The sequence below is a fragment of the Python bivittatus genome, unplaced genomic scaffold (genome assembly GCF_059951505.1).
Source record: "Python bivittatus isolate LINGU-HERP-01145 unplaced genomic scaffold, Pbiv_v1 ctg000700_np1212, whole genome shotgun sequence".
NCBI lineage: Eukaryota > Metazoa > Chordata > Lepidosauria > Squamata > Pythonidae > Python > Python bivittatus.
In genome coordinates, this window is record NW_028277098.1 from 38547541 (window position 1) to 38773984 (window position 226444).

General features: G+C 37.2%; 2 protein-coding genes across 2 annotated transcripts; both read right to left on the reverse strand.

Moving 5' to 3' along the window:
- Positions 1 to 630: 630 nt before the first annotated feature.
- On the reverse strand, positions 631 to 31869 carry UBE2U (ubiquitin conjugating enzyme E2 U). Its single transcript, XM_088154243.1, has 10 exons — positions 31801 to 31869; positions 30163 to 30244; positions 29039 to 29131; positions 26840 to 26937; positions 23335 to 23461; positions 21163 to 21244; positions 16285 to 16373; positions 12736 to 12817; positions 4762 to 4856; positions 631 to 761 (listed from the first exon to the last, which is right to left on the reverse strand). Exons 1-10 carry the CDS (start codon positions 31867 to 31869, stop codon positions 631 to 633), a joined length of 948 nt encoding a protein of 315 aa, XP_088010369.1.
- An 11296-nt stretch (positions 31870 to 43165) lies between these two features.
- On the reverse strand, positions 43166 to 207093 carry ROR1 (ROR family WNT receptor 1). The gene is made up of 9 exons (XM_088153570.1): positions 206783 to 207093; positions 94414 to 94485; positions 80072 to 80359; positions 78038 to 78068; positions 53809 to 53936; positions 52803 to 53120; positions 51837 to 52082; positions 46821 to 47032; positions 43166 to 44834 (listed from the first exon to the last, which is right to left on the reverse strand). The coding sequence occupies exons 1-9, from the start codon at positions 206883 to 206885 to the stop codon at positions 43416 to 43418; spliced, it is 2817 nt and encodes a 938-aa protein (XP_088009696.1). The 5' UTR covers positions 206886 to 207093; the 3' UTR covers positions 43166 to 43415.
- Positions 207094 to 226444: the final 19351 nt, after the last annotated feature.

The following is a 226444-nucleotide window of genomic DNA, read 5'->3' on the forward strand; positions in this document are numbered from 1 at the left end:
GCAGAAATGACATTATTGCCAATTTGCATCAGGGATAGTGCATTTTATTAATTAAAAAGGAAAAGTTGTGATGTGACATGACTTTGGCACGTGAAACCAACATACCTTAATTTCTCAGTTACTCATTCTTTTGTGCCTTGCACTTCCGGTATTCCTCCCACAACATCTATGTGAGAGTTATGCTCTTTGAAGCGCTCCTGAGAATCCATCTTTCTTTTGAAGCTTTTGTGACTTTAAAAAAAAAACTTCTCCTTCCATTGGCTATCTGCTTCTCTGTTGTATCTTCTGATTTGCTTTGTTGGTAGATGATGTGCCCTTCAGTTACTTCATATTATCTATCCTAAAGTGAACAACATTCAACTGGTGCAAAAATGTGAAAATGAAGTGCTATCCGTTTGATAAGGTTTAACACTAGAATGAATGTCCAAGTGCTTGCTTGCATTTGGATCCTTTTATAAACAGGACATTCTGGGAGCTGTAATTCAGACAGTCGAAGGCACTAGTTAATGCAAATATGGCAACATCTTACAGTCAAATTCCAACTAAATGGCATAAGGGTTCTCCCAGCCAATGTCTGAATATCAGCAAATAAGTACTTTGTAAAAGAGTAATAGAAGTGATGCCTGTAGTTTAATCTAATTTTTCTTGATCAAGATTTGTAGACCACATTACAAGACCTTCTACTTCCTCTTCCCATTGATCTTCATCTTTGCTTTTGTCTTTCTTCTTAAGTCTCACAGGAGTTTTTTGAGATACAGATGCTTCCAGGTTGTAGGAGTAATACAAAATGGAAAAAAAAGTGAATACATGAACTATACTAGCAACACAATCATATTCTGAAACTTTGTGAGAAAAAAGACACACAACACATTAAATTATTTGTGTAACTATAAATGCATATGTGGGTGTGAGAGATGCCATTTTGTAGCATGTGCAAAATTTGTCCTGTAGAGAACTAAGATTGTATGTTAACATCCATAGCCAAGTGCAATTATTCTAAAGCAGGGATGAATAACCAATAGTTCAGAGATCATGTGTGTCCCCCAACTCTACTTCTAAACGTTCCCAAGACCCCATCATCACACTGAAATCTGATAACAAAATGGCAAGTTTTGGTGACAGAATATGTTGCTTTTTAAACAAAATAACTCGCCAAATAAATACATTGGTAGGCATAATGCCTCTATTTGGTATTAATAAAATAAAATAAAACTATACCCCAAATCCCAACAGTTCCTCCAAAGTGGGATTAAAACTGTGGGCCCATTTTCCCCTCTAGCGATCAGTCCTACATGCTTTGCAGACTTCAGAGCTATGAATAAACAAATAAAAAATAGATTCCCCAGACCAAAAAAATGTGTGTACACCTTTTTAAAATATCGTTTAAGCATTTCATGATTATTGACATGATTTGAGGACTAATGTGCATATGATTATTTTGTATGTGGTATTATAATTTCAGTTGACAGATCTGTTTGTAGTTTTATTTTTATTGATGAAAAAATAGTTAACTTTTTCAATAAAATATATATTTGAGTTAGTATTTAATGTTAAGTATAAATATTGCTTTAAACATATGAATGTTCCTTACAAAGAAAGCAAGCTTAACACTTCCATGTGTTGCATTTAAAAAAAAAATTAACAAATTGTATTTTATATACACCAACCTGAAATCCTTTTAGGATAAATGCACAATTCAGAATGCATAAAATAAAGAAAGCAAGTCAATTACTATGTAGGAGAAGTAGTGAAAAACAGATATATTTATGTTACAGAAAGTATAAAACAGCCCTATAACAATATCTTCTATGTGTTAAAAAGTAATCACAGGGAACACTGAGGTTCACCTTTGCCATTAATGCAAGGGCAGAAGGCAGTGTAACAACAATTATTTAAGCTACTTGTAGAGAAAGAAGAGCCAGTTTGGTGTAGTGGTTAAGGCACTGGGCTAGAAACCGGGAGACCATGAGTTTTACTCCCACCTAGGCACAAAGCAGCTGGGTGACCTTGGGCCAGTCACTTTCTCTCAGCCCTAGGAAGAGACAATGGCAAACCACTTCTGGAAAACGTGCCAAGAAAACTGCAGGGGCTTGTCCAGGCAGTCGCCAGGAGTCAACACTGACTTGAAGGCACATACACACACACACAAAATAGAGAAAGTGCCCTTTATTTGCATTTCTGTAGAATAGAATGAATTGCCTTGGGAATACATATAGTCATCCCCAGAGGTATTAAGAGGAAGACTGAAAAATGTTAATCACTGTCACGAACTGATTCAAACTGTTCTGACCAGGGTATGAGCTCTCCAAGCAATAAAGCCACAGAGTTCTTGTTCCAGGCCCCCACTGAAAAGGGTATTACAAATAACAGCATGAATGGTACTATACGTGGCTGTGAAGAACATTTCTTCACACAGCTCTCTCTATGAATAAAAAAGAACACAATGTTCACTGCCTTTCTTGTTCATCAGTAAAAAATGAGCTGTAATTTTGATATATTATTTTATGCTCTTAGGATAGCCCTAAAATCATCAGGGAGAGTTCTAATGACTTCAGGAAGGTTAATTATTGCTGCTGCCTGCATGTTTAGTTTTGGCCATAGAAAGAATCATAAGCAAAAGAAATTACCGATGTATGAACATTGGTATTGACATTCAGATGCAGACTTGGCTGAGATAACTTGGCTGTATTTCTGCAATACTTTGTTGAGTGCTCAGAAACCACCAGGGGCGTCTGTGGGTGGGGACGGGTCGAAAAAGTCAGAGGGTAGTTATGCCATTCGATTGCAGCTGTCATGTTGACTTTTGTGACCCACCCCTCCACACCCCACCGACGCCCCTGGAAATGACAATTGGCCTAACATGTTGCAAATGGCTATCAACATGGACCAAAGGCCTTCCCATTTCTTTTCCTGCTCAGCTCAAAATGGGTAATAATTTCACAGCATGATTTCTGAAAGACATTTTCCCCTGAATCTGCCTGCTTAAAATCTTTCCTGAGGTTGCACTATTCCAGAAATACGGCTACATGGATTCAGAGCCGGGGTGTTTCCACAGGCTGTTTTGTAGACCTGGGATACCCTACAAAGAGGAACAGTCAAAGGATAAATGGTGATGTATTGTCGAAGGCTTTCACGGCTGGCATACGATGGCTGGTGTGGGTCTTCCGGGCTGTGTGGCCGTGGTCTTGAAGTTTTGTTTCCTAACGTTTCGCCAGCACCTGTGACCGGTCACAGGTGCTGGCGAAACGTTAGGAAACAAAACTTCAAGACCACGGCCACACAGCCTGGAAGACCCACACCAGCCATCGATAAATGGTGACTTTCTTTCTCAAATGAATTTGCCTTCCACAGGTAAGTTATCATCATTGTTTGCCATTTTATCTTCATTATATTGCTGCTTTAATATCTATCATTGCAAAACTATGCATTTCAATTATCATGGAATTGTTTTAACTTGATGCAGTTAGTTGCCTTGAACTCACTGGATGAAACATGCAGTGTTAAATTGCACCTAAATAAATATGTATAGGTATATAGTATAGTATATAGTAAAGAGCATGATACTCTTGCTCTTCTTGATTTATTATTATAGTTAAAAAAGGATCAAAGTAAAACCATGAACTGCAGAGTTAACATACGCCTAAGATCCCAGTAGTGTTTACATAGTATTATTAAAAAACATAAGATTAAAATAAGTATGTTGAGGAGGTTCAGTCATATAGAGAGAATGAATTAGGTTCAAATCACAAAATAAATTTATGGAGGAAGAGTGAATTATTTAGGAGGAAGGGGAAGATTAAGAATTTGTGGTTGGATAGAACTGATGAGATCTTCAAGAAGAGAGAGCTGAACAGAAGGCAATATATGAAGCGGTGTATGAATGTGGGGGAAGCAAGTAGGATCTGCAAGAACAAAAAGATGTGGAGTGGAATAGTGGTCTAAAATAGATTTAGCTATGTCTCTTTCTTATATCATGCCTTTAATTTTTTTGGCTAACTATATCTTACTCTTTTTCTATGCTCTTCGTAAGGATTGCTTATCCCCAAAGGGAACAGTGTAATATATTGTTTGAATAAATTTATTTATTTATTTATTTATTATTTATCATATTTATATAGCCACCCATCTCACACAAGGTAACTCTGGGTGGTGTACAACAATTAAAAAAAGAAATACATAAAAACAGCTACATATAAAAAATAGTAAAAACACACAAAGCAGGAGGGGATAAAATTAATAAGGGAGCCATCGTAAAATCTCCCCGGTCCCCTGGGAACCCCAGGCCTGATCACATAGCCAGGTCTTGAGGGACTTACAAAATGTTAAGAGGGATGGAAATGTTGTAAATATTATAGTTTGGTAGTTGGGTTGAAATGGATTACTGATAGATAATATCATCATTTAGACTGTATTTCTATCCGTTTTTGTTTTTAGAGTCACTTTTTTTTTTCAATAGGTGAAGGAGAAAAAAAAAGAAACACAAAATGGCAGGATGGTGGGTGGCTTTCTGCTTTTCCCCAAAAAGGAAATGAGAACATGACATTTTCCCAGGAGTTTCATAGGTTCAAATGTAACTATTTGAATAAATAGGTACATTTTCAAAGTCATAATATACTACAGTTGGTGTGTACAGAAAAATGGCAAGCTTTTCACAAAATAAGTTCAGCCTTAAGGGAAGATATAAAGAGTTTATATTCCACAAAAAGGGAACAAGGGCACACTTATTAAACATTACAAGGTTCCTAAATTCTCCTTTCTTACCTGGGGTGGGTCTTGGCATGGGATTGCTTACCCAGTTTTCTAACATTAGCTTTTTCTTCTGTTTTTCAATGCAATCAGAGACAAAAATTTGATGTCTGAAATAAAAAAACCAAGAAAATGAATATAACTTCCAAACATAACAGAAAGATAAGCTTATTTACTAGATGTTCAGGGGAAAAAAAACAGCTTTATGAATAGCTTTCACACCTGAAGGAAAAAGTATTTCAGAATGCAAAATAAAGTAGCTCGAGACGTGTTTCACAACAGATTTAGTATTTCACACACCATCTAAGAAAATTTTAAAAACAGGGTTTTTTAAAAACAAACTTAACAAGAGAAGAAATACCCATCTCAATGACCCGTATTCTTAGAGGTGTTCATTGTGGATCTGCATGAGTGTGCTTTAACACCTTGCAACAATGCAGTAATAGGAAAGGATAACTTTGAATTGTATTCTATTTTAATCCAGTCACTGTTACGATTCTATACTTAAGGTTAATCTTTATAAATTCTCAGATACCACCACCACATTAAAACCTTTAAAATGCCTTTGGGTAAAATCATGCTAAAAAGATAGCGTCGTATGTCTCTAATAATTTTATTGAAATTAAGCGACAACATTTTTGTAATTTGGGACAATGTTTATAGAAAGAAAAATCTGTCTGGATTAATACAATTCCCAATTTGTTGCCAAAGTTTATTTCTGGCAAAGAACAATCAGAAAGAAACCCTAGGAAGGAACCCAGTTGTCTTACACATCCCTTGAGTTCCCAAAGACTAAAGTGGGGTAATAGTTAAGGTGTTGGATGAAAATTAAGAAGATCTGGTTCAAGACAAACCTCAAGATACAGCATGACTTTGGACCACTCAACCCCATGCAGTTGTGTTGGGGGATCATACTGGAAGGGGAACATAACATATACTGCTTTGAGCTTCAAGCAAAGAAGCAGTTCCCAAAGGAATAATCACAATTTAACAAGTGTATAAAGGATTATGGGGCTGGGAAGAAATGGCTTCCTAAAAAATGCATCATATCTTCGCTGGGCACTCTATTAATAACATCTCCCTCCCCATTCTCTCTTACTTTTCACCGAATCAGAAACTCTAATTTCAGTTCAGTTATCTTTCTTCATAGGCCCCTTCCTCAACGTAATTTGCTACTGCCATACTATGTACATAATTTCAAAGTACTTTTATTTGTTAATGGTAAAATACAAAAAATGGCAATACCAACAGAAAAAAGATAGTAATTATACTATGAAGAAAGAAAACCTACATATATTATAATGATTAGAATAAATATGACAAAAACCTCAAATTAAACTAATCGACAGAAAAAAAGAGAGAGAAAAGATCCATATTGTAATTACAGATAGCAAATTAAAATTAATTCAACCCTTAAGCTTATCATTAAGAGCATATAGAAAGAAGAAATTCATCTTCTCATTCTTGGAGTACAGAGACTTTTCAGAACAGATAACAGATTCATGCCCTTGATCCATTCCGTAAAATCAGGAGGGTAAGTTTCTTGTGTAAAATTATCCCCTTTGCTGTGCCCAGGGCTTGATAGAGCCAAAGCTCTTCATGAGATGCCAAATAACATGTTTTAGGAATATAGTTCAACATCACATCAAGATTCTTAACAATAATATTTGTATTAACATAGGTAGTGATTTGAAAGCAAATGAAGGCTGTAGCTGGACGAGATCAGATGATATGAATTAAAAAACAATTTTTGTACAATGACAGCACAAGAAATGTAATATCCATCCCTTTTTAATATTCTTTGAGGGTTCCAATAAAAATGAAGTAATAGTATCTTATGAATTAATTTCATTTTTAAATCATAAGAAGTATATTTTATGTTTGTTGACACTGTATCCATTATTCTCCAAAACTGGATATTCCAATTCTTCATTGCACAATTCAGATATGTAACTTATAGTAACTTTAATTTTACCTTATAATTCCTTATAACATTGCATTATAGGTTTCTGTTAAAATGTTGCGTCTTTTAAGGATCCTTAATTGCAGATACCTCAGAGACTGCTAAACCATCTGGGCCGTACTCTTCAGTTAATATATTACCAAGTGAATGTTGTGGATAAATCATATACAAAATGCAATGTCTCGTGTCTTTCTTTTTTTGTGTGTTATTGTTTCCTACTTTTGAGATGTAAATCACCCAGTGTTTGGTGGTCAGGCAGCCTCTAAATCAATAAAAATATTAATAATAATAATTATCATAATAATCCCAAGTAGGCCCAAAAAGGAAAATATTCTCATTCCAAAAGAATACAGTTGTTAAAATAAAAAAGCCAATTATATAATTGAAAATCTGGTAGGTTAAAACCACCATATTCATAAGAATAATTTAAAAGTACAGTGGTACCTCGGGTCATGAACTTAATTCGTTCCGCAACTCTGGTTGCAACCCGAATTGGTTGCAACCCGAATCAAATTTTCCCATAAGGTTCAATGTAAATACGGTTAATCCGTTCTGAACCATATGTATTTTTTTTTTTAAACCACAAAAATATGAAACAGAATACAGTACAGTGCAGTACGAAGAGAGACAACGCTAACCTTGCTCGAGGCGACTTCTGGCGTGAAGGACAGGAAGGCGGGTGGGGAGGCGGTTATTGCTTGGAGGGAGAGTCCCCCTCCCTACAGGAAGCCATGACCACGTGTCACGGCAGGGAAAATGGGCGTGGATCCTGTTCGGCACCCGATGCGGAGTTCGCGGACGGAAGCAAAATTTTGCGAACGGTGCTGTTCGTGACCCGAATTGGTCGTGAACAGAAGCGTTCGTGACCCGAGGTATCACTGTACTGTATGTTTTCTGGTAGAAATGAATAAGTTAACTTTACTGAAGTAAAAAGCCACTTCTTTACAGCCAAAACAATAGGGTCCTATTTATTAAGAAATTGGGAAAAAGAAACCAAAGTGAGGCAAATAGCTTTTCTTGAAATTTCAGTATATAGATAATCCTTGTTTAACAACCACTGGATCAGCAATCATTGGAAGTTAACGCTGGGACTGAATGAAGAGAGTTGTGACTGGTCCTCAAAGTTGCGGCCATTGCAGGATCCCTGTGGTCACGTGATTCGGGCACTTGGCAACCAGCTCATAATTACAATGGTTGCAGTGTCCCCTGGTCATGTGATCGCCATTTGTGACCTTCACTGCCAGCTTCTGACAAGCAAAGGTAATGAGGAAGCCAGCAGGAGGTTGCAAATGGTGATCACATGACATCCCACCTAACAACCGCATGGGATTCGCTTAATGACAGCAAGTGGAACTGCTGGAACTGCCATTGTAAGTCAGTGTGGTCGTGTGACATTGAGCTTTACTACCATGTCGCTTAGCAATGGAGTTCCAATTACCACTGTTAAACGAGGACTACTCTTACTTGCTTATTTCGAGTATTAAGTTTGAAAACAGTTTTTACAGCTATATAAACTTTTTAAAATGGAAAATGGTAACTAAGTTACCATTAACAGATGGGAAAGATGCAGGAAACCTATTAGGAGTGTCTGCATGGAGGACAGTGTCAAAAAAGTCACGATGATAGCCATAACTGTGCGATCAAAGCCGCGCTTATATTATGTGCGCTACCTTGATTTTTTTGATGCCCCCCAGATATCACTGAAGCCTATATAATGCAATAGAAATGTTTTCAGTAAGTCTTTATAATCTGTAGAGACACGTATAGCATGACCTCTCCACACATGATCCACACATAAAGGCAGGAACACCAGAGTTAGTGTCTCTAAAAGCAAGTGATTTTATTTATCCCATAGCCCTGAATGGGAATCTATGAAACACAGATCTTCTCCCACTATATAGCTGCATCCTAGAATTTTTTGGTCGTGCTCTCAATAAGGGCAGGACCTAGGAACAGGTTTATATGAATGCCTCCTTATGGAAAATTTAGTGGCCTAAGGTAGGATCTGTTAAACCTGCCAAAAAAAATCGTGGTTGGATACACCTGCAAAATGTCAGAAGATATTATTCATGCTGGTATTCAAGTGATATGACCCAGATGTCATAGGAGAGGCCGCAGAAAGAACAAATGTTTAGGATCAGTTGGTAACTGACTCTGAAAAAATAACTGTGTACCATTTGGGTGCATAATTAAGCTTACTGAGTCCAGGAAAAGACAGAGACACTGCCAACAAACCTGTAGATTTTTATGAGAATATTAATAGCTGGTGATTGCTTAAAAGCTTTTTGAAGCTTTTCAGGCAGTTCCAAAGAGCCGTGTAAAAAACAGAAGGCACTGTCCCCACACTGAGGTGAGATGAACTCAACATTAATTCACTGTAATTGCAAGCAATTTTGATACATCCCTGCATTTACTGACGTTGGAGACAAAGACAACGAGAGTCAGAGTGAGAGAGAGAGCAAGACAGTGTGGGGTAGTGGTTAAGGCATTGGCCTAGGACTGGAGTGACCCAAAACTGTTTAAGCCCTGTAATAGCACTGAAAGGCAAGCCCCAGCTCCTCATGCTAGAACAGTGTTTCTCAACCTGGCTTGGCTTTGCTGGCTGAGGAATTCTGGGAGCTGAAGTCCACCCATCTTAAACTCGCCGAGGTTGAGAAACGCTGTGCTAGAGTTTTCCCATCTGCCCCTGCTCCTTTGGTAATGGGTAGTCTACCATGGAAATTCTTACCTCAGTATGGTTACAGCCCCCAGACTATTGGTTACTTACAAAGTTTAAGCTGCTACAGGGGAAGTTTAAAGTGGTGCCCACATCACAGAATAAATGGTCGACTGTTCCTGCCACAATTTGTAGGAACAAATGCTGCGTAAAAGGAAAGAGCCTTGCAATCTATTTTTAAATGTTTGATGAATTTAGCTTCAAACATTGTGATGAAATTATATTTAGCGTGTAGCCGAAGTTATGATTGTCAGGCGGTACTTTTCTCCTTATGCAAGTTTACGTGGTAGAGGCAAAACTGCAAATGGCAACACATGCAGAGGGAAGCATAAGACAGATTCAAATTAAGCACCAACATATACTGTACATATAGCTGTATTTGGACAAATATGTATATTAGCATTTCTGCCTCTTAAGCCAAGATATTTGCTTGACAGTAACAGCCAAATGTGTGTGTGTGTGTGTATATGATAATTTTTTTTTTTAATTAAACAAAAACGTTTAAAGAATAAATAACCACATAAAAGAAAAAAGAAAGTGGAAAAGGACATAGTGGATGAAGACTAAAATGTCAGTAAGTATACAAAGGATTTACAGTGTTAATATTCAAAATTAATTATATCATCTTGTTTAATTTTTAATTAATTAATGAAATGTATAGAACTAGATTTATTATATCATCTTAAGAAATAACTAAAAATCTCTATAAAACTCTTTATATTGATATTGATATCACTGCTATTTGCCATTGTTCCCCAAATAAATGCACATAATCATGTAAAGGGAAGGAAAAAGGAAAAAATAAAATTAAAATAAACAAAAAGGAGAAAAATAAGTAAAAACAATATTAAGTTCTAAATTCCATTGTACCCAACTGGTGATTACATCAAAATATTTATAAACATTGAAATTGCTTCTAATTACTGTTTTTGTGTCAATTATTTCCCACTTAAAAACTCTAAGTGTCTGAGTTTGCCTTGGTGGGTGACATATGATATATAAAGAAGCCAGTCTTGTTTACATTTAGTCAAACTTCTTAATTTTGCCATTTGTATGTATTCCCCAAGTTTGGTTCCCAGTCTGATATTGTTGGCAAAGTGTCTCTTTTCCAATGTTGGACCAAATTTGTGCTTGCAGCCATCGGCATCTTAACAAATTCTATCATCAAAGTGCGTGTAACTCTCTCAAAAAGCCAAATCCACAAAGACCTGTAACTAAATTTATTCTATTCTGCTAATGATGTTCCAATTGTTTCTTCCTATGATACAGAGTTTTAACGCTACTCTATCGTTATTAAGATATCAGAATTTTTAGAAGTGCTTTGAATGGTAAAATACTCTTACTGTAAATGGACTGTACCCCCGTCTTGGGACTGTTTTATAGATTATAAGCAAGTTATAACTTTTTATAGGATGTAAAATATATATATATATATATTCCCTTTATTATGGATCTTAACTTCCATTCATTGTAGTGTATATTTCATAATAAGGATAGCTTGTTTGCAAGCTTGGGCTGAGTTACAGCTTTTCATTGTAAAGGTTCAGACAAGCACTGCTCCTTGAAGTGTATTGTGCCTTTACTTGGCCAAACATTTGCTGTTGTTTTGTGATGGGTCCATACATGTAAAACTACAACCTGTTAAGTTGCAGGCATGTCCTGATCACAGTCATTGGGAAATCTCTTCTTTGCCCCTTGAGCGAAGGAAGGAAGGAAGGAAGGAAGGAAGGAAGGAAGGAAGGAAGGAAGGAAGGAAGGAAGGAAGGAAGGAAGGAAGGAAGGAAGGAAGGAAGGGATGGATTTTACAAGAGTCTGTTTTTAACCACAAGATGGCAGTAAAAGGTGGACCTATAACTGTCAAAAAAAAAAATCATAGCCATTTCTTCTCATGCTCCAATGCAATTAGTATGAAAACTTGCATTATTTCAAAGAAAAGGCTGCTTTCTCAAACAACTCTAACCTATTTTTGTTCTTTGTTAATTCTTTAAAAATTAAAAATGGAGAAAGAGTTCAGAAAGGATACTTCTAGTTTTTGAAATGCTTTCTTGGCACACACATATTGTGTGGCACAACATAATGAAGCAATTATCAAATACGTGAAACAAAGAACTTCTGTTAAGAGAAATAAAACAAGGAAGTTGTATCCAAGGAAAATTAACCCTATAGAGTAAGAGATTCTGTTCAAGAGAAAAATGAACAAATTTAGCCCATTTGCTTTTATTTAATTTGAACCCAAATTAGATTTTTTTACAGTGTCTGTCAGTTTGTGGCAAAATTGTCAGGTGAAGTAGCCACGTGCATGTGAAACAACTAGTTGCAATCTTTTTAGTATGCTCTAAAATAAATTAACTATGCCGTAGGGATAATTTACAAAAATTATTCAGCTTCAATGGTCAGCAGTGCTATGATTCCAGGCACATATAAAATGTGAGGTCTGCTGTATATGTCTGCTCCTTGCACTGTCTCCTTCTCACTGAATCCCCAAATAAACTATGAGTCCTGTGCCTCATTCCACCTTCCCCTGATCCCAGGTAGCCTGCAGGGACCACATTTTACAGATAGGCAGCATTTTCCTTCTTCACTGGGAGACACTGGAAACACCTTCTCCTCTATAAATATGCACAAAACCCCAGTGAAGGAATGTTGGGTCTATGTGTATGTAGAGAGAAGGCTTTATGAAGGGGAACAAAGTTGCAACACAGTGTCTGTACACTCACCTTTGAAAAGGTTCCGCTAGGTTGCTAATAGGTGCAGGGTGCAGGGATCACGCTATGCCTGTTTTGAAAGATCTGCAGTGATTTCCAGTTGCACTTTAAGATGTTAATATCAAACTTCAATCACCACTTCTGAACTCTAATTAGGAGCCTGGACTGGCTTTTATATTCCGAGCCAAAGGAGAAATCATAATCAGTTCATAAACTGATTGTATGTTTCACAAATGAATGTTCTGAATAAAATTATTCTTATTTTTAATAATATTTTCTGAAGTTTTTGTATGTAACTCCAGTAAATGCCACTCTTTGCAGTAATTATAAAATCATAATTGCCATGAAAAAGGCAGGTCCTGTGAAAGATAATATTTTGATCCTGTATACATTTTACTTAACCTTGTTATACAGTAGTATAAGATTCAGTATGGTTTGATGTTGAAATTGATATTTAAAGGCATACATTTAGATTTTCTACTGATGATTTTTCATTTTGAAAATAAATCTATACCTAAATATCAAGAACTTAACATTGATAAAACAGTCATTAAACATCTCTCCTACAGTAGGTGTGCACATCTGGGTTTTCATCAGATACCTACAAATTTTCATCCCAGTAGCCTTTGTTCACATTCTCTGCCATCCAGTTGTAACGGTTTCCTATGTACTCTGGATCTTCAAACACTAGAAGGAGAATTCCAAATACATTTTATATTAGAATGATCACATTCAATAAAGAATGCTAACTTTCTAAATAACAAGCATGTGAACTCCTTAGACCTTTCTGTATGGCATCCAACCTGAAGGAGTCTTTTAAGTCACTTCAGTGAGCTATAGATACTGACATAAACAATCTTAGTGCATAGAAGTTAGTTTAACATGAGATCCAGGCAACTGCTGATTGACCCAACTAGCAAAGATAAGGCGGTTGGCCATTAGGGAAAGGATCACTGATAACATGACCCTTCCCTGCAAATAAAGCATCCACCGATTCTTCATACACAGGAATTTCATTATTTTTAGCGGCTGTGTTGAATGCTAATTGATGGTTTGAATTATTTTGCTCTGTTACACATCTTGAAGTATTTATTGCCCTCGCTGATTTTTATTTTTGTTTTTATACTGTTCAGTCCATTTCATGCAAACTGCTTTGAATATTATTTGTGACCTTTTAACTCTAAGCAATGTTGGGTGATATGATTATTCAGTTCCATTCCAGTCAGATGCACAGAATACAAACTATCTTGATTGCCCTGAAAAATGACTTACACTGAGGAATGGACAGAATGAATGTAACTCCTCTTCTGGACCCTTTATCTACTTTTGATGCTGTCAGTCCTGGTATTCATAGGCATCATGGTGTTTTAGTCTGTACATGTGTTGGTTTGCATATTAATTTTATTAACTTATTCTTTCTTTTATGACATGTAAACTATTTGGTAGGATTCTGTTCTTAAAAGAGGTCTAGAAACATTTTAATAAATATGAATAAATGTTGAATTCCAGATATTATGTATTGAATGGCCTACTGCTTAGTTGCAAACAGAGAGCCAGTTTTGTGTAGTAGTTAAAATCCTGGATAGAAACTAGGAGGCTGTGAGTTCTAGCCTTCCCTTAAGCATGGAAGGCAAGTACTGTAGGTGACTTTGGGCCAGTTACCCTCTCTCAGCCAAACCACCTCACAGTGGTTGTTGTGGGGTCAACAGAAGGCAGGAGCATTATGTACACCACCTTGATTGTACAAAATAAAGGCAGGAAATCATCACCATCATCATCATCATCATCATGGTATATAATCCCATTCCCCCTTTTGCCTGGTTTGATGGCACAAAGGAAATTCATTCTCACATTTATGGAAAGGCTTCAAGAATATGGATACTTTAGTTGGAACCACATTATATTTTTAATCATGCTTAAGATGTGTTTAAATGTGTTTTGTTTGTAGTAAAAGTAGACACCAAAAACAAAGTACACTGAGAAACTTTACTAAGAAATTAGAAGACTTATTCACTGTCTTCACAACTGTCACCTGGCCAATTTTCATTAACTTAAATTGTTAAAATCTTATCCTTCTACTATACATTCATTACAAATACAAAACTGTTTCACAAACCTCTACATACATGATCAGAATAGTCTGTCATCATTTAATTTAATTTATGTGTTGCTCTTTTTTATTGCCTTTGTATAAGCATTTGGGAAGGGGCCATAAGCTGAACAGTAAAACACATGCTTGGAATATGGAAGATCTCAAGTATGATTCAGGAGAAGGCAGTTTTACCTGCACATTTGATCTACACATTTCCAGGGCCATGTGGGGACTTAATGATGAGTTCAACTATAACTCTAATCAGATGCAGCCCTACTTCATGTTATGGCAAGTTATGTTAAACAGACTGCACTGAACTCTGTTAAGAATAGCAACTCTCTCAAAATATAATGCATATTTCCTCCATGTATACATCATCCATTATATCCATTATATAATAAAGTCTTTAATTCACTGCTGAAAATTTAGTTAACTCTAAAATAACGTAATTATTAGGTTTGTGCAGAGACCACCTAAGATGCATCAAATTTAATGATTTAATGTTCTGAAAATAGCACATTCCATCTTAGGTTGGCTTGGAGTAGTCCTTTCTGATTCTGGAATGTGATTCAGAAAAATGGAGCTCTAAACTTGCTGAGAGGATTTTCTTTGTATTTTTTTTTTTTTAAACTCATCCCATCAGAGGTGTGGGTGTGGGTGGGTGTTTTTTCTTCATACTTTAAGAAAGTAGTTAGAGTTCAGCTATTGTGATTTAGCCAGCTGTCTGTCTGTCTGTCTGTCTGTCTGTCTGTCTGTCTGTCTGTCTATCTATCTATCTATCTATCTATCTATCTATCTATCTATCTATCTATCTATCAATCATTTCCTCTCCTGGGTAGCCAATTTTTCAGAGTTTCTCTAGAGCAGCAGTCCCCAACTCAGTGGCATGCTTTCTGTGGCTTCTAATAATATTTTGTAGGTACTTAGGGTGTTGCACAGCAAGGCCAGGACACAGAGTCCTGTGAGGAACATGGCAAGCACTTCAGGGAGAGGAGCAGCCCAACTCAGTGAGTCTTTTGTCAACAGTGAGGCCTGGGCGGTAGGACTACACAGTTGGTGCTCCAAGGCTTTGTAGCACTAAGCAGTGCTGCCTTCTGAAAAACCCTGTCCACTTTCAAGGTCCAGGGCAGATCACTGCTTCTGAGGTTGTATCAGATGGAGGTGAGACCTGGCCAAGGAAGGGCCAGGAGGCTGGAACTGCCTGTAAGAATGCAGGAGGAGGCAGGCATGATTGCCCAATCATGAATCTTTCTGTCAACGAAGGAGTGGGATAGCAAGCAAGCAAGATCTTTCTGCTAAGCAAAGGAAGGAGAAGGGACTATGCCAGGCAGAGAGAAGAGAAAGTGACCAAGAAAATGACCAAAGGAAAATTCCATGTGTTCAGCAAGGACAAAAAAGAAACAGAAAAGCAGGATTTGGGCAACTCTAAGTGAGATGTGCTTTCTACATCATATCAGCTTAGTAATAAAACCAAATTTGGTATTTTGGTTAATGAAAATACTGCCAACTAAGTCACCAAAATGAAATGCTGTTTCACAGCTCTCTTTCACAAGTTTCCCAGCAAGGTTTTTTAATTTAATAAATGTATGTGTAATAGCATACCAGGAATCATTTTCATTTTTTTCTTTTTTTACTCAGTAAAGTTTTTTGTATCTCTATATGAAAAGGCTTCAGTGTTGCATTCCTCAATTTAATGAACTAGTCCTCGTGGCATTCATGATGATTTGAATTTAAACCTCTGGTATATGCTGCCTTCTTTTTAAAACAACAGAGTTCTGCATTTGTCCATAAGAAACAAAATCATAAAGTTCCAGTCGCAGCCAGATCGCCGTCACATCCTAAAGCTCCAGATTGTATAGCAATACTTCTATTAGGAGCAACAACAGTGTCACACACTTTTGAGGAAGGGTTCCCCCCCAGTAATTTTCTTTTTGGAAGTCACTATGGCTTGCCTTTAAACTGGGGGATCATAAGAAAGACCCATTTGACTTATTTACATTTTGGGCAAAATCAGAATCAGGCTTGCTATTTTTAATTTAAAGAAACGAAAACATCAGCTTACCTGGGTGTTTAAAATCTTCAGCAGGTCTTGATGTGGCAATTTTAAACCATGTTACAAAATATTCTTCATATGATACGGATGTTATCCTTCTGAAAATATACATTTGGAAGAAAGGAAGATTTGCAACTAACTTATGCAATTAGTTACATGGCACAGATTTTTCTGCAGAACATTTCACAAGGCAAATAGAAAAAGAACAGAGGTTTAAAGGTGAAATTACTTCCAATTTCAGTACAAATGAAAGTTCAATAGACTATTTCCAAAAATTATGTTGGAGTATTTACTTACCAAACAAATTTTTTAAAGCCACTTTCTTCTTTTTCTTGTTATAACACATTAAAACTAAAAGGTTTTTCATAAAGCAGTTGTGATTGGTTGGAAACAGTAGTAATAGCTGCAATATAAAATAAATTTAAAATCTGTACTTGAGATGAATCCTTCTGTCAAGGCAACTTCACAAGTAGACCAGCCATTTTGCCATCCATCTAATTTCTCCTTTGATTCATAAACTTCAGTGTGAATAAAACTAGTTAGAGTTAAATTTTCTATATACACATAGAGGCTTTTTTCCACCTTTTTCAGCATGGTAGAAACATTTATAGATGTTTGTTTTATGTTACCTCTTCTCAATAAGATATTATATTGAGAAGAGACAACATAAAACAAACATCTATGAAACAAACAAATGAATGAATGAATGAATGAATGAATGAATGAATGAATGAATGAATAAATAAATAAATAAAAGCAATGTGCAAGGGATCCCTGCCTGCAGGCCTAGTATGCAGACTTTGGGCTGTTATGCACTGCAGCCTTAAGCTGCTTGACTCCCATGGATAAACTAGCTGGAAATGAAACCGTCTTAAGAAATCCCTTCCCATCTATGGTGATAGCCTCGTTTTCAGATTGCACTTATGACATCTCCTGATTGGTACATTCCCTTGCTTCTTTCCCTTCTCACCCATCCTGGAAAAGCAAGTTTCAATCACTTTCCTTTCTGTGGGCATGTTCTTGAGGACATCTGGTATCCATTGGTATGAATCCTCATCCCCTGAGTCCCCTTCATATTTGACACATTCTCTCCTAGCAGGCCCACCAGGGGACTGATAAAGAAAAAAGAAAACACCACAGTTTTACCCTACTTCCTTCACCTGGGCTAGAAGTAGAAACTGGCAGAATTCTTGGTTAATTTTACCTGGTTAAAAAAATAATAAATAAAATAAAATAAAATAAAGCTCCACCACTTCACCATTCCATTAGTGAACTTGTAAAAGAAAACCCAGCCTTTCAATGCCCCATCAATGAACTTGTAAAAACAAAAACAAAAACAGTTCAGCCTTTCACCAGTATGTTAGTGAAATGAAGAAAAAAAGAAAGCTTCATCAGTCAAGGTCCCTTCAAAAGAGGGCAAGCAGCCCAGGACAAAATAGCCATGGAGGGCAGTGAGCAATTGCCAGAGTTCCTACTATAGGGCACAGTAACCAATTGGAACGGAGGTGTTTGCCTATAATGACATGAAGTGTAGTAGATGAACCAGATAGCAATGCTTCTGTTGACAGAAGTTGAAAAACTCTACCTTTAATGTGTAGTGGAAAAACAGGTGGAAGATGCCTTCCTGGTGGGCAGGGGACAGCACTGTGTAATCCCAGCCTCGAGACATTAGTAATGGCCCCTATATGTGCTGGGGCAAACTGATGATTTGTATCAGTTCTTTGTATCTTTCTGTTTCAGCAGAACTGCAGGACTTAGAGCAAGACTCACTTAAAATAAGTATAATGTAGCTTCTTAAGATGGTTTCTGCAAAAAAAAGGTGCTGTACATGATTCCCATAAACAGCCACCTTGCAGAGATTAAAGAGGTGTTCTACTGGTCCTTAGAGTGCTCAGAACTTCAGGCATTTAGTTCATGCTGGGTGCATTTTGTAAAAGAAGTCTGCTACAGAGCTGCAAGAGTTAGGTATGTCAAGCTAAATGAGCCAACGGTTTGATAAAGAAGTCAAAGAGAACTGTGTATGCGCTTATAATTGCCCCCCTTCTCTTCTGTGTGCTTATTAGTTATTTCAACACACATCAATGAGACTCCGAAGAAGAAAATGACAAGCATGCTATTGTATGAAATGACAAGATTCTTGAGCACAATGATCATCATTATTCTTGATTTATTTGAAGTCCTTGCATTAATTTCTCTGTCTTTTGCTGTTGCTGTCCTGTTCAATGTCAGCAGCAGCTCGTCAAGGACTTTATAATTTTGCCTTTCTTCAAAGCTGTGAGAAATTGTTCAGTTATGAACCCTTCTTTAGCCACTGAAAGCAACACTTACTGGCACATTTTTACTTTCCCAATGTCATCAGCATTAAAGATGTTTGGTCTCCCAGCCCATACACCACTCTAATATATACAGGTAGTCCTTATTGAATGACCACTTGTTCAGCGACCATTCAAAGTTAGGACACCGCTGAAAGAGGGGGACTCACAACAGGTCCTCATAGTTGCTGCCATCTCAGTGTCCCCATGGTCACATGATCATGATTTGGGCGCTTGGCAACCAGCTTGCAATTATGACATTGCAGAATCCTGTGGTCATGTGATCACCATTTGTGACCTTCAATGCCAGCTTCTGACAAGAAAGTCAATGGGAAAGCTGGCAGGAAATTGCAAATGGTAATCATGTGACCGCAGGATGCTGCAACTGCGCGGGATTCACCTAACAATGACAACTGGGATTGCCAACAACTGGGATTGCCGCAACTCATAAGTCGGTGTGGTCATGTGATGTTGCACTATGTGACTGGATCACTTAGTGACAGAGTTGCTGGTCTCAATTACTGTTGTTAAACAAGGGCTACCTGTATGTTACATAGTATAGGGCAAATTCTGCAACACAGGAAAGATTTCTCTAGTTCTTCAAGACCTGCACCTGCATTTCATTCTTACTAGTAATTTTTCTGTGAGAGAAAGATCTACAGAAATGTCCCCCAACCATTGTGCCTCCATACATACTAGATTACAACTCCCTTAATCCCTACTTGTCAAGGCTAGAGGTTGTACAAGTTATGAGAATTGAAGCCCAATGTATTTGGAGGTCAGCAGGTTGGTGAAAGAAGTCTAAATGGATGAACATGTTATCAGTTACAGCTTGCTTATAAGCAGGAGAATAATTCAGTTAGTCAGCAGGAATTGACTGTAAAGACAAATTAATAGGTGGTTCTATACTTGTGAAAATGGCACCATGTCAAATGTAGTATTTTCATATTGTGTTGGTAGGTTATAAGCAACTGGCATATAATACAATGTCAGGAATGTCCAATTAGGTAGTTCTTTTGATTAAACTTTTTTTTTGAAGAGTTTAGGAAAATGTATCCAACAATATTTTATAAGAATCCTGCTGATGGTATATTGCCAATATTTCCTATGGCATATACTGTATATCAGTGCAGTATAAAAAATTGATAACATTCCTGTTGTTAGATGCCAGGTTTGTTATTGCACAACACTGGAAAATTAAAACATATTTCATTGGATCACTGATATTTAACTGTTCTGGCTCAAAAACTGACATAACATACAGTTTTGAAGAACCCTATAATAATGGATAAAGTTAATTAAATATGATCACAATTTCTTACCTATATTAAAAATGTAGTTCCTAATATATTACCTTTACCTGTTCAAATGAAACTGTAGATAATAATACTGAACATGGATATTTAAAATGTTTGTACTTCTCCTTAAGATTAAATATGTACCCTGTATTTTAGCGTTTGTCTTTCTTTTACAAAATGGTTTTTTAAACAAACTTTAAAAGAGGGGAAAGGTTCACTATAGTTAGATGTATTTATGTGTATATAAATATGTGCTTTGGAGGGGGACACGGTGGCGCAGTGGCTTAATGACACTGAAAGTTGCTGGTCAGAAATGGTCAACACTTCAGTGGTTCGAGCCCAGCCTTCGCGTAGCAGAGTGAGCTCCTGCTTCCTCCCCCAGTTCCTGTCAACCCAACAGTTTGAAAACTCACGTGAGTAGATAAATGGGTACTCTCACTCCGGTGGGAGGAAAAATGCTGGTGGTGCCTTGCAAAAGGAGTCGGGTGCAGTTGCCGGTAGCGCGGAAGCCATGCTTGCCCGAAAAAGGCGCAAAGCAACGGAAACCCCGCCTCCTGCACTTGCCAGCTGGGCTCTGCTCTAGGAAGGAGGCACTGGCAAACCACTTCTGAAACACCTTGCCTTGAAAACTGCAAAGGACTTGTCCAAAAAGCAGTCACTGCGGAGTCGGTAACGACTGAGTGCAGATTAAAAAAAAAAAAAAGTGCTTTATCTAGGTTAACATTTATTTTTGAAGGCTTCTTTGATTACCATGAAGGCCAGCTGCTAAGTTGCTGTTTGGGATCAGTTATAAAAGTCACATCTTTCCAATTCTCAACACTGGATGCTGGCCCATTTCCATCCCTAAATAGTTTGAAGTCCAAAATATTCTTCCAGATCAAACCTGCCCAAACTTTGTAGGTCTCATAAAATGTAAGGCTTTATGTCTATTTTCCATCTGATGCTAGACAGGCAAGACCAGGGAGAGATAAACTTTTTGGTGATGCCACACAATGTTGTCTCCAAGCAGAATTGCCTTTACTATCCTTCTGGTGCAACAGGAAGACTGTGTTTGTATTGATCATGTTTTATATTTGTTCTGTTAAATATCTATGGCTTTGTACTAATGCTGCTTCTTCTATTTTATCTTCAGGTGGGCTTATATTTTATTGTTTGTTATCCTAGAAATTTTTACTTCCAGACTAAATACTGCTTTTCAAAATAAATATAAATTATTCAAATATTCAAATAATGATTATATGATTACAGCACTTGTGAGCTTAACTGTACGTCATTACCTGTGTGGGCTGTGTGGCCCACTTTGTTCTTTCGACGTATGATAAAACTCAAGTGAAGTTGTATCCCAATGTCTGGCAATAGCTATACAAGAGAAGAAGTTTAAAAAAGTCTGTTCATTGTGAATATTTTGGACAATTATACAGTCTTTGTTCTTTTATGCCATTACAATAACAAAGACTTAAGCCACATATAATTACAACCAGAAGATTCCAGTGGGTTTACTACCAGTAATGAAAAAACGCTTTCAAATATGAGGTCACTGAATTGCTACAGTTCTCACAATAGCAATAGGAATAATAACTATAAGGAAGTACAGCTACAATAATCTAAATTACATAGACTCGCTGTCTGTTCATCATGTGGAGACAATATTTCATATAGCTAGCTCTTTATTTGATTTTACCGGCAGATGAAATTATTAGCAGTGCCCTCTGATTGCCAATCACATGAAGCTCTAGATCTAGTCCCACAGTGTTGGCCAAACATGGCAGCCAAGGCAATTTATTTCTGGCTTAGCTGTGGGATTACCCAAAATTATGCATGCATGCATGCGTGTGTGCACATCTCTCTCTCTCCTCTATATCATCTATCTATCTATCTATCTATCTATCTATCTATCTATCTATCTATCTATCTATCTATCTATCTATCATTGTCTGCCTGCCTGCATTAGACCAGAGTGGTAGATGTCAATGAGAAGCATTTCATTTTGCACTGGATTGACTCAAGCTAATAATACTAATGCAACAATAACGTGTGTGTGTGTGTGTGTGTGTTTGTGAATGGTGAAACTCTGGTGAGAGATCCAGTGCCCTTTTGGAAGAAACTCTTCTTTCACTCCTTTCCCCTACTCCTGAATTTCAGCACCACAATGGCTTGATCTAGCATAGCTGAAGGAATGCCAGTTGCTGCATCCTGAAAAGTACATCTTTTGTTTATATTGTATTGCTCCCTTTTGAGCTCAGCAGCACAACAGCATACAGTCATAAATAGGGTTGCAAAATTGATGGCATCATCACACGATACCTTCGCAGCTCTTTGTTGTGGTTTTAATACCTTTACCCCATTATAAATTTAAAGGTTAATGAATTATAATTCAGATTATTTAAAAAACAAAAACAAAGGCAAAATACACAAACATGCCATTTACTGCAAATGTAGATGGGGGAGGGGGGCAGGAACTAGAAATTTATTTCATGGTCTTTTTGTGTGGTGTGTAGGTGACAAGATGTTTTGTTGCTCCAAGACAGACAGGAGTCTGAATGGGGCACTGATTGAATGTGAGTTTTTTTTGCAGATTCCTTTTGGTTAACTGAAAGAACACCACTGATTGGCCCACTCTGAGCAGGTTCCCAGCATTTGACATCAGCAGATGTGAAGATGATTGACAGGTTGCTTCAAACTGCTTTGGAGAGATTGAGGAGGAGAAAGGTGATGGGTGGAAATACCCTGATACTAGTCTGAAGGGTCTAATTTAGACTGTATAGATGGAATCAAGATGACTTGACTGGAAATGTATTTCAGAATTATACAGCTCTGTTGAAATTTATTCTTGTCAACTTATCCATAACATTTTAACTTGAAAGTGAGTTCCATCAGCATCAATTGGGTTCATTTATTTTTATTTCCTCATAGTAAAAACTATGTTCAGAGTAAGGGCAAGAACCCCAAACTTTATTCTGTGGCCCAAATTGGGTGAGATCCAGAGGGACACAACTTCCAATGGGATTTAATTCAGACATATCTTTGACATCCTAAGATGAGGTCAGAATGCATGGAAGTGGCAAAATACATCCAATATGTATTGGAGCTGAAATCAAAATATGGTACTGTCTTTGTTGTGGTACAACATTTCAACATGGTATCTGAAGGAATCACCAATATATAAATCCTATTTTTCCCCCAACATCAATGTTACTCTTCTTTTATTTTCCAGCTTGTGACCTCTGTATAACCTCTACACTGCCTGGCAAATATGTTTTGTGAGATGAGAGATTTGCTTAGAGAGCCCATACTCAAGTTACATTGCCAATGATACTAATTAAAATTTATGGCAGTGTATAAAATAGTGGTTTTTAAAGAATGCAATTCAAATAGTTTCTTCTAAAACTCCCCATAGTGCTCAAAGGATGTATTTATGACTAATAACATAAAGCACAGGCATTTATTACCTTCTAGTTGCTTGCTATTTGTGACACACTGTATAACTTTTTCTCTATATAGAGGATAATTGCTTGTCAGCATCTGAGCTGCCTCCAGGTTCACTGCATTATTCAGAACAGGATTAGACAGCAAAACCTGTGTGAAGATACATGTATGCATCAATCTGCAAAGCTTTATTGATCACAAAATCAACCAGGTAATATCACTGGCTTTACTGTTAGAAAATAAATTTCAAACACTATTCAGATGGTTTTGTCAGGCAAGCCATGGAAGACAGAAGGCATGAATCCTGCTCTGTGCTCTCATGGAGAGAGAAAAACTTACAGTAGGCTTATACTTTTCTTTCCACTCTACCCTTGGCTATGTGGCAGAGACAAATTCTGAGTATGGGGAACAGGGAGAACCCTTCTTTGCATTCATCCAGTTCAGAATGGAATACTGGATTTGCTGTAAAGTTTTCTTTGCTACTATGGGTGGAGGATAATGTGAAAACTTGGTTGCTCCTCCCATTCACTTCTGCAGGCCAGATGGAAAGATTTGTAATAATTTCTTGAATATCAGGAGGGAGGGTACCACCCCTTTCCTTCTAGTTATGTCTCAAAAACTGATAATAGCTCAAAGAAAATTCAGATTTTTTTTTTAATAAAATGGTAGTCCTTTATCATTTCACCAAGGGAAGTTGGAAACTTCCTATCCAATGTAGAAACGGAATCTTCACAGTAAGTGTAATATTCCATTTTCCTAAGACATATCAAAGCAGCCCCTAGGAGGGTAGGAGTTAAAATTATGCAACAATTTAAAGAACTTCTTTAACAATAAAAGACAATTCCCCCTGTAGTGCTTTGTGTTTATCACTCAAGAGAGCACTGGTGGAAAAAAAATAGCTGAAATGGCTGTGCCCCTTGTTAGATGGACCATGACTCCCTTCAGAGCACAACAAATATAATCTTGTAAGGTAGGAAAACGAGGATTAGATATATCCTGCTAACATGGCTGTGGGAACCTTATGCCTTAACAAATAGTCCCAGAAAGTACCTTGAATGCTCTGAATACGTCCAATGCCAAACCTTGGCTAAACTGGTCAACACTTAGTTCAAAATGATAGCAGAAGTAAAACTGGAAAAAAATTGATATACTTAAGCCAGGATAGCCAGTTTGGTGTAGTGGTTAAGGCAACAGGCTAGAAACTGGGTGATCATGAGTCTTAGGCACAAAGCCAGTTGGGTGACCTTGGGCTAGTCACTCTTTCTGAGTCTGAGGAAGGAGGCAATGTCTTGCCAAGAAAACTGCAGGGACTTGTCCAGGCAGTCACCAGGAGTCAACACTGACTTGAAGGCACCAAAAACAAAACAAAACCAGGATAAAAATGAAAGGATACTGAAATAGCAGCATAACAGTTAACTTACAGAGCTATAGTTGTCCTGAAAACAAAGTAAGAGTAGTTTCTTATGTTGGAATAAAATATGGATATACAAAAATTCAGGCACACTTTTGGAATGTTTGTCTTTTGGTTTATGGATACTATATCCAGAAAAAAAATTCAAGTGTAAAAACCCTTCCACCTGCTTAAGGTGGTCCAGGATCGGGGCTGTGCTATATATATATATGTGTGTGTGTGTGTGTGTGTGTGTGTGTGTGTGTGTGTGTAAATAATATTATATAAGAAGATCTTCTTGATCAGTTGCACTCCAGGAGAAAACACTGCAGGTAGCTTTGCAGTGCTAATGCCAAATGGGATGGTTTACCATTAGTGTACCATCTTCTGGTTCCTTGGCTCTCCACACTTCCTGGGGAAGTCAAGATACCATTTCACTATGACAGGGTCTTTGTACCTCCTTGCTCTAAAAATAAATGCAGTGAGGCAATGGGGATGGGACTATAGCAGAATGCTGATCTTCTACTGTCTTTACTGGTCAACTGGAAGGAGCACTACTAGTTGGCTCATAGGGAGTTCTCAGTGTTGCAAGTCAAGAAGTAGGGAGAACACTCATGGGCAGCAGACTAAAAAGTTTCCAGGAGTATGGGGGCTGAACTCAGTAGTTTTACTGAAATGCTCTAAATCTTGTGGAATGTTAATCCAGAAGATTGCTAAAACACTATAATGACCTGTTCAATCACTATGGAGCTTAGATTAGCAAACAAAAGGATCCCTTTAAAATGAATCAAAAGGTACTATTAAGAAAAATAGCGGCCATATGTTATTGTGAGGTGTTAGCTGGATATTCAGCTAATGTTCCAGTGTTGATTGTTCTGAGGCCCTGGAGTACAGACATGCAGTGAAAGTTTTACACTGTATATTATACATTATCTCCCTCAGTCACATGAATGCATGTAGGAAATAAAAACTAGATAATAAGAATATAGTTAATGGGCACCCTCCATGTGCTTCCCTGAATCAGTTAAGTAGCATGAGAAAACACTGCCATAAGAATCTTTGTTGAAATACACAAAAGATGTATATTCCTCTTTTACTGGTCCTTGACTTGAAGCACCAAGGTACACAAAGATGCCTCATTTCTATAGATCTCCCATTAACACAGTAAAGAGACATTTTCTTTGAGGAAGAATCTGTCCCTAATAGGAATGCTGTGGTGAAAATTAAACATACAATAGTGTGCCAAATTTAATTAAATATCTTTCCTTGGACATGTACTGTGGAGATAAGTGTTCTCTCAGATGAGCTCAACTCCTGATGACTTCATGGACACATCCATGTTTTCTTGACCACAATATGGAAGTGGTTTGGCATGGCCTCTTCCAGGATGTGTTCTCATTTTCCAGTGGTAGCCTACGGTTCTGGGAATCACTGAAAGTCTGCCATCCAAATACTAATCAGTCTCCCTGAAAAATGGTGTCCCAATTAAAAGTTAATTATTATTCTAAGCTGCTTTTACAAAACCATTTTTGCTTGGATTTACTTCTTTTAGAAACAGATTTGCTCAAATAGTATCTGATCAAGCTACAAAGGAACTGAGGCAATACATGAACCAAATGTGGTGTAAGGAATGAAGTTAAATATTCTGTGCCCTATTTGAAAAACAGATTTTTCTCATTTTTTTTTAGCCTTAACTGAAATAGGTTTCTTTTTGGCTTACATGTTCTAAATATGAAAATGAAGGGAAAAACATGAATAAGCTCTAGAGAGCAAATTCATTAAATTTCATAATAATGAAACATAGGTTTCAAACCAATAATTTAATCAGAATCTAAAGAACTTTGAAACTCTGTGTGGGCCCATGAAGGAAGGAAGGAAGTTTTTTTCCTCCTCAGCCTCTTCCTACCAATCTGGCAAACTGTAACTAGAAGTGAGGAGAACCTCAAAAGCAATTTATGATAAGGACTGCAGAAAACTATTCAAGGAAAAAGAAATAACCATTTTACTGGATTAGTGCAAGTGCCTTGTGTGAGCCTAAGCAGCTGTGAGGTTCCTAGTATGACATAAATAAACTAAGTCTACTTCTCCCATGAACAAAAGAAAATTAAGAAAAATTGTTTGCATCATTCTTTCCTTACCTGGATACTAAGTAGAATATTAGTCATTGTGAAGTTAGTGTTCCATTCATTAGGGTTATCTAGAAAATCCACACAAGGTCTCCCAGAGTCTGGGTCCACTTAGATAGGAGACAAAAACATTAATGTTTAAATTGGAAGTTTGCCTGCTAATATGCTAAACTCTGCACATGAATTTTATTGTAAAGAGTTATATAAGTTTTAGTCTCGGTAAAGAAAGGCTTGACAAAAATTTAAGAGTTAGGCTATGTGGTATTTATTTATTCTGAGTATGTTTATTACAAAAATACTGATTCTTTATTAATTTGATATACTGTATTTACACTGAAGCAGATAAAATCAAAATTATGGAACCACATGATGAAAGTAAAAAGCATTCCAAAGGAAAAATAGCATAACCTAGTAGCTGTAGTTTCATCTGAAGAAATTCTTAATCATGTTTGCACAACTTACTTACCTGGCTGGGGTGAGGGGGTAGCATGTTGTCTGAAGTCTAAGCCCACTTGACGTGGGTGGGGGAAACGTCGGACTGTATGGGGCTGAACTAACTTTCTCTGCTCAGCATTTTCATGCAAACAGGATTAGGAGGGTTAAAGGAACCACCTTTGTTTTCTGCTGCCAGCACAATGTTCCAGCTCAGTCCCACAAGAAGGGGGCATTTTACTTTTCACCCATCGTGGTCAGATGGGGGTGAAAGGGATGAACCCATAAAGTTCTACCCCCCCCCGTCTGTAGTGGTGATAACCCCAATAGGGTCACTACATTTCTTCCCCAAAAATAGTTTTAAAATAAGCAGGAAGTGACAGCCTTCTATTGGGTACTGGTGGGTTAAGTTAACCATATTATAGAAACTCAACAGTACTGATAGGTAGGTCTCATTTGAGAGGGATTTCTTCAGGTGTGTGCTATAATTCTTTGGTGCTGTAGGATTAGGACCAAAGTGTGGGATTAGGACCAAGGAGAACCAGGTTTAGGTCCTGCCTCAACCAAGAAAGCTCACAGGGTGATTTTGGGCCAGTCACTCTCAGTCCAGCCTACCTCACAGGTTCTGTCGGAAAAAAATTGGAGGAAACAGTGGTATGTACGCTGCCTTGGGCTCCTTGTTAAATTTAACAAATGCATCAATCAATTGGAAATAACTGTTCCCATCCCAAAGGAAAAAAATGGGGGAAGTTCCCTTCACAAGATGTATTCAGAGACTCGCATTCTGTTGGAAATGCTTCCATTTGGATGGTGGCACTACACAGGAAAGTTGGATTCAATAGCCTAAATGGCTGTTTCTGCTTCTGTCTCCTGAGACAATGAAAAGAGCATATAATACAATCTACCTAGGAGTTGACTTAAGATCTCTGGATTCCAAGCTGTTAGTACTTAAAGACTAAGAACTATTCCCTTGAAATGAACCTAAAACCATATGTAAACCCACATAGACAAATAATAGCAGAATAATATACTCTGGTTATCCTACAAGCAACCTAGCAGATTTTCACTAGCTTCTAAATGCTTTTCAAGAGCAGCAAAATGTAGAACAGATTGTATTAGTATTTATTTAAATTATTTTATTTATTTATATAACCCTATTTATAGCCAGTCGAATTAACCCTGACTTGTAGTGCTTTACAATAATAAAAACATCATATATATGATGTTGGGACTGGGTTACCTGAGGGATTATCTTTTCCCAATAGTTTCTACCCATCCAATTCGGTTTGGCAGTTGGGCATGCTACGGGTCCCATCAGCCAAGGAAAGTCAGCCGGCAGGAACCAGGAGACGTGCCTTCTCTGCTGTAGCCCCTGCCTTTAGGAACATCCTCCCTTCAGAGATTAGGATGACCCCAACCCTGTTGGCCTTTCATAAGGCTTTAAAGACCTGGCTATGTGCCCGGGCCTGGGACCCTGAATGTATTAAGGGGCCCATCTCTTGGCTATACTGATAATGATTATGATAATTTTCTTGGCTGCCATATAAATTGATCTTTGTATTGTTTTTAATTGTTTTTATTGCTTTAGAATTCCCTGCCCAGAGTCACTTGGTTGAGATGGGCGGCTATAGAAATTTTTGTACACACACACACACATATACAGCTGTTACATTACTCTGGAAAACAACCCTTACCAGAAACTGAGGAGCACAAGTGGGTCAACAGGTTGCTGTTGATCAATTACCATATGAAGGACACTGTCCTTAATAATACCCTTACCATTGGGATGAAAAGGAATAGTGGAGAATATGATGGTTGGAGGGATGGTGTTGTAGTCTTCAGGATATTTCAGTGATAGCTGAAGTTCAGCACCTAGTATAATATAGATATATATATATTATATTGTATGCCAGGTATAGGTAACCTGTAACTATGAACTGACAGGTGGTCTTCAACTTAATTTTATATGACCCTCAGCTAAACCTCAAAAACCTCTGCAAACAATCCATTCAGACTTCTAGCAAAAGTGACCTTAAGCATGTCTTGTAAGGAGGAAAACATGTCAAAAATAGGATGTGCAAGAGAAAGGGTAAGGGTGGCCACCTACATTTGACTCTGATCTCATCCACCACTTGCTTCACCTATTTATCACTGGCATGCAATGCAGTTCTCATTAGAGCATTGTTTGTCAACCTCAACAACTTTAAGATATGCGCACAGAATTCCTGAGAGTTGAAGTCCACACATCTTAAAGTTGCTGAGGTTGAGAAACAGTGCATTAGAGAATTGTGGTTTTTGATAGAAATAAGGTTGTCCACCCCTGATTACAGAAAGATTTATACAGCCTAAAATAATGTGTATTTGCTTGGAAATGAATAGACTTTTCTTCAAAGTAAATGGCACAGGTTGTACTCTTATATAAACAGCCTTTCAGCTATTTATATCTACTGTGATGCAAACAGAGGGTACATACATTTCAGTACCCATAATGCCAGAAAACAAGGCTGCCTTCTCTTTTTATTATCTTAATTTTATTCCTTGCTACTCTACCCTCAGTATTTGGTATTTCAGTATTTTCAATATTTAAGTACTGTATTCTATAACTTCAACTTCAATTAGTGCTTTTTGTACTCTCTGGGTTCATTCCTGATTTTTGCTGCATCTTGTCTCATGAAGAATTTGGAGATCAAAAAAGCTTTTCCAGAATGTTACACATTGATTGCTCCTAATAAAGTTATTGCTTGACCTTGATTTTACAATTAATAAAGTTTATAGTGCATTTACCAAAAGGCTCTACAAATTGTAAGTAATAATAAATCATACTTTAACATATTACATCCATACAGCTTAGGAAGTGCAATACCACCATATATTATAACATTTCTAGGAAAGAGAGTAGCCACCTTCCCATAAGGTATCCTTCAGCCCTTCAATTTCAGCTATCCATTCCATCCAATTGTCTTCCATAGGCATAACAGAAATGCCCTAAAGAAAGAAAAGATAACAAGCAGTTTTGGCTTCACTATCATAAAGTAAAACCACACTTGAGCTTCACTCCTGGTGGCTATGTAGACACTAACCATAGTACAAATGTAGTTTGCCATTGCCTTCTTCTCAAATAATTTTGTGACTGCCCCGTCTACCCTCCAGTCTTGGGATTTCCTTAAGATCTCCTATCCAACCAAGTCCTAATCGGATCTATTTCTACTTAGCTTTCAAGCCCAGATAACTTTTGTCAGAAGACTGCACTTCTACTTGTTGATTGTCTGTTTACACTTAATGGAAATCTCTCCTCCTCTTTCTGGTCCCAGAGAAATGATTGTGCATTCATTTATATAGATTTCTACATTGTTGCAATCATATGACTCTCAAGTGTATAACACTGAATGTCCACAGTAATGATATGTAATATAAAATAACAGAAGAATTAAAATAACTTTCAAACAGAATTAAACTGAAATAGAACATATAAAATTCCAATGGCATTATCTAACTAGCTACAAAGCCCCCTGGGAGATGACTACTTTAACCTACTTCCCAAAGGCTAATAAAGTTGGGGAAGTCTAACCTTTTGGGAGAGGCTCTTCATAATACTGGCTCCATCATGGAGAAATACCTCCTTCTGGCCTTAGCCTTCTTAAAGTCAATGGTAATGGGGGTCTAAAAGCATTTTTTTTCCAGAATGTTCATATAGGATGGGTTGATTCTAACTGAAGAAGATGGTCTGAAAGTATCTCAGTGGCAAGCCATATGGGGCTTTTTAGGTCAAGAGACATACTTTAAATTGCATCTGGAAACCTATTGGTGACCACTGTAGGCCCCCAGTACAGGGGTCGTATGCACAGGAAGTCTGGGGCCAGTTAACATACAGGCTACTACATTTCATACCAGCTGCTCCATTAAAAATTAATTTCAAATAAACAACAGTTCCCCATTACGGCCAAACTACAGGAACAGTGACTTGTTTAAACTTTGGTTTAGGAGAACAAGTGAAGAAGCTGGCAGAGGAAGGAAGGAAGGAAGGAAGGAAGGAAGGAAGGAAGGAAGGAAGGAAGGAAGGAAGGAAGGAAGGAAGGAAGGAAGGAAGGAAGATGGTATCAGAGAATAGACATTTTAGTCACGTTTGGTTCTGCCCCTACCTACTGCTAGCTTCAACCCAACTACCAAGTAGCTGCCAACTAACTACCCCTGAGGGAATGAGGTTCTTAAAAGGAAAACCAAAAAATGCTCACCAATTTTCAATGCTGATAGAATACTAGAAAGCAGATCCTGAACTCTGTCATATACTTAATTGTGATTCTAATACAATGCTGATGGTCTTGACTATTATAAGCAAAATGGAAGACATTAAAAGGGTGCTGTTCAATAGGGCCTTTGGTGGTGACAGCCCTGTTACTGTGAGGACTAGTGATGGATCAATTGTAGCAGTTTTATTTGTTTTGTCTGTTTTCTGTTTCTAAGACTGTAAGCCACCTAGGATGCAAAGAACAGGCAGCAGACAAATGTCTGCAAAAGATAGATAAGGAATAAATTATACTTACAAATATATTTGCTTGTTTGAACTCCGTAAACTCTTTTTCCAACAGCAAGAAAGCTCTTGAATGCAACATACTTTCAGGAGTCTCTGTTTTTCTCTTGTAGTTTCACCCTGGAACACAAATTTGCATTCAGTTTGAGCCAGCAGAATGAACAGGTAATTGGAAAAAAGTCCCAAGGGGGGGGGAAAAAAAAACAAGAGGAACATGGGGAAAATGGAACTGAAATGGATTTGAACCTAATGGTGAACTACTTGCCAACGGTCCTGAAGCATGAGATGACACACATCAAAATTCTCCGTACTTCTATTAGATAATTATACTTAAAGGAGGAGGCAAAACATGTCTTCATTCACTGCTTTTTTTTTTTTTTAATAGCTGAACTGCTACAAGCATAGCATTTGTAGGAAGTATGGAGAAGCAGAGACCAAAGTAAACCAGGCTTTGTGTACAGAGAATGTATCCAAGCAACAACCGTTTTCATTTCTTCAGCAGAGACAGTTCTTCTCCCTTTCAACCAATCAGCACCAGTTTTTCTTTCGTCCTTTGCTGAGCTCCAATCACAGCACCGTTTCCATTCAGGCATTGAAACTGCAATTGTATGCCAAGCCGGGAAGTGCTCAGAGATGCCAGTTGTACCAACATTGTACTTACTTTCTCTGTCAAGGTATGCATCTTATCTGAATAATTTGGCACGAGATAATTACAGGAGAAAAGTTCTCCCATTACTTTCTCAGTAAGTATGAAAAATTTGGTCTGTGGAAGAATATTAGAGAAGGAGCTGCTGACCACAATGAGGAAATTAGTTAAAGAGAAGCAAGATGTAACCTTGAGATGTTTGTACTACTTATTAAGGGAGGAAATAGCTATTTAATGTTTCTGGTTAATTTTTTTCAACCACTATAGGATGTATATATGAAAATCTTCAAGATTTGGAGGATACTGTGCTTTCCGGGCTCTTCTTGGAAAGATTCTGGATAATAATCTTGTATTTCCAGCTGTCTCCTTAGAAACCCAGTTAAGCATTCCACTTCTCCAACTTTTCTCTGGAATAGTTGCTATCTCCTGAGTTTAAGTTTGGCATCCGTAACTTTCTGGGATTTAGAACAATCATTTTACACATACAGGTAGTTCTCATTTACCAATGGTAATTGGGACCAGGAACTCTGCCACTAAGTGACGTGGTCGTAAGGCGCAATGCCATGTGACATGTTGCTTATTAATGGAAATTCCAGCACTTCTGGTTGCTGTCATTAAGTGAGTCACCACAGGTTGTTAAGTGAGGAAATCACATGATTGCCATTTGCGATCTCCTGCTGGCTTCCCCATTGACTTTGCTTGTCGGAAGCTGGTAGTGAAAGTCACAAACAGCAATCACGTGACTGTGGGATGCTGTGATGTTGTAATTGTGAGCCGGTTCACTAAGTGCCCATATTGCAGTCACATGACCATGGGGATGCTGTGATGGCCTCAACTACGAGGACCCATCATAAGTACCTCTCGTTCAGCACTGTCGTAACTTTGAACGGTCGCTGAATGAATGGACATTGAGGACTACCTGTAAATGCATTGTAATAGTTTATATGAACATCACAATAGCTAAATTTCCTTAAATTTCCTTAAACCATCTATCCATCCATCCATCCTTAAATCTGTAGAATCACCATCACTTGCTTTAAAAAAAGTGAATATAGCTTTAACTCAGGGATTGATAATCTGCAGTACATAAACCATATGCCTCCCCCCCACAACTCCTGGCTCATTTTTTTGCAGCTCTCAGAGCTCTCAGATGGGCTACCAACATTTCCCATCACTGGTAACTTTTGGTGGTCCCCCTCAGCTATTTGAAATCAAATTTCAAAAGGGTAAAATTGGTGGGAGGCTCAACACCATCCAATGATTTAAAAGGCTTGATCCCTACTGATGTCACTACATCATTGAAGGTGCCTCCTTCAGCAAAACACAGTTGGTGTCTCCTTCCAGTGCAACAGACAAGCCACTGAGGCAAAAAGAATCTGTTCAGTATCCAACTAGCCTCTTTCCTTCCAAGCTTGGAATATAATTTGTATTATATCCTTCTAGTTTAGAGATCTCTGCTGATTCACATAGAGGAAACCCGTTCTCTCAGGTACATACAAAATTTGGTCTCACCTGTCATTACTTTTTAAAATTAGATTGGGGGATATATGCTTTTCTTTAGGGATTTTGTTAAAAAGCTGTTCTGCTATCACATATCACTTTGAAACAATAGTAGAGCAATCAGTGATGATAGTCCTGGGTACCATTTTAGTATGTCTTGATATAGACCAGGAAAAAATGAGTAGCTACCAGTAATTATTTTTTGCAAGTAGCTATTTTATTGCAACTGTCAGGAGCAAGTGCAAAAGTGTGAATGGAAGCTTTAAATAAGAGCCTGTTGGAGTGCATTCATTTCTTGGCTGTATGCAACTTTATCCATGTGTCTCCCAACTTCTTAAATGCTTGTTCCAGAATAAATGCACATTCCTAACCATTAGCAATTGCCTTTTAATAAAAAAAGCTACATCTTAGGATGATGCTAATATTTATTTAGCACTAGGATTGTTCCTTGAGCATGAAACTGAGCAAATGCAAGAACACTCTCATTCTCCTCTCCCGACTGCCAGCACCATAAGGCCCAGGTGGCCACTCTCTCCATTCACAAAGGAAACTTCCAGAAAGAGGGAGGGAGACTACCCGCCAAGTATGCTGATTTCGCAGACGTTTTTGGGGAGGAGGAGGCTACTGCACTACCCACCCCCCATAGAGACTGTGACTGCATGTTTGATTTGAAACCAGGGGCAAAGATCCCGGCCAAGCAGAAGTATCCTATGTCTGCAAAAGAGTTAGCTATTCTCAAAGAGTACCTGGATGTAAACCTAAAGAAGGGGTGTATCAGACCATTGAAGTCGCTGGCTTCTGCTCCCACATTTTTTGTACCAAAGAAGCCAGACCCACAGACTTCAGGGAAAGGGTCTAGTGAGGGAGCTGCCATGCGCACCGTCCATGATTACAAGGACCTAAATAAGGTCGCGATAGGGGATTATTATCCACTGCCATTGATATCTGATCTTTTAGATTGGCTGCAGAAAGCACGCATCTTTACGAAGTTAGACCTTAGGTATGCCTACAACCTCATTCGTGTTAAAGAGGGGCATGAATACCTGACTGCTTTTGATAAGAGGTATGGAAAGTTTGAGTACACAGTAATGCCATTCGGACTTGCTAACTGTGGGGCGGTGTTTTCCAGATTCATGAATCAGTTTTTTTCTGACATAATTGATTCTTATGTTGTGATCTATTTGGATGACATTTTAATATATTCTGAGGATGCAGAGTCGCACACTACGCACATCAGAAATGTATTGCAGAGGCTGAGAGACAATAACCTGTTTGCCAAGGTGGAAAAGTGTGTGTTTGATTTATGTCAATTGGATTATTTGGGGTTCAGAATTTCAACAGAGGGACTATAAATGGACCCAGCCAAGGTGCAGGCAGTGTTGTCTTGGCACTTGCCCTGTAATGTGAAAGATGTGCAGCGTTTCCTGGGGTTTGCTAACTTTTACAGAAAGTTCATTCCGAATTTTGCTGCAAGGGTCAAGCCTCTATTAAACTATTAAAGAAAGGCAAGAGGTTTGCTTGGACAGATAAGGAGCATTCGGCATTTCAGGAGTTAAGACAACTTTTTGCCTTGCGGCCCCTCCTCCTTCACCCCAATACCTTGCGGCAGTTTGGCCTTCACACTGACGCTTTGGATGTGGCGATTGGAGCAGTGCTGCTCCAAGCTGAGGAAGGAGGCGGGGGGAAATTGCTTCCGTGTGCCTTTTTCTCTTGCACACTATCACCCGCAGAGAAAAACTATGGTATTTTTAACAAGGAGTTGCTAGCAGTCAAGGCAGCCTTCTAGGAATGGAGGCAATGGCTAGAGGGGGCAGAATTTCCCATGCGAGTTTGCACGGACCATAAGAACTTGGAGCTAATGCAGAATACACAGTCACTCAGCTCCTGACAGGTAAGGTGGAGCCAGTTTTTCTCCTGTTTTGACTTTATATAACATATGTCCCTGGTCCCGAAACCTGCTACCAGACGCGCTTTCCTGTAAACTGGAAAAGTATTTAGCGAGTCAACAGCTGCCCACCCGTGCTGTGATCTTGCAGCCCCACAGCTTTAGAAACCAGAGTGAGGATTACGGGAACGAGAGGTTGGGGGCAGGTCGGTAGGCGGAAGACCTCTTTGCGCGGATAAAGGCACAGCAGATGACAGACCCGTATGCAGGGGCTGGATGGATGACCTCCAGGGGACCCGGCAAGGGGCTGTCTCCTCGTTTTCAGTGGAAGGGGGGCAACTTTGGCATAAAGGTCGGCTGTATGTTCCCCTACCTCTACGGGAGGAAGTGTTGCAGCTTTGCCACAATAATGAGACAGCTGGCCATAGGGGAGTTTTTAAAACACTCCACAGGACTCTAAGAAAATATTGGTGGCCAAAGATAGCTGCAGACATTAGAGACTATGTTGCATCTTGCCATGTGAGCAGGTGTACTAAACCCCTCCATGGGAAGCCAACTGGCCTCTTGCAGCGTCAGACACCCCTCCTCGGCCTTGGGGTACAGTTTCAATGGACTTCATAACTGATTTACCCCTGGTGAAGGGGTATACATCCATACTGGTAGTAGTGGACCTATTTACAAAAGTGGCTCATTTTATACCATGCAAAGGATTGCCTACAGTGCAGGCCACAGCACAGCTCTTTTTAGACCACATCTTCAGGTACAGAGGTATGGTTAACTGGATTATAACAGACAGAGGGAGCCAGTTCTCTTCTAAGTTCTGGAGGGTCCTTTTCCAGTTACTGAAGGTCTGTGTTCACCTCTCTTCCGTGCACCACCCTTCTATGAATGGGAAGGTGGAGAGGACTAACCAGGTGTTGCAGCAGTATTTAAGGTACTACAGCACATACAGCCAGGACAACTGGACCGCAGTCCTCCCCTTGGCAGAGTTCTCATATAATAATTCAGTGCACTCATCCACTGGAATGTCACCATTTCAAGCACTGTACAGTGTAAGCCCACAAGTTTTGCCAACAACCATTCAGCAGGGATGAATGGTTTCTTGGAGCACAGTTTCTTGGAGAGCAGCAAGCAGCTCAGGCGCTATTGAAGGAGCAGCTGGCAAGGGCGAAGGAGGTGTACAAGAAAGCAGCTGATGCACACAGGCAGAGGGGTCCAGAGATTTCAGTAGGAGACAAGGTATGGCTTTCTACTAGATTCTTAACTTCCACCAGGCCATCTAAGAAGTTAAGACTCTGAATTTGTGGGACCTTTTAATGTTGTTCAGCAAGTGAACCCGGTGGCTTTCCATTTGCAGCTACTGGCTTCAATGAAGGTCCATCCTGTTTTTCACTGTTCCTTGTTAATCAAAGACACCCCCCCAAGTGCCTTGAGATCCCAGGATCCCCCACCCCCACCAGTCATAATCACAGGGGAAGAGGAGTATGAGGTGGAAGCAATTTTGGACTCATGCAGGAGGGGAAAGGGGATTCAGTATCTTATTCACTGGAAGGGTTACCCAGAGGCAGAGCGTTCCTGGGAGAATGCAAGGAATGTGCACACCCTGGTGTTGGTCCGCGACTTTCATCACCACTTCCTTAGCAAACCGAGACATCGCAAGTTACCTGGGTTACTGGACCATCGAGAGCAGGCAGAGGAGGTAGAGGGTGAACTCGTGGACGGTTTGGTGGGGACCCTGGGGCAGGAGACGGCTGGCATGGAAATTCCTCAGCCATCAACTTGTTTACATCTCCCAGGGGGAAGGGGGCCTGATTCTACTAACTCTGTAGCTGTTTTGCAGAATGAATGGCTTGAGATGGAGCTGCCAGGGAACTCAGGGAGAAGCAGCACACCTGCAAGCCACCGCTACCCAGCTCCCATGAGAACTCAGAGGGGGAGTCTGACTTTGAATGGGGCGTGATGTAATGGAAGGCTTGAGCGAGGAAGATACTGGAATGGAGGATCAAGGTTATCAGGAGGGAGGCGGAACATTCCAGAGCAAGCGCTTTCTCCGTCTGCAGCAGGACTGTGGGAAGAAGAAGAGGATGAGGCTAGTCCCTCCCTAAAGTCTCACATGGTATATCCACTAGTTGCTTTAGCATAGGTTGAGTCTGGTGAGATTCTGTGTATTAGGTGCAAGCTAATAAAAGAACGACTGGACTGGATTGCCCCATTGTTGTTCTTGGGCTGAACCTGACAATGGGAGGGTCAATGTATTTATGCTCTTTTTCACTAGGTCTTGGTTAATACATATAGTATAAACACAATAATGGACCATGTTTGTTTGTTTCCAGAGTACACACACACACACACACAAAATAATTACATCGATCCATCCCACCCAATTCGGCAGAGAAGGCATGTAGTGGACCCTGTCGGTGAGAGAATGTTGACTGGTGGGTCCTAGGAGGACAGTCTGCCCTATGGAATACCCTCCCCCCAGAGGTGAGACAGGCCCCTACCCTCCCAATTTTTCGGAGGGAATTGAAGACTTGGATCTGCCAACTTGCGTGGGGCGAGGAAAGATACAATTGGCTCTGGGGATAGCTGGCGCCTTGATGACACCCTGAGTTTATTAACACGTAATTAACATCAGCCTCTTGGAAGTATCATATAGGAAGTTTGTTTTTAGCATATTTTAATTAATTTTTATCTATTTTAATTAATGTTTATTCTGTTTTTACTGTAAACTGCCCAGAGTCACTCTGTGGTGAGATGGGCAGTGACAAATTTGAAATATAAATACATTTGCAGTACAGTAGAGTCTCGCTTATCCGACATAAACGGGCCGGCAGAACGTCGGATAAGCGACAGTGTCGGATAACACATAGTAACGATTGAATGCAGTAAAAAAAAAAAACAAACTGATCCACTGCGCCTGTCGCAATTGATTTTTGTTGCGGTGCCACCATCAGGAGCAACAAGAAAATACACTCACGCTCGCAAACAAGTGGCACACTTTTCTCGTTGCCGATTTTTGTGTGTTGCTGTTTTTTTTAGGGGCGTCAGATAAGACGGAATGTCGGATAAGCGAAGGTCGGTTAAACGAGACTCTACTGTACTTCTCTGCTGAACTTCATGGATAACTATTCAAACCCAACTTTTATTTGGGTGGCTTTACTGGGTAACAACTGTGGCTGAGACCACATACTGTGCTGAGCTATGATGCGTTTTAACCTTGGTTTGACTAAGCTAAAATGGCAGGGGGCCATACATCAAATTACAACCATGTATCATGGTTTATGAAACATGACTGCTGAGTTCACGTTTCCTCTAAGTCAGTGTAATTTCCACATTAGATCAGAATGTGAAACCTCATAATCATTTATTGCATTTTAGAGTTTGTCTTTCAGAACAGATTTTGCAAATGTTCATATTGCATATGCAGTATAGGATTCCAACTGTGAGTAGATTTCCTCATTCATCTACTGAATAAATTGTTCTACATATTTGCTCCAAAGAATGTGTTGAAGTATTTCTTCCTTTGATGCAAATAAAACCCTTGGAACCAATGAGCTAATGCCATAAGCATTTCCATTTTTGTAACAGCAAACAATTTGTAAAAAAAGTGTATTCACATCTTAACCATGAATATAGTAGAAATGATTCAAACCATACAACTGTCAGCACCATGAAAGTAAAGATACGACTACATCAGTCTTCTCTTACACCTGGTCTCACCAGATGTTTTAGAGTACAAATCCCATAGCTAAATGGTGTGGTTATAGTCTAAAATATGTGGAGGAATCTATGCTGGGAAAAGCAGTATTAAAATTGTTCAGTTTTAGAATAACCCTTTTCCTTATTAATTAGGATTAGACGTGATTTTTACTCCAGAAATAATAGTTTTAATAATTATATTTTGGATTAAAAAAAAAGAAAAATGCTATTATTATTTTACAGTTTGAAGGTTTGTGGGTTTTTTCTCTGTATTTTTTGTGTTGTAGAAACCATGTCCTTTCCATCTGGTTTTTGCAAAATACTGATTTTTCTGGCATAAGTATTTTTTCCACATTATCCAATTTACTTTGAGAGGTTTTCCTTTATTTTTTCCCCTAGGAATTTCTGCTGCTGTTTTAGAGTTGATTAACAAACTGAATTTTGTGTTATGAAGCCAAAAAACTGATGTCTTGCATTGACAAAGTTTTCATTCATGGAGGACAACTGGCCTGCTTGTTCAACATTTCTTCTGTATTTAATCCCTTATTGAATATTTAAGTACAGTTTTCCAAACTTTCATACCAGGGCTGTTTCAGTGAGATAATGCAAAAAACATTAATGAATAAGCTTTTTCTTCGTATTGTAGAACACTCAAAAATAACCATGCAACTATCTGGGTTTTCCAGTGCTGAGAATTGTGTTTTTCAGAAACTCACAAACTTATATTAATTATATTAATTACCACAAACATTTTACCAAGAACACAGGGGACAAATTCCAAGAAGCCAGGCAAATAAATATCTCCAATTATTCTAAATATAATCCATATCAAAGATTCTGTTCTATATCTTCTTGTCTTCAGCAGGAATGCAGTTGATAGTTATAAGCAGCAAAGTCTTTTTTTTAATTGTATGCATTTTTGCCAAAAGATTAGAAGCAGTTTTATTGGGAAGACTGAGAAATAGGCAATAAAATTTTTCATCTAGGTTTTTTTAGTAATATTGCAGCTTTTGTTTCCATTGTTTTATAGCATTATTTTGTTTTTGTTTTTTAACATGTAGTATTTTAATATCTGAAATGACATGTTTATTAAGAATGTATTTTTTTCAATTAAAAATGATCAATGGACAACTGTCTTAGGTGATATTTAAAGTACGTGGATGGTGAGCAAGATGTAGTTTCTTCAAGTGAGCTTCTCTGTATGCTTACTATATTATGGTCCCCAAAACATTATACTCTTATCTTAACTTCATGTTTTCAAAACCAGTAGTTTAAAATAATCAGTGTTTAATATTACTCTAGTGTCCAAGATACAAAAATGCAATTAACGTCTGTATAAAATAGCCATGTCTTATTACACATTCATGCTTTAGTGCAATAATCTTAATGAACAGATCTATAAAGTAATACAGTAAATAAATGCATGCAGTGAAAATAACCAAATAAAATCAAAATGGTTCCTCAAAACCACTATATATTTCAAGACATCTTCATTAATAATAATAATAATAAAAAAAAAACGAGAAAGAAACCAACAAATGAAAAGCAGGATGTATTTTCAATTCTGCTGTACAAAAACATTTTTGTGCAAAAAGAAGAAAGAAATTATTGTCAAGTGTCTGAAAGACTGTGTACATAATCCATTCAAAAACTGTTAAATTTTAAAAACTTCTGAGAAATTGCAATTTATACAATTTTACAGTGGTTTCAAATAATTCAGATAGATTATATCTGAATAAATTTCAATAATACAAAGGCCATATTTTCTAGTAAAAAGTTAATTCTAATTCACATTATTTGAAATGACATACAAAAATTATTATAGGCAATTTCTAGAAAATTATTGTGTACATCTGATGGAATGTAGAATTTCAGGGATAACACTACAAAAGCTATTTAATTGAAATAATAAATATTACTGGGAAAACTGATTGTCTGTTTATTATAAAATAAGAATTGAAATATTTCTTTAATTAAAGGGTTGCATAGCAACAAAAGGATACAAAATTCTATTGCAACTACAGATATAAAATTAAGAAATATATTTTTCATTCATTTAATGTATGTGGTTTCATGAAGGTTCTTCTTTTTAAATGTTTTCTTTGCTTTACTCTGCTATGAACACATTCCTTAATACAAAATTATACATTTTGAGTTTTATACATGATTTTAGATTTATCACTAGATAGGGACTGTTTTTTAAAAATAATTTATCTAACAAAGGGCAAAATGGAATGACTAGATTCACAGATCATATGTCAAAAATTCTGCTTCACAAACCACAATGATTACAAGTCGATGAGAAAAGAACCCTAAGCATGTCTGAAACCCTAAACATGTCTTAGCCATGGACTAAGCAAGATTGAATAAATGTTTGATATTGCATGTCCACTTAATTTCTAATAATATGGATGCTTAGAAGAAAAAATACAAATCAGACGAATGCCCAATATGTATCAAAGCACGGGATAAAAATATGATTTGTCATTGACCCAATTTAACTATCATACTAAGTCATGGTTTTATTACCATGGTCTGTTGAAAAAGCTTCAATTTGCTGGAGTCATTACACAATATTAAAACATGATTTACATAATATAGTGGCTGGATTCAAATACAGAATACAGGCAGTCCTTGGGTTATGACAGCAATTGAGACCGAAATTGCCATCGCTAAGTGACATGATTGTAAAGCATGATGTCACATGACTGCATCACTTAGTGACAGCAATTCCATCAGTCCCAGTTGCCATCATTAAGTGAGGACCAAATGGATCATTAAATGAGGGCCTCACATGATCATGAATTCTGACTTCCTTCTGGCTTCCCCATTGATTTTGCTTGTGGGAAGCCGGCAGGGAACATCAGAAATCATGTGATGCTGCGATGTCTGGAACTCCAAGGACCCATTGTAAGTCCACCTTGTTCAATGTGTTGCAAGTTTGAACGGTTGCTGAACGAGTGGTTGTAACCTGAGGACCACCTGTAAGCCAAAACCAAACAAATCACATTATGGTTTAGTATGTGTAAGCTAGGTCACTAGCAGGCTTCAAACACAGTGCTAAGTTAAACTTTGTTAAACAAGCTACAGTGGTCTGATTCACATAATGCTAAGCCTTGGCATTTAGAAACCACAATGGCTAAGCCAAAAACAACAAAGTCTTTATGGTTTATCACAAAATGTGAACTCTGCCAATGGCCTAGTTCAGACAACACACCAAGTCAATATGTGACATTTTTTGAGCTTCAGCTTGTGGTTTGTAAACCCTAGTTTATGGCTTAGTATTTTGTGTGAACCCAGGCAATTGTGGCTTAGTCAACAATCACTTCAGAAAATCTGGCTTAGTGTATTATATTAATTCAGCAGTATGTTTGGTTGTACTCTAGGTCAGTGTTTCTCAACCTCAGCAAGTTTAAGATGTGTGGACATGCTGGCTGGGAATTCTGGGAGTTGCTGAGGCTGAGAAACATTGGTCTGGCTTAATGGAGTATGTATTTGGTACAGCATGAGACCAAGAGTGAAACGTTCATCCTACAGGAGTTTAATTAATTTTCCTAAACATTTCATCACCATGTGTGTTCAGAATAGTCAGACTGCTGAGAAAGAAAACACTTCACTTAAAAAACTATGATTAAATATGTTTCTTAAAAAAAAAAAAAAGAAATACTTTTGCCCTTACTATTTGTAAAATAAATGTGCAGCCACAGTGTTGAGTGTTAGTACATTTTTAAAAATTTGAATGGCACCTCCTTAGCCTGTTAAGAACTTCACAGAAGATACTTATTGCAAATACCTCTTTATACAGCTGGAAAAATCTCCAATAAAATATTTGAATATAAATCTCTAAAACACTCTAGTCCATATTGTAAATAGATTCATTTACAAATGTCTCTATTTATTACATCTCTGCTGAAATCACAGTTTCATTATGCCCATGAATACTGGAATCTAAAGAAGCTTGTTTGGAGTCAATTTTGTAGGGTTTTTGAGTTTTGTTTCCAAAAACAGTTATACTAATCCCACTTGGATGATTTGGCACTGACATATGAGACAGCAAGGGAATATTTGCATCCTGATTGGATCCTGAAGAGGGCAAGCTGGTCACATGACCAGTGCTAGTTGATCCACTTGCACTGCTTGGTGAACGACTCTTTGGTGGAGGACAGTGTTGAATGACCCTTGGTGGACCTGCAGGTTGGTAGTGGGCAGCTGGAAAAGCAGCATATCCAGGAGGTATTGGATATCCATTAATAGGAATAAATCGCTGGTTTTGAGGTATTGGTGGGCCAAGGAATCCAGTAATTTGGCCCTGTGGCATACTTTGTGCTGGAAATATGTAGTTAGGGTACCTGGGATTACTTAGGTTGCTAACTGGGCTTGCACTGAGAGACGTAGTTTGAGTGGTAGCATTTCCACCAGAAGGAGTAGTAGAGCTAGTATGACTTGACATCCCCTCCCAAGAGCGCAGTCTGGCATGGATATCTTTGAATTTTGGTCTCCTAGATGGCAGCTCGTGCCAGCATTCTGACATCAAGCTGTACATTCTGGGAGGGCAGTCTTCAGAGCATGGTAAAAGCTGTCGTTTCCTGACCATTTCAATGACTTCTTGGTTACTAAATCCATAGTAGGGCTGAAGACCAAAACTAAAAATCTCCCACAGGACAACACCAAAGGACCAGATGTCTGAATCAGAAGAGAATTTTCCATATAAAATTGCCTCTGGTGGCATCCAACGAATGGGCAGGAGGGATTTATTTTGAACTCTGTAATAATCTGCTGAATATATTTCTCTTGATAGTCCCAAATCAGAAATCTTCACATGGAGCTGTTCTCCAATTAAAATATTACGAGCAGCCAGATCTTTATGGACAAAAAAATGACCTGACAAGTATTCCATCCCTGCTGCAATCTGGACAGCTATGTGGAGAAAATCAGCATGGTCCAAGCTCGATTTTACAGTACCATCCTCATCACTGCTACATCCAACATCTGAATGTGGTGATCGCATAATAAGAAATTCATGGAGGTCTCCTTGGTTCATATATTCAAAAAGCATGCAGACTGGTTGCTCCTGTGTCACAATCCCAAGAAGGCAAACAATGTTTGGATGATGTAATTCTGCCATCAAAGAGGCTTCTTGCTGGAACTCTGCCCACTGCTGCGGATTATTACAGTCCTTAAGGGTCTTTATTGCAACCAGCTGAGCATGGTCCATTCCTGGTAAATAAAGATGTCCCTTATAGATTTTTCCAAAAGCACATTCACCCAACTCTTCCATAAAACGGACAGCAGAAAGGGGTAGTTCTTTGGCTTTGCTCTGTTAGAAAGAAGAAAATACATGCAAAGATAGTTTTGAATAATTGATGGATGGCCCTTGAATGGCCCTAGTTCTGATAATATTGGAAATCATTGGAAAAGTGAACTATGTTGTTTGTCAAGAAAACTGTACAACCTGTTATATATGACTTCATGTTATATACAGAAGTTTCAACAACAACATTATAACTTGGGCAGGCATTTTTTTTTAGCTGTGGGGGTTGTACAATTCATCAGTTGCCCAATTTGTGTGGATATATTCCAAGCTCAAATACATTTAACACATTGACTCAACAGCCTCCCCCACCCATAAACAATCCATTCCCAAAACATACATCATCTCCCTATTATCATAGGAAAGAAAGGGGACTACGGGATTCTATTCAAGAGGTGCTTTGTAGCTTCTGTTCCTTCTCAGCAATAGGACAGAAGGAAGGGAAAGCTGTGAAACTGTTTTGGATGACTGGAATTGATAATAGGATTGTTGAAATCTTGAACAGTCACTGGAAACACCTCTTCCTTCCTCCCCATGAGCCTAGTTCCTATCACAAGGTTGCTGGGAAGAAGAGGGAAACCACAAATATAGAGTTGCTGGGGAGGTGGAAGTCCAGCTGCAATCCTTTTCAACAACTTATAGCAGAGTTGCTGGGGAGAAGGGGGAAAATGATGAGGCTTCACTCTTCCAAGTGATCCTACTTGAAGTCATTGGCTTTCTCTTGTGGGAAACAAATAATTTGCAGCAGAATCACTGGGAATGACAGAAGAAGCCCATCAATGGAATGGCCCCTATCAATGGAAACAGAAAAGACCTCTTGCAACTGATAGTGTACCAAATATTCAGGTGCAGAGCTGAATGCTCACATCCCTTAGGAATTTAGTTGATACTTCGTTTGAGATTCTTATACCTGCCTCATTTATAATTGACTACTGTACTCTAAGGGGAAGGAAGGAAGGAAGGAAGGAAGGAAGGAAGGAAGGAAGGAAGGAAGGAAGGAAGGAAGGAAGGAAGGGAGTGTTGGTTTGTTATTTGAAAGTGGGACACATAAAATAAACTGTAATTTTCATCATCATTTTATATTTTAGATAAATACTGTGTGAATTAATATATTGTAGTGGCATTTAAACAAGCAGCTAGCTGACTGCAGGATGGCGGGAAATTAGATGTATTGTTGCGAAGCAGATGGTTTATATTATACAAATCCTTTAGGCTAAAACTTGTTTAGGTCTGGGATATTGTAAATTATATTTTAGTAATGAAAGTGAAATGACCTCTGTCTGACCTCATGCAGGGTTGTCTGTTTTAACCAACTTGGTGGAAAACTGAAAGAAAATGAAGTCATAAAATTTGGCAGGAAGGGGTTTATTTGGAGTTAAGCAGCTATAAATCTGCTTAGCTTTTGTTTGACAGGTATTTGTCATTTGGTGGTATACAAGATGCATAGAAGTGTAAAACACGGAGGAGACATTGTGCCAAAGAAAACCAAGTACAAAGGGAGTTTATCACACTCTGTCTTTATCAGTCACTTCTATTCCATTAATGACAAGCGTTGATTCAATTTATGATACTGAAGAGGGTAATTAGGGGAAAAATCCTAAACATGTAGGAAGTGCCTTAAATTAGGGATTACTCTCTAATGTGTGTGCTCAGGATGCCAGCATAACAATGGAATTATGTGTGTCTATTCAGAAGGAAGCTGATTGGGTTCAGCTGGGCTTACTACCAGGGGAACTCAGACATATCTAAACTAGGGCTACCAGCACCAGGCTGCAAAACTCCACTAAATGCCAGCAGAAGAGCTTTCTGTATTTCTTTGCTGCCCCCCAGGTTTTGCAGACCAGGTTGGACAGCCCTACCTAATCCTTTTGTATAAAATCAAAATTGGGGAATTTCCCCAAATATCTAAGGCCCTTTGAGCATGAAATGAAGGAGAAATGTTTCTCATTTTTATCCAGCATAAGCACATGCCTCAGACTTGGTTCGCAGTACCTTTGGTTTATATGAATTTAACATAGACATCTCTACGTTCTGTCCTCTGACGTGCTTAGGTTGTCTTTGCACTGGCGGAGAAGATGACTTCTGGTTATTCCGGCAAATACAGATGAAGAAAAACAGCAAGGCAATAGCCAGAGGGATTGTAACACTGGGCACCAATATATAGAGGATTTCCATTTTATTCTTTTCCTTGGAGTCCTTTGTATCTAATTCAGAGGGAAAAAAGGTGGGGGGGGTAGGGGGAAACAACAGGGATAAAAAAAATGCAATCATTGTAAACACTGCTTTTTTTTTGTATATAAGGTCGTATGACTGCCCATTTTTCATGCTTATAATTTTATTTCTTGACCGAGCAGCAACAGCAGAGGTTCTCTCACTTGAGAAATTTGTGTAATCAATGACCTCATTGAGATCAATCAATTCATGGCTATCTGCAAGTAGCTATACATTCATCTGGGAGATCTTAGCTTATTCAGCAACAGCCCCCTTCCTCCCCTCCCCCCCCCCGGTGATCCTATATGAATTCATTCAATAGCTATAGCTTATGAAATGAACTTCAAGGAGCACCTTTAACATTGCTAACAAGCACTTACATAAAATGCAACAAAAAAATATAGAGGTATCTCTGAAAGGTCTGACACATGCCATTGTTGTGTGTTTCCACAGTAAAGATTTAAGAATGGCTAAGTATAAAGCGGGATAAGCTAGACAAAACAATATATATCCCCACAAACTTGTGGTGTTTGCTCTGCAATCAGCCATATTAGAGATGACAAGAACAAGAATCCTTGGGCATTAAATAACAAAAGTTTTCTATTTCTGTTTTTTTAAAGGTTGATAGGTAGTTTTGCAACACAAAGATATCTTACTACTGGAGGAAAAAATGGCTTTCTATGCAGAGTGTGGGTTTATATAAGTAACATTACAAAAATGCTCATCCACAATGCCAATGGTGCAGTACATAAATGTCTGTCTATCTGCAAAGCTCTTCCACCCCAGTGAATTTTGCCAAATCTTTTTGATTATACTGGACAATTGCCAACAAATATCTTGGCCGTACCAAATTTGGTGGAATGCTTTTCAGTTAGTTCTTTTAGGTAAAAGCTACATGGATCATGGATATTACAACAAAAGAACCAACAGATACAGTGGAACCTCGGTTTACAAACTTAATTCGTTCCGTGACTCTGGTTGCAACCTGAACTGGTCGCAACCTGAAGGAAATTTCCCCATAAGGTTCAATGTAATTACCGTTAATCCGTTCTGGCGTGGAGGATAGGGAGGTGGCTACTGCTTGGAGGGAGAGTCCCCCTCCCTATGACCACGTGTCAGGGGCGGAAAATGGCCACGGACTACGTGTCAGGGGCGGAAAAATGGCTGCGGATCACGTGTCAGGGGCGGAAAATGGCCGCGGACCATGTGTCAGGGGCGGAAAAATGGCCGCGGACCGTGTCACGGGAGGGAAAATGGCTGCGTATCCTGTTCGTACCCTGAGGCAGAGTTCACAAACCAAAGCAAAATTTTGCGTCTGGAGCTGGTCGTAACCCGAAAAATTCGTTAATAGAAGCGTTCGTAACCCGAGGTTCCATTGTACTATTGTTTTAGGAACCTGAAGATAAGAGGCTCTGTATTATCTTATGGCTTTCCGGGTATACATTCATTTCTAAAAATCAAGTGCAGCTTAATCCTCAAATCTTATTTTCCTAATTGTACTCTTACAAATGGAGTTGCAACCCTAAGCTGACCAAGCAGGAAAGCTGTGCATTAACACAGCATTTTGGTCCGTCTTTATATGTTTTTTTCCTGTCAATTCTCAAATTCAGATGATTAAGAATCATTTTATCTAATGTTTCCTTCCTTCACTGCTTTTGTTGCATTTGTGCGTATTTTATGTATTTTTCTTCTTCTTTCCTGCCTTTTCAACTATGTTTTAAAAGTCTTTGTGAGAAAAAAGGAACGGCCTCTGAAACCAGTCCCCAGTTTCCACACTCGAAGTGACCAGTGGGGTTTTCCATGTGTACAGTCAAGCCTGTTGTGTTAGGAAGGGAAGTGATTTTCTCCTTTTTAATTTTTGAATACATATAATTTGGATGAAAATGTGTTTCAGAATTTGAAGAGCAGAAATATATAAAATGCCTTCCATCCCTCTCAATTCTGGGAAGATGGCTGCTTGTGAGCATAGATAGACCTATTTCTGTTTTCAAAACAGGAGAACTATGCATTTATTTAACCCATTCCTTAGTAATAAAGTCAGTGGTCTTTCTCACTGTTGATCTTGCAAAGAGTTAACCCTCTGGGTATTCCCTGTTTTTTGTTTTAAATTTTTTTATCCTTTTTCATATACAAGGTGGTGAACATACCTAATGCTCCTTCCTCCTCCTATTTCCCCCACGACAACAACTCTATGAGGTGTTACGCTGAAAGAGGGTGATTGGCCCAAAGTCACCCAGCCGGCTTTTCATGCCTAAGGTGAGACTAGAACTCACAGCCTCCTGGTTTCTAAGCCAACACTAACTGCTAACAGAGGATCTCCTTCAATATGCAGCACTCTCGTCAGGCAGCCATAATAAATATTTTAGGGATTTCATACAACAATCTGAGTATTTGGATAGTTCAGACCCTGCCAAAAGTAGTGAGTGGGAGTTTGAGCACTAATGTAAGATATTTTGATGTGCAAAGTCAGAAAAAACAGGAAAAGAAGATGTGACTCCCAAGGCAAAGAAACCATGTCACAGTGATGAAAAAGGCAAGCAACAGAAGAACATCACAATCGCTGGATGCATCTTTACAAATGAGAAAAGATCAGAAACGTCAATTTTTAGCAGCAAAATTTGCATTTCACCTTTTTGGTTTTTTCTAATTGGGGACATGGAATATGTAAGAAGAGGCCTATACCAAAGGCAAAGCAGGATGTCTTCCAAACCTTTTTTCTTTTAAAATAAGAACCCTGATATTGTAGCTTTGTTTTACCTGACAAGCTTTAATGCTCTCCATTCTCTTTAATTACTTCGCTTCCTAGCTGGGTAAATCACATTTTTTCTAACCTACAATGAACCTGGCTTAAGTTGCTCTACAAATTAGATTTATAGTTTATGATTTCATTTTGGTTCATAATCCTAGTTTGCAAGGAATAAACTAGTTTCTTAGATCTGTCAAGGCTATTAGATCCAAGTTTGCAAACATACTGATACCACAGGATGGCAGCAAAGGCTTTTCTATGTATCTATGTTGCCATCTAGCTGTCATTTGGATTTTTGTGGGCCAGACCTGGGATACTGTGATTTAACAAATCAGGACATGTCTTAAATTTGTATGCATATGGCTTCATGAGTAGAGGAAGAAGGAGAGGAATAAATCACTCAGTGCTTGCTTATATTCCAACTACTCATTGGACAGGAAGCAGATTTTAGAATGAAATACATGCACACACTTATGTGGAAATACCTAATATAGGTATATGGATCACATGGAATCAGGTAAAAAACACATTTGCTTCCTAAGCCTAACTACTGCATTTGTTTCTATATGTACGACTGACCTGCTTCTCAAGCAGGACACCATCAATTGTGAGAACCCTACATTTAAAAAATCATTATAGACCCTAAAGCCCTGAGAGCTTATCTACGAATACTGCATACTCTGGCAGCAGTGTACACATTTCAAAATGCCAATCGACATATCCTGGACTACAGAAGCCTTTAGCCTATTCTGCATTTTATTTTAGAGGCCTGCTTTTTTAATCAAAGCTCATAAAAATAATGCACAAAATAATTACACATCACAAAACTGATGGTCTCTTGCCATTGAACTGTTGCTCTAAAATCATGGGAAGAATGATTGTCTGTGAGTAGCAAGAGGCAATTTTAATATAGTTCATGTGCAAATATTATTGTTATATATTGTATTATTAAAAATTATGAATGTATTTTTGGTTGCCTAGGGTTCTGCTAATAGCGGGATAGTTTGGACTCTTTCTTGTTGCCAAAGCCTGTCCAGACCATTTCTACTGAGACATCATCTGGTCAAATTTCTACAGACACATCAACTGAGATTCCACCAAACATAGGAATTGTGGAAACTGCTTTATGCCAAATAATACTGCCCTCCCTAAAATTGTTTAAAAAGGGCTAATCAGGCTTCAGGTAGATACATTCACAATGCATCAGGATGTTTTTACAGATACTGAAGGACATTACTGGAACCCATGACATGCTTCAACTTGTGGTTTGTAAACTGTGGTTTATCACTTATACTGTATGACCCTAGCCAAGAAACAAATGTTTCAAAAATGGTATCTTACTTCAATGATTAATCCCATCTCACTTGTTTTCAAACAAGGCCTAGTGTCCTTAGCTGGCTCAGTGGAAATATTTAGCTTATGCTAATTTTTAATCATCATACGCTCTTCTGCTGAACTAATTAGACAGCATTTCTGACTCCCTGAAATCATTTTACATTGCTGCTTCTACAGAGTAACCAGAAAAGTGCTTGGGAAGGATTGCTCTCATTTTTCCAAAAATCTTGCTGGCACTTTTCTAACCACTTAATAAGAGACTCTCAATTACAACTCAGACAAAATAAGGGTTATTTAGAGTCACATTTCACACAATAGTCATTTGTTCAAATAAGCATGCTGAGCCAAAGAATTTTATTTTGGAGAAAAAGTTTTAGATCTGCACATGCTCCAGATCTGGATTACAGGCCCCTGCTGGTTTTCAGAATATTTTCTTCCTGCTGGCCTTTAGCCTCCTGCCAAGTGAGGCCATTAGAAAACACATTCTTTAGATGGCAAGTAGCCACCAAACAGAAGACCACCATGAGGCTCAATTCAGTCCATAAACAGGGGGATGTATCTAGACTCTGCAGCTGTACTTTTATTCCAAATTAAGTTGTCGGGACAAGTCAGCTTATATAAACATGAGATGAATGTGCCATATAGTTTGGCTCTTGGACTGCAAAACACAACAAATAATCTTATTTCATTTTCAAAAAAGAGTTCATTATATTTACCACAGACTGGGATGTCACAAAGCTCTGACTTGAAATTTTCATCTAAGGTGAAGCACCATGGTGCCTCTTTCTGATTGCCCGGGTTTCGGCAGTAGGAATGGCCTCCATTCAGTTCTGGGTACCTGACAGCAGTGAACGTGTGGGTGTGGGGATACTGTGAGTTCCACGGCTGGCACTGTCGCCCAGATTTGGTTACGCTTATAGTCCCTCGATAGTCCACTCCTGTGCTGTTGAAACACTTGTGATCTGTAATAGAAAGATCACTTTTCTGTGATGAATTAAAAGAACACCATGCATACAGATGACAGGCGGTACAAGAGTATTAAATGTTTTCTCAGGATGAGTTTCTTTTCTTTTTTCTTGTTTATGACTTGAAATCTAATTCAGATTCTTACTTTCAGAGATGTAGTAATACTCTTTTAAAAGTTACACACTTCTCAAAATGGTTTTAAGAAATAAGCAAAAGAACCCAAAGCTTCCTCAAAATCCTGAAACGAATGCCTGATCTTGGCAGGATAAATGACGAGACTTAATATTTGTTAAGCTATTTTAGAAATAAAGCCATTTGACATTATTTTCATTTAACCTATCTGTGATCTAACATGAACTTCACTCAACATCAAAGCTGGTAATATAACTTATGACTGCCATACTGCATAGTAACTGGAGTATAATAACTAATTATGGTATTAATTATTAGCATTTATTTCAACAGACTTGCTAGAGGATATTTTAATGAACAAAGCATGTTCAGACATTAAATGGAATAGAAAAATGTAAGAATAATTGCTGATTTAAAATATTGAAAAGACTTCTTCTAACAATATCCCTGACAAACTAAATCTGTTTGGTGAAAGATACTGTCTGACATATTCAGACTCTGACTCTACCAACTGTGCCCTTGATTCTTCTTGAGTTTTAGGGATATTCCATATACAAAGTATCATATCCATAACTGCCACTTACTTTTATTGATTGGATCTGCCATAGGGATGCCAATGCGGATACAGTTTATAGCCTCAGGGCTATCAGGCTGTGGAAGATCTTCACAATTAGGCAGCTTTAACCTCATCAAAATCATAGGATTGGATCTTGCAAATATGTATTCAGTTTGGCAAAGAACATTTTCCAGAATCTCACACTCATCACGGCACAGATCTCGTGGTTTCGCAACTGAAGAAGTCTCATCGCAATATGGGAAAGCATAATGGCACAGAGATGGAATAGCAAACTGTGAACATTTATCCGATAAATGACTGGAAGTTCCAATCATTGTGAAGGCAGCTGCAATATACAAACACCAAATCAGTTGAGGCAGTGCGTATAATCTAGTATAAAATTTGCTACCAACAACTACTTCCAAATAAATACACAATAGGAAGTGGTTTTTGGAGAGTATAGCATTTAAAAAAAAATCTACGCCTTTTTAGTATCCAAGGAATGCTATGCTAAATGCAGTTTATATTGCATCTGCTTTTTTTTTTCATTGATTGGATTGGGCTGCCTTAATCAAAGAGTGGTTGAGCACCACATAGGCCCCAATATATATTACTCCGTAGGTGTGTAGTCTTGCTTTCAAAGAAAACTAGCTTATACAATTGGAGATCCACAAGTAAATAAGATTAAGAATTTAATCAATTGTATAGTCTAAAAAACCTGGTTGAAATCAGAATAAAATAATGATAAAGGCACTATATTTTTCAACATACGCACTAGAAAAGCTAATACAACTAAAATAATATGCGGGATTGCTTTTTTACTATCTTTTTTAAAGTTTCATTTTCATTGCAGCTTTTCAAAATGAATAATATACTTTTTCTTCTAAATGTATCTTCAGTAAGGGCTAAGAATATATTCCGTTGAATGTAAAATTAACATACAGTACATAAAGTATTTGAAATCCAGAACTGTAGATTATAACAAGAAGGATGATGACAAACTGAGAATAAGAGAAAGCAAAATTTTTACTTACCTGTAATTTGATTTTCTATTTCTCCTTGCATATGCAGAGATTCCATATAAATGGTTCGATTTCCAATAAATCGTGCACATGCAATTCCCCGGTACGGTTGACAAAATCCATCCTCTTCATATTCATCCCTAAAATCAAGCAGGCATAATATATAATATAGGACTGTATTGCTAAAGAACCACTTTAGTGTGGTGGTTAAAGGTGCTGGACTAGGGGTGAGGAAACATGGGTCAGGCCAGCCTCTCTCAGTCCTAGGAAGGAGATAATGGCAAACCACTTCTGAAAATGTTGCCCAAAGAATTCATGGATCTGTCCATGTCACCAGGAGTCAAGTTTGACTCGAAGGATCATAACAAAAACAGTATTATTATTTCTACTATTGTTCACAAAATATCAACCCACATTAAATGGAAAACATTCCAAATTGCCAAATGTTAATATTTTCCTCAGCTCAAAACTACTCAGAATTGCTGTACTTAGCTGAAAACGGTCTCGTCTCAAAAAGCTCATGAGTATTGATATGCTTATACACAGTGACTGTACAAAAATATTAACTTTATGATGCCTCCTTCAATGTCACCATATTCCATGCTGTCCAGCTGATCTTTTTTAGATACTAAATCAAGTTAAGAAATTCCATCTTCTCTCCCAATGTTCTCCCAATGTTGTGACAGCCATGACAGATAGCTGAGTTGAGCTAGGTTGCAATGGAAAAGTTGTAGGAAAGGTTTACAGCATCTCTACTTAACGCTTCTAAGCTTTATTTTATCTTACTCAATGCTGTTTCGCAATGAAAAAAGCAATAGTGAAGCTTTTACAGTAGGGTAGGACTTATGCAATGTAAATAAAAACTGATATTTAAAGCTGGAATGAGCTACAGTTGCTTTAAGTGACAATGGATTATGCATTTAACTCTTTGGCTTATGTGGTAGATCTATAAAGGAGCCTTAAACTCGGAACTTTGTATGCATATCCACTTGCCAATGATGAAAAGTTAAGTTTCCCCCCTTTTTACATACAAAGCAGAGAGACCAGCACTAACTCAATCCAAGGTCTATTAATCAGTGCTGTGTCATTTTTATTACCCAGCAGTAGGAGTAATGGTTCTCCTACTGCCAATGCAATACCATAAATTGGTGAGGGCGGCATCCAGATCCGTACATGGACCAAAAATGCATTTGGTTTTCTCCAGTAATAGATCACGGTTGTATTTATAGGGGCTGATATACTGGCTAAGAAATAAAATCCTGTTTATTTTTTCCTAATAAATCATTAAGATGCACACATTGTCATTTCTAAGTTATCCATTCAATGTTTTAAACTTTTGGTCTTGGGAATAACAATACTACTACTTTATTATGACCATAATAACTTAGCCTTGGGAGAATTCCATTACATGGAATTGTACTATTGTATTAATACAATAATATTATTAAATACAATAATACAATTATGTTGTATTAATAGTAATTATATAACTATTAAACTTTCACCTGGAAACTGAATCCCCAAGACAGGAAAGCTAGTTACATTGAAATCTCATTGATATCAATGTCTCCAGCATCCTGACCATCAGGCCCTTCAAGACAGATTGGGTCAACTGAGTCACAATCTTTCTTACTGTTTGGAAATATCTATCCAATTAAAAGAAAATACTGCTGATAAGAAACCACTAAGCTTTTCAAAATATTAATGAACAAATATTCCATGGTAAATGTGGTGCATTTACAATATTTGTCATAAAGGGTGGGGGATGACACAGTAGAAAAGAGTATTTCTTTTTTTAAAATGAGATACCTTACTTTTTGCACATTGAAATAGATTTTTTTTACTACCATGTAGAGGATAACACAGTGACACATATTAGAAGAGAATAATTTATTTTCATATACTTGACAAACTCTCTGTAGCATGCAATGTAGTTCAGCTATATAGAGAAAAAATTAAAAAAGCTTTTGCTAAAAAAATTCTAGCTTATGTTTCCTTTTGGAATGCGGAGAGGGAAAGTTGTCTTAGAGACTGGTTGGTACTTAAAAGCACTTAACACTAACTGTCTTACAAACATAACACAATCTGAACTTGTGATAACTCAGAGCAGTGTTTCTCAGCCTTGGCAACTCTTAAGATGTGTGGACTTCAACTCCCAGAATTCCCCAGTCAGCATGCTAGATCCTAATCCCTTTGATTAGATAATCTATTATCAGCATGGAACTAAGTCAAAAGATCATAAACCTGCAGCTTCTCTAGTCCAACTTCCTGCCCAATGGTATCTAAAAAAAGTTTTTCACAATTCAGGAGTTTCCAAAAATTCAAGATGGTGGCTGCGACTATGTGATCAAAGCATTGCTCATTTTCATGCATCAGATATGCAACATACATAAAAAGAGGTTGTGCAGCCATGGCCAGCATCTAACCTTTTTGAATCCCCCAAGACAGATGTTCTTGCCAGAGTCTGTACTAGCACTTGTCTGCAAGTCTTTAAAACTGTCACATCCTTTCACAGCATTGAGTAGCTGCTCTCTGCTGCTGCCAGGTGATCCAAGGAAAGGATGAAGTTGTTTTAAAGAGCTGTGGACAAGCACTACATACATGCTGGAAAGCACTTACTTTTATGGAACTGAATCCAAAGCATTGCCCAGCTGTAAAAATTACTCCCTTTCAAGAAACCTACTGCTGCACGGAAGACAAAGAAAAAAAACTGTCGGATCAACAGCAGCTGTGACTACTTATGAAACAGCACTGGTAATACTGCTTGGATCTTTCCTGGCAACTTTCTTACATAATTTTTCAGTACGAACTGCACCTCATATGCTCACAGTTATGAAAAAGACAGGAAACTCCTAGAACTTACATTTTGTTTGACAGACCTATTTTAGTTTTTCCTGGAGGATGGCAAAGCCCTTCAAACTTAAGATAAAGAAATATACATAACTCAAAGATCAGACAAATAAGATGCTCAGCTGCGGCTATTTTAGTGAACCATATTAAAAACTCCATCTTACATGTCCATGGCTGCTTCATTTGTACTTGGAATTTGGCATCTGGTGCAGAAATGGATTTTCAGAGAATCTCAGCTTTCGTTAAAAAGAAAACAAAATGAAGCACAGAAAGCTGAAACCACCATATGGGCAAGAAAGTGAACCTAAAAATTTCCAGATAGCTGGTCCAGATAATGTTGAAAGCATTTGGGGCAGCAACAGGGGAAATCTCTGAAACACAACGCTAAACTGGACAACCGTAGTTACAAAGAGCTCTTTGGCTGACTGAGCAAGAACTATGCAAAAGTAAGTATTTATTGCATTTTTGGAATTTGCATAATTTATTCAAAATGTAGAATCTAAGTTACCTTGCCCCAGTATATCAATTTTTGCTTCTTCTTTACAAACTAACATTTTTCTGCTCCTTTGCTCTTCTCACCTAAGCTGACCAGTTTACCACTTGCTATCTAAGATCTACGATACTCTCCCCATTGTTGCTGATAGCAGTAAGAAATGATACCAGCTCTGAGTATCAATTGATTTTAGAGTGACAGATTCTTACAATGCAGCTGGATTTGGTATTACTTATCCGGTAATACTGGATGCTCCCAGTCAGTTGTCAGCCCAGGAAGTCCCAATTAAACTGAAACATGAGAGCACAGAACTTCCTTCCTGGAATCAAGCAATGTTTTAGCCCTTAGGTTATTTTTAAACTATTCTACTAGATTCCTTTTAGTTGACATTCAATACCTTTTTAAAATGAATTTCATTAACAACAATGAAATGCAAAAACTTTTCAGACAAGTGTTAACTTTGTTGACCACCCAGATGGACATCCTTTCATGGTTTAGTTTTAGTTTTGTTGACATAAATAACGTAGGCCCAACCTACCAGAGGTCATCTTTAGTAAAATATTCTTCTATTTTTACACATGCAAAATCTAGTTGTCTTACATATTGGAGCAGGGAAGTAGCTATTCTCTAGAGAAATGCTGCATTTGTATATTCTTCTCTGTAAGTCGGCATTATTACCATACTTTAGAACAACATGACCCTTGCACATGTTTTAGCTTATGAGGTAGAAAACAGATTCCTTTTACTTGGGGTAATCTTTAGAACATTGTGCTAAATCCAAATGTACCTGCTTAGATTCTATAAAATCCTTATTCAGAGAGAAATTCTTTACATCTAAGTTTTAGCCTACTATTCTCTTCCCCTACTTTAATTTGTGTTAATATTGCCAGAAAATTACAGCATTAACTAGATAAACTCAGCATAAATAGCCTTTCTATCCATGGGCACTCCAGGTGATTAATAATACAGATAACTTATCCTGAATATTTCAATATACAAAGTGTACCAAATTTCTAACAAGCACTAACACACATATATACACACTTTTTAGTGTTTATTTCCTTAGTTGCCAGGTCAGCTTGTTTGCACTGTGCTTACCTAGTTTGTACAATGAAGCTATCAATGCATAATGCAACAAGGGGCTTGTTCTTCAGCCGACTTATTCATTTTTTTATTTATTTGTCAAATTTATATGGCCGTCCATCTCACCTGAAGTGCCTGTGGGCGGCTTGTCTCAGAGCTGATGTTATTTTGGGGCTGAAAGGTATGACTGGCCCAAGGTCACCTAACTGGCTTCTATGTCTAGCGGAAGACTAGAACTTGGCTTTCCCTGAAGCTCCTAGTCCAGTACATTAGTCATTACACCATGCCAGCTCTCAGGCTTGAATATACAAATACGTAACACTATAAACATACCAAAAAAGTTACAAAACAATCTAATTACTTATTGTAACTGCAGTAATCAACTACTTAAAACAAAAAACAAAACTAAGACCATTTGTAAACACCACAATTAAAAATTCCAACATAGTTAGGACTTAGTAATTCATATAATAATGCCCTTTGAAATACATAGCCCCAAAAGAGTATTTATTAATATAGTACTTAAAAGCTAGAAGTAGCTTGGTAAATCTCACTCTGAAAACTGTCACACCATTAGGGAACTTAACCTTCCTAGATGACCTCTAGATTTTATTTATACATCCATGTAGAGAGCATGCAGGACTATATGGAGTATATTTTCCTGGTAAAAATATGTTCAGCCGCAACACATGATTTAAAAAGTCATAATCTAAAATTGGGCCTAGAAAGAACGTGCAGATGATGCCAGTTAAGAATGTAACCTGTTACCATTTGTAGCATTCTGCTATAGCCTACAAGAATGTCCATGGCTGTTATCAGCCAAGGAAATTACCAAGCTGCAAACAATAAGTGTTCAATTCTGTAATCTGGATTTATGTTGAACATACTTAGCCAAATGTCCAAAGTATACATAGAGACACACACACCTGCCACTGGTTATGAAGAAGGGGAGCAACACCGCTGCTACAATCTTCTTCCCACTTGATAGCTCCTGCTGCTCTATGGCCTCCTCCTTGTTGTCACTGCCCTCTAAGATTAAAAGATGAAGAGTTCCTAATTCCTACCATGCCAGCACCTTCTCATTGCTGGAGGAGTTATAAAGCTCTCCTTCCAGGCCCACCAGGCAGCACTGTGGACACAAAGGGAGGCTGTAACAGCAAGCGTTATCACAACCTCTCTTCTAAATTGCTGCTGGAAGAGTCTCCCTCTGTGGCTACTTGGCAAAGGGGGAGCAATGGGGGGACAAATTAAATGTACCTCATAATACAAGCTTTGTTCCTTTTGAATGTGTCTCACAACATTGCATGGAAGTATGAAATAGGCAGAGCTCGCATTGTGACATCACAATACGCAATTTTGTATTATCATACTATTTCACACAAACCGTCGCTTGCTCCAGATGCCTCCAATACCTGACAATGGCTGTTGTGTTCTCCCCCTGCTCTTCCTCTACCGTCTTCTTGTTCTTTTCATAAATGCCATCAACTTGAAAGGCCCAGAAAGAAAACACTTCAGAAGGGGTCAGCAAATTATATCAATTTTGATTTCTATCAGTTTCTCATTTCTGCAAATCTGTCAGATTCAGCTCATAAAACTTGAAATCTATTTTTTTTCAAAGTTCTTCATAAAATGTATATTTATTTTGATATGAAACTGTTGAAACATGATTTTTATTAGCAATTTTGTCTAATACAAAGTTTCTTACCCACTTTCCCAATATTTTTGTTCATTATTATCACGAATATGTATATTTTTATAGATTTCTTTAATATACTTTTAATTGGCAGACGCTTTGCAAAATTCAGATTGGTGCTAATTTTAAACGATAACTGAATTTTGATTCATAGATTAATTTGAAACGGTGAAATTGGATGTGACTGCATTCAAATGCCAACTAAATTAATTTCTGCCCCATCACCATGCCTTGGTATTGGTAGTAATGATTCCTGATCTTTGTCCAGCACTCACTGAGTAGGTAATAGAGACTTGTGTATATGTAAATGCTATATTCAAGAAGGGTGACATTCAGTCTTGATTTGGAGGATTTTTTTTAATGATGGCTCCTGGCATGTGCCCAACACCAACCCTGACTACTTACCTAAAATAACAATCTAGCTGAATTTATAGTATGCTTGCTGCTAATTACTGCCCCAACTTGAGTGTTTACCTATTGTGTAATTTAAATATGTGCATGCTCTTGTTAAAAATATAGTTTGCACATATTTTTCATCATACAGGCAATGAGATCCTATCATTACTAACAGAAGAGAATGTACATAGCTCAGGATTGGAGAGTCCTTGGGGTTCTCTGAGCTTCGTTGTTTTCTTGCAGATGTTTCGTTACCTGACTAGGTAACACTGTGCACTGAAGATGCTACCTAGCTGGGTAACGTAACGTCTGCAAGAAAACAACCAAGCTCAGAGAACCCCAAGGACTCCACAGAACCTATCATTATTAAGTGCCAATATATTCTGCAATACTATTAAAGAAATACTAATATTTAGCTTGCTACAGCAGAAGGAAGAATTTTTCTACATTGTTCTAAACAGTAGTGCTATCCGAGTCCAAATCAGCCAAATCAGTTTGCACCATCTGAAGTACGAGTGAAGGACACATGGCCTGTCCAGTGGTGATCTAGGGTATTTTGTCCTGTCTGAAAAGAATCTTCTCTTGACCATCCTTCTCTCTCTCTCTTTTTGTAAGAAACTTAATAGCAGAAATGGATTCCATCTCTGATTCAAAATAACGGGAAGGTGCACATGGTGAACAGAGGGAATATTGACTTCTTTGAAAGAAGGGATATCATTGTGTCCAAAATCTGATACACTTCATCTGTGGACTGCCTCCAAAAGGCAGACCATGGTTCTCTCAGACTTCCTCTTTTTCTTAAAGCCATCTGCACTGTGGAGCAGATGCTTTGGGAATCTGACATTCCAACCTTGTCTCCAACTGGCTGGTTCTGGATACCTTCCTTGTAAATGTGCAGGCTCATATTTCTCATTTGGTTAAGGTGGAACTTGAAATATACAATTGTTTTCACTTAGATTTTAACAAAGCGACAGGATGTTTTATTTTAACAGTAACCTTATATACTTTTTTTTATTTTTAAGAAAAGTCAAATTATCCTGTATTTTATAAACAAAGGCAGGTTACCCATGGCAACCAAGCCTCTATAAGTAAACATACTTTTATCCTGTTACATTTTCTTCTGCTTCTATCAAAAGGAGCCTGTGCACTACTTTTCTGATCTGAACATCCAATTAGTAGACCTTACAATGAATCAACCATTTAATTTTTTTAAAAGGTACATTATAATTTATCAGCATCAGGATTGTCATGCCTTTTTAAAAAATACAAGGTTATGACTATATATTTAAATGAGTATTACTGCTGGTGATATGGTATTACAAATTTTTAAACATGCTAAAAACAGACTGACTGAATTGGCAAGAATAATACATCAGTAAACAAAATGTAATTAAAATTATGAATACCAAGTTGTCTTTTACTTAGCACACAACTGTAAAAAATCAATAATTAGTGTTGATGTTCATTGGCAAAATAGTTTTAGGATCTGCAAAGGCAAAAAATAGAAAACAGTCCAGTGGTGTTCATAATGTCTAGATGGGCTATACATAGCATACAAAAGGGATACTCTGCAAAGCATGTCCTCGAAAACCTTTCAAAATACATGGCTGCTACAAAGGCTTTCCCAAACTGTCTGTGCATTGGTGTGCATGCACCAACACTTTGACTAGGATTGCCACTGAAATAAAACAGCTGTGCTTACACACATGTGCAGACGACCACTCTTCCAACTGTCTTGGAGAACGTGCTTGCTTTAATATTTCAGTGCATGCGGCAGCACACCCCTTTTCAATACTGTACATCTTTTATTGTGGCCATATAGCTGTAGAACATCAACAAATCTCATGGGGACATATGCTCCTCCTAAGTGACCAGACAGCCAGGTAGTTGCCACTGCAGGGGTTAGCAATCTTCCCAGTTCCTAAGCACTATATTTCCTACAGTGGTATATAAGCACTTAATTTTCTATAAGCTCTAACTCACAGAAGCAAAAGGTACACTCATATCCACAATAATGAAAAAGTTTGTATTTGTCAGATCTCACGTATTATACATTTGTACTTTTACAGTTGGGCACATTAAATTATAAAATGAAAGCTTGCAAAACTATAACTTTGCAAGTTCATAGTAAGGAGAAAAAAAAACAAGAAAAAACTTGACGCAATGTAAATACTAGTATTTAAAACAATACAATATAATAGAGTCAAAGACAGAGCTATAAACTCTTCCAAAATGTTCTAATGGAAATGCTCTATTTCTCAAAATGTTTTTTTTGTAAGAGATTCTCCTCCATTCTGCAGAATCTTCCTAATATATCTTCTCTTACAGAGCAGCGAGAAGTTTTGAGAAATTCCAACTTAATTGGCTTAGCTTAAGGAGAAAAAACAGCTTAAAGATACATGCTTCCTGTTGTTGTCATTATTTCTGAACTGTCTAAGTTCTCTTTATGAACAGAAAATATTTACAATGTGCTCATGCTACTCAATTACTTTTTATCTCATTGAAAACTATAGATCATGAAGTCCAGAAGTTAACTTGCTTCTCTAAAAATGAAAGTAGGTACCATTAAATACTTTGGAATTACTGTCAGAGAATACTAAAGAAAAATATTCACTTATCTTAATGACTATCTAGTTCTCAGAGAAGTTATATTTTAATGATACTTCATGATTTCTTTATCTTGAAGTTTCATATATTTTATTAATGTGAAACAATGTGTAATTTATTTTACAATTAAGATATTATTTTTATGGATGTAAATGTACCTTTTCTTACAAAATTCTAACCCTATGTGGGTTACTGCCCACTTCTCTTCCATTTTCTCTTATTCATGTTCCATATTTTCTACCAAACCACTTCTATCTATAAATTTTTCAACTCCATTTGTTATAAGATTACTTAAGAATATAAAAACTGTGTTCTTTGAATGGAGTATATATCATTCTTAGAATTGATCTATGTAGCATATGCAATTTTTAAAAGGGTTTCTGAACTGAGCAGAACTGTGAAATAGCATAAAGACAACCTGTGAGATCTTCCCTGATTTATCTCACTCCTTACACATAGGCATATGTTCTTACACCTCCCCTCAGCCCCCAAAGCAAAAACAAAATAAAAACAACCCTCCCCTCCCAAAAGACAAAAATGAGCCATGGAAACTCACTACGTGACATTGGGCTAATCACTCTCTTACTGCCCACCCTACGTCACAGGTTTATTGTTATGGGGATAAAATGAAGATCTCTTTGTAAGTCAAACTGAGGTCCTAGAGAAAAGGAGGAATATGAATCTAATAAATAGATAAACCGCACAAGTGAAGAAACCCACATCTTCACTTGTGCGGTTTATCTATTTATTAGATTCATTGTTTTTTAGGGCTGCAATATGGCAAGAATGGGAAAAAAGTTCACTTTTGTGACAGTGCCTTCATTATTATTACTAAATTTGCCCATCTGCCCAACTAAAAGATGTCTGATGTATGCCTTACTAGTGGCAAAGTCAATGGAATTATTTTGGAACTCTAGTTTTGGATGTTACCACCTTTGACCGTGATGAGCAATGTTTAGCAGAGTTCTATTTGCACTGGAGGAAGAAAGCAAAAGATAATCTCTTAGTATATGCTAGGTTCCAATTGGCAGTCTACTTCAATACCTGAAAATATACCATTACATTTACTTATTAATAATGTCTTCATGCCATTTGTATCATGCCTTTTCTCTGAAAGTTCAAGGCAGCTTGATGGGCTTCTCCTTTAATTTTATCCACACAACAATGCTGTGAGGTAGGTTGGGCTTAAGAAAGTAACTGGCCAAGATTGAGCAGTGAGCTCCATGACTGAGTGGTGACTTGAATCTGGGTTTTCCCAGTTTCTAATTTCTTAGCTACTTACATTAGCAAATGCTGAAGAGGAGGGAAGCTGCATTTAAGTTTATCCACTGTACATGTTAGTGGGGGGGGAACCCTTTACCTACTTATCTCATTCATATAACCCTCCCCTTTTAAGTTAAATGCTTTACAATTAAAAACAATTCACTGCTGCAGAACACATTTTAAAAAGATTTTTATCTAACCATTCAGTTTGGTTATTCATTAATAAACAAAGGGGGTATTCATTGTTTTTTAGGGCTGCAATATGGCAAGAATGGGAAACTCAATACATCTAAGGTCATGAAACCAAAGGTAGCATTTTGAATAGCCCCAAAATCAGGCTACTGAAATTTAGCCATCTTCCCACTAATTTAGAGCAGATTAATGGTAGAAATGGGAATGGCTTTTCTTCATACATTACCAAAAAAAAAAAAAACTCACCAAAAATTAGTTCCACCCCTTTAGGTGACATCACAACATGATGTCACCAGAGAGCCTCCTTCAGTCTTCCAGTAGATCAGAAGGCAAAAGTCCGAACCCCTTCCACTCAAAGTTGTGGCCCCTCACCGCTCTTGGCAAACAGAAGTAGTGAAGAGGTAACTAACATCTATTTTCCCTTTAATTTAATTCCATTAATAACATTTGTTTTACACTCTAACCCAGGGTTTTTCAACCTTGGCAGCTTTCAGATGGATGGACTTCAACTTGAAGTCCACCCATCTGAAAGTTGCCAAGGTTGAGAAACTCTGCTCTAACCACTTCCAGTGCGGTTACACTGTTAGAATTAATTTGGCTTTCCTAGATATGACCAGAAGCATGTCCATGATTTAAAAAACCCAACCCTGATTCAAAGATCTGCTGCCCGGTCTATATAGAGTCTCAAACAGCAGGAAGGCAGTGGAATGTTGGATTGCATGGAATATGTGGAAACATTCTAAGGGACTGGTAGTTTATTAGGAAATGGGTTATTACTCCTGAGTAGCCCACTTTCTATGATTTCTATGATCTTTGGCACCAGAAATATCTGGAAGGAGCGGGCTTGGGGCTTCAAGCATTTGAGTCTTTGAAAGAAGTTCTATCTTTGAATCATTTGTGTTTTGCTTCCAAGTCTTCCCTACATGGACATGATTTTCTGCTCTATCCTCTGGACTGTGAGTGACTCTTGTTATATTGAACTTGAACTGTTGGATTACTCTGTATATCTTTTGGGATAGAGCAGACATTTGACACAAACTGTTATTAAAACTCATTATGCAAGTACAGTGCCATGCTTCTGTAGCTGCATTATATTCTATGTATAGTTCATTTATATTTTATCAAATTCCCATCTTTAAATATGCAAATATGAATTAAAAATCTGTTAAGAATATGCAATTTTTAAACAGACATGTAGTGACAGACCACTTGTGCTATATGTTGAAAGTTCTGGAGTCAACTTCTAAGAAAGGTAAGATATGCTGAATAATCAGGCTGGGAAAGACTTCTGTCTGAGTCTTCTAAGAGGCATTGCCTGTCTGGATAGATATGACTGAGTTAGAACAATATTTGGTCTGACTTGATATAAGAGGGTGCTTACTGATATAAGTATGAAATCGAGCCATGCAATACTATCTATAGAAAAGCAAACAAAAATAGGGTGAAGAAGCTGTAGTAAATCAGCCCAACTGTTCAACGTTACTTACTAAAGAAAATGGAAGGATTAGGACTGTTGAAACATCATGCAACTACTTTAAAAATATGTTACGTAAAGTAAGTTAATTAAATATTAAAAGAAATTTCTCCCTCCACTCTACAATATATGCACATGTGTGTATGATGTGAAAGAAAAAAAAATAGCTTTGCTGGTGCTGGTGATTTGACTTTGTTTAGATTAAACCTTGATTTTTAAAACATCATTTAGAGCAACAGTTGGATCCTAACAATATATGGAGTTACTTTTAATTAAAATAGATGGAACAGTTTAACAACTGTGAAAATATTAAAACTTCATACAACTTCTGTGCCTTTCATAAATTCTCTTTCTGACAGACATGAATAAATATAAGCTATTCACAAAGGAATAATTGGTCAACTCTAAAAATTTTATAAGCTATATTTAATGAGAGTCGGAAAAAGGAGAGACTGCTCTTGAGATAAGAATTGATTCCTAAGACGACAACTATGAACATTTGCTTCAGGGAAAACAAAGATCATGCTCTGCATTCACGAATGGAACTGACTCAGGTCAAAGAATTCATGACACTTTTCTTCAAAATTACTAAATCTAGGAAGGAAAAAGAACCCAATGATTTCTTGAAGGCTGGAAAGGCCACAAGTAATCATTACTATGCAAGCTGAAAGGCACTATATCCAGGTGTCTATTGGAAGTGACCTACTGGAATCCAAAGTCTTTGAAGCAAAGCTGAAGCAAGCACACCTACATATAGTATGAAAAGTATCTCTCCAATGCCATTACTCTCCCCAGACTTGCCATTACTCTCCCCAAAATAGATGTACTGTAATTTTTCAACAATGACTCTCAAAGCCTTTAATCAATTTCAGCTTGGGGACAAATTTGCTTTTTTAAAAAGAATGTATGAAAAACTGTACACAATTTCACCCGCATCTCTCTCTCACACAGTTACACACACAAGGGCACACGTGTTCCGAAGGCTTGGAAGTGAGAAGTGGGTCAGTTTACAGAAAAAGGAAACTAAATAAATTCCTCCCTCACTTTTATCAGACTCGGGACACCAAGCGTTTCCTTCTGCCTTTTGCTGGTAGAATTCCTGGTGGGCAGATGGCACTGTTATATGGCATGAATGACCACATCCAGCAGAGGAATGAAAGGTGACTTTTCCTCCTCTCACAAAAAGGCAGACTCAGTCTCAAGGCAGGGCTCACAAAAAGAATGACAGTAAATGTCGACTATTTGATGGACATTTTTCTTCCGGTTTCTTGAATCTTGCTTTATTTCTTTTCAGCCTTTGCAAGGAATAAAAGCAGTACAGAAAACTCTAGTTGGTCAGTCATTTGACTGGCCCAAATAAACTTTCAGAATCTTTTCTTTTGTTTGTTTTAGATTTTTTATCCTGCCTTTATTATTATTTTTTTATAAATAACTCAAGGCGGCGAACATACCTAATACTTGTTCCTCCTCCTATTTTCCCCACAACAACCCTATGAGGTGAGTTGGGCTGGGAGAGAAGGACTGGCCCAAAGTCACCCAGCCGGCTTTCATGCCTAAGGCAGGACTGGAACTCACAGTCTCCTGCTTTCTAGCCTGGTGCCTTCACCACTAGACCAAACACCGCATGACTGTATCGATTCAAAGATGGTGAAAACAATTTCAAAACAGAGCCCATCAGCACGTGAATTTACAGGCATCTGAGAATTGCCAGCCTAGAAAATCCTGTATTAGTTTGCAGCCTGCTATTTTGTTAGACCAAAAAATACACAAGGTGACCCAGGAAACAAATATGCAACATTTTATCCGTGTCTCGGTGACGTGTATAGATTTATGATGATGTAATTGCTTATCACTGCCATAAAAAGCATAAGAGTAATCCTTGCACTGCCACACATCTGTTACCAGGGAAAGAAAATCTTCATAGAGATTGGTAAAAACACATGTTTATGTATATATTTCTATTGGTTTTTTGATTGTGAAAAAAGCAACAAACAAACCATATCCCTCCAGTTCATCCTAGCTTCTTCCTTCCTAAAAAGATATGTCAAATCCCATCAACTACAAAGGAACTTTAGACTTTACAAGCAATCTAGGCAATGATGGTTCTTATGGTTTATATTAGAGAAATCCTAGAATAGAGATAGATTTGTTAAAATCCCAGCCGTGTCCTTCGTAAGCACTTGCAATTCATGCAAACATTTTAAGGTTAAGAGTAGAATTTAGAAGGCTTTCTTCTCCTTTCTGCACATCATTCCAACCTCCAGGATATCAAAGAAAGGACAAACCAGAAAAAGTATAAACATGTAGTATATAAGAAGGAGAATGCTCTTACACTAAAAGTGGCACAACAAGAATGATTTTTATGATATTCTTAATGTTAATTGCTACAGATAAACCTAGTTACATTAATCACTTCATAAATCTGGCTTATCACTGGAAAAATTATTACTGGAGATTACAGATATATTTTAAGGAAGCTGTCTCTTTAAGAAAACCTTGTTTTAATAAACTTTGCTATAGCATACTTGTACCGTTGCACTTTATCATGTCTAAAAGCTTGAGTCTAGGACCAGCCAGAAAGCTGGTTTACATCAAGAGAAACTCTTATCGTGGCTTGGTAATAGAAAACATGTATTTTACCAAAGCATTTTTCAAAAATCTACTGTAGCCTCAGCCAAGTATTATTTCTAAAAATATGCCTGCATGCTACCAAACAATGAAGCTATGTTAAATTTATGAGCAATGTTTTAAATGTGAATCAAAACATACGCAGCTGTTTCTACAAGACTGTTTCTGTTAGCGGACAGTTAGATTTGATATTAGTATGATCAGTAGCAGCCTGCACTCACAGCAAAGGGATGACCAATGTACCAAAATTAATACCAATGTACCAAAATTAATACAAATAAGATACAATTTCAGATGATATTGTTCCTTGGCTTTCACACTAGGAATTTAAGTCCAAATCCAGACCAAGCAGGAGTATCAGCTAATAATGTACATATGATTATCTCAACATTTATCCATTTTCCACCTTCAGCTCTCTTATAAGCCTCTTCCGAACTTCAGAAGATGTTCAACAGCATGATTGGATGTAGTGCAAGAAAACTGCTCACCACCACACTGCTCAAGTGTTTTGAACCAGGACATAAACCTGAATATGAGCAATGTTTAAATAACTTATCCATAAACATGCAAAGGATGAAAAGGAAATTGTTTGCTAGGGGCTTAGTTGACCATCTAACTACCTAAAAAGGTAGAAATCGGCTTTTCTTTCCACAATAATATCCATGACAGGTTTTGCTGTTCACAAAATCAGTAACTTTGTCACATTGTGAAGTCAATGTTTGATCCCTTTTCATAGCAGCTGAATATCTGACTTCTACAATTATATTCCTCCCACATTACTACCTTAAAGCAACTAGTTCTGTGGCACTGTGCATGGTCTGAATTACAAGAATAAATGATGTAACACCTTATCATCTTTCTTCCATGCCCTTAATGATTTTGTGATGAAGTAATATAAGTTGCAACTGACCTCTGCAACTACCACTCAAATTCATAATATACACACAGGCTATGGAAACGATATTATCTTTACCTCTAAAAGTCCTTTCTAAATGTCCTATGGTTTATTGCAGCAGTGAAAAGCAGTTCAGGTCACCAGAGATTTATCCCCCTTTTTAATGTTTTTACTAGACTGAATAAACACATTCCCAAGGATTGAGGCCACTGGCTACTCCAAAGATCGGCAAAGCACAAGGTAAACTTGTTTAAGTTGAAGTCTGCAAGATTGACACTTCTTTACAACAATGGATAACTTTGTTAGCTTTAAATGGAACTGGTCTGGGCCCCATAGCTTACAATGTGCCCTCTTCCGCTGAAAGCAATAAAAGTTTCTGGTCTTACTGGTTGCATATTGGGTTTCAAGTCATCTTCATCACAAGGTTTCTGTTATAAAATGTTCACATTCTACCAAAAAGTCACCCTGCACTAAGACAGAAAGCTTTTGTTCTGGTAGAACTATTGTTTTTGGTTTCTGGTAGCCAGCATGGAAAATATACATTTCAACCATGAATACAGATTCAAAACGATAAGTTAAAGCATTTCTCCACAGGGAAATAAATGTCAAATTATTTTGGTGTGGAAAAGTGTATGGTTTCACCGGATTCTTGATATTAAATCAAATACAATGGGCTAGCATCAAGCTTTGTTCAATTTGCCAGAATGGAACTTCACTGAATCATCAAAAATACTTCAGCTGAAGTCTTAAATTGACATCATCTTTCAAATCTATTGTATTTTCTTGGCAGGATGAACAAGTAACTTCTTGAACCGAAGGCATCTGACCCCAGCTTCACAGAACCATGGAGCTAGAAAGTGCCATTTAAGTAACTGACTCCAATCCTTCGCTCAGTGCAGCAATCCTCATTAAAACTTTCCTGACAGATGGACATCTACCTCTGCTTGTACACATCCAGCAAGAAATCTGTTACTGCCTTCACTAACAGATTCCACTGTCAAAGCTGCTTTTACTGATAGGAACTTTTTTTGTAACATTCAATCAAAATCTACCTCCCTGTAACTTAAATCTATTATTCCATGTCCTGAACTTTGGAGCAATACAAAAACAGGCCTTTCTTTTGTGTGACATCCTTTCAGATATTTTCAGTCCTACCATATTCCCTGCAACCCATCTTCTTTCTCAAAGCAAAACATTTCTTCAATCTTTCCTTTTGATGTAATTTAATTTCTAGCTTCCAAGTAATCCTCGTTGCCTCTCTCTAATGCTGGTCCCCAGAACTGGACATCTTATTTAAGGTACAGATCTAACTAATTACAACAAGGTAGAATTATTACTTCCCGTACTTTAGAAACCTCACTACTGTTGATGCAGCCTAAACTATTATCAGGTAAGATCTTTTTTGAAAGTACACAGCACTTCATAAAATGGAAGCATTAAAAATGAGCAGAGCTTTGATTGTACCACTCTGGCCACCATCTTGACATTTTTGACCATACCCTTAGGACACCCCTGACTGCCGAGCTAGATAATCTCTAGTTGTTACCTAGAGATCCCAAACTAATTTTTTCATTAACATGATTATAATGTGTTTGCTTTTGCATACAGTTCAGCCTGAATCAGGTTCACACCAATTTGGGACATCACCAAATCATTGTGGGACTCCTCCAAAAAGTTCTAATACAAATCTAGATTTTCTTGAAGAGTTATTGGTTTAGAGTTTGGCAGGGTACAGGGACAGCAGGTGTTATTTGGTGTCCAGCGAGGGGAAAGGAAAAGGGAGAGTTGTTTTGTGACTGACAATTCAATAATCCTGGTGAAGGGTTATTTATTTTTTATTAATTAATTAATTAATTAAATTTGTATGCCACCCATCTCCCCCAATGGGTGACTGGGCGGCTCACAGTTAAAACCAAAGACCCAAGAACCATTAAAAAATGATACCATATAAATAGTTGAAATTAATTAATCAATTAAAATCAGACTCTAAAAACAACCCTATACATAAATACTAAAAAATGTTCAAGATGATTGGGGGGGGGGGGTTATGTTTTTACGTTTTTATCAGACCTCTCCAACTGCAGGACTTTAAGTGAGGGATATTCAGTGGACTTTTGCTGATCTCTCCCAAGGTAAAGTTTTACTGGAATTTTGGGACACAAGAAGCTGGGTACTTGCTTGGAAAATGCTCAATATTAAATCCTTTTGGCTCTATTATTGTCATACATCTACCATCCATTTACTCCAAATGAAACCCACGAATTAACATGGACCGTACTCCAGAAAATTAGTGGCACCAGGGTGCCTGGCCCTCTCTTCCTTAGCTGATATCCCTTTGGTGACTGGCCAGCCAAGACCTCTGGTTTCATCCCTCACTGCCTGTGATATGCCTTAGAGGTCATGTGAATACAACCCCTCTGAGTTTGGTGGCAACTGAGTAGAACAACAAAATAGGTCTTCATTCATCATAATTAGCTTCTGCTTGCCTGCATATCCTTCTGAACTCCTGCTTGTTTCTTCCTGAGATACCTTTGTGAGGGGTGTCATTTTCATAAATAACAGTAGCAGCAACAACATGAAACAACTGAAATGAAAGCAAATTTCTCTCAAAATTTGGACCTTCCACTTTAACTGCTTTTTCTACAGCTCTGCTGTGTCCTCCTTCCTGTTTGGCCTTTTTTAAACAACTGCTCTTGAAAAAAAATGAGACAAGGTGAACAGGGTAGGTTGATTTTGTTCGACAATCTAGTTCATTCTGACTAAATCGGCTGGATTGATACTTTCATTACGTAGCAGTGGAGGAAGCCCTGCATACGTTTGTTTGTTTGAATAGATTTATATGACTACACACCTTGCAACTTTAGTGACTTGGGCAGCTCATAGTTAAAACTCAACAAAACAATTATATAATTATGATTAATATTCATACTGGGGGTGCCAAGAGCCACAACAGTCACAACAATGGCATTCATGTCCCAGGCCCCATTAACATCCCAACCCCCATGCACAAGAAAACCACCATGCTTTTAAGGCTTTCCAGAACGCTTGCAGAGTTGGGGCTAGGTGGATCTCAGGTGCCTTGGTGTTCCAAAGGGTAGGTTTTGCAACAGAAAAGGCCTGCTTCCAAGGTCCCATCGGCTGGCATTCCCTAAGAGATAGGACCTGAAGCATGCCTCTTCTGTTGGACCTAGTGGGGTGGGTAGAAACAACTGGGAAGAGTTGGGCCCACAAATAACCTGGCCCGTGCCATGAAGTTTGTCTGGAGTGTGTTTGAGTCAGGTGAATTTCAACTGCAAAATGTGCAGATGAACAAATTCAGTGTATAAATACAGATATCAGTTCTCTTAAGATTTTTACATACATTTTAACAGTTATAGCATTTAAGGGCTAGTGTTTAGCTTAGTCTCTGATAGGAAACTTTACGGGAGCAAAAAACACTAAAGATCAATTTCTGTTAATGAATTAGTGAAGATTTTTTATTTTGCTTTTCTCTGGGAAAGAGCAGGAGAGCAAGGATCTGTCAAATGGTTTAGTTCCATAAATTCTGCCACATTTGATCTTAGAGACCTGACGACCCTGGTTGTTATAGAAGCAGTGCAACAATGGGCATCCCTTGTGCCTCTGAGGACCATTTGCAACAATAGCCAATCATATGCATAGGCTTTCTAATCGCTACCAACTCGTATGCACATACCTTCCGACAAACACAGCCACAACTCATTCTTTCCCTGCCTCTTGCAGATCTCCCTCCACCCGCCAGGGAAAAGGCACGCGTCTCTTAGCCAGCAAGTTCTGTTTTGAGCATGGTCCGGTGATCATTCTAATCACCAAACTAGCTTTCTTATAAAAACAGAATTTTTAAGTGTTTGATATTTTAATGAGAAGCAAGAAGTATGCCTCAAATTAATTACGTAGACTTCTAAATCAATATAAGTCAATGGAGCATTTATTTAGGCTTGTGTTTCTTGATTGCGATTTATTTTACACATTTGTGATGTTAAATTATATGTTTGAAAACTGGATTTGCAGCTCATGAAAGGGAAATTTAGTGTCTGAAGCCTTACTACTGTGTCTTTTATTAAGTCTTGTTTGCCAAACACAATGGATAATACTGAATGGCAACCTCGGTTTGTCTTAATGTTACAAGCTCAGATTATCTTGTTCTTCTTTCTGAATGCTGGATATCTCAGAACCTTGAAACCAGATCTTTATATACACATCTTGAATTGCCACACAAGAATCACCACATCCCTCGGCTGATTGACACACAGAAAGAAGGTGAAAGGTTAGACTTTCATTTCTTTTAAGGAAATGAAGCTAAGATCTTTGAAAACCGGAGATCTGCAGTAACCATGTTACAATAACACTTTGAGGAAATCCTAAAATTGTATATTTGACATTTGTAATAAAGAAGAAGCAAACCAGTCATTTATCTTTTCCCTCTTTAGAATGAAACAAAGAAAATTATTTACTGAGAATTCTGTAGAAGCCTTGAAAGTTATAAAGGAGTGTGAGAAATAAAAAAGGATATTTTCATCTTCTTTCACATCTATATCTGAATAAGTGAACTGCTGAAAAACTGCATAATGGTAACAAGCCAAAAATATTGAAGCCAGACTGCTTTGAATTTGGCAGAACTGATCCAAACATTAACATGTAGACTTGCTGGGGTGAATGCCATTAATAATATGGAGGAAGGACAGGAAATTGAGCAGTTGGGGTGTTTCCTTCTGGAAAGTTGTTCTGTTCATCTAATGAGACATAGGCTTCACAACTCAGGAGGTAGCTAGGAAAGCCAGAAGCCTGGACAGTGGAAACTGTGAGTATATCATTCCTGCTGCCAATGGTGGGCAGATGGACTTTTCAAGGTCTGGTCCTGTCGGTTTACCCAACATGTTCAAGAAATGTAATTTTTGTGCCTTGTAGTTGAAGAAAAAAATAAACTGTTAATCTTATAATTAGATCTTTACAGATGCTTTCAAAATCCACAGGTTCTAGAACACACTGACAATTCTATTTTATTTGCAAAGTAGCTACAGTGAAACCTATTTTACAGAAAAATTAGTTATGACAGGTGCAATCCAAATTCCTATTCATCAGGCAACTAGCTTTTCAATAGGTAATTCCCGTTCCATTCACACTTGGATACAAAAAGCTTATGCAAACTTTGGAGCACCGAGCTTTCTATCATTTCTGATTCACTGGAGATTACTTAGAAGTATCCACTGGTTTTTTTTAAAAAAAAATTAAATGATTCTAATTAGCAGTTCCAAAAGAAGGAGACAGGATTTAAGAAGGTTGATATTTTTGGCAAGTGGCAGCTAGGCCACATTAGTCTTCTTGCAAATGCAGATTAAATCCAGATCCCCTTTCCCCTCCCTACAAAATAGCACATAATTGCTGGATTTCAACTTAACAAAATGCTTTATATGTACAGCCCTGCTGCTGGATTAAAGAGAAGAAGTTAATGTACAGAACTTTGGAATGCCAAGCAAACTGCAGAAGCTACATATTTTGTGCCTGGTCCCTACTTGGATTGTATTTAAACATTTAACTGTTTCTAAATGGTAATTTAATTTAAAGACTCTTACACAGTATAAGATACATGATATTATTAAGATTATATTTTCAGAGAGCTCACGAAGTCTAAAAAATAAAAAATCTTTCATTTACAAGGAGTTCTTCTGATACAAAAGCTTGTAAGATAAAAGCAGCCATTGATAATGCATGCATATTGTGGTGGATTCTACAAAGAAGGCATTCTGGCACAGATAAGAGTGACACAGGCTTTGTACAAGATCCTAAAATGTGATTTATCAACAATCATGGGAAAAATCAGAATAACATGCTGACATTCTAAGTTCACATTTGGGTTGGTTTTAGAGTCCAAGACCACTTCATACTAGGGTTATAGGAAGCATTTCAAATGAGAGAAAGAGACAAAAAATGGCACCCTGATTTCTTTGGGCCACAGAACATATGATACCACTCCTCTTCAGACTTCCTGTCTGAATGCATAGAGGCTGGAGGCAAGTGGGGACAAGGGTTATGGGCATGGCCCCATTCTCTCCACCCTTTGAAGTCTCCCCATGTTCAAGTATGGAGCTCTAAGGCTGAAAATGGAGTATCTGTCTAAGAGTACCAACTAAAACCTCAGCTGGAGATCTCTTATGCAAAACTCAGATTCTTAATTATCATAACTTCAATCCTGTACCAAATTACTTATTTTGATACATCAAACAGAATGCCCATTTTCAACTTCACAGAAGTAGTCTAATGTCTTTGATTTTTTTTTAGAAATGCTTCCAAAAAATTTTATACGTGGAGGGGAAACGGTACCTTATAATGGAACATGACACCATAAAAACAAGTTTGCATTAGAAGGTAAAATTGGTTTCACACTTAGTTTAATATCTGAAAGTTGTATTTTACTCCTTCAGAACTTTCAGCAAGTAATTTATACCAGTGTAAGTGCATCAACAAATCTAGGCTAATGATACCAGAAGTGCAGAAAGGGGAAAAAATGACATCATGATAGAAAAGGCTAGCACTTCAACATTTTCTCAGGATAAAAGTATTTTCTTCCCTTCTATGAAATCCTCTTATCTTTAGGAATCTACTCTGCCATGTCTGCAGCAGACCGTTCTATCTCCCCTCTGACTGCTGATCTGTCAGGGCAGCAGCCAAGCAGATTAAAATTAAGAAAGTAACCCAGTTCTGAGGCCATTAAAAGAGCAGTAGGCTGGTCAATGGGTCATGGAAACTATCTCAGGTTCCAATATGTACCAAATAATGGATTACTGCTGGAGAAGATTTTAACGTGCTGGAGAATCACAAAGGTGCTTCAGTCATTTCCTTCTTACTTCAGAAGGAAGTATGTTTAGAAAATACAAAAAGATATACATACATACTGCTTTGTAATAAATAAATACATACATACATACATACATACATACATACATACATACATAATCAATCTGGAAAATTTACAGAGCGATCCTACATAAACCAGGTCAGAATAAGTGTCAATATGTTAAATGATAGTTACTTCAAGTAAACAGACATTCCAGCCAATCCTATGTAAACTACTCTAATTGCCCAATTTCCCACATGTTATAAATACATATTCACATTTTAGTCCATCAAAAAGTGAAATCAAGAAAAGTGTGTTATGGCAGGGATTCAACAGCAAAAAAGAAACAGCTAAATCCACTCAGAAGATTCAAGCATATGAACAGTGGAAAATACTACCTCCGTTCTTGTTAAGTATATATCCTTATTTGCTGCCCAGAATCGCATTGGTGAGATCAGTGGCCATATAAATAAAATAATTTTTTAAAAAAAATTAAAAATATGTATGAAAACAAAATGGTTTCATGTTACTAATGAAAAGGGGACCATATACTAATGATCTCACACATGACCTAACAACTACCCTCCAGACTCCATTCCTATCTTTTGTGTGCTGTGTGACAGTCTGATCTATTTTCTCCCAGATTGGTGTACTCTGTACTATCTAAATACAGGTAATATTTAATGTATAGTCTAATGCAGTTAGTTCATTTCCTGACCTCTTCTATTGCTTATGGCTTCAGTATTAATAAAATGTTTGTTTAGTCAACACCAACTAAAATACTAGAGAAACAAATTATAAAGTACAAAAAAAAATGATCTCCACTGATACAGAATTATACGTATTTTAATTTATAATAATATTAGTTATTTGTGGCATTATTACAATATTTGGTATCAGGTTTATATTTTAAGTGCTATATCATATTTTACAGAAATCTTTGCTTTGTTACACTTTCTATGCACACACGCCCGCGTACACACACAAATATATGTTGGGAAAAACAATAAGTAGTAAGATGAGAGGGTGGTGAAACCCAAAAGTATATATTGTGCTAATTAAGTTAAATCTCAAATGATGTAGAGGCAGCACAACGACTATTTACAAACCAGTGTTGCTGATAACACAAACATCCTGTTGTTGCTGAATTAATTAACACCTTTAGTAGAATGAAATCCATACTGAAAAAAAACCCAATTATCATGTTAGACTTTCCCTTTGAAATTCTTTTTTTCAAGAATGGCTACTATAACATTAAAAAGAGATAGCCCTGGGAAGCTAAAATATTTTCTTACTGGTCCAAAATAGGTATAAATGTGGACTAAAAAGTGCGAGTATGGTTAAGGAAAAAATCTTCCTTGAAATTTTTGTATTCTTCATGAGCAGTTATTAAATACATTATATGATGAACCTTGTCTTGCTAGTTTGAGACCATGAATTTTGTTGGATGAGCATCCTGCAAATTAGTCAGCCTGATTATTTAATTTGTTAGCTTTATATCCTGCAGAGGGATCTGCAAACCATTCAGAGTAGCACTATGTGAGCCAGCCCCAACCCCACTGGAGACTTCAGGTAAGATTTTGCTTTGCCTACCCTGTTTGATGACAAAACCCTAAATTATTTTAAAAACTGAAAACTTGGCTCCTACAATAAATACAGAATTCATAAAAAGAAATGATATTATATTAACATCCACACACATTCAATAATGATAATATATCTCTAATTTATAGCACCGTTCATAATTTTTGAAGAATATTTTTAAATATTGATTTAAAGTACTAGTTAGTTAATATAATTATTAACAAACTCACGATGTTCCTGGACTTGCTGTTGGAGGAGGACCTAGAGAAGTTAGGTTTGGGAGGAAAAAAAAATGTGTAAGATGCACTGTCACAGGAAAAAAAAACTTCACTTCCATCAACTGCTATGTTATTTTATTATCTGAATTTCTAAAATGAAAGCAATGATTATAACACAAGCTGCCCTTATGAACAAGCCCTCTACTTTAACAGATAATTTGATAAACATGCTTATTTATTTAAAGAACTTACAGGGCTACCTATTTCCTACAGCAATCCTACATGGTTCATAGCAACCAATTAAAAACAAATAAAAACACATCATACGCTTCCCAGCAAGGCATACTGTTAAGGCATCCTATCCCAATGCTTGGGGGAAAAGAGGCTAAAAGGCTACCTCCCCCTGAATCTCAAGTGGGAAACGATTTCAAAGGGCCAAGGCAGCTGTGGAGAGCCGCACAGCCGCACCTCCAAAGTCTCACTAGGTGACAACATTTGACGGAAGGGACCTTGTTTTCCACATAATTTACTTTGGTTATAATACTTATTTACTTGTTTTAGTTTTTTCCACTGACAGTAAGTCTGTCCACTTTATCACAGTGAATTTTTATCATCACTATACATTATTATGGCTTTTGAATATATTCTTTCAGAAACTATGAGACTGAAAGACAACGGAAGTCACCATCGAACTATTTTCACATACGTGAGTTTCCCTGCAAAATATTGTAATTCTCTGAATAAAATAATTTAGTAAATCAAGGTCTGGTTTTCTAAAATAGAATATTGTGCTGCAGTTTTAATAGCACAGAAATAGAGGTTCATTTTAAAAAGATTCCCCAAACATTTAAGAATGGGAAATAGCTATCAACTATAGTCTGATACAAGCAGCTATCATTCACTGTCTTCAAGGAAGGTTTAAACTTGTATTTCCTGAAAAACAGCTTTTGTATTGCATTGTTTAATATTCAACTGTCCACATAAATAGTAAAGGGTCTTCTTGTGAAGCAACATACACTTTGCCTCAAATGACCTTGTAGATTTCTTCTTAAGAAAGCTTCAGTGATTGAAGTCATAGCTACGGTCATCTTTGCCAGTTTACTTCTCCTGAAACTTTTGTTTACTCTGCTTAATTTAATCAGTGTTACTTGCACCAGTAACCATTAGATAAGAAGGTTATGGACCAAACTACGCTTGATGTCTATCATGAACAAGCATTTAGCAGGCACATTTTTTTTTGTTATTTAAAATAGTAAGTATAGGAGACTGGGGCTATGAAGAATCAGGATAGCAGTGTGTTTAACCTTTCCACTATGCATTATAACACTTAAGAAAATCCACTTAGTCTCCAAGCTGGAAATTAACCTTTTGGTGAACTTCCAATAAGACCAATGGAACTTCCTCTTCCAGGACATTTATTCCAGAATATTAGTTTTGGAATATTGTGATGAGATTACAATATTTAGGGAATGATTTCAGTACCAGATCTTGATCCCTTATCACTCCCACTACCGAATGACTGTTATTTTAGTGTCATAGGAAAAGAATCAGTTTAAATGAATATGCATATTAAATACTGCATTTACATGAAAGGAAAACAACCACAAATTACACTCTTAAAGTTTAGGCAGAAAAAGAAAATATTCTCAATGAATATCACACTTCCTTTTAAATAGTAATTAAAACAAAACTTAAGTTTTCCTTTCAGATAAATATACTATATAATGTTCAGTTTGGCCCTTCATGGCAAACCTGCCCCTGCTTCTTTTACTGAGTATTTAAAAAGTTATTATTCATTTCATATTAGAACTGTATTTTTATTGCAAATGACAGCGTTAAAATATTCAGCTAAAGCTGTTATCTAAAAATCAGCAATTTGAATAAAGAACTGCACTGTTATTCTCAAAAAAAAGTCTACTTTGGTAAGATAGGACAGGAAAACCTCTGCCCTATCACCACTTTTCAACCAAAAATGACATCAGCATCCACAGAGCTAGGAAATGTTTGTTAAAATCAAATTTCCCGTGGGTAGCAGCAGCTTCTTACCAAATTTCACAAATAATACCCCAGTTGTAGAGACTGTCTTCCTGCCATTTGTTGCCACACACTGAAAATAACCAGTGTCTGTGGTATCAAGGTTTCTTATTCGTAATCGGGACCCATAGCTTGTTGCACGAAAGGATATCCTCCTGGGTTCTTGCACGACAGGAGCATCATTTTTCAACCAGCGCACAGTCGGAGAAGGATTACCGGAAACCTTACAATGCAGTTCTGCGGTCTGCCCTAGAGTAGTGGTGATATTGTTCATCGGCTCATCAAGTGTCAAGAAATAATCTGTCAAATGCACAAAGAAAAGGAATTAGCTGAGGCAACTACATGTCTCTACACATTATTCTAAAAAGATCAAATGATTGTGTCTAAAAAGCAAATAAGAAAAGTCTGTTGGAACATAAATATAGCTTTAAACCAAGGGAGCTTATATAAGACATGATCGCTATTTTACTGAAGCATATGTAAAACAGGGATTTTATTATAGTTTTATCTTAAGTTGGGAAAAATGGATTCCCCATGGAGGTTTTCAAATAATTAGGCATTTCTCACTAAATTCTTCAGATAATGAAATCAGTAGCAAATACAGCATAAGCCAAATTGCACGTTAGAATTCCCATGGAAATCCACATTTAACAAAAGCATATTGACAGTTCACAGATTCAAATTAGATTAGATTTTTTACTATGTGGAAATTGATTACACTTTAAAGATAGTGATTTAGAAGTTTTATGTTATTAAGAGGATAAATACTAGTTTTTCTGCATCCTGAGTATGTCAGTACACTGCATGTACCTCCTAGTTGGTAGGAGGCAGCGACATTTCTTCTCTCATGCCGCTAATTTCTTTGCCGTGTTATTTCTTACACCTTTTTTGATTCAAGGTAACACTGCTTACCTTGACGGCAATTGTAGGATGGGCCCGTATATATGTATTAGTTTTCTGCTTACCATATAGGTAGTTCCCGGGTTAAGAATGCCCGGTTACAGACAACCCGTAGTTAAGAACAGAGCCTACTATAGCAAAATTTGAGTTCAATATACAGTGACTCAAGTTAAATACACAATGGTTCGAGTTCACTATACAATACTACTTATATAGTATGATACAATAATACATGCAGCCCTTTGAAAGAACCAAAGGACGTGCAAGGTATAATTAACAGCTTCTGCCAATCATTCCAGTCAAGGCCCCCACTTTGGATCTGTTCTTCAAAGCCGTGAAGCAGCTTCTCAAGAGCTCAGTGCATTCCGTCAGGCACAGAAGACACTTTTGCTGGGACAGCAGGGAAGTTGCAACTGGTTAAAGGCGTTGGAGAGTGGATCTACAGGGTGCCATGGGAATTATTGGTGTAGCCATAATGATTAATAGAAGGTAATGAGTAAATTGAGCATGAAACTGAGCAAACTCAGGGAGGCAATGAAGGACAGGAAGGCCTGGCGCGACATGGTTCATGGGGTCACGAAGAGTCGGACACGACTTAATGACTGAACAACGAGTAAATATATATTAAGAAATAATACAGAAATAGAAGATTTAACATGATGTACCAGTCAGACAAACATAATGTCTGCAAACACTCCATCTCATGCTCTTCTGATTCTCTGGTCAATTTTCCTTTAACGTTTTTTTAAATTCCCTTCCTTAAAAAAGTAATCTGGCATGCTTCAAAATAAATCACTTGTCTTTAGCAAAAATTCATATAGGTCCCACAGAGGCCCCCTTATACATTATAGTTTATTCTGCACAGCTAACAGCTTTGTTGCCTCTACCACTCTCCCCAGAAAAGCTATATGCCACCCAGCCAACTTCAGTGTTAACAGCAACCCAAACTGTCACTGGGTGACCCTTACTGCAACAGAAGTGAACAGAGTGAAATGGCAAAAAGCTTGTTTTTTTTCACAGTGAAGTTTTTTTTTTAATTTAATAAATTCATTTTTAATGGCATAGCATAATACTTTTCATTTTCTTCCTTTTTTACTCACTAGAGTTTCTTGCACCTATTTATAAAAAGGGCTCAGTATTACAGCCTTTGGTCTAGCTAATAAAGTAGTCCTCATTTGGCACTCATGATGATTGGACACTGGGTGTTCACACTGCAATCACATGGGTGGGACTGTGGGATCTCAAAATCTATATGATGGCAGGCACAGCATTACTCCTGCAGACTTTGACTTCTCCCTGCAGGTGCTCCTGTTTGAGATCCCTGCTCTGTAAGGGGATTATAAGGATAATCCTATTATAAAAATTATAATACTGAAGTAATGCAGGTACTATCAGACTTTACAATTCTAGAGTAACAGTAAAACTGATTTACCTAAACTAGATATGAACTCTGGCACTGAAAATAGGTTGCAAAACTAAATCCTATCTCAATTTATACATTCTTCTACCAAAAGACTTTCATTACCTTCAATAAAAGTTCTTTATCACAGTGGATTTAAGGACTGTAACCATAAATCAGAGTTAGCCTTCAGTTTTTATACACATCAGCCTTCATTTGAGACTTGCTATTTACCAAAAAATAGTTTCATAGAACATTTTTTAATATTAAATGTTTTTGTTTCAGACCACATATAATAACAGCCAATTGCACTTTTTAATTTGTTAAAACGATTTGCTCCCAGTCTTAAACTTTGAATGTCAAGTATTAACCTACAAAGTGTTCTTCCTTTTAATGCCTTATTTGTAGCCACTGAAATCTGCTGACAGACCTTGACTATAGCAGGCCTAGTGGGTGCCCTGTAATGAACTTTTAAATTACTTGAGATAATATCTGGAAAACTCTGTCTTAAATGTGTTTCTGGTTTTGACTGGATGCCAATGCAAATACTGAAGATTATAAGTCACCTTCAGGAGCTTAAGAGTACAAACTGGAGACACAAAATATAAAACCTAAATATTAAACTTGCTTTTTGGGCAACTTTTCTTGTTTGTATATGTTTGTGTGAGTATGATAGAATAATTGCAGGTTTGCTTTTATATACAAAATACATTTTATATGGAATAATATGTATACCTATACCGTACCTATTTGCAACTTTCACATCTTGACACTGCTGAACAGGAAACTTTCAGATTTTTCATTGCTCTCTGTGGTCATTTAGGTATTTTTCCCATTAAAACCTTTAAATTTCAGAACAGGAGTTTGGATGTTTATACTTTAGCTTCAGTTTCTAAAGTTTCTATAATGTTTTAATGAAGAATTTTGTTTTTATATGATCACATTTGTAAAACCTACACCAACTTATGCTGAAATCTTTACCTTCTTGATATCCTCCAGATGTGTTGAAACCAAAAATGCTAGGAAGTTATGGAATTTATAGTACTAACCAATCAGGTTTAGGAAGACAGTCCTATACATACATTTTTCTAGGAGTAAACTTTCATACTTAGGTCTGCACTGTTAACTTTGCCCCGCATATCTTTCTAATGAAGCACTTCATAACCCAATGAGGAGGAGGGAGATATAGGCCTATATCAAGAAAATGCACCAGAGAGATGCTTAATGTTCCTTTCTTATTTTTATCACTTCCTTTCAGGACAGTAAACATGTTTTTTTTTCCTAAGGCATTTTAGTTTATGTGACATCAACTGGCCCAAAACTGACCACCAAGCTTCATGCCCAGCTGGGATTTCATTTTAGGACTTCCCATGAATGGGTCAGGGGTTGTTTTCAAAACCGACCTGTTTTGATTATTTGGCAATTCATATGAAGCATATCAATAAATCTTTTGAACAGGAAAAAGACTAGCCACTGGTTTGCTTTGTCAGTTTAGTTCTGTTTTATCAAAAATCTCAATTAAGCATGTAAAGAAATTTGTGAAAATGCACGAGAGCTTTATTGTTTCACTGTTTATATAATTACCCAAGTTGATATACCAAGACAACCAACAGGCATCAGATTCCAACTATCCAATGTGGGCGATGGACAGGAAATTAAAAAAACACACTTTACTACTTCTACTTTTATATATGACTGTGCTCATAGGCAGACTACATAAATTGTACTGCTGTAAATAAATTATCTGCCAAGATTTGAAAATCAAATGCAACTGAATCAGATTCCAAAATGTTCTAGTGAAATGTACTGAATGCAGAGACAAGAAAATGACATAGAAAGTATTTTAGTAGTTCATTCTATACAAGCCAAATTCTCAAATGTAGTCACTGAATGTATTCACTAAAGAATAATTCATTTTTATGAAAGCTTCAAGGCTGCTATGTTGATCAGATGAGTATGTATCCCAAGCCAGAAAACATTTCTTGTGTGACATCACTGTGCACTACAGCTATTGTTGTGGTTAACGCACAATTATATCAGCTATAAGGAATTAACAATGCAAGCATCAACTTTTGGACCTTATTACAATTTTAATGCCTTAACAAGTAACTTGGTAGTTTTTTAAATGGCACAATTACAGTACCTAACATTAGAACCAAACAGCATTATATCATTCAGCCTCAAAGCTAAGGTGTATGAAATGAAAAAGTATCAAGAGATCAAACAGCCTCTTGCTTAATTGTATTTAATTGTGTATGCAGAACTAGTCTAAGAGCATCCAGATTGCTACCATTGCATCAGACTTAATATAAAGGGTTTCTGTCCAAATTATTATGCTTGCAGGGGCTGTATCCAATGGTATATTTGGATGGCCCAATTCCAAGAGGATAGGATCTGCCTAGGTAAACAGATTTCTCTTCCTTCTTCAGTTTCCCAGATCTGCTCTGGAAAGGTCTATATGTGGGGTGGGGTGAAGAGGGAGGCATGAGCAGGATAGTACATTGCACAAATGGAAGTCCCTTCATATAATTTTAAATGTAGCCCTGTGGTCTGAGTTTCATTTCATTCCCAAGCATAAGATAAGACCTTTCACTCAACATAAATATATTACAGGAATAAAAGTGATTAGTTTTCAGGCATTCCATCCAGAGACAACAATAAGGTAAGAGTCAATTGAGGGGATTCAAATGAGTAACAATGTTCCTTTATTAATTTTATAACGGGGATCTGCTTCAGTTAAAAGTCAACTTCTTAAATAATTAACTCCTTCTCTTAATGCTGAAAGCAAGAACAATATTTGTTCTTTCTCCAACTTTTTTCTAGACAAACTTCCCTGACTGACTGCTAAGGGTTAGCCTTTCTTCTAGTGATCATTCTGCACTAATGGCCAAAGAAGGTATATCCAGATCACCCATATGGCTTTATATAGTTGCATCAGGTAGACTCCAAGCAGAGGCTCTGTTCCCTTCCCATCTATGATATAACTTTAAAAGGCCAGGTATGAGGAATCTTCTTGCATCTGTCCTGTGGTAATCACTTCCCTAACTCTTTCCCTGGTCCTTTCTTTTTATCCTTTAACATTCTTAATTAAAAAGGATAAGCTGCAAGATACGTAAATATAGACCAGAGGGTCAACATTTGTTCCTGCTAGAAATTGGGGTCCACAACATCTAGAAGGCACCAGGTAATTAAAGGCTGGATTAGAAATATTCTAGGCTTTTGGCAATTAAGAACTACTTGATGTGTCCAGGAAGTCCCCATGAACAAAGCTCAACTCAAAGAAGATTTACGCCCTGAATGCAAGTCTTATTTTCTGTCTTTCTACGGACAGCATGCTATGTCTGACAATTTTCTCTACCTTCTTATGATTTTCAGATTTTTCAACCAGTTTATTTTCTGAACTCATTTTTAAATTTCCAAAGCCTTGAAACAGTGAAAGCTGCTGAAAGCAGTAAAAGAAAAAGAAACTTTTCTTTACTTATATTTTATGATTAAGTAGGAGGCCAAAATTATTTATAAAGAATTATTTTTAAAATGTTATTTACAATTCATGCAGTTTGAAATGCCTGTGTGAAATCATGAAAAGAAAAATAAACTATTACCCAGAGAAATGCATAAAATGTCAGACATCACCATAAGTGGTTTGGAAATAAGTGGTTTGGAAAAGATAAACAAAAATCCTTATTATTTTGTAAACCAGTGAATAAAAACATGGATTTTGATATCATTGAAGCAAGCATATAATGTACAAAAAACTGCATAGGCAAATGTAAAACATGCGTATATATGTGTGTGTTCATATATGGATATCTATTTGTTAAAGATAAATGTTGTGAAGTCAAAGATATGCAGTTAGTCAGTCACTTTATGATCTACTTCTTATTAGCCCCTTCTTTGCCTTTGAAAGGTCTATTTTTTAAACCAGAAATGTCAGGATATCTGGAACAGAAATGTACAATAAAATGCGTCCCTTGGCCTTCTGATCTATTAATCTTTCAACTAAAGCAAGAAAACTGGGTGAGCCATGAAAAGGTTATTATATATAGTTACCTTGTGTATAATGGTCAGACATTCATTATCCTCACTGGAGTTTAAACAAAGGTGGTAGGAAGAATCAAGCAAAATCCAAAATAAATTGCACATTTTCTGAAACACTTTAGCAGGCTGGTGAATGGTACTTAGGTCAATTACTCTGGCGACTTTTGTTGTATGACCTTCACATTTCACACCTCTATTACTCATGAATCTAATGTTGAAGAAACACAAATTCTCAAATAAAAGCACACACGCTATCAGCCGAAAAGCAAACAAAAGAGCTAATGTCCTGTAACTAAAAAAATTTTCAAACAAAGTCACAGTAATTTAGTTCCTCAGCTACTCAAGGGATCCCACAAATTTTTCAAAAAATGCTAGTCCCTTAACAGCCTCTTATAAAAACTGTAATTCTACCTTTTCACCATATGTCTCAATAATTTTATGAGATAAATCTAGAAAAATCTCAAAGTCATAGCACTAGAACTTGCTTTGTCTATTTGGCATTCTTGAGACATGCTGGAATACAGCTGACATCATTTTCAGTTGGGACACTATCTGAAAATTATGAGACACAGTCCAACAACCTGGAGGGCATTACATGGAAAGCTGTACTAGCGTTTTACAGAACCTGGATGCTGACACTTCTGATGTCATCAACTCAAAAACTAGCTGAAACATCTTTATTCAGAATATCCCACAAATAACTTTGAATGCAGTTAAACTTACACTTTCAGGTGAAGCATATACAGGATTACACCTTAATCTAAACACTGTCACCACAACTCAGAAATAATCCCACTGAGTTTGAGGAAAGCTGATATTTATTGCACTAATAATGCCATTTTTTTCCTATCACAGAGCTCAAAAAATTATACATGTGATTCCCAGATAATATTTGATTAGTCCAGTGATTCTCAACCTTTTTGAAGCTGCCGCCCCCCTAAGGAGCGGAAAATTGAAAAATTTGCCACCCTTTTGGGGGGGGGGAGTTATTGAATTATAAAAGGCAAAAATTTTAAGTAATTTTTTTCAGTAGACTTACACACCAAATTTGTTCGATTTAACTCGATACTTTTGCCCTGGAAGGTAATTGCATTCCTTTTATTAAAATTAGAATGACTAATGCAAAAAAAATGAAGCGAATGAAAAGCAACTCAAGAAACACAGGTCAAATCAATCATTCATATTGAAAGGACCCTCAACGCACGCACTGCGATTAATCGCGCAGGAAGACAGCTGATGCACGCGCTGCGATTAATCGTGCGGGAAAACAGCTGACGCATGCGCTGTGCTGGTTGGGATCAGAGAAGAATCGTAGTGTCGAGTTCTTCAAGGTCATCCTACCTAGAATACAAATTCGTCTCACCATTCTTAGAAGTGCGTGAGGCAGCCGTCGCGTGTTTTATTGCTGGTACAAATGGTGTAAACTGGATAATCGATTTAATAAATTTTGGGGGGAGTTTTAAAATTAAGTTCAAATGCCAAAACATGCTCATCGCCCCTCTACCGCCCAAAACATGCCCACCGCCCCCCTACCGCCCAAAACAAGTTCACCGCCCCTCAGCATCCTTCCACCGCCCCCCGGGGGGCAGTACCGCCTCTGTTGAGAACTAATGGATTAGTCACAGACTACACCAAGATCTGCTAAACTTCTATGCCCTCAAACTGTGCCCTGAGTGGATGAAACTGCTGCACTAAAAAAGGAAACAGTGACTACAATGTATAGTTTGAGAAGTTATGACTACAACATATAGTTTGAAAAGCTACTTTGATCAAGAGCTATCAACATAAACTTTTGATCAAAGTAGGAAAAACAACTGCAGAATCTTCTATACAAAAGGGCACCCAGAGTTTACATAATGTGATCCATATACTATAGTATAAGCTTGCTATTCCTCATTAGTTTGAGAATGCAATAAGAATCACATCCATACAATCAGGAAGTGAAACATTACAAACATTTTATTTTTCTTTCAAGTTGGGGTGCGGAATGGGGACTCCTTCAGATGTTTCTGATCTTCAATTTCCAGTCCCAACTTGCCCAGTAAGGAAAATACTTACTACTTAGGAACTGTATTTGTGTAACATCCCATAAGTGACTAACAGATACCTATGCTTATGAAAGTACTTTTTTGCTTTTGGTAAACAGGTCAAGAAAAACAATTTGGGCTAAATCAAATCAAATCATCTTTATTATTTATTTATTACGGTCTTTGATCAGCATTACAAGAAAAGAGAAGAAAATAAATTACTATGAGAAACCCATTACCAAGGAAATTATCACAGAGTAATAAAGCAGCACATCTAAACCAAAACTTTGTGCAATTGTGTGGCTCAGTTGAGGTATTTTGCTACCTGAAATTAAATGAGGGGTTAACATCCTATCAAAGGTAATGTATATAAAATTGATCTGTATGACTCTCAAATTTGGAAATAACTGAGGAAAGCAAAGCATGACTTGGAATATTATAAAAAAAGACAGTGTCAAATGACACAGGCACAACTTTCTACCTCCCTAGAGCCACAAGGGGCAAAGTCTATGACAATAAGAAATCTCTTGGAATCTACTCACCAACAGTGCAGAACAAAAACTGTTAAAAACAGGCTCTGGAAAAAAAACCATCTGTAACTTGCTTGGGGATAAATTGTATAAATACCCCACAATAGAGGGCTTATAACAGTCTAATACTTGGTGATAAGATTCAGGAGGACTGGCAAGATTGTTCTGACAATCAATATCCCTGGGCTATATTTTATGCCTTCAATGCAATAATCCCCTACAATAGGATTTACAGATATCATAGAGGTAAATTTTTTTTAAAAAAAGTTAAAAATAACACAAGATAAATAGAAGAATGAGAACTATTGCTATCAATTATTATTATTATTATGGTTGGTTGCACAGTGAGCCAGATGTTTAGACTGGATTTGGCATTTTTATCCACCTATCGAGTCCTTCCCAAGGACCTGGGATAGGCAGATGTTGTTTGACGGTGTTAAAGGTACCATTGCAGGATATAAGCTGTTCCAAGTAAAGCTGCCTTTTGCAATTGACTGATGGTGATTTTGTCAATGCCAATGGTGTTCAAGTGGTGCTCCAGATGTTTTGGGATTGTACCTAAGTCACCTATAACCACTGATACTATCTTTGCTTTCTTTTGCCACAGTCATTCTACTTCTATTTACAAGTCTTTATATTTTGTGATTTTCTCCAGTTCCAATCCAATAATAACAACAACAACAACCCCCAGTCAGGCACTACCTTGACGTGGTTGTGGGGCTTGCATGCTCTGAGCAGGATGAAAGCTATGCCAGAGATATAGGTGGTTAAAAATGCCAAATCCAGTCTAAACATCTTGCTGACTGTGCGACCCATCAGTCAATTGCAAAAGGCAGCTTTACTTGGAACACCTTACATCCTGTGACAATACCTTTAACAACATCAGACAACAACATCTGCTAGCTCCTTGGGAAGGACTTGATAGGTGGATAAAAATGCCAAATCCAGTCTAAACATCTGGCTCACTGTGCGACCAACCACCACCACCACCACCATAATTCTCCTCCTCCTCCATAAATAAGCCTTTTTTCTCTTCAGTATTTGCAAACCTTCCTAATATTATTTTCCCAGTTGTTTCTCATAAGGATGTACAGAATTTTTAAAAGAAGGGAATGCTCAAAACACCAACCCAAGTCCTCTTGAAAAGAATATATCTTCGGAGTTATATTCAGATGCATGCTCAAAAATTTATCTTTCTTTCTGTCTTACTTCCCTCCCCTTCCCATTTAACTGGGAAAACAAACCCTACTTTTCTAAAATGGAGTACTGGTACATGTGAAGGTGACTGAAAATGAAGAAATCTATGAAAACTACAAGGAATGCTCTCCAAACTAACCAGGAGTTTCTTGTGTATCTGTTGTTATAATCAATAACTCCACAACTATTTTAGTAAAATGTTTATAAAAAAAACTATTGCAATTAACTTTTCTTATGGGACATGCTGTAGTTTCTGTACCATTATCAGTAAAATCACAAGTTGAACTACTTTTTTGGAGGGCAAAATTATTTTGAAAAGCAGGTGGGCAACCTGCAGTCCAAGGAACCCAAACAGACTCCAGAGCTATCTCTGGTTGAAAACTGGTCAGATATCTGGCCTCAAACCTTGAAAGCTAGTTTATCTTCAGAATTGGAATAGATAAGCATTTTAACCTGGTAAATGATCACTAACTACAGACCTGGAACTTAAGCCAGCTTTCCCCCTCACTATTAAACCTAAAATCATTCATCTCGCTCCACTGCTATCTTTTCTTAGTAGATCTAAAAGAAGCTTTAAGGATAAATTGCTTGGAGGGAAAAACAGTGGATTCATTTTAAATAAGTACAGTTATTTTCACATTTTCTGTTCCATCAAATAAGCATTTCTCTAACCAAAAAGTAAGACATTTGTCAACACTAGTAACTCAAGCTTCCACAATGATATTTCCAAGGAGTGGAAGCATATACTATCACCAGACAGGATAGAAAGGAGAAGAAACTTACTTGCTGTCTAGTTTGACCCCATGCTGCTTTTATGTTTATCCTCAGCTGAGTTGGAGTTATAGACTGATGATAATGCTTAGATATAAATCCTGTAGCAGCTGATGTATCATAGTTATACGATGTGTCATATATTTGACAGCATCTCCATCTTTAACCTACAAGAACAGGATGGGGCAGGGAATCCTAGGTTTTGTCAGGGCCAGCTCTGAGTTCGAGGAGCTCGAGGAGAACCCTGTGGCAAGACCTTGTGGAACAGCAGCCTCCCTCACACAGAGCAGCGGGGAGACACTTGGGGTTGATTTGGCTGCAGAGCATGTGGAAATCAGCTGGAAGCATCAAAGGATGAGGGGTCTGATCCAGGACCTCCTCCCAGCCCTAAGGCATGAAGGGCTGAGGGAAGGACAGAACAGAGCAGATCTGCACAGCTCCTTGCTAGGCAAGGGTGTTCCCACCAGTGACTGCTTGCACATGGTGGGGCTCTATTTTAGAGCCATTGCTAGCAAGTAATCCCTTGTTGGGAGCAACTGTTCTGTTGACCAGAACTCTGTCTGTTGCATCCTGAACCCCTGCTCCTGGAAACTCTGTTCTTTGGACCAGAACTGGCTGATGACCTACTGATGACATTTTGGCCTCTGGACTGTGCCCTGATGATGCTTCTGCCCGCTGCTTTGAACTTGCTTACTGGGAACTTGCCTGTAAGTTTTCTAAGGGATTTGGGACTGCTTGAGACTGTGCGTGTGTCTGCATACACACCCTGCCTGCTGCTGCTGTAAATTGCTTGACCAGAGTAAAGCCTTTTGAACTATATTCCTGTGCATGTGCCAAGTCTGGGACAGGATAGCTTTAGGATCAGCCTCAGCTGTGGAAGCTTGCTGGTGACTTATGGCCAGTCACTCAATCTTCCTCACAGGGTTATTTTTATGAAGAAAAATGGGGGAGGGAGGAGAGCTCCTAATGAAAGGTGAAATAGAAATTTTTAAAAGTGTGTCCAATACAGTGATATCTTGCCAACTGGAATATTAGCTCAGTTGTGACTGAGGATGGAACAATATTTTGCATTTGGACATTTTAATTTACCATGGCTTCAAGATATCTTTCTTCTTGCTACAGAGTTCTACCCATTGAAATGGTGCCTGCATAAGGACATTTAAAGGCCTAACCAAATTAGATAGACAGATAGATAGACAGACAGACAGACAGACAGACAGACAGACAGATAGATAAACAGGATGGCCAGTATTGTTTTTCAATGACGTGCTTAGTAATGGATTTTTAATTGAATTTAGTACTGAAATTATTTTAGGAAATGATCATTTGTACCAATAGTAATAATGTCATGAAACTAAATCTTTTCCCCTTCCTGATACTGTATACTATACCTAGGCAGTTACTGTTTTTCATTTGTGGGGAGGATCAGACTATTGTGTAGTCTTTCTCTCTGAACCTTTACAACCTGTGCCAGAAACAATGATGCTGAGGAGAAAGAAAAAGTATCACTAGGAAGGTGGAGAACATAAACCATAATACAAAGGGATGACATAGACTGTTCCTGTTCTGACAAAACATTACTGTCAGATGGTTCGGAGGGCTCTTATTAAACAATTCTAATGGCCTGAAAATTGGACTGCTGTTCAGGAGGTCTGTACCTGAAAAAGAACTCAGAGCAAAAACCAACTGGAATCACTCAGAGCCCCCCAAAAAAGGACTTCTGCAAACAACATAGATTTATGAGTTAATAAGAAGGTGCTAATTCTGTCAACAGGAAAGAGAGAAGAATCCTGACATGTACTTTGCCTTTAAGACTTCAACTTTCTCCAGTAATGTACTCTAGTTTCCAACATCTTCTAATGAAACTCTCACCTCAATGGGTGGGGGCTAATTGACCACCAGCTGTTCTTGAATCTCCATCTGGGGTAAACTTTGCTACTCTTATTCTAAATTAACAATTTGACAAGGTCTTTAAGACTGTTAGGGTGATTATTTCTGAATATGTATAAGCTATAAATGCACATACATGAAAGGAGACTACAGTATTATAAGCAATTGCATCATGCTGCTGTGGATTTTATATACAATGCATGAATGAGAACTGGGAACCAAGAAGGGACCACAGTCTCATAGAGATTTATGAGTCATAAGCTCTGGACATTAGGATTCCAGCACAGACTGACCATAACAAGCTGGAGACAGGCACAAGGATCTGCTTCACCCTAGGGATTTATGTAGTTCTGCTAAGATTTCATGGTAGCTTGCATGACCGAGCTTTGTGGAGTAATAATCAAAAGGCAGGGTAGTCCTATACATCCTGTCTGAACCAGTGGCAAATACATTCATTGAAGTGCCACAGGAGTATGAAGGTTTATGAGATGAGAAGGTATGAATGAATAAAGATTGGTGAACCACATTGAATAATTCTGTTGCTTACTTGTGCGTTATCTTCTCCTGTACTAATCTGCACTAACTTGAGCAGGTAGCCTCCTTAGGCAGGAGGACACTAAAACATATCCTTAGCAGCTGTCCCTAATTAGTACACCTGCATTTCTGCTCACCCATTAAGAAAACAATGTGACTAACTGGGGATAACCTTGGGCAGTTTCTGCCAGAACTGAGGAAAGCATGAAAGGGTCAAGTGTATTGCAATCTGGAGTTACTACTTAGGTAATAGTTGCTGCTGACTTTGTCCTACTGACTTCTGAGGTTGATATGTTCACTGGAGACGGAGATCCTAATAATGACCAAAAGCTGACCAGTCTTTTAGTGCTCTAAGCTGTCAGTGATGAGATTTCACAGAAAAACTGTGACAATAGAATTTTGATGGGTACCCTGAGAAAAATATAGCTTCAGAGAGCTTACTGTTTTATCTAGCCCTTAAACATTATCAGAGCTGTCCCATCAATGAGTTACAACTGTTCATTATAGATAGGCAACTTAAAATCTCAGGAACTTGAAGACCCCCAAAGACATGCTAGGTAGCAACAGTTAAAGCAGTATGTATGTTCACTCATGAGAAATGTCTTACAGAATGAGACCGTGGAATAACTAGTGCTTATGTGTATTCAATGTTCTTTATGAGTGCTTTCACAAATCCCAAAATATTTTGCATTCTTTCTCCCACACCATAATGGCTTCACTCCAAATTTCATACCAAAATCTGCATGCAAAGCAACTAAAACATGTTCCTATTGGATCCAGATTCCAAGAGCCAAAAGATGAAATGTCAGGTAGGTCATAAACTGCTATAATTCACATCCTGACTTTAAAAAGAAAAAAACCCAAACATGTGGAATGTGTTACTTGAAGTAAAAAGGGAAATCTCAACTTCAGAAATAACAGTCTGAACATGAGATGATAATTTGGCCCTTCTTTTTTTCCCTCTAACTTTACCAGCAGATTTGCATATCAGCATGTATAAAAATAAGGAAACCTCAAAAATGGTGTTTAAAATATGGAATGGCATTTCTTTACTTTTTCATTATTTACCTTTATCTACTTCATTTGACATGTTCCAATATGATGTAGGCATTAAATCAGCAGTAGCTGACACATTTGTTCCTGAAAGAAAAGGGAAAAAAATGTCAATGCATAAACATTCTATAAACTAGGGAGTATATGACTCACATATTTTGACAAGAGACTCTTATATGCTAAAAATACATGCTCTGGAAAACTAGTTGTTTAGATCTCCTGAGTATGCTGTACTGCCAGAATTGTTCTGAAGGTACAGTAAATGCAAGGACTGCTCTACTGAACATATATATCAATACTACTTGGAGATTTCACGATCGTTTTAAAAAAAGAAATCAACAAAAATCTGGAACGGTTCATCAGGTAATTTGGTAGAGTTCATGTTTTTTTATTTATTTTTGTTTTTGGCAATGGAAAACTACTGCAGCATAATACTGTATGTCGAAAGATGGGAATTATAGAAACGATAGGAAAAAAGGTGCAATTAGTCTTTCAATTTTAAAAAATGTAATGAGAGCAATCGGAGAGGAATTCCAAGAGCAGGTAGATGGGAGAGGGTGAAGTGGCAGATGATCCACCACTTCAAAATCTGCTCCAATAATATTGGCCAATATAGGCAATTGAGAAAAGGGGAAGGGGGTTTCCTTTGTACTTTTTTTTTCCTGCAAAGAAGGAATTCTTCATGTGGAGAAATTAACTATAATACACCAGCCTAAAGCTTCTTGGAGGGAATAAAAAAAATACTTATCCATTTGATCCAGTACTGCTCCAATTTTTCAACACCCTATTACTGATTCTATAGAGAATGTGACCCTGCTCAAGTGTGAGTGACTATATTTTGCTTAAAATAATGTACATCCTAGATTGTGGTGAAAGAAGCACCACTTCAATGTGTGCAATTGTACTGTTTTGAGCAATAATGTAATTTAAACAATAAATAATAACTGAAACATTAAAATTTTGGCCAAGTATATTAGTAGTATAAAAATTAATATATTATAAGCATGGGCCAGTGCTCTAAATTTATCCATGCATTGTTTTTTTGAACACTTGAACTTTACAATCTACATTAATAGAAGATGCCCCCAGCAATTCTCTTGATTTCAGAATACCCCACAAATGAATTAGGTAGAAGTAATATTTATTTTAGCTACTGGCAGTAAGTATAAAAATGCATTTAATCTGTATAGATTTCATGGTGCTTAAGTAACTTTTGTTTCTACTATATTTTATAGATCAAAGGGAGAAAAGGAAAGAGAAATAAATCACAAAAACATACCTCTGACATATATACTAACCTAAGCTAATTTTTCATACGTATTTATTTTATATTATAGTTTACTCAGGAATAAGAAAAAATGGGTACTTAAATATATACTAGTATAAGCAGTACATGTTTCTAAAAAGATATTTCTAATTCAAGGTACATTGTATGAAAATGCTGTACAAATACAGAAAGATAACTTCTTCAAAACCACTGAAAAGTAGCTTTGTTTCCAGCCTAATAATACCAACCTTTTTGTAACTGTAAAAAGAGTGCATTTCCTTTGTATTCCTTTTAGTTTCCATGCCACTGATATTTGGTTCAAAAGAATGCAAGCATCTATGAAAACCAATGAAATTTTCTGAACAACGTATGTGGAATAACTTAACTCCAAACAGTAACCATAGCTCACAATCACATCATATGAACCAATGTTGCATTCTGAACACCACATCTCAATCAATTAGCTGAACCTGTCAATTTCTCCCTGATATGATGAATAGGTGTCAGGCATATATGAAATCAGAATTTGGGGGGAATTATTTCTAATTTTAAATCTATAGAAATGTGACACAAAAGTCAAACTCATCTTCCATTGATGCTTGCAAGCCGGGCATCAAAATTTCTCATTCCTGTAACAACTGGCCTGGGAGCCAAGTAGTCTGATATTATTTTGTGGTTTTTATTCTCAGTTGCCGTTTCTTCTTCTTCTTCTTCTTCTTCTTCTTCTTCTTCTTCTTCTTCTTCTTCTTCTTCTTCTTCTTCTTCTTCTTCTTCATCACCATCACCATCACCATCACCATCACCATCACCATCACCATCACCACTGTATGTTGCATATTTCAACAGTTATTTATGTTGGTTTTTTAAAAAATTGTAAATTTTGTTTGCTGCCCAGAGTTGCTGCAGTGAGAGAGGTGACCACATAAATTAGACACACAGACAGATCCAGGCCAAAGATGGCTGGTAATGAATATACAATCTGCTTGGTTACAAGGCCACTAAACACCATGGCGAGTATCTACTAATTTAGAGGGATAGGGGGAAGAAATCATGAGCTGAAACCCTCAAGTACGCAAAAGTTAATTACAATTATCTTGTCACTGGCAACAGGTAATCAACTATTTGGTATGGCATCTTCACCCCCCCTTCCCTCCCCTAGAATGAGATAAATATCAGAAGAAAAAAAAGTTATTCCACTACTTGTTTTTTCTAGGACATTTCTTGAATAGCTTACCACTGCCAGCTTGACCTCCTTTTACCCTTTTTTCCTGCCTTTATTAACTACAATGTTTACAATATTTTTATTGTAAACTACTTTAAGACTTTTTAATGGGAAGCTCCCTTATTAATTTTATCCCCTCCTGTTTTGTGTGTTTTTATCGTTTTTTATATGTAGTTGTTTTTTATGTATTTATTTCTTTCATTGTTGTATGCCGCCCAGAGTCACTTTGTGTGAGATGGGCGGCTATATAAATATGATAAACAAATACATAAAGAAATATACAAATGCCATAAAGAAATGAACAAACAAACAATATGTCATGAGGAGTACATGCGATCTGCTAGTTCCACATGCATTGTCTTCATTATTACCTGTATATTAAGGAACCAAGTTACTTGGAAGCAGATATTATACATTTATGATAATATGGGTTCTGCTCCTGAAAAACTTTTCCAATAATGATTTATATTTTATTTGCTTCCTGCTTCTGACTTTTTCTGCACTTTGCATAATGTTGCTAACACCAAAAGGAAATTGTGTGATGGACAGTACAGTATGTGCCACAAGACGTCTTGTGGTTAAGGTGCCACAAGAGTCTTTGTGGTTTTTCCTGCAAAAAGTTAAGATAGCTGGAAACTCTTAAAAATTCTACTTGAATCCTGAGCATAATTTCTAAAATTCATGGGATCCTATGATATGGGTTTCATTTAAGTAGGCATAACTGTCTTCTACCAATGTCTTGGACATGAACAGGAAGTAGATCTGATCTACAGTATATGCATCTCCAAAACCTTAATCCTAAGGGTCCTTCCCTTAGGATTACAGAGTTTTAAATATAAAACTTAGGAAGCTAGATATAAAGCAAAAACAATATTTAGTCATTTGAGTTACATGTAACCACAGTAGGATTTCCATCAGCTATTATGAAACATAGGACAAAGTTATATTTTGCTTAGGTTTTTGTTTCAGACTGGAATGTTTCACCCAGGAATGAGAACACACACAGAGCTATGGGTCTTGAAAAGCTCACAAGCCTCCTCAAAGTGTGCGTAAGCTTGGAGATGTGCTTTAGTGGATGAACTCTGTCAATCAGTCATTCCTGAAATACACAAAAAGAGGAACTTGGCAAAATTGTACTGCTTTAAACCACACTGCCATGTCCTTAATCCACACCAGGTGTGAAGATATTGAAAATGCTGGATGTGATATTAGCAAGGCAGAGAACATGAGTGCTGTGTGCTTTTTTATGCTCATTTTATTTATTTATATATTAAATTAAATGACCCTTGGTGGCATACAGGCTACATAAACCAAAATTAAAACATCCATGATGAGGTTAAAACCCATCAAAACAAGCACAGCAGCGAAACAATAACCGTATCAGCACGCACAAAGAGATGTAACAACACAACAATGACAAAAAACAAAGAATAAAACAGAAACCTAAAAGCAAGATGGTGTCAGGAATAGACTCAAGAATAGGCTGCCCCAAACTCCTCAGTTTTTAAAAAATTCTGAAAAACTAGGGAGGGGGCAAACTGATCTCCATCAAGAGGATTTTCCAGAGTACTGCCACTGCCACAGAAAAGCAGAATCATCTAGCCAAACCTCTTGGAAATGTGGTATTACAAGAAAGTTCTAAATGGTTGTGCCAATATTGCTTGGGGCAGATGGTCCTGAAGGTATCCAGGTGCCCAGTCATAAAAGCTTATATGGGTAAATACCAGCACCTTAAATTGTCTCAGAAACTTCTTCACAGAGGGGAGAGGAATAGCCAGGCATATCATATGGTATTAACTAAAACAACAGAAAGTTAGTGATGTTATCAGTTCAGACAATGCTGATCATCTGGAGAAGGGAGACTGTACATTTCAAACAACTGGCAACAGATGGCATAAGAACTAGCATTACAAGTTTCCCCATCTTCCTTTTCAGCTGGGCTACATTTTTCAGAATTCCCAAATATATAGATTTAGCCTAGACCTATTTCCAGATAAAGATAAATTCATCTATTTATTTACTGAATAACTTCTTCCACTGTTTGTTAAAAACTGGAACATATGGGGTAAAAGGAAGAACAGCTGCCTTTTTGAATATGTGATATCCAGAGGAGGAAGAACTCAGAAAAGTCAGACCTGTACACTGGACTTCAGAAGAGCAGATTTTAATGAACTCTGAGACAAGTTACTGTAGGTAAAATCAAACAGCTTCAAATCCTTAAGGAAGAAAGTGGGAAATTCTACAAAATGTGATATTGAAGGCGAACAATACCCACAAAAAGGAGTAGTGGGTAAAGATCCAGGGTGGATACATGCAAAGCTCTCTAAATACTGAACAAAAAAAGGGACATGTACAAGAAATGGAAGGAAGGAAATATGACCAAGGAAGAATGCAGCATAATTTCCAGAAATTATATGGATGTTGTCAAAAAGAACTGAAGATACCAAAGGTAACAAAACAGTTCTACTGGTCTGAAGAGGAATAAGAAGAAAACCAAAGAATGTATAGGTCTTTTGCAAGGAGACAGTGGTAAATTTATAATGAGTGATGGGAAGAAGGCAAAAATTCTTCATTCCTATTTTGCATCTGTCTTCTCTCAGAAGGAAAATGGAGTCCTAGCTGATCATAGTGATGTCACTGGGGAATAAGGAAAGTGAGCTTAGGATAGACAAGCAGAGGGAATGACAGAATTTGGCTAATTTAAACAAAATTCTTCAGTCTGGATTGATTATATTCCAGGGTACTGAAGAAACTAGGAGAGGTGATTGTAGAATCTATCAGTAATTCTTGAGAACTCCTGGAGAACTGGTGTGGCCCCCAAAGACTAGAGAAGAGCAAATGTTAACTCCATCTTCAACCAGGAAAGCAGGAAGACCCTGGAAATTACAAACCTGTCACCTTGGCTTCTATACCGGGCAAGAACGTTGAACAGACTGTAAAGCAAGTATTTGTGAATACTTAGATAAGCATGCTACAATTAACAGGAGTCACCATGGGTATGTCACAAAGAAATCATATTAGACTAACCTTTATCTTTGAGAGCATTCAGGTGAATGCTGTAGACATAGTGTGCTTGAACTTCAGCAAAACCTTCAGCAGACTGCCTTATGATATTCTCCTTAATAAAATGGTAAAATATGGGCTAGATATTACTGTTCGATGGACTCAGTGTTGGCTGAATGATCACATCCAAAGAGTGCTTATTAAATGTTTCAGAGGAAAGTGTTGAGTGAAGTGTCACATAGCTCTATCCCAGGCCTTGTGACATTCAATCTTTCTATCAATGTCTTAGATGAGGGAGTTGAGACATTTATAAAGTCTGCAAATGACAAAAAGTTGGGAAAGATGGCTAACTTTAGGTGAGAGAGAGATGATATAACAAGTTCTAGACAGGCTTGAGCAATAACTAAAATGAATAGGATGGAATTTACCAAACAGAAATACAAAGTTCTGCATCACAGTGGAAAAACTGTAAGGCACAAGTATAGGAAGTGGGAGACCTGGCTTGGCAGTATTACATGAGAAATCTATCTGGGTGTCCTTATTGACCACTAGTTAAACATGAGCCAGCAGTGTGATGCAGCTGCAAAAAAAGACAAATGCTTTCTTGGGGTGCATTAACAGAAGTATAGCGTTCAGATCATGGGAAGTAATTGTTTGCTTGATCAGAACCCATTTGAACAACTGTGTCCAGTTCTGGATACCAAAGTTCAAAAGGACACTAAAAAACAGAAGGAAATTTAGAGGTAAGCTATCAGGATGATGAATGGTCTGGAAACCAAAGTTATTGATTAAAGGATTTTGGTATGCTTAGCCTGCAGAAAATATGAGGTGAACTGTGACAATGGTCTTCAAATATCTGAAGAGCTGTCACGCAAAAAACAGACTGGGCTTATTCTCTATTGCTCCAGGACCAGAACCACAAGAAAGTAGGTGCAGGTGAGACATCAGGAGGAATTCTGTGACTGTATTAGCTGTCAACCACTGGAACAGGTTGCCACACAAAATGGTTAGTTCTCTTTCTCTACAGTCCTGTTGAAGTCTGGATTGCAATCTGTTTATTTGAGTCTGGACGGTAATTTGCCAAAGATTCTCTAGTGGTTTCTGCACTGGACTAGAACAACTTTGAGATCCCTTGCAATTCTGATTTGATGACTGTAGATGAACTGTAACTTTCAGTTTTCCCCTAAACTTTCCCTTTTTAAAAACAAAATCTCTAGCTCTTCTAGAATCCAAAATCTAAAGAAAAACCTTACACCTACTGTTTTGCTAATTTGTTTTTGAAAGAAACTAACTTTTAATAAGTGAAGTCTGGAAAAGGAGTATTTCTTGTTTTAGAAGAAAGTGATCACTGTCCTGTTTAAAAAAACACACACACAGGATTTTATTGTACCTTGGATAGGGCAGTAGTGTGTCAATTTGAAAAAATTAACAAGGCAGAAGTTCATGATTGTTTAAATTCACATCTGTAAGGTGTTGTTAGATCTATTTTTCTGGGAGAAATTACAATGGTGTACAAAATTTCTCTAGAGATATTTAAGCCATTTGATGCTGACTATAGTAATAGAGCAATTTAATTATTAAAGAGTCATAATGCCTGTATATACCTTTAAATTTATACAGCTTCTCTGTTCTATGAAAAGCATCTTCTCCCTGTTATTTTAGACCTTGTGGCTCTGGCAGTGTATTTCCTAAAAAATTCTTATGTATTGTAGTAATACACCTTTTATGGGAAGGAGGATGAAAGTCTTATGTCTTGCCTAGAAGACACCGCCTAAGTTTTAATTGCATGCTGTAGGTAAATTCACCAAACAAACAAGCTGAATGAAGCCAGGGAAAAAAGTCAAGACTTCCAGCTTTCTCCGGAAAAATGGAGTTCAGGCTTCAGGTCTGCTCACTAAGAAACAATAACAGAGAGATATACAACTGTCTTAAGACCAGGTCTGTTAGGCCTATACCTAGGCCTTCTTCTGCCCTACTAGAAATGGTGGACCTGTTCTCTGATCCTATCAGGATTTTTTTATTAAATGTGTAACCAGGCATAACATGTAACCTTCAGGCAGAAAAATCCAGTTCCAAAAGAACACTGTGCAGTTCAAAATTCTCTTTTATGTGTTTACTGAAATGCAAAATACAAACAACAGGACATAAACTGAATGAAGGCAGACAGAGAAATAAAAATACTATAGTTATACTGTATTGCAAACTAGATCTCAATGTATTTGAAGGGAATCTCTTCATTATGTCAGGGGAATATTCCCATATAAACAACATTCAAAACTTTGGGACCTACTTTGCAATAAATTAAACGTACGTCACTTTTCTTCTCCTTATGAAATGTAAAATAGTATCTGCTTACAGTGTGAAAGTCCTTCCTCCTCAAAAACCCCAAACATTGGCCCAATTATAGCCTTTACTGTACTCATTCTTCTTCCCAAGAAACTCTTTGCAGATCCTACTCCATGCTTTACCATTTACATCAACATTTCCAAGATGAAGGAAATCATTACAGAAGATTGGGATCTTTTTCCTAACACGTAACATGACGTTGTCAAAGTTGCAAGAGCAGAAAGCCAGAAAATGTTCAGTATGTTAAGATAGTTGTATTGATGAGTCTAACCTTATCTCTTCTTAGTTTTTTTGTTCATAACAAGTATTGATTGAACATGATGACTCTTGCATGAATCTTGAATATAACAACCTAGTGCAGTCCAATACTCAAGATACTCTACCACTGTGTAGGCATCTAAATATTATGGCTTATTGTAATGGAAGGCACATGCGAAGAGGATACTGGAATGGAAGATCAAGGCTATTAGGAGGGAGGGAGTACATTCCAGGAGAGGGTACAAGGCAAGTGCTTTCTCAGCCCGCAGAAAGAGCGTGAGAAGAAGAGGCTTTGGCTAGCCCCTCCCTAGAGTCTCATGGGGTATATCCACTAGTTGCTTTTGCATAGATGTAGTCTGTGCAGGGTCTCTTACACCCTGTTTTTAGGGTGTAAGCTAATAAAGGAACTATACTGGACTGGACTGCCTCATCGTTGTTCTTGGGCTGGGCCTGACATTTATAACTGTAAACAATAAACCATACACAGAATGAAAAACAACATAGATGTGTATATATTACAATTGCCACCTGCCAGAATGCTTTGCCTCTCCTTTCTCCAGAAAGATTCTGGCAGATTCTCATGAATATTAGACATAAAACATAAACCCCCCACATATATACAATTTCAACATTTGTAATGGTAACTCTAAATGAATATTGATGGAATCAATTGTTTCTCAACTAATTCCTAGTGGAAAAAAGTAAAAGTGCCTGCTTATATCACATAATCAGGGAGTGCAATTTAGGACTGCATTATCAAATATAACAATATTTCTTTCTTGTACAGCCAAGGAAAGTAACTGCTATTCTGGAATTTCTAAAGCACTAAAACAGTTAAAGCTAAAAATGTTTTAAAACAGAGATTTGGGTTTTTTTGCTCCTCAGAACAAATAATGTGAAAATGTATTTCATTTCACATTAAGTAAATCTTCTAAGCAAGCATGCTTAGATAATTTTAGAGATTAATTTCAAATTAGAATGAGTGCTAACTAAATATCATATTGTAAAAACCTGAAGGATTATATATTACATTGCAGGAGTGGACTTTTGCTAAAATCACATTTTTCTCTCTGTATTCTCACTGTAAACACTGTAATTTAATTTGGTGACTTCCAAACCCTTTAGAAGATTCCTGGATAACGGGCTGCATGATGGAATGGAGAAACTATTCCAGCAATGGATATCATTTTGTTGGTAGACACCAGCACTGGATAGAATCTGAAGGTTGTTTAAAAAATTAAATAATGACAAAGGATTGAATATCCATTAAAGACAACCACTGAGTTGGACAGTGAAAACATGAAAAGCATTCAGTGAGAGATAAGGGAACAGATACAGTTCTCTGAACAAGAAAATGACCCTCAACAAGGCTCAAATCCCTCATCTTTGACATATGCAAAATTAAGAACAAGCAAGGCATTCTAAAATACCATGTTAAGAACATTTTCTAAACATCACAAAGCCAATATAAATATTTTTATTATGTGATAGTCACACACACATTTGATATGAATTTCTGTATTTGTAATAATACATTTATTATTCTTAGCATATCTATTCAGTGGGAAGAATTACTGAGAATATTACATTAATGTCTCTGAGCTATCACGCATACAGAGTATAACTCTAAAGCTTTCCAATATACTAATATTTTCCAACATCTACAGTAACTTAAGCCCCTTAACCTGTACCATGATAAACTATAATCTACATAAATTAGAAACTAAGTGTTTGCCTCTCCATTCAAGGTATCTGATCTCCTGAAAATTAACCTAATTTTACATAGGCTCTTGGGAGTGCAAGACAACGAGGATGATGTATGAAATTCCTAAGAAGCACGATACAAGGGTGGGCAGACCAGATTATTCTTTTCAGCAGGTCATTGAGAAATGTATGGTGCTTTATTGTATATGTGATGATTTAGAGAAATTTTATGACAAATTGAACTATGGAATGTTTTGTGCAAATATGGAACTGAAGGTTGGTTGCTGAGTGTGTTAAGAATGCCATCTGATCTGAAATAATACATCAATTGCTTAGCAAATAATGCCATATTAAGCAGGAGCAAGAGAAGGCTTTCCAAGGTCCCTTTGGTTATTTAATGTATTTATGGATAAATGTGTAAAGAATATTGTGTCTTGGTCTGGACACCACACATTCTAGGAAGAACAGCAACCAAGATAATAAATGACTTGGAAGGAAAACTTATGAGAACAATTGGAAACTTGAGGTGTTTCTTCTAGAGAAAACTGTGGACAGACATTATAGCACTTCATATACCTTAAGACAGCTGTTATGTAGAAGATGGGGCAGAACTATTCAGAGCTGTTCCAGAAGATAGGTCAAGAAATGGATTTTAATTGCAAGGATCTAGCATTTTCTCACAGTAAGAGCTTTTTAATAATGAAACAGACTTGCTTTGATAAGTGTTGGACTCTGGATGCTAGAGTCCCTGGAGATGTTTAAACAGATGTTAAACAACTGCATGGCCATCTGTTGGAGATGCTGTAGATTCCTGCACTGGGCAAGCAGTTAGACTAGATAATCTCCAAGGCCCTTTTCAACACTTACTTTCTAAGATTTGTTTGTTCATTACATTTACATGCCACCTCTCACTCAGGAGCAAAAGACAATTCTATAAATTTATAATTCATGCTTGCAGTGATATCAGAGATATGCTGACTGAGGATATGAATGTATGTATACTTTCCTATATAAACAACGCAAAGTTGATAACTGAGAACTTGAATGAATACAGCAAATACTAGATTGTATGATGTAATGAGGAGTGAAGTGAATGTATCAAAAGATAAAGGTATTTGTGTTAGAGAAAATGGGAGCAATCATGTTATACATAAGTGGTGAAAAATTAAAGCCAGTAGATGGATTTGTGTACCTTGGTAGAATGTTTACTGAAGATGGCAAAACTGATGGAGACTTTTTAATAATGGATATAAGTGGTGGTAGGAACCTATTAATATGTTGTATGGAATGAATGTTTTCAAATAAAGTGAAGATGTCGGTATGTACAAGGAAAAGGCACTGTATTAATTGGAGCATGGGCATGATGGGATCAAGAACAAAAAAGCACGGAGGGGTACAGTGAACAATTTTGGTGTGAATTAGATTTAGCTGTATTTCTGTTCTTTTCTCATGCCTTTAATTTTTTTTTTTTTCCCCTGCACTCAGTCGTTACCGACTCTGCAGTGACTGCTTTTGGACGAGTGCTTTGCAGTTTTCAAGGCAAGATGTTTCGGAAGTGGTTTGCCAGTGCCTCCTTCCTAGAGCAGAGCCCAGCTGGCAAGTGCAGGAGATGGGGTTTCCGTTGCTTCGCCTTTTTCGGGTGAGCGCGGTTTCGCGTTACCGGCAACTGCTCCCGACTCCTTTTTGCAAGGCGCAGCCAGCATTTTTCCTCCCACCGGAGTGAGAGTACCCATTTATCTACTCATGTGAGTTTTCAAACTGTTGGGTTGACAGGAACTGGGGGAGGAAGCAGGAGCTCACTCTGCTACGCAAAGGCTGGGCTTGAACCGCTGAAGTGTCGACCATTTCTGGCCGGCAACTTTCAGCGTCATTAAGCCGCTGCGCCACCGCGTCCCCTGCCTTTAATTTTACTGGATCACTATTTATTCCTATTTTTTAGTGCTTTGCATAATGTTCCTTACCTTGTTCCAATTATTTTTATTTTTTATCATATACAAATTGAAAAAACAAAAGAAAAAAAGATTTCAAAGATTAAAAGAATTAGAAAATAAAAGTAAAGAAAAACAGAAGAAATAATACAAACATTTACGAACATTTAACAGAACAACTTCCGACTTCCTTCACAAAAGACATATATATGAAACTTTTCATACAATCTTGTTTAACTTTATATAAGAGCATAACGTTCCTTACCCTGAAAGGGAGCATCCTGATGGTTAGGCGTGCACATATGTATGCATAATGAATGCATGCAGAGCTATACTAACTCAAAAGCTTTTCTCCAAATAAAAGAGGTTAGCATTATAGTCACCAAAGAGCTAATCATGAAACCTTTAGCTAAACCATCATTCCATATGGCAGAACTATTCTATAAAAAGAACTATGTTCTAGTTGAGCTTCTTCTGATGAGGGCTGTTGTCTTGTTTGCCCTTGAGGCAAAAGATTCTGAAATGGCTTAGGCACCCTCTTCATAAGCGACACAGTAAGAAGTGGAGGAAAAAGTGAAGTATCTACTCAGGGCACCTCTGCTTTTAACCATGTTCTAACACTATTTGTTATTTATGAAGAGGCATTAATAAGAATTTACAATGTACAATCAAACACACATATTTTCAACATTAGCACCAATAATAAGCAACCTGAAATCCAGCAATCAACTGTATGATTTAGGACCTACATTTCCTGGACGGTATAGCTACAGGCATTAAACAGATGTTAGATTAGCAAAGCCAAACCTGAGGCAAGGTGTGCTGGGAAAGTCTAGGCATTTGTTTCACACTCATTCCTGTGGCTTATTTAAGGGTAGCATCTTACAAAAACAAGTTCTTCACTCCTAATTCAGTTACTGTGTGGGTTGGAAGGAAAGGGTTTAGAAAGTAAATTACCTTTAGAACTAGGGAAGAATAAATGAAAAATGGGTTTCTGAATATGAAAGACATATTCTTTAAGCTATCATTATTTATTTGATTTTCAGTGTTTTACAGGGCTAGAGGTGATATTTTGCTGATTTAGTTGCTTGCATGTTATCTCTTATTCTAATCAATAATTTTAGCATTGTCATTTTGGGAATTTATTGTGTTGTGGTTTGTATTTCTATATGGAAGCTGCCTTAAAAGGGTTTTATTCTAAAACATAACTTGCAGATAGTAGAAAGAAAGAAAGAAAGAAAGGAAGGAAGGAAGGAAGGAAGGAAGGAAGGAAGGAAGGAAGGAAGGAAGGAAGGAAGGAAGGAAGGAAGGAAGGAAGGAAGGAAGGAAGGGAGGAAAGATGTTGTTATACTGCTCACCATCTTGAGACTGAAAAACAGCAGAAATCAATAGCAAATCACCATAATTCAAGAAATTTGCTTAAAATTAATTATTTCTTTCCTCAGAACACTGGGTCAAAATTTAGGGCAGACAGCAATCACCACAGTTAAGAAACAGAACTATGGTAAAATACATAACTTAGAAGAGCTATGGTGAGGCAAATGTTATTTCACCTAATTTTTTTAAAAAATATTCTGCCAAAATAGAAAGTGGTGTGCCAGTCAAAGTAATTTCTAGGTAGGTGAGTCATACATGGAGACTAGATCAAACGTACTTTAGGGCAAACCTGTTCTTCCTAACAAAATGAAAGCCATCTCTTGTTCCTGTCTGATTTGCAGTTAGATGGTTTTGCCTGCAGGCACATATCCATTCAAACATTTAAAGAAAAGAGAATAGCAAAAGCTTTATTCTCTACATTTAATGTGATTCAGGCATGTTGGCTGGCACTGTAATAGGCTGGGACAGGAGCCTAGTTGCTTTAGCGGAATTACTCTGATCTGTGGCTTATGGTCCACACTAGGGTGAATTTGAGATTTCTCAGAAGTGTTGCTAAAGAGAAGAATGGCTGGGTTAAGTGGATATTTGTACATCTGGGTGTTTCAATTATTTTACCCAATTGTAGATTGTTTAAAAAATAAAAAGAGAAACCTCCCTCTGGTATGGGGAAAAGCATACTGCCAGATGTAAGTCAGAGGCAATTTAAGTTAGTTAGCTGTAATGATAATTTTGTTATTCTGGTGTCATAATTGCCTGGCTCTCTTTTATTTTTTATTCCTGGAACAGTCTCTCACTTATCTACTGTTTGTTGTAGCATGGCTTATTGCCCACTTGGAGGTTCTCTCAGCATTGCACATAAGAAAGAGAATTAACTGGTTTAGTGCTGGATTGTATGTATTTTGTCAATCACCTATCAGAGTGTACTTCTGTTGTGTTTTAAATAAATGAATATATTTATGACTGTTGCTCATTTAGGATGAACCCTTTTTCATCACATGTGACCTGAAAGCCTTTAACCAACAGCTACAAGCTAGTGTTAATCCTGAAAGTAAGGGAGGAGGGAGGATTTTTTTATTTGGCCCCTCTACCAAGCATCTTGAGGGGAAGGGTCTCTGGAAGAAACCAGATTTAGGTTTCTCAGTCAGCCACGCATGGGTAAACAGTAGGATAGACTTAGCAAGGGAGACTGTTATGATCAAATGCTCAATCTGTAATCTCCTTAAACCAGTTTGTATGTCATTGGAGTGCTGCCCTATTCCTAACCAATTATATGAAGCATGTTTGGAGAAGGGGCAAGGATGAGTGGAACATAGACTACCACTTGTACCACTGGAAGAAGTGACAGGAAATGGCAGCCAATCAAAGTGTCAACACCGATGAGCCTACCTAGGGTATAGGGCCTTCACAAATATGAGAAATATTGAACCCAGCCCTTACAAGCGTCAAATCTGATAAAAGCTTCTATAAGTAACAAGTGAATAAATTATTTTATCATCAATACACTAAGCACATTTATATCTAATTGGTCCAGGGGATACCCAAATGACATCACAGAATATGCTACATTTTCTATGAAATTGAGAAAGTAAATAGCTAAATTAATAACTAGCAGAGCATCATCAGTGCCAACAATCGGTGCATTCACAACAAACTGATCTTAGTCTTTTCAGCTGCTTCTTTCTTCCTATATGCAAGACTCCTCCTCTTCTCTGTAAAAATCAAGGCTTGAAGTCAAAGCAGGTTTTTTCAGAAAGAAGTTAATTAAAACAAACATCCTGTTAGTACATAGGCAAGCAAATTGTTTTGTCTAGTTGTCTAAGTTAAGACTTCATATTCCCTTTAAAAGATGCTTTGCAATCAACTTGCCAAAAGAAATGAAAAACTAGTTATGGGCCTTATCCGGTAGTATGTTTTGGAAAGTTCACCTTCCATATGTATTTAAATTGAAAATATGGTATTAGAACTGTATAAAAAGAAGTTATGTTAGCTATCTTGCTCTATCAACTATCGCAGATAACATCTCCCTAAATTAATTAGCCACTGTGTCACCAGCTAGTTTCACATCTACAATCCAAAACTGAACAAAGGCCAGGTTGCAGGGCTGTTTTTTTTTTAATAAAGGTGAAGGGCTGGACTGCCCAGAGCAACGCATCCAACATGTCGCCTGCAAAGTCATTTACTCAGTCGAGCAGTTCCCTGTTCAGATGCATTTCACAGTCTTATATCCCAGATGGCCGCCACAGGAGTACCACTTCAGGAATTTAGATCATCTATGTGTTACACAAGCTGGCACTGATTTGTACCAAAGTAGACAAATTGGAAAACGTACTGGCATTATTCCTTTATGATAGGGCATGGCAAAACACAAATTCAGTTACACTGAATTTCCGTGGCAGATAAGACTTCTGCTGAAATGCAGCCCTGAATATTCACATCAATTCAGAACAAATGGATTATCAACTCAGCATTATAAGTTCATAAAGAAGAACTGGAATAATCTGGAATAAAAGTATTCATGCTGTACATGGCATGACACTGTGGCTTACCGGCTGAAGGTCTATCATGATCTTGATACAGATATTCAGCATCTGGATTAAATGCCAGGTCTGTTAATGGATGGTTTCAATGACTCAATTATATCTAGAAGGCAGGGAAACATTTGTGCAAACAGCTATAACCAGTCAGGGGTGGGAAGACATGCACTAGGTGCAGCTACTTTTAGCTCCAAACAACCCTGAGATCATTTGGCACTAAACTAACCTCTTCTAGTCAGTTACCTGAGGCAAACTGGGATGTGGGTACTAACAAGTTAACCCTCTCTTCCTACTGCTGGTATGGACATGGAGGTCCTATTAAAAATGCGCAATTCCGTTTTTATCTCTTAGCTGATTTTCACCCTTTATGACCGGACGAGAGGATAAAACAGAGAAAATGTATCCACAGTGGCAGAAATCCCAGTCCCAAGCAGATTTTTCCCTTATTTTAAAATCAGCAATAAAGGACAGCTCCACCCCACCCCCACCATCTTTGCAGTGCGGCTAGGCATTTATCAAAGATAGCTGTACCCCATTTGACGAGGCATTTTGGACAGTGTGTGCTGCCAGCAGATGGAGGTGCCTCACTCAGGGTAACAGGTGAGGCAGTCAAGTTTCATGGACATTGCTAATATGTAATTAACACTGTATTTATCAACCATGCCTTTTTATCTACGTGAATAACAGTGACCTCTTTCATAGAATTATTGCATAAACAAGATCATGCCACAGACTCCCCCAGCCTGGTGATTCTAGATGTCTTGCTTACAACAACTGTAATTCTTAATCTGGATAACTCTAGTTATGTTGATCATGATGGCTAAGAACTCTGGAAGTTATAGTTATCTGGAGGGTACCACATTAAGGAAGTCACACAGGTTACAACATGTTTTGGAATAAATAAACTTGGAAGTTTAAATTAAAAGGATTAAAGTCTCACTCTGTATGGCTTTCTATTCATGAACACCTATTATTCCTGTTTGCTAAACTTTTAACAAGGTTTAAGGTTTTACACTGAAATCTGAAAAAAAAAAAATTGCAAAGGACATTTTTTTAAATAATTCCACTTAGTTTGGATTTTATCCATTGTGTTTTCTTAGCCATTACTCTATTTCTGCTCTCTCTTTAAACATCTCTGTTCCACTTATTACTGTACATTTTTAACTACTAACTCCCAAAAATACACTGTTTGAAAATGTCAGTTATCAAATCACACATAGCTCACCCTGTAGTTACTGAAAGACCTCTTTAAACATTTTTGTATGATGGAGTATAATATTTTATATCCACGCTACTATTTAGCAATGGCCCTGCCAACTATACAACTTGTGAATGACATCTGATCAAAGAGACCAATTTCAAATGTCTTTGAAGAACTGGAGACCCTAAATGTTACTTTGAGTATATGTCTCCCAAACTCACTTCTGTAAAAACAAAAAGGAAACAGAAGAATTCCTAGAAATTTTTTTTCTTTAGGATGAACTTCTTAAAAAGGGCACTACAGTCAGAGGTCAAGTTAGATCGCTGAATTTAAGGTGCTGGCCTTGCCACCGTGTGCTAAACGTGATTATGCTTCATCACTAGCCTTACCCTAGACAGATTTCTAGCTGGCATTAACTGGATTTTTTGAGCCTTTCCATTCAGGAAGAATGGATCAAGTCAAACTATGGTTTCTCTCCAGCATGCATGCGAGGGGCTCAGGTTGAACTCCAGAGTACATCATGCTCCATCATGCTCATTACAATAATTTCTTCATATTTTATAATCTCACTATGATCTTTTTATAAGTGAAAGTGTTGTTTTTCAGATAGCTGCTATCTGGCTTCAGTTGCTGGGAAGTTGTATTTGTTGCTGGTTGTTGCTGTTGTTTTTAAGTCTGGAAATTCCAAATTTCATTATTTTGGCTCTGGCTTTTATTAACATTTTACTGTCGGGAGTTTATTATCAAATGTTTCTTTAACAAAAAGCTGGCTTAAAGCTCTCCACAAACATAGGAGGGATATACACCGTGGATATGCACGCAGCAGGTGGAGCTTTTCTCCCATGGATCTGGACATGGGGGCCCCACCATTGTTTTTCAGCTTTTAAAACAAAAAAATGCCACAAATGCAGCAATGCTGTTATAACCCCTTCATGTGACAAATCAGATTAGAGCTATCATTTTATCTTGGCCAGGGAGGCTTTCACTTTTATATACACAATAAGTACTATCTCCATGCCATCTCCTGTAGTGGAAAGGCTTGAAGCTACTGAGTGTGATGAATGAGGTGTGGAATTTGCTAATGATGATGCATCACAGATTGACTATCAAGGTTCAGCACTTGAAAAACTATTGCAGGAAGCCAGAGGATTCAGGATATACAGGCTTTCATTTTTGCAGGCCTGCATTCTCATGTGAGTCTCTATTTATGTCAGTGACATTAGATGAGGGAATATTTCAGTGATGGAATGCAAACGCACATTGCATTTGAGCCCAGGCAATGTGAGTCCAGTAGCGTTCAGGAATTTGTCTTTGTATAAAAAGGCAAATTTCAGTGATTACTGGTTATGCTGTAATCGCAGAGCTGTTGTCTTCCATGATGAGAAAACCGGTTGTTATGCATCGAAATGGCTCCTGATCCACATTTAAGCAGCATTTCCAGAACACCTCATGATTTACTTTATTTTTGGTAACTTGATCTTTTAGTTAAGGTCAGATATAAGATCACTAGACTAAAATATATCTTTGCAGAGTCAGCTAGATTCCCTCGTAGGCAGACTTATCATTTTATATATGACTAACGGGGTTACAAGGAAAAAGAAACTGAAAATAATTCCAACCTTCCAAAACAGGTTCTAAGTTCAGACGGGGCCATCAGAGACTGCAGAAACTTTTACTTAGAAAGTAAATCTAGCTTCAACTATATGGATAGAGATTTCCTTTTAATGTAATCTGTTTCTTTGTGATTCAGTTTTGTAAAAGATTCTCACATTTTATTGAACTACTTTGAAAGAGCATGTTATGTGAGTATTAGAAGACGCAGATTAATTAAAAAGTGGACCATTAGAGGTTTTGAACTAATCAAGCATCTACATAGTTGCCCAGCAACAAAGGGCTCTGAGTTCAAGGACTGAAACTTGTCTTTCTTTGCAGATATTCAGGTGACCCCACTGAGACAATGTTTTTTAGATACCCTGCACCATATTTTTAGAAACCAGAAGAGAAATAGTGATAAGTAACAGCGTTACACTAATGTGACAGGGAGTACAGGGCAAACTAGCTAGAACACTCATGTTAGGGTGTTTGTGAAATCTGATGCCCTGGCATCTGCCAGTGAAACTTTGATGTATTCCAGTCCTCTATATGGAAAGCTTTCCTTTTAGCAACTTGTAACATGCAGAACATTTGATTTAATTCAACTGCTGCAGAGGAGAATTACATAATTCACAGAAATTTGCTTTGGCACAGACCAAAGACACTGTGGCACCATTTATATACTCTTACCCATTTCAGCATATAAGGATTTTTAAATACTATTAGAAATCTAACTAAGAAAATGCTAAATGATTTTTGGATTGCCAAAATGCAGATGGGAAAAATGGGTAGGCTTTAGCTACCCAGATTTTCGGAAAATGCCGAAATCTTGTGTCAGGTCCCCTGCAAAAATGGGTAGGCTTTAGCTATTTTATTATATTTATTTTTCACATTTATATCCTACCAAACATGAATATTAAAAGCACTGGGTGGTTTGCCAACTCTTACATGAATAAAGAATCACATTAATAAACTATAGTATATTTTAAAATATAAAATATAAAAAGTATATTTTAAAATATACTGAAAATTATACATTACTTTTTATAATATATCAGTAAAACCTTGCCCTCAAGTAAGTGGCATTTTTATTTTAGCAGCCAATATAAGTTGTTGGCCACCTGACAATGCAAGCTCTCCATTTTAAAATCCCAGCTTTGCAAGTGTAGCAACAATTATCTGGATAGCATATGCTGTATGCCTTCAGCAATTCAGGTAGTCCTTGCTTACCAACTACCTTGTTCAGCGACAGTTTGAAGTTATGATGGTTGGAAAAAAAAAAAAACAGCTCTACAATCATTCCTTGCATTTATGGCCACTGCAGCGTCCCTGCGGTCACATGATCGACATTTGGAAGCTTTGCAACTGGCAGGTGTTTACGGCTGTTACAGTGTTCTACGGTCACATGATCACCATTTGCACACTTCACAACTGGCTTCCGACAAGCAGAGTCAATGGAAAAGCTGGCAGTAAAACTGCAAGTTGCAATCACATGATGTCTTGCTTAGCATCTGTGATTTGCTTAATGATGTTGTAAGTCCAACGTAGTCATGTGACTTGTCGCTTAGCAATGGAGTTACCAGTTGCAATTGTGGTCAGTAAGTGAGGACTATCTGTATTTCCCAAATACAGCCACAGAAACAAACTATCAGACGTTGCATCCATACATTACTGTACAATGATGAGCAACTGCTGACATTTAAAAATAATACATAATACATAAAAATCACTGAAGTTCACAGAAAGAGGATGAGAAAGACAAGTCATGTCTAATTTGAAGTTTATATATTATTTTCTCCAGTGCTAATGGTGGAAGAAAAGCAGCAGCTGATATGGAAGGAAAATGCCGAAATTTTGTGCCAGGTCCCCTGCAAAGAGGTAGAAGCAATATGCCTTCCCTAATCTCTTCCGGGGACCCTACTTAATGTCAATTATTCACTGCTAGGTTGAGTAAGGAAAAACAAACCCTGATGTAAGCTGTGTATACCCAGTGCCTCTAGCCATCAATATGGCCACATGCTATTTTTTTCCATTGAGCTGAAAAGAGAAATGCATCTGAGCAAAGACGTAACTGGAAACTTCTAATTATTGCCAGAGCAATAATTAATTTAAAGAACAAGTGATAACGTACAAAGGATGTCCCTATATTATAATGCAGAAACCCTGAAGCAACTAATCTCCTTCGAAGAGAACTCCATTGAGGGCAGGTAATGAGGAAATGCCAGAATAATAACCAAGGGAGCATGTCTCAAGGATGGGCTTTGAGAGTATAAATGTAAAAGTGTCTGGTCATGTAAAATGATCCGAAGTATAGACTCTGCGAGGATTAGAAATACAGGAGCCTGGTTTGTTTCCAATGAAAGAGATTAACATCAGTATTTAAGAAAAAGACAAGCCACTGGCTCAGAAAAGGAAACCAAAATTTCCGTCATCAGGAACAAAATACTAGTTTGTTTCAGTATGAAGGGATTTGTCAAGACTGTCTTTGATGCTCTCTCGTGAGCATGTGTGTGCATGTGTTATGTAACTGTGCCCCTTCCAGAACTGAAGGGGGGGGGGAGTAAATAAGCAAGTCATCATTTGGACAAAAATCACGTTCCTTCTCTGTTGTTAGTTCTGACTGCTGGAAATACTTTAAAATACTCTAAATGTTTTAATTACAGCGATCATACATCCTTTATTATAAAGAACACTCCTTTATTTCAGAAAGCTGCCCTTTAGATTTATTTAATCTAATTTATTTATTTTCTTGGTTTTGCTCTTGAATTTTCCTTTGTAAAGCAAAGTTATAAACATAAACAACTTTTTAAAAAAATCCTTATGAACCTCTATCTCCCTTATCTTTACGTGAATGTATTGCAATTCAAATTAGACTATAATATCTCCCTATAAAGTTTGGTTTTATATGATACATATATAAGTAATCACAGAACACATCTTATTAAGAGGCATCTCTTGTTTGATCTGAAGAAGATCAAACTAACTATCTTCTTGAAGGATAGAGTATTAATCCCATTTTTTAAAAAAGCTTTTCCAACTATTTTTAAACAAAGATTACTTAACAGGAACAATTTATCATGAGAGTTGGACTAAAATTTTGATTTTTTAGAAAAATTTTCCTAGGAGAACCTAAATATGTCTGATCGCTTTCAATGGTAGAAAAATGACCAATTCCTACTGTGGTTAGAACCAAGAATTTGCCCCAACTTTGACTAACAATTATCTGATACTGTACAGGTAGTCCTTGATTTACGACCATTCATTAATGACTGTACGACAGCACTGAAGAACTGACTTACAACTGGTCCTTGCACTTATGACCATCATAGCGTCCCCGCAGTCATGCGATCAAAATTTGAAAGCTCGGCAACCAGCATGTATTTACAGTGGTTCCAGCATCCTGGGGTCACATGATTGCCATTTACAACCTTACCAGGGGCTTCCAACAAGCAAAGTCAATGGGGGAAGCTGGATTCACTTAACGACCATGGTGATTCACTTAATGACCATGGCAAAAAAGGTCATAAAATCAGGTGCAACTCAGTTAACAACCACATCACTTAGTGACAGAAGTTCTGGTCCAAATTGTGGTCATAAGGTGAGAACTACCTATACACCTATATCTCAACAGAGTAGCAAAATTAGATAAAACACAAGGTTTATTTTGGGTGGGACCATAAAAATGTATCCAGTCATTCAGCAACCATAATTTCTAACTACTAAAATTGTATAATATATGTACTTCATAACACAAAAATCTCTTCTTCAACAATAACATTAGAAAATGGTCTAATTAAAATCACTAGTCTATTGGTAAATGTTGCATTTCCATTTATATAATCAAATTTGATCAAAAATAGTTTTCCTTTAGGAGAATATGAGTTTCATGCAAGGGGGGAAAAAAGCCTTTGGACTTCATCTCAGTTTATGAAAAATCTTCCTCCACCTGCCTGTCCTTTCAACCTTTAACGCTCTGCGATAGATAGATAGATAGATAGATAGATAGATAGATAGATAGATAGATAGATAGATAGATAGATAGATAGAAAAATAAATCATTTCCTGGTGAGGTGTAGAATGCAAATTTTCAAAAATTAAGAAAATTGAAGCTTCATTTTGAACACTGTAGTATTTAATAATTTCTTTTTTACAAAAACTACTTATCATCAAGTAGTCTATAAAAACTATATTTCCATGATGTGTGTGTGTGGTGGAACTCTGTATGTTTCCTAAAAGTGAATCTGAAAATAGCATGAATAACAAGAACAACCACACGACTAGGAGATCATGAAGACTTGTACCTGAAGGCACCCCACTGACTCCATTGATTCAATTTGTGCAATCTAATTAAAATCTAATTAAAACAGTTCCCCAAAGCTTTTTACTATGACAGCTGCTAGAGCTTGTTTATATTCCAAATAAGGAGACTGATAAGATGATCTTTTTCCTGCACGATTGATCTTGAATCTAGCCAGAGTTTCTTGGCAGGCTTTTAACATTTTATATCTTGTTTTGTCTTGAGTGTCCAATGCTGCAATTGGTATCTCATTTGTCTCATACTTAGCTTGTTTTTTTCATATCATTATATATTTTTCCATATAATGTATATATTCACAGATAAGCCAACTCCCAAATTTTTAATCAAAATACCATGAGAAATGTGCCACCTGCAGATAAGCTAACCCTCATTTTTCATAGTATTTTGGTTAAAAATTCAAAGGTCAGTTTATCCACAGATGGACTTATCCATGAAATATGGGTAGTTTATTAAAAATATTACCATATATACTCACAGATAGGCCCATCCATGGATAAGGTTTCAAAACTCAATATGCTTTCCTTGGCTTAGTTGTCTGATTAGAGAGACAGACTGCTGAATATGTTAAGAACTGATATATATCTATAGCTATAGCTACACACACACACAGACACACACGGAGGGATTGGTGCGGTGCAAGCACAGTGAGACTTGGGGTGGCTGCTGCCAGGCAAGGGAGGGCACACGAGGGGCTGGTGTGGCGCAGGCACCACAAGGCTTGGGGTGACTACCTGAATGACTTGTGACCTTCTCTGCCGGCTTCCTCATTGACTTTGCTTGTGGGAAAGCAGCAGGAAGGTCACAAATGATGATCATGTGACTATGGGATGCTGCAACTGTTGTAAGTACAAGCCAGTTGCCAAGCGCCTGGATTACAATCACATGACCACAGGAGTGCTGGGATGGCCAGAACTTTGAGGACCAGTCATAAGTACTTGTTCAGCTTTGTTATAACTTTGAGCAGTCACTGAATGAGTGGTTGTTAACCAAGGACTACCTATAATAACTTGTGAGACAGAAAAGAAATCACCAACAGATTTTAGAATACATTTTTTTAAAAAAGAATGAAATGTGTGAAACTTATTTCATTTTACAGCCTTTGTTTATTTCTGGCATAAGTTCAGTATACCTGATTAAAACCAGTACCTCAGGTTCCTGTTTAAAATCATGAACAGGAGAAACAGTTATAAATATTTTTTTAAGCAAAATACTAGTAAGTGAAGCTATTCTATACTATGGTGCCTAATATTTCTTGTAAAGGTTTCGAAGGCATAAGGAAAGTTGAGTTTTTTGTATATTTTAATATATGCCATCCTTGTAAAACAATACACAATGTTTCTGTGCCCAAGACATTACTCGTAGCAACGGAATTGACTGAACTCCTGAGCCTATTCAGGATTTTCCCCTGAAAATGCTGTCATGCACGCATTTTTGCAGGACATAAGTAGGGAAATATTTTTGGTTCAGCATTAATGAGTACCTCCTATGTTCCATAATGTGACTATTCTCACTCCATAGTTTCTTAAAAAGCAGCAGAAAACCAACCCATGATTATCTTCATAATCTCCCACCTTGAAATGCACAGAACAAGGCTACAGCAAATGAAAGGAGCCATAGGTGAGTGAAGCAAGAGTTCCTGCCAATGACTGAATGGTCTGTCCACAAGCTGTGCAGCACTGCAGTGCAAGAGAAAAGACTGTATTTGCTGCAGTTTCATATATAATGCATCAAAGTTGTAATAAACTGACTAGCTCCAGGACTCTGGTGACATCATGAGAACAAATCCAGACCTGAGGCTAAGCTGCTGCCATATTGAACTGCCTGTAAATCTCCTTAGAAAAGCTGTCAGTACAGCAAATAAAGTATACATAAATTATCTTTGCTTAAAGACCAAATAAGTCAGATAATAGTCTGAATTTGTTAACAGCAGCCTAACCAAAAAAGACAAGTTATTAGTAAAGGAATCAGGAATACAGTACAAGACTGAAAAACCTTAGCAACCACGTTTGATAAACCATGATTTCATCAACCACAGAAATCATAAAAGCAGCAACCAAAGCAGATCATAAAAAACAATGTGACAGCCTAGGATTGCAAAAAGTCCCCATGTCTTATAAAACTCCAAACAATGATATAATTTTCTTTTCATCTGAATATTGCAATTGTGAGAATAAGGATGCTTCGATGCAACATACAAAAATATCAGCACAGTATTTTCAAGCTATATTTTAAGATTACTTGACACTGAATTAGTCTCCCAAAGAACAGTAACTGTCCATATCTACTGTTGGATAATAAGTTCAATGAAAATGTTCCAGCCAGATGTATCTATTATTTTAAAATATGGTCATTGCTAAAGGAACCACATATGTCTTCTTTGCCTCTTGAAAAATGTGTGACCTGATGTTATCATGGCTCACATTTTCTCATCTCATCCCAAATTTAATTAGTCACCATTATAGAGGCAGAAAAACTTCAAAGCAGGATGATGTCATGGCATATATGCATTACACATTTTGACAGTAATCATGTGTTTTCTAAGACATAGTTCCAGTCCCAGTTATATATTGATTTGGGATAATAAATCCTATTAGGTAATTAATCATGTTCATCTTCTTCTAATCCAGCCTTTCAATATTTATTCAGCATACAGGTTAAATAAAGAAGAAGAGAGTACATAGTCTTGTTTCACTCCTTTGTTGACCTGGATCAGTGTGTTTCACCATGTTCCATCCAATCTGTGGCTTCCTGTCCTGTGTATAGGTTTTGCACAAGGACAATGAGATATTCTGGGATTCCCATTTTCCTAAGGACATACCACACCCTGACATGGTCAACACAATCAAAAGCTTTTCTATAGTCAATGAAACACATATTTACTTATTGGGGTATTCTTGCTTATCCAAATACAATTATTCAGTGTCCATCTACTATGACTCTTGTTCCTCAGGTTGTTCTAAAACTAGTCTGACCATCTGGCATCTCACTTTTCATGTAGGGGTAATATACATTAGATGAACTTAAGCATCACTTTTTTAATGTGTAAAATTGAGGACACTGTGCAAAGGTTTGCATACTCTATCTCCTTTCTTTGATACTGGTATGTAGACTGACCTCTTCTAATATGTTGGCCACTGGGTCATTCTCCAGATTTGCTGGCATAGTTTGGTTAGAACGTTTACTGATACTTCTTCTGTTGTTTACTGTATTTCTATAGCTACTCCATCAATTCCTAGTTTTCCCACTGATAATGGCTGGAGTTCTGATCTAACTTCATCTTCTAATACTAGGGGTTCTTGTAAGTATGGAATACCTTGACATCTCTAATGTATAAAATTTCCATCATTTGACCTTCTCTAAATCAGTTACAACCTGCCCTTTGATATCCTTTAGCATACCAATCTGAGGTTGCAACCTCCTTTTGAGTAGAACTTTTGGAAGACTTCTTTTTCTGTGCCTGTTTCCAACTTCAAAGTTGTCATAATATTCCTTCTTGTCTCTTCTATCTGCTCTCTGAAATTCTTCATTGAGTTCTGAGATATTTGTCTTTCTTGGCTATGGCTTCTCTTCTTGGCAATTTCCACCATCTATTATAACATCCAGTTTACTTTTTTCTGTTTCTGGTCTTTGACAGTCTCTTTTCATATTCATTAGCAGTTCATGATCTGTTCCATTATCAGCCCAGGGCCACTTCTTTGTTATTATAACTAAGCTCTTCCACCTGCTGATACCAATACTATAGTTAATTTGATTTCTATGTGTTCCATATTGCGATATCCATGTATACGGGCACTGTTTTGGTTGTTTTCAGACTGTTAACTATGAAAAAAATAATTGGATTAGGAAAAAATAATCTGTTCTTCTGCTTTATTTCTGTTTTCTAGGACATACAATCCAATTACATTTTCTTCCTTAATTTTTCCAACTTTGGCATTTCAGGTTCCAACCACAAGGAGATATCTTGTTGCATGTTCTGTAGATTTCAGACTGAACTTGACCATAACATTTGTCAATGTTGTCTTCTTCCATATCAGTGGTTGGAGCATAAACCTGGATAATCATTATATTAAAAGACTGTCCATAAAGTCTGATATTATTTGGTCATTGATTGCATAGTGCTGCCTTTGCTATATCCTTTCTGACTATGAAAGCAATATTGTCTCTTCTTTCTTTTCTATGTCCTGAGTAGTAAACAGTATGATCTTTTGACTGGAAGTGTCCAATTATTGTCCATTTCAATTCACTGATACCTATGTTAATGTGTAGTTGATTCACTTTATCTTTCACTGTGTTGATCTTTCCCATCTTCAGGCTTATGTTCCATGTTCCCAGTGTAATTCTGTCAATGCAGGTTCAGATTTTTTCCCTTCTGTATGGCAACATCAGCAACTAGAGGTCCTGAAAGCTTTAACATAGCTACATCATAAATACCATTAGTACACCAAAAGATCCTCAGCAGTTCCTCAGTAGTATGTTGAATGCCATTGGACCCAAGGGGCCCATCATATGGCACTGTATCATCAGTCATTTTATATTGTTTATCCAGATGCTTTTCTTGGTAATTTACAGGTATGATATACCATTGCCTTCTCCCACGCAGTAAAAAATGCCTTTGCTGTTGTCGCTAAAGTGATCATCCATCTCTGGCACCTTTCTATATTGCTGCTGCATACTTCTTCATTCACTTTAGGAAAATTGATATCTGGATACAAAAATGATGAAGTACCATGACTGCCTCTGAGACCTCACTTATGATTGATACTAATGCCTCTGCAAGGCCAGAACTACTCTGCAGGAGACTAGGGAATCACAGTTATCTGCCAGGGAACAAATGGAGGGGAAGGAAACTTTTCCACAAGCTAAAGATGTTGGATACAAGAACCTGTTAGAGCCAAGGTCTCCTCCTCCAAGAGTTAACATTTCTCTGGTTTCAAGGCTAATGAAACAGTACAAGCCTGGAGCTAAGAGCTGGCAGAAGCAAGACTCACTGGTTAATCAATCAGCATTTGGGATAAGATTCCTAACTCAGCAAATTTAAACTAGCTTGCTGCTCACTCCTGAAATTCTTGCCCAGTGCACAATAAATGTCCAGTGTGTGATTTCTGTACTGTAGATGTCTTGAAACTTTTGACCACTTCTTCTTTCCCATCCCTTGAATGTAACTGCTACATTCATAAATTCTGACAAAATGCAGTATTTTGCTGAATTTTGACACAATCTGACTAGGGACACTGCTTAGGTTTCTAGTAAGCAGTTTTCCTTCCCTATCTCTCAGCCTGTGCTTCTCTTGGTCCACTCATCTCTGGATAAGCTGCTTACTCACCAAAGGGAATTTATAGCTGTTAACAGCTATAAAATAGGTCACAGAGGCACAAATATACACAGACACATACATGCACAGAGTTTAGATTATTGTTCAGGTAGGCATCTCATGACATAGGCTTTCAATCTGCAATGAGACAGGGACACTACGTAAGTTGTAAGGCCAAGAATGCTATGAGTTTTAACCTATCCCAAGTTACTGAAACTGTATTCAGAGATTCTTGGCCAATATCTGAAGAAGTATAGGAGAAAATGACAGGAAGCAGCAGCATTCCTGCAGTCATCTCAAGTGATGTAAGAAATATATTAAATGGTTTTATATGATTTACTACAAGGCTACTTTGTTGTTACAAAGTGAGTAAGATTAGTCTGTCAAAGAAAAGATTATTATGGAATAGGGAGACTAGAATGACATTTCTCATAAAAGAAACAAATATGACTACGTTTCATTGATGAGTTTTCAAAGTGACCTATAGTCACTTCAATATGACCTAAGAACTCTTATTGTTGGGTAAGCTTAAATATAATAAATAAACACACAATGACAAATTCATAGCATCAGCCTCGGTTTTGTTTTACAGTTGATATAAATCACTGCAATAGCAAGCGAAAAAGAATTTCATGGGCAAAAGAATAAATATTGCTGCATCCTACTATAACAAAAAATCAAACTCAATGGGCTCAGGGGCATTCTAAAAAACGATTTTAAGCAATTCAGTTAGAAACAGCTAAGAATGCAAAGATAACATGGCTCACTGTCAAAAAAACCCCAAAATCTCTGGGTTAAATTATTCTATCACTCTAAGAAAAGCAGCTCGTCCATTTTTTATTGTTAAGAAACAATAAAATGTTAAGAAACAACAAAGTTTTTTTGGAAAATAAATATTAAAGATTAACAGTTTTTTAAAAAAAGATATGCCATAAAACAGGTTACAAAATTTAAATTGGCAGAGATATTCTCTAGACTGAATGATACCATAATCTTGTTTGTCCCAAGGTCTGTGATATTTGTACCGGAGGCACTTATTTCTGAGCAGATTTAGAAGCCACGGTTTGGATTATTCCAGAAATGATTCCACCAACCTCAGAGGTGTCATTCCAGCCTATATTCCAACTCATCTTAAAAACAGATTCTCATCTTATCAATTCTTTCTCCTAGTGTGGGTTTTGGTCCTGACTCCCACAGATGGTCTCACAGGTTCTGGTTTCCAGCCAATCATATCTGTAACCAAGCATTCCCCTTTTATTTGCCCTTCCTTCCATCGTTTTTTGGTCTCATAATCATGATGAATAGATTACCGGCTTCAATCAAGAGAATTATGTTGTCATGGAATGAAAAGTGGGTTACTGTCAATTTATTTTGGAAAAAGGTTTTGTCACTGAGTAAGATTTAGAAATAATAGATAACGTGAATATATTCTGAAACATTCATGTTCAGTTGTTGTTGTTTTTAATCCAAAAAGGAAATGCTTTATATCTGTAACTCTGAGCAGAACAAACCTAATTCTAATGAGATTCCTGCATTGAAACATGTAACCTATACTTAGAACCCAAGGCTCCTTGCATTTATTGTTCCCTCTGGCTCCAGTCAAATTAATATCATGTCAATTTTTGTCTGCTACTGTAATTTGTTATTATCATTGGCATGTAGGTGGTGGCATTTTACAAAGCGAGATGGGAAATGTCTGTCAACTAATCAGTCCTTTCATCTGTAAATCAGAAGACCCCTGTCACCTTTAGTAGCTGCAGGACATTTTTCCTGAACTCTTCAGTTGCTTACAATTGCATTCTGACTGATGGAAAATCTTCCCATTTTTATTAGATGCTATAAAAATAGTGGTTAATTTAATTGTAAGAGGGAGCTATGAAGTGGAAAAACAGCAATCATACTATGGTCTCAAGGATTAAGATTAATAAATGTGGTGTGCATATTTCTTTCTTTCTAGACTCCTTTAAAAAGAGATTATTCCATTTTAAAATACAAGCCATCCTAAATTCTACTTCCTTAAAAAAAGAGGAAAAACATTTAAAATTAAATTAGCAACCTGTGTATACCAATAAATTATTACTTGGCTGCCTCCTTGCCTTTTGATTCTTATTTTTTTTAATTAATTACAAGAGCTCGATTATCTGTTCTTTAAATTGTCAGATGCTTATAAGACATGCAGCTGGGCCTCATTTACCAGCAAGGTCAATAAGATAGGTTAAATCTTCCATGCCCCCGGGTCCCTTTAGATTCATATATCTCCATGTTAAAAGTCCAGATTCTTTTCAAAGAAAATATTGCACAATTATTACACCAGTCCTGATTATTAATTACACAGATGGGCCTAGATATCTATTATACATGTACACTCAACACCAAAATAAGAGTTAGTCTGAAGTCTTATTTAAATTTGAACCCAATAGTAGGATTCATATGAAGAGCAATACCCCTTGATAACCTATGGACACATCCCTGCATAGCTTTTTCCAATTAGCCATGGGAATCAGTGCTCCGCAAAAGCTTTCTTTTTCTTTCTTTCTTTCTTTCTTTCTTTCTTTCTTTCTTTCTTTCTTTCTTTCTTTCTTTCTTTCTTTCTTTCTTTCTTTCTGCTTATTACAAATGGTCATGAAAGTAGGAAGAATTATGCTTGAGGATATATATACCCACAAACAGAAAACTGGACTAAAAGAACATGAGCATACACAGCAGCTACTTAAGCTTGAAAGTGCAATGCTATTGATCATAGTGGACTTTCTAAGACCTCCTCTATCTCCCACTGTTGTGAATGGCCGCTTGATAAACATAATGGATGTTATGCTGTTATTCTTGTCATGGACCTCCTCAACCACAATCACATTCTAGAAAACCACTGTTCTTATAGCATCTCAGTGAGGCTCCAACATAGATCCTGCAGATGCCCCTTAAACTGGACATTTCCACTTCATACCTCTTGTACAATTAAATTAACTATTTTTATAGCATCTAACATTTACTTTAAAAACATATTTGAGTTCTTTTCTATAGTAAATATCCCAAATCTATCATCAAATATAGAGGGAAGAAACCTGAAATCCTGGAATTACTGCATGGTAGTTATCAAGTAATACTATAATTTAGATGTGTATCAATGTTTTCGGTCACCTTTTATCATGAGCACATTATCAATGGACTAAATTGCAGTTCTTTTTTACTTGCCTGGTGCTGAAATACTAATTAAAAAAAAAAGCCAACAGCCACAGACGGCAACAAGATTAGACTTCCTCCCTGTATTAAAAAATATCAGATTGTGAAAACTACAGTTTTAGCTATCTTTCAGTAGTTTAGAGAACATGAACAATGCTGAGCTAAAAGGTAAAAAGTAATCAGTTACTTGATGCAAATAGAGAAAACTGCTCTGATCCTCTTCTTTAGTGCACCAGTTATGAAGACTGGAATCATCTGCTTCTTGTTTTATACTAACCACAGTTCCCAATAATGTTTGAATTTGGAGAACTGTAGCTTGTCCAAACTATTTGATAGAACACTCCAGAATCAAACTTTCCAATACTGGCTTTTTAAACAAACCTTGTCTACCAAGGTCATACATCCTAAAGAACTGTAGTCAATTTATATACAGAGTGGAATGTTTCTAATATTCTTTTTTTGGAAAACCAAATGAAGAAGGGATAGAGGAGCCTGTAAGATTAATCATGTAGTGGGAAGCCACCCACTATAACCTGCTGTGTGCTCAGCTGAACTTAGATCAGATTTTCCCACACTCTAATGCCAACTTTTTGAACTAATACAATGGAATGCAAAAATCTAATCCAGCTTTAGTTCTGGGCAATGTGGGAGGCAATATACAGCTTTCAAACAAAGGTGGTACTAACATGCATCATCTGCATACCTGATTCAGCAGTGCCAATATGCTTGTTTTAATTATCATGGCTTCCAACAAATGGAGGAAAAATGGAAGGAAAAAAGATAACTTGAGATATCTAAAAAGCAAAAATTACACAAACATATTTGGAGAAAAAGAATGTATGTGTATACATATTTCCCCTTAAATTACTTTAAGTGATTTATCACATTCAGAATATCAAAATGTTTAGCAGAATTTCATAAATATTATACATTTATAGCTAATCTCTCCCAAACAAAATATGATTCACCCTCTTCCACCTGGTTTTGTAGATATATCTCCTCAAATCTACAGATATAGTTTGACTTAATTACTATATATCTCGAACAATATATAGTCACATACACACAAAGGCGTCTCAGTTTTAAAAAACGCTACAATTTAGAAAAAGTTTAATTGTCTTGAAATATTTCTCTTATACTCCACTGCAGTTCATATTCCTGCATAAGGAACAGAATATTCCTCATGTTCTTATGGAAACAAATTCATGAAGAGACATAAAAAAATAATTATAGGTTCATAAATCAGAACTAGCATACAAAAACAACCCTCTCACCTGGATATATCAAAGACGTCATCATAAAAGTTCAATGAGAAAGCAACACAAAAGAAATGCTGATTAAGTAGATTAAAATAGCCCACAGATTAATAGAATGAGCTATAACTTGTTCAGACAAAATGATCCTTCATTTCACTTACCAAATGCCACCTCTATTTCAGTACAGAAGATTACAAAAGGAGCATTCATCCAGTCACCCATTTCTCATCAAGGTCTAATAAATGCACACGATAAAGGAGCATAAGCTTGCTGAGATTTAAAAGGAGGAAGGATTGACAAATGTTTAATAGAATTGAAATAAGATAGTGACCTACAACATACTGTCCTCAGTAGAAACAATGGAGTCTCAGAAATGACTCCTAATGGTAAATAAATGTGCTGTCGTTCTTAAAAATAGTTTTTAAAGGGGGAAAAAATATCAAAGAAATGATCTCATGTTACAGGTCCAGAAAGATCTTTAATTTAGGGAGGTAAAATGATGGCAAAGTAGATTTGGAGGTGACCATTTATTTTCTGACCACTTTGAATTGTGAGAGGTAGTGCTGTGAATTTGTGCATTAAAACATTAGCACATTCATACCTAAAAAGTAGTACCCAGCTGGTTAACCAAAATGAAGCTTTTTAATTTTAAGCAGGCAATTTATGGACTTCAAGTTTTATATATATCACAGTGGAGGTTTTTAAATAACATCACCAAAAGATAATTTATAACCCTTAAAACAGCACACAATGTTGGAATATATACTGCTTGTCTCTTAACTGTCATGTATAGGCAAGTTCATGCTGAAAATATTGTTTCGTTTGTTTGATTTCTATCCCGCCTTTCCTTCAAGAGACAAAGACAGCTTACATGGGAATCTTTATTTTATCCTCTCAACAATCCTATGAGGCAGACTGGGCTGAGAGAGAATGACTGGCCCAATAAATTTCCCCAGTGACCAAGGGAAAGCCCACCAGCAGGATCTAAGCACTGGAGAGCACAATGGTACTTTGAGAAATGCAGAGTATTCCTTTAGGAACACGTGTCCAATGAGAACATATCAACAGGTCTGCTTGCCAGCACTACTCTCCCTCACCCAGGCAATCTGACTAGCCAGTGTTTAACACACCATTTTTAAAGTGCATGTTGGCTGGGGCAAAGAAAGAAACAGAGGAAGAGAAGGCAGAAGTCAGTGTGACATAGAGGGTGAGGAAGAAGAGGAAGAGATGGTGGTTGAAAGAGGTTGCAAAGGCCACTATGACTTCCATGGAGTACAGTGATCTCCTTCTCCTATTCCTGGGATAGGATTGGTAGTAGTGGAGCAGCAATGGGGAAGAACCTGCAGAAAGTTCTTGCTGAAGGACCCCACAAACCTTGTGACACCTCTGGAATCAACAGTTACACGGTGTCCAGTCATAAAGGAAACACAAACCCTTCATTTATCTTTAACACAGAGACTTTGCAAACTAGCAAATGTATTATCGCATATGGGATGTTTGTTTGTTTGTTTGTTTATCACATTTTCTCCTCTTCAGCCAAGAAAAGATCTCAGGGCAGCTTACAATTCATGTTCTTGGACTTATAATTTAAAATCATCTTAATTAATAGCTGCATTATCCGTGAATCTGTCTGAACTTATTTTAAATTTAAATTGCAATTTCTACAAGTTTAGGTAGCTTGAACTCTATAGTTTAAAGGCTGAACCACAACTTTTGTGATATTAATTACCAGCAGTATGGTTCCATTTTGATTCAAACGGAGCCTACTGTTTCAATAAAAGCCCAGCTTGTCCAAAAACATTTTCCAATATTTTAATAAAGCCAAATCCCTCCTACCAATACAACAGTCTTCTGTTCAACCAGCATGTAGAACATTATTTCTGAGAAACTATTTTCTAGATTTTAACTTCTACCCAACAAATGGTATTTTTTTTCCAGGAGTGCACAACCCTACCACTGATGCATCATGCCATGTACCAAGGCTTATTTTGTAACTTGTGGCCTAGATGCCTGTCAAAAATCTGTGTTTCTAGTTCTCAAACCGTGGAGTCCTTGGGGGTCTCTGAGCATGGTTGTTTTCTTGCAAACATTTTGTTACCCACCTAGGTAACATCTTCAGTGCTAGAATGGAGTGGGGTTTGCTCTCTGTTTATATACAGTGGCTTGCCCTGTCAATGTTCCTGGTGGTGGGGTTTTCTTGATTAGGGTATTGTTTACTGCTTCATTGTATATCTGGTGATAATCTTGGTGTCAATCCCTGCTTATCTAGGTGATTTGCTAGTGAGGAGATAGTTTGGTCTTTTGTTTTCCTTTCTTTTGTCTCTTTTGAATAGTGTGTAGATGTTGTTTATCTCTATGTGCCTGTTGATGGCTGCCTTGTCTGAATAACAAGCTTTCAGGAATTCCCTTGCATTTTTAGATTTAGCCTGGCTTAAGATGCTGATGGTTAAGTCTGCACTGTGTTGTGAGATTAAGGAGTTTTCATGTGTCTTCTGACTGCTAGTTGGTGTTCATGGATGCATTCTACTAGCCTTCTGCCTCTCTGTCCTACATAGTGGTTGTTGCAGTCCTTACACTGTATGTTGTAGATGACTCCTGTTTTTTCTTCTTGGGCTACTGGGTCTTTTGGTTTACTTAAGATGTTTTGGAGGGCTTTAGTTGGTTTGTGTGCTACAGAGATGTCATGTGGTTGTAATAGTCTGTTGTTGTCAAACCACCTATTATTTATAGTTCTCCACTGCTGGCAGCATATGTTCAGCATGAAACAACGCTGGTATGTCCTGTCCAAGAAATAATTTCTCTCTTATTTGAAATGCTGCCCTTCTTTCCTGATCTCATTTTTCATGCTGTCAGAGGAAATGTCACTTTGAGAATGGAATGGACACTGTCATACATTCATATCTTGCAAGACCCCTCCACAAAGCACTCTGAGATTTATTTCAATGGGAAGTAATATAGAAATGATTTAAATAAACATTTTAAACTTTTTTTTCAGCTTCTTCAGATCATCTATCTTGGCCTCAAGATGTTTCCTACAAGCCAAGAGTACACTATACTAAGCACACTCCAACTTCTACCCAGCTTGCCAAACAACTTACACATGTACCACCCTTTTACATGACCTGGTCACCTAAGTTAAATTTACTTTTCTAACTGAAAAATGGAAAACGCATACCAATGATTTACTTGCTTCTTTTTTTAGTTGCTGTCACTGGAAGTTCATATCTTTCAGAGGTTCCTATTCAAAATTTTGTTTTCTGAGCTGGGATGGCTCTTTACAGATGTTAACAAACTTGTGGAAAACAACTTCAGCACACAAAGGAAGCATATATGAATAGATGAAACAATTTAAAGCAAGCAATTAAGTCAGTCATTCTGGTCTTATCTAAGCTGATTCTGTATTTTTGGCACATACAAGCCCCAAAGAACAAAGAGAAAGAGAAAGAGTATATTTTTGTGCTGGGAAAATGTAAGAATTCATTTCAGTCACTTAATGTTATCACAATTCTGCCAAAAAACCATTATGTATAGATACTTAAAATGTTAACTGAAGAAATCTTGAGCATAAAATAATAGTCAAATTACTCAACATCAGCTATCTACTTCAAACACTCCTTTATAAATGTTTTTTTCCCTGCCTTTTGAATAATTCCTACCATATGTTTATATTACTAAGAATTCTAGCATTTTAATAATTTCCTTCTAACAACTGAAGTCTGTGCAGTATATTGTTATATTCCTCAGCTATCATTTTACTTAGAAACAATATGGCAGGAAGGTGTTTGCAATAATGGTTGTTATAAAAAAAAGACTGCGTATCTACTGAAAGTATGTAATATTCAGAGCAGTATATGTTATATCAATCAATCAAAATGTCACTGAAAAGAATTATATCACATAATCAGTGATATGAAATCTTAACCTTAACCCATCCCAACAAAAGTATATATTATATATGCATAATTATCTATCAAACTTAAAAGTATATATTATATATGCATAATTATCTATCAAACTTATAAATAGCCTATTATGATCCTATGATAAGTAAAGTTCACTTTCAGGCTAGCAAATTAAAAAAAAGATCCACATTACTAACCTAAACCTGCTGGATGAATAGGCTGCAAGTAACTCCTGTAGACACTGGATTCAATATTAATGGGTCATCTCTGTTCATATCCAAGGCAGATGATATTCATGGTGTACTACTTAAACAGAAAAAGGACCATTTTTGAGAGAGATACTGTGCTCTTCCTACTTTCTTATATGTCACCTCTTTGAAATTGGTGCTACAGCCACATTTTTCTATTCCTGGTTCAGATACGGAATAGAATCTGAGCAGGAGTGGGCAAAAGTCCCTTTCGGGTGAACTATATTTCCCATTACAATAGGAAGCCAACTTTAATTTGCATAAGGAGGACATGTAAAAGGAAGAGATGTCTATCATAGCCACATTTAGTTTGTCTTTTATTTTCATGCAGGCTATGTTGTTCACTAACTTTTTAAAAATGAAATAAATGTAGCAAATTAATTATGTGAATGGCTTCTATAAGTGGAGAATCTCTAAATGGTCACTGAATCAGTTCAGAAAAACATATTAGCTGTTTTGAGCATAGAGTCTCCTCCCCCTCCCCTCCCCCCGCCTGGGTTCTCCTGTTGTCTACTTGAAACCAGAGCAAATGGGTGTTTTCTCTCCAACATTGCAGTTCTGCTGAGCTTTTAGGCAATCCATTTCTTATTGGCAGGAACTCTCGACTCACCCCACTCCTAGCACAAGAGATCTTCCCTCTGTTAATATGCTAGTCTTTTACCTCTGGAGGCTTCTAAATGCAGTGAAGGAACGGTAATAAAGCAGCTTGGACATTTGTCCCTTTTCCCAATATATTCCTAGTTTGGATAGGGTGAGAGTTGGATTAAGTTATTTTATTTTTTTGTGATGTGCTGGAATGAGGGACTTGCAGCAGCTTGGGGTGCAGGATATTGACTGAATTATATCCTTTGTACTTGCTGATTGACAGCTAGACAGAGAACTGACCGGCTTATCCATTTCAAGATTGGCTAAAGTGAAGTTGACAACAGGTTAATTCCTATCTATTTTGTGAGGGACTGGGGAGTGGAGCTGCTATGGTAGACCTATGTATCTTTCTGCCACAAGACAGGTCTGCTACCCCTTGCTCTAACACCTCCTGAAAGGACAACCTGTTCAGGGTCTTCCTCTATGCCTTCTCCCCCCTTCTATTTCGATCGATTAGATTGTTTCAAGCTAGCTTCCATCTTTGCTTTTACACATTTCAATGTCTTAGCTACTTTTTGTACAGAAAACCAATTGTATATGCACCCCATTTGGCACAGCCATCAAAAAATGATCTACTGCCATCAGCCCCTAGCAGCAAAGTTGTACTTTGCTCAAAGGAACTTTCAGCCAGCTTTCTGGAAAGCCACGCAAATAAACTTCCTCTACGCATTAACAAATTTGTACAAAAACATCCCCCACGGATGATTATATGAGATAATCAAATCCAGCAACAGCATCTTTAATAATAGATGAGGGGAAATGCACACCAAACAAGGCTACAAAGACAAAATAAACACTGGAGAATAAACAAGGTTGATACAGTGACAAACATGCCTCATTAGAGCTGCTGAGAGAATGGCTGCAGGATTACAGAGATTCCCTGCGCTATTTTAATGGCATGTTCTGTGTCTGGAGACAAGAATGGCTACAGATGTAATGACTAAAAGTACAGAGCTTGGGAAGAAGTGCTTAAAACAACAGGCTATTGAGCTGAGAGCTGAACAACAAAGACCGATCTCACAAACAAGTATTTTAGTTTTACAAGCTGTTAATGTACTTAAACGCTCCTTCTGCTATTAAAAAAGACAATTTCTGTGAAGAAGTAAAAGGGAATACTGGAGAGAAATGTTACCATAATACCATAATAGCTTCCTTCCCAACCCTGTGAGAAAACCTCTGAGTACCCTACGGAGTCACTTACTTAAGGACCTTCTTACTTAAGATAATATGTATCCAGCACAAACTAACAAGGGATGTTAGGGAATTACTACAGGGCACTGGGGTATCCAAATCATTATACAGGACATAATTATAATCCCAGGATGCACTAAATGAATGAGAGACAGTAGGGATTAGGAAGGTCTGTCTTGATTACACCTTATAGCAGCATGGTAGACAATATTTTTCTGTTATCAACACCACCAAATGGCATTACGGGTTTTTTTTTTTCCTGATGACAGCTGAACTCTCCCAAGGACATCTCTTGATATGATGAATGAAATAAGGCACTACAACTTCCTAAAAGGTAACAATCAGTCAAGAAAGATAGCAGTTTTTGTAGATGGCCTCCTTTCCATATTGAAAAACATGAGAACGTGGAGGCTGTTATGTACTGCCTTGCAGATGTGCAGATTACTTGCTAGTTATAGGATTTCTGCCAATTTTTCTTTTAAAACTTGTAATACAATTACAGCATAACAAACAAAGCATTCCAATTAATATGGAAGTTCCTTAGGGGAAATAATAGGTGCTCATGTCTGAAGACCACAAATGTCTTAACTCTTACCTTTTGTTTATAGATATACAGCATAATTTCTTAGTTAACCTAACTAGTACATTTGAAGAATGCATAAGAATGTCTAAACATATTCTCTATTATTATAGTAAGATTCCCCAGTAGGAGGCAATCTTATTTCAGTGCAATTGAGATGAGATGACTCTGTTCAGCCAAAAAGGTTGGTTTCTTTGTTTCTTTCTGTTAAGGTTGCTAGATCTTAAATGTAGGATTTTTAAAAATCTAAAGCATCTTGCTCTAAATTAATGAATCTATTTTAAAATATACTAAACAATTATGTCAATATTCAAGCCAGGTTTGCTTTGAAACCTTTATGGTTCCCTTCAATTTATAAGTGCCTATAACTTACTAGTACCAATCCCTGCCATCCCGCACGAGTGATTAACATTTTTTTCCCAATATATTCTACTAGACTCATATACAACTCTCTTTAAACTAAATGGGTCTGCTAGGATTGATCTCGTTGACCCTGGTGTTCTCAAAAAGCAAAGTAGTATAGGACCTGGCTCTAACAGGATTAGAATTTGGAGGGGAGATTGTCCAGAAATACTAAAATTGTCGGTTAGACTAGAAAGTTAAAAAAAAAAATCAGAAGACAGCAGCAAACCACTTCTGTATCATTGCCCAGATAACTAGATGGATATATCCATTAAGTAATTAGGGGTCAACTCAAATGAGACTATACAATATGCAGTACAAACAACTTCCAAACAGCCATGTTAGGATTCTAATTTGATCAGTGAAATGGCATGATGAGAGAGAAATATTTAATTCTTTTCCTCTTGCAGTATTCTTCTGACCTGAGTTCATCCACCTAAAGCCACCAGTAGCCACCAGTGGAGATAGATAAAGAACTGAATTCCATCTATAGAATCATGTGTTTCATCCTGTGATGACTGACAAATTTATCTGGAACCATCACTTTACATTAGCATATTGCTTACACAATGCAAATAAGCACAAAATTAAACTGCAGAAAATGCAACAGTATGTCACTTTTTCTCAAGTTTACTAAAGATTCGTTTCAGTCGTCAGAACAGATTGCCAATCTTTCTTATTCGTATATGTGTGCACGCACACACGCACACATGAAATTATCTATTACTCAGACTTTCAAATAGAAACCTCTTATTTGAATCCATTAATACCTGAGGTCTGTACCATAAATATGCAAGGCAGACATCTGCCCTAACTCTGAGAATGAGAAAACACAGATTCCTTCCAGTAATATACTCATACACATAGGCTTTTGAACCACCTTGTGGAATTTCCCCATTCACTTTTAGTAGTAGAACCTTCTTAAAAGTAATTCTTTCTTGTGGATTTTCACACACAAAGTCCAAGATGAAACGATATTCAGCAATCTATTGTTGTAGTTTATTGCTTTTATGAATACATGCATCTGTGTGAGTTCAGAACAGCAGTCCCTCGAGGCCTTACACCAGATTTATATACTCTTTAACACACCTTAAACATCTTCAAAATGATGTATATTGTCTCAGAGGTATATAATGGTTAGAAAAAAATCAGATTCATGTTCGTGGCAGCCTAATTATTTATATGGGGTTGAACTAATCCTATATAAATAATTAGGCTGCCATGAACATGGATCTGATATCTTTGAACTACTGGTGAGGGGAAATTGTTTCCCAGGTACCTAAGTATCCAATGTGATAAAGAGCCTTCTCTTTCTATTAAGAAAAATAAAAATGAAAAAGTCAGATAACATCTAAGAATGTATTACATTTAAATAATTATTTAACAACCAATACATTCAATTATTTAAATTATTTAATTGTTAGGCTGTCCACTAGGAACAGAAAGCAGAAAACTGGACAAAACTAAACACAGAGGATCTCACACATGAAGACAGTATAATGGACTACCAAATTATGAGTTTGTGTGTGTCCCCACCTCACCCGCAACTAACTTCTACACAGCACAAACCACTTCCAAGATAAAAAGGGTTGGTTTCAGAAACTAGAGGAATATATTCTGCTACCATTTCTCAAAATCAGTGTTGTAATTTTCTACACCCATATCCATAATTAGTACGGAATGGACAGTGTGTGTGAATACAACCCTCCCCAAACCTACTGTGCTAAATGGCCATGCCTTTATATTTTAATGGATATTCTCTAAATTCAGAAACATACTCATATAAGCATAAAATAAGGAAGCAAAATTATCCTGGTTAAGCTTGCTAGTGAAAGCAACTGGAATTCACTACCACTTCATTCCTCTTCCCATACACCAAATATTGTATATAATAAATTCCTGATTGATTTTCAGACTGAAGCTCCTGCTATGTTGCTCCCAAGCAAATCAAGATCCCTAAGTCAACAATGAACACTAGCTTACAAGCTTGGATTATCTAAGAACAATAAACTAGGAACCTAGGACTGAATATCAAGCTAATCTTTCTCATTTTTATTAAATGTGCTCATACAAAGTAGAGAAGTGAAGGAGCTGAATGACCCAGATCCTGCTTGTTCAGAACAATTCTGATTTATAATTCTGTATTAATACAGCCTGTGTGAAGAGATGCACTATAAAGCTTTCAGCTTAAGCTTTAAGCTTCTGCAGGTGGAAGCACCTGTCTGACCTTGTCTAGATCAAAAACTAATCTGGGTCAGGCCTGGTTAATCCTTGGATAGACTACAAGGAAGTACCAAAGCAATAGGTTAGAATGGGAAGTTGAAAATTATCCTGAAAGAAGGAATAGCAAACTACTTCTTGTACTGTTGCCAAGAAAACTGAGCAGACATGTCCATGAAGACTCCAAGAGTCAATCCTGACTAAGAAATATTAATTTCTGATATATTTCCTCTATGGTAGGACTACTGATGGAAGAGGAGGGGCTAAAGACTTTCATGTGTGGAACAACTCATGCAGTGGGGCTGACACAGTTTATGACTGTATTGCTTTATGTATCTCTGAAACAGAAAAGATGCAAAAAATACAGCTTTTCATTAAATAATTTTGAAGTATTTTTTCTTTAGAAGAATCACACAAAGTTTTTTTTTCCTATGGTGCTGTGAAAAAAGTACGCTTACCTTGGTTGTGGGAATTTTACAACACTATAAAGGACACTACTGCAGTCTCCTGCAGTATCCAATTATTGCTTTTCCATATAACATCAAGCCAAAGTTATATACTGCTATATTACTAGCCTACGGTAGTATGTCTGTCCTCTTCCTGACCTTCTACTGAACACTGGGATATAGCCGATTTTCCTTAGTGGGTTAGAAAAAGGCCACAGAAAATTTATTAAAAAGTGAACTGTGGAAACTTTCTCCTATATTAAGCTGCAGTGTTATATCAGAGAAGGTTCTAATGTCTCATGAAAATGTTTCAGAAGCAGCGGATGAGAATTTCAGAGCTTTTTGTTGCTTCTTTCAAGATTTCAAGAGAGTAAGTGTAGAAGTTTGCTCTTCTACACATCGAGAGCAATGCCATTGCGCCAGCAGCGGGAAAAGGTCAGGCAAAGGAGAGATTGCCTACAGAAATCACTTACTTTTTTTCTCTTCCCCCTTCCCCACAGAGCAGAGAGATTGGAGAGAAAGAGATTTCAAAAGAGTAGTATAAGCTGTTTGCGTAGTGCACCCACGGCTCCCAGCTCTGTGCTGCCACTGCAATCGCACTGCTTTTGATGTGTAGAAAAGCAAATAGCTTACTTTCTTGCAATCCCTTTCTCTCCAATCTCTCTGCTCTGCAGTGGGGGAGAGAAAAAAAACACGGATCAGGCACCAGGACAACTCAGACTGACTGTAATGGCAATCACATGACTGTGGGATGCTGCAAAGGTTGTAAATGGTCGTAAATGAAATTATTTTTTCAGCACCATCATAATTTTGAAAGGTCTCTGAACGAATGGTCGGTAAGTGAGGACTACCTTGTACTGATCCCTCAAGATGTTCCCACCTAGTAGAATTCCACTTAGCTGTTGTTCAAGTAGTTACTTGAAAGAGATGGCCACACAAATAAATGGCCCATCATCAGATCAATGGAACTGGATCTCATCTACCACCCAGTCAGGTGTCTATCCAGGCTACACACAGCAAGCAGATAAGGCAGACTAATAAAAATAGAGATGACACCACTCCCAGCAACCAATCAATTGACACCTCTCAGGAAATCTCCAATCACCAACCAACCCCTGTGAGTTCAAATCTAACACAGACCACAAATACAGTAAGGCAATCCCACTTCTGAACTGCTGTGCTGAGGAAATCTCATTGGGACACACAGAAAAACATCTTCAAGAAATCTGATCAATTCCTTGGTACTGATCTCCTGAATCCCAGGGAACCTGACTATTAAATATGTAAAGTGAGTTGTACTCTTTACTTGTAATTATATATGCTCTTCCTGGGTACATCAATACAGGTAGTACTTGACTTATGACCAGTCGTTCAGCGACCATTCGAAATAACTGTGCTGAAAAAAGTGACTTATGGCCAGTCTTTGAAGTTTCAGCTGTTGCAGCGCCCCTGTGGTCATGTGATCAAAACCATAGGGTGCTTCAACTTCCCCCACCCACCTATCCCCTCCATCTCTGCCCTTTTGGCTGTCCTGCACGCTGCCTTGCAGGGTGGCAAGCAGCCCCAGAACCGCACAGCTCTAGGGCTGCTTGCCACACGCTGGGAAGCTGCAGCTACCCCAGCCCAGTTGCAGTCGCCCTGGCCACCCTGTGCTCTGCCGCCTCAGCTGACCTTTGCTGTCTTCTTGGTCCCGCTGCTAATGAGGCGTGCCCAGCCTGGCCTTTCACACCAAGAAGCCCCTTTGTGCAAAGCCGGCAATGTAAGCCAGCAAAAGCAAGCCCCTTTGCAAGCAGTTTCTCCAGTGAATGCTTCCTACATGTGGCTCCCTGAGCCAACCCCCGGCACTTTCCCATTGGGTGAAACCGCCCAACCGCATTGCTGTCCAGAATGCTAGCCAATTGGGAAGGCAGGAAGTGGTTTTGCCCAATGGAAGAGTGCCGGGGGTTGGCTCAGGGAGACCACTTGCAAAGGGGCTTGCTTTTGCTGGCTTTGTGCAAAGGGACTTCTTAGCACCAAGGGCCAAGTTGGGAATATCTTGTCAGCAGTGGGAGCAAAAAGATGGCAAAGGTCAGCTAAGGCAGTGGAGCATAAGGCAGAAGGGGTCTCAGAGTGCAGGGTGGCAAGGGCGACTGTGGCTGCGATTGGGTTAGGGCAGCTGTGGCTTCCCGGAGCATGGCAAGCAGCCCCAGAGCCATGTGGTTCTGGGGCTGCTTGCCACCCTGGGAGACAGGGTGCAGGGCAGCCAGAAGGGCAGAGATAGGGGGAGATAGGCAGGTGGGGGAGTTGGAGGCAGTCCCTTATGTTACTGAGGCTCGGACGAGGAGGGGCCAAGCCCGGAATGGCTTGGATTGGGGTGGGTCCTCGGCTAACAACCAGTGGCATTTGCTTAATGACAACGAGGAGTGCCGGGATTGCCATCGCTAAGTGATGCGGTCACATGATGTCTCTCTTTACAACTGCATTGCTTAGTGATGGAAATTCCGGTCCTGATTGTGGTCGTAAGTCAAATGTCTTGTTGGGTACATAAACTTTCTATCACTCACACCTAATTCTTCAGCTGGGGTTTTCAGCCAAGATGACAACTATGGGGCAATTAGTAGGTAAACAATTTAAATTAATTTCTACCATGGCATACTGCTGAAGCAACTGCAAGTGTTAATAACAAAGCAATAGCAACTGGTAATAATAAAAATGTACCTTTTAGATAGCTTCTTGTTTCATATTTCATGGTACATATTTAGATATGCCATTTCTGAGAATGGAATATCTGTTATTGTTAGCTGAAACTGGAACAGCTATTTGGTAAGCATTGGATACAATTCAACCCTCAATTTTGGACCTGGCTTGTCTGAGGTGTGAGTGCATTTTCATCTTTTCCTCAAAGCACAAAGGAATCAGAAAAGTCATACCATTTTGTAATAAGCAACATGATCAGTTTGGATCTCGCTGTCATATCTAATCCTGTCACTGGGGGCCTGGCACCATATGACTGAAATAACGTGGGTTGACTGATGTAACATAAATTGTATCTGACATCCAGGGAAGGTTTCAGGTTGCAAGTTCAGTCACCAAAGTTCTTTGAGTTTAATTACCAGAATGATAGCATTAGCAAAACATTTCAACTCAGATGTCAGTAAGTGACTGTTTTGTGAACCAGCAACCTAATATCAGAATATTTCCTTCAACAGCAACAATATTCCAGGAAATGGCCATTTAAATTTTACTGACAAAATATACGCAGATTTTATGAATACTGGTAATAAATGACAGCAAGAATATCAATTAACTTCTAGATGAAATTAAAATGTATTGAGAAAAACCATACCCAAACCTACCAAAGTTACTTTGAGCTGCGAAGTCAGAATTGGAGAAGTGAATGGAGTTCAGTGGATCAAGGAATTCAACCATCAAGGGGATAAGAAAAAACAGGATTCGGTCTCCAATACAGAAATCCAAAGCTTTTTAACAATAGTCACAAGGGAAAAAGCTGTTTTTCCTATTAAAAGAAAGGTATGGCTAACTGATTATGACCAATGGATTCTAATCTATCCACACTAATAAAAAGTTTCTAATTCCTAAAATATTCTGCAATAGATGGATGTGCAACTCCCTATTAAATCTTGGGCCATCATATTTGTAGTTCAAAATTCCAGATAACCACAAAAAATTTGGTATGGCAAAGAGTTATAGCTTTTTCTATCTCTTTATTGCCATTTAATGGTTGCTTGGAATTTTGCATATATGATAGCCCTAATTAAACCTGCTCCCAAAGGAAATTTAGTAGTCTCTATCTAAACTCTTTCTAATGCTTCTAAATTTATCTCTTACAAAAGTAAATAATTCACTCTTCTCCAATTCTTAATATGCATGTTAAATGTGTAGAGTATATCAGAGTTCTGGTCTTATTTGGGGGGTGGGGGAGATCACAGTTTGGTTGCTATCTTTATTTCTCTGGAATACAGTACACCAGAAATTTCCTTTCCAGTACACTGTGGGTAAATACATACATACATAGATGTCATCTTTCTAGTGAGAAGGGGACTTAAGCAGTAATAAGATCCCTCATATGTTTCAAATGAATCTAGATTTGAGCAGTGCATTCTCCAGCTCAGATCAGTTGCTCAAACAGGGGCCCACACGTCAGAATTAAAATTTTAGTTTGAGTTATAATGGCAACCAGCACAACGGCTATTTTTGAAAACTCAAGTACAGGAAGTGAAATGTAACTATGGTAGGCAGGTGGCAGAAGCCCAAAAGTTTAGTGGAGGGCAAAGAATGGGAGGGACTGCTTGTTTTAGCCAGCTTGGGCCACAGCAGCTAACCCGAAAAAATGGGAGGGGGGAGAAAATTTAGAGAGTGGCTCTATCAGTATATCCAGCTACATACCTACCAGGTGGAAAAGAGAATCATGTCTAATCAGGAGGGATATGCTATACTGAGACCCGTAGACTTGGTAAGTTTCAGCCTTGGTGGAAGCTATTATCATCGGGGGGGGGAAACGGAGGGGGGTATCCAATGATATGATGTAGTAAGATTTTATTAGAGTTGATGGAAACCACCTGAAGCAACATTAATAAATGAGAGATATAGTTCCACAGTTCAGCTGGCATTTCTATGCATAAGCAGAGGGTGCCAATAGAACATAGCAGCCCACTGACAATGGGAGGGAAGATGATAAGTGTAAGAACCAAGGACACTGAGATTTCAAGGATAATGAGTGCTAGTCAATTGGTTAAGATACACAAACCGTCCCACCAAATTAGTGAATGATCTCCACAGTACATAGAAGAATTGGTTCTTGAATTGCTTTAATACTTTTGGATTTTAGTTGATTAATTGGTCAAACAACTCCTTAAGTTTACATTACTTTGCATATGAATACAGTGAGTTATTTTCAGTGATGCTTATACACATCTCAAGCAGGCATTAGGATGGTGGGTGTTATCACCAATTATTTCAATTCATATTTTAAAGGATATTTTCACTCAGTTAAGCAAGACACCCTTTACAAATCTAATATTTTAGGTATATTTATCTAAATAGCTGATTAAAAACTGCAGTTTTAGCTTAGCATCTGAATCTGTGAAATTTCCTTTTTAGAAAATCTACTCAATTTTGTTGGATCAATATGAAAGAATTTGTCTTTATTTTACTACCTAGACTCTACCAAGGTCTGTAACTTTTCTTTGTTACAAATCAGTTAGGAACATAAGATGTGCATACACCTACTTAGTTAACATAACTTTTCAAAACGCAATTGTTAAATATCTATTGGCTCATCTTTTATTAACACTAATTGTTTTGATGAAGCAGCTCATAGTACAGTAGTTACAAAACCAAATAATGTAACAAGTATACTTGGATCTCTGATTCCCTTCAGGCCAGAAGAGAGAATAGGAAAACAAGACAAACTGCAGGCCAGTTTCAAGTATCACTGGAAGGGTCACAGAAAGTTCATTAATTCTTTACCAAAAGGCCAGAAAGGGCCCCTATCAATACAGCCAAAAATCATGCAAGGTGAGTACCAATGACACTTTTGCAATCATATAAACATTCACAGAATAGCTTTTTGATATTTCTGTAGAAGCTGCTAACTGCTACTTTAGAAAAGTTAGGATCTGCAACTAACTCATTCAAGCAATACCTAAACCATATTATTTGCACAGTAACCATGGTATACCAGCTCATTTTGATCAACAAATACTTTTTGAAGAATCAACAGGAATTTAATTTTTTTTTCATTTTTAATAACAGATACCCATCCATTGTTTTCAAATTCTGAATTGTTTTTAAAACAGGAAAATGATATTAGCAATTTCCTAATAATATTATGGTTTAATTTCATTTCTTTTACATATTAAAAACTTACAAAATAAACAGAGATTACAGAAACAATCAACCATGATTCATACAAAACACCAACTTGTTAAATGGAAGATGCCAAATATTTTAAAACTTTCCTTATGTTCAAATCACATTCACAACCATGACAAGCTTCTGTTGAAATCTCCATCACCTTTTCTTTAAAACTGGCAAGTGTTTCATAAAGTTTTATAATACACAAACCTAATTCCCTGGAACCCCTTATGAAACTGCTTTTCTCTAACAGGATCTCTAATTTTAAGTACTCATGGAACATCCTATCTCATGTCCTGAGATTAAATGAGGGATTAGTTTAGACTAAGGCATTACAACCTGATTCATTACATTAAGTTCTCAGGACATTTTTGGATCACAAGATCCAAACTTGTTATTAAGAAGAAGTAAATAAAACTGCTTTAGATGTTTCTTTCTCCTTTCTCCTCTCCAAATCATTGCTTTAACAAGTATTCCAATTTCAGGGACCTGAAAGTTTAAAGGCTGTTTGTTGTAAGAGGAAGACCTGTTTCCAACACACAGAAAGCCTGCTTCTCATTCTTTTTTCCTAAAAATCTACTGTTTATGTGGAGGCACTTTCTAGATGATCTATTTAAGAAAACAAGAAAAACAAGATCACTCATATTTTAATATACCTCTTCTGGAAGTAAAATGCTATTTAGATTGGGAAAATACAGTATTCTTCAACATCATCAAAAATAGGGTTTCCCAAACTGTGATGTGTACCTCCCTTGGGGAGGTGTAGACAGAGTCTAAGGAAGGTGTGAAGAACCTTTTAGTTACATTTTTACAATACGTCCATCTTTCCCAAAGTTTCATTGTATTGTTTTCATTGTTCATTCATGTTCATTTTGATGTTTAGATTTTTAGGGGAGGTGTGTACATTAGATTACACTAAAGAGAGGTGTGATGGCAAAAAGTTTAGGAACCTCTGATGTAAAACGTGTTTAGCTACCAACAAAATTTACTTGTTTTATTCCCAAGATTCAACCAAAATACTAACTAGTGGTGCCATAATGATTCAACATTCAACAAAAAGACTAACTAATTGGATGTTTGTTTACAAGGACAGAATATATAGTTCTCTTTATTCAGTTTACTATATCAGAATTATTTCAGTGAATATCCAAAAGGGTGGTGCAAAGAGGTAGTGTAAGTATTTTTGAATTCCTTTCATAATGCTTCGGTGCAACATCCATTCACATGAACTGGTGCCTCCAAAGTTGAGAGCACACAAAAATATCTGTGCTAACAAAATGTTCAAGCCCTCACTTCCAATATAACAAATCACTATTTGAACAGGAACCAAAGTCTCACGCCTGTCTCCCTTGCTCCCTTCATGTCAAGTGCTCAGTCCATTTTGGTTGAGCAGACACTGACTTAAGCTTACAACAAAAGTTCTCAACGCTTTCTAATATCTGGGTTTACAAAACAGACAATAAGCTGGAAATAAAGAAATCCCACTGAAACTCTAAATGGGCTTGCTTTAAACTATATCAAAAAGTCTGGTATGCCTAGCTTTTCTTACTCTTTTCCTAGCTCTTACCCTAATGGACCTGACAGCTGAACACGGCAAGATTTCTGGAAATTGTGTGTCATGTATGAACAGTGATAACTGTTTTTACAGCTATTGTAGGGACTTTTGACACTTTTTTTTAAATCACTGAAAAGGACAATTAGATGAATACAGGTAGTCCTCACTTAACTACAATTGGGACCGCAACTCCGCTGCTAAGTCATTAAGTGAAACATCACAAGACTGTGCTGGACTTACGTTGTCAGTTCTGCTGTGGTTGTTAAGCAAATCACCCACGGTCATTAAGTGCATCATCACGTGACCATGACTTGTGACTTACTGCTGGCTTCTCCAATGACTTTGCATGTCGGAAGCCAGCTGTGAAGCTTGCAAATGGCAAGGACGCTGTGGCCATCGTAAATGTGTGCGAAGTGCCTGAATGGCGATCATGTGATTGTAGAGACACTGTGACGGTCCTAAGTGTGAGGACTGGTCGTAAGCTACTTTTTCAGCACTGTCATAAGTTCAAATGGTCGCTAAACAGGGCAGTTGTTAACCAAGGACTATCTGAATTGCCTCAAACAGAATAGAAATTTGTTCTTTAAACAAATATCAAACATAAGCATTTAATGAGGGATATTATATGGAGTTATTTAAAGATAAAATGTTCCATGCATATTTTTAAGAGGCCAAAATAGTTCTCACTGCCTAGAGCTGGATTTGTGCTAAGGTTCATTTTGGGCTCCACTCTTCTCTGCACAAAGTCCATACTTTGCACAAATTCTGTAAACCTCTCTAAAATGGAGAGAAACTATAGCTTCTGTATATAATATACAAGGATAAAGTTAAAGTAGCAGATTGCTAACCCAGAAAGTTATGCCTTGGCTTATATTTGCTGGCAGGAAGTTGTAGCCACTCCACATCAGACTGGGGAAGACTGGAATAAAATCTTCAGAATACAGTACTCAAAGTGTTATCCAGGTCTTAGAATCTGTTCTACATTATAAAGCAAACCATTTCTGAAAGAGATCAAGTTTCAAAAACAGTTTGGGGTTTGCATTTTACAAAATGAAACCTACCCTAAATTACGTTTTGTGTCCAGCCAATAAAATTCCAGAATTTTGCTAGCTATCAATTGTTCAGGCACCAGAGACCTGCGCCTGACACAATAAAGCTGACTTTTGACAGTGATCTCTCACATTGCAGAGACAGGCTCCATACAGAAAAGTGGCTCAGGAGAAGATTAGGCTATAATAACTTCCCCTCACATATTGACTGTTTTCCCTTTAGTATAGAGTAATATTCAAATCTTGTGAAACTATCAGCTTAAATTCAGGTTTACTGTCTTGGGCAAAATCAATCCTTTTCAACTTTTCTCCTCCATGAATATAGTATTGGTGATCAGGCTAAGGAGACCTCTTTACAATAGTGGATCCAACATTACTGGACCATGGCAAAAACATATCCTGCTTCTTCATCATCTTTAAGGTGAATGCATGAATAGGATTCAAGCAGATTCTGACTGGGTGATGAAAGCAGACTGAAGAATTAAATTATGGACTTCGGTGTTTTGACTATAGGTTTGAATATCTTTTAAAGTTTTGTTTAAAATGTTCTATATTTTATAAGGGAATACTGCATGAACATTCAGGTCAGGTGCATTTTCAAACGTTTCCAGTTGATTGTTCAAGTCCAGAAGTTTGAGTAAACCACAGATCATTTTGGAAATGGAATCTTAACTTTATAGAGTTAAATTTTCATGAAAGAAATTAGCTGTGCTATTGGTAAAATTTTATAGATAGAGAAATTCTATTTATAGGCAGCTGTGTTAGCCATGCTGCCATTCTCTCACATTTGCAGCCACTATGCAACACTCTTTCTAGACTGCCTGTTAAGGGTTAAATATACAGCTTGTTGAATACTTAACCTTTCTTAAAACATATGGCTTTGTACTTCAAGGGCAGATTCCTGAAAGCAGGCAGAATATTGATAGCTGGCAAAAACGTTTTTGGAATGGGCACTTTAAAACATCAACTGCACCTTAGAATGTTTACCTACCCTGACTTCTGATCTAAGGAGATTTAGAGGCTGCAGAATACAAATGTTTTTTTCAGCTGCCCTATGGAGAAAGGGGGGGGGGGGGAGAATAGACCCTTATCTAAATTCACTGTAAAGGGGGATTCAAATGAAATAATGTTTCACTTAATTTAACTGTTAAGAATATAGTCTTTAAGGGAGTCCTTCCAATTTACACGTTGGAAAATTCATACGTCATTCCCACAAATCCAATATAAGCGGTATGAAGTAATTGGGGAAAGCAAAAGGAATTCTCACCTTTACCTTCCCCATATCCTGTCATATATGAACTGGGAGTCATGTAAAAACTTTGTACATCTGTAGCCTTCCTTGTTTCGTGTAAACTCTTTCATTCTACTACTAAACTTTCTGAAAAATTAGCAGATCATAATCCACTCCATCCTAGCATTTAAATAAACCTACTTCTTTGGAAGCTGCTTGGCAAAAGCATTGTACAGGAAGCCTAGAGCACAGTCAAGCCAGCATTAAAACATCAAACGACTAACAGTTGCATTCCCTTGGACTCTGCAGTAGAAAGGCTGCACTCATATGGGATGATTAAGCAATTTTTACATAGGGCTTGCCTAGGAAGTAATTTCCCCCCATGGCTGGTCTCATACTGCAGTGTTCACCAGAAAATAAAAACCTTCTTGTTTAGAATGGTGAAGCAGCTGGATTCACATGCCTCTACTGTATTTTCCTTCTATCTGTAAGGAATAATTAACCTATGATGTAGCACTTCATGATAGGAGACCAGTGCCTCAAAACTTTAGCCTGGCATTTGGCCTAGCAGAGCAAAAGCTCAGACCCATTGTGCTTTGTAGATGCCAGTTGGGTTAACCCTTGAAAGCAGTCTCTTTTAGATCAATAATCCTATTTTTGGTTGTTTAAAATGACTCAAGCAAAATTTCAAAGAGAATATATACTCATCATTGCCAAATGGATTTACAGAGGATTTCAGGCAATTAGAAGTCCCAAAATACAGAAGGGATTTTACATTGATGTGCTTGAATGCTTTCTCCTCTGCTGACAGAGAGGGGAGATATCAGATCATCCCATCCCTGGAACAGTTACATCCTTGTAGGACTCAACAATCGGCCCTGATCCCACTCTTCTTCAATGCTCACCATACATGATCAGGCTTATTTGAAAATGCTAAAATTCATGGATTACAATTGCTCATTAATGTGCCAATTGCTTCTGTGTGTATGTTGCAGCTCATAAAATTCATCAGGAACTAAAAAAAAAATAAAATCAGCAAATTTTGTGAACAATTATATATTACGCAGGTGACTGTTTTATAGAGTAGAACTAAATTGATATTGAAATTCTGAAGTTTTGCACAGTGTTTCAGCTGTTTATGGAATTTAAAGCTGTAATCTATTACAGCACAATGTTTTTATCTTTATTTTATTAAGTTTATAAGGCTGCCCAATTCTGTGATGACTCTGGACAGCGTACAGTAAAACTAATCCTAAAATACAATTAAAAATCCAAACATCCAGAAGAAAAACAGCCATTCTAAAACAATAAAATACAAGGGACCTGCCATTCATTCTAACCCAAGGTCTGGGGAACGTTAATAATACTAAGTTTCATTTACTGCTGAAACAGTTGCAATTCTATCTCTATAGTTCTGCATCATCTTGTGCTAGCTAGTCTATAACCAAAATAAAGATGGCTATGTTCGCTGTTGCCTTCTGATAATTTCCTTTTGTTTCAGCAAATAAACAAGTCAAGCACAAGTGCATGTTCTTAATGTCAATATGGAAATAATTTGCCTTTATTTTTTTCTGGGATTTTTAAAAACTTCTCAGTCTAGCCTTTAGCCCAATCCTTTTTAAAACTCGTATCTGTAATTCTAGGGATAATTCACACATGCACATAACTTAATACAGTCATAACATGGATTGTCCAGTTTTGGCTTTGTATGTTGTATGAATGTTTATTACTGTAAGCCATGGCTTGTAGCTTAGCATGTTGCACAAACTCTTATAACTGTTGTATATTCAATAAAACAGCATTAATAAAACTACGGCCTAGCAAAATGTGTGAAGCCATCTCATTTATTACTTTCACTGACCGATACAGAAACCCCCCCCCAGAAAAATGCCACATATGGAAGTCATAAAGAAAGGAAGACACATAAAAAACTAAGACATTGATATCAAGTCACTGTTTTGCAAACATAACTTACAGTGCCCTACTGTGATTAAATATTAAGACTGCCAGCTAAATAATCAAGGAGAAATTTATCAGCTATCAATAGCAGGTAAATTATAAAAACTCTAAAAATCAAGATACCTACCTTTCAACTGTATCCACAGCAAACTGAGATGACGCCAAAATGGCAATACACGTGCCATGGTATCTCATCACCCCATAAATGTCACCATTATGTACTTGCATCCTCAACGTTTGGCCATCAAACATGTTTCATGATTTGCATCTTCTTCCAGCCTCTAACGGATTCTTGTATTTCCTATGTAGATTTATTAGTCTTTCAACTCCTCTCCCGCACTGGAAACACTTTGCCTGTGTTTTGCATTAGTCAAAAGCAGCAACTTTCCTTAGACTGAACCAATTTTGTTTAGTATGCTTCACAGAAATTCTGCAATGCCTCATCAGGTGAAAGAATCAATGCGAAGTAGTCTATCTCTGCTTGGAATTCAGGATTTCATCAAATGTTAGGCACATCACCTAAGATTTCCAGCCACCATAGTGCTATTAAAGATGAGGAGTAGGGAAGCACAGAATAATGAAAGGAAACAATGTATCTGCCCAGGCATGCATACAGCAGATATCTATTTTTAAATTACTGTTTTTGATGAAAAGCTATATAAATTAAGAAGTTCTACCAGGTCCTTCTAAAATATTAGACAAGATTTGAATCTTACTCTTCTGGGCCCTCCTGTAAATTCTAGCCATGAACCCAGATTTCCTTCTTTCACTGCTAAACAATGTCACATGTTATTAAATAACATGTTTTGTTATTATTTACCATAATTTAATACTAGTTTATTCACTGAGAGAGAGAGAGAGAGAGAGAGAGAGAGAGAGATGCCAGATCTGCTTTTGGCTTCTTTCCTAACTTGCCAAGGTAATGTAGACTACAATTCCAAATCTTCTCCATCTGATTCTTTCCTGTAGGAGTACAATACGTGTATTGAGTCCTGCATACAAGTATCTAGATGTATGAGAAAGTGCTTGGCAGTACCAAAAAATGTATTTCTTTTTTTGCTGATTTTACCTGGCTTTTCTCCCTAGCCATTTCCTTTCTTCAATAAATGACAAGCAGCCATTGTCATTAAAACAAACAAATTAGATGACAAGGATAAAGAATCTTATATAGACAGGAAATCAACTTAAGTAAACATATACATCCATCTATAAATGGATAAAGAGCACTACAATGATGTAGTTTCACATTTTCAGTTGTCATCTGAATTTGGACAGAAGACTTATGTTTGTTCCTACAAGTAAATCATTATGAGGAGATACTGAAGAGGGCAAACAGAAAAATAATGTTTAAATAAAGTATATTACTTTTGGTCCTCTGTTACTGCTTTTATAGTAAATAGACTCCATAATGTATAAAAGTATGAGAGACATGAGGGATGTAAACGTACCACATATACTTGCCAGAAATGTCTTAGATAATTAATTTTAGTGCATAAACTGGACATAGAAATATTCCATGTATCTGGTTATATATAATTTTGTTAATAATAAGCACTTCATATGATATGGAAGATGAGTTTGCAGTAGTCATGTGAGACTTCTGGAGTCTGGAAATTGCCAGAGCAACAATTTATTTAACACAGTCAAGATTTGCACTGTTATCTTCCTTCCAAGAATTTTAAGGGTGGGGGGGAGGAGGAATGGAAATCCATGTGTTCTTCAGAAACTGAATGTAGGCTTTACTTTTGAATCATGGCCTGAAATTCCATTCATGGTGTTGTCAGTGTTCCCCAATACTTGGATTAAACAAGTATTTGTCTTGGAGAAATCTGTCAACATTAAAAAGCCTCCTTATACTCACTTACAGAACTTTTGATAATCCAGTAGACTGTTATTTTTCTTTGAATAGCTGGCATCATAGCCACACTGCAACCTGCTTGTAAATTTCATTCATTTACAAAAGTAGATTCGTATGCAGCAGGTGAGAGAATTCCTATTTGAATAATACAAGATATTTTGACTTCACAGGAGTAGTCTTATTACAATATTACAGAAGTATATTATTACAAATCTGTAGGTAGATTGCCATAAATTTCTCATTTGATAATACAGAGGAGTAGCTAGTTGCCTTATATGACATGAATTCCTTCTCAGCTTGTCCAGTATCACCTATTTGAATTGTTTTGCCACTTCTTCATATACAAAGGTTCTTCCAGGTTCTTCAGTTTTTCCTCCTACTTCATGTCTTATTGTGGCCAGGAACTCTTGCTCTTTCTTGAAATTTTTCAAATCTTTGACCATCTTAGTTTGCTGATGCCTTCATTTGTTGTTCTAGCAATCAGAGTTTATACTACAAGAGGAGGGGCATGGAATGAATTAGGGTAGAAGTAACTCCTACTGCATGGGAAGGCAAGACAATAAGAAGTCCACATTTTTTTCTTCTGAAATTGACAAGTTCATCTGCCTGGTATAAACCTAAATATGCCTCCAGTATGCTATTATTGCCTGGGCCAATTAAGTGAGAAAGAAGAAGCTTCAAACATTCCTGGCCACGGTTTATTTTGCTTCCTCTGCCTGATGGAATCCTATATTCAACTGTCTGTTAACACAAAATGAAATCTTCAGAAGGCAGAACCCTGCTTATTCAATCCAGCTTTGTGTCCCCTTAGAGAAATAACTTACTATAGAAGTCTTAAAGGAGGCTATAGTATTCCCCCAGAAACTGATATCCAGCCAGATTGCAACTGAAATAACATAAAGCCTCAATAATTATTAGCAATTTATATCTTTGATCACTATACGTACATTCATCCAATTCTTTTTTAAGTATCCATTGTTGGTGGCCATCATAATACCTTGTGACAGGGATTTCCCGAGTCTGACTGCGGATTATGTGAAGAACTAATTTCTTTTACAAGTAGTCCTCAGTTAACAACCACTCGTTCAGTTACCATTCAAAGTTACGACGGCACTGAACAAGTGGAATTATGATCAGTCCTTGAAGGACTGATCCCATCCTGTCCTATCCCAGCATCCCCATGGTCACATGATCATGATCCAGGCGCTTGGCAACCAGCTCACACTTACAACAATTGCAGCGTCCTGCATCATGTGATTGCCATTTGTGACCTTCCCTGACAACTTCCCACTAGCAAAGTCAATAGGGAAGCCAGCAGGGAAGGTTGCAAGTTACTCTAGTAAGTCGTTCACACTCCTGCTGCTTTTCCCCCCAAGGAGCCTGGCTACGGAGCATGAGATCCAGGGGACCTCGTACTCCATAGCATGCCCACAGCACTCCCCCACCCGCGGTGGCCGCCCACACACTGTTGTGCACCAGCAGCAGCCACCCCTGGCCCCACAGTGCTCACACCACACCAGCCACCCGTGTACCCTTCCCTACTCTCCCACACCTGGCAGCAGCCACCCCCCAGCCCCACTGTGCTTGTGCTGTGCCACACTGACCATCTGCTCACTCTCGTGAACCCTCCCCTACCTGGCAGCAGCCACTTACCTGTCTGCCAGGCTGCTTGCAAGCCACCTGGGACTTGCAATTTCCTGCCAGCTTCCCCACTGACTTTGCTTGTTGGAAACCGGCAGGAAGTCATGAGGAGGTCCTTGTTTAATGACCCGCAATCCTTGCTTAACAACAGAATGGGGAGTGCCAGGATTGCCATCACTAAGCAATGCAGTCATATGACATCATGCTTATGACCACATCACTTAGTGACCACAATCCCAGTCCCAATTACTGCCATTAAGCGAGAACTACCTATACTTGTTCTGAAATTTCTATATTAATTTCATCCAATAATCCCAAATTGTAGTCTTTTGAGACAAGGAATTTTTTTATCACCATTCTACATCATTTAAATTTATCATGTCACCTTTTAGTCACATTTTTAAGCCCACCCCTACCTTTATCTTTCTTTCCTGACATAGTGGTAACCTTTAATTATGGACAGATTAGTAAAGTCTCAGGCAAAGACCCTGCATATGGAATCACAGACTAAACCCAGTAGAAAACCAAAATACGCTGAGCAAGGAAACAAATTAAATAGTTTCAAGCCACCTAGTACTTTGATCAACTTATTGTACCAAGCTGTTATGCTACTGCACTTTAATATTATTGAGGGCAACTTTAAAAATATTCTTTAGGTCATAATATTATGCTCTTGTGATAATAGAACAGCTGAATTACTGTTACATGAAAATACTGTTTCATGTATTATATAGCTTTCCATACAGTTTTGCAGACTAGTCAAATAATGCTTCTAATTTAACTACTTTCTGGCCAGACACATTTTTATGTACCATCTTTGGCCAAGCACTATTCTAACAGAACATTTACTAGAGCCAAAATATCTATGACAGCAAGAAAAATTTGCTAGCAACAAACATCTAATTGGGGAAAAATTTATTTGGCAATCATCTAGTATTTACTAGGTAAATTTTCACAGGTCAAAAAAACAAATAGTTACATAAAGTTGGCTACATTAATGAAAACTGAATTCCCAAACAAAAACAATTTAGAAGTTGGTAGGAACGATGTTTCAGTTTTGAAAATAAAAGTCACTTTATAAAGGATATACAGTGGAACCTCGGGTTACGAACACTTATGTTAACGAATTTTTCGGGTTACAACCAGCTCCGGACGCAAAATTTTGCCTCGGTTTGCGAACTCCACCTCAGGGTACGAACAGGATACGCGGCCATTTTCCCTCCTGTGACACGGTCCGCGGCCATTTTTCCACCCGACACGTGGTCCGCGGCCATTTTCTGCCCCTGACACGTGGTCTGCGGCCATTTTTACGCCCGACACGTGGTCCGTGGCCATTTTTACGCCCCTGACACATGGTCCGTGGCCATTTTCCACCCGACACGTGGTCCGCGGCCATTTTTCCGCCCCTGACACGTGGTCGTAGGGAGGGGGACTCTCCCTCCAAGCAATAGCCGCCTCCCTGTCCTCCACGCCGGAACGGATTAACGGTAATTACATTGAACCTTATGGGGAAATTTGCTTCGGGTTGTGACCAATTCGGGCTGCGACCAGAGTCACGGAACGAATTAAGTTCATAACCCAAGGTACCACTGTAACTTGAATATTTGTAAAGCAAAATGGTTTCCATTACTCTTTTCTAACCCATTCAATGCAATCCAACTGCAGGCTTTTCTGAAGTTGTCCTGGTACAGATAAACTCAAAACAGAACGTAGACCAAAGTGTATGAATGTTCTCCAAACAATGATCAAAGATTAGTTAATCAAAATAAGAAAGTATCTATTCTTAGGTAAAAAAGATGCAATATTTGTATACCAAAGAGAATGAAATCGTTTTGGAGCATTAAGTAATTGATGAAATCAACCATGACTTGTTGAAGCTGAAGGCTCTACTGAAGACACTATATTTCTTTGGAATCTAAAGAATTAATTCACTGCTTCTTGCTATTCATTTAACATCAAGTTCAAATTATTAAGTTGTTCCTACTATTCAGTCAAATAGTTGCCACTATTCAATTTCCTATATTTTCTACATTAATATAAAGAAGTATTTAATTTATTAACTAAAAGAGCAGTATCAGCTTAAAGGAAGTGTTTAATCATGATATTTTCTAAAATTAGAACTGAAACATTTATTTCAAGGATCTAAAGTTATGGTGAAATGTTAAATTGAGAACATCCTTTGAAGTGAAAGGTATATCCCTGACACATTACATCAGGCAGGATGATTAAGAAATGTTTCAAAACTTGCATCATGCCAACCCCCTCTGACCTTTACAACAAACTCTCAGGACTCTTCAATAGGAGTTAGTATTTTGTCAAAGCAATTTACCAGACATCTTATTAGCTTTGTCACTCTTCAACTTGATCAAACTGTTTACAAAATTGTCCTTTACACTCTTTGAAGACAATGTATGCAGATCGACCTTTCTGTAATATTTTGAAAAATTCTATGGCAGAACATAACATCTAAGAGTTCAGCCACTGACTTCCCTGGAATTAGAACTGCTATGTTCTTTTGATGAGGAATGCAATTTTCTTACATATACTTACTCTCTTTATCACAGCACTACTTCATTTCTTTCCATTAAAGTTGAAACACACCCTGGAGCATGTTGCAGTGAACACACCCATAGTTCATAAAAACAGTTCCAATTCTTTTTTCTTCTTTCTCTCCCTCTCTTTTAACTATGAATCATCTGTGCTGATGCAAATCGTACATGTTGTCATTTACAACTATAGTCTAGTAACAGAATTTTGCTTTTGTATATTCCTCTAATTCAGAAATCACTAACATTTACAGTGTTCAAGTTCACGGTCACCTGTGAACCTAACTTCAACCTAACTGTCAATATGATTAAGAATTAGTTTTCTAGATCATCTAATGTTCAAACTTTGGATCCAATCTAAAAGATTCAACTAGGTACTCAAATACCAAGTGATTCATGTGTTTCCAAATATCTCCTTCTGTTTTATGATATTTAAGCACACATGAATCTAAAATGGGGACTACTATGGTAACACTGTATTTCCATTTCAGTGTGGTGAGATGTGCCCATTAGCTGTCATGAGACAGCAAATTGAAGAGTGAGATCTGCAACTTCCAGTTTGAAGAAATATGGAAAGGAATATGATACAAAGGAAATAAGTGTTTACCATTCTTCTAATAAAAGGTTCAGAAGTGAGAACCCTTTTCCACATGAAAGACATGAGTGGGAACACACTTGTAAATCTTACATATAATCTCTGTGTATACTGTTGTACATGCTTATGTTGCAATGTGCTGAAGGTAGGGCTATGCTTGAAAAGTGTCCAGAGATTGCAATTTTAGAAAAGTAGCAGCTAAGCTGCCAGCTGGTGCAAGAGACAAGCATTATATGATTTCTGAGGGACCTACACTGGCCAAACCCTACTTGGTAAAATTGAAATTCCTGTAGGACTGCCTCTCCCAATTGGAATCTGTCCAGCTACTAAGATCAGCAGGAAAAGCCCTTCGGAATAGAGCCCCACTACCAGAAGTTTGGGAATCAGGTATGCTGGAAAGGGCTTTCTCCTGTATGGCTCCCATAATGAGCTCTCTGGAGAGATGCGCTTACCCTCTACTCTCTCTGTTTTTAGGAAGTTGGTAAAAATGCATGTGGTTCCACCAAGTTTATAATTGTCAATGTTAATTTATTCTAATGCTTGGTTTTAAATAGCAGCTTTAATATAAAGCTATGTTGATTATGCCTGTTTGATATATATAAAAGCAGCTTGATTGTCACATCGATTAAGTATAAATCCAGTCATATGGAAAGTATTATATACAGACTTTTCATATAATTAAAACATGATTGTGCAAAGTTTATGATTGCACAGACAACCAACAAATCTATTGCAATGTAAGTACCATCTTTTACATATTCCTATAAATTGAATAATGTGGCAATGATAACTAGGGTTGTAACCCAACTATCTGAATTCCAGGATTCAAAGGAATCATATTATGCACAAATTTGGAACTGTTCATCTTATGAACATATGAATTAACAAGTATTTTCTGTTAAATCAACTTTGTGCTCAGTTTTATATTAACTATGAATGTAAGTTCATGCCAAAAGGTTACTGCAATAAAAACAATTTCAATGATGATTTAATCTAATATTTGCACCACATAAATTCAGTAGATCTAAATTCTCACTGGCATATTTACATCTGTCTTGTTTTTTGAAAATTTCTAGTAATTCTATAAAGGACAGATTCTCAGGTTCCTTTAGCAAGCATTTCAACATAGCTATATTTAGGAATTTTTCTAAAATATTCAACCAAAATAAGTGCAGCCATAACATAAGCCCATTCTTTCTTTCTCATATCTTACTGGCCTTGAAATAGTTATATGACTTATGTTTTTCAAAAGCTTTTTAGACAGCCATTTTCTCATTAATCTTATAGCCTTCTGGACAATATAAATGTGACTGGCCTCTTGCCATGTCTGTAAAGTAAACATTGTTTCTGTGGCTTTCCTGTGAATCTTCAGCAATTTGACTAGATTCAGTGTTTCAGTTAACAGAATCCAAAACAGCATTTGTTTTGCATTGTTTCTAAAAAACAATTTCATTCATGTTGAAGCAATCAGTTGTTACAAAGTTTTTGTAGGGATTCCATTTGGAATCAAAATTCCTTTAACACTGGGGTCTATTGTCATGTCTTTCCAAATGCCTCAAAATCTGGCTCTCTTCACAGAAGACCTTAATTAACATAAATTCTGCAATCATCCAAATTTCTCAAAGTTTCAAAACTTTAAAAATTCACTCCCATTATTGTTTTGAAAAGAATCAAAGCTGCACTTAGCTTCAGCATTGACACAAATCTTGATCTTTCAGTAACTCTCATCCATTTCCACTACTGGTGTCAACTGCACAGACAGAATGACAAGATACAAATATACAGTTCAACTGAAGTGAGAAAACTGTAGATCTCCAGATGTTGCTTGATTAAAACTCCTATCATCCTTGATAATGGGGAATGTTGGTGAGATTGATGTAATTAGCATTCAACATCATGCTGCAAGCAAAAAACTTCTCATCCCTGTTGAACAAGGACTGATAATTCCAGTCTTGCTTATCTCCTGCATTTGCAATTCAGTGATTTAGAACTAAGATGTCATTTTTTTCTTTCTTTCATCTATTCTAGAAATAATGTAAATAATGAAATAAAAGAACAAACTGCTAGATATTTTCATAGGGTTATACAGGAGCAAATTCATCCCTCCAGTACATGAGAACTACACAAAGCTCAAAAATTCAAGAAAAAAAGGAGATATAAGAATATGTTTATATTATTTCTCTTTATATATCTCTGAAAAAAATGATACACTGCTGACTTGTTTTCATTGCTCTTTGATAATCAGAGGAAGGATAAAAGAAGTTAGCAGTTTCAGATGATCTAGTCACAGTCAATGCAGAATGCATATTTCTATTCCATTCCCTTCTCTGAAAAAGAAAGATTCCATATGTGTGCTAGTACACTGATAAAACTGTTAAGCACCACATTTTTCTGCGAAAATTGCATCTCTCCAAAACCTCAGAGAACAAGCTGCGCTCTGATCCCACCAGTGCTTCTTTTATATCAGCGCCAAGTAACATTCTTTGATAACAGTTTCATCTCCTGAGTGGTGTAAATCACTATTTGTTATCTTACAAAAACTGTCTGAAACAAGGCAAGGCTTTGGAAGCCAAATATCTATGCAATATAAAATGCCCTGCAAATATTGTTCAGTGCGAATGCCTTTCTTTTACTGCTTTGAGGATCACTTTATGAATTCTATCCAGTCCTAAATCAATGTACTATGCCAACGTAACTGCATCTCAATTGAAAAATGTTCCTCTGCAAATCTTTAGCTGTTCAAAAACAGCCTCCTGCACATCATGCCTAGGCTTGTCCACTGTCAGCATTTTATCACATCAGTTTAGATCAGTCCACTACCTAGTCATTAGCATCTCAATCTATAGCAAGCCTTCTCAAGCCATGAAGGATATGTGGGACACAGAGAAGGAAAATTACAGGGACCTATGAATGATTTAAATACTGCTTTAATTCAGTAATTCAGCACAAAAAAACCCACACGCAATAAAAGTATGTTCTGTTGTATTTGGTCTAGAATAGCAGGAAAGAAAGAAAGAAAGAAAGAAAGAAAGAAAGAAAGAAAGAAAGAAAGAAAGAAAGAAAGAAAGAAAGAGGGAGGGAGGGAGGGAGGGAGGGAGGGAGGGAGGGAAAGAAAGAAAGAAAGAAAGAAAGAAAGAAAGAAAGAAAGAAAGAAAGAAAGAAAGAAAGAAAGAGAAAGAGAAAGAAAGAAAGAAAGACAGAAAGAGCAGGCAGGCAAGCAAGCACTGAGAAAATGCCGAATAATTATGAGACTCTAACAATTAAATCTTTATAAGACAAAAATGTATGTGTGTGTATACACACACACACACACACACATATGCACACCTGCCAGCATCTGGGTAAAGCATACACCTGCTATTTGCTACTAGTACAACTTGCTTTCATTTCTCAGAACATTCTTTTGAGTATTCTGTTTCCCAACCAACTTTTTAATTAAAAGGAACCAACAGCAACTAATCTCGCCTACAATCACTGTATTCCTGAGCACAGTGAAAGCTGTCCCACAGTTCCCTCAGGAGGCCACTGATAAATACCTTAAGCACATTTCAAAGCTGCACATGGGAATAAATGTCTGCACCCAAAAGGGAACTCAAAAACATGTTAGATACACAATTCCTTTTATTGCTAGCCATACAGTGCAGGTACATTGTGGACCTGAGAAAATCAGGGTTGAAGGTTCAGTCCAGCCTTGAACTCACTGGGTGGCTTTTGCTAAGACACTGAATCACAGGCTTTATAATGAGAATAATGAATTATCAGAAGGTGTGATTTTAAAAAATCACATTAGTTACTGAGATGCTAATCAATGGAAGTCTTTTAGAAGATCTATATGTGATAATGGCATTATGCACATGTTGTTTCAGATGAGCAAAACAGGCTCAGGCACTTTATTACACTCATGCATGTTCTATATGGTTGCTAATAGTTTACTTAGTCTTCATCTCTATGTGTGCCCTGTGCCGTAAAAACTCCATTTAAACATTTTATAGCACTGACCCATATATTTTCATGGTCAAATTTCCCATAGAATCCCTCTTTGTTGTCACTGCCCCACTGTTTTCTGTTTTTTTCAGCTTTGAATCTGGCAAATACATGCTTTTCAACCAGCTTAATCATCTGCTTGATAGATGCTTCATTTGCTTTTGGTGGACTGGGTAACAGCAGGATTTTCTGATATTCTTCTGATACTGAATAGCAGCAATAGATGCAGTTCCTATCACTTTCCATATACATAAGACTTCCTTTGCACTCCTGGGGTTCATAAGCATTAAAAGAATGTGGTCTCTTTGCATATTTTCATCAAGTTTTTGATGATGACGTGTAGAACAGAATTGAGAGTAGTGAGGAGCATTCTTATGAGAACAAAGTTCGTCTTCACTATCATGGCAAACCAAATTGGTTGAACTCCCACTTTTGCACAAACCCAGTTACTAGAACCTTCTACATTTCTTCCTGGAACTCCCATGTCTGCACTTTAGACACATGAATGAGGAAAAGAAAAAAAAAAATCACTAATTGGCTAGCACTGCAGTGATCACACACCAACTGAATTCAACAACAAGATGCAGTTAGACAATAAAATATAGAAGCTTCATAGCTTCACAAGCATTTCAGAGAATGTGGTGCCGTTAGCCAAATATTAGATCCTATATTACCGAGAAAGACTTTTTTAAAAAATTGGTATCTCAAGACTTTTAGCATCTTGAAATCTTTTCCCAAACAGGTCAAAGTGTGTTGTTGGCCTATGGCTCCCAGCATACCTTATCACTGATCACTCTGTCTATGCATGATGGGGATAATAATTCAAGAGTTCAACATTACTACTAAAGTTCCTTGCTTTGTATGGTCACCATGTCTGTAATGATGTCATGTGTCATATGTTTCCAATTTTATTTGGTAAAATGTATGATCTGAAACATACAGTAAATTTGCCATTTGATAGATGAAAAACATTAATTTTAATGAAACAATATGCCACTGTAAGCAACAACTGGACTGAGTTAAATTTGCGTTTATATAACAATGGCAAATAACATAAATACATGAAAAGTTTCCATCATTTGGGCCTGAAAAGCTGTATTTAGATCAACAGGTGTTGAGCATCAGGCCAATCTTATTGTCAGGGTAGATACATACATAAATAATTGAGTATCTTGTAAAACCAGATACAAGGGCAGGACAGTGAAGAAGAAAACCTATAGCCCCCTACACTTGCATTGCTGACAGCAGAATCAAACACTCAAAGACATTCCTCTACTTTCTACAAGTCAGATATTTAAAAAATGGCATAAACTAGTGAGGGATATGCAATATTTCCATATCACAATTCTATTGCTGCTGCTGTTGTTGTATCATGGGTGGAGCCCAAAAGATGTAAGAAGCATTATGATTATTAAAGGTTTTCCAATTCTGAAGGACCAGTGAAGGATTGTTTTAACATGTTAAGCCTTTACTATGATTTAAAAGCATTACAATAACTTTTAAAAATGGGAAAGTGCATCAACAACTATTATTTTTGATACTGAATTTCAGTAATGAAGTCAGAGCAGCTTCTAGGATCCATAAAAATATTTAAGGACTTCATGCAACTCAAATCTGAAAGTTAACAAACCCTTGCAACAGTGGAATAGTGCTATTTCTTGAGTTTTTTCATTAAGATAATGCTGGCCACAATCCACCATTTCACATTCAATTGGCAAAGCACCTTGTGGACTATAATGCCATTGGCAATCAGTATTTCATCTTAACTTTCTGAATCTATCAAGAACTGAATGGCATGATCAATATTTTACTGGTTATCATAAGAACTGCATTCTACCATAAACATGGCTTAACTGGATGTATATACAGATATCCTCAGCATCAGAGTGGAATCTAAGCTAGAAAGTTTTCTTTGACATGTTTTGCATATAACTATTCAGAAGCATGTCCTACTGAGTTCAATGATATTGAATCTCAGATGCACTTGTATAGAATCGCTGCACTGATCTTGTTCTGGTTTCAGGAGCAAATGGTTTGGCTTAGAATCTCACTATACGCATGTCAGAATTCTTGCAGGAAAAAGAAACCAAACACCTTAAAAGTTTGATTTCAATGAAATTCTGAAATGCCATAAATTACAGTACTAACTTTTAAACTTATTTATTAATTTTAAATTTGGGCTGGCTTTGTTTTAGAGCACAGCCCTTTCAAGCTGTTCCTCAGAATTAAAGTTTGAAAAGAAAAGGTAAAGAATATATTTGAGATTTACTGATGGATAAAGCAACAAAGAAAGTTGCTCCCATGAGAATGCAAAGTGAAATCTGGAAATCTGATTAAGGAGAGAATTACCAAACCAGTTCTCTACTTTAAAACAACATTCTATCCTTGCTTGAGACTGAAGTCCTTGAGGAATTCTGTCTATCCCAATCAACAAAAGAGTTCTGAGTGGCCTGCATTTTTCATGTTTAATTCAAGGGTTCTGCTTTCTAGTCAATCATGGTGGGATTTAGGATAAAATGTGAAATATGGCCAAAGATTGGCAATAATTTTCTCTATTCAGACATTAAAGAGGGATAAGAAAGTTTCATCTATAATAAAACTGAAATGGGCTGTTATTTTATGTTAACACAGACATTTAAGAAAATTAATCTCACATTCTACCTAATTCCCAAATTAACCAAGTAATGCAGTTCAAAAACTCATTCAGATGCTGTTATTTTATGTAAGATATAAACTTTTGTATAAATAAATCCACCTCTCTTCGAAGTTGAACTGGCATAAACTGAAATGTACTCATTTCCCTTTATTTAACTGACATATCAACTCTGGAAGAAGTAGCGTTGTCACTTCTTTGGCTGTGCTTTTAACACATGTAAAAATCTCAGCTGGGGGCAGCACCTGGTCGACCCTGTTGGACTCAGAAGCTAATCAGGGTCAGGCCTGGTTATAACTTGAATGGGACTTCACCAGGAATATTGGGGTGGCAAGCTAAGCAAAACACACCCAAAACAAGGCAGAGGCAAACTGCTTCTGTACTGCTGCCAAGAAAACTGCAGAGTTATATCAGTGTAAGATCAAGAGTCAAGTTTGCATTCAAGATTTCTTTTAACAGACATCAACACGATTCAAATTAAATACAGCAAAACATTACTTTTGTTTGCCATAAATACTGGGCCAGTTCATAAAATTACATGAACCCAGATATACACATTATTACAAGTCTATAAAACTCTTTCTAACTATACACTCCATCTATCTCAACCCCCCCCCTTTACTTTTTAGTGCATTAAGGCAGCAAGTCTTCAAACAATGGTAACTCCCATCTTGTCTGACCCAGAAATCCATGCTCTTGGGTTTAGATTAAGCTGGCATCTTAAAGCATAGTAATCATAATTTTGAATGAAAAAATAAACTACAGAAACTGAACTCTTCTGTGTTAACATTTTTGTCTGCTGAGAAGGATCACAAGACTTGTTAGCAATGCAACTCAGTATGCAGAAATACAATTGTTTTTCATTCAAATTCAATGGCAGGTCCCTAAATGGCAGTACATACTTCTTTAAAAAAAAAGAAGAAAAATTGCTGCCCTTATTTCTGGTCTTCCACTATGATATTACTGTACTAATGTCCCAAATGTTCAAAATACTGATTTGCTACCACACCAGTTTGAAAAAAATCCTGTAGGGTTTTCCATTCTACTTAATTTTTTTTAACTAATGTCAATCTCTGGCTCATTTTTATGCAGATGTAATCAGGAGAATGAATGGGTGGCTTACACCCAAAAAAGAGGCAGATAAAACAATGGCATTGTTCCAGAGTTTATTCCTTATCTTTTTAGCGATTGCAGTACAGTATTCAATTTACTTTTCCCTATCAGCTTTCTGCTATCATCAAGAGTGTCCACAGAGTGTAGTCCAAAAAGTCAAGATGTTGCCCATGGTGGTATGATCAAAGCTCTGCCTTTTTATGTGCATTACATATCCTTATCAGTTTTGTACAGATACAAAACCCTTAAGAACAATAGATTAAGCCACTTTATTGTGAAACCATGTAATAAATAGCCAACACATTTTGTTTTGTTTGTCATTCATTCTTAATGTATACTTAATTTTTAATAAAAATAAAGGAAAGGATTTCGGAGCAATTTCCAGTATGAACAAGCTTTAAGAAAATCAAAATATTATTAAGTGTATATTACACTTAAACGGACATGGCTGTCAGTTTTTGAAACTGCACAACTGACTACAGTATTTCCATCATAAATATTGTGACATAAAATTTAGGAATGTTATTCCTAAAATAGTGTGCTCTAGTATTATACAAGCAAAAAGCTGAACTTGTGTTGTCAAATAAGTTTGTTAAATAGCAATCAATTTAAGCTTTCGATTTAATAACAATCTTATCATTAAATATCTGGGGAAAAAAACAACTACAATAAATAAGTTCAATTTGTTCCCTACTCAAAACATAGATTAGAGCAGTGTTTTTCAATCCTGGCAACTTTAAGATGTGTCGACTTCAACTCCCAGAATTCCCTAGCCAGCAATTCTGGGAGTTGAAGTCCACCCATCTCAAAGTTGCCAAGGTGGACAAACACTGAGTTATAGTATCTCAGTCTGTTTATGTTCATCACATTACTGCTAAGCTTTGAATCATGTAGCCAGAGAAAGCTGTTTGAGCCCTCTAGCTCGTTAAGAAAATATCCTTCCCAAGATGCCAAACAGTATTTGTGCTGGTCCCGGAAAAATATGAACAGTCATTTCGAGCTGTTCAAAAGTATCCTAACATTGGAGCTGCTGAGAAGAATGTCAGTTTGAAAGCATGTAGCCTGATGAACTGTAACTATCCTGAGCTGCTTTTTGTGAGTGTATGTTTCAGGTACATAAGATCTGCATCAGAAATAGCCTTTCCTCAAGGAAATCCTGACACTGTGTGTAGAGAGTAGTTATTTTATTATTTTTTTTTAAAAAGGACCTTTTCGATGGTGGTATATAACTTCCTCATACTTCTCCGAAGTTCTAATCATGATTCCATTTTTATTTTAGAATAACATCTGTTTATATTCTTCCCTACCTTAGAAGGAGGCATTATTTGATTAAAAGGGTTCATTTATTTCCATTAAATTTAGGACCAAAATACTTATTACATTAATTATGTAATATGCAACTGATTCTCTTTGTTATTTATTTGACAATAACCATGATTCACAATTTGGATCAGGATCACCATATACAGGAGAGGTTTTTAATTTTTCCTCTCTCCCACCTTCCTGTTTTCTTCCTGAAATTAGTCCCCCCAATGTAGAGGGGATTAATAAAATTTCCACTGGCGCCTTCTTAAAAAAAAAAAATGACATAAGGTTAATAATATCCTTCTGTTCTTCCCTAGAAGTCCCTTTTCAAAGCCTGCTGCCTCTGTCCTAGAATTGCCAGTGACTAGTAGCTACTGAAGTTATAAATATTTATAACACATAGAAGAACACATGAATTAAGAGAATATAGACTTCTTACCAAGTAGAAAATGTCTTAGCTACACCTCAAAGTAAATGAACACAGAAGCCAGTTTTAAAGCAAGTACTATTGCCCTGAAAAGTTGAGTGACCTCCTAGATACCTCCATTTTCTGCAACCTGGGGAATTCAACTTGCCTGTATTTATATGACTTATAGAAGACTACGGCTACAGCCGTCTGAACGGATGTTGCCCCATTCTGACTATGTCAGAATTTATAATATACAGTGACCTAATCAGGTCTGCCTTCTTTTATCAAGAAATAAAAAGAAAAGCACTAAAGTCACTGTGTAGCTCTAAAGACCAAAGTAAACACATGGAATCAATTAGATATTACTTTTATTCTGCCTTTATGAAGCAGTAGAAAAGTGTGACCTAAAAGGATTTTTAAAGGCAACAACTCACACAATTTGTATTTGGTCTAATCCAGACATAATGAAGTTACAGTGCTGAAATACTCATCAATGCTCCTGCATGTGTATAGCTTATGATCTATAAAACCTTAGAAAAGTGATTTCACAATCTATCTATCTGAAAGCTTAAAAAAAGTGCTGCGCAATGGTCTATTGCAGAAATCATTTTTCTCTTCTCTACACACACACAAAAAATATATTTCTCTCCAAAGTGGAAAGCAATGGCATTTCATTTGGCATAGAATTACAAAAGACTGTTGGCTACATGTTATAGTTTAGCAACATATGATCCTGGTTTAAGCATAACATTTTAACTTATGATGTTAGAAGAAAGCAACGCTTAATTTGAATGATGGTTATCTTGAAAAAAATCAATTCTAGAGAAGAATTAATATTGTTATGAGTTTTAAAAAATTATAGGTCATATACATAAGCATATTTCCCAAGGCATCTACCCCAAAAGTACATTTATCTATCAATCTAACATTGCAAAATACACATTTTATATACAGAATGCAAGTATTTCAGTAGAGTCCATGTTAACTTTTTCATCTACTTTTACAAAAGACTTTCTAGAAATCTGAAGTCTTCTTTTTCCTAATGGCATCACTTTTTACTCCAAAACTATGGGCAAAAAACTATTAGTGCACAGATATACATTATAGACAATATTTCATAATTGTGCTTAAAATCACAAAATTATATTGGTTTACTTTTTAATATGAATTGACTTAATGTGCATTTCCCAAACTTATACACAAAACAGAATCAATTTTCTATTTCTACAAACACTGCAAAGCGTTTCTTAGATAAAAGAGAAAAGCATGTTGAAATGAAATTTGTATTAAAAACATGTATTAGAATTTCCTATCCCATATACCATTTAACTGTATTAGTTTCTTTCAATTAACAATACAAATTAAATGTGAACCTGTCATACTGCAAAGCAAAGTATCAGCCTTCCAGCAACTTCTATTTTAGAGAATAGAGAATAGACATTTCTTAAGAATGTCTCTAAGCCCCCTCCTAAACCCCACAAACACTCTTCAAAAATAAAAATGGTGGATCACTGCACCCCAATGATATGTTCTGTAATATGCCTCTCTGACCCCAACATACACTTGGGGCACCAAACAGAATCATATGGGGCTGTGTTAGTAGAAATCAATCCCACCATTTGGGAACACCAGTACTCAATATTTTATTGAGTACAGATATGCACAATTTTCTGTACAGACTTTAAGGAAAAGTATTTGTATCAGATGCATTAACGTATGCTTGAAAAATGCAAAACTTACAGAAAGAGAAATTGGACATCTTTAACCCTGGCAAACTTTTCATTTAATTCTAGTTTCTACTGGCTGACATGAGTCGATAAGGTACCTGGAAACCATTCATTCATGAGTAGACCAAAATCCATCTATCCAACCAACCCAAAAGCACTTACAAAGAAACAGCCCCACTGAAATCTTGGGACAGAAGGTCCATATAATGAGACTGTTATGCTTTTTGTGGGAAAGGACTTTTTAAAAACAGTTTCTTGAACAAGGAAAGATATAGCTTTGAGAAAATTAGATCTGCCAAATGCATGGTTCCACTCAACAATTAAAAATGTTTCCATCTGGTAATCTGATTTGAAACCAACTGGAGAAACTTTTCAGTGAAATTTGATTGGGTTTGTGTCATGAAATACATCTTCAGCATGGGGACTATGATCAGACAGTGAAATATAGTAGGCTAAATCTAAAGGACTATCAACAGAAGAAAAATAGCTACAAGCAGTATTTCAAAATTACTTGAGAATTATAGAACGTAGTTCCTATAATAATTCCTGTGATTATCATTCTATAAGAGACTGTATATAAAGGATGTTAGAATTTAGTTCCATTTTTCCTCCCACAATACCCAGGTATCGAGTGAAATATTTCTGTAAGCATACAGCCTCAGCATGTATGGCAGCACCCTGAATCCAGCTCAATGCCTCTGTGCAAATTAAAAGGTGATTTCCTATAAAAATGAATGCCAGGGGACAGTTTCCCATCAGAAAAATATAATAGCTGAGAACAGAGAAAAGCATTCACATATTTCTTTCATTACTTTTGAGTTCATGGCTGTGTAAAATTCTCACAGTTACTGCACAGTTACTATACAAAACAGAAGTAGATTCAGCCGTAACACAATTAACTGTTCTGTTCAAAGGACTGCTAATGAGATGCTAATGAAGTTGGCCAGCTCAGCCAGTTACTAATTAGCTACTGTTTCTGCTATGGTCATAAACTTACACACAGTTCTAAACTCCCTCTTTCTTTCCAAAATAATATTAAGATTTTTTTAAAAGATTAATAACTATTTTCCTCTATATTTAAATTTAAAATATATTTAAATGCTCAAATTTACTGCACTCATAAACATCAGATTCTTCCGGTAAAATGCTACCTGTTATCATGAAATATATCTCTACTCTCAAAACGATTTCTTAAACTTCAGCTAGAATGTTAAGGCAATATTAGGAAATATTAATATATTGCTTTGATTATTCAGGATGTTCTAGTACAGCAAACTCTCAATTTAACAGACCTTGGCTTAATGGATTTCCAGATTTAATAGACAATATCTGCTGGATCAATGTTTTCCCTGGATTATCATTATTGTACTGGGATTTCCTACTGCAATAACAATTATTCAGACAACATTATTTGTACGGAATTGTATTTGTACTGGCCACAAATTTGTACAGAATTGTACAGAACTGGCCACAAAGCAGAGAGCAATTAAATGATGAGGTTCATATGACATGTTTACCAAGTCACCGTTTACTCATTTAATCGAATTTTCTGGTATTAGCACTTCCCTACTAGAAGTACCTAACAAAATGCTTGGATGGCAGACTTGCTCTCAGGCACCTGCACCTCCCTTCCAGGTCCTCCTTAACTCAGAGTTGGGAGTCGCTGTCCATTTCTACAATCCATACTTGTGGGGGGAAGCCTGCGATACTCCTTTCTCCCATTTCACCATGATCACCTCTGTGGCTTATGCCTATTACAGCAATCAACTATGATGAAAGTCCTCTGCTTCCAAAAGCAAAAAACAGCAGCAGGTCTTCTTCTATGACTTGGGGAAGATTGTGAGTCCAGTAATGAAAGGAATATAACAATAAAAAGCTGGAAACGGTATGACAAGGAGATACATTTATGCCGTATAAGAGCATTGTGGGAGTTAAAGAAATCCCATTAATTATTTAGCAGGTATTCAGCTTTAACAGATACCCATCCTTCCCAATTAGTCCATTACATCAAGGTTATTTGACTACTTTTAAAGTTAAAGATGCCCACTGAAAGGGACACTTGCTATCAGCTATTCGAATTGCACAAATATGGTATTATATTCCTTTTCTAACATATGCTATTTGAGAAAAATATAGCAAGTGGCAATTTTCAGAAAGGCTCCCTTTCTTTAAACCTATATCCCAGCCCATAACTACCTGCCCAAGGTTGAAATAAAATTGTAAAAGAATGTGTTAATTAATGTTAATGATAACTACATTGTACTTTTTTTTAAATTGAAGAGAATATTACATTGAATATTTGAAGTGAATGCTGCATATTAGTTGAACAATTTTCTACAAAATTTATGAAAGTGTTTTAAAAATTGGAAAAAACCACCCCCATATGTCCAAGGCAAAGAAAACAGTACATTTTATGTTATCCTTTTAAGTTACTGGATTTCATGCTTGGCGAACATACTTCTTGAATAAGTCCTCCCAGGTCATCTTTTGAAGTTATCAAATCCATGATCTGTATCTAAATTAGTTTAATTATGAATCAGCACAGCAAACAATGACTGATTTATTCATATGGGAGATCTTTTTATCCTCTGCTAATTGGCAGGAATGTGTCACATCTGAGTGCCCATATTACTGTCATTTGTACACTGGTTGGGAAGAACAATGAGGCCTCTTCTGCTTGGCTATGAACATTCACAGGGCTGGCCTTCATTTGGAATTCTCCTATTGTAGTCAGTTCTGCCTTCCTCTATCCCTCAATAGGAACATTGTTAGAAGTATTTTCTTCAGGTATCATTAAATAACTAAAGATGCTTGCTTATAAGTTAATGGATTCCCCAGCCATACACAGGAAAGAAAAAGGAAAAATAAATGGACAGTTTGAGTTTAACCAGTAAAGGAGGAATAAGTTTCTGACAAGAATTAACTATACAGTACTTTGGAAGGGAAACCAATGTTGTTTTAAAAATTAATACTGTCTATCCCTGCTTTGTCTTTACTCCTTAATTTATTCTTTTAAAAGGACACTGAATGCTATAATCCCCAATTTTTGCTCTGTAAAAGAAAGCTGAAAAAAAGCCCATTGCAATACTTCCTAGCATAAGGAAATAATGAGTGCAGAACATTAGTAGACATTATCCTCTTCAAGTGTAAAATATGAAATTGTGACCTACTTTCAAACCAAAATTATTCCTACTAAGGCTGGATTCAGGAATACATTCAAATACCACGTCATTTAACTTTGGCATAGCTAAATACATTAATGTCTGATCCACTGGTCATGAAAATCAAGTGGATGAATAGGATGGAAGAGAAAAAATGGTACTGTGACACAGAAAGACAAACCCAGGACTCACTGATGAGAACAAGAATGGCACTATATCTAAGGCAATACATATAATTATAGGTGAAAGTGTCATATATTGATTTTGAATATCCATGACAAAGCATCAATTTGTTAGGACAATGATAAGATGCTTATCCCAAGCATGTGAGATGTAAGTTACTTAAGATAATGGTTTTCATTATCTCTGCTTCTGCTGGCAAATGCAGATTAATTATTTGAACCAAGAGAACTTTTTACTGGTCTGTACAAAATACTGCTAATGGCAGTACTATAGGCAGTTTACATAATATCATCTACTTATATGTGCTAATTGGCATTATGTTTCTGGGGCAATAAAAAGGAAGACAAAATATTTAATGCCACTGCGGCCCTATAAAACAAGTCAACTTCATTTCTTTAAAACAGGAACTTACTTATGCTGTGCATCACAATGAGCTCTCAAAGAAGCTTGTATACATTAACTCCAGAATGAAACTATAAAAAAAAAGGAAATCACACAAAGTACAACAAAAATAAAATTAAGATTAAGCAGCAAATGCATGTCTAAACTAGTTAAGTCTTGACCTGGTTATTGCTAAGGCCTCGTTAGGAAACATGGTCGACAATAAAGGGACAAGGACAAATGTAGTTATGTGTCTTGTATTCTCTTGTCCCACTTTAGGAAAATTAGCATTTTGAGCAGAAGTCCCAAGAATTACCTTCCTGGGATCCCAGGTTGAAGGAGGCTGACCCAGAAGCATCTGATGACATTCCCTAGGAATGAATGAACAATGAAACATCAAAAAGAAAAAAATATGCAATTTCTTCTCTGGCTTTTGCAAGAAGCTACAACTGATTGTTGCCCTTTCATCTAACCTCTTGGTGTTCTACAACTGGCCATGGGAACTAAGATATCAGTTAAAAGCAGACTGCAATTTTAGGTGGTGGATAAGGAAAATGTTTAAAAAATGATATGAAGTACATACCAATCAAGCTATTCTTTTTCAGGGTAAGCAATGTTGTATAGAAAACAGAGAAAGGATTAAAAATAGACAAATCTATTTCACACCTATTCATTATACTTCTCCATGACTTTGTATCAATGCAAACCATCCTTGGTTCTATCATATCCATGTACTGCCTTTTGTTCTCTAAACTTACTTCTTTTTGCTGATCTCATCAACTCCATCCAATATGACTTTCCCAGTCTTATCCTTCTCCCTTATCCCATTCACTTTTCCTTTATATATTTGTTTTGCAACTCAATCCTCATGCATTATATAACCAAGCCGCTTCAACATACGGCTTTCATTGTAGTCCCTCACTTTTGTGTTCAATCTACCCTCATTCAGCCTCCATTTATTCTTGATCCCATCTCTTGTTTTACCACACACACCTTCTACCATATTCCCACAGCATGCCACTCTTTTCTATGCTTCCCCTGACCAATGATATGTTCATCTGAAGCAGAAAAGGTGCTTTGGAGGGGGTGTGAGTACCCTCTTACATCTATCAATGCCTTCTTAAAAAGTTGTATTTTTTTCTTGAGTCCCACAAAAGCTACAATGGTGTGCATACCTGCTGCCAGCTGCTCAACGCTTCCCACATTTTCCTGGGACAGTATAGACAGTGCTATCCCAAGAAAAAGCATGGCCTCTTTAAGGATCCAATTACAGGTGCAGTGAGCATGCCATATCAGACCCTTCCCTGCTTTAGAAATGAATACCGCACACTCATAACAATAATAAGCTAAAGAGTCAACTTCTGGCTTGAAACTGCATTGCACTTTCCTAATTCTGCTAACCGTTACTCCTCCATCCTTTCAACAAAAATCAGCCAAACACCTTTCAAGATCACATAACAAATGTGATATTATGTGGTTTTTGCATTTAGTCTTACTACCTTCCTCTTTGTATAGAGGAACAGTAATGGCATTCTTCTAATTCACAGATGCAGTGTTCACACTCATTAAAGAAGGTGAACAGGCATTTCACATCCCTAATTTAACAGTTCCCCAGATATATCATTTTATACGTGCAGCTTTACCATTCACTTTTGAATACTGACATAACATATATAGCTCCAATTTCCTCGCCTCAGATTTATGGACCATGAGGGATAGCAAAAAGGATTATTTTGCTACAATGGAAAGACTTTGCCACCCAGATTTGCTATCTTGATCGTAAATGTTGGTGCTCTGCTTATGAATAGCTATCAATGTAATGGAATACCTGACCAAAATTACCCAGTATGGTCAAGGTTTAATGCCATCTTTAAAAAATAGTTGTCTTCTATATATTTGATCATTTATTTATTTATTTAAAAACATTTGTATAGCTGCCCATCTTAAAACCAAACTCTGGGCAGCTTACAACCCCAAAATAAAACAACACATGTAACAATAAAAACAAAAGAAACTGTAAAACCAGTACGTTTTAGAGGGTTTTTCCCCCTTTTTCTTGTGTGTGGGGTTTTTTCTCATTTCAATTCCATTCTCCAACAAATCACCATAATTTCTGTAGAAGTCTCTAAAATACACCTTCCAGCATTCTCTCAGTTCAGCTTCATTATCATGTCATCACTGTTATTTTTCATTCCGTTCAATCTGCTGCAGGATCAGTGTATAGCCTTCTTCAAACTGTATTTCCTCTGCTTTTAACCTGGATTGTTCTTTGCTCTCTTTGACTATTCTTTGCAGCTATCTTTTTCTAGTTATACATATCATACAGGATATTCTTCCCACCCCAAAATTTGCAGCAATCATTCTCTAGTTCAGGTGGATGTTATTAATTGCATGAGTTGCACTCCAGCATGCAACTGCAGAGAACAAAACTGTGGATAACCAAACATTGAGTCCATGGAGATCTGTGGAGGGGTGGGTGAGTATTAGATTCTAGAGCACTGGAAAATGTCTGAGAATACAGACATATAAGGAAAAAGCAAGGACAGGTACTGTATACATTTACTGCACCTTGACCAACCACTATACATTCTACTTTGAAATAAATAATTTTTAAAAAATGTTGAATACTGTCTTTTATACAAAGCAAAGAATACATAATACAGTTCAGAATAATAATTTCCAGTTTTTGGCCTGCGACAAAATCACAATCAGGAGGGAATGGAACGCTCCTCCTCCTCCACAAAGCCACTGAAAATGTTTCTAGAACAGGCTAGCCAATTAATCAACACTGAAGTCTTGCTCTGGCCTGCACCTTCCAAAATCAGTTAGCTACAGGAACTCTGCTGAGTATCTTTGCGCTGCCTCGCGGTCCACTGGTGTAAATTCTCTTGCCATTCTAAGCACTGGGGACTACAGAAGTGCAGTGCTCTTTGAAACCTACCCCTGCTTGCTATCAAGCCCTACACAGCTAAATAAGATTATGGAAGCAAAAGTTTCACAAATTTCAGCAAGCATTTTCAAAGCCTTTCTTTTTTTTTTTTTTTTGTGGTGCCTTTGAGTCAGCCTTGATTCCTGGCAACTGCCTGGACTAGTCCCTGGAGTTTTCTTGGCAAGGTTTTTCAGAAGTGGTTGGCCATTGCCTCCTTCCTGGGGTTGAGAGAGAGGGACTGACCCAAGGTCACCCAACTGGCTTTGTGCCAAAGATGGGACTGGAACTCAACATCTCTCAGTTTCTAGCCTGACGCCTTAACCACTACACCAAACTGGCTCATATCTTTAATGCTAGTCTGAGATGAACTGGAATTCTGAAAACTGTAAGAGGAATTTCCTGCCTCACTCACAGTGAGTTAATTCAAATGGAATCTCTTTAAAATAATTTGAAATGCTTCTTCCCAGTTTTTCTGCCATCTGGACTAAGTTGCCATTTATAAGAAAGCTGCTGATTCTCTCTCCCACTCTCACTTCCATTCCTTTCTCAGCCTCCCCACAATCTCTCACACTTGCCCTGAAACCTCATTCAGTACCTAAGGATTAGAGCAAGATTGTACTTTCATGGTTTCTAAAAGTTCCTAGTAAAGGTCTATCTATATATTAGGGAAACTGCTCACTGTACACATTGCCTCAGCATATCAAAAACTGGATAATTAGCATCTCTTCTTTTTTACTGGAAATTTTATAATACCTTTTTTTCTGTGATCTACAAACCTCAGAGTTTATTAGTGTTTCTCAACCTTAGCAACTTTAAGATGTCTGGACTTCCAACTCCCAGAATTCCCCAGCCAGCACACTGGCTGGGGAATTCTGGGAGTTGAAGCCCAGACATCTTAAAGTTGCTAAGGTTGAGAAACACTGCATTATACAATTCTACTGACAGTGATTTTCTGCTTTTATAATTGATTTTTACTATGTGACTGTATCTTCCTCTATTTTTGTTCATGTTACTTAAATTTAAGTCTATCAGTAATTACCTACATGTAAAGGGGTGGGGGGATTTTTCTGCTGCTACTTGTGCTCCAAGAATTACAAGAGGTCTCAAGGAAACCCAATCAGCCTTTCAAAAGAATGTGGACACCGAAATGCAACAACAACAAAATCTTTCTACAGCAGAAACAGGAAACTTTTTGAATGATGGATAGCTTATCATGTCCATGGAATACCTGCCTCCACTTAACCCTCTAGGGCTTTCTGCTTCAGCTGGCCCTTTCAAATAGGTTTGCAGAGCAACAAGAGCTCTTTAAGATTATAAGAAGCAAATGTTCTTTCTCTTCCCACTAAATAATCTCTTAGCTATCAATTTAGCTATCAACAGAGCTTCCATCCACAGGGCTTTTCCAGAAAATTCAAAATGAAGAATCACAAGAAAGTTGGAACCAGGCAGTTTTGTTTCTGCCACCTCAAATGTTCTCCTGTTGATTAAAAGAGCATCTGCAATAGGCCAAGAATTACTCAGATGGTCTAACCATAATATACTTTTAATGTTATGAATAAAGGAACTATACATCCTATGTTATAGAGAGCAGAGCTCTACTTGGAGAGTTAAAGATAGCCAAACCTAAGACAAGAGAGAAGATGAAGTTACCACACTAGAAGAACAATGAGTTGTACTGAGGTCACAGCCTTTTCCACAATAATGATATGTATGGTATATTTCCATTTAATATTGTAGTTCTTTTTAAATTTGCATTAAGACCTAAATTAACAAGTACCAGAATTTCATGCAAATCAATGTTCTTTCTCTTTGGGCAATTTGATTCCCCTTGGTCAATTTCTGCATAAATGCCTGCCAAGTTAGGGATCACTGTGATCATGTGTCTTATGCTCCTTTAGTTCAGTTGGATAAAACCCTTACGGAACATGCCTGCTTTGGTTCACATATCAATTTCATGCTACAGCATTCACGGTTCCTATAACAGTTCCTAAAACATATGCTGAAGAACACTGCTTTCTTTTCAAAATCATAAAATCTTCCTCAATTACATCTATGATTAACTGCAGTCCTCAAATCACTCCATCCAAACCCCACCAGCCCCATTTATCTCAGGCTGTGTTTTCAGCCTTTATCTAAACCTTATTTGGGAAAGAGGACACCCAGAACTGTGCAAGCACAAAAACATAACTCTGCCATCCAAAGCAGACACCAACACAAATATTTGGATGAGATACAAATGCAGCAACAAAAATCTGCCTTTTTACATGGCGGCTGATGCAGCTGCCAGCCACTGACCAGAATTTATTTTCTCAGCATGCAACAAGATTATTTTAAAAGGCAGCTGCATGTAATTCTTTCTATCTGTGCCATTGCTGTGCTGTATATGTTAGTTAATACCTTCAGAATTCCACCACTACAGCTAAAAAAGGAGCCTATGGAAGGATGGTAAAGGGTGGTGCAACTGTTGAGCTCAACTTGCATAGTTATTGCATGTTTGAGTCGGTTTTGCTCTTCTCAGAGAAGTCAGTGTTGCTGGATTTAAAAGTACAAAAGGTAACAGAGCTCTGTGGGAGCTAAGATGCTTGACTAGCCTGTTTAGAGTGAGGCAGAAAAGCTCTATTAGCACCCTGCTGTTTCTGCCAGGCTAGGCCAACTCCCTGCGGAGAGACTTTTTATGTGTTATCATTGTTAAACTTCTTTGTGATGCGTAACATTCAGCTGAAAGAATGTACTAAGGGCAGAGATTTAATTGTTGTGTTAACCATTTCAGGCAAACAACAAATTGAATAGTATGATTTCTGCACTAACAGTACGACTTTTTCTAAGCAGCTAAAAAACTAAAGATGCTAAGCTAGGGCACTGCAAATTTTTCCAGTGGGAAAAAGACCAATAAAATTCAGTGGATTGACCTTGGAGAAGATTGTTGGAATGCACATTAAGATCATGGAGTTAAGTACAGTATCTATTTTTTTTATTTTACAGCCCAGGATATACATAAGATAAATTATTCTGTTCAATAACACACCTTTAATTGTACTGTATTCAGTACTGATATGCAAATATGTTGTCCCAAAGCTCATGTTTCAATATAATAGCTAGGAATAATCACCAATTTTCAAAAATACAAGGACTGTTCCCAGCTTTTGTAACACAGTCCATGAGGATTATCTTATCATTTCCATTCATGTATAGAAAGCAGAAAGGATGGTAGACTAAAATTATCCTTGCCATGTGAGGTCTAGGTACTATTATATGATTGAATGGCAGGGTTCAGGCTTTGTTTTAATCAGTTTGTTAACTAAGCTACAATTGCTGGCTTCACACATTGCATTAAGCCATGAGTTACAAATCTCAATGAATGGATTCATCTAACACACTTAGCCTGATGTGTGAATCAATCACAGATTGCAGCATTCAGGTAGAGAAATTGAGCACTGAATGCCTAAATTTAACACAGTAAGTGTTTTTCTTATTTTATAGAAGAAAATATGTAAAATACGTGTGTTCGAGAACTGTATTAATAACTGTGCAGGCACAAGCAAAGGATATACCCAAGTATAAAACCACTATTTCTGGGCTTCCAAGCATTTGCATTATTATAGGCATACATTTGTAAACAAATATTCCAATATTTCTGTTACAGCTATAAATAAATATTTCAGCACACTGGCAAGGAACCATTTAAAATATCATAGTCTGCTCCAAACATTTATGTATGTTTTTAAAATGGCCTTATTTTGTAGAACAGTGGTGAGAAAGACTGCAGTTTCAGTTAGTGTCAACACGTTAATGTTAACATAGGCTTTATATTTTATAGATAACAACCAACTAATCTTTTCCCCTCCAATTAGCACTAATCACTTCTTCACAGGCGCAATAATTTATTTTTTTCCTCCTGCAGAATGTAGAGATTGCCCTCCCTTTAACTCCAGGAAGCTCCAGTTCATGGCTTCTTTTAATGTCAAATCTAAAATGTCAAAATTAGGACTGGCTGCATAAATTGATTTTAAAAATAATGAGATACCATCAGCTAAAAACAAAACATTCAAGGGTTAACCACCAAATAGTTGCCCATTTGCACCTGCAAGTAAAAAAACCAGTCACAGTTCTAGCCAATAACATTAGTAACCCAGAACATTAACATTCTTTTCACTAGACCAGGCTTCCTAAAACCGGTATTGACGGTATTGATAGGAGTAGTAGTCCAATATAAATAATGAAACCAGGTTTGGAAAGGCTGGCCTAGATACTTTATAACTCATAAATTTATCTTCTACTAACATATGCGTAACAAAGTTTACATAGGCCAAACAGAATTACTTTATGTATGAAAATGAACACAGTCCAGATAACACAGTTCCACACATATGTCGTGTTTACTTTCATACATATCTGTATCGTACATGGGATATCCTACACATTAAATTTAAACCTAATGTTTCTTCTCCAATTTCTACCATGAACTCCAAATCTCCTATTTGTAAAACCTGCACAAAAAACTTCATTAGATTTTTGTTTTGTTTACATGTTAATGTCTTCTGTATTCATCCTCAACCCAGTAATGTGCAATATTCATATTTTGACATGAATGTCTCCGATTTACGTATGGCTTTTATTAAGATAGTGAATCTGGACAAGGGATTTACCACTGGAGAACTGTGGATCTTATAAACAAACATTCCTTTGCCTCCAAAAACTTATTTCCATACAAAAATCCCAAAATGTCAAACGGAGGGAGGCAGACTGTAAAGGTTGTTTTTTAATTTCATGTTGCCAATAGGGTATTTCATACAGGATATAAACACTATTGGCATATTTAAGGTCTTTTAAAATATATAATATAAATGTTTAGATTATTAAATCATTTTTATCTGAAAATGATCCATACTAAATATTTCTTCACAATTTGCAGGTCAACAATTTTACAATCTTCCTTCCTCTGACACATTTGCTAATGTATTGTTTTTCTACAGACCTCTTTACTCAAAGTGGAAAGAAAAACACACATACAAATTGTATTCATATTATACAGTTTCAGCCAAACCAATTTCTGGGTCTCTTCCAAGACCACCAAGATTCAAATTACTTTAAAATATGTTAAAGTAAAAATAGCAATTGAAAGTCTACCAAACAAACAACTAACAGAATGAATAAGGTAAAAAGAAACCTGAAATACAAAATTAGGAAAGGAAGGAAATCCTCTTGAAGTTTTTTTTTTTTAATCCCCAAGGAACTCATATAAATAGAACATATTTTATTGATAGCTGGCAGTCTTAGTTAAAAAAAAAAACACACTTGAAAGTTTCTTCTCATGGGAAGATTGACTTTAGATTGTATAGTAAAGATATCTGATTAAGAAAATGAAAAGAAAATGTTTACTAATGCTGAAAAACACCTGGAATAAACAAAGAGGCACATTAAGGCCAACCAATTAACATTGTTCATCTAGCATATTTCATCTAGCAAGACGCACAGAAGTTGTGGTACACTTACTACTTTACCCATTTTACCTAAGAAAGACAGTTCTGATTTATTTTAGGTGAAAACAGGTCACAAGGATCTAAGTTTACCATTATTCAATATTCATTCTACTGGATTAAAAGATGTGAGACAACATAATGAATATGATCATGAAATTCATGTAAAATGTTATATCATCAAATGTTTAAATGTATATTTTATTTTACTTCTAGACATACATGGGTGAGTACATATATACACCATCACATTATACACCTTTATATAAACAATATACTTTACAGGTAGTCATTGGTTAACAATGGCAATTGGAATCAGAATTCCCGTCACTAAGAGACACAGTTGTAAAGCACAATATCACATGACCGCACCACTTAGCCTCAGCAGTTCCAGCAGTCCCTGTTGCCGTCATTAAGTGAGGACCTCATGTGACCGTGACTTCAGACATCCTGCCAGCTTTCCTATTGACTTTGCTTGTGGGAAGCTGGTAGGGAACGTTGGAAATCATGATCATGTGACCGCAGCTTGCTGTGACGTAATCATGAGCCCCGCTATCACATACCCATGGGGACGGTACAACAGCCAGAACTCCAAGGACTAGTTTTAAGTCCCCTTTATTCAGTGCCATCACAAATTTGAACGGTCGCTGAATGAATGGATGTAAGTTGAGGACTACTTGTATGCTAACTCCCTTGTCTGAATTCTCACAGATGCATAATCTCATACTCTCAAAAACTTGTGTATGGCTCCCTAAAGCACGTCCAAGAGTTATCACTCAACTGCATTATTGAAATTAAATTAAATTTTTATCTAGATATTGTCCCCCTCTTTGTCTGCTCTTTCTTTTTGGAATGCAATTCCTGGTATGTAATCCAAAAGCCAAGGGCACCCTTCTTTTAGAAGACAATTTAGTATGGACTTAGTAGAAAACAAAATAACCCTATCCCTGTTCATCCTTGGGTCTCAAAGTATATTTTACTGTATTCTTTACATCAGAATATATTTTCAGTTAAATCAACTAATTCAGCTTCTATTTCTGATAAAATAACATTTTAGATATCTGGATATACTAATAGACTATAAATATTATACACAACACAATATATAATTTAAATGTATTACTTACATTTGTGGTAATGTAAATGTGCATTAACATTACCACAAATACCTATTTACATCTATTAAAAAATGGGTAACTGTATGTATTGGTCACTAGTACGGAGGACATAAACACCTGATCTTTATATAAGGGATATCTTATGTTGAAGACACCTGAGCCTCCTGTCCTATGTAATACACTTTTTCATAGTATGAGTATTTTTGTACTTGGAGCCAGGTTAGAGAAAAGTGCCCGATGATGATAACGAGGAGGAGGAGGAGGAGGAGTCAGGTTCAAGGCTACTCCCACCCGTGGAAATTGACTGGGTGACATAAATTTGTAACTGTGGGAACAATGTCACAGAGCAGAGGTGTGACATGCCAAATGATAGCTTTTCAAGGCCTTACAAAAGGCCAGCAGCATCAGGGCAAATCTGATCTCCAGGGTAGTGATGTTTCAGAGGGCAGGCACCATGATAGAAAAGGCCATCCTCCTGGGTCCTGTCAGATGACACTCCCTACCAGACAGGACCCAGAGCTTGTATCTCCTGAAGAATTTAACCTAATAAGTAGATACAACCGGGGAAAGACAGTTCCACGAGTAACCCAGTCCCAAGCCATGAAGGGCTTTAAAAGTCATTACCAGCACCTTGAATTGAACCCAGAAGCATACTGGCAATGAATGCAGCTCACAAAGCAGTTCTCATAGGGTTCTACCAGCTTGGTCAGGAGGTCTCAGCTGGTACTATGTCCAATTATACCAGTTTCTCCTTTTCCCAGACTATGATTATGCCTCATATTTGCAGAACATTTACTGGAAATTTGGCTTTTGGAAAGAGAACTTCCAGGTTTTCCGTTACTACAACCAACAGTCAATGGAGTTAAGCAAGATGGGGGGCTTATAAAGTTTTGTTGTATTTTATACTTTCTAAATGTCAAGGAAAAGAAAAATGGGGATGCTGTTTTATTTTTTTACAATGTCTAGTCCTATCCTAATATTTGATTACCCTATCTCTTAATTCCTTTTCACTTTGCTCAGTAAAATGCAGCAATTTTCCCATATCTAAAATGCACCATTTAGTTGCTCAGTCTAGTTTTGATTATTTAATATTTTGCTCTTTGGAAAGAGTTCAGACTGGAAAACATACACTTATAACATGTAAAAAAATGTTTATGATCTATACAGGAATACTTCACATGGCAGGAGAGCAATCCATTCCTCAATGACCATAAAAATATGTCCAAACTGTGTTAGTATAAAACATTTCTGGAAAGCAAAGACAAATATAAAACATAAATATATTTTGGGCAATTGGTAAGCCAATTACTGCATTGTCCATTATCAGCAGTTCCCACAGGGAACATTCTTTCTATGACCTGTACGCATATTTATGCAAACGAGGATGAATAAATGAGAAAAACACCTGTGTGAAGGAAAGAGAAAGTAGCTATAATTCAGTTTTACTACTTTATGGCAATTCAGAAAAATGGACAGCCAGAAAGCCACATCAGTGTAACTTCCTGGGTGCAGCTCAGTTAGCCACTGTAAAATATGAAGTGTAGAGCATGGTCTTGAAGGTGGAAGATCTGGATTCAACCTAAAGAGAACTACTGAAGGGATATGATACTGCTCCTCAAGTATCCAAAGGAATTTCACATGATTCAAGACTGGTATATCTCTCATTTTGTTATAATTTGAAGCAATACAATGACTACTGGCTTAAGAACATAATAAATTGATTTATTATTGTAAAAAATTCTTTATCAACCAGCTGCTCACCAACACATACCTTTTCAAATAATTTTGATTTTTCAAAAATGTACTGAAATTCACCAACCTATGGAGCTTTGGGGGGGGGGGTTATGATTCCCAAGAGCAGCCATCAGGTGGTTCTTCTGCTTATTCAGACTTTTTGAATGTCCATATCTCTATTGGCAAAATAAGACATGATTCTTCCTGCCGTACATGCCCAATTAATTATATTCACAATTTGAAAATTAAAAAATGTGAGAGATAAAAAGATATCAGTATCCCTTTAAAACACTGCCTTACAACATTTGTAGATTTTTTTAAAAAGTAATCATAAGCATATTTACATTAAATCAAATATATTTAAAGAGCTAGTTTTGCTTCTAAAATAAGCAAAACCTAAATAATCGGGTTTAAGATATGAGTTGGATGCTATCCAGTTGAAAAAATTAAAACATGTTTGTTGCTTGAAAGTGCTGGTTACTATGTAATGATGTCACTCTGTTTCTTGGCTTTCAGTTCTTCCCCCCCCCCCCACAGGAAATATTTTAAGAGTTAAAGAAAAGTTAAAGAAACAGAACTCTGCTTTTATATGCAAGTTCAGATTTAATATTGCAAATATGTTCTTCAGCGGTTTTAAACTAATTTATCTCATAGGAAGTTCTTAGTTTCATGGAATGGTTCCATTTCTCAGTCTTTCCCATTGTCAGAGATCCTCAATGCTCAGCGTTGAGTAAAGAGTACATTATTCTCTTTACACACTCTGCTCCTAGATGCTCTGATTTTGTACTTCAAATTCAACTACCATATTTATACTGACAACTTTCAAGTTTATTAATCTATCCCTGTGAAATAATGTGTACATCTTTCCAACCACTGAGGCAGAATTTCGGATTGTATATGCTTCAACCTAACACGGATAAGACAGATATTATCATGTTTCACCCTGATAACCTCATTCCTCAGATTTCTACAAAGCAGAAAACAGGAAGGTGAAGAATGAGCTTTTATTTAAAAAGAACATTGGAATCTGTCAGTTCCTCCCTACCAAGACAACCAAGCTTTTGGTTTACGTTCTGGTTGTGTTGTGCTTGGATTATTGCAGCAGCCTACTGGCTGAGTTACCCAAGATTTCATCCATCCCTTGATTTGTGTTCAGAACATTGTTCTTAACTTTCCTTATTTTGCTCCCATCTATTTTTATTGCCAATTGATACATTGGAAATCTGAGAAATAGACTTAATGTATCAGCACATTGTTATCTGAAAGACCTGCTGGTGGCTTGGGTACCTGGGTATGGTATGGTATGGTATGGTATGGTATGGTATGGTATGGTATGGTATGGTATGAATATTTGGTTACACCACATTGTACAATAGCCAAAAGTTAAGAGCTTTTCTTACTTGTGTCCAATTCTTTGGAATCCACTCCCTCCAGAATTATACTTGACATTGGATCACTTAAAATTTGAAAAAGCACTAAAAATACTTATTTTTCCTGTGAAGTTATATTAAAATAAAGGCATTCTTACTTATTGATTGGTATTATTTATGTGTTAGTTTAGAGGCCCCTTATTTTATATATTTTGATGTTATTATTGATTGCAATAAGCTATTATATCAACTGCTGATTTACTCCCTGTACCAAGCTATACTACCACTACAATTTGTCAACAGAGAACAACACATGCTATTTTTTAATACTTATTTTTATATAAGCTGGTATTTTATAGTAGATTGTGTGAAGTTCAAAAGTACAATTTTTTCCCATTTGGATCAAAATATTGATTCTGTAAGACATTTATAACAAAATGGAGCCAGCTTTAGAAAGTGAGCTTATATGCCAGTGCATAAGCAGGAAAATGTGCCATATAATAGTTTCCTTCTAGTTTTTTTTTCCCCCCAATGAGACTTTTTTATGAATGCATCTCCACATGGCAAGATGCGTATTTATATCATGAAAAATGTTGTTTATAATAACTGGAAGATTACTTATTGGTTCTTGGACTTGGAACAGTGATACTTTCACAAGAAAACCTTCACCATTCGATAAGCTTATTGTCAGAAATTATCCAAACTTATCCTAAACTAAGATGCTGTTTTCCTAACACTTTGAAACATATATTACAGTAACAATGTTTACATTGTAATCCTATAATTATGACATTACTCAAGTAATTTATTTGCAAATTGTCGCTTACTTTTTTTAGATCAAATATAAAGATGATAGAAATGATATTCATGTAATATATCCAGATATTTACCGTATTTTTCCATTAATAAGACACCCTCATGTATAAGACGACCCCTACTTTTCCAACCCAAAATTAAGAAATCAATATTTTAAAGATAAAGCAGAACACATTTTTATTTGGTAATTAGGTAACATTTACATGATACACTCAGTGGGAGGAGGTCCAAACTCTCTCTGCAGCTCTATTTCCATGCTTTTTTGCATAACTGATTACATTCAGTTTGAATTTTGCAGAGTAAGACATTGGCTTTTTTTTTTTTTTCTGACATCTTTATGGGCTCAGAATACATGCTCTCCACCTCCAACAGGATGTGTTCCAATTGGTTTGTTCAGCATCAGCTGACGTCAGTTACATAAGGCTCGTGATTGGAGGAAGTCTGTTTGCAGAGACAAGCTATTGGCAGTTTCGTGATTGGAGGCTCATGATTGAAGCCTGTTTGCAGAGACAAAGTATGGGCAGTTTCACAACCGCGCAGTTCTCTCCTCAGCTTACTTCCTTGCATAAGACGCCCTTCAATTTTTAGTGTAACGATTTTAGAAAAAAGTATCATCTTATAAACGGAAAAATACGGTATGCTATCTACTGTACTGACCTAACATTCTATATATTATGGATGAAAAATGTGTGACTCCAGGACTGCACGTAGTACCCAAAAGCCTTTGATGCAACACCCACAGATCTTCCAGAAGTTATCACAAAATTGTAAAATTTAACATTACAAAAGTGGAAAATTATAAAATAGAGTTAACATGATTAATAGGTCCATTAAATTATGTTACATTACATTAATTTTTTTGTCTTGACCTTGCTTGCTTCAAATCCTAGCCTTTTGGAGTGATGCTACTTTTGATCTCTCCAAGCCTGTATATCACACTATAAGTAATATAAAGAGTAAAATGAAAAGGGAAGCTAGAAGTTATTAAGAGCAGTTATATATTTTGTTCCTCAGTGCAGGGAAAGTTCTTCCAGTGAGCCCAAAACAAATCTCTACAGATATTATTAAATCACTCAAGAATACAAGTAACTAGGTCAGTATTTTTGAAGTCTTGCACCTTCCTAATATTTTCCACTCAAATGATTGACATATAAGACTATAAAATTATGCTAATGTCTGTTATGAATGTAGGATATTGCATGCTATATACATATATAATAGGTAACTTATACACCTTTGGGCTTTCTCATTTAACTGGCAAAAGCAACACTAGAGGGGGTCAATTCTGTCAGTTTTACATGTATACTTCATAAGTCTGATTTATATCATTCCACATCTGTGATTTTCAAAAATGCACATAAGTTTCCTTTATTTTTAAGCATTTTTAAGCATTTCGGAAATATAAAACAGCTAAGTTCATATAAAACACAGACAAAATTAAATTCTTGAGCTATCCTAAACAAAACTACCCCAACCCAGACCACCTAAGAATTCATATGACTGCAGAAATTAAAGACTGTATCCAAAACTGTCATGGCTCCACTGTTAAATTGTTTTGTTTTCTAGAGCAACCAGTAAGCATATTTGCATAGCACATCTATTACATATTTTGGTTACTCTGTAATGTACCATCCTGAAATAGGATACTGCAATTGTTGTATCACATGCTACATGACTCTAAAGTCTTATATACAATTCCATCTATTTATGTATGCATTCTAGAGAAGCAATCAAAAATCAAACAAATCTTCCATCAACTTTTAGAAGCTGAGATGTTGACTTGATGCAATTTAAGATTATATTCTGGCAAGAGGACAAATAGGCTTCTGATAGAGGTGGTCTACTATGAATATCTTTCAATCATGGAATATGTTTATCAGAGATGTTTTTCAAGCCAAACACCACTGACCATTTTAGTCAAAGCTCTAAATTACACAATACTGCCTCTAGGTAAAAGAAAATACAAACTCTGGAATAAATGTTTCCAAATCCAAGTATATTGGCATAATGTAAATTTATATCCAAGATCATTTGCAGAGAAAGAATTAGCATGCAGGCAGAAGACTTACATAATTCCTTCCAATTTGCTGATCTTATACATTAATACATGGGGGGGGGGAATTTTGTTTTTTTGTTTTTTTTGTTTTTAATTTGTGTTGCTTTTAAGATTTTTTTAGTCCGGGCTGTCTGTGTGGTTTTATATTTTAATCTGTTTCCATTTATTTTTATTTTTTTTTTGGTTTTGTACGCTGCCCAGAGTCCGTCAGAGCTGGGCAGCTATAACAAATCCTTCCTCCTCCTCCTCCTCCTGCTCTTCTTCTTCTTCTTCCTCTCCTCCTCCTCCTCCTCAATGGTTGCTCTAGAACAGATCGGTCTGTGCTGAATCTGACTGAAGTCCTTGGGATTACTACCAATGTTAATACTTACATTTTCTCAGAGAAGGAGCCTTCCTAAAGTAGAAACATAGTCTTCAATGACAGAAATAAACAGAATATTGCCAGTTATTTTTTCCTAGGGAGTTAGACAAAACCATTTCCTCTTCCTCTTTCTTTTTTAACTTCAAGTAAAAAAAACCAAAAACAAATGTAATCATATATCAAAAAGATTTCTTCCAGTATATGTCATAAATACAAACCTAAAAAAAAAAAAAAGACTAACCCTTCATTACAGCAATGAATCAAAAATTACAATTACAATTATTTTATACTGTTTACATTTCTTCTTCCATTGTCTTTGTTCTAATGACTTGTTACAATCATCCTGAGGAAGGGGAAACACTGGAGCCTGTAAGATCAAGAGTGACAAGCCATGCAAACATGCGTTGACAAATCAGAAAGCTGTATTTTAGAACAGACAGAAGAATGGGACAAATCGTGCATCAAGCTTATCTTTAATTTTCATTATGAGTTAATTTTTTTAAAAGGAAGAATGGCTTAAATGGGTGGGGGGAGGAATGAGGGCTTCTAAAAAATCAAATAGGAGAGGTGATTTCCAAAACCCCTGTTTTACAATACTTTATCCCATCCCATCCTACTTTATTTTCCCCTTCACGAATACATATATAGAAAGATTAATAATCCCATATGTAATTCTATATTTTTTTCCTTTCCATTGTTTCAAAAAACTTTTGCCAAAATACATCAGTCAGCAATAGAGTCGGGCTGTATGATCTCATAAGAGCACAATTCACTTAATAAACCTTTTGGAAGAGATTTAATCTCAGGTGAATTGAGATCAGTTGCATTTAATTTAGTTTGGTTTATTTACACTTTATCTTTGCGTATTATTTCTAGATAGAATTGACTCCACAATAATTCTTTGGTCATAAGCCAGCACTCTTTATGAAAATGACCACATTTGTTTTATTCCAAGAATAAAAGATAAGTAAAGCAAATATTGCTGACAAAAGCTATAAAATTAAATTTCATTCAGCAGGTGCAGAATAATATAAAATAAAGTTAGATTTCCTACAGCCAGAGATATAGAGGCCCCAAGCATGTAACAAAATACTGAAAGGCAATTCAGAAAAATAAATTATGGAAATGTTTCTGTCAGTCTGCAAAAAAAGACAGATTAAACATCAGAAAATAACTGTACTCTTTTCAGGTTATTATTCTGATTCTTTGAAATATCTTCCATATTCCTTTTCACCATGTTTGGATAAAAAGCATATAGTTGGACCTCAACAGTTGCAAAATATTCTAAATCGTAAACTAAAAAAAATTCAAAAATATCAAACCAGAATTTGTCTCAACATAAGGAAACAAATTCCAGTTTCAGTTGTCATTATCTAAGAAGATCCATAACTTACAAAAGCTATTGTACCAAAGTTTAATGGCATCACTTACTGTCCTTAGCTGATGATTATTAAAGGTCACAAAAAGCCTACTGAAAAGCAAAAAGGGAAAACCTTAATATAGAACACAGCTTATCTTATTACACTATTAGCTAGCCATCCAGTGCAATGTTTATATCATATCTAATGGTTTCTTAATGCTCAGTCACCTCCAAAACAGCTCTGTATTTCACCTTTCCTCCTCCTTCAAACAACTTTTTGTTTAAACATAGTTTTTTCACTGGACATTATACTCAAATGACTAGCCTTTCAGGTGACACAGGGTTCTCTATCATTTTTGCTGAAAAGATCTGAAAAAGAATACACCTTCTGGAAACAAGACTTTTTGTTGAACTTAACTTTTATTTGTGATTACCACTCAAAGTAGTTTTTATCTCTCTGCTTCTTCCCACCATTTCTTCTTTTGTGTTTGCCAACTCCTTGTCCTCCCATGCACAACTGCAGTTGCAAAGAAAAGTCCCGCTCTTGGGACTTCACTACATATATTTGATGAAGTGAACTGGGATTCATGAAACCTTATGTGATAATAATATTAATCACCAAGGGTATCTGCATTTACTCAACACAGCTACTGCCTATTGTAAAGGGACCTATTTCAAAATCTGTTGCTGACTGACTGACTCAGCTCTAGATCTTTTTGCTTCAGGTTCTCCATTCATTACTGGTCTCTAAGCTTTGCTTAACATGGCTTCCTGCAAAATTTCTATTCGGTAGCACAAAACCATCAAGACAAATCTGGTCTGGTCTTTTACAAGATCTACAGCTTATCCATCTGCTGTCACTGTTATGAAGCAAACCTGCTCCATAATGATTGGTATCCTATTTGAGGAGGAAGGCAGACATTATGTGCTCCTTGATCATTTCCATTACTTTTGGAAAGGAATAGTGAGGCATTTATGTATAATTGCTTGGCAACCAACCAGGCAACCAATTTTCCCATTTTTTTCTTCCAAGAACAACTTTCAAAATAGTAACTACACACTTGCAAGATAAAGGCTGTCTAAGAGGCTAAACCTGATGGAATCTTTCTCTATAAATAAGTAACTCAGACCCTTGGAAAAAAGTTGGTCCCATCACACAGATAGAGCAGTAGGTGCTGATGTCTCAGAATGGATGCAGCTGTTCTGAGCCCTTCAAATTATCCTGCTGCCTTTCAGAACAGGAAAATATATTGTCTTATAACCTGTGTTAAGATCAGATTCAGCTGCAATTCTAATCAGTGTTGACACAATGGAAGTAGTGATGGGTTCCCATGTTGTGCTTTGTCTGAAGAAATGTAAGGCTGAGAGGCAAACCCTTCCCCTGAATCCAAAAAGAATCACCTGCAGAAAACTGAAAGTGAGACATAATGAATTCTGAAGGTTACTGTAGTAAAAATAAAACCTACAGGCTTGCCGCTCTTGTATTTACACTTCATTTTGAAAGGGAATATCTGTGAGGATTAAGGATGACATCAGTATAGACAAAAAATTAACAGAAAAGCATCTTGTCCTCATACCAACTTTTTTTCCTTATAGGGATAGCTAAGAGTCAGCATTCACTACTTATGGAACCCATTATTAAGTAAGGTCTCCAACAGATTGCAACTTATTAATGATACGATAGATTTTTCTGGGATCCTGCCAAATTGTAAACAGCCTCATCATATATAGACTTCCAACAGGAAATTAAATAACTGCCTTGCTTGAAATAGAAACCAATTTACAGTGGTCAAATGTGAGCTTTCCAAAACACTGACAATATTTAAGCAACATGAAGCAATAGGAAAATCTGAATGATACCAAATTAATAGTCACTCTAAATCACTCAGCACATTTTGCATCGCCCTAAGGACAAAATCATTGTGAGACACTTTATGTCATACAATTATTTCTCACATTTAGAACACTGTTTTAAATAAAACATAAAACAGTATATAGCAGTAATAAAAAGAGGAACACATTTGCCCAATTGCAGTAGAGTGTTAACTGCAACTGTTCCTGAGCCTGTCAAGTTTAGTAAATGTTATCCATGCTTTGACTATATTGCAACTTAGCTACTACAATGTGTTTTACATTGGTACCATCCTTGAAAATCACTGGAAGTTGCAACTGGTACCAGTTCAACAGCCCAGCTGTTAAAAACTTAATCCAAGGTCCAGGAATTGTACATCTCTACTGAAAGTTCTGCATTGGTTGGGAACTTCTTCCTGGGCACAATTTAAAGCATTGGGATTAACCTATCTGAAGAAACATCTCCTCTGTTAAGACCTGCAAGGAAAGTCCTCTGAAAACACACCCACTGATCACATACCTGGCATGCAGATGAGGGATTTCTCCTGTGTTGCTCAAGAGTTGTATTTGGCTCCTACTGAGCAAACTAGAGTTGCCAGTTAACTCCACATGTCCAAGGATAAGCTCCATTGAAAATATAAATATGCTTATACAAAGGTTTTTAAATACACCATTCATAGCTGCAATATCTCACTATTAATACATAATCATCTGAAGAATTGTTAATCTGTATGCATATGTGTATTCACACATTTTATTTGGAATTGCAATTCCATTTTATTTGGAATTGCAATTCAAATGTTACCTGAATACCATATGAGAGGTTGCGGTTGATGCTGAAGGATTTCCTTTTTTATAACATTCTTACAAGCATGTAGCATTAACCACTGTAAATTGCTTCTTGGTTTAGAAATATTGTTTTTTTAAAATTTTCACACAAATACAAGAGCCAGTTAAGTCTCAAACAAGCATACTGTACTCCATTGCACACCGTTTGCTTCTTTATGATGAAAAAAGCTGACCGTTGTAAGGCACAGGGTCTTGTTATGTAAGGAAGCATGGAGAACATTACACATTAGGTGATTATTTCAACCCAGAAAAAAAATAACAGGTTACATGCTATTCCCAAGGCATCAAATCTGTAGAGAAATAGTCATAAAGTATTATTAGGTCTCCCAGCAAATTAATATAATTTTTAACACTCTGCATCTGCTGACTGAATATAAACATAGCCCAGAGATAGTTCCAATAGTGTAAAATGCCACTGCAAATTGTTCTAATAAAAGTGATCACTCCACACAGTTTATCCCTGTCATGTTAGAACATTTATATTCTCATAGAGGGACTTAGATATGAGCATAAATCATTGTCATGGATCCAAACTATTTTTCCATGAACAGAGAAAACTGTTTTTGGAACAAGCTTTTCAGCTTCTTCCTTCTCTCAGCAGCAAACCTGGGCCACTCTAAAAATCCAGATGGAAAACCTTGCCTAGGGGTTGGGAAGCTGGATTTTGTAGATGAAGGGCAAAAGGGATGTAATTGCACACAAACAACCAGTAATCCTTATCCATGTTCTATGTAACCATAGCTATGTTTAGATGACATCATTACTCAGGGCTAACTGAAACACAATTTGAATTAAGCCAATTTTTTTTGAGTCTGCAGGACACTCTGAACTATCACCAACATAGGCTGGGTTGACTCAAAACACTCAGCTAAAATGTGGTTAGTAATTTCTAGTTCAATATATTATATGAAAATAGCCATTGAGTCAACCCATTTTCCCCACTGGTTACGAAATCAGCCAGCAACTGGATAGTAGGAACACAACAGTGTTTTGCTACTGTTTGCAGCTCTTGGATCAATGGAGAGTGGTTTTGGATTCCAATGACTCCAGATAATGGCAGTTAAGGAACCATAATCAATCTGATCCAAAACTGAAGATTATGCATTTGAATTCAAATTCAAATTTATTTAACAATGGCCAATGACTAACAAGGAAAAAAAAGCGCCCAGAAACAATGATCTAATACATCTTCAACACTGTAGCAGTCCTATAATCCTTATGAGGTATAGGTTTCTCACAAGATCAAGGGATCCCTAAAATAGTAAGAGGGTCTCTTAAACAGTAAGAGATGGTTGAACAGAAAGCTATTAGTATAAGGCAAATGACCCAGAATGGTCCTTTCCATTTTAAGTGATTTCCTTCTATCAGCCCCATGTATCCCAACTGAACTTTTAAAAAATGTCTATCAGATACCTGGTATAATATGCATTAAAATACCCGTTCAAATTATCATAAAAGCAAGATACCTAGAAGAGATGGCAAATCATTATAAAATATTACAATCCAATCAGAAAGTCTTTAATGTCTGTCTAAAGCAAGGTAAAGATGAACCAATCTCACTTCTCTTAAGAGTTCCACAGTCAATGTTGCTGCTTGGAAGGTCCTTCTTCAAGGATCCCTCAGTCTAACTTCTCTAAGTACTAAGACACTTCAGGACATCCAATAGTAGTCAATAATTATTTGAATTATCTTAGGATTCCCTCCTTCAACTGCTAAAGAAATATAAATTTTATACATTAAAAAATCCACAACATTCACCAAACCTAGCTATCTTTCAAGCATTTACCTTTGTTGTAAGCAGGCAAACATTCAGTCATCCAATTCCTTGAACTGATATATACCCAGGCATAACCATTTCAATGTATAATCTGCAGGATGGAAAAGATTTAAAACAAGCAGAAATCTTCTGACTTAACTGTTTAGTCTTTCCCAACTTTGTCTCCTACATGGGAGACAATCATTCCTGGTTATAATAATAGTTGCCAGATCCTTGAAGAAAAGATAGAAAAATGTGGAAGTGTATAGTGCATAGTCCTGGTGTGAGATTTTGTTGGATTTTCTTTTCTTTTCTTCTTCTGTCCTCCCTTTAATTTCTTCTTACTCCTTAATCTTACTTCTTACTCTTTTTCCCCACACTTTCCATAGAGTTGTTAGGTGTCAAAGGGAACAGCATGATAGATATATACGTATCCATGTATGTAGATCCATGAAAGTATTTCTTCCAATGTTAAGAGAAGGGAGTATGAGAGAGGTCCAATTTGACCCTGCAAGAGGCAAAATTGACTTTGCCCATCTCCCTTTTCAGGACAATAATGCTTACTCTGATGCTATGGAATAGAGAAGGTAGTTCAATGAAATAGAAGCGGACATCTCACTTCACCTGCCTTTCTTCCTCTCCTGGTTGGCTTTAGCTTCATTAGCACAATCTTAAGAATGGGCTGTCTATTGTAAAAATGCAGACATTTCAAAAATACAGAGTATAATATTATGAAGAAGCAAGAAAGAAGATAACCAATCCTCTCTGATATTAGATTTCAAATTATTTCAGGGATGGAAAAAAGAAATCAGGGAAATATATTCTGGAGTAACACTGAGCATGTCTAGATTTCAAAAGCTTGATGACTCAAAACAAGTAAACAAGAACAATATGCAATTATTTTGGAAATGCAAGAGAAAATGTACTCGCTAGTGAGTAGGGCAACTAACAAAATAATTTTGTATCTTGTTCTGTGAGATTGCACCAGTCTTATTTCTGTAGGCATGGCGCGTATAAAGAGATGTTACTGTAATAACACCAAGTAATTATTCACTCCTTCACAGAGGAAACAAAACTTCAAAAGCTAAAACAAAATAAAATCCTGGCCAAGGACCAACGTTCATCAGTTGACAGCATGTTACAGATTTAGATATATTACAGAAGAAGATGAAAGCGAAGAAAATTGCTGCCATTATTCATCCATCACAGCATAAAATATACTTTATTAGCATGAAAGCTGCCATTTATACACAGTACAACAACAAAAGTCACACTTACTTAGCTAACAAAGCAATCCAAGCATACATTATACAAAAATAAGATATAAAGGATAAGAGGAAACACTGGAAGAAATGTCATTAATTTACAATTTAAGAAGTTTTTTTAAAAAATCATGCACTGCACTTTGCTATGGTTCGATTAACTCAGCAACGTCTCAGCACTTCAGTGAAACTTGCTGCCAGGGAAGCATGCAGAGAATGTCAATATCTGCAGCAACGGGTGGCCGCTTATTGCAAAGATATGGGAAACTGTGCTCAGATTTTAGCATACATTTTAAAATAAAATATGTATTGTAAGTTAAGCTAGCTAAGCCTTCAGATCTTCAAGATGTTAAATGAAGTTGGTCACACATACTACTGATAGAGAAAAAGTACACCACACTAGAAAACTTCTATTAGTAATATATTTGATAATCTAATGATGGTAATGTCTATTTCTCACAATTATTTCAGTTTCCAGGGATTATAAACTGAATGCTAAGGGGAAAAGTAGGCCAAAGGAGAGGCATTACCCAGAATAATTTATCAGAAAATTCCAGTTTAGTCATCCTATCTTCTCTCACAAAATCACACTTACATTAACCAAAATATTTTTTGAAATCCAATAAACTGAAAAATGAAAGAATATCAAATTAATAATCAACTCAATACTATTCAATGTTGAATCCAAATCATCCAATTCCACTGGATAACATGGTTCTCAGACAGGGACTATCCACGTGTCATCCAATATGAATTAATCATGCTCAAAGACAATAGGGACATTTTCCTTGAACAAAACTATGAAAACTAAAAAGGATGCAGAAATATCTTAAGGGCTACAGTCAACAAACACATTTTTGTGGACTCAAATGAATCTTTTCACTGAACAAATTGTGAGCAAGCCAGAATAAACAGAAAGGCCACACAAGCAACCGAAGAAGCAACCAATTCCCATTCAGGAGAGCAAATTCCCTGAACTCAAGAAAAATAACTTAGAAATAGTTTTCCTTTTTGTTTTCCTCTAAAGAATAAAACTTTAAAAAGTATAGAACACTATCTGTTTTCTTGTGAATTATGTGATAAGCCTTAAGAGATGCAGATTACTTAAAAGTGAACTTTGTTCAACCCTATATTCTCTTCTACTGAAAAGTGAATTTGCCATATTTAAGTTAAATTTAGATATGTTACAATATTATTTGAACACATACTATGGGAAATATATTTTCCCTAAACAGTATTTTAAAAACTTTGGAACAGTACTTTGGAAGCTTTTGAACCCAATTTTTTGTAGTCTAGAGTAAACTAGACTTTGTTGCATAACGTTGTATAATGATTATAGATATTTGGTTTTGTTCACATTCTTTGATGAAAGAAGACAAAGTCAAATTTGGATGTTAATTAAATATGGGTAGCACTTAAATGGTGCCATTGTTGTCACTATCTTCTGGACAGGAGGTAGATATACTTTTAGTTTATTCCGTATAGGAACTAGAGATTTTATTTTATTTACTAAACAATAAATACACATTTTTAAATCCTATTTGTTTTGTTTTTTTAATCTTTTCATTACCTCTCCATCAAAAAGGTGGTAAATTTTACATAAAGACAAAACAAAAATAATCACTTCATCAGTGTTATTTATATACATACTTTTAATGATCAGAGTGGTTCTTACAACTCCTTGACAAATAACATATGTAAGTATCACCTTTTAACTAATTACATTTAATAGAAACATACTTAATCCCCTTACCTAGAAAGAAAGGATTGTTACCCTTAGGTCTTTTATCATCCTATTGGATTATCTGAACTAATTCCAAAAGCAGCAGCATCAACAACAAATAACATCTTCATAGACTTGGCAATAATTAACAAAAAATGGGATCCCACGCTTTTGCAATCTTCTTTCTCTGGAACAATGCAGTGCTTATTTTAAAGCATTTGATTTGATTTGGCTCCAAAAATGCTGAAACTATCTTCTAGCATTACTTGAACCCTTGTCACAAAATTTACCTTATAACTGGATTTGAGTGCCTAGAAACAGCTGAATAAATGCAATTGATCAAAAGGAAGTATAAAATTCAGAAAACAACAGGTTAAATATTCATTTTTAGATGTTTTATACCCACTCCCCTCTTCAAAAAAACACAGCAGAGAGAATTTTTTCAATATAAGTTGCACCACTCGTGATGCAGGTTGGGATAGAGCCATGGTGCCCTAAGACCGGACTGCACACATTGACAGAAAAATATGTCCTTCCTCAGAGAAAATTTCCTTAATTGTGGAATTATTTTCTCTTATATTTTCAAATTTCATGTTTACCCACAGCAAGCCCCCATGACCTGATGTTCTATGAACCTAAGAAAATGATAATTAAAAAATGAAATAATTAAAAATATCCAGAATACTAGTTACATGACATAGTTCTCCCCAAAAGATGATGATGGCTGCACTAGAAACTCAAAGCGATACCCCAGAAAACACCACTAGCAATAAAACACGATCCATCCACCAACGCAGACTGGGCAAAGAAAAAAAGACAATAGAAAGACTGTTTTAATTGTATCTATAAACCATCCACAGCTATCGCAAGAGTCAGTGACATAAATATAAATTTTCTAAGTAAGTCATAAAGCAGTATTATTTAATAATAAGCTATTTCAAGTGGGATGCCTATTCATTATTAAGGGAGCTAATGAACCAAATATATTTCTGAGTGAAATGTGTCACCTATTTTAATCTCCCACTCTCTCATACCACAAAAATGAGCAAGAATAGCATACAATCTTTTTTTGAGGGGGGGCTGCCTTCAAGTCAGTGTTGACTCCTGGCAACTGCCTGGACAAGTCCCTGCAGTTTTCTTAGGAAGTTTTTTCAGAAGTGATTTGCCATTGCCTCCTTCTTATGGCTGAGAGAAAGTGACTGGCCCAAGGTCACCCAGCTGGTTTTGTGCCTAAGGCAGGACTAGAACTCATGGTCTCCCAGTTTCTAGCCTGGTGCCTTAACCACTACACCAAACTGGCTCTCACACAATCATTACAGATTTGATATGTAATGCCTTGCAAATATGGATTCCAAGGTCAATTCAGCTGATCTTACTGGATTATAGATTAAATATATTATCACTTTTTTATATTTAGAATCCACCAAAATTCATTAATATTCTCTCATTCATTCATTCTCTCCGTCTCTCTCTTTCTCTCTCAGAAAGACATAATATTTTAAAGCAATGCTATATTGCTGACCTACTAATTTACCAGCATACACACACATACAAAATCTTCAAGTAGCTATCACAAAGGAGAAGAAAAGATAGGAATGCAACCCCATGGGGATTGCTCAGTGAAACTTTAATTCATCCAGTATTTATCCATATGCTTGCAACATCTGATATTCCAATGATTAGCAATTCTATAATATGTTAGTGTTTGCATACAAATGCAGCATGCAGACTGGCTTCTATTAAGCCAATTATTATCCAATGTATAAGATTTCACAACAAAAGCTTTGAGAATGAAACTAAGAGGAAACAAAAACAATCTGCTTGACACCACAAGAATTGCTTCCTGCTGCAAACCCTAAGGCCACAAAACAGAGCTGCCCTTCTCATCTTATTTCACTAGTCAAATAAATCAATCAATCCAAAAATGTATGCATAAAAATTTAAAGAACATAACTGGCATTGTTCCTTTTCTGGTAACTGCCACTATTTTTAATATCTTCCCAAAATAACACATCAATACTTAATTCAGATAAAGACTTACTGCCTTATGATTGTCAGAGCTTTAATTTATATCCAAAACTGTGCAATCCTTAAAAATATAATCTGAAATATATATAGGGATTGGGTTTTTTTATAAAATGAGCATACAACACATTTTCATGTCTATCACAGGCAGTTAGAAAAACATTTTCTATCTCAATTATTTGGGCGAACATGAGAATATTTCATTTTATTTTTGGACCGTATCAATCCAGTTGTTTTGGAGAAGTCAAACTGGCAACCCCAGAAATGCTGGATTGGTATAGTCCAGAAGAAAAATTGAGTATTTCCTGGAATATTCTATTCCTAGAACAACCTGGTTTGTATATTCCTGGAACTGATCTGTTACTAGACTGAAGCACCAATGAAGTGACTGGATTAACAACCAATTTTAATCTTTATCTAACTGAGTGATATTTACAGGGTGAAACAAGGTAAGTATACAGTATGATTCCTGCCCCTTTCTTGTCCCTTAGTACGCAAAGGTGAGTATTTGCATGCAGAACTTCTTCCATGTGTTTGAGGCTTTTCATGTAATTGAGAATTCCAATTTTATGAGGTTCTTGCTCTTGTGAAGACCCTTCTTGGATTAAGAAGGCTCTCACCACAAACACTCATCCCCAGAAATGTGGAAGGTGGATCTAGAGCATTCATTCTCATAGCCCCTTGAATATAAATAAGTAGACTGTCATGGAATTTCGGATGACTTGAAAATAGTTAAGTTTGTACTACCAACCAGCCTGTACAAAACTGAATATAGGATAAGTTGCAATTCATCTTGGGATATTGTGGAAGGCAATGTGGTTTCAAGACAGGGAAACTCTACCGAACCAAGTTGGACTTGAGCTTTCAGAAGATGTTGCAGGTTGAGGTGAAAAATGTCCTTCTGATCAAGGGCTGCTTCTGGTCTTCGTATGCTATGCTAGACCAGGACAATACTAAGACAGATATTAAAAAATAACCTAAAAGTAACAGTAACAGATTCAATACAATTCCTGCCTATTTATTTATTTATGTACCCCTGTTGACATAAACATTATAATTTTGTGATAACATTTGGACAATCTGTATGGAATTCATTCAAAGCTTAAGGAGGCACAGTCTGGGACCCAGAGCTGATTTGAAACAAGGAAGAAAAACAGGTAAGTATCAAGGAGAATTCAGGGCAAAATATTTGGAGAACAAACAAGGTCTTTAGCACTAGCCATTTTTCATTTTGCTCAGAGTTTTTCCCCCACATGGAACTCCATGCATATATTTGTCCTTACAGATATTGAGAAATGGAAAGGAACCAGGAGACTGAGCCAAAAAATGACTGACAGAAAAATGATTAAACACGTCTTCCTTTCCTGCCATTTTTTTTTCACTCTAAATGCCCAACCATTGTTTTTTATCTTTTTTTAAAAAGAGGAGATGAGGTACTGTTGCATATGTTAGTGTAAAGCAGCACAGTCTTAATCCCTCAATTACAGTTTGGGTTTAAAAAAAATAGTATCAGTTACCACAATTCTCTCCACGAATTACCAAAAAAAAAAAAAAAAATCCCACAAAAATTGAATTTATCACTTGTCATTCCCCAACAACTGGTGAATGCTGTATTTCTACAAGTCACTAACTGATGCACTGGGGCAAGCTGATCCATTACTAAAAACATAATGTGGGGTGATATTAGAGTATAGGTCAACACAGATATACACTGAAGATATATTACAAGCTACTGTTGCAATGGAAGATCCAGTTTATCTGGCAAATTCCTAAAGAGCTTAATGATGGTCTTTTCACTAACAAACAAGCCTTACCACCATAAACATTTTCTATTTCAATTGTTTACAAGACTGAATATTAAAAAATGACCTAATAAGGGTATGCAACATATTTTCACAAGCAAACTTTCTTATTCTAAAATAATGTTTACTAGTATTTTAAAGAAAAGTTTTCCAGGAAAGTAGCTTAGTTAATCCCTTTAGGGAGTTTCTCCTTGTGGGTCCACAAAGATGAACACACATATCATACCTTAAGCTTTTTTAAACAAGATGCCACTAGGATGGGTGACAAGAGGTGGGTTTTTATTTAAACAATTTTACACAGAGCTATTTGTTTTATTCTGCATGAAGCAGTTTTATAGATATTCCTGGTATGTAAGATAACATCTGCGTAACAAGCACCTGCTTTTAGTTAAGGGTTTTTGAAGCATTTTCAACTGTGAGATTTTCAGTCTCAAATGGTTATTGCATTTCTCTGCCTGTCTTTACAGAACAGTATCCAATATCACACCTCAGGGAAAGCATTTTTGTTCAGGCTTATATACTCACAAGTAACCTTCAAACGTCTAGCTCTTTCTTGGGAAAATTTAACTTATGTTACCCACACTTTTCTTTGAGTGTATAAACCAGTGCAAACCCCCTAAACAATTATTATTATATTTATATATTTTTATATTACTATATTATTATATTATTATTATAGGAACAGCATATGAAGATTTACTAACTGTTACTATTCATTTGCACAAAAGGTTAGGCAGAAATGCAATAAACAGAGAAACCATTAATAGTCCATGCCTGTTAATGAAAATCAAGGTTTGTACCAAGGCATTTTGGTGCCTGGTACCCTGCCCTTGGCAGATAAGAACTTTATGACGATTGCTTTGAACAATATTTTTTTTACCAATTTTTTCCCATTTTGCTGTGATTACCATGTTCCAAAAAATTATTATTTAAGCTGGCTCCCTCATGTTATAATAGGTTATCTGACAAGTTCCTGTATAGATTTTGAAGAGAGATTTATTATCTAAACATTTCTCAATTCCTATTATGGAGAATTCTTTGCTGGACAGCAAAGCAAATAAATTTAAAACAAAGTTTAAAATAGAGCAATTCTAAAACATCACGAAGTACATAAAGAGCAGCTGGAAATTGAAGGTAACTTTTTGTAGTACATATTTAAGATCTTCATTGTGATGAAGGGTCATGACAAGCAATAGTAAAATTAGGAAGTTAGATCCTTGACCAGCACCACTGTTAGCTTAATTTAAGTAGTTAAAATAAGCAATATTTTTCTAAGAAAAAGAGGGCTAAATTCAGCTTGAAGGATTATTGGATATTTTTCTTATTAGAACTTTATAGTCCACTGACTAGAAGTGCCAAATAGGACTTAAGCACCAAAGGAAAGAACAAGAAGGCTCTGAACAGTCATACTGGATCAAATTAAAATGCCTATCTAGTCCACCACAGCATTCTTAACAGTCTTAAATTAGAATTTGCCATTCTCATGTTGAAGTGGGCTTATATTTTCATCCTTGATAGACACTTACAGATGCAATCTATATTGCTGTAACTATTGAAATACTAATTTCATTGGCTTTATACATCAGCATAGCTCAAAGGGGAAGACTTAAGATAAAGTGTCTGACAGGAAGATTTCTAGGTCAACAGAAATTATGCAAATTCACCTGCTGCGCTTTGAAACACTAACAGGTACTTAGTAGGGATCAGACAGGATTTTAGGGGGGAAAAGGACATCTTTTAAAAATGAAACTAGAAACATTCTTCAAAAAAGCAGAATATTTGAATGTTTTATTATTAGTGAAATTGTTTGATCATTGCAAGCTGCTCAGAGCTGTTGAGAGTCAAGTGGCATCCAAGTTTAATAAATTATTATTATTATTATTATTATTATTATAAATATCAAGGGTTACTTTATATTATGCTTTCACAAACTCGTGGTTTATAACAATCACATGTGTTTTACACTTTTTAAGTTACATTTAATATAACTGGGTAATAAAAGCAGTTCCAACACTTCCCTGGTTTCCTCGATGGGCCGTCTGCTGCCATTTGTCCTGGCTGCCTGCACTTAGCTCAACTCAACAGCCTAAACCCAGAAGCTCCAGGCTTTCTATGAAAGAATTGTGGCTCTGTTGAACCTTATCATGGCCTTATTTGGGAAAACTATGGGGAATATAGCGAAACAAAATTTCTCTGTTCTATAGTTTTTAAAAGATGCTACATCACTGCAGCAAAAAAGTGATGGAATGCAGAACCACCATATCATCTCATACTCTATTGAGAACCACCTTCATCAGCTCTTTTCACTAGCTGCCACTCTGCAGCAGTCACAAAACAAGTTAGCTAGTGAGAAACTGCCAGAGCAACAGAGAAATTTTGTTTCGCCATATTCCCCATAGTTTTCCCAAATAAGGCCATGATAAGGTTCAACAGAGCCACAATTCTTTCATAGAAAGCCTGGAGCTTCTGGGTTTAGGCTGTTGAGTTGAGCTAAGTGCAGGCAGCCAGGACAAATGGCAGCAGACGGCCCATCGAGGAAACCAGGGAAGTGCTGGAACTGCTTTTATTACCCAGTTAGGCTTTTCAGACACCATTATTGGAAAGATCAGCAAAACAACAGTTTGTGATACCAGTCCTGTCTGGAAGTATGATCTGAAAGTAGGTAAACAACAATAAGGATGTTTTGCAGATAATACTCAGTTCTACTTCTCCTTTGTTGTTGTACACCTCAGGTTTGCTGTACTAAAGGACTGGATGTAGTGAAACTGAAACGGAACTGAAAAATACCTATACGATTACCACTACTGGTTAGGAAAATATCTTAGTGGCTGCTCCCTTCCCATCTTTTACTACTATCGACCTCCCCTTTTCTTGTAGTCCCAATCCATGCAACTGCCCAGAGAGAAGTACTGAAAAATCATCTCCTTACTCTGTCTGGTTTGCATGTCCTGAGAGAAGAGACAGAGATAGCAAAGAGACAGAAAAGCAGGACTGGGGGCTAGCCCCAATAGATGTCCAACAATGCTGGCTTTTAATGCTGTTTCTCATAATTAAACTCAGAAGAACTCAGGAACCCAGAGTAACAGGGTTCATTTACCTTGTGGTTTGCTTGCTTGTGGCTTTGTGGCATGAATACAGATACTGTGATTCGTCAACCACAACTTATAACTCTGTGCATTGTGAGAATCCAGGTAGCTGTGGTTTAATTAAATAAGCAAATAAAACATCCCTTAAAATGAAGTGTGACTAAAGTCACCAACTTAAATTGAACAACAATAGTAATAACAGTAATAGAGAATTTACATATAACCTTAGTGTCACGAGAATAACTTTGGGAATGGAAATTGAATCTATCAAGTCTTGTGGCACAAGATTTCAACTGCTACAGAAGCTTGATTGAGCATTTAATTTTTGAAAAAGCAAATTTAAAATTTCTGCTGTATGAAAATTATTTTGATAATACAGGTTTCCATGTATATTTTCTTAAAACCACTAGGTTCTCCCAATGCTCAAGTCATTTTCTTTTGTACAAGAATTCCTAAATTCTATCTTAATTTTTTAAATAATTGAACTGCATTTAGCTCACTTTAAATACTAAAAAATGTTACTATAAGTCTAAGAAGTAAAATAGATTTGCAATATTTTGTAGTATTCAAAATCTAGATTTCAAAAATTACAACATTTAAGAACTTTAAAAATAGCTGCTTAAAATCAGTTTTATTTTATCTGTGGTAAATTCTTCCAGACTGGAATTTGATATAAATACAGTAAATCTGGAATGACAGCAAATAAATTGCATTATTACCTCTTGGATTGACTTCGATCAGTTATCAGAAGAAAAACATACTTAGAGTATGGTTTTTAAGGGGGAAATATTTGATGTAAAGATAGCAACCAGAAGCAATTTTAATGTTCATAAATAATTTGATGTAATCACCAGCCGTGAACAATGGGAGGGGATTTAGAATTTAATATTGTTTTTATTTATTGTTTTTAGTATTTTTTTCTCTTTTTTTCTTTATAAGATCATGAGCATTTATTTCAGATAATGACAAATAGTGGTAACATCAATACAAACAGATGTTTTAGAAAGCAATTACAGAATATATAAGAATTTAGAAACATGGGGAAACTATCAAGTTTCTCTTCTAAGAGATAGCCACAGTTATAACATTTTGCATAAAAGTGATTATTTTAATGTAAAAATCCAGCAGAACATTATTTAAGTACTAAATATTTAAGCCTTTAGATGATAAATTATAGGCTAAAGGTTTCACAGAAGATAAGAAAAAGTTAAAAACTATTAGCATTTACATTTTGCCGCATCATGGATTTTTTCACACTAAAGTAATATTTTACTTTCTTTCACATCAGAAATTATCATATCATAATAATCATATTAAAGGCAGCATTGCAATAGCCCCTCCACAGTAAAATATATCTTATCCTCATGATATATGATTTACTCAATAGTAAATCTGAGAGTACAGTACAGTATAGCAGAGCAACTAAAGTATTTGCTTTCTGTACAGTATAAGAAACCCAACTGAAATTTCCACTCAACCAGAATCCTTGAAGGCAAAACTGACCAAGTCTTTCTGTTGAATATATACACTTTACTGCTGTTTTTACAAATAACAGGCAATATTACAGCTGGGATACCTTAATTTTTTTTTTTTTACATTAATATAGCTGTGTAACCTTGGACAATGTATTCTTTTCAACCTTACCTACTTCAGTTTTACTGTAAATATAAAAGAGAATATCCTTATTCATGTATCTCCCAGAATAGTTCCAAGGAAGGTAAATTTAAGGCCAAGAGCTACATAATGCAGTCTTAATTCAGCAAAGCTTTATTATTAGCACGTTAGCAGCCCAATTCTCTCTCTCACACACACTCCAAAATGCAGAATGATTTTCAGGTGCAACCAAATTTCCCACATTTGCTTTATTTCCCTGATAGTAATCCTCTGGAGTAACAAATGTATTTTGAGCTGCTGCAATTTATCCCAGAACAAAATCCAGTCCTAATCCAATACTCCAATAATAATAATAATAATAATCCAATTACACGCGTTAGCTGTCTGGTACCCCTGTACCCAATGAATATTTTTTATATTAGTAAACAGCAGAGCTTTAATTCTATAGGGGAAAAAATCATTATCTCAGACTATCACATATGAACTGCTTTAGAGTTAAATCAACTCACACACTCAGCAGCCAATCACCAAATATGTTTTAATCTAGCAACATACATGCACATTAGCCAGAGACTCTCCAATACACACATGGCATAGTCCATGTTAATACAGTTAGGAATTTTTTCACCAATAACCATAGCTGTGGCAGGATGGCGGAAGTATATTAACTGATATTAACACTTAAGCTATGACATCATGAACATGGTCCGCTACAGAAGAATGACAAAGGATAATGTGATCAAATACATGAAGACTTGGTTTTAATTTGTTCAGGATGTGATTTAACCTCTCTGCCCACTCAAAAAGTGTGCAGTATGAAGATACTTGAAAATCCAGCTTCATCACTAGACACCAAAATGCTTGCTATTCATGTAGAAGTGATGTCCAAGCTTGTCTACTATAAGGTGTTAGACATGAGGGCTGTCTTTGAAGAAGAAAACTCCAAACTTCAGCTTGTGACCTCTATAGTCCACAGTTGAAATTATCTTTAGAACTTTAATTAGCTTGGGAGTGGTTACTCGAAAAATCTTCACTCAAATCTGCCTACACTTACAATATCATGGAATGGACCCCTTCTATCTTCTGCTCCTTTAAGAGCAACTAAATCAGCTATAATGAGGGGGACAAATCTGGGGGTCCTTATCCAATTATGTATAGAGGGTTTTTGCTGAATGAGTTTATTTCTCTCCCATTCCAGTACATGTTTGCATTAATTTTAATATTTGGGGATCAGTGTTTTACTTTTCTAGGTGTTGATTTTAATGTTTTATTCCTTCTGTTTTATGTAAGACTTTATGTGTGGGTTTTCTTTTGAAAATAACTTGGAAGCCTCAACTAGCCCTAAAATATGATTTCCAGAATGTTAAGTAATGTAGATTATTTTAAAACAATTGCACTGCTGCTTATTCACTGGTAACAATTTAAAAAGCTTATCTTATCTTCTAAATCCTAAATGGTCGAAGATCCAAAAAGCTCCCCATATAAGTCAGTTCAAAAATTTTACTTAAAAAAAAAAAAATTAGGCACACTCCCTATTGGGCATGAACGAAGCAAAAAGAAAAGAAATGCCTTCACTTCTTTCTGGCTCCAAGTTGTTTTCTCAGCTATCTTAATATCTTAAACGCCTTAGTGTATTTTACATTTTAAACTGTTTTGCTGAATTTTAGCAAGATAGCACAACTCTGTATTAAAAAATATAAAATTTTAGTATTGCTATAGCTGTTAAAATTTTATGGTTGATTTGGTATGCCATCTTGGAATCTACTGGCTGAAAGGGGCATATAACTCTTTTCACTAATGCCAATGTGTAAACATCAAATGCTTGTGATTTTTTTTTCCAATTTACAAAGTTGAGTGGAAATCTTAATCAGAGTGGTTTATATGCGGCTCCAAATAACCTCTCATCCAGGGCACTGTCAGGCCCAACACAATTCAGCCCCATCAATGCTACACTATTAGGTTTTCTTGAGGAATTGGGGAGTAGGCCTGGATGCAGTTCTATGTACATTTCCTGGCAGTAAATCCTTCTGAATGCAATGAGTCTGATTTAGGTTTTCCATATAATCTCCAACAAAATCTGATCTCAAAAATTCTTGTCAAGTATCATTCTCAAGTACACACTTTCTCTTTCCCTTATTGTGGTGCCAACACACTTGCACTTCCAGGTTTCTTTGTGTCACCTCTTAAGATCTGCACCACCCAAAAGCAATTTACTCTACCACAATCTACCAGGGGAGCCAGTTTAAGTTTCCTCTTACTCTGTCATCTTCAGAACTGCATTCCCCAACTTTGTCACTTCTAACAACTTTTTCCCCACCCCTTTAATTGAAGAATAATTGAACTGAATCCAGTAGGCCATCTCATCTTCTTTTTCATTCTGTCTCAGCCCAAGCTGAAGAAAAAAAAAAAGCCGAAATTCTCAAGGCTTCCCACAGGGATAGTAATAAGGCCTAGGCTAGACTGATTCGTTTGTCTTTTAAAAAATCAAAACAACACAAGGCAACATTTAAAGATGCAAATCCAGGTAATATTTAGGAATCCACAAACCAACCGAGTTACCCTTAGGTTTAACAGATGCTGAATATTTGCCCAGATCTTAGCAGACCCTACTGAACGCTGGGAAGATGAGGAAGCTAGCAAGTAAACACGTTTGAAATTCTGGGTTGCTTAGATTGAGGCGTCCACTACCAATTCCGTTCAGAGTGCAAAGCCTCGCCGGAGGAGGAGGAGGAGGGAGCATGGGGCCCATCGGATGTCTCCTGCAGCAGCGAGCAGCATAAAGAAAGGGCAAGGAAGCGGGAAAGGCTGAGGGAATCCTAAACAGGAGCAGAGACAGCAACATGGACCAAGCTCCTTAGCCCAGTGAACTCCCAATCCTTACACCCTTCTCAATCTTTGAATTTATCATTTCCCGCCCGCGCTTAGCTCGGGTTCAGCCATCCTCTGAAGTACGTCCTGCAATACCGCTGCCGGGCGGGCTTGCTCAGAGCACGTGCAGAGTATTTTCGCCTCGCAGCAGAGCACAACTGACTACAGACGGGTCAAGGACTGGAAAGGGAGACTCTCAAGTAAAAAGGCGCGGTAGGCAGGCCAGCTGGGGATCCGGAAATCTCTCCCGTTGCAAGCCCGGCATCGGGCCGCGGCTATCAGATTCAGCGAACAAGTTCCGGAGGGGGAAGGAGGGAATACGAACTGTTTGGAGAAGGCAGCACTTCTGCAGCATCCCGAGGTGCTTCTCTTTGGTACGGAGCTTGTTGCCAAAACAAAAAACAAAAAACCAACCCTCATCGCAGTCCCTACTCCTCCTTTACAAAGCAGAGAGGAAGGCTCAAACCACGATAACATGCATGCCCTAAATGCCATGCCATTTAATCCCTGTTTGGGACGGGTAATTTCGAATCCCCCCGCAGCAAGAAAAACTATTTGCACGTGTTCAGAGGTATTCAACCCTTCTCACGTGCGCTTGACACTCACGACCACTTCTAGCATCCTAGGAGAGACTGAATCCAGCCTCGAAGTATGCTCTAGCTCCAGAACTGGCCAGTCTCATTAGCAGAAATACACACACCTTTGCACGCAACACGTTTATCTGGCCTTCAATCGTTCGAAGGCCAACAGGGCAGCGCCCGTCGAGCTGCAGCTCGACGCGAAAAGGGTCTTTTCCCCCGGAAACGAGTCCCGCCGATTGCACCCTCGGACCAGCCGCCCGAACTCTGTGCAAAGTAGCGGGAAGAAGGGCAGAGGAGCTCGGGCCGCCCTCCGTCCGGCAGAGGCGAGCCAGAAGCGGAGCCTTCTCCGTCGGTGCATCTTCCACTGCGAAGGAGGGTCAGGAGGCGGCGGGCTGGGTCCTTGCTTACCTGGGGCGGCGGGTTCGGCCAGGCTCCTCGTGTGCAGCCACAGGAGCAGCTGGAGCAGGAAAGGGCTCCTCTTCCAGCTGCCCTGAAGGAGCTGCCGCTGCATTCCTGAGCCGGCTCCTCGTCCGTCCTCGCTACTCCAACATCCAGGAATCCGGAGCCGGGTCGCTGGAACGGGGTTTCGCCTGCCCGTCCTTTCCTCTCCTCTCCTCTCCTCTCCGTCCAAGGCCGGGCTGTGAAACTGGCCTCCAGGCGGCTGCCTTTGCTGGCCGCGTTGCCGCCTACCTCGCTTCTCAGCCTCCTGGCTTGTCACTTTCTCGAAGCTCTGCTCCAGCCCGCCCCATCCCAGGCCAAGGCAGCCCCGCCGACTGGAAGGGGCCGGCCATCCCGCCCCGATCGGCTCTTCCGCGCCCCCTGCTGGGACAGCGAGGACACGCTTCTTTACCTGGGCAGCAGAGCCCCTAAAAGTTAACTCTCCGATTCAGACGCGCCTTAAGTTTTATTTCACGTGCATTTGACGAATATACACCCGTCACAAAAAAGCCAACGGGAGGCGCCTCCTCCTCTTTTTATCTCATGAAAGTCCCTCTGGGACTATGAGACATTTTTAGAAATATCGATAGTGATGGTTGCTGCAACCCAATTATTAACATTCTTTAAACATCAAAAATCAGAAAAAAATATGGAGCTTGGCATAAGTATGAAACTTCTCCTTAGTTTCAGTGGGAGAGGGATGAAGAAAGAAATGCTAAGGGAAAAATCACGGTGAAAGCTACTACCCCCATTGCCAACCTGAGCAAAAGCTGTTTGCAGGGTTGATAAATGGTGGATTTCTGCCAATGGGTTTTTTCCACTCCTAAACCCATGGTGGGGGGGAGTTGCCAAGTGATGTCTTTATTTTAAATATTATGTTTAGCTAAATAGCATACAATAAGAATGTGGAGAATGCATGTCAAAAGAATTAACAGATCAGTCAGTTGGAAAATACCAAAGCATAAATTTTGAAATAAATGTTCCTTGTTACAGAAGAACAAAAATAATACCACATTTGACATTTAAAACCAGGTGAAGCTGGGGCTGGGAGGAATGGATTATTGCTTGGTTTCATTTCCACTAAAATGCAGAAAAAAGGACCTGGAATATTTCCTTGGAGAAAGTGTTATAAACCTGGGCCACTTTAAAAGAAAGTAGTTTACAGGGCCTGAGTTTTACTGTATTTATTTTAAATTTTTTAATACTTGCTTTTATAGACAAAGCCCTTGAAAGGTAGCAGACAATAACCACAAATTACATTATTCTAAAGTAGCCTCGTTTACACAATTCTATAAACTATCGTTTGATTTTGGTTTATATCTAACCTATGATATCTAATATATCTAATGTATTCCATATTGTCAAGATGCTATAACTAACTCTCAGATATAGTTACAGTGACCATACATCCTTTATTATAAAGGACAGTCCTTTATTTCAGAAAGCTCTCCTTTATATTTATGTATTTTTCAGAAACTTTTTTCCTTTATTTTGGTCATTTAATTTTTACTGTACAGATGGTACCACTTAGTGCAGAGTCTTTCACATTCATGTGAAAAATATGGAAATTGAATGTCTTTTTTAATTAAATTTACATATACTGTTTGATTTTAGATATTTTATTGGAATATGTGTCCTTGTAAAGTTTTTCTTGGTTTTACTCTTGAATTTTCCTTTGTAAAGCAAAGTTACAGGTAGTCCTCAACTTACAACAACAATTGGGACAGGAATTTCAATGTAGTTATAAAGTGAGATGTCACATGACCACATTGCTTCGTGACGGCAATCCCAGCAGTCCCAGTTGCTGTCATTAACTGAGAATTACAGGTCATTAAGCGAGTAGCCACCCCAATCCAAGCCATTCTGGGCTTGGTCCCTCCCAGCCCCAAGCCTCAGTAAGGTAAAGGACTGCCTCCAACTCCCCCCATCTGCCTATCTCCTCACCCATCTCTGCCCTTTTGGCCAACCTGCCTTGCGGAGTGGCAAGCAGCCCCAGAACCATGCAGCTCTGGGGCTGCTTGCCACACCCCGGGAAGCCACAGCCGGCCCCAGCCTATTCCCAGCCACGGTCACCTTCATCACCCTGCACCCCGGGACCCCTGCTGCCCTGCGCTCCACCACCCCAGCTGACCATTGGTGTCTTCTTGCTCCCATGGCTGACGAGGCATGCCAGTCTGGCTGCTGGGCCAGGCTGGGGCTGGCTTCATGCTGCAGGAAAAAAGAAAGTGGTTGTAAGTAAAGCACTACCTGTATACACATAATTAATTTTTTTTTATCCTTATGAACTTCTTTCAGATTTGCCCCTTTTTCTGGTTTGTCCTTTATTTTTTCCAATAAAATTTGGTCACCGTAGATATAATACTATATATGACTGACAGATACATAAGATGGAAAATCTATATCACAATGATTAAACTCTGACCTAGTTTTAGGCTGACTTTGGCCTCCTTTCAAATTCTACTCCATTTGCAAAATACTCTTATTCTGAAGAGGGTTTGGGGAATTATTAAAGGGTTATGCCATTACAACACAAGCTCTGTCCTTTTTGCTTGTATGTCATGGCATTGCCCACATGTACAGATGGGTTGGCTTGCATCAAGACAATACAGTGGTCCTTCCATCGTTTTGATGAAAGCTTTCAATCTTGTAAACACCTGAATTTAGAGTATCAAGACAATACAGTGGTCCTTCCATCGTTTTGATGAAAGCTTTCAATCTTGTAAACACCTGAATTTAGAGTATCAAGACAATACAGTGGTCCTTCCATCGTTTTGATGAAAGCTTTCAATCTTGTAAACACCTGAATTTAGAGTATGGTTTCTAAGGTGTAGACAAAAGTATTCAAACAGAAATCAGAAACAATTCCTAATGCTTACAAACAGACGGACTGCAATTATCAGTCAGAGTAGAACAGGAGGGAAGAGTATACAGATGTTCCTCACTTACCAACTGCAATTGGGACTGGCAACTCTGTTGCTAAACGATGTGGACGTAAAGTGAAATGTCACATGATTGTGCTGGATTTACAACATCAGTGCTCTGTGGTCGTTTAGCAAATCAACATGGGTCGTTAAGAGAGATGTCACGTGACTGCGACTTGCGACTTCCTGCTGGCTTCCCCATAGACTGCTTGTGAAGGTTGCAAATGGCGATCACATGACCGTGGGACACTGTGACCATCATAAATGTGTGCTGATTGTGAAGTGCCTGAATTGCGAAGTGCCTGAATTGCGATCATGTGACCGCAGGGACGTTGCGATGTTCACGTTTCAGGACCAATTGTAATCCTACTTTTTCAGTGGCATTATAACTTCAAACGGTCACTGAATGAGGCAGGAAGTAAGGACTACCTGTAATTTGTAATCGTTTCCTAATAATGTTTTAATTGATTTTTCTTTTTCTTTTTTTCTTCTTTTGTATATCAATAGCCACTTTTTTCTTCTCTTTTTTTTCTATGTGATTATTTGTATTTATTTTCTGAATAATAATAAAAATGGAAATGGAAAAAAGTCCTGTGAACACCTCTGTCACTGGTTCTGGACTCACTACTTGCTTAGAAGCTACCATTCGGGTTAGGTAGACCTCGGCAGGTATAAGGCTGATTTAATAAACACAACTCATTAGATTTATTCACCTATATCTGTTGGAAGCACACATGTAAGATTGATGTCTAAAGACATTTCAAGCCCTGTATGAGTTAACTTATCTAAAATTTGAGTAAGAGTCAGGAAATGAGTCACCTTTAAGGATCAATTTGCACAGATACCTTTCTGGGGACAGAAGCAGGTAAGTTTGTGAATTATGTAACTAAATAATCTTTAAAACAAGATTATGAAACCATGGTGAAATTATGAATTCACCTGCTACCATGAGTTTGCCATGAGGCTAAGAATGCAAAATACATAATTTAGTGCTACTTTTGTAATCATATTTTCTTTCAGCGGCCAGTTTTAAAAAACCATGTAAATAGATACTATCAATTGGTTGAGTCCAACAAGGACTTGATGACAACTTTGTTGAAAAAGTGTGTATAAAACTGGTACATGAATTGCACCAGATATGTCCTGTTTGAGAGAAGAAATAAAATAATTTACAGTAATAAAACATAAAAATATTATTTTTAGCTCCCCATCTGTCCAACTGCCCACAATTAGCAAATACAATTTGCTTCCTGGCCTAGAGACTGTTCTTCAGAGCACATCAATGAAAGTTAAAACACATGCTTGGAGAATACATCTGCTTTTAATCTGCAGCATTCTGAAGTCAACACAAATATTTTTGCTATTTTCCCTTTAACTTGCAACAGTTGCAAAGGCTGTGGTGTGCTATAGTGGAAGAATTGGAAATAGAAGATGATTGAAAATTAGGAAAAAGAAGCAAAACAAATGCCTGAGTTTAAAAATTAAAATATGTATTTTAAAAAGACTAATTCAACTCAGTAATGGCAAATAGTAATCAAGATGAGGACAAAGGTAGACCTCAAGAGAGTGATCAGATTTTGACTGGATTCTCCTTCAATATGTTGATGTGATAAAACTGTCTGAAAAGAAACTATGTCTAGTTGAACATTTCAACAAGTGAAATAAAGGTAATAATAATAATGAAGTCTCAAAACCAATATCCAAGAAGATGACGTTTGTATGTATTATAGACAACTCATTATTTAATGTATAGATAACCATGGAGCATACTCCTGGCAGTAATTTGTTAACAGCAGATGTAAAGATACAAAAGCAAAATGTTGCAATTAGGTTCAGATCCAGGGCACATTTGCTGGTTCCCTGGTTTTTGGTGTACAACCACATTGCACGACTGCTTATATTTTCCTTCCAAAATATGTTGCCCACTTCATATTTTCCAATCATACTAATAAATGCTATATTTTACTGACACATTTCGAACATATGAAAAGCATATTCAACATTCTCAGTCAAGTACACTTTGGAATAAAATAGAAGGAAAGGGAAAAAACCACAGAGACAGTATGAAGCAATGAAATTGGGAAGCATTTTTTAAAAGTGGTCCCTTGGTTTCTGTCTACTCTAAGTTCCCTCATGGTGGATGCTCACCTATACTTTTTTTTTCCAATGTCAGTTTATTCCAACTATTTATATATTTATCATTCAATGCTTACATAATGTCCATTCATAAAGATGACATGTGCAAGCAGGTTGGACCACATCTTGTGGTGTCTATCTTTAGTACTGTAACATTTACTACTATTACTGCCATGGATGTCCACAATGGGGTCAAGAAAGGACCACGTGGTCATACAAATGACACAAATAATGCAGTTTACACACTACATATTCCCTTCATTTGTGTGATGATATCATGATGCCTGAGACATCACCCTGGCTTGTAGTGAATGCAAGTGATTTCTGTTACTTAGATTGTTAATGCTTCTATAATCAACTGTTCCCGAATTTTCCTCTTTTCATTGATGAAGTCCATTGTGCACTTTCTCCTCAGTATATGAAGCCTATTACCACTTTTGTGACATTTAGTACTCTTGAATAATGTTATAAAACTGATCATCCTACAAGATGGTGGCTGGTTCAAGGTCACTGAATATGTTACCTTGGTATAAAATGTAAGGTTGAAATATTCACACACATATATTTTGATCCTTGAATACAATCCACAATATTTATCCTATACATGAAGAAAATATATCCCAGGAGATACTACTCTTTCTAAAGTGAGTTTTGGAGAGAATTATTTATGTATTCAGCATTGACTTTTTATGAGAAAATTTAGTTGTGTTTATTAGTAGTGCAACCATGGGGTCTCTACTTCACCTGAAGCCCAGAAATATCTGAATACAAAAGAATTGAAGTTATAACACAGTACTGTATTGCTTTTTAATTTTTTGGAAGTTTTATTTAGAATATTTGAAACCCTAGAGTAATGATATATTTGTCAGGAAAAATGCAGGCAAGGACATCTCTAGTCACTATAATCCAAACTTTAAATCTGTTCTCTAAATGAAAGAGAAAAACATCAGCTCACTGGGTCATACAATATGAAATGTGAGAGCTATCAACCTCTTCCTGAAGTTTATGGGAATTGAAAGAAAGCCTCTTCTAAAGAAAGAAATCATGTGGAAACAATGGAAGAAGTGTGTAATCTTGAGGGGCTGGAATTTTAGTCACTGATGTGATCATCTGAAATACCATCAAAACGTAAAGTGGGTTTTGCTGTGGTGAGATGCAAACAGTCATCTGGTGAACAGCACTGCTGGTTTGTAAACAAGGAACAGAAATAAGAGATGGAGAAAGGAAGGCTAATTGTTTTTAATCCTTTATTCTCTTCTATTAATCCTCTTCCTGTTATTCCTCTTCGGAATATAAAAGGAGGTGATTATCTCTATCTCTATCTCTATCTCTATCTCTATCTCTATCTCTATCTCTATCTCTATCTCTATCTCTATCTCTATCTCTATCTCTATCTCTATCTCTATCTCTATCTCTATCTCTATCTCCATCTCCATCTCTATCTCTATCATCTCTTTGTCTATCTCCATCCATCCATCTTTCCATCCATCCTAGTCAGATAGGCTTGAACAACCTTTTAATATTCAGAATTTCAGAACAACTCAACTTCAAGTACATATATGTTGAAAGTATTTTTGAAAAGGTGCTTAATTTTTGACATGAGGGTCTATAACTCACCTCTACTTATAAGCTGCAGTGGAACAGTTCTGAAAAATGTGTATACTTTGGAAGGAAACAAAAAAATATTTTATAAATGCTGCTTTGAACATACGCTGGACTATCATTCCTCTCATTACCTTTTCTTTGTCAAAAAAAGGTTGCATTTTTGTCCCTTTATAAATAATACCATGTTTAAACAGGGGAAAAAAAACATTTCCATCAGTTTTGAGAATTTTCAAAACTCCCCAAACATGCACACAGCTTATCTGAATCATCCATTCTTCAAAGGTAGCCAAGACACATCAAAAACAGAATGTAGATGTACATACAATATGCATATGCTAATTAATAGTTATTGCAGTCTAAATAGAAATATATGTTACCATGTTTAGAATAAGATGACTTGGCCAGGTCCTACCTATTAATGAGAAACTTCATGGCTCCAAGGCTACATTTTCACTCAATCTTTAAACTGGTCTTGCACTGAATACCCTATTATAAGTTTAGAAGTATCGGCCAATCTTTGATGACCACACTCAGGAATTACTTGTACACAGCATAAGAAAAAAGAATACAGCCATGCAAAATTCAAAAACAAGACTGCCCAGGAGTTAAACACTAAGGAGGAGCAGAACCAAGCCGCTCAAGGTGTCATCTAGCCGGTTCAATCTATTTCATGCAAAGCAGTTGTTAAATTGTTCTGCTGAGCCTCTGAAAATGGCAGGCACCGACTCACCTCACTTCCTCAGTATCCTTGCCTGGGCTGCCATTAAAGGCAGAGGCTCAGAGGGTTATTTGAGGGGGCACCCCAGGTGACTGGAGCTCAGACAACAGAAGACACTTCCTCTCTTGGGCAGACTTTCTCTGAAGGCCAGGCTGGTCAGCCATTTTGTCTTCCTGGTCTGAGTAAATATGTCACATATGGTTCCTCCCAGCATATGTGTCTCTGCAGTATACGAGGGGCTCTGTTCCAGACATGCTGAGCTTGTCTCCACCACTCTACCACCTCAGCAGCGGGCTTAGCAGTAACTGGGCCCAAACGAAAATGCAGTAGCTGAATCAAGAGCCACCTTGTATCATTTGCCATTTGGGGGAGGCTGACCAAGCAGGATGGGCAGGGGCCAGTGTGGAGCAATGCTTCTATTCCAGGGCAGCAGTAGTCAAGTCTTATCACTGAGATGTACCCTCACTTAGTCCAGAGAGCTTCTGTGCACCAGGGCACTCTAGCTAGAGGGTCTGCCACTGGGGGTCCTTGGTGAGGCTGGGTGCAGCAGGGAGTATCTGCTAGGGCTAACCCATCACTCAGATCTCATATGGAGGAAAGGATGCTGTGTGCAGGTCCATTCTGTAGTGTGTCCATTGCAGTAAAGAAACAACAGGCAGGAACTTTTGCCACAGCTCTAGCTGTTCGGAAAGCTCAATTTACCAAGCCTGCCCCCCCCATCTGTTTGACATTTATATCCATCATCCCCAGACAGTGTGGCCATAATCGCTGCTTAGCATGGGCCCTTTATGATTCTACTAACATGATGAATTATCATTGAAAAAGGTTGTTGCCTACTTTAGATAGAAGAGTGCCATAATCAGTACTATTGAAAGCTGCTAAGCAGTTCAGGAAAATCGAAAGAATTACAAGTCTCCTGTCTTCTGATAAAAATAATTCCACAAAGTGAGCAAGGCAGGGGGATGGTTTGTTTGCTTCCTTGTTTGAAATCAGGACTGAAACATGATTGTAGTTGCACAGTCAGCCTTCTTATCCTATATTTTACCCAGGCAAAGGATTTTAGCAAACAAAATCTGAGTAAATGCCACTCAGGTTCAAACTCAGCTTCTTCAGGATCGTGGTCATTTTTTAAAAGTTGAACTCATTCTTTCTTTCAGTGAGGTTTTATTCACCTCTTGGGTCAAGATAGATATCACCTCCCTCTAGATTTAATAAGCCTAAACAAAGGTCTAACATCCTCAGACCCCAACAAATGAAAGATATCCAACATAAGTAGATTAGAAAGGGCTCCAGACACTTGCATTTGCGTGTCCAACTCACAATGAAAATGAGCAGCTTTATCCCTAAAGTGCTTTGCAGGTCTGCCACAGCATGTTCCTTAAGGTTCATCCGGGCTTCCTCCAAGGCCAGATTGTAAAATCAGTGCCCTGGACAGGAAAAGTGGTGGGCAATCTGGTGGGCAAGATTGAAAGATTCATTGATGGGGAAGATGCAGTGAAACTGTGCCCTCTTTTCCATCTTTAGCAGAGTAAGTCCTGTAATGAATTCTCAGTGGGGCTTTTTTAGGGGTTTTCCTGCACTTGTATTACAGTAATCTTCCTGCTTCTTCATTGCTCACATTTCAGGAGCTGCAGGTATCCTACTCAACCAAAGGGGACACTTAAAATAGCCATATCAATCATCTGAGTGATCTTTCTGTAGAAGGGGACCATTAGGGTTTCAAAAGATATGTCAGACACATCAGTTAGAAATCATCCAGAGCCCTCAGAAATCCATCTGAATTCATTAACCACCACTACAGACTATTTTGCATTTGCAGAGGGGTAAAATCACTGGCAGTCTAAAAAGAAAGTGATCCAGCCATGACGAAAGGGCCTTTTTAAAGATGATGAAAGGCCCAAAGGCAGAATATTCATTTGGCCATCTTCACCACCACCACCACCACCTCACTGCATCCAATGTGGGTATAATTTTTTTTTCTCTGCTGTTTTTCCTCCGTTGAAGTCTTAAATACTGAAACAACTCTTAACTGATTTGTTTTGCTGCCTTGGATGAAAAATATTGAACTACCTATCATTTCAAATACTGAATTATACTTTTAATGGGGCCCCATCTTTTTAAATCTACCTTATGTCCTTGTTGATTTCTTACATCAGTGTCCTACTGGGAAAATCTCATGATTGTCATAGTTATGAAACTCCCAGTAATGTCATAGAATAAACATTAAATTCTGCAGGACAGTTTACATAATCTAGGGAGGTTGAGAGAAAGCTTGATTTCTTTCGTTTCTGTATCAGATGATAAACTTGCAGCCTTAAACAAAACAAAACAAAACCCTACCAACATTACAATACTGTAAATGTTTTAAAAGACAGTTAATTATTTTATATTTCAAATTTGTCACTGCCCATCTCATTGCAGAGCAACTCTGGGCAGTATACAGTAAAAAAAAAAAAATTAATTAAAATAGAATAAATATGAATTAAAATACATTACAAGAAGACTTCCTATATAAATAATAAATATCTTCCAGTGAGTTATTAGACTCGGGGAGTGTGTTCAAGGCGCTAGCCACCCCCAGGATTGGTTATATCCCCTCTCGCCCCACGTGAGTTGGCAGAGCCAGGTCTTCACCCCTTTCTGGAAGGCTGGGAGAGTGGGGGGCCCCCTCACCTCTAGGGGAAGAGTGTTCCATGTGGGGGGGCAATGGCAGAGAAAGCTCTCCTCCTGGGCCTTGCTAGTTGACATTCTTTTGCTGACGGGGTCCACAACATGCCTTCTTTGCCTGACTGGGTGGAACGGGTCGACGTAATGGGGATGAGACGGTCCCTCAGGTAACCTGGTCCCATGCCATGTAGGGCTTTAAAGGTGATAACCAATACCTTGAATTGGACCCAGAAGCAAACTGGCACATTATATAGCAAAAATTAATATTAAGGTACAAAAAGACTTTTTAATCCTTTCTCCATTTATATAATTACCTTAAAAAAAAAAGAACAACTAGTCATATTTTAACTTCAAAAGTTTTTATAGTTGTTTTTTCAGTTTAACAGTTAAATTGAGCTACTACCTGTTTCAGGGCAACATGTATTAGGTGAACACTGACAGAATATTGGTTACCATGTTAATTCTGAATGCAGATAGTCCTCAGTTAACGACAGTAATTGGGACTGGAATTTCCATTGGTAAGTGATGCAGTCATAAAGCGCAATGTCACATGACCACATCGCTTAGCAACAGCAATCCTGGCACTCCCTGTTGCCATTGTTAAGCAAGTCCCAAGCAGCTCACAAGCAGGCCAGCAGGCAGGTAAGGGGCTGCTGCTGGGTGAGGGAGGGTGTGCCGGTAGCCCGCGGGGTGCGGCACAAGTGCAGCGGGGCCAGGGGTAGCTGGCGCCGGGCAGAGGAGGATGCGCAGGTGGCTGACAAGGCATGGAGCAAGTGTGGCAGGGCCAGGAATGGCTGCTGCCAGGTGGGAGAGAGTGTGAGAAACTTACTGGAATGATTTGCGATCTTTCCCGCCAGCTTCTCCATTGACTTTGCTTGCGGGAAGCCAGCAGGGAAGGTCGCAAATGGTGATCACATAACCGTGGGATGCTGCGACTGTCATAAGTGCAGGCTGGTAGCCAAGTGTCCAGATTGTGATTACGTGACCACAGGGGTGCTGGGACAGCTGGAATTTCGAGGACCAGTCGTAAGTACCACTCGTTCAGCACCTTTGTAACTTCGAATGGTCATTGAACAAGTGCTCATTGACCAAAGACTACCTGTATTTCAAAACAGAACAGAATAAGGAAAGCCCTTTGGGGTAATTGAAATGTGTTCAAAGACACACTCCCTGCATAATTGGGGAGTAGCATTTAAGTATCGTAAGCCAGCTATATTAGACAAATCGCAGCTGTTCTGCCTTTTGGAAATACTTCACTAAGTCTGAAGTATAAATGTACAGTATAGAGATTTTATATATCTCTCTCTCAGTGGGAGCAGCAACAATGTTTACAGTTGTTCCAAATGTTTGTATCTGTCAACCACTTCAGCACAATACTGAAATAAGTTCTTTCCTCCTACAAGAAAGGAGAATTAAAAGCTCAGCGTTGTTTAGAATCATGTTCTTTCATTCTGTGCCATGGATTTTAAAAGTGGAGATTCTGAAAACGGCCATTATAAAACTTTCTTCTTTGAGGCCCTATAATTACAGAGCAGTGTAATGCTTTTATCTTTATAGCATGGGGGGTGGGGGGAAACTGTGTAAATTTGCATTTGTGTTTTCCTACTTTGCTCTGTTTTATCTCAGGGAAAAGGTACGTATGAATAATTTGTAATTACATAGGAGCAATTTATGTGTTCCTTTCATTATACAGTAATATATATGTTGGTCATGAAGAAAGAGAAAGGGATAGTACAGCGTGCCCATCTTATACTGGACTTGTGCTCACTAGACCGATGAGTATGACCAAATAATTTCACTTCCCCATGCAGCCAGCCAGGGAGAACCCAGAATGTTGTAGCCTACAGTCACACTTTGAACAGTAAGCCTTTGATAGTGCAGTCCTATGCCTGTTTACTTAGACTGTTTTGCTCAATGGAAACGCCTCTAAGATTGTAGCTCCTTTAAGAGCAGTGTTTGCCAAACTTGAGTCTCCATTGTGTTGAACATCAGCTTTAAGGATTCTCAACTATTGAACACTATTGAACATTCTCAACATTGAAGTCCAACACCCCTGGAAGACAATAAGGTGGGATGGGCTAGTTCAACCAAAATCCTTCCCTATCCATTATGCCTTGCTCCTTGGTTCAAAATTCTATTTAAAAAGCATATTCCCTGTCATTTGCTGCCGGCTATTCAAACAAATTTGGGTGTGTGTGTGTGTGTGTGGAAATCCTTAAACCATCTGTTCCTCAGACTGACATGCTTGCTATCCTAACCCAAAAGTCTAAACTGTGCCTGTTTGGTAGAGTTTGTGTGACAATTTTTTTATTAAGCTCAGATGCATGTATATTCTTCCTTTCTGAAAAAGAAGCTAACTATTCTGTAATTTTCTGAAGAATTTAAAACATTCTACAGAACTTTACTATTATTAAACCCAGGTTCAAAGTCAGTTGTAATCCAAGGAACAAAGTCAATTTATCCAGATGGATTAGCTATAGTCTAATCAAATCTAATCCTATCCTTCAAGGTATGCTGAGGAGCCTATCACCATCCAGAAGCTGCTGAACCACAAATCTCAGCATCTCACCATTAGATATCTGGATGGAATTGCTGGAAATCTGGTTCAACAACATCTGGAGAGTCATAAATTCCTAGTTTGTGCTCCCAGTTAAATGAATTATAGAATAGATAATCAAAAACTGTAAGGTGGGAAGGGATTTGTTTTGTTTTGCTTTATTGATAAAGTTCCAAAAAAAATATAAAATGCATTCTGGGTTGCTATCTTTAAATTTATGAGTGTGGAATAACAATTTCAGTTAACTTCATGAGATGCACACGTTCAGAACAGCCACTAAAAGAACATCAAGGAATATTGTTTCATGAGATGAATGTTATATTTCAAAACTCTCTAAGAAGGGGATTAAAAAAGAAGCTGGTTAAGCAGTCCTTCATGGAGTCTATAACTGAAACACATATTTTTGTTATTATATAGGTCCATGTTTTAATTAATCACATTAGAAAGGAAGAGGTATAGAAAGGCAAATAGCTTTGCAAAGGTTTGCAATCTTTCAGCTGTTTAGCTCCACACGTCATGAGCATTAGGTGAAGCTACACAAAGGGAGAAAGGAATATACTTACAAATTTTACAACATCTGGATCTAATCTGATGCTGGTAGGATGAGCAACAGCCATGAGGAAGAGAAAGTGTGGGAGGAATTGCTCATACGACTGCTCTTTTGCCCTTGGATATTAGGCCTCTATGAAAATATTTACTATTATCTTTGTCCAACGTGAGATTTAGCGTATCATCAGTAAAAGGCTCAAGGGCTATGCCATACATCAACCCACAAATATGCAAATTTAACCCAATACATGTAAAGATTATGATGGATTTAAAACAATGCATCTAGAACGTGTGGTAGCTATAACTGGGAATTGGAATTAGCCTTTGTGTACAGCTTTTCTCTCCTTCCTTACCTTCCATTTACATCACAGAACTGCAAATCCTGAACCAGGCTGACTGCTGCACAGTGGTGCCATTTATGACAATACAGGAAGGTTTCTGAAATATGTTTTTTTTCTTCCCTGACCTTGAAGAGACAGTTTCCAATACCATGGTACTGTTCTGCTGAATCTATGGTTGGAAATAGGGCCGTCTGAGCATCCTGACCTACATATCAAGAGCTTCTCTGCTCTCTTTTTATGTGCACATAGCCATTGTGCAACTCCAAGGCAGTATAGATTTAGGTATCAGCCTTTGCAGGGGAGCTCTCTGCAGAAATGCTGGACTACCATTCTGCAGTAGTCCTGCAGTCTCAGGATGATGCTGTCTCAGATGATGGAAGTGGTAGTCCAATACATCTAGAGACCACTGTGTGGAGAAAGACTGGTAAGTCAGGATATGCTAATGTTCTAGCACAGAGTGGTTGCTGGGTGAAAGCAGTGAGACAATGCTATGCCAGCACTTTGTGGCTGATGGATTGGGCTAAACTGGTACTTGGACGGATTGGAAGGCTGATGCAACTCAAGCGAGTTTGACTGGATTCCCATAATACGCTAGCAATGCTAACCCAATGGCTATAATAAAGCCAAAATAAAATGTGAGCCAGTTACTGGTAATACATGTTCAGGAAAGTTATCTACTGTCCACAGGGGGATTGCTAAATGATGATGTGTCAAAGCATTTCAAAATAAGCATGTGATGTATAGAACTTACAGCTGTTTTTGACCAACTTCTGCCTGTAGCAATTTTTCCCATCCCATTCAGGCATGTAGACCAACTGACCTCAATTGCCATCGTCAGCTGAAACACAAATGACAAATTGTTTTCTTCATACAGTACTGTCTTCCCCCACTCTTTCTTGTGTGAAAAGAAGACAAGAGGTAGGCAGTATTCATTTTCTGAACAGTATTGCTACAAGATGAAGAAAAGTAGAGTAAGAGAAAGGGGATCCTCAGCAGGAAAAGTAAATAGCAGTGCTTACCATCCAAGTATATAAAGATTGAAAAGAAACACAGGAAGCCTGTAAAGCATATTGATACACATAAAAAGGGGCAGGGCTTTGATCATGCCATTGCAACCACCATCTTTATATTTTTGATTTCCCACCCACAAGGACACTCCTGCTGGGAAACTAGTTTAAGACACTTTCATATATGGACCACTAAAATCATCTTTGAGCTTCTCATAATACTTGAAGAGAGCAGACAGAAGTGCTGCCAGATAGATACTACTAATGCTGCAATGAAAGTGCTTATTACTCAGTTTATTCCATCTTTCCATCTTTGGATATTAACTGGAAGAGATACTGATCTTAAAAAATCAAGAGAAAGGGGACAAGTACGAGACAGTCTGGCCCTCCTATATAATCCCAAGAATGAACCTGAGCAATTACACAGTAAGTGTGCAACTGCTCATTTGGCAATGAACAGAATCAGAAGGCTGCTTGGTTGGTTGTGGGGTTGCTCTTGCATTGCATCCCTTTGGACCAAGGTTGAAGTTTGTCTTTACCCTGCTTTCAGAGCACATTTATATTTAGGTGTAAGGATCTACATGTATAAGCAACCAAATCTCTCCACACCAATGACAGTTTTCTTAAAATCTGTAAGTCTCTAGTTTGGACTCATGGTGGCACATTCTTTTAAAGAGATTTTTAATAGGTAATGTTTTTAGGAAGTATCTACAATTTAATAAAGGTACATTTTAAAGCTTTTAAGCTAACAAACAATTTCTTTTAAGGAACAGACTGTGATATTTCTTAAAGCAAAGTTTGGAATTCACTGTTACTGAGTAACAAAATTGAATCCATGTCAATGTTGGTTGAAATAAATATGAGCTGTTTTAGTCTAGAACAAAGCAATGATTTCAAATGCAATGTGAGCAGGAATGGAATGCAATCTTCTACTCTTCATCTGCTTAGACAATGTCTTAGAACAATGTCAGTCATGACTCTACAACATTAAACACTAGAATACCTGTGGGGGTCGGCAAGTATAAGCTCATCCAGGCTAAATATCTTGCTAGCTGAAGCCAGTAGGGTACAATGGCAGACAGATTAGGTTTTGTGTTTCCTTTGTTTTTTAATATTAGATACAGGTAACCATTCCTTGGACAAATGACAAGCAGCTGGTTGGTGTAGATCATCCTGCATGGACAGCTTTTCTAACCTTCTCCAGAGGCAAGTCTTGACAACAAGCATGATATTAATGTGGTAACACATTAAATCAAATGACTCCACCTTGGAACTGGAGACTCACACTCATTATTAGCTGTAGGGGGAATCTACCATTATCGGGGTGCCTTTTTCAGCAGCAGAAAATCTGCCACCAGAAGTGCAGTAGGACTTATTTATAACATCTCCATACAAATTTCTTTCCCTCCATGTAGATATCACTCCCACAGACCGCTAGATGCATCTCTTTCGAAAATCTGTCAAGTAGAGGGGAGTTACTTTGGAGGCATTCTAGAATTTGGAGTGGGCAGGTGCTTGGATGGGTAATTTAAATAAGACGGTGTATCAGCAAAGGGTATCACCATTTCTGATCCTGAACAACTCTGCAGTTGAGATCCTGGACAGGAAATCTGTTTCTCTACTGGTTTTAGAGTGACAGTGCAGTTCTTGGTCTCATTTTGTAAATTCTCTACAAGCAGGTGATTTTCCTTTCTCTAGCAGCTTGTAGAGTTCCCTAGAAGAACGAAAAAGGAAGAAATATTTTAAAAATAATTTTAAAAGAGATACGACAAAGGGAGAATAAGAGAAAACGGACTGTCATGGCATAAAGAGGAAGAAAAAAAAAGAAACCAACGGGAAGGCAGAAAAGAATTTGCCTTCACATTCTTTAATCTACTTCTGCCCACTGACCGATCCTTGCTTGCCCAGAAATTCTCCTCTGCTTCTTGGAAGGAGCAACACAGTAGCAAAGGGACTAAGCTTCTTGTCCTGCCCACCACCAAAGCGCTGAATGCAGGACATTAAAGATAGGAGATGTTCTACAGGGATCACAGTGGCCTCTGCAGGCTATGAACTGTATCTGCAGGTTTCAGTAGACACATTTTTTTTTCTGGAAAGGACAGCATGTAGGGGAAGAAGACTGAACTATTAATCTTTTCCTAAAGGATAGAGGAAGGGAGTGGTTCTTAAACTGGAATCATGATGCTATGATCTGCTTCCAATTTATTTCTCTCATATGAACATGCTAGAATGATTGTAAGTAATTCAGAGTGTAAAAAAATAAAGATGAATACATCATTATTAAGTAATGTGCTGGGCGTCATCTGATCAGGAAATAATTTATAAAAGTAAAGGTTATCCAAATATATTTAAGGATAAATAAAAGTTGCAAAATCTATGCCCGTCAAGACTTGGGACATTAGGGGAATTCCTCGCAAACAGGCATAAAACCCTAAAATAAATTAGTACGAAGTCACAGCATTAAGATGTTTAGAACTGGTTTATAGTGACCCACACAAACCTAACATTTTAATCGTAAGCTTGAAATATATTTTAAAAGAATATTCTCCAACTGCATCCTATGGTGATGCTAACTAGGTAAATGCATGTTAGTTAAGGAATTGCAATTTGCATTACTAGTAGTCAGGGTAAAGTGAGATATACTTTGCCATTTATTACTAGGTTTGAACATGTCACTAAATAAAAGTGAAAGCAATGATTCCACTCCTTTGCAGGACTTATAATATGATAGATACTTATTGTACCAGGGCAGGGGTCACCTAAAAGGAATTTGAAGGCCTTATTATGTGTTCCATCTGGATTATGTACTTCATTTCACCGAGTCATCAGCGTATAGCACAGCTGCAAAAAAGACAATTGCGCCAGTAGACTTCATGAACAAAAGTAGTTTTGAAATCACAAGAATGGCTAATATTAATAATGCTAAGAATTGTAGAACGATAGTGCTGTGTGGCTTATTAGACTCCTGTTGATATTATCAAATCAAATCTTCATTACACTCATAGACCAACAGAACCTGTTAATATTAAAGTGCAAGCAATTTGACTGTGCATCTATTCGATTCTTCAGGATCCATTTTTGTCCACCCATAACTTTGTTTATACTTGGGATCAGATGTTGAGATAGGGAGGGATGCATAAAAAGCATGTTAGATATAATGTAGCTTAGCTATGCTGGTCTATGACCGTAATAAAGATTTGATTTGAATGTAGCTTAGCCAGAGGATACAATACCAGTGAGTGTCTAAAATATTATAATGCAGTGACATTACTGTATGACTTCTGTATGGCAGGTATATATTTCCATAATTAGGAATGTAAACATCAGAAAAAACTAAGAAAGGAAAACAGCGATTTATTACATTACAGAATTAAGTTGTGTCTATTTTCATGTGGGGATGGGAAGTCCTATAGACACGCACACACACACAAACACCCTGCCTGCATAAAGTAAATTTACTTGATTTAAATAATCTCACAGGGCTAGCAAACGCAACATCTTTTGTACAAATGTCAATTGACATGAAAAGGATGATCCTTTGCACATAAGAAGTGACAGATTGCACTGTAAAAATAGAAAACTTCTCCAGTATGTAGATATCAATGAATCCTTTATAAAATAACACCGTACCTTAGGCATTAGACTCTAAAAGAAACCCCTTCCCCCATCAGATTCAGTGAAAAGAGATTTAGCAAACAGCCATGCTGTCTTATTGTATAATGTTACAAACCATGATTTTGCATTTGGTACTGGTTGCTGCTTAAGTAGAAAACAAAGCATTTGAGCATTAGGAAGAACATTATGAGAGAAGCAGAGGATTTCTACACAACCTGATAGGCTTTCTCTCACACGTTTTATTATTATAATTATGTATTTGTTATATTTATATCCCATTTTCTCTACAAACTGGCTTATACAGGTAATCCTCGCTTAATGACTGCCCTGTTTAGCAACCATTCTAAGTTATGACAGTGCTGAATAAGTAACTTTATGACCAGTCCTCACACTTATGACCATCACAGCATCCCTGCAGTCATGTGATGGAGATTCAGGCACTTCACAGCTGGCAGGGGTTTACGACCATCACAGCGTCCTGCAGTCACACAATCGCCATTTGCATGCTTCACAGTCAGCTTCCGACAAGCAGAGTCAATGGAGAAGCTGACAATAAAATCACATCATGGTCACGTGACATCTCGCTTAATGACCACGGGTGATTCGCTTAATGATCACAATGGAATTGAGGTTGTAAGTCTGCTGCAGTCATGTGATGTCTCGCTTAACAACTATGTTACATAGCAAAGAGTTGCTGTTCCCAATTACAGTCGTTAAGCAAGGACTATTTGTATGAGGATCTCCTTACATTTTATCCAGCAACAATTATGTGAGGAAAGCTGGGTTGAGAGACAGCGGTTGGCCCAAAGTTACTCTGTGACCTTCTGCCACTAAGCGTGGGCTAGATCCTAGCTCTTCCCACTCCTAGCCCAACACTTTAACTATTGCACACATAAGCTCTTAGTTATCTCAGCTTTTTCATTTGGATGCTGGACAAGGTTCATCTGTGCATGTGTTAGAGGCAACAAATTTTGCTGATTCAGCTCAGCTTGCTATCACTGTACCAAGACTACAAAAGGCCCAATTATTCCATCAAGTAATACAGCTCCAGGTTTACTGATGGCTTCATTCTCCACCTACAGTCTCTTGCTAAGTGCAATTTCACAAATGTTCTCTCTCCTTCTGGTAACTCCATCTGCAGAACTACTCTGCAAAATTCCCTCTTGAAAAAAGAAACAGTGGGAGGAGGAGCCAAAGCTAAACATGTGTAAGTGTAGAGGAAATGAGAAACTCTTCCTGCATCTGGAAGTACCAAACATAATTATCTGATGGGAACTATTCGATCATGTTGTCTTGGCTGGTAACAAATGCCACTCTGACCACGTCGTAGCTTTCCAATTCTTCTTTCTCAGGAGCAGTGCTACTGAAGTAAAGGGACATGAGAATGTACAAAATAATGGTAGTTGGAGAGTAACTATATCTCTATGTATAATCTCATCCCATAAAGCAAAGGCCAACATTATGAGATTGCAGGCTGGGACTTGCATGTGAAGATACGTGTGTCTTTCCTTACATT

What these genes read in the sequence shown, in the direction of transcription:
- UBE2U (XM_088154243.1), bottom strand. Translation starts at nt 31,869, where the DNA reads ATGTTGCATTCAAGAGCTTTCTTGCTGTTGGAAAAAGAGTTTACGGAG. An exon ending in TCAAACAAGCAAATATATTT is followed by an intron (nt 30,245 to 31,800) that starts GTAAGTATAATT and finishes TTCTTTCTTTAG; the next exon opens with GGCATTTCTGTTATGCCTAT. An exon ending in GAAGGATACCTTATGGGAAG is followed by an intron (nt 29,132 to 30,162) that starts GTGGCTACTCTC and finishes ATATTATACTAG; the next exon opens with GTGCTGAACTTCAGCTATCA.
- ROR1 (XM_088153570.1), bottom strand. Translation starts at nt 206,885, where the DNA reads ATGCAGCGGCAGCTCCTTCAGGGCAGCTGGAAGAGGAGCCCTTTCCTG. An exon ending in ACAGCAAGTCCAGGAACATC is followed by an intron (nt 53,937 to 78,037) that starts GTGAGTTTGTTA and finishes GCTTGATTTTAG; the next exon opens with GGATGAATATGAAGAGGATG. An exon ending in TTGTGACATCCCAGTCTGTG is followed by an intron (nt 47,033 to 51,836) that starts GTAAATATAATG and finishes CCTCTGAATTAG; the next exon opens with ATACAAAGGACTCCAAGGAA.